Source organism: Pecten maximus, chromosome 7 (assembly GCF_902652985.1).
Source record: "Pecten maximus chromosome 7, xPecMax1.1, whole genome shotgun sequence".
NCBI classification, from domain to species: domain Eukaryota; kingdom Metazoa; phylum Mollusca; class Bivalvia; order Pectinida; family Pectinidae; genus Pecten; species Pecten maximus.
The window spans coordinates 30,988,806-31,232,598 of NC_047021.1; the positions used below are offsets into that span (position 1 = coordinate 30,988,806).

Sequence of the window (243,793 nt, forward strand, 5' to 3'; positions counted from 1 at the left end):
TTTATGGATGTTGTGTTTTAAATACATTGTGATTTTGTGCAAAAAGATATACAACATCCAAACTAGAATTGAAGTGACAAATTTTCTAACCAAATAAATGCATTTGCATATCGAAACAGAACAATCTTTACACATATTGATTTGATAGTTTCTCCTCAGTAATATCAATATAGACTTACCATCTTGCGAATCAGCAATTCCGATGAAGGCTGGATTTTTAAATTGCTGTGATATAATGCCAAATTCCCATACAGGACTTTCATCATCAAGTGTTTATACTTAAAAAATGAGGAAATGAAATCCTGGGAGATATTTAAGGCTAGTTTGCGTGATTTATCTAGGCCCTGTGGATCTATTTGCCCTCATCTGTATGTATTAAATATCCTGGGTAGTTGGAGCAGACAACTAATGCATAATCAAATTTTGATTAATTTTGTGACAAAACAGTCCAGTCTCATCAACATAACTGACAGTTATGTTTGTTTGATGGTGGAGACTTTCCTCAAATGAAATGAAACTTGCTAATGAATTGGATAACTATAGTGGCGAGTGCCACATAATTGGATAACCTCCCGACCAATCTCCAAGTCTCCATCTTTTGATTTCGATTCTGTGGTCAGTGTCGACTTTGTTTTTCATATCCCTTCCTCTAATTGCGCTGTTACGAAATGAATACCCTGATTTCATCGAGCAATCGGCCAATAATCAAATTATTTGGTTTTGAATAATACAGATACGTTACCGATGGATGGCTTGTGTCTCATCCGTATTCTGTGTATCGATAACGACACACGGGTATCTTCTCCTTCCAGCCATTTATTAGATGACATCGGGCAAGACAAACGGAATAGATAAGAAATGAGTAGAATCGAGATTATTTATCTTCCTGTCCAAACAGATCCTGTTGCCAAATTACATTGCATCCACGTTTTGTAAGGAAACTGACCATTGGAGTATGAACGATTCGGCTATAGTCACTGCCCTATACCTTGTTATAGTCAGGGAAACGTTGCTGTCTTTGCTCATGAAGATGCAAAAGCATCATAAACTGGCTTCTCTGTGATTAGACTTGATCATCCTGGTTGTCCAAGATATGGCTTTCCCTTCATAGCTCATTTAGGATTCCTTACAGCACAGAAACCAAATTGGAATTTGGTAAGTTAATATGATTCAACAGCATGGAAGAACAGAAGATAAAATAAAATGATAGAAAGACATGAGTGTTGACATAAAATTGAAATAAAAACATGGTGAACTGGAGCGATGAGCATTTTATACACCTTTTCTGCCGCCATAGAGCATATCCTGCTTTGTTATTGTGATATGTCATTGTTACTGTCTAATGTAGCTGCATGTCCTTCAATACTTTCGTGTATTTTCCCGGGTACCTGAGCAAACAAATACCCTTGCCCTGATTCCCAGTAGTTTTTAACCTATCACGCACACCCCATCGGTATATGACTTATCATTTTTGTGATCAATTAGATTAAAGCATTTATAGTAAACTTTTTGTCAAAGTCCTTCAAAGTTGAAAAGATAGTCTGTGGTCTTAATAAACTCAGCTTAAGAAATTTACCCAGAGTAGGGATCAATAAACCATATAACTCGCCTCAAAAAAATCACCCAGAGTAGGGGTCAAACCATACAACTCGCCTCAAAAAAATTACCCAGAGTAGGGGTCAAACCATATAACTCATCTCAAAAAAATTACCCAGAGTAGGGGTCAAACCATATAACTCGCCTCAAAAAAATCACCCAGAGTAGGGATAAAAAAACCCATATAACTCGCCTCAAAAAAATCATCCAGAGTAGGGGTCAAACCATATAACTCACCTCAAATAATCACCCAGAGTAGGGGTCAAACTGTATAACTCAGCTCAAAAAAAATTACCCAGAGTAGGGGTCAAACCATATAACTCACCTCAAAAAAATCACCCAGAGTAGGGGTCAAACCATATAACTCGCCTCAAAAAAAATCACCCAGAGTAGGGGTCAAACCATATAACTCAGCTCAAAAAAAATTACCCAGAGTAGGGGTCAAACCATATAACTCACCTCAAAATAATCACCCAGAGTAGGAGTCAAACCATATAACTTTTTTTCTGAGGTTGTATCAATCTCTGACACTCTGCCAACTGACTGAACCACCCCCATTCCACCCCTAAACTCCCACATCCCTCAACCCCCTTTCACCCAAAAATACAAAAAAAAAAAAAAATTCAAAACATGTTTAAAAAAAAGAAAATTAAATGTTTACATTAAAAATTGATATTTGATGCCAATGATGCCAAATCAAATTTGTCTTCAAGGGAGCTAACTATTGTTAGCATGCAGCCTTAATTAAGTGTTGGTATGAATTTGGTTACAGTATAATGTTATTGTATGCATAATTTCATTTAAAGAATTATGTTATTATCTACTCTTAAGACATGATCTGTAAAACAGATTTAGAATAAAAAAGAAAAAACAACCCTTCTGTAAGACCTGCAGTACACTTACTGCTTGGATTGATCGATGGACTATCAAACAAAGTTCGGGAAAAGTAATTAGAGTTTTAACTCCCTTCTGCCAAATACATTGCAATTATTCACATAGTCAGTGATCTATTTTATATTTTACTTGATATCGTCAGTACTTCGATTCTCAATATTAAGTCGTTGTATAAAACAAATATATATATAGATATAAATATTGTCACCAAAACCACATGCGACATTGACATTTGTAGATAATTTTGAAGATATTCATTTTTCAAGTTTTAAATTGCATGTGTTGTGCTGAGAAAAGATGGTCTGTAAAAGTTTTAAGTATTCAAAATATAATTGCTGTCACTAACGAACTTAAAACTTGAGAAATATTTATATTCTCCAATCACGAATTTGAAGCTTGGGTTATGAAAACAATTAAGTCGGAAATTAGTGCAAGGAAGGAATTTCTGGCTAACATTATATCAGAGGAAGAGTTAATATAATACATTTAACAGACACTGCGATGCATAATGTAAAGCAATGGGAGATTTTTCTTCCACGGAGATAGCGCCACTGCTGCGGAGGCTGTGTTGGGCAACTATAGGACATATCCTGGGCTACACTGGTCGCCCCCAGGGCTGATAGCAGAGCGGTGAGTTCTAACACAAAGTGTTGGAAACCATCCGATATTAACCAGTAACAATATATCTCGCTGCTGTATTTAGATGCAATATTTTTCACAGACGCTGGGACTGTTTTTCAGTTTTAGTACGAGGGTTTAAGAGAATCGACTGTGAGTTATTGTTGTGTTGTGGATTAATTAATAGAAAATACTTTGTGTTCCACTGTATCAAGGGTCATCAGGTGTCCTTAGACAGGTTCCTGGTAGTTATAGTGTCACAGACAGTTGTCTGTGTGTGGTGTCACCAACAGACAGTGAGTACTGCTACACACTCCATATACACATCAGTAAAACTTCATCATAGCCACAGAGTTTTGATTTGTCAAAAACATATCGTAAAAAAATTACTGAGAGCACGTTTTGCCTGGAGACCAGCGACTGACAGTGATGTGTATAGCAAATTGGCCAAGCTGTTTTTAAACACGATTAAATTGAATCAAGTATCAATTGATTTTTTTGTTGGGTGGTGTCATAGATACTTGGTCTCTGTTTACAGAATTCCTGTACTCTGGCACACTGATGTGTTGAGAGGTGACTGGAGAGTGTATGGGTATAGTGTACATGTAAAACTGTGTTGGACTTTATACTAAAGCGCAGGGTGTTAAGGAGACCTATAGAATTCTGTATAGCAGCTTCCGTATCCCTCGGAGTAATACCCGCAGGCTTCCTGATATAATAGTTCTGAAAATCAGAAAGGTAAGGTGTTTTCTATGTTTCTCTGTACAAAAGACATCTCTAATGAAAACTGTTGTGATTTTGTGTTTTTTGCAGTTAGCTTGTATCTTCTCTCCACTTTTACTTCATACATATTTTAAGAAATAAGCTTGTATTTTCTATCCACTTTTACTTCATACATATCTTAAGAAATAATACAACAGGAAATTGTTTGCCAAATACAAAGTAAATTGATTATAGCAACAACTTTGTACGTGTTAATTGGTGCCGTTCTTCATGTTGGCTCATCTACTCAGCACCATTCTTACCCTGTAATTGACTAATTACAGAGACAATCTGATAAGTGTGGCGATTTTGTGAATGGATTACTAAAGCTTAGGTATTCTTAAGTCATATCTGGGATATCAGTACAATATTTTTGGGAATGGTGGGAAACATTTGTTGCCAATCCAGGCTGTGACATTCGACTGTGTCGGGTGATACCAGAGATGGTATAGTGAAGTCTCTCTACATTGCTTTTGACAGTCGACGAAACGTTGGCACTTGAAAGGTGCTTACAGATGTTAAAAGACATCGGTACAATGTAAGAGGATTTTAGGGATAAAATAAACAAAGATTGTGAACATCAGACAAAGTGGAAAAGTTAATGTTCTACTGAATTGTAATAATGATCGAGTGTTATTACATGAAGGTTTCACTGAATTGTAATAATGAGTGTTATTACATGAAGGTTTTACTGAATTGTAATAATGAGTGTTATTACATGAAGGTTTCACTGAATTGTAATAATGAGTGTTATTACATGAAGGTTTCACTAAATTGTAATAATGAGTGTTATTACATGGAGGTTTCACTGAATTGTAATAATGAGTGTTGTATTACATGGAGCTTTCACTGAATTGTAATAATGAGTGTTATATTACATGGAGGTTTCACTGAATGGTAATAATGAGTGTTATTACATGAAGGTTTCACTGAATTGTAATAATGAGTGTTATTACATGGAGGTTTCACTGAATGGTAATAATGAGTGTTATTACATGAAGGTTTCACTGAATTGTAATAATGAGTGTTATTACATGAATGTTTCACTGAATTGTAATAATGAGTGTTAATAATCATTACATGGAGGTTTCACTGAATTGTAATAATGAGTGTTGTATTACATGGAGCTTTCACTGAATTGTAATAATGAGTGTTATATTACATGGAGGTTTCACTGAATGGTAATAATGAGTGTTATTACATGAAGGTTTCACTGAATTGTAATAATGAGTGTTATTACATGGAGGTTTAACTGAATGGTAATAATGAGTGTTATTACATGAAGGTTTCACTGAATTGTAATAATGAGTGTTGTATTACATGAAGGTTTCACGGAATTGTAATAATGAGTGTTGTATTACATGGAGGTTTCACTGTATTGTAATAATGAGTGTTATTACATGAAGGTTTCACTGAATTGTAATAATGAGTGTTGTATTACATGAAGGTTTCACTGAATTGTAATAATGAGTGTTATTACATGAAGGTTTCACTGAATTGTAATAATAAGTGTTATTACATGATTTTTTTTTTTTTACTGAATTGTAATAATGAGTGTTATTACATTGAGATTTATGATTTAGTGATACACAAGTGAAAATTATTAGACATTTTACTGTTACTGCTTGAGTGCCATTATATAAAAAATTGAATTGTATTGTATTGGGATGTGTGCTGTTTTGAAAGAGTAGAACTATAAGTTTCTCCAAATAACAATTGTTGAACTTTTGAAAAAAAAATTCCTGGATAAGGAAAGTGGAACAGCTGCTAATTAAGCCATCATCCTTTCTGTTCTTTATGATATACATCCATAAGTAACTTCTCTGGATTTAGTAGAATCTGGATTAGAAGGGCAAATGTACAACTAAACTGATGAAGTTGGTGATGATTGTATTGCTATACTCAATCTGTGGGGACAGAGACATGTTTGTAATTTGTCACACAGAATGAAGGTTGTGTCTTTGATACTGTAAATCTCACAGAATCAGGGTAGTTTCTCTCATGCTTTCTCTTACAGAATCAAGTAGTGTCTCTGATGGTGTCTCTGTGAATCAGGTAGTGTCTCTGATGGTGTCTCTCTGTGAATCAGGTAGTGTCTCTGATGGTGTCTCTGTGAATCAGGTAGTGTCTCTGATGGTGTCTCTCTGTGAATCAGGTAGTGTCTCTGATGGTGTCTCTGTGTATCAGGTAGTGTCTGTGATGGTGTCTGTATGAATCAGGTAATGTCTCTGATGATGTCTCTGTGAATCAGGTAGTGTCTCTGATGGTGTCTATGGGAATCAGGTAGTGTCTCTAATGGTGTCTCTGTGAATCAGGTAGTGTCTCTGACAGTGTCTCTCTGTGAATCAGGTAGTGTCTCTGATGGTGTCTATGGGAATCAGGTAGTGTCTCTGATGGTGTCTATGGGAATCAGGTAATGTCTCTAATGGTGTCTCTGTGAATCAGGTAGTGTCTCTGATGGTGTCTCTGAATCAGGTAGTGTCTCTGATGGTGTCTCTGTGAATCAGGTAATGTCTCTGATGGTGTCTCTGTGAATCAGGTAATGTCTCTGATGGTGTATCTCTGTGAATCAGGTAGTGTCTCTGATGGTGTCTCTCTGTGAATCAGGAAGTGTCTCTGATGGTGTCTCTGTGAATCAGGTAGTGTCTCTGATGGTGTCTCTGTGAATCAGGTAATGTCTATGATGGTGTCTCTCTGTGAATCAGGTGTCTCTGATGGTGTCTCTGTGAATCAGATAGTGTCTCTGATGGTGTCTCTGTGAATCAGGTAATGTCTCTGATGGTGTCTCTCTGTGAATCAGGTAGTGTCTCTGATGGTGTCTCTCTGTGAATCAGGTGTCTCTGATGGTGTCTCTGAATCAGGTAGTGTCTCTGATGGTGTCTCTGTGAATCAGGTAATGTCTCTGATGGTGTCTCTGAATCAGGTAGTGTCTCTGATGGTGTCTCTGTGAATCAGGTAATGTCTCTGATGGTGTCTCTCTGTGAATCAGGTAATGTCTCTGATGGTGTATCTCTGTGAATCAGGTAGTGTCTCTGATGGTGTCTCTCTGTGAATCAGGAAGTGTCTCTGATGGTGTCTCTGTGAATCAGGTAGTGTCTCTGATGGTGTCTCTGTGAATCAGGTAATGTCTATGATGGTGTCTCTCTGTGAATCAGGTGTCTCTGATGGTGTCTCTGTGAATCAGATAGTGTCTCTGATGGTGTCTCTGTGAATCAGGTAATGTCTCTGATGGTGTCTCTCTGTGAATCAGGTAGTGTCTCTGATGGTGTCTCTCTGTGAATCAGGTGTCTCTGATGGTGTCTCTGTGAATCAGGTGTCTCTGATGGTGTCTCTGAATCAGGTAGTGTCTCTGATGGTGTCTCTGTGAATCAGGTAATGTCTCTGATGGTGTCTCTGTGAATCAGGTAATGTCTCTGACAGTGTCTCTCTGTGAATCAGGTAGTGTCTCTGATGGTGTCTCTCTGTGAATCAGGAAGTGTCTCTGATGGTGTCTCTCTGTGAATCAGGTAGTGTCTCTGATGGTGTCTCTCTGTGAATCAGGAAGTGTCTCTGATGGTGTCTCTGTGAATCAGGTAGTGTCTCTGATGGTGTCTCTGTGAATCAGGTAATGTCTCTGATGGTGTCTCTCTGTGAATCAGGTGTCTCTGATGGTGTCTCTGTGAATCAGATAGTGTCTCTGATGGTGTCTGTGAATCAGGTAGTGTCTCTGATGGTGGCTCTGTGAATCAGGTAGTGTCTCTGATGGTGTCTCTCTGTGAATCAGGAAGTGTCTCTGATGGTGTCTCTCTGTGAATCAGGTGTCTCTGATGGTGTCTCTGTGAATCAGATAGTGTCTCTGATGGTGTCTCTCTGTGAATCTTGTAGTGTCTCTGATGGTGTCTGTGAATCAGGTAGTGTCTCTGATGGTGTCTCTGTGAATCAGGTAATGTCTCTGATGGTGTCTCTGTGAATCAGGTAGTGTCTCTGATGGTGTCTCTGAATCTTGTAGTGTCTCTGATGGTGTCTGTGAATCAGGTAGTGTCTCTGATGGTGTTTCTGTGAATCAGGTAGTGTCTCTGATGGTGGCTCTGTGAATCAGGTAGTGTCTCTGATGGTGTCTCTGTGAATCAGGTAGTGTCTCTGATGGTGTCTCTGTGAATCAGGAAGTGTCTCTGATGGTGTCTGTGAATCAGGTAGTGTCTGATGGTGTCTCTGTGAATCAGGTAATGTCTCTGATGGTGTCTCTGTGAATCAGGTAGTGTCTCTGATGGTGTTTCTGTGAATCAGGTAGTGTCTCTGATGGTGGCTCTGTGAATCAGGTAGTGTCTGATGGTGTCTCTGTGAATCAGGTAATGTCTCTGATGGTGTCTCTGTGAATCAGGAAGTGTCTCTGATGGTGTCTCTGTGAATCAGGTAGTGTCTGATGGTGTCTCTGTGAATCAGGTAATGTCTCTGATGGTGTCTCTGTGAATCAGGTAGTGTCTCTGATGGTGTCTCTGTGAATCAGATAGTGTCTCTGATGGTGTCTGTGAATCAGGTAGTGTCTCTGATGGTGTCTCTGTGAATCAGGTAGTGTCTCTGATGGTGTCTCTGTGAATCAGATAGTGTCTCTGATGGTGTCTGTGAATCAGGTAGTGTCTCTGATGGTGTCTGTGAATCAGGTAATGTCTCTGATGGTGTCTCTCTGTGAATCAGGTAGTGTCTCTGATGGTGGCTCTGTGAATCAGGTAGTGTCTCTGATGGTGTCTCTGTGAATCAGGTAGTGTCTCTGATGGTGTCTCTGTGAATCAGGAAGTGTCTCTGATGGTGTCTCTGTGAATCAGGTAGTGTCTGATGGTGTCTCTGTGAATCAGGTAGTGTCTCTGATGGTGTCTCTGTGAATCAGATAGTGTCTCTGATGGTGGCTCTGTGAATCAGGTAGTGTCTCTGATGGTGTCTCTCTGTGAATCTTGTAGTGTCTCTGATGGTGTCTGTGAATCAGGTAGTGTCTCTGATGGTGTCTCTGTGAATCAGGTAGTGTCTCTGATGGTGTCTCTGAATCTTGTAGTGTCTCTGATGGTGTCTGTGAATCAGGTAGTGTCTCTGATGGTGTTTCTGTGAATCAGGTAGTGTCTCTGATGGTGGCTCTGTGAATCAGGTAGTGTCTCTGATGGTGTCTCTGTGAATCAGGTAGTGTCTCTGATGGTGGCTCTGTGAATCAGGTAATGTCTCTAATGGTGTCTCTGTGAATCAGGTAGTGTCTCTGATGGTGTCTCTGTGAATCAGGTAGTGTCTCTGACAGTGTCTCTCTGTGAATCAGGTAGTGTCTCTGATGGTGTTTCTGTGAATCAGGAAGTGTCTCTGATTGTGTCTCTCTGTGAATCAGGTAATGTCTCTGATGGTGTCTCTGTGAATCAGGTAGTGTCTCTGATGGTGTCTCTGTGAATCAGGTAGTGTCTCTGATGGTGTCTCTGTGAATCAGGTAATGTCTCTGATGGTGTCTCTCTGTGCATCAGGTAGTGTCTCTGACAGTGTCTCTGTGAATCAGGTAGTGTCTCTGATGGTGTCTCTGTGTATCAGGTAGTGTCTCTGATGGTGTCTCTGTGAATCAGGTAATGTCTCTGATGGTGTCTCTCTGTGCATCAGGTAGTGTCTCTGACAGTGTCTCTGTGTATCAGGTAGTGTCTCTGATGGTGTCTCTGTGAATCAGGTAGTGTCTCTGATGGTGTCTCTGTGAATCAGGTAATGTCTCTGATGGTGTCTCTCTGTGAATCAGGTGTCTCTGATGGTGTCTCTGATGGTGTCTCTGAATCAAGTAGTGTCTCTGATGGTGTCTCTGAATCAAGTAGTGTCTCTGATGGTGTCTCTCTGTGAATCAGGTAATGTCTCTGATGGTGTCTCTGTGAATCAGGTAATGTCTCTGATGGTGTCTCTGTGAATCAGGTAGTGTCTCTGATGGTGTCTCTGTGAATCAGGTAGTGTCTCTGATGGTGTCTCTGAATCAAGTAGTGTCTCTGATGGTGTCTCTGAATCAAGTAGTGTCTCTGATGGTGTCTCTCTGTGAATCAGGTAATGTCTCTGATGGTGTCTCTGTGAATCAGGAAGTGTCTCTGATTGTGTCTCTGTGAATCAGGTAGTGTCTCTGATGGTGTCTCTGTGAATCAGGTAATGTCTCTGATGGTGTCTCTGTGAATCAGGTAATGTCTCTGACAGTGTCTCTCTGTGAATCAGGTAGTGTCTCTGATGGTGTCTCTCTGTGAATCAGGAAGTGTCTCTGATGGTGTCTCTCTGTGAATCAGGTAGTGTCTCTGATGGTGTCTCTCTGTGAATCAGGAAGTGTCTCTGATGGTGTCTCTCTGTGAATCAGGTAGTGTCTCTGATGGTGTCTCTCTGTGAATCAGGTGTCTCTGATGGTGTCTCTGTGAATCAGATAGTGTCTCTGATGGTGTCTCTCTGTGAATCTTGTAGTGTCTCTGATGGTGTCTGTGAATCAGGTAGTGTCTCTGATGGTGTCTCTCTGTGAATCAGGAAGTGTCTCTGATGGTGTCTCTCTGTGAATCAGGTAGTGTCTCTGATGGTGTCTCTCTGTGAATCAGGAAGTGTCTCTGATGGTGTCTCTCTGTGAATCAGGTAATGTCTCTAATGGTGTCTCTGTGAATCAGATAGTGTCTCTGATGGTGTCTCTCTGTGAATCTTGTAGTGTCTCTGATGGTGTCTGTGAATCAGGTAGTGTCTCTGATGGTGTCTCTCTGTGAATCAGGTAATGTCTCTGATGGTGTCTCTGTGAATCAGATAGTGTCTCTGATGGTGTCTCTCAGTGAATCTTGTAATGTCTCTGATGGTGTCTGTGAATCAGGTAGTGTCTCTGATGGTGTCTGTATGAATCAAGTAGTGTCTCTGATGGTGTCTCTGTGAATCAGGAAGTGTCTCTGATGGTGTCTCTGTGTATCAGGTAGTGTCTCTGATGGTGTCTCTGTGTATCAGGTAGTGTCTCTGATGGTGTCTCTGTGAATCAGGTAATGTCTCTGATGGTGTCTCTGTGAATCAGGAAGTGTCTCTGATGGTGTCTCTGTGAATCAGGTAGTGTCTCTGATGGTGTCTCTCTGTGAATCAGGAAGTGTCTCTGATGGTGTCTCTCTAAATTAGGTATAATGTCTCTGATGGTGTCTCTGTGAATCAGGATTGTTTCTGTCATGCTGTCTCTCTGTGTATCAGGGTTGCGTCTCTGATACTCTCTCTTGTAGTATATACTGTTAAGACATGGATGTTTTTGTTTTACCGACTTTGCCCGCGGCCATTTTGTCACTGGTATAAAGAGCTAACTACTTGTGGGTGTTGCTTGTGTAATGATTAGAATGCAGTGTTTCAATCATCAGATACAGCTTAAGAGGATTATGGAGAAGCTACCCAAGTGCTTGTCTCAAAGGAATAATGAGCTCACTACCACTGATCAGGCCTACAATCCCAGCACACAATTTTCTCACTCACTGACACATATATTTGTATAATTTGCTGATTTCAATGGCTTGTCACCTTTTGATCATTGATATTGTACATTGATGTCATCCTCACCTTCTTTGTAAATTTTAGTTGTCCCTTAAGGATTTAAACCTGATGAACTTTTAGAGTACATATTTTTATATAGGATTTAGTGAAATTTAATATGTTTATAAAGGATAGTGAACTTGTAGCAAAGGTATTTAATATGAACCTTAACTTGTTTAAAGGCAGATATACCAATACATGTCTAATGTTAAGTGAAATTGTGGAAATACTTGGGTTACAATGTGTAGCGATAGTGAACTTATGTTTATATATGTTATGATACCCAAGATCAGAGAACTCCTTTAAAGGTATGGAGATGGTGAGTTTATACAGGTACACAATTTCAGTGAGTTTGTATATAAATACACATGGTTAGTAAGCTTAGTATTGATATAGAGATTAGTGAACTTGTATAGATATATAGGGATTAGTGAACTTGTATAAATATAAAGATTAGTAAACTTGTATAAATATAAAGATTAGTAAACTTGTATAAATATAAAGATTAGTAAACTTGTATAGATATAGAGATTAGGGAACTTGTATAGATATAGAGATTAGTAAACTTGTATAGATATAAAGATTAGTAAACTTGTATAAATATAAAGATTAGTAAACTTGTATAAATATAGAGATTAGGGAACTTGTATAGATATAGAGATGAGTGAACTTGTATAGATATAGAGATTAGTGAACTTGTATGAATATAGAGATCAGTGATCTTGAATAGATATAGATATTATAGATATAGGGATCAGTGAACTTGTAAGATATAGAGATTAGTGAACTTGTATAGATATAGATATTATAGATATAGAGATTAGTGAACTTGTATAGATATAGAGATTATACATAGAGATTAGTAAACTTGTATAGATATAGAGATTATACATAGAGATTAGTGAACTTGTATAGATACAGAGATTAGTGAACTTGTATAGATATACTTGTATAGATATAGAGATTAGGGAACTTGCAAAGATATAGAGATTATAAATAGAGATTAGTCAACTTGTATAGAGATAAACAACACACTGGTAAATACACAATACACAACTGATAAAATGTATCTAAAACAACTGTTTATCATAACGATCATGATTTGGTCATTATGTGTGTAAGCTTTATTTTACACAAAATTGAACAATTAACACCATAAAACCGATTTACAGACACTAATGACAATTTGCATGTAGTGCTGGAAGTAAATGGGCAGCTTGAATTTTTTTATTGATTAAATGCAAATGTGTGAGTTTGAGGAATATTTTTGTCTCCATTGTTCTGATCTAAGTTTTCTCTATGTCTTCCGTTCCATCCCTGTGGAGCCGCTGTTTAGTTTGTTTATGTATATATTTCGAATGTAAATCTCAGCTTGGCTGTTTTTCTAGACAATCTGAACCTGAATAAAGTAGAAAATATTTCATATGTCATAAAAATTGATTGATGTGTGGCTGTTTTATAAATATTGAGTTTTGTATTTACAGTTGGGTATATACTTGGCAATAAACTTATGGGGTTAGTGATAAAGACTGGGAATAAGTCTGCCTTCTCTGGAACAAGTTTTATGGATTTTTATAGTCTTATCCAATTGCCTATCTAGCTTTTTATCATTGCTACATATGAGAAGTAAAACCTTTTTAATTGTTCTCAACCAAAGTTTTGCTTGTTAAAGGAATTTGACATTTAGATACTGAATTGTTATTATGCTAAAGAATTTTCAAGGGAGATAACTCAATAAAAAAAAAATCAGAATTTTCGCAATGGCTTATAACCTTATCTCTTTATAAGTACAAAATTACATATTATCTACATTCTAAATGCTAGTGTGAGTGTATATGCATGTTAATCCACCAACAATAAAAACATCCACAAACAAAGATATAACAAAACAGATTCTAATGAATATATTAATGATGTTAGTGGATATATGACCATATTAATTGTAGAGTAAACCTGCTTTATTAGCTAACCCATCTACTGAGAGCACCAGTGGCTATATAGAACCACTAAGAACAGTCTAATTACAGAGGGTTCCCCAGTCATTGCAGACTGCCCATTTATGGACCGTTCGTACGTTAATGGTGGGCACGACTTTATTATACAATAGCGGTTTATTGTGTATTCCTGGAAGTCTGGGCAAAATGATGTATAATTTGGTCATTGTAAATTGATTATTCAGTGGACCATCTTCATTAAACATTCTACTCTGTTGCTTAGTGAGCGACCCGGTGGGATGTCAGACGTTTCCTTGCACTTCCTGGCGAGTGGTCTTGGTCACTAAAATGCTTGAGAGGAGGTAGATTCAATTTGACAGCAAGGATTGTAAAGGTTGCATACATAATCCAGATGTCTATTTCGTGTTTGGAGGTTTTCGCACATGGATAATTTTGTTATTTTGTTTTCATATAAACTTGATATAAAGTTGATTTGTGTGTAATTTGTGATTTTATGCTCCATTAAATGACCATTAATGAACTCATGGTTTCTGTTTTGACTTTGAACCATACCATGTTGGGGCTGAACCCCAATAAGCACACTGTGCATTTATAAAACCATGTACAGAGAAAAAATTCCATGTGAAATTCGGATGGAATAAAACTTTCTTTTATTACATACCTTCAATCTAGAGTCTTTGATTATATTGGCAAATCAGTGAGGTAAGGTGCATCCATCCGCCTTTTCTAAAGAAGTTGCGGTGCGTTTATAGAGGCAGGTGAGGCATATATATGGCTTATTGTCGCAATAATATAGAATTATACTCATATATTATTATGTATTACAGGGTAATAGTCTTTTCTTATCAGGAAACTTTTCTCAAGAGAATGACCTTGACCTACTTTCAAGGTCAGAGGGGTCAAATGTGATTGTGAGGAGTGAAGTTTGTTAGAAGGTTAGGAAAAGAGGAGGGCAATAGAATTGGACCGTAAACGGAGGAAGGGCACTAAACATCAAAGACTGACCACCTGTGTTTTGTCCTTGTGGACTGACCACTTGTGTTTTGTAAGGGTAGACTGACCACTTGTGTTTTGTCCTTGTGGACTGACCACTTGTGTTTTGTCCTTGTGGACTGACCACTTGTGTTTTGTAAGGGTAGACTGACCACTTGTGTTTTGTCCTTGTGGACTGACCACTTGTGTTTTGTCAGGGTAGACTGACCACTTACGTTTTGTAAGGGTGGACTGACCACTTGTAAATTGTCAGGGTAGACTGACCACTTATGTTTTGTAAGGCTAGACTGACCACTTGTGTTTTGTAAGGGTAGACTGACCACTTATGTTTTGTAAGGGTAGACTGACCACCTGTGTTTTGTCAGGGTGGACTGACCACTTGTGTTTTGTAAGGGTAGACTGACCACCTGTGTTTTGTCAGGGTGGACTGACCACTTACGTTTTGTAAGGGTAGACTGACCACCTGTGTTTTGTCAGGGTGGACTGACCACTTGTGTTTTGTAAGGGTAGACTGACCACCTGTGTTTTGTCAGGGTGGACTGACCACTTACATTTTGTAAGGGTAGACTGACCACCTGTGTTTTGTCAGGGTGGACTGACCACTTGTGTTTTGTCAGGGTGGACTTGTTTATGACATTTGATCCTAATGGGCACTGATTGGGGATCATGGTAGCTGTGTTGTAGTTGTTGGCAACTGATACTGTTAGTGTGTGGTGTCATTGCTCACCTGTGTACCAGGATGACCTTATGCACCAATGTAGGTCTGTCTGGTGCTTATCATGGACCTGTAATTCTTTATAGCATCCAGTCCTGTATAATAACCAAGCCTCATCAAATTCTCATCATTTCAATGGTAGTGCATCTGATCATTTTTGTTAGACAAGCAAATCAAATTCTCACAACTTTCTAAGCCAGCCAATCAATTTCTCTTCATTTCTATAATATTGCATCATTTTTTCAGTCTTAGCCTATCAAATTCTCCTCGTTTCTCCAGTGGTGCCAATCATGTGGATATTAGATTCATCCGAGATTGTCATAAGTAAATATTTTCATTGTGGTATTTGTTGTCCTTTAATATCCTGGAAATTTTAGTAGGCATGTAAAAAAAAATATAAGAAGTCTGTTATACAACATTATACAGGTACATAAATGTATGGTATGTTTATCAAGCTTTTAAGTATGACAGTGAAATTGTAGAAGATGTATTGAAACAGGATTATTATGCGGTGTTGTCTTGCATTAGACATCGATTGGAATATGATTATATAGTGGGTGTCGTGGACAAAGCCGGAGATGATTGCTCTTCTGAAATACCTGGTCTTAATTATTAGTCCCCTACCGGTGAAACCAGAAAGACTATATGTTTTCTCCCCGCCTGTCTGTCTGTGTGTCTGTCTGTCTACTCAGTTTTCCCACTTTTCTAATCCATGCTTCAAGGTTTGTTGGTGAAAGTTGGTATGGAACTTCAGTATGAGTAGCAATATTTTACAGATCAAGTTCGAGTTTCAGGGTTTTTGGGTCAAGGTCAAGGTTGCTATTACTACAGTGGTGGCCGGTGGTAAAGGACATGTATTGCTTTAGCAATACCAAAGGCAATACCCAGCATGCTTGTTATACTTGTACTTTTTGAATGGTCTCTATGTAAAGTTAATCTTTTGTCAATATTTGGCCATCAGATGTTATCAGTTTTGAGATAAGTTTTACAGTTTTATGTACTTTCTGGTTTAACTATGAGATAATCATTATCAAAATCCCTTTTGTGTAAAAAGTTTTGGTTAAAAAAAATATTACCAAATTTTTTCTTGTCTATCAATCTATCAGTCAATGTCTATACTGATGGCTTGTTTATCTGTCTGTCAGTCACTCTCTCACAGTATGTGTACACACCTAGTCGGAAACATCCCCACGAGCTGGTGTCGGTACATTTTTACCTCCACTATACCCTCAGTGGCTGTCAGAGTTCACCTTAACCATGCCAAAGAATACTGCATTTTGTGAATGCTTCATTGTTATTGCCGATATCACAGTAACTTTTCCAGCTTGATTATGCCCACAAACACTAAGTAATGTACGCCAATTTTCCTCTAGACAACGCTATACATCTATAACCTACTGATTTTCTAATTATGCTTGCAAACTTTTTTACATGGTGCCGTTAGACCATCAGACTTTGAGATGCATTTATACATCATGGTTGTCTGGAATTTCTTTTTCATGAAAAAGATAACATTTTCTTATTTCATGGCTATTTGCCGATGGATGGCACTGGTAACAAAACCATTTTCTGGTCTACAATATCCTGAAGAATCATGCTCGGCCAATTTTCTGTGGAGCCTGGAATGCTAATAAAGAGTGTTTTGTGCCCACAGTATATTTTTTTCTGTTGGCCGTTCTGACTGGGATGAAATATGGTTCTATAAAGCATTCCAATGAAGCTTTTCAAACAGAAAAAAGGCCTTACTTGATGAAGTGGGTATTAACAGACTTCAATTTTCAGGAGGAATTCTTCTTTTGTTTAATGTTTCATAATTTGTTGAGGTAAAAAAAAAGTTACAAGACTCAAACTCGAGGAGAAAAGCATTTGCTGGAGATTCTAAGGACATACATTTGTATGTGCTTAGCATCTTGTTGGACTTGTAAACAATGCTGGATATTGTATGGAATCCCATTGACATGTGGAATAGATCTCGAATTAAGAGTGTAAAGATATCAAATGAAATATTTTCTAATTTTCACATTTGTTTTCATTCTTCTGTGGGTTGATGTTACAGGAAATGTTTTGTTTGAGAAGGTGAATGCATTTTATTCAATTAAAACAGCTGTTTTCAAAGAGTTTTCAAAGGTTTAAATATATTCTTAAGACTTGGAAATGAAATAAGGTACTTACTACCAACCATATTGCTCTGTCACTACTCTGATAGAAAAATATTATTATTGACAAAGAAAAAATTATGGTATTGTATTTTTCTTCCATTTCGATGTTGATGGAGTTATCGCCCCTGATTGGGAAATCTTTCCCATTGTTGATGGAGACAAATCTGTCATGTCGAAGGAAATATTGTGTGAAAACTGGAGTACATCTTTCTCCTTCGGAACTTTTCATAGCTTTATGACAAAGCTTGTCTGGTGAGTCGAATAGGAAATCTCCTGTACTTTAGTCTATTCTGTCTTCTTATAATGCAGAGTTATCTGCTCTTGTGAGCAGGTATTGATTTTATGTCATTTGTTTATGGGAGTAACATCATGAATTTGTGAGAAAATGATGTATTTATCATAGGATCAATACCTGCTCACAAGAGCAGATAACTCTGCATTATGAAAAGATGGAATACCAGCCATACCTGGGATGGAACCAGTGAAAAAATAACTTTAAAAAGTTTGAAAATTTTTAAGTCAACTCATTTTCTGAACGATAGCACATGCAATATATAATTCATCCTTGCATTTTGTTTACTTGTGTGGTACATTTCATAAAACTAATGCTGTAGATGTTTTTTTTTTACAATTTCATGATATATGCAAAACAAAATGGTCTTGCTACTGTTTCATAAATGCCTTCTGAAATTTCTTCTTAGCGAATGTAATAGTAGAATTGAAAATCAATATCTTTACCCTTATTACAAGTTATTTCCTGATGTTACATAGAAAACCATTTAATTAACTGCTCACAGTGTCAGAGCCACTAAAATGAGCAATAGTGAGGTGTGTAATTTCGTCTTTCCTGTGAATTATTTCCATAATGGTGAAAATGGTTTCTTGAATATTGCTTTTATTAGCTGTTGCAGGCCAGTTGTAGGAATTTCGTATAAATTTCATTATAAACGGCTGCATTTAAAGAAATTAGATAAAATGTTTCAAAATGTCTGAGTAATGAGGAAATTGTCTTGAGAGCTAAACCAGAAAATAGAGGTCCCCCCCCCCCCCCCCCCCCCCCCCCCCCCCACACACACACACAATATGCAATGTTGTGTATTTAGATGAGATAACTATAATGTGACATTCAGTGTCTTTACTGTGGTATTTATATACCTGTAAATGCAATGAATTTACGTCTGCTCACCAGGTGTAAATGTTTGTGATGTAGAGATTTAATTGTCTTAGATATAAATGCTCCTCTTTCTTATCATCAAATCAAGGTCAATCATTGCTAGAAATTGCAGATTATGTCAGACACTCAGAGTTGGAATTTGACCTTTGACCTAAAACATACTTTTAATCTGATAACATATTGTACCAGTGGTCAATTTTGCCTCTCCTAAGAAAAATCACAATTATTAAAGGAATATATTTATACCATCAAATGTTCAATTTTATTTAGGATTTTTTTCATGGTGGACGGGGACGGTCATAACAGCTGACTATAACTTCTACTCTTACTGTTTTACTTATTTATGACCACAATAGAAAGAAACATTGACCTTACACTGACCCCGAGAGCTGTCTAATTGTGAACCAATCTAATTATCGACTCTTTATTTTATGTTCGTCGCCATACCTGCTGACGATGTTATATCATCATACGGCAACCAAGGAAGGGTAAAGGTAAAATACACTGCTAGTGGCAGATCAGGTCACATCGGTACCGCTGAGAGAGGACTCCGACGCGTAATTACAGGAACAGAAAATACACAAGAAGGTACCCTGGGAAATTAGAGAGCAGTTCCAGAGGACAGAGTACACAGAGTTGATTTGCCGATGAGATAAGCCTAAGTCACTGGAGACCTAGGTGGTAGAATTGGGGGGAAAAACAAAAACTTGATGGCGTCATGCAGCTGTTTACTGTTGTTTCTTCGACCTTGTTGATGTGTTAAGAAGGGTGACACTGTTTTAATTAGCCAGCTTAAACTGATTTAATACTGTTTCCACTTAAAATCAGCTGAAGAGAACAAAATTGGATTTTTGTGACAGACGTAACTTTTTTCTATTTTTTTTTTATACGTCACTGAAATAACAACAGTTACTTGTGTTTGTGTACTTGTAGCACTGTTCCTGTCATTTCCTGTAGGGTCTTTTTTATACTCGGAACATTCGAAAGTGGCCTCTGCTAAGTGGAATTTCAATGAGAAATGTAGTCTATTAGGTTTTCTCTCTGTTCTAAAAAATATATTCTTGAACTATAACAGATATGTGTCTATGATGCTGTTTTTATCATGGGTTTACACGAAATGAGAGCATTATGTGTCGTCTGCTCCCAGATACAATGTGGTGTTATATAATATGGTAAAAAAGTACAAGTTTGATGAAAAAATCATTGATTTCCTACAGTTAAGTAAAAGAGCTGACAATGTGTCTGTCAATTTTCATATCTTATAACTATGCAGACCATATATGAAAGAATGAACATCTAAAGTGGATATGACTCAATGGAAAGTCTCTTATTTTTCTCATCAATTTAAGTTAAAAAAAAATAGAATGTTCTTTTATATTCCACTTTGGGTGGCTCTCGGGGGACAATGTAATTGTCATTAGCAACAGTGCTCTGCATGACGAAAAAACATCACTATATGTAGTATTCTCCCTCTAGTCGACAGAAAGCGTGACGTCTCGCCTTGCCAATACAGACACGTTAGTGGAGCACATTTTGGTCAGGTATTGATTCCAGCACAAAGGGCACATTCACTTAACTGAAAAATGGTTAGAAAAATCTGTTGTCATCATTGCAATGGCCAATTTTACTATCCAATTTGGCAGGAAGGTCTGTCTTTACCTTGTGTAGGTCTGTCCAAGTACGGCAACTTATAACATGCTGCTAAACAGCTGTCCTGGTTTAAGTAAAACATATACTGTAATAGCACATCTTAAAAGAGACAATTGCATGCCACAGATGATTTCTGTCTGAGCTAAGAACAGTAACATGAACAAAACGCTATTTACAAAGCGATGCTTGGGTTTTGTTTTATCACAAAATGTGATCCATAAGAATTATATGGAGACATTGTGACGGGCATTCATCACCCGCTCTGGTAAGGCCATATAAATTGTGGCAAGGGTAATGGGTTCCAGGTCGGTGGCCAAGGGTATTAGTGGCCTTGGTAATATTGGCCAGGGTAATGGTTTCCAGGGTTATTGTGGCCTAGGTTATGGTGGTCTGGGTAATATTGGCCAGGGTAATGGTTTCCAGGGTTATTGTGGCCTTTGGTGATGGTGGCCTTGGCATTTTTGGCCAGGGTAATGGTTTCCAGGGTTATGGTTGCCAAGGGTATTAGTGGCCATGGTAATGGTTTCCTAGGTAATATTGGCCAGGGCGGTGATTTCCAGGGTTATAGTTGCCAAGGGTATTAATTGCTTGGGAAATGATGGCTGTAGAGTTTACTTTTACTTATATCTAAGACATGAAAACTGTAAGTTTAACAGATCTTAAATATTTCCTGATTGTTGAAATAGGAGAGATCCTAAGTCCAAACTTTCATTATGTAAGAATGATATTTCCTAAATATTCGGAACCATGCAAGTTAGACCTATCCTAAGGCAGGTTATAGAAGTAGTATAGGGAAGGGTTAGAGCAATATAATGATATATTTGACTACAGGGACTAGAATGGACCATTTTGACGATCAATAGGGTACAGCGGTAGTACAACATTACAGGGTGAAGTACAGAGAGCTTATGACTCATGACTTTCCCATTTATGTAAACCATATAGCGTTTTATATTGGTACCATTTCCTGTTTAAGGTGAATATAGTGGTACCGCATGGACTGAGTGGCTTTTATACCTCATTACAATACCATCTATTGGTGGCTAAGATTGGAAAAACAGATATGATATTAATATTCAGAAAGGAATATTATTCCAGTTCCTACACTTTTGAGGGTTTAGATACTGGCAGAGAGGAGCATTTTGTTTATTGCAGCTGTTGGAAGTAAAGTAAATTTGTGTGACCACAGGTTTTGTTTGGATTCTTAAGGCTTTACTATGTAGGAAAAAAGATTTGAAGTTTGGGGACTTAAGAGAAAGGGGAGAGGGCTTGTTTGGAGATTAGAGAGAGACAGGTTTTGTTTGCGACCATTTTGAAAGATAGAAGTTTTTCTATTTGAGTTCATAGAGGAAAGGGGCAGGTTTGTTTGGACACTGATGGGGATGGAAAAATTTGTTTGGGCATGAGAGGGGAAGATTTGTTTGGGCACTTATGGAGAGGGGAAGATTTGTTTGGGCACTTATGGAGAGGGGAAGATTTGTTTGGGCACTTATGGAGAGGGGAAGATTTGTTTGGGAACTATGAAGAGATGAAGGAAGATTGTTCACTACTTGGAGGATTTGTGTTCCACTGAGGGAGTCGACGATTGTTTGAGACTCTGAAGGAGAGATTGTTTGGGCATATATGAGGGAAGAATTATTGGCATGAAGAGAAGAGAGGGAAGTATTTGTTTGGGCACTGAAAGAGAAGAGATGGCATGATTTGTTTGGGCATTTGAAGAGAAGAAATGGGAGGATTTGTTTGGGCACTGGAAGAGATGAGGGGAGGATTTGTTTGGGCACTGGAAGAGAAGAGAGGGGAGTATTTGTTTGGGCACTGAAAGAGAAGAGAGGGGAGGATTTGTTTGGGCATTGGAAGAGAAGAAATGGGAGGATTTGTTAGGGCACTGGATAGGAGGAAACCTTTTTGATTGGGCACTTAGGAAGTGAAGGTATATTTTTTCATTGACATGCACATTGGATGGTTCAGATGTCACCAATGTTTGTTTCACTACATTGTTGAGTATATACACTTTACATAGATTTACTGCTATGCTGAGGTATTCATTAAACAATTATACAATCCTACTTTCTGGATCTGCAAGATGCACTACGACTGCAAATTATAGGTTAGCATTTCATTTATGAATGGACCAAGTAGCTAATGGAGGCTGACTCATGATAGAAACACATTCCTACACCGTAGTGTATTGTGTTCGTCATTTAACCTTGTAACAGCACACAGTGGGCCCAAGACATGGTGTTCTAAACAAGGCTCAGATATGTTAATATACACAGTAAAATCATTATTCCAGCTTGATTCACAGGAAACTAATCTTTTTAAGTAATTTAGTTGAAATGTAAAAAATACATATAGCTGTTTGGATTGATTAATGGAATAATGTGTGAATCCTTTCCTTAATCTTTATTTTGATATGTTTTGCATTGTTGGGAAGTAGATATATTGAGACCATTTTGTATTCCAAGGTCACAGACACACTGCACGACCTTGTGTTTCTAAGTCATTATAAACACATTGCAACTTGTGTTTTAAAGTAGAAGAATGCAATCACCTTGTATTATATCTACAATGTAGGTCATAGGCAACCTGTGACCTTGTATTATATCTACAATGTAGGTCATATGCACCCTGTGACCTTGTATTATATCTACAATGTAGGTCATAGGCACCCTGTGACCTTGTATTATATCTACAATGTAGGTCATAGGCACCCCGTGACCTTGTATTATATCTACAATGTAGGTCATAGGCACCCTGTGACCTTGTATTATATCTACAATGTAGGTCATAGGCACCCTGTGACCTTGTATTATATATCTACAATGTAGGTCATAGGCACCCTGTGACCTTGTATTATATCTACAATGTAGGTCATATGCACCCTGTGACCTTGTTTTATACCTAAGTCTGCATAGACACTCTGTGACCTTGTTTTATATCTAGGTCATAGGCACCCTGTGACCTTGTTTTATATCTAGGTCATAGACACTATTATGTGGTTGTGATTCAAGGCAATAGACACACTAGGACTGTGTTTTGTTTCAAGGTCATAGACATGATTTAACCTTGTTTCCAATGTGACATACTCTGTAATTTTGTTTATTATTTTAGTGAAATTGCATTATTACTTTTGTAATGATAATTCTTTAAAAGTCTTTTATATTATGCAAAGATGTGTTTTGGACAAAAATGTGACTTTGATTTGATTCAGCTCAAGGTCATAGATGTAATGTAATGTTTCAATGTTATAAACACAATGATTGTGATAACATGTATTGAATTAATTAATTTAAAAGGGATATTTTATTATATTAAACTAAAATAAAATGTGATATCTCTTGGATTAGAACAATTCAGTCTGTATCAGAGATTCAAAATTGTGCAATGTATATAATTCCTAATTGCTAGGAGTAATCAATATATAGGCTATTTCTATCCTCTATATGATACCTTCTGGACTATCTTGTACATGTATATACAAACTGACGAGGTACACATGCAAATATGCGTAGGATTTCACACCACTGCCACAATACACATCAACAGGGAATGCCCAAGAGTTTGTAAGACAATGACTTTCATAGCGTCTAAAGTATCATACACGTACCACAAATTACTGGTAAATTAGCGTTAGTTTAAAGGCTAAAGGCCATGTCATCCAAAGCCTAATCTGACATTTATAGGACGGAACATCTGATTGGCTGTAAGGCTTACTATAGTTGTCAGTAGGGTAGTGACAGACTAACACACCCTCATTAGATGCAAGCCAGATGGCGATTGGTGGAACATTTTGGTTTTCTTTCTAGGTGATTATGAGAGCTGCCTTAACATCCAACCGTTAACATTATTCAATTTACGCTATTCAAACAAAATCATTTTGTGGAAGTTTTACAGTTTTTGTATTCCGTATTGCAGAAATATGATCAAGGAGCATTAGTAATTAGCTGATTTCTCGAGGAATATAAAATTTGAGACTTACCAGTCGTGGCAGAGTCTGTAATTAGAATCTGATTTCTTACACTAATCAAGACTGGTAATAGGCTTGATGGAAATACGAATCTGGGGGAAATACTCGCTGATTGGTCATCCAAATGATTGTGTAAGCCTTTGACATTCGGTAAATACATCTACTGGAAGCCTAATATAATTAGATTTTCTTTTATGCTCATTACGTTTACAAAACAAATTGAGTATACATAACCTTGGTAAATTGGCCTCTGACAAATATGTTGATACATTGAGGACTGGTAGGGAGATTTTCTCTCAGAACAGAAAAGACATCAAGAGTTTGGAATGAAGATTTTTTCTCTAAATGGAAGAGAGATTGATCAGTGTTTGGTAGGGAGGTTATCTCTCCAAATGAATGAGAGATCTATCAGTGTTTGGTTAGGAGATTTTGTCTACAAATGGAAGAGAGAGAGATCAGTGTTTGGTTAGGAGATTTTGTCTACAAATAGAAGAGAGAGAGATCAGTGTTTGGTTAGGAGATTTTGTCTACAAATGGAAGAGAGAGAGATCAGTGTTTGGTTAGGAGATTTTGTCTACAAATGGAAGAGAGAGAGATCAGTGTTTGGTTAGGAGATTTTGTCTACAAATGGAAGAGATCGATCAGTGTTTGGTAGGGAGATTTTGTCTCCAAAGAGAAGAGAGATTGATCAGTGTTTGGTAAGTAGATTTTCTCTTAAGATCTCTTCTCCAAATGGAAGAGAAATCAAGTGTTTGGTAGGGAGATTTTGTCTCCAAAGAGAAGAGAGATTGATCAGTGTTTGGTAAGTAGATTTTCTCTTAAGATCTCTTCTCCAAATGGAAGAGAAATCAAGTGTTTGGTAGGGAGATTTTGTCTCCAAAGAGAAGAGAGATTGATCAGTGTTTGGTAAGTAGATTTTCTCTTAAGATCTCTTCTCCAAATGGAAGAGAAATCAAGTGTTTGGTAGGGAGATTTTGTCTCCAAAGAGAAGAGAGATTGATCAGTGTTTGGTAAGTAGATTTTCTCTTAAGATCTCTTCTCCAAATGGAAGAGAAATCAAGTGTTTGGTAGGGAGATTTTCACTCTAAATAGGAGAAATCTGGATTATATGTTGAGAGTTTTTCATTGCAAATATTTGTGATTGAATCAGCATAATAATATTCACAAATCAAGATTGTGATGATCATTGATTATGATTTATCTAATTAATCAACCTAATCAATGCTCTATAATGTAGATATCACATAGATTTTTGTAAAGATAAGTGTTAATTGAATCCACTTAAAGGGAAATTTCTATCCTGGAAAAGATTAATTATTTGAAGGTAAAATAACAGGAGCTTGATTATATCTGTACAAAATAGGGAGAGGACATGTATCTTATGTGACGGCTATTTAACCTTTTGACACCAATGTTGTTTTTTGTTTCTAACGAGGCTGTCTGTGCTGTTGTAGTTGTATGTTGTTCAGTGAGGTAGTCACCAACTACTACAAGGAGACTCTGCCTCAAAATGACCCTGGCTGTTCATGGGAGTTAAACCAAGCAAACAAATGTGTATCTGATTAATGATATTGGTATTTTACTCTTGCTGGCGCATGTTTCACAAGCATTTCTCACATTAAAATTCTTATTAAAGCTGATTGCTCTGGGAATTCAAGTCGCAGAAATAAAACACTTTTATTGCTAAGCTTTTTAAATCGCAGCCTGGTAATGAAGTTCACAAGGATACAAACCCTAATGAAAAAGAAAAATTATTTACAGAGGTAAATGTATTATTGAAATGTAATAAAACTACAATGTATTCAAATTTCTAGATATATTATTTTACAGTTCTGGAGTATTTTGCAGCCCCCTTGTCAGCTGTAAATATTGTTATAACCATGTGTCTCCTCATTGCCCGTTATCATTATACAGCTTTTTTTCTGCTGTAACAAGTTTCCATAGTGTAGCATAGAATTTGTTGTCAACACTTACGACCCCCTGATGGATAACATTTGAAATCAATTCAACTGGAAAAAACATTGCTAACACTGCAGCAATATTATATTTTCGACCATAAAATACGTAACATACACTCAGAGGAGCATTTCCCACCTCCACTTATAGAGAGTTCCAATATATACGGGAGGATACTCAAGGTTACTAGATTGATTCATTGATAAGTTGATGGAGTTTATGGCCATGTTCTCGATATCATGCTGACAAAGTTTTATTGTTCAGAGAACCAACATATTATTGTGAATATTTCAACTGGTTTCCCAGAAGATCCATTTATTTGCATGGATGAAACTGTTATTGTTCTCGTAAAACTTTTCTCTGCTGCATACGTTTGTAGGGAGATCGAGCTTGCCATGATAGTTTGATGCAGTAGATTCCGATGCTTTCATTAATATAAGGGGAGAGTTGTGCTGGATCGTAGGAGTTGAGCGTGGGGACAATAAACACTTGTCAGACATTACTATCTGATGAATATGCTTGCACTAGTTGAAGTTTGGTACAAGCTTGTGAAGGATGCAGATTTCTTCCTGTTTGAAAGCATTATATCAGTGTAAACTTAAAACATCCATTCAGTGGTATGGGTCTGTATGTTAAACTATCCATTCAGTGGTATGGGTCTGTATGTTAAACTATCCATTCAGTGGTATGGGTCTGTATGTTAAACTATCCATTCAGTGGTATGGGTCTGTATGTTAAACTATCCATTCAGTGGTATGGGTCTGTATGTTAAAACATCCATTTAGTGGTATGGGTCTGTATGTTAAACTATCCATTCAGTGGTATGGGTCTGTATGTTAAACTATCCATTCAGTGGTATGGGTTTGTATGTTAAACTATCCATTCAGTGGTATGGGTCTGTATGTTAAACTATCCATTCATTGGGTCTGTATGTTAAAACATCCATTCAGTGGTATGGGTCTGTATGTTAAACTATCCATTCAGTGGTATGGGTCTGTATGTTAAACTATCCATTCATTGGGTCTGTATGTTAAAACATCCATTCAGTGGTATGGGTCTGTGTGTTAAACTATCCATTCAGTGGTATGGGTCTGTATGTTAAACTATCCATTCAGTGGTATGGGTCTGTATGTTAAACTATCCATTCATTGGGTCTGTATGTTAAGCTATCCATTCAGTGGTATGGGTCTGTATGTTAAACTATCCATTCAGTGGTATGGGTCTGTATGTTAAACTATCCATTCAGTGGTATGGGTCTGTATGTTAAACTATCCATTCATTGGGTCTGTATGTTAAAACATCCATTCAGTGGTATGGGTCTGTATGTTAAACTATCCATTCATTGGGTCTGTATGTTAAACTATCCATTCAGTGGTATGGGTCTGTATGTTAAACTATCCATTCATTGGGTCTGTATGTTAAAACATCCATTCAGTGGTATGGGTCTGTATGTTAAACTATCCATTCAGTGGTATGGGTCTGTATGTTAAACTATCCATTCAGTGGTATGGGTCTGTATGTTAAACTATCCATTCAGTGGTATGGGTCTGTATGTTAAACTATCCATTCAGTGGTATGGGTCTGTATGTTAAACTATCCATTCATTGGGTCTGTATGTTAAAACATCCATTCAGTGGTATGGGTCTGTATGTTAAACTATCCATTCAGTGGTATGGGTCGATATGTTAAACTATCCATTCAGTGGTATGGGTCTGTATGTTAAACTATCCATTCAGTGGTATGGGTCTGTATGTTAAACTATCCATTTAGTGGTATGGGTCTGTATGTTAAACTATCCATTCAGTGGTATGGGTCTGTATGTTAAACTATCCATTCAGTGGTATGGGTCGATATGTTAAACTATCCATTCAGTGGTATGGGTCTGTATGTTAAACTATCCATTCAGTGGTATGGGTCTGTATGTTAAACTATCCATTCAGTGGTATGGGTCTGTATGTTAAACTATCCATTCAGTGGTATGGGTCTGTATGTTAAACTATCCATTCAATGGTATGGGTCTGTATGTTAAACTATCCATTCAGTGGTATGGGTCTGTATGTTAAACTATCCATTCAGTGGTATGGGTCTGTATGTTAAACTATCCATTCAGTGGTATGGGTCTGTATGTTAAACTATCCATTCAGTGGTATGGGTCTGTATGTTAAAACATCCATTCAGTGGTATGGGTCTGTATGTTAAACATCCATTCAGTGGTATGGGTCTGTATGTTAAACATCCATTCAGTGGTATGGGTCTGTATGTTAAACTATCCATTCAGTGGTATGGGTCTGTATGTTAAACTATCCATTCAGTGGTATGGGTCTGTATGTTAAAACATCCATTCAGTGGTATGGGTCTGTATGTTAAACTATCCATTCAGTGGTATGGGTCTGTATGTTAAACATCCATTCAGTGGTATGGGTCCGTATGTTAAACATCCATTCAGTGGTATGGGTCTGTATGTTAAACTATCCATTCAGTGGTATGGGTCTGTATGTTAAAACATCCATTCAGTGGTATGGGTCTGTATGTTAAACATCCATTCAGTGGTATGGGTCTGTATGTTAAACATCCATTCAGTGGTATGGGTCTGTATGTTAAACTATCCATTCAGTGGTATGGGTCTGTATGTTAAACTATCCCTTCAGTGGTATGGGTCTGTATGTTAAACTATCCATTCAGTGGTATATGGGTCTGTATGTTAAACTATATCCATTCAGTGGTATGGGCCTGTATGTTAAACTATCCATTCAGTGGTATGGGTCTGTATGTTAAACTATCCATTCAGTGGTATGGGTCTGTATGTTAAAACATCCATTCAGTGGTATGGGTCTGTATGTTAAAACATCCATTCAGTGGTATGGGTCTGTATGTTAAACTATCCATTCAGTGGTATGGGTCTGTATGTTAAACTATCCATTCAGTGGTATGGGTCTGTATGTTAAACTATCCATTCAGTGGTATGGGTCTGTATGTTAAAACATCCATTCAGTGGTATGGGTCTGTATGTTAAACTATCCATTTAGTGGTATGGGTCTGTATGTTAAAACATCCATTCAGTGGTATGGGTCTGTATGTTAAAACATCCATTCAGTGGTATGGGTCTGTATGTTAAACTATCCATTCAGTGGTATGGGTCTGTATGTTAAAACTATCCATTCAGTGGTATGGGTCTGTATGTAAAACTATCCATTCAGTGGTATGGGTCTGTATGTTAAACAATCATTCAGTGGTATGGGTCTGTATGTTAAACTATCCATTCAGTGGTATGGGTCTGTATGTTAAAACTATCCATTCAGTGGTATGGGTCTGTATGTTAAAACATCCATTCAGTGGTAAGGGTCTGTATGTTAAACTATCCATTCAGTGGTATGGGTCTGTATGTTAAAACATCCATTCAGTGGTAAGGGTCTGTATGTTTAAACATCCATTCAGTGGTATGGGTCTGTATGTTAAAACATCCATTCAGTGGTATGGGTCTGTATGTTAAACTATCCATTCAGTGGTATGGGTCTGTATGTTAAAACTATCCATTCAGTGGTATGGGTCTGTATGTTAAAACATCCATTTAGTGGTATGGGTCTGTATGTTAAACTATCCATTCAGTGGTATGGGTCTGTATGTTAAAACTATCCATTCAGTGGTATGGGTCTGTATGTAAAACTATCCATTCAGTGGTAAGGGTCTGTATGTTAAAACATCCATTCAGTGGTATGGGTCTGTATGTTAAACTATCCATTCAGTGGTATGGGTCTGTATGTTAAAACATCCATTCAATGGTATGGGTCTGTATGTTAAAACTATCCATTCAGTGGTATGGGTCTGTATGTTAAAACATCCATTTAGTGGTATGGGTCTGTATGTTAAAACATCCATTTAGTGGTATGGGTCTGTATGTTAAACTATCCATTCAGTGGTATGGGTCTGTATGTTAAACTATCCATTCAGTGGTATGGGTCTGTATGTTAAACTATCCATTCAGTGGTATGGGTCTGTATGTTTAAACATCTATTCAATGGTATGGGTCTGTATGTTAAAACATCCATTTAGTGGTATGGGTCTGTATGTTAAAACATCTATTCAATGGTATGGATCTGTATGTTGTTTTTTTTTGTTTTCTATTTATTGTAAAAGTTCATGTCAGCATTTTATACGGGAGCTACATTTAATGTGATCGTGGAATCGATACTCCGCACATCGTTGTTACTGGGATACGGTTTGTGAGATTTAAAGCTCCATTTTGTGATGCAATCTGTCACTACATATAGCGAAGGGTGTTTTTTTTTCAAAATTCATTTCTTCTATTTAAATTTATCGACAGATTGCCAGTTGTCATCTGTTTACCCAAATCTATTTACTTTCTTCACAATTTGCATATTTGTTCTCTCTCAATAAATGTTCTCCTTGTAATATCCCTGGTGAAACATTCACTAGATTTAAATGTTTATTTTCATTTAGCATTACACAGAGAATCAACACCATCATCTTGTAATAGATAGGATAAGATTTAATGAAGCATAATGAATGATTATTCATGAATCTATCGAGTGGGAAGACTTTATGTAAATGATATGTTAATCTAGACAGGTATATACCAGTAGCTGCTGTAAGCCCAAACCATTCCTCAACATGCAGCTAATGTAGGGTTTCAACCTGACATGTCTTCTCTACGTTAATATTGAGATTGTCCTGACCTGGTGACCAATTAACCAATGGGAGCTGACCTGGTCTGGTGACCAATGAGAGCTGACCTGGTGACCAATTAACCAATGGGAGCTGACCTGGTCTGGTGACCAATGGGAGCTGACCTGGTGACCAATATGAGCTGACCTGGTGACCAATTAACCAATGGGAGCTGACCTGGTCTGGTGACCAATGAGAGCTGACCTGGTGACCAATTAACCAATGGGAGCTGACCTGGTCTGGTGACCAATGGGAGCTGACCTGGTGACCAATGAAAGCTGACTTGGTGACCAATTGGAGCTGACCTGGTGACCAATGAAAGCTGACCCGGTGACCAATGAAAGCTGACCTGGTGACCAATGGGAGCTGACCTGGTGACCAATAGGATAGCTCATATGGTAGAGCTGTTAGTCTGGTCTGCTTAGCTCAGATGGTAGAGCTGTTAGTCTGGTTTGCTTAGCTCATATGGTAGAGCTGTTAGTCTGGTTTGCTAAATAGCTCAGATGTTAGGGCCTTTAGTCAGTTCTGCCTAGCTCATATAGTAGAGCTGTTAGTCTGGTCTGCCTAGCTCATATTGTAGAGCTGTTAGTCTGAAGGTACGGAGTTTGAAACATCAAGAGGCTTCTATTTAGGTCATCTGACCTGAAGGGTCAAGATGACCTATTGCCATCTAGCATCGTGCGTTGTCGTCCATGCATAAACTTTTCACATTTCAGATTTCTTAAGTTCTGCTTTTGGGATTCAGCTCAAACTTGCCTGAAATGATGCTGAGATGGTCCTGACTAGTGTTGTTCCGATTATTGATTATGTTATCTATATCTAATCAGAAAGGCAACCAATTCTCAGTGATCGATTGTGAGATGTCAACATGGATGATTGTTTTCAAAACCAAAAGTGCAAGTTCTACTTCCAATTTCAGTAAAGAGAGAACGTAAGTTCTTTGTAATTTTACTCTTAACTACAACTTCTAATCAATCATGCTATTTAACTAAAACTAATTGCAAAAAATATAGATACAACTGTTTATCAATAAAGATTATAGTGTTGAAAGGTATGATAGAAAATAAAGATACAAAACTACTCGGAGTAAAGCTTGTATAAAATCAAAATGGCTTTGGAGGTATTATGGACTTATTCAATCCCAGAGTAAAGAAAAAGTAACATCTTTTAAAGGATTGTGTAATATGGTAGGCTAACCAAAAATCAATTGGTTGACACTAACCAATTTTATCTGATTACCGATGTTGAAATTTTTACCGATTCCAATCACTAGCCTTGACAAGTGTTGTTACTTTTTCAACCTCTTAAAAACTATGAAATGGCAGTCGTGGAAGCCATTTTGTTACATGATTGCACAATCATGGTGTTCCTAAAAAGCAACACCTATTTTAAGGTTTTTCTCAAGCCTCACCAGTGGCAATCAGCTGAAACTTGCCTGAAATGATCCTGAGATGGTCTTGACCAAGTGTTGGTGAGTTTTGGGTCAGTCAAAAATCCAAGATAGCGGCCATGCCCACCATCTTGAAAACACATTTTACACTTCCTGTCCCAGTAGTGTCATTTAGCTCAAACTTTCCTCAAATGATCCTTAGATTGTCCTGACCATTAATTGTTGGTATTTTTTTAGTCTGTCTGTACTGCAAATGACCAATATGACCACCATCTTAAAAAACAGATTTCAGATGTCTTCCAGTTCCATAAGTGGGATTCACCTCAAACTTACCTGGAATGATCATGAGATGGTTCTGATCAAGTGTTGTTATCCACAAGATGGCCACCCTGACACTTATACTTGCTACTGAGTATGTACACAGCGCACCAATGGACCATGACGATCTTTAGCTTGGATCATCAGCGAAAAACGATCTTTATATTCTTTTGACATGTTTTATGTAATAGACACTATATATATGCTGGTGCTGTGTTTAGTGGTGCTGTTGTGGTTCAGACAGTACTACATAAATCTGAGTGGTACAGTGCTATGAGTTGGTACAGTTCATATGGTAATGTTAATTAAACTAAATGGTTTACAATAGGCCAAGTCCTACAGTGTATCTGATCTTGGAGCTGTTCATGACTGCGTGGTACTTTGTAGAAAGGATAGTTACCATATACAATGCCAATTCGTGCTGTGTACAAACTGTAGAGCATGTGCCTAACTCATGTTTTGTACTTACGTATGGCCAAGTGGTGCTGGGTATAAGGCCGATTGTTCTCACTAAGAAGCCACAGACACACGGGACACATTGATGTATGGGCAAATGTTTCATTCCAGATCCGCAATCTTCATCATATAACTACACACCAACTCAACCATGTGCCAAAATTTTCCAATTTAAAAAAAAATCCTCTCTATTTAAATTGCTGACTTGGGTTGAATTTTTGGGGCATCTGGTAGAGTGTAATTAAAACGCCTGCTAGGATATACTGAGGTCTTTTATATAAGGTTTAAGGTCAGTGTTTTAGGCAGCCGATGCTTCAGATACGACCACTGTTTATTCCTTAATGTATTTTATCGGTATGTCACCACAAGCTTCCCGCTCACAAACTGTAATGGAGCAACAAGACATTAATTATATCTGTTCATCTTGTATGTTGGAATTTCCTGAAGTCTTTGCAGGAATATTATCGACTTTATTTTCTGTGTGGGCTGTATATTCCGACTTCCTCAATAACTGATGGAGCTTTATCACCAAGGTAATGCACGGCCCCGTTTGACATCTATACTTAAAACTGTAGTTTTTGTCGTCCGTAGATGATTTGCCAAAGACTACGTAGAATTAGATGCCCCTGACATAGACCCATGTACCGATCCATCAATTTGTATGGCAGACATGGTGAAGATTTTTGGATCAGGAAAGCTAACTATAAAGTTACAAGGATTAGGTAATCAGAAGATTTACTGGATAGGAAAATGATGCAATGAAAAGGAAAGCTGCCAATGATTTCTACTGGAGGCACTAATGAAAAATGACATATTATCTTTATTCTTTTTTCGTTTTATTGTTGATGAGATGAACTGTATATGGAAATTTGATGTTGGCATTGTACAAGTACTCTCATCCTATAAAGCTATAGCTATAGCAAGAGTTTCCCATAGTCCATAGTTTGAATCAATACATTTTATACGATGGATTAATGCACAATTTTTTTGAATAAGAGGTTTTGGTATGGAATTTCTTGGCTGTTTTCCTATTTGGTTTTCTAAGGAATATAAATTCATATGAAAATACACTTACTGACCTTGGTTTATGGGGGTAGGTAATATGTTTATAAAGTAACGGATATCATTTAATCCTAACACTTGAAAAATGTCAATCTCAGAAAAGTTAATTTTCAAAAAGAGCTTAGGGCAATATTTGCATCAAAAGCAGGGACATATCATGTGACAGAGTTCAGTTAGGTAGTGAGTCCAGATATCCATCTTATTGAAGGGAGACAATTCTGATTCTCTGACACCAGCAAAAGCCTGATATATTTCAGTCCAAGGAAAAAGTTATTTTGAAATGGAACTGCAGGCATTACATTAGAAACAAGGATACCCAATGTGTGTTTTCTGTTAGAAAGTAAGAAAATCTTTTTGATTTGTGAAAAAAAGAAAAAAAAAAAAAAGCATTTGATGGGAGACAACTCTGTTCCTCAGAAATCAGCAAAAACTGATTTGTACTGAGGTGCTATACATATTTTTATCATTTTAATAGCTGTGTCTGCTTGAAGAAAGTGAATTAATCAGATATGAGTAATATGTAGGTCATATTGATTTGAAAATAAACAAAATGCTGTTTTATGACAATATTATTATGGGACTTTTTTTTCCAGAAAGTAGGTAAATTTGTACTAAGAATTATATTGATGAAATGTCTCAAAAAGTTTTAATTGTTCAAAAAGAAGACTACATTATAGTGGTCTACAAACATTTGTCCTTAAAGTCCCCAAAAATATTATCCAAATAAATTTTGAAGCATACATGTTATATCCTTATTTTTTTTCTCAGACAATCAAATAGACATGGGCACTATATAAAAGGAGAAAGAGAAAATGTAACAGCCAGATCGGGGTTCGAAGCCGGACTGCAAACACTAGCTGGATCGATGCTCTACCAATTGAGCTACCTGGTTGCTGATGATCGGCCCAGTCCAGTTCTGTTACAACTGATATACTCATTCCCTGGTGATTTTCCTTTATCTTTGAAATCTGATTAGCAAGGGAGTGGACTTAAAACTAAGCATGGGCTCACCACATGTACTGGTGATGATATATATATCATACATTGTACTGAACACTATTCCGAGTCAATAAAGCTCTTGGTTGATCCGAGTCAATCAAGCTCTTGGTTGATCCGAATTACAATTATTGTCTTAGAGAGTTTACCAGGCCTGTATGTCAGGACAGCTAATACTTTAATTATGATACCTACAACATCATTTCTTAGAGCCCTTGACAGATTACTGGCAAATGTCTTCAATATAAACATAGCGTTGACATGGTAACATGTGTTCTGTACAGGCTAAAAGCCTAATGGTATTTTACATAGTCCGGTTCCCATTTGTCTATTAAGTGTTGCCAAATATCACCCAACATAACTGACCTTGTGAGAATGTATGTTGACCTTTGGGTACCATTTCCTTGTAATAAGTTGAACACGCAAAAAATAGAAAACATATGTCTGGCCATGCGGAGTATAAATATTTATTAGATACCTGATATCGTTGAAACGGTGTAGATTAACACTGTTTTACAGCTTCACAAATACTTGTCATTGGCTAAGAGCTCTCCGGGGAATGGAGGTGATTTGGGTTGAGTGTGAGGAGTCAGTTGGGTGCTATAGATGAGACCATGTTTGTTTTTTGACAGGTTTGGTCAGTATAACCATGCTAATCTTACAAAAATATATGCAACAGGTTTTTTCCATAAGATAATAATCCATTATTTTTCAAGATTGTATGCTTAATCAACCTGATCTTTTCTCCAAATAGAGTATCTAAGATACTAGTGGACTTTTGATGTGAGTTTTGGGGGGTAAGTTTTATATTAAACAGATTTGATATTAAATGATTGGAGTCCAGGGGAGATCACTCCTACTAATGAATTTTACATATAGTAACTTAAACTGTTTCGCTATACAACTTCACAATAAAGAGAAGAAAGAAAAGGAAAGAGAAGAAAACGTTTACAATAATGCATTTAGTCATGTTGCAGATTAATCTTTCAAATACATATTTAAGTAAGGACAAGCGCTGTAGTTATAAATAGATATAAGAGAGTGTTGCCATGACCAGCTAGCTAGGCCACATTAGTAGTCTGGTTTCAATATAGATACACAACACAAACTCTGGATCTCAACATTATATAAGTATTTATTGGTATTGAAATTCAAATCAGTGATATCAACTGACAGAATTGAAACAAAAAAAAAAAAAAAAACATGAATTCTGACTAATATTTGGATACCCATTTAAGAAATGGTTACAGCCAAGTAAAGATAGTACGTATGGTAAGCTGGAGTTGTTCAGATTCCAAGGTAACGGAACTCTCCTGTACAGTATTTTAAACTGTCAGACATGACAGTAAGTTTGAATATTAAGATAAAATAGTTTCCAAATTAATAGGTAGTCTTCATAAAAAGTGATGTGCGATTGGTTGCTGTTTTCTCTCTAGATTAGAGATTTTTTTATTTCCAATGAAATGGAATTTGCTGGACAAAAGTTTTGACATCTGTGGACTATAATAAAGAAACTGTGAGCCCTGCCACAGATAAAGTTGAAATATGGCAGCATGGTCCTTATCTACCATCAGCTAAAATCATATGGACAGTTATTAAACAAGCAGGCTCTACACAAGCCCCTCATAAAAACACTTGATCTCAAAACAGCCCTCCTCTTGTCTGTGAAATTGGAGATATCATTGCAACACAATGCTGCTATAGGGACTGTTTTAGAATAGCAATATAGTTCCTGATACCGGTTATTCTCTTGACCAGGCATTTGGCATCCAACCAAATTTTATGGCCTACTTCTAGGGAACATTGAACCTTATCAGATGGTTTCCATTTTTTTTTTTCAGAGTTTAGAATACATATTGATGCATTTAAAATCTGCCCTTTGTGCCCTATATTGTTGAGATGAATGTCCTATGTGATAGGTTGGATCCTAGCCATCGGCGCAGCACCCTCACCGCCAGAGAGAGCCTACGCAAATACATGGATGGCACCAAGTCACCACCAGAGGGAGCCTATGTAAATACAGGGGTGGCACTAAGTCACCACCAGAGGGAGCCTATGTAAATACAGGGGTGGCACTAAGTCACCACCAGAGGGAGCCTACGTAAATACAGGGGTGGCACCAAGTCACCACCAGAGGGAGCCTATGTAAATACAGGGGTGGCACTAAGTCACCACCAGAGGGAGCCTATGTAAATACAGGGGTGGCACCAAGTCACCACCAGAGGGAGCCTATGTAAATACAGGGGTGGCACCAAGTCACCACCACAGGGAGCCTATGTAAATACAGGGGTGGCACTAAGTCACCACCAGAGGGAGCCTATGTAAATACAGGGGTGGCACTAAGTCACCACCAGAGGGAGCCTACGTAAATACAGGGGTGGCACTAGCTCACCACCAGAGGGAGCCTCCATAAATGCAGGGGCAACCTACACCAAGGTAACCAACAGAGAACCCTCAATAAATACAGGGGCAGCTAGTATGAATACAGGTGGACAACAGGGGCACCACCCTCACCACCAGAGGGAGCCGCTGTAAATACAGGGGCAGCACCCAGGCCACCACAAGAGGGAGTTCTAAATACAGGTAATACTGCTATGTCTGCTCCATGTCCTCCGTTTGACTCCTGCACTTGACGAACAGCTTAGACGACTTGCCTTTTGAACCAAACAGGTGTATGTGAGTGAGATTGAGTGTGTTATGTCAATGTATGAAGTCACTGTATAGCTAATGCTACATAAGAGACCTAAGAGGCTGGGATCTGGGTCTACTCTGAAGGGCGATCATTAGGCTTCTGTGATAAAAACTACAGGCTTAATGATTCCAAAAACAAGATGGATATTAATTCATACCACTCCTCTTCTGTGATGTGTATGCACTTCTCTGTAACAGGAACAACATGTGAATACACGCTTATGGCCATTAGCCTTGTGCCTATCATAGCAGGCTCGTTATTTTTAAGGAAATTGAAGAATTTTTTTTTTAAATTTGAAATTGATCAAATGGGGAAAACATATTTAAAATATCTAGATATCTTGTGAAATTTGACATTTCCCATGTCATTTAAAAAAACAACCACATTATTTTATCATTTTTTGTTTAATCATCAAAATTGATGATATTTGATATTGAAAGTATATTTTTTGATTTGATATTAGAATAGAAAGGGTTGACAGTATGATAACATTCTAACTGGAAACCAAAGTATGTTGCTTTAAATTGGACCAGCTACAGACAAATTGGAAACTGATTGCCAGTGTGTGCAGACAGGGAGGAAGTAGGATAGGTAACTATATGGTGGTATAAAATGGCATACCTACAACCTCTCAATGTCATATTGCCTGTCTGCATAACATATCAGCCACAGAGGGGATATCGGAGCCATATGATAGTACCATTCCATTCTCTCTAAAACCAATAAATGCCAAAACACATGCAAACAAACAACCCCACCTCACTTTACTGCCTTTTCCTCTACAGCAGAATGCTCTCGGCGGATTTCCGTGGTGTCCGTTTTTCACTAAATTGATTTTGACTGGAGGAACGTTTTGACAAGAATTGTCGTTTTCATACACAGATCCTTGTATCAGAGTCCTATAATACTGTCTTATTCGTGTAGAAATCTGATTGCTCTGATCAATACGAACAAGTTTCTGTCAACTTTACGCTGACTGAGAATGAGAAAGAAAAGTAAGACATAGCAAGGCATTTTGTGCCTATTTGAATGTAATCTGGAGAAAAAGAACAATAAAATTCGGACAGGTCAGGGTTCTTAGCAGTTTTCTACTATTGAGAATGTTTGATTGGTAACTTGATATTTACCTCTGATAATTCCACTTTTATGCACATCTTAAGTTGTTGTCTCTAGACACCAGCCAAAACTGTTGCTATTTCATGGTATAGGAGTCTTGTTGTGACCAGAAATTGGCCATTAGTCTTTCAGGATCTGATTCTGTGCTGTTGTTGATGCTGTGGATATGATCATTTTATAGTTTGCTTAAGAGCAATTCCTGTTGTTGTTGTTGTTTGGATAATTAACTATCCAGGGATATAGTGTAGTCAGGTGGCACAGTGGTAACACACTTGCCTTTCACCTAGGTGGCTGGGGTTCGACTCCCTGATTGGATGTGAAAAGGTATGGGGTCACCTGCCCGACCACATGGGTTTTCTCCTCCCACAGTAAGCCTCCATTCCAGGTCAGGTCTTTTGCAGTTTTATACCATGGTTGAATCCAGGCCAACAAGAGTGATTAATATAAGTTGATAAAACTTGTTCGGTGTTGTTGTTAATTAAATAAAGTCTACATACAAGAATACCCATGCAATCACTTCGGGTAGTTGTAATCTTGTTTTTTGTCACTATACCAGTAAATGGGTCTTTTACTTCTGAATCTGTTGATGTCAATTTTAGCAGCTGCTCTTCCTGAATTCTTGCTCTTCTGTTTATGACACCTCTTTTGATAATGTTGATGTTGTGGTTGTTCTTCTTTATTGATAAATGTTGCTGCTGAGGAAATGATGATTGTGTGTTAGAATACAATTCAGTGTCGCTGTCTCAGAAACAATGGCTGTTTTGTCTTAGATATAATTCAATTCTTCTGTGATTGAAATATTTGCCATTTTTTTTTAATACAATTAAATGCTTCTGTTTCTGACAGGAATTAATGCAACTGGTTTTTCTAACTATGAATCAGTGTTGCTTGTCCTGGAATGATTGCTGTTATTATTTCCCAAGATCATTTTTGCTGTTTTTCTTATATTTCAAGGTTTCTCGTTAAACTTTGGCCTTACGGCATATGATTCCATCTTAAACTTGAGTCATCCGTCAATTCTCACAATAATCAGATTAAAAACAAGGTTGCTGTCTTTGCTGCCATAACTGATGCTCTGTTTTGGAATCCATTAAAATCCTGATGCAAACAACATGGTAACAAATGAGCTTTGGCTCTCAATTTTGTGGTTGTTTTTTTTTTTTTTTTTGCTAAACTTTCCTTAAATTGGTTCACAATTTCAACTTCATTTTAAAATGCACTTTGTCAAATTTGATAAAATATGGAAACTATTTAGAGAGCGAATTTGGATTGTTTTCATTATATTAAGCCCTTAAATTGGGAAGGATTGAGTCAATAAATGGGTTTTGATGCTTGATAATTATACATAGTTTTTTTATGTAGTTTGAAGTTGGTGTAGTCTTGTTACCCAGAGGTCAGTGGTTTGCAAGGTCAAACATGAAAACTGTTGTCTGAAAATAGAAGATCCTCCATATCACCATTTCAAGAGTGATATAATATATAATACAAGTATAATATTGAATGTGTAGAAAATCTCTATATATAAATACATCTATTACTGGCTATGTGCTCAAAATGACTTCAACTGTCGCCAGGTTGATAAAAAAAGTAAAAAGGAAAACAAACAAAAAGACTAATAAGCACTTCAACAAATATTCTATCTTTTAAAGAATCATTGAAACAATCGAAAAAAAAAAAAACATTGTAGAAGAGCACAAAAATGTGTTTCCAAATTTGTTTTGAATGAAATTGTCAAAAGCACTTAAGACAGGGATTCACCATTATTTGACAATTTCTGTTTGAAGAATTGAAATGTTTGACTAGGAGATATAGTGTTGTAACTGAGCTAGAATCTTACTTCATCAATCTGTCTGTCTCAAAACTCTATTATCATAGAGGTGCAGCGGAGGTTTTAGGTTACATATTGATTATCATAGAGGTGCAGCGGAGGTTTTAGGTTACATGTTTACATGGAACCTTTCTTTGACTGTTTTATCGGGAAACTTTGCGTATATACACTCTCTCCGAGAGTATTTATTTACCATTGTTGTAGGAGTCTGTCGGTTCTTAGGGAGACTGTTTTCGGAGTTTGTTTAATGTTTTAGTGGAAGATAATTGGTCTTAGTTCTAGATCCTGTTTTCCATGCATTTACATAGATTGCTTACTTTTGTAATTATAGTTCTAGAAGAGTTAATTATCTGACCTTCAGTTCTAAAATGGGAGTGGTTATTTAGTTTTTAGGTCGTCGGGATGATAATCCAGGGAGCTATTGCTATACCCCTGGCAATAGTATTGTTGACATCAGCCTTAGAAAACTAGGTAAAAGTTTTTATAAAACAGTGTTGTGTCAATTATAATGAGAATACAGCTTAGGTTCATACTTGTCTTCCTTTTGACAAGACCTTTCCATGGTACTACATTTTTGGAACTATTGACTTTGATCTTGACTTTTAAAAACCTTTAGCCTTGGCCACAGTATCTTAACAGTACAAGATAGGGCTTTCATATTTGACATGATTGTTCCTTGTGACAATAAGACCTTTCCATTGGTACTACATTTGTGACCTACTGACCTTGCACCTTACACTAAAAAACTAACTCCAAATTTCAACCAACTCTATTCAAGCTATGTTGTATTCTGACAACTCTTGTTTGAAAAAAGTTTTTGTATTATATATTGTCTTGAGGCTCTAGATGAAGCATTTGTATATCATTTCAGGAGATAAAAAAATCTTACATTTCTAGAGGAAATTTGTTTTACCTGACTTTTCTAGGAAAATCATTGTTTGCTCTTTGTATATGTATGCTTCAGTCAAATTACACATGTATTTTCTTAAATATTGGCATATCCACACATCTGTACACAAAACACCTATACCAAAGTTCAATCAGTCACAAACAGCTAACCTCTGACAATCATCTACCAAACATCCACACATTTACACAACATTGTAAACAACTCTATTGCACCCTGAGTCAGTACATTGTTAGCGGTGAATTGGTACATACAATGTACATGACCCCTGTTTGACCTTTTTGAGGAAAGGTTAAATGTTACTGCATTAACTCTTTAGAACATAAATATGGAGGTATATAGATGTTGTAAATCTACATCCGAGGGTTTGATGTTGGTGTGTTTCCAACAGATGGCTCGGAACCAGTCAAAGACCAACAGGATTTACTGGATTTCCCATTCAGAAAAACTTAGATCCATGATGGAATGAATACCGGAGGTTGTAAATGGTATTCAGGACGACCAGGTTAACATCTGTTTGGTTTTAACAACGCAGCCAATTCAAAGGTTTCCATCTTCACTCAAAGAGGTTGTTCTTTCAGCCGTAAACCGTCCATAACAGGAGGATCACGATTAGATTCCTTCCACCCATGCCACGTAAAGGGTGGCGACTTGATTTCTCCGACCCAAAGCCCCAACAGTCTCCATCTGTCAGCTGTTGGGCCACAGGACTTGTTTGTTTGTGATGGTGCTGGATGTTGTAACTTCTAGACAGCAGCCAATCCTGTGATGTTTTAGCCTTTAAAACTATAAACAATGTAAAACTCAACACAAAATATCAACAGACTACACCCTCCATGTTGTTGTTTTGACTCTACAAAGAAAAACACACGGATATTCATTAATCCAAGAGATTAACATAGATAGCATTGCTTTATTAGTTCCAACAGACGTATATCCTTTCATTGTTAAAGTCACTGCGGTTTAATCATAAAATTTTATAACTTCAAATTCTCTAAAGCTTTTCCCTGAGCCTGATTGAATTATACTTTTAATTATTTCAGATTAAAAAAGATTCAGATATATATTTTTATGGTAATATCATATGTTTTCTTCAATGCGCTACAGATGTTGGACGTCTGTTCACAAAATTTCTACTACTGTCTCTTACCAAGTTACATAAAAGAATTAATCTTGATATATGTAAGACACTCAACATTTGGCAGTGCTTTCCTTTGTTGGTTGAGAGTTCTCTGGTTTGAATGATACCTCATGTCTATAGCTGCTCTCAATAACATTACATTACCTCTGTAGGGATCTTATAAATGTCTCTACGTATTTAAAATCTGGTACTCTACCTAACTTTTTAAAGTTGATACACTGTCAGAGACTTCCTGAGGGTCACTGTAATGCGTAGCACATAGATGAAATGAATATATTGTGAAATTGAATGCATGGCCTACATTGTTTATAGCCCCAGATATGCATGATGTGATTAAGGAAATTAGATAGCAGCTTATACATTTAGACATTTTGCTTTCTTCCCTTACTTTAGCAGATGTAGTATTTATGTTTTTAATGCCCTGAATTGGGGTGTGTAATCAGCAAAATGTATGAAAAATCTAAAAAAGAATGTTTAGGAGAGATGAAATTTAAAATCATAAACAGTCTTTTCTATGATGCATTCTTGCTGATTTCTTATCAACTGCTTGCTGACCTGTTGACCAACTGTGGACTGTTGACCAACTGTGGACTGTTGACAGACTATGGACTGTTGACCAGCTGTGGACTGTTGACACACTGTGGACTGTTGACACACTGTGGACTGTTGACACACTGTGGACTGTTGACCAACTGTGGACTGTTGACACACTGTGGAATGTTGACACACTGTGGACTGTTGACCAACTGTGGACAAACTGTGGACTGTTGACCAACTGTGGACTGTTGACCAAGTTTGGACTGTTGACCAACTGTGGACAAACTGTGGACTGTTGACCAAGTTTGGACTGTTGACCAACTGTGGACAAACTGTGGACTGTTGACACACTGTGGACTGTTGACCAACTGTGGACTGTTGACCAACTGTGGACTGTTGACCAGCTGTGGACAAACTGTGGACTGTTGACCAAGTTTGGACTGTTGACCAACTGTGGACAAACTGTGGACTGTTGACACACTGTGGACTGTTGACAAACTGTGGACTGTTGACCAACTGTGGACTGTTGACCAACTGTGGACTGTTGACACACTGTGGACTGTTGACCAGCTGTGGACTGTTGACACACTGTGGACTGTTGACACACTGTGGACTGTTGACCAACTGTGGACTGTTGACACACTGTGGACTGTTGACACACTGTGGACTGTTGACACACTGTGGACTGTTGACACACTGTGGAATGTTGACACACTGTGGACTGTTGACACACTGTGGACTGTTGACCAACTGTGGACAAACTGGACTGTTGACCAACTGTGGACTGTTGACCAACTTTGGACTGTTGACCAACTGTGGACAAACTGTGGACTGTTGACCAAGTTTGGACTGTTGACCAACTGTGGACAAACTGTGGACTGTTGACACACTGTGGACTGTTGACCAACTGTGGACTGTTGACCAACTGTGGACTGTTGACCAACTGTGGACAAACTGTGGACTGTTGACCAAGTTTGGACTGTTGACCAACTGTGGACAAACTGTGGACTGTTGACCAACTTAGGACTGTTAACAAACTTTGGACTGTTGACCAACTGTGGACAAACTGTGGACTGTTGACCAAGTTTGGACTGTTGACCAACTGTGGACAAACTGTGGACTGTTGACACACTGTGGACTGTTGACAAACTGTGGACTGTTGACCAACTGTGGACTGTTGACCAACTGTGGACAAACTGTGGACTGTTGACCAAGTTTGGACTGTTGACCAACTGTGGACAAACTGTGGACTGTTGACCAACTTAGGACTGTTAACAAACTGTGGACTGTTGACAAACTGTGGACAAACTGTGGACTGTTGACACACTGTGGACAAACTGTGGACTGTTGACACACTGTGGACTGTTGACAAACTGTGGACTGTTGACCAACTGTGGACTGTTGACAAACTGTTGACTGTTGACAAACTGTGGACTGTTGACAGACTATGGACTGTTGACAGACTATGGACTGTTGACAAACTGTGGACTGTTGACAAACTTAGGACTGTTGACCAACTGTGGAATGTTGACAAACTGGACTGTTGACCAACTGTGGACTGTTGACCAACTGAGGACTGTTGACACACTGGACTGTTGACCAACTGTGGACAAACTGTGGACTGTTGACCAACTGTGGACTGTCGACAGACTGTGGACAAACTGTCAGAGACTTCCTGAGGGTCACTGTAATGCTTAGCTTGTAGATGAAATAAATATATTGTGAAATTGAATGCATGGCCTACATTGTTTATAGCCCCAGATATGCATGATGTGATTAATAAAATTAGATAGCAGCTTATACATTTAGACATTTTGCTTTCTTCCCTTACTTTAGCAGATGTAGTATTTATGTTTTTAATGCCCTGAATTGGGGTGTGTAATCAGCAAAATGTATGAAAAATCTAAAAAAGAATGTTTAGGAGAGATGAAATTTAAAATCATAAACAGTCTTTTCTATGATGCATTCTTGCTGATTTCTTATCAACTGCTTGCTGAACTGTTGACCAACTGTGGACTGTTGACCAGCTGTGGACTGTTGACACACTGTGGACTGTTGACCAACTGTGGACTGTTGACACACTGTGGACTGTTGACCAACTGTGGACTGTTGACACACTGTGGAATGTTGACACACTGTGGACTGTTGACACACTGTGGACTGTTGACCAACTGTGGACAAACTGTGGACTGTTGACCAAGTTTGGACTGTCGACCAACTTTGGACTGTTGACCAACTGTGGACAAACTGTGGACTGTTGACCAACTGTGGACAAACCAACTGTGGACTGTTGACACACTGTGGACTGTTGACCAACTGTGGACTGTTAACACACTGTGGAATGTTGACACACTGTGGACTGTTGACACACTGTGGACTGTTGACCAACTGTGGACAAACTGTGGACTGTTGACCAACTTTGGACTGTTGACCAACTGTGGACAAACTGTGGACTGTTGACCAACTGTGGACAAACTGTGGACTGTTGACCAAGTTTGGACTGTTGACCAACTGTGGACAAACTGTGGACTGTTGACACACTGTGGACTGTTGACAAACTGTGGACTGTTGACCAACTGTGGACTATTGACAAACTGTTGACTGTTGACCAACTTAGGACTGTTGACAAACTATGGACTGTTGACAGACTATGGACTGTTGACAAACTGTGGACAAACTGTGGACTGTTGACAAACTGTGGACTGTTGACCAACTATGGACTGTTGACAAACTGTGGACTGTTGACAAACTGTTGACTGTTGACCAACTGTGGACTGTTGACAAACTGTGGACTGTTGACAAACTGTGGACAAACTGTGGACTGTTGACCAACTTAGGACTGTTGACCAACTGTGGAATGTTGACAAACTGGACTGTTGACCAACTGTGGACTGTTGACCAACTGAGGACTGTTGACACACTGGACTGTTGACCAACTGTGGACAAACTGTGGACAAACTGTGGACTGTTGACCAACTGTGGACTGTCGACAGACTGTGGACAAACTGTGGACTGTTGACCAACTGTGGACAAACTGTGGACTGTTGACCAACTGTGGACAAACTGTGGACTGTTGACCAACTGTGGACAAACTGTGGACAAACTGTGGACAAACTGTGGAAAAACTGTGAACTGTGGACAAACTGTGGACAAACTGTGAACTGTTGACAAACTGTTGACAAACTGTGGACTGTATACGAACTGTGGACAAACTGTGGACTGTATACGAACTGTGGACAAACTGTGGACTGTTGACCAACTGTGGACAAACCAACTGTGGACAAACTGTGGACTGTTGACTGTTGACCAACTGTGGACAAACTGTGGACTGTTGACACACTGTGGACTGTTGACAAACTGTGGACTGTTGACCAACTGTGGACTATTGACAAACTGTTGACTGTTGACCAACTAAGGACTGTTGACAAACTATGTACTGTTGACAGACTATGGACTGTTGACAAACTGTGGACAAACTGTGGACTGTTGACAAACTGTGGACTGTTGACCAACTATGGACTGTTGACAAACTGTGGACTGTTGACAAACTGTTGACTGTTGACCAACTGTGGACTGTTGACAAACTGTGGACTGTTGACAAACTGTGGACAAACTGTGGACTGTTGACCAACTTAGGACTGTTGACCAACTGTGGAATGTTGACAAACTGGACTGTTGACCAACTGTGGACTGTTGACCAACTGAGGACTGTTGACACACTGGACTGTTGACCAACTGTGGACAAACTGTGGACAAACTGTGGACAAACTGATGGACTGTTGACCAACTGTGGACTGTCGACAGACTGTGGACAAACTGTGGACTGTTGACCAACTGTGGACAAACTGTGGACTGTTGACCAACTGTGGACAAACTGTGGACTGTTGACCAACTGTGGACAAACTGTGGACAAACTGTGGACAAACTGTGAACTGTGGACAAACTGTGGACAAACTGTGAACTGTTGACAAACTGTTGACAAACTGTGGACTGTATACGAACTGTGGACTGTATACGAACTGTGGACAAACTGTGGACTGTTGACCAACTGTGGACAAACTGTGGACTGTTGACTGTTGACCAACTGTGGACAAACTGTTGACCAACTGTGGACTGTTGACAGACTGTGGACAAACTGTGGACTGTTGACACACTGTGGATTGTTGACCAACTGTGGACACACTGTGGACTGTTGACCAACTGCTTGCCAAGTGTTTTGGTGACAGCATGACAAATGTTTTGCTTACTGACATATTTTACCAACTGTGGACTGTTTACTGTTTTGAGGGCTGCTTTGGTGAATGCTTGCTGACTTTTGCCCTACTCAGGGAACTGTTGACAGTCTGCTTGCCAAGTGTTTTGGTGACTACATGGCAAAGCTTGCTGACATTGCACTGATTGTGGATAAGCTTTTGACTGACTGCTTGCCAAGTAGTTTGGTGGCTGCTTGGTAATAGCTGATCAACTTTTGATTTACTACAGATCAACTGTTGACAAACTGCTTTCGAAGAGTTTGGACAACTGCTTGGTGAATGCTCGCTGACTTTTGACCAACTCTGAATCAGCTTCCGACAGACTTCTTGCAAAGTGTTGAGTGACTGCTTGATGGATGCTTGCTTTCTTTGACTCTTTGACTTGTTGACTTGTTGATGACCAAAATGCTTGCTAAAAATTGTTTTGGCGACAGCTTAGAAAATATTTGACAATTGTTGACCAAACACTGACATAGCCTATCACATATCATTCATGTTTACTTTTTAAAACCAAAGTTTCTCAAGTCCATGAAGTTAAAAGCCATTTGTATATGTCAGCTAACCTTGAAGAAAGGAGGTTTGAGAGTTTGATAATTTTCCAATTGAAGTGACAGCGAAGTATTTAAACCGACAGAACAGAATTTGCTTATTCTGTGGTTCCCCACATGATCTGGGTTTTATGTGAGTTTGTAAGGATGGGGGTTGGAGTGTCCTCCAGGAGACAGTAAATCCACTTGTAAAATCATGTTATGAAATCAGATACCGATGTGCCAATTTCCTGTCAAAAGAGACGTAATGGGCAACATTTAGATTGTCGATGGCGAGAAATACTTCTCTACATGGTAAGACAGCGACGTGGATCTAATTTCATCTCTGTCATTATTTCAATTCACTTACAGATATATCCTGCTAGAAATATGATTTGATGTTGTCACTACTTGTCTAAAAATAATCAACAACTGGATCTTAATATTATAGCAAACCACATGTTTATGCTTTTACTAGTGTTGGGAAAATGTTATGATAATCTTTTTTTCATGGTTTTGGTGGCAGTTCCTTCAAACCAGAAAATTGGTTTTGTGTTTTCTTGGTGAGGTATATTAGGGTGTTTTCCTGGTGAGGTATATTAGGGTGTTTTCCTGGTGAGGTATATTAGGGTGTTTTCCTGGTGAGGTATATTAGGGTGTTTTCCTGGTGAGGTATATTAGGGTGTTTTCCTGGTGAGGTATATTAGGGTGTTTTCCTGGTGAGGTATATTAGGGTGTGTGTTTTCCTGGTGAGGTATATTAGGGTGTGTGTTTTCCTGGTGAGGTATATTAGGGTGTTTTCCAGGTGAGGTATATTAGGGTGTTTTCCTGGTGAGGTATATTAGGGTGTTTTCCTGGTGAGGTATATCAGAGTGTTTTCCTGGTGAGGTATATTAGGGTGTGTGTTTTCCTGGTGAGGTATATTAGGGTGTTTTCCTGGTGAGGTATATTAGGGTGTTTTCCTGGTGAGGTATATTAGGGTGTTTTCCTGGTGAGGTATATTAGGGTGTTTTCCTCGTGAGGTATATCAGGGTGTTTTCCTGGTGAGGTATATTAGGGTGTTTTCCTGGTGAGGTATATTAGGGTGTGTGTTTTCCTGGTGAGGTATATTAGGGTGTTTTCCTGGTGAGGTATATTAGGGTGTGTGTTTTCCTGGTGAGGTATATTAGGGTGTTTTCCTGGTGAGGTATATTAGGGTGTTTTCCTGGTGAGGTATATTAGGGTGTTTTCCTGGTGAGGTATATTAGGGTGTTTTCCTGGTGAGGTATATTAGGGTGTTTTCCTGGTGAGGTATATCAGGGTGTTTTCCTCGTGAGGTATATTAGGGTGTGTGTTTTCCTGGTGAGGTATATCAGGGTGTTTTCCTGGTGAGGTATATTAGGGTGTGTGTTTTCCTGGTGAGGTATATCAGGGTGTTTTCCTGGTGAGGTATATCAGGGTGTTTTCCTGGTGAGGTATATTAGGGTGTGTGTTTTCCTGGTGAGGTATATTAGGGTGTTTTCCTGGTGAGGTATATTAGGGTGTTTTCCTGGTGAGGTATATTAGGATGTTTTCATGGTGAGGTATATTAGGGTGTTTTCATGGTGAGGTATATAAGGGTGTTTTCCTGGTGAGGTATATTAGGGTGTTTTCCTAGTGAGGTATATTAGGGTGTGTGTTTTCCTGGTGAGGTATATTAGGGTGTTTTCCTGGTGAGGTATATTAGGGTGTTTTCCTGGTGAGGTATATTAGGGTGTGTGTTTTCCTGGTGAGGTATATTAGGGTGTTTTCCTGGTGAGGTATATTAGGGTATTTTCCTGGTGAGGTATATTAGGGTGTTTTCCTGGTGAGGTATATCAGTGTGTTTTCCTGGTGAGGTATATTAGGGTGTGTGTTTTCCTGGTGAGGTATATTAGGGTGTGTGTTTTCCTGGTGAGGTATATTAGGGTGTTTTCCAGGTGAGGTATATTAGGGTGTTTTCCTGGTGAGGTATATTAGGGTGTTTTCCTGGTGAGGTATATCAGAGTGTTTTCCTGGTGAGGTATATTAGGGTGTGTGTTTTCCTGGTGAGGTATATTAGGGTGTTTTCCTGGTGAGGTATATCAGGGTGTTTTCCTGGTGAGGTATATTAGGGTGTTTTCCTGGTGAGGTATATTAGGGTGTGTGTTTTCCTGGTGAGGTATATTAGGGTGTTTTCCTGGTGAGGTATATTAGGGTGTGTGTTTTCCTGGTGAGGTATATTAGGGTGTTTTCCTGGTGAGGTATATTAGGGTGTTTTCCTGGTGAGGTATATTAGGGTGTTTTCCTGGTGAGGTATATTAGGGTGTTTTCCTGGTGAGGTATATTAGGGTGTTTTCCTGGTGAGGTATATCAGGGTGTTTTCCTCGTGAGGTATATTAGGGTGTGTGTTTTCCTGGTGAGGTATATCAGGGTGTTTTCCTGGTGAGGTATATTAGGGTGTGTGTTTTCCTGGTGAGGTATATCAGGGTGTTTTCCTGGTGAGGTATATCAGGGTGTTTTCCTGGTGAGGTATATTAGGGTGTGTGTTTTCCTGGTGAGGTATATTAGGGTGTTTTCCTGGTGAGGTATATTAGGGTGTTTTCCTGGTGAGGTATATTAGGATGTTTTCATGGTGAGGTATATTAGGGTGTTTTCATGGTGAGGTATATAAGGGTGTTTTCCTGGTGAGGTATATTAGGGTGTTTTCCTAGTGAGGTATATTAGGGTGTGTGTTTTCCTGGTGAGGTATATTAGGGTGTTTTCCTGGTGAGGTATATTAGGGTGTTTTCCTGGTGAGGTATATTAGGGTGTGTGTTTTCCTGGTGAGGTATATTAGGGTGTTTTCCTGGTGAGGTATATTAGGGTGTTTTCCTGGTGAGGTATATTAGGGTGTTTTCCTGGTGAGGTATATCAGTGTGTTTTCCTGGTGAGGTATATTAGGGTGTGTGTTTTCCTGGTGAGGTATATTAGGGTGTGTGTTTTCCTGGTGAGGTATATTAGGGTGTTTTCCTGGTGAGGTATATTAGGGTGTTTTCCTGGTGAGGTATATTAGGATGTTTTCATGGTGAGGTATATTAGGGTGTTTTCATGGTGAGGTATATAAGGGTGTTTTCCTGGTGAGGTATATTAGGGTGTTTTCCTAGTGAGGTATATTAGGGTGTGTGTTTTCCTGGTGAGGTATATTAGGGTGTTTTCCTGGTGAGGTATATTAGGGTGTTTTCCTGGTGAGGTATATTAGGGTGTGTGTTTTCCTGGTGAGGTATATTAGGGTGTGTGTTTTCCTGGTGAGGTATATTAGGGTGTTTTCCTGGTGAGGTATATTAGGGTGTTTTCCTGGTGAGGTATATTAGGGTGTTTTCCTGGTGAGGTATATCAGTGTGTTTTCCTGGTGAGGTATATTAGGGTGTGTGTTTTCCTGGTGAGGTATATTAGGGTGTTTTCCTGGTGAGGTATATCAGGGTGTTTTCCTGGTGAGGTATATCAGGGTGTTTTCCTGGTGAGGTATATTAGGGTGTTTTCCTGGTGAGGTATATTAGGGTGTTTTCCTGGTGAGGTATATTAGGGTGTGTTTTCCTGGTGAGGTATATTAGGGTGTTTTCCTGGTGAGGTATATTAGGGTGTTTTCCTGGTGAGGTATATCAGGGTGTTTTCCTGGTGAGGTATATTAGGGTGTTTTCCTGGTGAGGTATATCAGGGTGTTTTCCTGGTGAGGTATATTAGGGTGTTTTCCTGGTGAGGTATATTAGGGTGTTTTCCTGGTGAGGTATATTAGGGTGTGTGTTTTCCTGGTGAGGTATATTAGGGTGTTTTCCTGGTGAGGTATATTAGGGTGTTTTCCTGGTGAGGTATATTAGGGTGTTTTCCTGGTGAGGTATATTAGGGTGTTTTCCTGGTGAGGTATATTAGGGTGTTTTCCTGGTGAGGTATATTAGGGTGTTTTCCTGGTGAGGTATATCAGGGTGTTTTCCTGGTGAGGTATATTAGGGTGTGTGTTTTCCTGGTGAGGTATATTAGGGTGTTTTCCTGGTGAGGTATATTAGGGTGTTTTCCTGGTGAGGTATATTAGGGTGTTTTCCTGGTGAGGTATATTAGGGTGTTTTCCTGGTGAGGTATATTAGGGTGTTTTCCTGGTGAGGTATATTAGGGTGTTTTCCTGGTGAGGTATATTAGGGTGTTTTCCTGGTGAGGTATATTAGGGTGTTTTCCTGGTGAGGTATATTAGGGTGTTTTCCTGGTGAGGTATATAAGGGTGTTTTCCTGGTGAGGTATATCAGTGTGTTTTCCTGGTGAGGTATATTAGGGTGTTTTCCTGGTGAGGTATATCAGGGTGTTTTCCTGGTGAGGTATATTAGGGTGTTTTCCTGGTGAGGTATATCAGGGTGTTTTGCTGGTGAGGTATATCGGGGTGTTTTCCTGGTGAGGTATATTAGGGTGTTTTGCTGGTGAGGTATATCAGGGTGTTTTCCTGGTGAGGTATATTAGGGTGTTTTCCTGGTGAGGTATATCAGGGTGTTTTCCTGGTGAGGTATATCAGGGTGTTTTCCTGGTGAGGTATATTAGGGTGTTTTCCTGGTGAGGTATATCAGGGTGTTTTCCTGGTGAGGTATATTAGGGTGTTTTCCTGGTGAGGTATATCAGGGTGTTTTCCTGGTGAGGTATATCAGGGTGTTTTCCTGGTGAGGTATATCAGTGTGTTTTCCTGGTGAGGTATATTAGGGTGTTTTCCTGGTGAGGTATATTAGGGTGTTTTCCTGGTGAGGTATATTAGGGTGTTTTCCTGGTGAGGTATATTAGGGTGTTTTCCTGGTGAGGTATATTAGGGTGTCTTCCTGGTGAGGTATATTAGGGTGTTTTCCTGGTGAGGTACATCAGGGTGTTTTCCTGGTGAGGTATATTAGGGTGTTTTCCTGGTGAGGTATATCAGGGTGTTTTCCTGGTGAGGTATATTAGGGTGTTTTCCTGGTGAGGTATATTAGGGTGTTTTCCTGGTGAGGTATATTAGGGTGTCTGTTTTCCTGGTGAGGTATATCAGGGTGTTTTCCTGGTGAGGTATATTAGGGTGTGTGGTTTCCTGGTGAGGTATATTAGGGTGTTTTGCTGGTGAGGTATATCAGGGTGTTTTCCTTGTGAGGTATATTAGGGTGTTTTCCTGGTGAGGTATATCAGGGTGTTTTCCTGGTGAGGTATATTAGGATGTTTTCCTGGTGAGGTATATTAGGGTGTCTTCCTGGTGAGGTATATAAGGGTGTTTTCCTGGTGAGGTATATTAGGGTGTTTTCCTGGTGAGGTATATCAGGGTGTTTTCCTGGTGAGGTATATCAGGATGTTTTCCTGGTGAGGTATATTAGGGTGTTTTCCTGGTGAGGTATATTAGGGTGTGTGTTTTCCTGGTGAGGTATATCAGGGTGTTTTCCTGGTGAGGTATATCAGGGTGTTTTCCTGGTGAGGTATATTAGGGTGTTTTCCTGGTGAGGTATATTAGGGTGTTTTCCTGGTGAGGTATATTAGGGTGTTTTCCTGGTGAGGTATATTAGGGTGTGTGTTTTCCTGGTGGGGTATATTAGGGTGTTTTCCTGGTGAGGTATATTAGGGTGTTTTCCTGGTGAGGTATATTAGGGTGTTTTCCTGGTGAGGTATATTAGGGTGTTTTCCTGGTGAGGTATATTAGGGTGTTTTCCTGGTGAGGTATATAAGGGTGTTTTCCTGGTGAGGTATATCAGTGTGTTTTCCTGGTGAGGTATATTAGGGTGTTTTCCTGGTGAGGTATATCAGGGTGTTTTCCTGGTGTGGTATATTAGGGTGTTTTCCTGGTGAGGTATATTAGGGTGTTTTGCTGGTGAGGTATATCAGGGTGTTTTCCTGGTGAGGTATATTAGGGTGTTTTCCTGGTGAGGTATATCAGGGTGTTTTCCTGGTGAGGTATATTAGGGTGTTTTCCTGGTGAGGTATATCAGGGTGTTTTCCTGGTGAGGTATATCAGGGTGTTTTCCTGGTGAGGTATATTAGGGTGTTTTCCTGGTGAGGTATATCAGGGTGTTTTCCTGGTGAGGTATATCAGGGTGTTTTCCTGGTGAGGTATATCAGTGTGTTTTCCTGGTGAGGTATATTAGGGTGTTTTCCTGGTGAGGTATATTAGGGTGTTTTCCTGGTGAGGTATATTAGGGTGTTTTCCTGGTGAGGTATATTAGGGTGTTTTCCTGGTGAGGTATATTAGGGTGTTTTCCTGGTGAGGTATATTAGGGTGTTTTCCTGGTGAGGTATATCAGTGTGTTTTCCTGGTGAGGTATATTAGGGTGTTTTCCTGGTGAGGTATATCAGAGTGTTTTCCTGGTGAGGTATATTAGGGTGTTTTCCTGGTGAGGTATATCAGTGTGTTTTCCTGGTGAGGTATATTAGGGTGTTTTCCTGGTGAGGTATATCAGGGTGTTTTCCTGGTGAGGTATATTAGGGTGTTTTCCTGGTGAGGTATATTAGGGTGTTTTCCTGGTGAGGTATATCAGGGTGTTTTCCTGGTGAGGTATATTAGGGTGTTTTCCTGGTGAGGTATATTAGGGTGTTTTCCTGGTGAGGTATATCAGTGTGTTTTCCTGGTGAGGTATATTAGGGTGTTTTCCTGGTGAGGTATATTAGGGTGTTTTCCTGGTGAGGTATATTAGGGTGTTTTCCTTGTGAGGTATATTAGGGTGTCTGTTTTCCCTTTTCAATAGAGCTTGTCAGTTTCAAGCTCAACTGCGGTCAAAAGAAAGTTAGATGACAATATCACATGACACTATAGCCGGCAGATACAGACATTAAATCAATAAACAGCTTTACTATAATGGATTACTACTAGTGCTGGCCATACAATCGCTGAAAAAGTCATTATTTTCAAATGGGTCAAATTTTGCAAAATTGCTAGATTTAAATGGGGAAAAAATATGAAGAAGTTTAAATTTCATTCTAAAAAATGAAGAATAATGTGCACTGCAGATCGCAAACAAAATGACATATTGATATTCCAGCAAAAAACAACAGAATTTAAAATGCCTCTGTCAGAGCCTTATAAATCACATATGGCATTGTGAAAATACCACAGGCTAGATAAAACGAGAATAACAGGAAAAGTGATAAAAGCAAACCGCTCTTTTAATATGGGAAAAAACAGTTTGCATTTGAAATTGCTACTTCAAAAAGCATGAATGATGCAGACGAGAAAAAAACCAATTGGTTTGTCTATTAGAGAGGTTGTCTTTTCCGAGATTTCTAATTAACTGACAGTAAGTCTTTAGAAGCATCCCAGTTCATGCCACAAGGTAAAATTATTATTCAATTTGTTTGCGGAGAGAAAAAAAATCATCAGTTGGGCTTGATTTTTTGGCTAATACTAATATGGCTTGAAGGCACTGATTGAAATTGATTTTTTTTTTACTATAGGATAAAGTGTCTGAGAATATTTAGTGAATCACTGCCCGATATTAGCACTGGACCAGTAGCTTTGCCTAATCATAATTCTAAGGTAATTATTGAATTGGAATTGAGATGTTTGTGGTATCTGTTGTGGATATTTCATTAATATAACAAACTCGACTCTGCAGCAAATTATTTTTCGGTCTGTCGTTCCATTATAATTATTGTATTCTTTTTCGGTCAGTCGTTCCATTTTAATTATTGTATTCTTTTTCGGTCTGTCGTTCAATTATAATTATTGTATTCTTTTTCGGTCTGTCGTTCCATTTTAATTATTGTATTCTTTTTCGGTCTGTCGTTCCATTATAATTATTGTATTCTTTTTCGGTCTGTCGTTCCATTATAATTATTGTATTCTTTTTCGGTCTGTCGTTCCGTGATTATAATTATTGTATAAACTTATGTACTAATCATGCAGTAATCAATTCATCTGATGATGGCGTCCAACTATTTATAGATATACCTGGTCATCGTCTACATACAACCTCCCTGTAACAGAGTGGTCAAAAAGGACTTTTTTACTCTGTGTACAGGGTTGGTAGAGTGTTATAATGGTGACATGTACCCTTATAATTATACAGTTTGAATTCTTTGTTTACTGGCCATACCTTGGCCATAGTTTTACCTACAATGTACAATTATCAGATTCTGTGTATGAATACTTCTTTCAGATTGTGGAGCGTCTCAATCTAAAATTATGCCTATACACACTACCGTAAAACCAGCAAAGTTTTTAAGAAATACTGCTCTGTAAAAAGTACACAAAAGCTAGGGAAAACCAATAATATAAGTTTAAAGACCAACAAAGTACACCTGCAAGGAAAATAAAAGCCAGACAAAGCCAGGGTTTTCAAGAATCTGAACAAAGGTCATGAGAACAATTGGAAATTAAACAAAAGTAAAGACATTGTACACTTAAAAGCATGTTCAAAGTCAGACAAGTTCTGAGAGTCTCAACTTAAAGCAAAACAAAGGTCACAAAGGTCATGAAGAACAATTGGAAACTAAACAAGACTTTTCAGATGGATTGTGGAATGTCGTGTACCAAAATCGGTTCTTAGACAAAGAAATATACAGAGTTTTGGCCCCTGCTTCATTGTTAAAAAGCCTCATGGGTCTTGTACTCATGCAATGACAAGGCATTCCTTGAAGACCAACATAGATTTTGAAAGGTTTGCAATAGAATCGGATACCATTATGTTATGTTTTTCATGAATATTGAAGAATAAAGATATTTAATTTTCAGATTACAGGAAATACATTGATTGAGATGAGGGAGGGGAGGGGGTGTGTGATGTAGATTTGATATTCACTCCAAATGGAATGTTTTAAGTTCTGATTGTTTGTTATTAGGATAATTTTTGACAAATCTAAGGGAATCTTTTGAATGTCTTCTAGTATCTAAACTAAAATGACACCATCCTCCGACCTCGATTACAGTTATCTTCTGTGCAGTATTAAATATCTGGAATCAGATTTAGATGGCCAACATGTTTTGGTAACAATAACCTCTACTCAATGATTGAACCTGAGTCACACAGGGGCTACGGCTATTTCATTCTTGCTTTATGATGCTTTTTTCTGCTACAAACAGAGGGTTTAGAATCTGATATGTACTTACTGTGACAGTAATTGTACCTTTCTTGTGTTTCGTGATCCTGTCTGTCAGCTGTGATTTAATAAAATAGCCGTCATTCTGGGCCATTTCCTGTTTGAGAGACTCGTTTGCCTTACACCTTGATGTGTTGCTCTATACTGATAGCAAACAGAAGGGTTGTTTTGAAAGACAAACCAATTGTATTATTGTATCAGGTTTGATACAGGCGATCAAATCGATTGGATAAGGGCTCAATTTTGCCTCCAATAAAACCAGCTTATTTAAATATTATGCATTGGGTACAACCTTTTATTGACAATGTCAGAATTATATTTATGGTAATGGAAAATCTTTGTACCAATTCTACTGTTAGACAGTTTGGGTGCATTCAAAACTTTCAAAGAGAGCAGACTTGAAACCTTATGCTGTACGTGTTGGAATAGGTTTTTGTTTGAAAACAATCACTAATTCTTGGATGTAATCATATTTGGTGAAAAGTTGATGAAAATGATTAAAAAAATATTTGTTTAGATTAAGTGGTACATAGATGAGAATTAGCTATATATCCTTGTTTGATAACTCCATGTTGGGGGTGGGGATCATGCTGCTGATATTCGTTAGAAATGTGGAGGGGGTGGGGGATGTGACACGTGTGGTACCCCTGTTGTTTTGTTAAATACAAACTTTTGATTTCTGAGCTGATGCTAATTACATGTTAGCCATATTTTACCTGTAATAAATCTTCTGAATCTGTTTAAATATGGGAGGGAAAGACTCAATAAAGGAATGATGGCAAAGGTCACAATCATCTCTATATTACTGGTATAAATAAATAATGAAATGTTACTTTTATGGTAACAGTTTGAAATCGTATAAATTTTATCAGACTTCCAGCAGTGATTATTGTATGGGAGAAAAACAAACATATTTTCACAGCCCAATCATGCAACCTCACCAACATACACATATTACAAGAGCAACAGGTTTTTTCTTCAGATATTTGAAGGATCTTGTGTTGGATTTTGAACATCTGGTGTGTAATAATTGTGATATGAAATGGCGCACTCCTAATGAACTGGCCATAACAGGAAACGCAGCACTGCGGAGAGTGGTAAAACCTCGTCCAACTTTCATGTTCTAAGCCGGTATTTCCTTTGTGAATACACATGTTTTCACTAATGAAATTTCAAGATAAGCTAATTCAGGCAACTTACATATATATATGGGTTAGCAGAATAGTCAGTTTCCTATTTTGCTGGTTTTTATGGCTGTGTAATTAGACTTCGATCATACTGGTAATCATGTCTGGGTCACTGTATACTTGTCAGTCCTTTTCAGTACCACTGCACTTTTCATTGAACATAGATGAAGTTTACTGCCCCTTAACTCGAGGTGTGCACTATGTTGTTGCCAGTATATTAGATTGTCAGTCTGTCTGTCTCTTACACTTTATATTTCTGTTTGTTCAGTGTCAGATCTTGTATACTGTATTCCGTACAAAATGTTGCATGCCAGTACCTCTCGGAATGGTAGGGTGACATATACTTAGATCATAACTATATCCAGAGTTATTGCCCTTTTTTCAGTGTCAAATCTTGTATACTGTATCCCCTACAAAATTTTGCATGCCAGTACCTCTTGGAATGGTGGGGTGCCATATTATTTATACTGAGATCATCAATATATTAAAATATTCAGAGTTATTGCCCTTTGTTCATTGTCAGATCTTGTATACCATATTCACTACAGTTGTTAAATTTTGCATGTTTGTACCTCTTACTGTGTCACAAACTAAAGGATCTTGTATACTGTATCCTTGTACTTCTTGGAATGGTAGAGTGCCACACAATAAGATCTTATCAAACTTCACAATATCCAGAGTTATTGCCCTTTCTGGTCATCGCATGTTGCTTTGTCTGGGATGCTTTGTAAAGATTTTCATCAGTCACTATTGTCAGATTTTGCATGTGAATACCTTTTTGGATGTTGAAGTTGCACATGGTTTGAAAATGTTAAAATCAGGTCAGGCTACACTATGACACTTAAGTTATTACGTCGGAACTTGCTTCAGTTAATTGGGCATGGTATGGAATGCAGGACAGTGTTATCACATGGTCAAACTTTCAGTTAAGACAAATCTAGATCTGCTGTATGTAAGTGACCTTACATTATGAAAGTCTTATAACAATGAAAGCTTTTTATATTTTGTAAGTCATGATTATAGCGAAAATATAACTGTTATGAAAAATTGTTTCTTTCATTTGTCTTCGTTATCTCCTAAATTCCATGGATATCTTGGGTTGTGTCAGAGATTTTTCTTTATAATACTTGCCAGATCAGAGTGAAGTCATTAATAAAAATATATTGTAGAACTTGGTTTATATTGTGGCTGCAGAAACTGCATTAATATCACATATATGGCCGTTTTACAGCTAGACATTTCTCCACTGACGAGCTGTCTGCCATATGTGGAGCAGTCTTAAAGATTTAGGTTTGTCTGGTTTATTCCTTCCCGAAGCACAACCTGTTATTTTGCATCAGTTGCTGGCAATTCATAGGAATTTCATGGATTTTCAAGGTCGGATCCATTTTAAATGAGCATGAAGAAGTTATTTGAAGCAAATACTTGCAATAGTTTTGTTCTTGTTCATAATTGAATTTCTCTAAGAAAAGTGATAATTTTTGCATGACAAAATTTAAATGAGTTTTATTGAAGCGTCAAGCAGAATGTGAGAAATTTTATGAAAGTTTCCACAGTTGTTCAATTAAAATTTGATGTAATATTAGACTTTGGTAAAAACCATTATTTGAGTTGTCATGACCAGTTAAGATCAATATCTGGTAAATGTTTAAATCAATAACAATCGTGATATAAGGTTTGTCATGTATATTGGACATATGACTGGTACTTTAGCTGCTTTTATTGATAAATACCGGAGAAGTTTCGTAACTGATGAAAAATCATTGTAGCTGTGAGTTACACTGATATAATAAAGAATGGGAAATGGAGACAATAAAACCTGATCTGTATGGAAACATTACATAAAACAATACCTCACAATGGCTCCCAGCTGTCTTTTGTTGTACATGAACTCTCACAACGCAAGTTTATAATTTCAATAAAGTATGGAATAATTTGTCAGTGTGGCAATATAAAACAATTGTACTGTTTTTATTAGTTTCAGGGATTTTTGTGTTGATATGCAACTTTCTAGAGAGTATTTACCTTGGTTTAAATAGGGATTGGGGGAGGGGGGGTGGGGGTGGAGAAGAGAGCCAACAGCCAACATACGCATCCGTATCCCTATGTTTTTGTTATGAATTGCCAAGCTAAATTTGAATACTAGATTATCTCTCCATTGTTTGAAACCCTAGGGACCAAAATCATAAACCTCAATTTAGTTTATAATTCTAATATTCTTAGAGACAGGTGGTCAGTCTAATGTTTGGTATGCAAGGAGTCAGCTCAATATATTAGACGTAAAACATCATAGAAATGGGCAGATCTCAACCTTAAACATATTGTATGCTGGTTAATGTTGAGAATTATCATGTTTACCTGTGGTTTACACCTGTATAGGACATCTTATCTTTGTGATATAATATCTCCTCAGATAGTGTTGATAATTACATTACAACAATGGAATTATTACACAACAATTCTGTCAAATCAATAAACTTATTATAATACCTTTGTTAAAGACATAAATAAAAAAAATTAAACAGTTATTATTTAGCGTATAATGGCTATGAATTCATTACAACTGCAATTTATCGAAATATTGGAGCGCATAATTCAAATCATCTTGGTATTTTCTTCTGGCAATGAATCAAAAAGGTAAGGATTGAGTACGTGTTAGTCAGCAATAGAAAAGGACACAGTATAAATGTAAAACAATTCTGTGGAAATGTCAAAATTCAAGATATGAAATATTACTGTGGAAATGTCAAAAATCAGGATATGAAAGAATTCTGTGGAAATGTCGAACTTCAAAATATGAAAGAATTATAAAGAATTATGTGGAAATGTCAAAAATCAAGATATGAAAGAATTCTGTGGAAATGTCGAAATTCAAAATATGAAAGAATTATAAAGAATTATGTGGAAATGTCAAAAATCAAGACATATAAATTCTCCTAAAATATCATTAAAAAGTCTAGGCACTGTTTTAGACTTTCTGCTAACCTGCAGAAGTATGCTGGCACAAGTGTGGCACTTTGGATGTATACCAATGGCCATTATTGATCCGACCAGTGATTGGATTAACGGTGAAAGGATAAAGACTTCAGATGAATGTAGCCAATCACTGATAGAGAAGTATTTTACGATGCTATTCCCTCAGAAAAGGTAGAGTTTAGTGCTTGTTAATTAGCACTGTATTTCATTCCAGTGAAAGCAGCTAAAAAACACCTTGAGTGTCTACGGCCATGTGTACAATGCTATGACAGAATAGCTGTACAGATGCACAAGGGAATGGGTTTGTGGATATCAGATAAGCTCACAGTCAATTTATCCTTGGAGAGTTAAGTCTGATTTGAGCTAGTCCATCCAGTCAGTCCTCTGGTACTGATACATAGAGGTCCTACGGATCTCTTCCCAGACATATCGTATCCTGTTTTTTCCTCATTTCAGAAATTTGTGACCTTGAGACAGAAAGTCATGTTGTATATCTAGAAATAAGAATCCATTAAGGTTAAATGCTGCAGTTCAAAGTTTTCGAAGCTGTTTTGATTCCTAATTAGTATCAATATGTGGTGCATTGAACAAGATTTCCAAGCATTGAGATACAAACTTGACACATTATTTGAACTGCAAGAGATATCTAAACTTTGAAAACCGAGCTTTGTGAACCCGATTATACGTCCCATGTCCTAGACCTTCCAAGCTCATTTTGAATATTACCAACCTTGGGATCTAATTATATTAGACCCCAAACTTCAGACATCATATATATTGAGGTACGTACACCCTAACATGTCTTGGGACACTGCCTTGGAGTACCTGACGTTCAGGGTTATATCTTGTGTCTCATTTGCTGATCTAGTTTGGGATTTGTTTTGAAATTTGACTAGATTAGTGCTGCACAGATTTTGGACTTCATTTTCATCCCACTTCTTCACTAGGCTTGGAAAAAAAATGTTAGATTTATAAATAGAACTGATAGCTTTAATCTCTCGGATATGTCTGACTCTTGATTCAAATTAGAGGGAGATAAGCTAGTATTAACAACTGGTGCTGCAGGTCTATAATGTAAGTGTTGAAACATCAAACAAGACCTGGCTTGTTTCTGTGATGACTATATATAAATATTCTGTGGTTTTGGGACTTGGGGAGGATAAATGTAGAAATTGACATGTCTGGTATATCTTAAACATGCTATTAGGATTAAAAATAGTGAAGTTTAAAGACTGTGTACAGTTCATTAGTGTATTATTGAAATTTTCCATATAATGTAGTGGTTGTGTGTATGTCAGGCACTAGTTTTTAAATATTTTATGTCAAACTTTCACATTAATATTTTATTTTTTCTCCCATTTCTGCAATTTGAGCCGAGTTGTTTCAGTCTAATGGATGGCAAATCTGGCATTTCGGATAAAAACCATCAATTAACAAGTGTTTTTAGGTTTTTTTTTTTTTTTTAAATGGAGCTTCACATTTGTGCTGTAGCTTTTCCATACATAGGTGGCCATCATCATCATCATCATCTCATATCTACTTGTTGTCAGCCTGTCAATCATATATTTTCTAATCTCTATGATAAGATTCTTTGCATGCTTGATCATAAAAATAATCTGACCAGTAGAAATTATGACTAGTGCTTTGTGTTCTTAATACAGCAACAAACCATGATTATTTTGATGATATGTATGATATTGAGACATATTCGTCAAAATATTTCTCATAGTTTGAATTTGTGATGCCAATGCATGAACTTGACCATACCATGGTTCATACCAAGTGTACATTTGCTATAGAATGGAAAATCAGTATAACAAATGAGTCAAGTTTTTGAAAATAAAGAAGTTCAAATGGAATTCTTTGGTTTTCTGATATTTAAACATTTCTATGTATTAAGTTTAAATTGAATGTGTCTGACAACATCTATGAAGGTCACCTAGTTATGTTTGAACTTGATTGCAACACTTAACCTTGTGATAGGTTTTTAGGACAGATTAAAAGAATCTTAATTAGGTAATCTTTAATTACATTAAAACAAATTAACCAAATGACACTGACCATAAAATCAGATCACATGAATGTTTCCATTTTAGTTAATCTAAATCTTATCAGTCAAGCTTCTGTAGGAATGTGTCCATGACATTCAAAGGTCAATTAAAAGTGAAGTTATTTTGATAAAGATGTTTTTACCATCTACAGGATGATGCTGATCAAATTTTTTCCTTTTTCAGAAAGAAGAAATACCTTGAGTGTCTGAAGGAAGTCAAATCTGCAGGTAAGTTTGAATAAAACTCATTTTGAGAGTGTTACAGTCACCACATTTATAAGGATGCCCAAACAATCTCTATGATAATACCTACCAGCTTTGCACCACTTGGGGAAAAAAAAAAATTCATGTGCTATAGATTTTTGAGATTTTTCGATGCAGACAACTTCACTTTAAAAAAGAAGAAAGAAAAAGAAGAATGTGCAGAGTAATTCAGATATCTCGGAACTTGTTTACTGTTGTTAAACCCTTCTGATCAAGAGATTGGAAAAGTTTAGTACACTTTTACAAGTGTGCAAGCATGATATTGGATTTTGTGATGTAATATTTTCTGCATAAAAAGTTAGGTTTTTTCTCACCATTCTGAGTTAAGAGTTTGTTGTTATTTCCTCTTTTCCTTTAAAAAAAAGTATAATGTCAATTTCTACCAAACCGGTTGATAACAAGTTAGATAAGTAGGCTGTCAAGGACAAGATTTCTGTAAACATTTTACAGACCACTAGTTTTAAGTTTATCTTTATCATGGTCCTTTTGGACTGAGCAAGTCCCTTTCAGCTTATGAAGGAGCAGTAGAGGACTTAAAGTTTCAGTAACTCTTGGCCCTTTTTGACAGAGTTTGTCCCCTTGAGGTTGTGGAGAAGCAGTAGAGGACATGTATTCTATAGACTTAAAGTTTCAGTAACTCTTGGCCCTTTTTGACAGAGTTTGTCCCCTTGAGGTTGTGGAGGAGCAGTAGAGGATGTGTATTCTATAGACTTAAAGTTTCAGTAACTCTTGGCCCTTTTTGACAGAGTTTGTCCCCTTGAGGTTGTGGAGGAGCAGTAGAGGATGTGTATTCTATAGACTTAAAGTTTCAGTAACTCTTGGCCCTTTTTGACTGAGTTTGTCCCCTTGAGGTTGTGGAGGAGCAGTAGAGGATGTGTATTTTATAAACTTAAAGTTTCAGTAACTCTTGGCCCTTTTTGACTGAGTTTGTCCCCTTGAGGTTGTGGAGGAGCAGTAGAGGATGTGTATTCTATAGACTAAGTTTCAGTAACTCTAGGCCCTTTTTGACTGAGTTTGTCCCCTTGAGGTTGTGGAGGAGCAGTAGAGGATGTGTATTCTATAGACTAAGTTTCAGTAACTCTTGGCCCTTTTTGACTGAGTTTGTCCCCTTGAGGTTGTGGAGGAGCAGTAGAGGACATGTATTCTATAGACTAAGTTTCAGTACCTCTTGGCCCTTTTTGACAGAGTTTGTCCCCTTGAGGTTGTGGAGGAGCAGTAGAGGATGTGTATTCTATAGACTAAGTTTCAGTAACTCTTGGCCCTTTTTGACTGAGTTTGTCCCCTTGAGGTTGTGGAGGAGCAGTAGAGGACATGTATTCTATAGACTAAGTTTCAGTACCTCTTGGCCCTTTTTGACAGAGTTTGTCCCCTTGAGGTTGTGGAGGAGCAGTAGAGGACGTGTATTCTATAGACTAAGTTTCAGTAACTCTTGGCCCTTTTTGACAGATTTTTTCCCCTTAAGGTTGTGGAGGAGCAGTAGAGGACGTATATTTTATAGACTAAGTTTCAGTACCTCTTGGCCCTTTTTGACTGAGTTTGTCCCCTTGAGGTTGTGGAGGAGCAGTAGAGGATGTATATTCTATAGACTAAGTTTCAGTAACTCATGGCCCTTTTTGACAGAGTTTGTCCCCTTGAGGTTGTGGAGGAGCAATAGAGGACATGTATTCTATAGACTAAGTTTCAGTACCACTAGGCCCTGTTTGACAGAGTTTGTCCTCTTGAGGTTGTGGAGGAGCAGAAGATGTTGTTTTGCCCCAGCATTACTCAGCATGCTTGTTTAATTTGTCATGCTAGAGCATTAACTTGAAGAATGGGCACACTATTGAATAACACAATATAAATCTGTGATCAATCTGAACATTTTCACAGAAACAGAATGGATCCCTTGGTTCTCTCTGACGAGCAATTGTCTAATTATGATGGCGATCGTAATGCCACTGGCCCAAAGATGCACAGACTGATAGGCCAAACACCTCGAGCCCACTGGTGTTTGTTAGGCTCATGGTATCATAAAGCTCTCACATTTAATTTGCAACAATGAGCATTTTAACAATTGCAATTTTCCTTCCACATTCCTGAACAATTAATTTTCCTCTTGTCCAACCGTGAAACCCATTTCCGTAAACAGCAGATCATCTGAAACCTGTCCAATTGAAAAATAAAAAAAATATGAGGAATTGAGTTTGGAATGTATTCATTCAAAAGGGAATGTGATGTGGATTGACTTTATTCTACCAGATATGTGTTGGACACTCACCATTACAGTGATGCTGATATTTAAACTTTTTTACAGAAGACGTGATATTGCCTTTATCATCAATATGATAGGGATGATCCGATGTGAGAATTGATTGGTGAATTATTTATGGGTCCCCTCTGTGAGCTGACATCATAATATGGTTACTCAATCTCGGCTGGGACGTCCCCGATCTGTTGTCCACAATCACAGTTCTGCCCACTCACATGTAGTATTGTCTTCTAAGTGTCGGAAGGAGAAGCTACGTCCATTATGGAAATGGATAAAAATGTTGGAAAAAAATGTATTGTATTCTGATTTTTTGTTCATGAGCAGACACATTTATATGTGAACGACACGGATTATTGTGCTTGTATTTGTGTAACACTGGCTGAGCCTGTTCTGTGATCCCCCAGGAGAATTTTTGTGGCGTTATTAGATTTTAAGTTCCACTTGTCTTCCTATTACATTTTAATCTATTTTACATCTGTTTGTGCCCATCATAAATTCTACATCCACTATATTTGCATATGAGAACAGGTTTAGTAGTTTGTTTCCATGGTAGTGTTGGTATTACAAAGGGATTCATATAAGGCTCCATTGAAATGATATATACTATTGTCATACAAACATAAATCAATTACTTACCATAATATAATATAAACTTGAATAACCAAATGGGTATAGACAAATATAGCAATGACCAATCATATTAAAGACAAGAATATCTGCAACCAATCAGGTTATTGATAAGAATAGCATTAACCAATGGGTTATAGGCAATATTATTATTTAGTGATAGGTCGGTTATAGAAAATGATATCAGTGACCATTCAGAATGTTGACAATTATGTTGATGACACATCAGGTTATAGACAATAACCATAATGACCACTCAGGTTATAGACAATAATATAATTGACTAATCAGGTTATAGACAATAATATCATTGACCAATCAGGTTATAAACAATAATATAATTGACTAATCAGGTTATAGACAATAATATCGTTGACCAATCAGGTTATAGACAATAACCTGAATGACCACCTAGGTTATAGACAATAATATCATTGACCAATCAGATTATAGACAATAATGTTATTGACCAATCAGGTTATAGACAATAATATCATTGACCAATCAGGTTATAGGACAATAATATCATTGACCAATCAAGGTTATAGACAATAATTTCATTGACCAATCAGGTTATAGGACAATAATATCATTGACCAATCAGGTTTTAGACAGTTATATTAGTAACCAGCCAGACAATTTTAACACGGACCAAATTATTGCACTCGTACTTGCTGAAAATAACTTCCGACATCATATACTTATTGGCTAGACAAAACATTTTCTAAGGACGATATCATACCAGTATGTTATTCAATGTATGAAGTAATATATGAGATACACATCACAGGGTATAACTGTCTATATTCTTGTGTTTTGAATAATTCAGGTCCTTATTGATGGTCCGTCTACTTCTGATACAACAGTTAGTCTATCAGAAAAGTCGGCCATCATAGCCTGTGGATGCGGATTAGAGAGAAAGGAGAACCATATTAGGAATGCTGATGTTGGGGTACAGGAACGTTATATTAGATCATAGACTTATCTCGACCGATCAGAAGACAGCTGTCTCCTCCGACTGAGAACTGCTACAAGATGTGTGATTATATGTCCTGAGGCAAGGCTGAATAACGTTCAGCAAATGAGAACTACTGTCTACCATCCTACCTAACCTATATATACAATATTGTTGCTAGACTGGAAGTAATTATGGTCAACCTCAATTCAACATTCCCATTGTTAGGTTTTTGTGTGATGCTGTATGTATATGGTTAAGGTTTAGAAATGTCTGTGTGTAGTGAAGTGTCATTTTAGTGAGTTGTCCCTGTAGTGAGGTGTCAGTAAGTGAGTTGTCCCTGTAGCGAGGTGTCAGTTAGTGAGTTGTCCCTTTAGTAAGGTGTCTCTAGTGAGGTGTCTGTATTAGTGAGGTGTCTCTAGTGACTTGTCTGTATTAGTGAGGTGTCTCTAGTGAGATGTCTGTATCAGTGAGGTGTCTCTAGTGACATGTCTGTATCAGTGAGGTGTCTCTAGTGACATGTCTGTATTAGTGAGGTGTCTCTAGTGACATGTCTGTATTAGTGAGGTGTTTCTAGTGAGATGTCTGTATCAGTGAGGTGTCTCTAGTGAGCTGTCTGTATTAGTAAGGTGTCTCTAGTGACATGTCTGTATTAGTGAGGTGTCTCTAGTGACATGTCTGTATTAGTGAGGTGTCTCTAGTGACATGTCTGTATTAGTGAGGTGTCTCTAGTGAGATGTCTGTATTAGTGAGGTGTCTCTAGTGAGGTGTCTCTAGTGAGATGACTGTATTAGTAAGGTGTTTCTAGTGACATGTCTGTATTAGTGAGGTGTCTCTAGTGAGATGTCTGTATTAGTGAGGTGTCTCTAGTGAGATGTTTGTATTAGTGAGGTGTCTCTAGTGACATGTCTGTATTAGTGAGATGTCTCTAGTGAGATGTCTGTATTAGTGAGGTGTCTCTAGTGAGATGTCTGTATTAGTAAGGTGTCTCTAGTTGAGATGTACAATTACAGTGTAAATAGTTACTAATCAGATAAGACATTGCTAGGTGAATTGTTACTGCACAATTGTGCGACAACAACTGCATTCCGTCTTCATCAGCCATGCCTGTTACTGAAACATTTGTCATTAATCTTGCTCCAAATTCCTTTATAGTATCCTAAACATTGACTATCAGAACTTTAACGGTTTTGTCTCCCCTGGCAGGAGAACTCTCCATAAATCTCAGAATCCAATATGGAATAAATACTAATTACCTCGTAAAGTAAGAAAGCAATGTAATGAGGTGTGCATGGTCTTATTAGACACTTTGCAACCGGTTTAATTTTTCATGAAGTGTCGAGCTGGTGATGGTAAATGATCAATATGGACTGATTGAATAGTCCCGGTGAACCAAACATTTGAGGCCGTACCAGTAAACAGTAAGGGACGTCTGCACTGGCTGATCTTTATATTCACACCCCAAACTTATTACAGATCCCCGTGATGTATAAAAGTCAATAGTCACGAAATTCTTTTTAACTTATTTATAAGTAATAATACTAGACTTTTACTTGTATAAGATAGTTTCAATTTCTGGTTATGGAACAGAGAACTGAAACAGATTATTTTGTGCAACTTTCTTGTATTAAATGAAAACAAAATTAAAATTCTTCAATAGCTTTGATTAGCATGACAGCATTAAAACGATTTCATGCTTGAAATGAAGCAAACCTTTTCGAAAACTTGGTTGTTACAGCTAATCGATTCTGCAAATTTTTTTTTAAACGTTTGCGGCTGTGATGGAGTGTCCATTTCCTCTCAGCAAATCATCACCTGAAGATTCTGAACAATTGAATCATGATGGTCTAAAGCGATTTTCAGCATCGCAAGGCATCCTATGAAATGATAATTACATCACCCCATCCCGACCTTCTGTTTATCTGGCTAAAGCTGAACATCCCTGAATCACTTCCTCCCTGTGATACAGGGTAACAAGGACACATTACCAGCAATGGTCGCCGCGGACAAACTCCACTGTGTCACATAACTTAATTAGCACTTGGTGCGGAATGAAGAAACTTGTTAAGTTGTGTTACAGGGCCATGCAATGAAGAAATATATAATTTTTGTGTGAGAAGCAAAGCAGTTTGGATGTGCTGAGGTCAAGATTAATCTAAGGTTGAAATATGTATAGACTAGAATAGGTATTGTCCATCAATAGATATTTATATGTACCAAAAACTAGATTTGATACCCAATGGCAGAAATCGATGATGTGTGAGCCGGTCGAACAACAAAAATGACAAAAGGTTTAATAATGGAGCGTTGAAAATGTACAAGGAGAAGACGGCAAGATAGGGAAAATTCTACTATAACAATGACATCATCTGTTGTGTAAATCTGAAAATCAAATCCGTATAATGTTAGGTTAAACCTGTAAAACTTCCTCACATATTATAGTCTTATAGCGGTCTACTAGGTTAGGTTAAACCTGTAAAACTTCCTCACATATATCAGAGTTTTATAGCAGCCTACTAGGTTAGGTTAAACTTGTAAAACTTCATCACATATTATAGTTTTATAGCAGCCTACTAGGTTAGGTTAAACCTGTAAAACTTCCTCACATATATCAGAGTTTTATAGCAGCCTACTAGGTTAGGTTAAATCTGTAAAACTTCCTCACATATCATAGTTTTATAGCGGTCTACTAGGTTAGGTTAAACCTGTAAAACTTCCTCACATATTCTTATAGCAGATTTGATGACAACATCATAATTTTACCAAGTAAAATTCCATTCGAGACAAGCAGATATGTTATTAAAATTATATTGCATAAAACAACAAAAATTAACAATATTGATAAACTAATTAGGTTGTATTGAATACACGGCACAGAACGATTAACCAGTTAGGTTGTAGTCAATACAAGGGAGATAACTAGGTTATATAGATCTAGGTTAATGAACCAGTTAGGATGTAGGCAATACAAGGGAGATAACTAGGTTATATAGATCTAGGTTAATGAACCAGTTAGGTTGTAGGCAATACAAGGGAGATAACTAGGTTATATAGATCTAGGTTGATGAACCAGTTAGGTTGTAGTCAATACAAGGGAGATAACTAGGTTATATAGATCTAGGTTGATAAACCAGTTAGGTTGTAGTCAATACAAGGGAGATAACTAGGTTATATAGATATAGGTTAATGAACCAGTTAGGTTGTAGTCAATACAAGGGAGATAACTAGGTTATATAGATCTAGGTTGATGAACCAGTAAGGTTGTAGTCAATACAAGGGAGATAACTAGGTTATATAGATCTAGGTAAATGAACCAGTTAGGTTGTAGGCAATACAAGGGAGATAACTAGGTTATATAGATCTAGGTTGATGAACCAGTTAGGTTGTAGTCAATACAAGGGAGATAACTAGGTTATACAGATTTAGGTTGATGAACCAGTTATACTCAGTAGAAGGGAGATAATTACGTTTATTACTTGTTATTACTTGTAGGTCAAAAGTTTACACTGAGGCTACATATTGCCAGGCACACATAGATATTCTGAAGAAGACCAGAGAGTATAATGTTTGAAATAGACAGATGATCCATATCCTGTGGAGATAATTTGTTGTTCCATTTCTAAATTGTTATGTCATAAAGACTTATTTTTGTAAATGATTAAGTCATGTCGGAGAGTGGTAATTAATCTTAGATGCCAAGGTCTTTATCTGCAATGTCCTTGTGACTGAGTGGCCTAGACTAGTAAATGTACCTGTTAATTAATGGGACTGTACGTGTGACTAAGTAATTATGTACTGTTTCTCATCAAATTGTCATAAGCTTATATAGTAGTTGACAATATAAAGGATGGCTTTCATATGGTAACATAGTAAAAACTGATGATTTCCTCGATAAGTCTTGTTTATTCTCGAGTTCTAGTGGTAATGAGTTTTGTTTTTAAAATATATTACTTTATTCACCTAATATACCTCAAATATTGTTATTTTTAAGGTTTTTCAAATTATTTGGGAATAAAAAAAAAATATTAAAAATTAAAATTAAAAAATACAGAAAAAAAATGTTATAAGATATGGTCTGTTTCATATTTTCTTACAAAGACATTTTGCTTCCACCTCATGCTTAATCACAAAAAAATTTAACTCAAATTATCTGATAGGGCCTTCATTACTTTTTGCCACAGTTTGTCAGAGTTATCTTCCGCGAATTAGCCTGTTTATAATTCATTAGGGACTTGATTTACTCAGTCGTGTGTACCTTACTGAAAGAACTCATGATTCCAGTCATTAAGTGTCTTGTAAATGTATGTAAATGTGCAACTGTTTTTGGGGGAAAATGCATGTTTTACTCTGAAGGAAGCATATACCCTTACAATACTTTGGATTAAAAAATAAAGTTCATGAAACCCTGTTTCAACCTCCTACTGTTGTTATCACTTGTTGCCTATATAAAAAGTTCCGATATTGACCATGTGTATGACTGATTATTGATTTGACCAAGATAACCCAAAGATCAGATATACCAGACCATATAAACGTCAAAGTTGATGTAATGTCGCAGGCTAGATAGGATCGTAAAGTCCCGCCTCACAGATCTGACCCCTGTAGCTCCACATGACTAGGGGCCTGTGAGGGGCCTGGACCGATATGTCTGTAACTGTCAGGAAATGTGGGGCTGGAACCACATATATAAACACATCTGTTAGAACCTACCCTACAAGCAATGGGCGGCTGTCTCCAGTGGAAGTCTGATCCAAGTTCCCCAGTGAATATTACTCTAAGTCATACTCACTGCCTTTCTGGAAACACTATAGGCCTCTCTCAAATTATATGCATGCCTAACATTCCTATCTCAGAACGAGGCTAAGTGAGTACAGCCACCGTAGCAACGCATACACAATGGCTTCGAGTCAAGCTACATGTAGCAAAAACAACGTTATTGTGCACCAAATTGTGTATCCAATGGAAGTTATGGTGATTCTATTCATTTTCACCATATTCCAAAAGATGAGGATATCAAAAAGCAGTGGATTGTAAAAATAAGAAGAGATGAAAGGCCATTATTCAAGGTAGGTTAGCCTTCACCTAATACATGTAAACGCATACTATTGTCAATCATTTTCCCTTTCTTGTTATTTTTTCTGCAAGTGATCAGTACATGTCAAGACATACATAAAACAACAATTGCAAGCAGTTCAAGTATTTCGTAAAATATTTTATTAAACATAATATAAGTGTTCAGTTTAATACCGTAAATATCATAGTAAATGTGCAGGTTGCTATATATATATACGTATATTATAGATTGCATACATATAACAAATTGATACTATACATGATTTTGATAAATCAAATACATTTTACAGGTATTAAAGTCAACAGTCGTTTGTTCCAAACACTTTAGGCAAGATGACTATAAAAGCTGGACACCTGTGAGGAAGCTTTTAAAGCCAGGAGCCATTACATCAGTATTTAATTGGAATGATAAACCAAAGACCAGGCGAATTTTGAAAAGGAAAGGTCCATCTCCACTAAGTCAACCAATGCAAAGGTAAATATCAAATGATTATGATACAAAAACATTATTTAATATAGTAAATATGGATATGTATTTAAATTGCACATAATTCTAACACAGTTATTACATATATACGTATACCTTCAATATGCATGTAGTGTATACATGTTCTTTATATTACAGTGATGTTACAATGTGTATTGAAACACAAGTGGAAGAAGAGTGTAGTAAAGATAACACAGAATCAGAAGAAAGCAGGACAAAAAGGAGAAAAATAGAGAGTTGGAAACAGCCAAAAACAACATAAAAATATCTTGAAGAACAACTGTATGAAAAGGAGAAAGAGTTGACATGCTTACGTCAGCAGTTTAGCATTGAACATTTTTGTGTAAATAGATTTTCAACAGATGATTCTCTTATTTCATTCTACACAGGGTTTCAAACATGTGTACTTTTTTTTACCTTTTTATGTATACTGCTAAAAACATACAAAGTGCATATTATAAAAGTAGTGAAACTATTAGTCTAAGTGGTAGAAAGCGTTCTGTGTTGCTCATTGACGAGCTTTTCTTATTTTTATGTCGCCTTTGTGCAGGATCATTAGAACAAAATCTGAGTGTTCGATTTTCATCAAATATATTTAAAACATACTCATTTTCTAATTTTTGCTGAACACCCTAAAGAGAGCCTTGTGGTATTTTACCAAATTTTGATTCTACCGCTGGTGAGTTCATTTGTGTTAAAGAAGGGAGAATCAATAAATCAAGTGGTACTGAAGATAGACTTCCATACTTTGTGTCCCATTTAACATTTTCTCCACGAATGGGGTTGAATGGGGTTGTTTTCAGATTTTGGTTAGTCGTAGACAAGTCCAGTGCGGATTTCCGTGATGAATACCGCTTATCTTTAAATCCTGGACAGCCTTTCCTTGGATTTTCTCCCCTCTTGGGACATGCCAAGTTTGTGGCCGAGATGTCTTTGCAATTTCAACTGGGATAGCTCTTTGACGTATAATCTTGAATTTCGCAAGCTGGTACAGAGTTCCCACTACATGCTTCTGACATTCCAATAGGACAGGTACAATCTGCCTTACTCACTTCAAGAGTGTTGATATCACCGAAACTCACCTGTAATGTTGTAATGATATCCATATAAATAATAAATTATGTTTACATAATGACAAACGTTTTATGCATTGGTTATCTGTATCAAAAGTGAACGACACAAAATAAATGCATTGATATATTTACATTGATTTGATGTGGCGAGTCATTTTTTTCTCTGGAAACGGTAACATTTCCCTGTTACTTCACAACCTGTTCCGACTGGTTGTACTATAAAATTTACTATAAACTTTACTATACAAGTCATAAGTTACATAATATATACAGGTAGAATAATCTGTTTTCCATTTCTGGTCATGTACAAGTCTAGTATACTGGGTGCTTAATGGAGTAAATAAGGTTTCCATTTTCTATTTAGAGGACTGACCCTAAAGGGCTGTAAGGACTAGGTGCAGTTTGAGATAAACTTTTTGTTTGTATAAATGCTTATCTATAATTACAATGAAATTAATGACAAGGTGGGATCAGTGAGGGGCAGCTGTGAAATGTAAACAGACTGGACCCAAGTACAGTCCCTAAGGCAACAAGGGGAGAGCAATTCGAGATGCTGATAATGAGGTTTAGGAATGGCATCCCCCTTATGTAATTATTTGTTTCTTGTCCTCAGACATTCTGACACCTTACCCCTGTATATTACATGTGGCAGTGTTAGTAAAGGGATGAGTACCAACATTTTAATGTTGCTTGGCCTTGACAAATATAAGAGGACAGACTAGGCACTGAATTTGGAAAACCACTACACATGAACATAGGAATATATATACTGTATATATATAATTGCAAACTTACCTCTTAGCTCTTGGATATTTCCTTGCTTAAACACTTCAGTCCTTTATTCATGCTCTTCTGTCCAGAGGATTTTTTTGGGTTTTTTTGTTTTGTTTTTGTGCTTGGATATAGTTTTAAACAAATGAAAAGGTAAGTGAAGTAATTAAATCTGAATCTCTATCATTGTATGATGTAGCCATAGCTGCACATGTATATTACTAGGGACGCTTCCTCACTTAGCCTCGTTCTGGTTTAAACATGAATATTCATGAGGCAATATTAAGAAGGGTCTATTGTACACTGCTCGTGACAATTTCCCATACCAGTCTCAGCCAACAGCTCAAATGAACTGTTGTTTTCACTATCGGCTGTGTCTCCCTCGTATGCTATTTTTAAGCTGAAGTTCAACAGACTTGTCAGGGCAACACCCTAAACATCTATTCAGAACAATTGTGAGGCTAGATAATGTTTTACGTAACAATACCTCATTACAAGCCTTTATCAGCTGCTAAGTTACGAGATAGCTAGGTGGGTGTCTTCTCAGAGGTGTGAATAACCTAATGGATGTCTTCATTCTCGGAGCAAGGGATGAATAGTCTAAAATAGACAAAAATTGATTATCCAGATACACAAATGATGGAATTACCAAAAGACTGCGTTGATCTTTGGTGTGTGAAATGGCTTTAAATTATAGAAATCTGTAGGAAAGAAAAGATAAGTTGAAACAAGTTGCTAATTGATGTTGAAAGATAGGCTGCAAGACACCCCAGTGTGTACTGTATATCCTAGTTTGGACTTTGAAGAACCTCAAAAATTTGACATTTGATCTATTATTCAATAGCAATAAGAAAAATTACAGTGACAATGTGTTTGAAATGGCCTCAGTATAATAGCAGACCTTGTAATAATGTTGTAATTTTATTAGGCAAGTGCTGGTAGTATGAAGAGAAGCTAGTTAACGGCCATACATAGGCATACCCACTCTTAGGTCATACTAATGTATGAAAAACTACACATCCACTTTATGCAAATCATTTCTTACATAATAATCATACATATGTGATATAGAACATTTGGAAGTAGGCAAATTTGTTGGCTACTGTATTGATTTGTCTCAACCAATTGGTTCTGTATTATGAGGGTTTGTTCTATGCGTGCCAGAGCGAACCAGTATTTGGTTGGTGTCACGACTCCTCCACTAAATCATTATATATTGCTATATTTTAGGGCAGACATCGATACACTACCAGGGCTATGCATGTTGTCAGCACTCCGCTGTTCAGGGCAATTTTCAAACATTGATCATGGTGATCTTTCTCTAACTTACAGAAATATCAGAAAAAAAGGGGTATAGGGGCCTTGTACCCAGGGGAAATATACTGCTTGATATTTCGTTGCAGATTACGGATCTTCACTTCATCCCAAAGGAATTTTTGCACGAACCTTTACCAGTTACTGAGAGATATCTATATATAGCTGTCATGTTTTTTTATAAATATCTTTAGAGTGTTGCATGGATATATTTTGAATAATTCTGCTGAGATGGTATTTCCCGTATCATTTGAATTACAACATGCTGGTTTGCATCGCCGCCATATCGGACTGTCACTGGCAGTTTTTGTAAATCTATAATCTAGTTAAATGTGGGGCTTAAATATCTAGTCCTTGCTGTTGAAATTATTTCTTTATCATCCATTGCATTTTCTTAGCCTTTTTTGGTCAATAACAGGCACCGTCTCCAAATTAGATTTTATCATTTTTATGAATATTGCCCAAATTTGCAGTATAGGCCTGCGAATTGGCTTCCTACAAAAGTAAATGGCTAATTGATTTCCTTCCTAAAACATCTACACATATAAATAAAAATGAATTGAAGATAAAATCTGTATCATCAAAGAATCAATTAATTCATTTTACTATTGATTTGTCTTAAATCTTTGAAATTTAGTTTTTAGTTAATTTCTAATGTCTATTAAGTGAAAGAACAATTCAAAAGAAAGAAGAATCACTTTTCCCTATTGAGATCTAAGAGTCATATACAATCAGTGTTTGGAGTTGATGATCCTGGTGTAATGTAAATCAAAGATATACTCGTAAATATGATGAACGGCAATATAAGATGGAGTTGAGTGGTCCTAGGAGCCAGTTAAAATCAACTATTGCTACAGAGAGATTGGCACATAAAATATAATAACCCCCAGTACTAGACAGTGTATGTATGCCTAGTGCAGCCTTCCTCTCCACTGGTACAAACGTCCCACAATCAATATGGTCAGATGCTGCTGACGATCAATGCTGCATGTCTGTATCACAGGGAGCATGCCGCATGGCTGTCACTGGTCAGTGGCTCGTGGCTTTATGATGAGGTGGCAGCCAGGGCGCGTGCTGACGGATTGATAACGACCTGCATGGTAGACAAACAAGCATCTTATAGATGCAGATCTAGCTAGCAACACTGTGAACGTGTAAAACATAGACAGGTTGTTGTGATGGACTGATGGACAGTTTTATAACGGGATACACATGCTTGGCTATCTGCTTGACTTCTGGGCTTCTTTGAGGTAAGGTAAATCTGAATCATATAGAATCTTGTATACAGCTGGAATTTGGTGATTACAGTGGGCTCAAACTTCTTTGTGATAGAGATCCTGATTTGGTCTCAAACTTTTTGTTGATAGAGATCCTTGAGTTGGATCAAGAACCCTGGTGATATAGATCCAGTAACTGATTAAACATCCCAGTGAGAGAGATCCATTGGATCAAGTTTTTTGTGACAGATTTTCAGTGTACTCAAACATGCTGGCGATGAAAACCTTCTTGGGTAGAATATATGTCACTCATAAAAATAGAAATAGATCAGACAGTTCTAGCTGGTAAATATCCTATAATTGGGCTCAAACATCTTACTGAGACAGATTCAGTGACTTCCGAACTGTCAATGACAGAGATGAAATAAGTTTAAATTAATGTCATGTTAATGAATCATGAACACAAATGTTAGTCAAAATATGGATAGATAGATATCAAAAGATTATAACAGATCTCCATTTGAGATATCCTCAATTTAAAAATTCAGTCAACAACTTAAAATGTATCTTTCCTTAGAGTAAAGCTATATAAAATCACCACTGAATGCCAGCGTTACCTCGCTAGTATCATAAAAAACTGGTATTAACTCTGTTTTATTAAGCTATTATAAACTGACATCTCTACAATGTTCCTCTAGTTATCTATAAGTTTGTTTTTAAAATGTTGTTGGAGTTAAAGATACTTAGAAGTAAAATCCTCAGTATTATGTGAACGGCTCGTTAAGCCGACAAAATCTAGCCGATGATGACAGAAATAGGTCAACTATACAGCTTTATAAGAGAGCAAATGATATTGTACAACTGATATAAATGTCATGTACAGTACACTAACACTAATATTATCTATCATCTGTCTAGTTTAACTGTATCATCATCTACATCAAACTAGACCACTGGACTATAGTGTGAAATAGGTCTATTTGTACCTATCATTTGTAACAGCCTGTCTATAGTGACCACTCATCTATATTGACAGCCTGTCTATAGTGACTACTCATCTTTATTCTGTCTATTAGAGATCATTATCTATATCAGCAATCTGTGTATTGTGACCATTAATCTATTTTGACCACCTGTCTATAGTGACAATGTATAGTGACCACTCATATATATTGACAATCTGTCTAAATTGACCACCTGTTTATAGTGATCATTACTATATTGGCAATTTGTGTATAGTGACCATGATTAATCTATTTTGACCACCTGCTTATAGTGACCATTATCGATGACAATCTGTCTATAGTTATCATATGTCTACAGTTACCGTTTAGATATAGTGATAGCCTGTCTATAGTGACCACCTGTAAATAATGACATCTTATCGATATTGAAAATCTATCTATATAGTGACCATTCATCTATAATGATCACCTGTCTATAGTGACCATTTAAAGCTATTGGCCACCTGTCTATAATGATCATTATCTATATTAAAAATATGTGTATAGTGACCATTAATCAATTTTGACCACCTGTCTATAGTGACCACCTGCTTATAGTGACCATTATTGATGGCAATCTGTCTATAGTGACCATTTATCTATATTGACCATCTCTGTCTATATTGACCATTGTCTATAGTTACCATTTAGATATAGTGACAATCTGTGTATAGTGATCATTAATCTATTTTGACCACCTGTCTATAGTGACATTTTATTTATAGTGACATTCTATCTATAGTGACCACTTGTCTATAGTAAATGATCATTTGTCTTCAGTGACCATTGATGTATACTGACTGATAATTTGCCTATAGTGAAAATCTGTCTATACTGACTACCTGTCTATGAGGTAGTGATAGACCATTTGTCATAACAACTGACCACCTATGTATAGTGAGTGACCACTTGTTCATACTGACAACCTGTTAACTGACCACATGTCTAGTGTGAGCACATGTCTAGTGTGAGCACATGTCTAGTGACAGACCACTTGTCAAAAGTGACAACCTATTTGAAGTGGCCACCTGTCTATACTGACCTTGTATAAAATGACCACTTGTCTATACTGACCTTGTCTACAATGGCCACCTGTCTGTACTGACCTTTTCTACAGTGACCACCTGTCTATACTGACCTTGTATATAGTGACCACCTGTCTATACTGACCTTGTCTATAGTGACCACCTGTCTATACTGACCTTGTCTACTCTCTACAGTGACCACCCCTGTCTATAATAACCTTGTATATAGTGACCACCTGTCTACACTGACCTTGTCTATAGTGACCATCTGTATATTCTGACCTTTATACAATGACCACCTATCTTTACTGACCTTGTATACAGTGACCACCTGTCTATACTGACCTTGTATACAATGACCACCTGTTTACACTGACCTTGTCTATAGTGACAGACTACTCATTATACAATGACTTATCTCTATAAGAACTCTTTATATAATGATTCTTAACTTGTTTTTGAATAAAGGTGTATTATATACAGGTAGCTGTTATCTGGGTGAGTGTTTGTGTGACCATTTTGTTAAGCCTGAACACAGACTTCATCTCTAAAAGAAAGTTAAAAATACAACATGCAATTTCTGGTATTAGAGTTCAGCATTTTGTTTTTTTTAAACAAAAATGTATGTGCTGGTGGCCTGAGTATATTTGGCCTGCCCTTGGCATAGAACCATACTGATACTGGTTCTACATCACACATAGCTGGTGTACATTGCATTGAAATTAGGTCGCTGCAACCTTCAGCTCAATGTTGTCTTTGAGTTACTTAAAATGAATTTCAACAAATATGTTGGATATTTCTGCATGAAAATATGAAGTTGATCAAAATCAACTGATATTTGTCTTAGTTTTATAACTGAAGACCAAATTCAAGGTCAAATTTTGAATATACTTATTGGAAAATATTTGGTTATGAGATTAGGAAGCAATTGGTATAAAGTTGTTCTCGAAGTTTTTCCTTCCTTAAGGGGTGATGTGAGGTTCATATTAGAGTGCTTCTTTTGTTTGGCTTTTCCATCGGTATTCCTGGTGGCGATGAAATGAGGAGGAAGTTATGTGACCATGATGCTGTGTCAAAGTGTGAAACTATTTGTGAGCGGTCTCTCTCCCACCATTCTAATTACAAGTGCACTTTTGTCTAGAAGATAAAAAATAACTAAAAAGATGATTGATTTTGTTTTAAATTTTCTTTAATTAGAAAATATGTGAGTGGATTCGAGGGTGAGGGCCTGTAAAAAGACGCATCTGAAGTCTCGTTATGAAGACAAATGACTTACGGTTAACATCACATGGTGTGTTTCGCCGTCTCCGTCAGCAGGGCTTCCGTCATGCTGATGCATAAAGTGCATGAGGGTAGCTGACCATAGTAACGCTTGGCCCTCCCACCCTCCACCTGATGTAATTTGGAAGTATTAGAACAATGACTGGTGTCACAGGAGGTGGTGAGGGTAGGCTTTGCATTTGATTGCCGTCTGCTTCTCAAACTACTGAGCCTCCTCTACCATACTAGCATGCCATGAAGATAAACGATCAACATAGATCCCCATTGGGCAGTGATAAATTTTCATTTTCATTCAGAGAACAGGATGGAATATTAGAGAGTAGGAAACAATAGCAAACATTCTGTATCCTGTCTGTAAAAGAAAAAAAAGCTGAAATGGTTTGCTTGGTATGTTGTAGTTGGCCATTACAATTAGTGGACTGTTACGCACAGCGTGCACCGTGCTTTATGATAGGGATGCTGTCATTTTGAGAAATGCATGAGACTTGGTGGTTTATGGAGGACAAAGAGCTCTCACTGCCTGCGTTATTGTCAATGGCCCACATATTCCTTATGGATTATTTAGACTCCACACCATGTAGGGCCAATTTGTGTTCTGACATAAAGTTGTGTTAGACTGTAAGTAATGTCCTGTTAGATTGTGGTAGTAAATTTCCTTAGAGGTGTCTACGAACTATTTTATAATTTATTATACTTACATTGTTTTACTTCAAGCTGTGTAAATGCCAAACTTTGGCCGACTCTATCCAGTCAATTAGCTATCTATCCCAGCTTATTTCTGGTAAAGCCCCAACTTATATGTGTTCCTATTCCAATCTGTCCCCAATACTATCCCAGCCTAATCCTTTAACTATCCCAGCCTAATCCTTAACTATCCCAGCCTAATCCTTAACTATCACAGCCTAATCCTTAACTATCCAAGCCTAATCCTTTAACTATCCCAGTCTAATCCTTAACTATCCCAGCCTAATCCTTAACTATCCCAGCCTAATCCTTAACTATCCCAGCCTAATCCTATTTCTATCCCATCCTATTCCCGGCCGATTGTAATGCCGGATTTGTTGTGGTCTAGTCCTTGCCTATTTCTACCCCTATTGTAAACTGTTCCCTTCCCTATCCCAGCCTACTCCTATTGTAAACTGTTCCCTTCCCTATCCCAGCCTACTCCTATTGTAAACTATTCCCTTCACTATCCCAGCCTACTCCTATTGTAAACTGTTCCCTTCCCTATCCCAGCCTACTCCTATTGTAAACTATTCCCTTCCCTATCCCAGCCTACTCCTATTGTAAATTGTTCCCTTCCCTATCCCAGCCTACTCCTATTGTAAACTATTCCCTTCCCTATCCCAGCCTACTCCTATTATAAACTGTTCCCTTCCCTATCCCAGCCTACTCCTATTGTAAACTGTTCCCTTCCCTATCCCAGCCTACTCCTATTGTAAACTGTTCCCTTCCCTATCCCAGCCTACTCCTATTGTAAACTGTTCCCTTCCCTATCCCAGCCTACTCCTATTGTAAACGGTTCCCTTCCCTATCCCAGCCTACTCCTATTGTAAACTGTTCCCTTCCCTATCCCAGCCTACTCCTATTGTAAACTGTTCCCTTCCCTATCCAGCCTACTCCTATTGTAAACTGTTCCCTTCCCTATCCCAGCCCCTACTCCTATTGTAAACTGTTCCCTTCCCTATCCCAGCCTACTCCTATTGTAAACTGTTCCCTTCCCTATCCCAGCCTACTCCTATTGTAAACTGTTCCCTTCCCTATCCCATCCTACTCCTATTGTAAACTGTTCCCTTCCCTATCCCAGCCTACTCCTATTGTAAACTGTTCCCTTCCCTATCCCAGCCTACTCCTATTGTAAACTGTTCCCCTTCCCTATCCCAGCCTACTCCTATTGTAAACTGTTCCCTTCCATATCCCAGCCCCTACTCCTATTGTAAACTGTTCCCTTCCCTATCCCAGCCCCTACTCCTATTGTTAACTGTTCCCTTCCCTATCCCAGCCTACTCCTATTGTAAACTGTTCCCTTCCCTATCCCAGCCTACTCCTATTGTAAACTGTTCCCTTCCCTATCCCAGCCTACTCCTATTGTAAACTGTTCCCTTCCCTATCCCAGCCTACTCCTATTGTAAACTGTTCCCTTCCCTATCCCAGCCTACTCCTATTGTAAACTGTTCCCTTCCCTATCCCAGCCTACTCCTATTGTAAACTGTTCCCTTCCCTATCCCAGCCTACTCCTATTGTAAACTGTTCCCTTCTCTATCCCAGCCTACTCCTATTGTAAACTGTTCCCTTCCCTATCCCAGCCTACTCCTATTGTAAACTGTTCCCTTTCCCTATCCCAGCCTACTCCTATTGTAAACTGTTCCCTTCCCTATCCCAGCCTACTCCTATTGTAAACTGTTCCCTTCCCTATCCCAGCCTACCCCTATTGTAAACTGTTCCCTTCCTCTATCCCAGCCTACTCCTATTGTAAACTGTTCCCTTCCCTATCCCAGCCTACCCCTATTGTAAACTGTTCCCTTCCCTATCCCAGCCTACTCCTATTGTAAACTGTTCCCTTCCCTATCCCAGCCTACCCCTATTGTAAACTGTTCCCTTCCCTATCCCAGCCTACTCCTATTGTAAACTGTTCCCTTTCCTATCCCACCCTACTCCTATTGTAAACTGTTCCCTTCCCTATCCCAGCCTACTCCTATTGTAAACTGTTCTCTTCCCTATCCCAGCCTACCCCTATTGTAAACTGTTCCCTTCCCTATCCCAGCCTACCCCTATTGTAAACTGTTCCCTTCCCTATCCCAGCCTACTCCTATTGTAAACTGTTCCCTTCCCTATCCCAGCCTACTCCTATTGTAAACTGTTCCCTTCCCTATCCCAGCCTACTCCTATTGTAAACTGTTCCCTTCCCTATCCAAGCCTACTCCTATTGTAAACTGTTCCCTTCCCTATCCCAGCCTACTCCTATGGTAAACTGTTCCCTTCCCTATCCAAGCCTACTCCTATTGTAAGCTGTTCCCTTCCCTATCCCAGCCTACTCCTATTGTAAACTGTTCCCTTCCCTATCCCAGCCTACTCCTATTGTAAACTGTTCCCTTTCCTATTCAGCCTACTCCTATTGTAAACTGTTCCCTTCCCTATCCCAGCCTACTCCTATTATAAACTGTTCCCTGTTTCCAGCCTATCCTGGTCATCTAGGTAAGCTTCCAGTCTATCCTGGTCCTCTAGATATGTTTCCAGCCTATCCTGGTCCTCTAGTTAAGTTTCCAGCCTATCCTGGTCCTCTAGGTAAGCTTCCAGCCTATCGTGGTCCTCTAGATATGTTTCCAGTCTATCCTGGTCCCCTATATTAGTTCCCTGTACTTATCTGTATCACATTTGTTAACATTCTTATCCTAGCCTTTAATTGGTCTTGTTCTGACCTTATTCTTATACAGTAGTCCTGAACTGCTGTCACATTCATATGTTTCATTTTCACATCCCAGCGTTATGTTCCCAGTCTTATTCCTGCCCATTCCTTCCTTTTCACATCCCAGCCTTATTCACAGCCTTACTGTTGCACATTCCTTTTTACTTCCAGGCCTAATTCTCAATACTAATTCTCAATACTAATTCTCAATCCTAATTCTCAGTCCTAACTCTCAGTCTTATTCCTGCCCATTCCCTTTCATATCTCAGCCCTATTCTCAGGCCTAATTCTCAGACATATTCCTACCTGTACCTTTTTATATCATACCTATTCTTTTTCATATCCAAACCTATTATTTAGTCCTGTTACAGAGCCGTTTTCCTCCTTCCCTTTACTGTGTGACCCATAAACATATCAAAACATCACTAAATGACTACCATATTCTTCCTAATCAAGGCCACACACGACCTAATCTGCTGTCCTTCAAGAAATGAAATTTGATAATTGGAACAGGAAGTGAAATGTCAAAATTGGTTTTCATTATTCGTCCATTTTGAAAATGTTGAAACAAGAAATGTATTATCGTTAAAGGTACTTTAATGTGTACATACAGCATTAACAATCTTAATCTGTTCTTACTTAGGTAATAATTATATAATTATACAGTAATAATGTATATTTTATACAGGTAGTAATTATATATAGGTAATAATTTTATAATTATACGGTAATAATGTATATTTTATACAGGTAATAATTATATACAGGTAATAATTATATAATTATACGTGTAATAATGTAATTAAATACAGGTAATAATTATATACAGGAAATAATTATATACAGGTAATAATCATATACAGGTGATACTTATATACATAATGATTATATAGCTAATGGTTATATGGGTAATAATTAAGCAATTATATAAGTAATGATTATACAGGAAATGATACTACAGGTAATAATTATACTGGTAATTATTATTTAGGTAATATTTATTATATAGGTAATAATACATGTTATTTACTAAAAATGAAAGCTAAGTTTGCATTTAAAAACAATATATTTGCATTTCCATGGCAATGCTCCGATAAAAACACTTATAAGTGTACATGTGATTTAATGACCGACCGAGTCCTAGCATTGCGCTCATTGTGACATCATAATTGTAGCCATATCAAATAAATGATAGCTCACCGTCAAAATGGTTGTCCCATCTAAAAAAAGATATGTGAAGGATATGTAAGAACTGTCTTACTGTGATGCTCATAGTTGTTATAAATGACAGAGGTTTGCAGACAAACATAACATAATACAGATTCTATTAACTTTTGTATATTAGACAAGTTTTATTATAAATGTCTACAGCCTGTCTAGAAATGATATAAGAAAAATATTAACAAGAATGGAATGGAACAAAAAAGCTGAAACCCTGTATCACAGGAGATTTGGTGTCTCTGACTTTAGTCCCCATGGAGTTCATGGGAAACTGTTCTCTTGACAGAACCAATATTCCATCCTTTTGTATTTGTCACTTCATTTTTTATACAAGTTAAAAAATGCATTTTGTTTCCTTGGAGATTTTCTTGTCAGATTTATCTTGTGGGGATTTGAATTTGATATATTGTGGTGAGTGTTTATGGAACATTGAGGCAGGTGCATTGAAGGGCCGTCTCTGCAAATTGGGATATAAATACAATTTGGTAGACAGTGAGTGTCAGTGAACGGTGACCATTAACAGCACATGAGGAGATGAATCACCGTACATTTATAAAATATGCATGTCAAAGCATTGGAATTAAATTGAATTATCTAACCAAATTACTTTTTCAACGACACCTGGAGAGTTCCATTGGCATGGCTGGTATTTTTTTGTGAGATTTCCATTTTCACACCACAGTTGTCACAGTATACAAGGTGTAGGGGTTTCTGTGATGTCATTGGTGTAAATGATGTTACATCTGCTTCAGTTTACAGTCTCCAAAATGGCTGCAGTGTTCGGCCACCGCCTGATGAACAGGAGCTGGGAGAATGCAGTTGTCAACATGAATGCAAAAACATCTTCATTTGGGTTCGGTGCAAACACTTGTCTGAGGCAGATCAGTCCCTATAGGGCTGCGGCCCGCTTCTCTCGTGATAAAACACATTATTTGATGAGATACGGGTATCTGGCCGCCAGTAGATGGCGACGTTGTCAATGTTGGTACTTCGTCTGCTGCATGTGGCTGTGCAGAAACTACACAGCCTGCTAATTATACTACTATTGAAATTGTCTGTGATCTATTGCATGGCATTGTCGGTCTACATGAGGCTCTGCATCGTTTCTTAGAGAATGTCTTAGCTCTAAAATAGATTAAACAATTTATATTCAACACATGCACTTATAGTGCAACAGCTAATAGGTTACAAAAATAGTGTATTGTATCTTATCAAGAAAAAATTGATTTTGTCAAGCTTTTTATTTTCTCTATAATGAAAACCATGGCAAGTATAATTATATATTGAAGAATGTTGATTAGAATTTAGTTCTGATGAAGTTTTATGTGGTTACAACAATGTGACACTATAACAAAGGTATATAATTAATTATGAACCTTTAGCTAAGTAGATAATCATGATAAACAAAGGAAAGGCATAATGATTCTTCTGTTTGTTTCACTCAATACATCTTCACCATAGATTCTATAAAAATGGAGGTCTTAAGAGAGAACGTAGGGAAAAAAGAAAATATATGGAACTTTGAATTACATAAGTGCCCATAAATCAAGTAGATTAAAATTACTATAAAATTCAATTTAAATTGTATTTTCAGTTTACCACAATTTTCTCTGTGAACACTACTGGAAGAATTTGAATTCATAGGATAATAAATGCAATAGGATCACTGTCAGTTTTAAGCTATTTTTTCTGTCCTGACCATCGTAAGATGCAGACATTAAGATGATGTTAGCGAAATAACCAGCAGCAGAATGTTTCTATCTTTCTACATCTGAGTAAGATTAATGTGACAAGGTACTTTCTGTATGAGTCATCGAAACATTACAAATATTTTGTTGTTGGTTCTTAAACATGCATATTTACATATGAAAACACCAACAATATTTACTGTAAAGTTGAATTTATCCAAGAATGGATGAAAATGCATTACATTATAAAGATGGTTCCCAGTGTCCCCTAACCTATTGGGACATATAACTAAGTTGTTGTAGTGTCCCCTAACCCATTGGGGACATATAACTAAGTTGTTGTAGTGTCCCCTAACCCATTGGGGACATACAACTAAGTTGTTGTAGTGTCCCCTAACCCATTGGGGACATATAACTAAGTTGTTGAAGTGTCCCCTAACCCATTGGGGACATATAACTAAGTTGTAGCAGTGTCCCCTAACCCATTGGGGACATATAAGTAAGTTGTTGTAGTGTCCACTAACCTATTGGGGACATATAACTAAGTTGTTGTAGTGTCCCCTAACCCATTGGGGACATATAACTAAATTGTTGTAGTGTCCCCTAACCCATTGGGGACATATAACTAAGTTGTTGTAGTGTCCCCTAACCCATTGGGGACATATAACTAAGTTGTTGTAGTGTCCCCTAACCCATTTGGGACATATAACTAAGTTGTTGTAGTGTCCCCTAACCTATTGGGGACATATAACTAAGTTGTTGTAGTGTCCAATAACCTATTGGGGACATATAACTAAGTTGTTGTAGTGTCCAATAACCCATTGGGACATATAACTAAGTTGTAGCAGTGTCCCCTAACCCATTGGGGACATATAACTAAGTTGTTGTAGTGTCCCCTAACCCATTGGGGACATATAACTAAGTTGTTGTAGTGTCCCCTAACCCATTGGGGACATATAACTAAGTTGTTGAAGTGTCCCCTAACCCATTGGGGACATATAACTAAGTTGTTGTAGTGTCCCCTAACCCATTGGAGTCATATAACTAAGTTGTTGTAGTGTCCCCTAACCCATTGGGGACATATAACTAAGTTGTTGAAGTGTCCCCTAACCCATTGGGGACATATAACTAAGTTGTTGTAGTGTCCCCTAACCCATTGGGACATATAACTAAGTTGTTGTAGTGTCCCCTAACCCATTGGGGACATATAACTAAGTTGGTGAGGGGTCCCCTAACCCATTTGGGACATATAACTAAGTTGTTGTAGTGTCCCCTAACCTATTGGGGACATATAACTAAGTTGTTGTAGTGTCCCCTAACCCATTGGGGACATATAACTAAGTTGTTGTAGTGTCCACTAACCCATCCAATCCTAATGAAGAAAATGACATTCCAGAACAAGACTCACATTCAGAAAAGATGATGTTTCCCAACCACTTATAGTTAAGTGCATATCGTTTCTCTTTCTCCTTTTAATGCATATGATATCAAATTGTATCATTTAAAAGTTCATCATGTTTTCCTCTCAGGAAATTGTGTAAAATATATGCACTTAAGGGTTCAAGTGTGTCAGGTATATAGAGTTGTTTTGGTGAGTGCTATGACTGGACTGTTATCACGACTTTATTTTATTGTTGCTGATACTCGGCTTGATGAAGTGCAATTGTCTGAATTGGCAGAATCTTTCAAATTTATAGTCATATGCAATTTCCTATATGTAAACTTGAGTTTAGATATTAATGCGGCTTCTGTTTTTAGCTCACCTGGACCGAAGGTCCGGTGAGCTTATGCCATGGCGCAGCGTCCGTCGTCCGTCCGTCCGTCGTCCGTCGTCCGTCGTCCGTCCGTCCGTCCGTCCGTCCGTCAACATTTGCTTCAAATCGCTACTAGTCATAAAGTTCTTATTGGATTTTGACCAAATTTGGCCAGAAACATCCTTGGCAGAATGGAAACAGATTTTGCATAAATGGTGGCTCTGACCCCCGAGGGGCCAAAGGGGCGGGGCCCAATAGGGGAAATAGAGGTAATTCCTTTAAATCGCTACTTGTCATAAAGTTATGAGTGGATTTCAACCCAATTTGGTCAGAAACATCCTTGGGGGAAGGGGAAAAGATTTTGCATAAATGGTGATTCTGACCCCCGAGGGGCCAAAGGGGCGGGGCCAAATATGGGAAATAGAGGTAATTCCTCTAAATCTCTACTTGTCATAAAGTTATGAATGGATTTGAACCAAATTTGGTCAGAAACATCCTTGGGGGAAGGGGAAGAGATTTTGCATAAATGGTGGCTCTGACCCCCGAGGGGCCAAGCCCAATAGGGGAAATAGAGGTAGTTCCTTTAAATCGCTACTAGTCATAAAGTTAGGAATGGATTTGAACCCAATTTGGTCAGAAACCTCCTTGGGGGAAGGGGAAAAGATTTTGCATAAATGGTGGCTCTGACTCCCGAGGGGCCAAAGGGGCGGGGCCCAATAGGGGAAATAGAGGTAATTCCTTTAAATCGCTACTTGTCATAAAATTATGAATGGATTTCAACCCAATTTGGTCAGAAACATCCTTGGGGGAAGGGGAACAGATTTTGCATAAATGGTGATTCTGACCCCCGAGGGGCCAAAGGGGCGGGGCCAAATATGGGAAATAGAGGTAATTCCTCTAAATCTCTACTTGTCATAAAGTTATGAATGGATTTGAACCCAATTTGGTCAGAAACCTCCTTGGGGGAAGGGGAAAAGATTTTGCATAAATGGTGGCTCTGACCCCCGAGGGGCCAAAGGGGTAGGGCCCAATAGGGGAAATTAAGGTAATTCCTTTAAATCGCTACTTGTCATAAAGTTATGAATGGATTTCAACCCAATTTGGTCAGAAACATCCTTTGGGGAAGGGGAAGAGATTTTGCATAAATGGTGGCTCTGACCCCCGAGGGGCCAAAGGGGCGGGGCCCAATATGGGTAATAGAGGTAATTCCTTTAAATCACTACTAGTCATAAAGTTATGAATGGATTTGAACCCAATTTGGTCAGAAACATCCTTGGGGGAAGGGGAACAGATTTTGCATAAATGGTGATTCTGACCCCCGAGGGGCCAAAGGGGCGGGGCCAAATATGGAAAATAGAGGTAATTCCTCTAAATCTCTACTTGTCATAAAGTTATGAATGGATTTGAACCCAATTTGGTCAGAAACATCCTTGGGGGAAGGGGGAAAAGATTTTGCATAAATGGTGGCTCTGACCCCCGAGGGGCCAAAGGGGCGGGGCCCAATAGGGGAAATTAAGGTAATTCCTTTAAATCGCTACTTGTCATAAAGTTATGAATGGATTTGAACCCAAGTTGGTCAGAGATATCTTTGGAGGAAGGGGAAAAGATGTTGCATGAATGGTGGCTCTGACCCCAAAGGGACTAAAGGGGCGGGGCCAAATATGGGAAATAGAGGTAATTCCTCTAAATCGCTACTAGTCATAAAGTTATGAATTGATTTGAACCCAACTTGGTCAGAAACATCATTGGGGGAAGGGGAAAAGATTTTGCATAAATGGTGGCTCTGACCCCCGAGGGGCAAAAGGGGCGGGGCCAAATATGGAAAATAGAGGTAATTCCTCTAAATCTCTACTTGTCATAAAGTTATGAATGAATTTCAACCCAATTTGGTCAGAAACATCCTTGGGGAAAGGGGAACAGATTTTGCATAAATGGTGGCTCTGACCCCCAAGGGGCCAAAGGGGCGTTGCCAAATATGGGAAATAGAGGTAATTCCTCTAAATCTCTACTAGTCATAAAGTTGTGAAGGGATTTGAACCCAATTTGGTCAGAAACATCCTTGGGGGAAGGGGAACAGATTTTGCATAAATGGTGGCTCTGACCCTAAAGGGGCCAAAAGGGAGGGGCCCAGTGGGGGAAATAGAGGTAATTCCTTTGAATCGCTACTAGCCATCAAGTTATGAATGGATTTGAACCAAATTTGGTCAGAAACAGGGGAACAGATTTTGCATAAATGGTGACTCTGACCCCCGAATGGCCAAAGGGGTGGGCCCAATAGGTGAAATAGAGGTAATTCTACTAGTCATAAAGTGATGAATGCATGTTCTATAAACAATTCTTGAGGTCTTTCAGACCTTAGAGAGTCTGGACTTCATTAATCTTTTAAGCAGTTGGGATTCCCACACTATAACCATATATAGCATTGTTAGAATTTTACAAATAAAACAACTTGAATATGAACATTATTTCAACATTTGGTCTAATCCAACCAGGTGAGCGATACAGGCCCCATGGGCCTCTTGTTATTGTTTATCTGTCAACTTCATGCACGAACGACTGAATAGATATCATACAACCAATGGGTAAATTTTCAGGTTTGTTAAGATCAGGACCATGTGGAATTAAAAATGGCTCCTTTGATGGAAAGTTTAATCATTGGTTGTTACTGTAAATATCTTTTATTCAAAACTGTGATTGTCTGTTTTGATTCTGCATATTATTAACAAGTGGTGAGATAACAGTGTAGAACAGAGCGGGTTCATATGGAAGCATTTCAACTTCTTGCCTAGCTATGATAACAAATGGGACAGTTAAACATCACAGGCCCTTTTGACCTTGTTAGTTTCTTTGTGTCCTCTCTTTAAAAAGGTTAATGGTTCTAAATCCATACCATATGACGGCATAGCATGCGGTACACATTAAAGTGTCAACAATAGTCTACAGTGTATACTTAACCTTACACAAGATAATTAGCGCTGTTGGACATGTCTTAGTGTTTATTGGACTAGGTCATTAAGACCATATTTTCTGGTGTAACTTCCTGTTGGAAATTCCCAACCTCAAATACAGACGTAATTTTGAAAGATATGACTGTACAAAAAGGTGAACAGGTGTCAGTTTTATTTTTATCATAAATATATTTTTCTCATTTTCTTAAAACATATTATCAGGAAAGTAAACAGGATTGGTTGGTTGTCGTGATAGAAAAATGGAACTCTTTTGTGATAAACTTACACGTGTGGGAATAAAGTCTAACATGTGGTTTTTACTGTATAGTTTTTCTACGTATCTCAAACTGCCCTATAAAAATCGGAAAAACCAATTAAAGTTACTCGAAATCAAATGATACAACACACCAGGAGTGTCGATTAACAAAACGCCCATTGTTCACCACAAAACAAAGTAAACACACCAACACTTGGTAGCATGGGAATCAGCTCATCAGCGAAATTCAAAATATTGTGTTGACATCAATGATCTTTACTATATCGTAAAGGCCTGATGTTACTTTTTTTGTAGTGATATCATTTATATGAGAAGATTTTAACTTCCATTTTCCATTCTCACTTTTGACCTTGAACTTTGACCCATACTTGAACCCTGAATTGTTCCTGATTCTCATTCCCTCCATTTTGCATCCAAATCTCATTTCAACTTCCCCAATGCTTAGAAAGAAACTTTGGATCCTCTACACCCACCAACTTGACCTCTGACCTCATGTTGACCTCACCTTGACCTCTAAAATACCTATCTGCAGCATCCTCATGCTGCATATGCCCCTAAAACATCCTGTCATGCACTTTAGATTGAAGGAGATAAAACATGGCTGTGCTGTCGGAGAATCTTGCTGGAAAAAAAAAGTCTACTTTTATATGGCAGCAAAGGAATTCGGAGAGAAAACCCAGGAGGTGCCACCTGCTCATGAATGTCACTCATCCAAACCAGGGAAGCAAAACACCACTTACAAAAACTTTCTCTTTATTTTTCAAAACCAGAAAAAATATTTATAAGAACAAAAGGATTTTTTTGGCTCTTGTTCTGTCTGTTATATCTGCAGAGTTCTCCAAGGGGCAATTTAATTTTTTGAACAGGGAAAAGACTAGTGTGGAAGAGTAGATGTTTATATATAGTTTTATGTGTTTATCCATACACTTATAAAGTTACATCATGTTGTTGTATAAGGATAAAGTTACACCATGTTGTTGTATAAGGTAGTTAATATGTGTATTGAATGTCACTTGTATATATGATAAGTGGTAACAAAATACAAATTAACAGCTTCTTTAAAAATGACTTTACTTTAGTACATTGATCTTCAAGCATGCACTTTGAGAAAAGGCCATGTCAGAAGATAAATGCACATGTCAATTTAGTGCTTGAAATTGCCTAAAACAATTTGAAAACATGATGAGCACATCTGCTCAATGCACATTGCTACCCAATCACCATGGCCACTGTATTGTGTACAGGTTTGTTTCTGTGCTGAACTTCTACTGAATGTACGAATTCAAGATTGCTGGATTTGCAGTGTTTATTGTACTTTACTTTCGTTTTGTTGAATTTGAGGATTGGTCTTCAGCAACAAATCCAATAACTAAAGTTTGTCTCCATCCCCCTGTGACTTTAGAAAGCTTGTAAACCAGTATTCTGTAGACCGTAACCCCCTGTGTTGTGACTTATCCCAGAGTTATTCCATTTATATAGACTGATTCAGATCTACATAGATTTACATCTAGTACCATTTGCAGATTTCCCAGAAGGCAACCTTCGGAATTTTGTAGTAAACCTCCATATCTAAATGTCAGTGTATTGGTTGGAGTTCTGGACGCATGTCCAGGCGATGTCATGTGGAATTTGACCTATAAGGATCGTTCTGGGAACTGAATGTAACTGGTCTTAGAGGGCGTTCACTTCCTATCCCAATAACCTGGGACTTTCCGAAGGAATTAAAATAAGCCCTCAGTGGGCTTATAGACAAAGGTCAATTCAAATGTTATCTATTGAAAAAAAAACAGCAATAAATTGAGTGTAGATTAGATCTCCATGGTTTTTGGCCTTGGAAGCTCCTCTGAGGACACTTTCCCAAGTCCAGGAACATCTGGTTGTCAGGTCTCGGGTACTCTTTAAATGGCAGTCGTGTAAATCTTCCTAAATGTCATATATTACCCTTGTTTCACCAATTCTCAGATAAAATGACAATTTTGTTTATGCGTCAGCTTTCCCTATTTTTTTTCCCTCCTTCATTCTATGAACTTTTCCTTTAATGATGATGTAAGTTGGTCTTGTATGTGGATTCAGTACTACTAGGAATAGACAAACGACATGTAGCCCTGTGATATATCGGGATGCTGGCATAATCATCACTAAACTGAAAGTTTAATAAACTTTGTACATCGTAAAGAGAGCCTGATTGGCTTACTTTCAGTGTACAGTTGGGGACATACTTCTAGACCGCCTACGTGTAGCTCTTCTTACATCTTTTATTGTTGTGCTCAAACTCTATCACCATTTTGTTGCATACATTACACCAGTTTTAATGTATGACCACTTCCATTTCAATGACACATGGATATGCTTGGACCAGTATTCTATGACAAAGATTTTTTCTAAACAATAGTCATCTGCTGTCTAAGGCATCGTTCAATTGTTCTTTATATTCAATCCTAGTCTGATCGAAAATCCTTTGATTCCATATTTGGAAATATTGTCATTTTTGTCTCTTTACTGTCTGACCAGTTAGACTTAACTCTTATATCTTCTACAATATGTTATGGCCCCATGGGGGTTCTTGTTTAAAATAAAGGTTAAAACGGTTATATAGGTGTGTATATATAGAAATATCTATTTTCCCCCTCAAGTTTTTAAGATACTACATGGAAAGAACACAGATGTTACATTTGTCACCAATCTTGTCCTGGCATTTTGTCAATATTCATATCATGAGATGTCTAAATTTCACTGCGTTCTGATTGACAAAACCCTTCATCATGTGCTGATCACCATGTAGAGATGTGATTGTCTGTCTTGCCTGCTTTTTATCGCGATGTTTCCATCAATAACAAATTTTCATGCTATGTAATGACAAGTTTTTAAAAAAAAACAAAAAAAACTGTAGGCTGGTATCTGTGTCGGGGAATCAATTCCTGCGCCTGGTATGAGATGCTGATGTAACGGAGCCTCTATCTGAGATCGTATCAATGAACGAACACTCATTGAAGTTAGCTCTACAGGCAAACTACTGTATGCTTCTTTTTAGGGGATAGACATGCAGGTTATTGAGTGCTACGTAAACGGAACTAATATGAAAATCACCAATTCCTTGTTTTCTTTTTTAGTCCATTCGGTGCAATGTTACTCATGTTTACATATGAGTCAAGAAATAAATATACACCCCTGTACATGTAGACACTTCGCACTTGATCACTTTGTGATTTTTTCAAGGCTCTTTTCTAAAAATCTCTCACCTACATTAAATTTTGCCATCATTTTTAAGTAAATAGTTTCTTAGGAGGTGGAAATTTCACATACTAAAAAGATCTTGTGATTCATTATACAGAGTTATTGCCCTTTGTTTACAATTTTTTACATTGTCTTAGGCATCATCTCATATATATTTGATCAGCTACAATTACCAAATTTTCTATGTGTGTCCTTCCTGGGCTAGAGGCAGAGCATTATACTGAAGATAGCATTCTAGCCTACTATAGAAAGTGTTTTGACCTTAGCATTGGTAACTCTTTCTAATACATATATGACATATACATGCTTGTACCTTTTGCGATGGCAGTGTCTCTAACGGAAAGAATCTACTGTGACACTCAATGTACAAATATCTTGTTCAATGTTCTGGGAAAATCTTATTTCTAACTAAAAAGAATCTTCTGTTACACGCAATGTACGCATATCTTGTTCAATGTTCTGGGAGAATCTTATCTCTAACTAAAAGAACTTTCTATGACAAATCTTATCTCTTACTAAAAGAACTTTCTGTGACAGACCATGTGCAAATATCTTGTTCAATGCTCTGGGAAAATCGTATATATATCCTCCAACAGAAAACTTTTATTTTTTGTTCACATTTACCTCTTGAAATGACAAAAAATCCTGTACTGAAATAGAAATCATGCCCCATTGCATATAGAGTTATGTCCCTTTGTTTATTTCCTAAGTCAAAGTTGATGAATTTCTTTGACATGTTTTAACATATACCAGGTAGTGTAAACAGTGGTATAGGAAATCTAGCTATAATTCTGATACATTTGACAATTTTCCCATTACTCTGACAGGTATATTACATTTCTGTAATTAAGATATCTTCTTCATATTTTGAGACTGTGAACTGCAGTACTTGACCATCTGTCTTGGTCCAGAATGGTGGCGGATTGTCCTTGATTGATTGGTCATCCGGAGTAGCCACTGGGGATAAAAGAGGTCACCTCATCATCATTGGCCGTTTAATGGTCATTTACTGTCAATTCCTAGTGAAAAATTGGGGTCTAAATCTCCAATCAATAAGAGAAACTGTGAAGCCAACCTCTGTGCCAGTCGCCTCAACCTGTGAAGGCGACTAGGCTTCACACCATCTCCTGATCTTTGTCACTGGTTCACTGTGTGGGTTGTCGGTGTGTGATGTAGTGGACTCATGATCTTTATCACTGCTGTCATGGTGTGTTCCAGAGTGGACATAACACCACATCTTAATTCTAGGGATAACTGTTATCTTAAAGTGGGATAAGTGCCATATCTTGATTCTAGGGAAAGTTTTCAGTGTATTACTGGGCGTTGTACCATCTCTAGATTCTATGGAAAGTTTTCAGTGTATTAGTGGGCGTTGTACCATCTCTTGATTCTATGGAAAGTTTTCAGTGTATTAGTGAGCGTTGTATTCTTGATTCTAGGGAAAGTTTTCAGTGTGTTAGTGGGCGTTGTACAATCTCTAGATTCTAGGAAAGTTTTCAGTGTGTTAGTGGGCATTGTACCATCTCTTGATTCTAGGGACAGTTTTCAGTGTGTAAGTGGGCGTTGTACCATCTCTTGATTGTAGGGAAAGTTTTCAGTGTGTTAGTGGGCGTTGTACCATCTCTTGATTCTAGGGAAAGTTTTCAGTGTGTTAGTGGGCGTTGTACCATCTCTAGATTCTAAGGAAAGTTTTCAATGTGTTAGTGGGCGTTGTACCATCTCTAGATTCTAAGGAAAGTTTTCAATGTGTTAGTGGGCGTTGAATCATCTCTTGATTCTAGGGAAAGTTTTCAGTGTGTTAGTGGGCGTTGTACCATCTCTAGATTTCAGTGACTATCAGGTTGGTTAAAGCACCATAAATCTTCAATACAAATTACACCACAACTAAAATCCATCCCTTATATAATATAATGTTGTATATAATTTTGGGAAGGTATTAAGCACCATTATTTGTGGTGTGTAACACAGCACATTTACACAATCCGGAGTCCTCAAGTCATTGTTGTCAATGTACACACAAATAATGATACAGTGCTCCCCAAAGCTAACACTGTCGAGGTGGAACTTGGAAATACAACACCAAACCACCACAGGCGCTATCCACAAACCTGTAAAAATAGTTAAGAGGAAAATAATAATGTTGATTTATACTGAAAAATGTTACATATGTTTATAAAAGCGCTTCTGATCAGGGGACATAATTAAATCAGAAACTCTGCCTTAATTACATTTGGCTTGTGCATCTGGTCTCGGTGGGGTTGTTATGAAATAAGGCATAGGAATATATCACACACATCTTCAGGACTGGAAAATTAATTAAATTTTCATCAGGGAGAGGCCATAAGCTAGGTTGTGTGTTCAGCACAGAGGAAGACTTGAGATAATATTGGATTATACATCCAGCCATCTACTGGGGCGTATCATGCATGCTGTCTACATTTGTTTAATAAACAAATCTCTGTGGTCAAAAGTTGATCTATGGTGTTAAGTGAACAGTATAATGACTCTTGACCAATGGTTAGTTGTGAAAGAATTGTCAGCTTAACCAAGAAAGAGACTTCCCTTTTAAAAATATAAATGGAACATTCCACCAGATTTTTTTTTTTTTTTTTTTAAATCTGTTATATGTGTTTGTGTTTTTATTTTGTAATCTTTGTTTATATTTGTTTGATGTATCCTATGAAGGTTATTGTTTATCTAATATGCTCTATTGTATGTTCAGATTCAAAGAAACCATTCAATTAAGATATACCTTCTTTTGTTCTTTATTTATAACTTAATTAAACTGCACAGGACAAAACATTGTGATCGCTCTTATCATTGAAATCATGTTAACCTGTATTTTAAATTTTGATTTTCTTTTTTCAAATATGCTCATCAGATGACAGGTTTAGATCACATGAAGCTTATTGGACTGATGACCAGTTAAGGTCAGTGGTCCGAGGTGCTTGGTCACCCTCTCTTGATGAGAATGACCAATGTCCACTGGAGCCCTTCCTCATGTCCCTGACCATCCATCCTCTCACACATCACCCAGGACATCTCGACAGGAAACATTCTGCAATCTCAACCTTAATTATAGCATCAAACATTTTTACATATTTCTTAATCCTCCCTGACTAGAGATTTACGGCAGAGTTTACTCACAGATAGGGGAGATCACTCTCTCATTCGTTCTGTGATTTATCAATGACACGTGTTCCGTGTTAACCCACATGATTTCTATAAAGATCTGGCTGGAGGAATATAGCAAATGGCATGTAAATAGCTTTGACCAAGATGTGTTTGTAATTACAGTAAATCAGTTAGGTGGTAAACTTCTGATATGGGACTGATGTTGGCAAGATTTGTCTACATTCTCAAGTTTGGGAAATAAATTCAGAGTCATTTTGATTTGATAAGCCTGGGTCCTGGAGTCTGTAGTTGATAAATTTGTATACTCTCGGTGAATAAAGTGTAAACCAGACCCATTAAAATCCTGTTTGATATCTCCAATAACGGCATTGTTGAGTTTTCTTTATAAGAACGCATTTCTCTAATGTTAAAAATAATCACATATTAAGGATCTTAAATTATTTTTTATTTCATATGAGATTTTATGAAACAATTAAGTCTTAAAAGTTTTTATTTTTGTGGGACTTGATGAGCAAAAACTTAAAACTTTGAGATGAGTTTCATTAAATCTCATATGAATGAAAACAAATGTTTTATCACATAACTCAGAAAAGTCATTTTGTTATCCCATATACACAATACATGATGTCACATCATTGTCTACATCACAATTGATTTCTGACTTAATGCTCCATGTTATATATTACACCAATAACAAAAATATAACACGGGTGAATTCACGAGATAACAGGCCAGCTATATAAAAAAGATTATAATGATTTTACCAACAAATGAAGAAAATATCATAAAACTGGTTTGAAAAAACAGCATCAATGTTAATTAAACACCGCCAGTATTTCAATTGTCTTGGAGTGATCTGAATCAGTATTCGGCCGTGATCTAGTCAATCTAACTGAACAAAGTTGTCTCTTTTTCATATTTTCAATAGTGAAATCTTTAATGACTGTTTCAGTGATGTCATCATCTATGAATGTCATTGTGTTGATTGTTTTGTATCAGAATGTGTTACTAACTAGGAATGCCAACTTGTTTGACATGTAAATGTGTCTTTAAATAAATCTACACTAACACAATACTATTTTCTTATCTGAGCTTCAAAATGAGTTATTGTGTTGAGAAACGTTATAAACAGATAAGGTCTACCCACCAAAATGCCAACTGTCGAGGCCGCTGGGCTCCACTGTGTGTACTCCTCCTGTCGATGGTGCTGTTTCCTAGTGAATGATGTATGTCGAGAACAAAGCTCATGAAACAAATCTACCTCTTTTGGTTTGAAAATTCAATATGCAGTTCTGTTATCTCAAGTTTTTATCAAGTAAACCGGAATCCATTGTGAAGATGAATTTTGGTGGCGATGTAATAAAGAGAGAGAAATGGGTGTCTAACCCCTTTTTGTTGGGAGCAGCTCGAGTGTCGAGTGAGGAGAAGCATTATTCTCAGGCGCATACATCACACAAACCATTACAATCGACAATAACTGGAGATTTTTTACCCTACTAGATAAAGCCATCAATTTCAAGTGATAAGAATTGAGCTTGCTAAATATTTACTATGTATATTAAAGAGTTGACAGGAAGATAGGGGATGGTAACAGGACAGTTCTGACAGGAGATTGATAGGAGGGAAAGTACACAGGGAGGGGGGCTTAGATAGACAGACAGGGAGAGAGAGAGGTGAAGGAAGAGTAGATTAATGGAAAGGAAAGTACACGGGAAGGGGAGCTTAGATAGAGAGACAGGAGAGAGAGAGAGAGGTGAAGGAAGAGGAGGTTGATGGGAGAGAAAGTACATGGGAAGGGGCTTAGATAGAGAGACAGGGAGAGAGAGAGGTGAAGGAAGAGGAGGTTGATAGGAGGGAAAGTACACAGGGAGGGGGGCTTAGATAGAGAGACAGGGAGAGAGAGAGAGAGAGGTGAAGGAAGAGTAGATTAATGGAAAGGAAAGTACATGGGAAGGGGAGCTTAGATAGAGAGAGAGGAGAGAGAGAGAGATAGGTGAAGGAAGAGGAGCTTAATGGAAAGGAAAGTACAGGAGAAGGGGGGCTTAGAGAGAGAGAGATAGGTGAAGGAAGAGGAGCTTAATGGAAAGGAAAGTACAGGAGAAGGGGAGCTTAGATAGAGAGAGAGAAGAGAGAGATAGGTGAAGGAAGAGGAGCTTAATGGAAAGGAAAGTACAGGAGAAAGGGGGCTTAGATAGAGAGAGAGGAGAGAGAGAGATAGGTGAAGGAAGAGGAGCTTAATGGAAAGGAAAGTACAGGAGAAAGGGGGCTTAGATAGAGAGAGAGGAGAGAGAGAGGGGTGAAGGATTAAGAGGATATTGATGGGAAGGAAAGTACATGGAAAGGGGCTTAGATAGAGAGAGGGGGAGAAAGAGAGGTGAAGGAAGAGTGAATTAATGGAAAGGGAATTACAGGAGAAGGGGAGCTTAGAGGATATTGATGGGAAGGAAAGTACATGGGAAGGAGGCTTAGATAGAGAGAGGAATGAAGGGAGAGAACAGAGAAGAGAGTGTTTGAATGGAAAGTACATGGGAAGGGGGCTTAGATAGAGAGAGGAATGAAGGGAGAGAACAGAGAAGAGAGTGGTTGGACGGAAAATACATGGGAAGGGGGCTTAGATAGAGAGAGGAATGACGCGAAAGAACAGAGAGGAGAGTGATTGGAGGGAAAGTACAGGAAAAAGAAGAGAGGGCGTGAGTCTTCAACCGAGTGGGGGAGAGAATTTAAGAGAAATGAATAGGATAGAGAGTGACAGAGAATGGGGATGGAAAGAAGGTAGTGATTAGGAGAGCTAGAGAACAAGGAGGGAAAATGTAACAGAGAGATGGAGAGAGAAGAAAATAATGGGAGAGATGGGAATGACTTGATAGAGATGTACAGGAAGGGAGACGAAAAAGAAGAAAGTAAAATAAAATCAGAGAGAAGAATTGTCAAAGAAGGAAATGAAGAGAAAAGAAAGATGGAAGGAGAAAGATAATTCCTTTTATCAAAAGTTTGGGAAGAGACAAAGGGAAATATAGAGAAGAAAAAATTGGGAGTAAAACAAGCAGAGAAGTGAAGGAGTAAGTGAAGGTTACATATGTAAAACAGATAAAGACAACGGAAGGACAGGATGGAGATTTTAAAGTGACATAAAAGGAACTAGCAACAGAGGCTGGGAAAGATTGGGACAACCAGTAGAGGGTGGGGGTGTTGTTTTTCACTCCTATGATGCAGCACTCCAGCAGTTTTGACTAATTGTCCCACATTCCATTACAGCTCAAGTCTTGGTCTTTATCAGCCAAGTTTGAGTGGTTTGATGGCATATTTGTACTCCATTAGGAAAAGTGAATCTTCTGGGCCGCTTCACACCTGTTTTTGGTGCTGCCAATGATTCGGTTGGTTTGATCTTGCGGAACTACTTTTTGTGGATTTTCTTTCGGAAGAAAGAGATACATTTCAAGGCAACATGTGTGAGAAGATTTGTTGATTTTAACCTGAAAACCATCAAGTGTTTTTAACAGGAAAAGCTATCATGAGGCTGTAACGATGTGTCATCAATGGCTTGAAAAGGCTGTCTGCTCGGCTCTCTGGTTAGCAGCCTGCGAGCCAGTCATGGTAGAAGTGCGGAAGATTATTTTGAAAACAGAAGTATTTTTGTATGTTTTTACGTTGGTTTAATTGCCCGAGCTTCCGCCCTCAGATATATTGCTAGCATACCATATGTCTGATGCACCGTGGAAACTGCAATATTACACGCTACTTAAAATTTTAATGCTGAAATGCAATTAATTAGGCCCAGGGTGCTCAGATGGAAAATTTGGCCCTTAAGAGGGATTTCACTGTGGCAATAGCCTTGAAAAGGGGCTACAGTCTGGCGAGAATCCTGCCGTTAATTACGCAAAATGTGTATATATTGGATAAGTTTATAAGCCAAACTTAGCGGATCTGATAGGCTATTTTTAGTCTAGGCTGTGAGGGATTTAATTAACACTTGTTTGCATGACATCATGTTTTATGTCGGGATCGGAATGACATTTATAAGGTTTTCCTTTACATCAAAGGACATCTTTTACAGTGGTTCAGTCCAACCCGGATATTGTTCTTCAGCTTTCAGCGAGGGTCAGTGATTGGCAGACAGTGACGCGTAAGTCTGTCCAATAAATAATCTACGTAATTGTGTGTGTTCCAGAAGCCTTTTAAATCAACCTTAAGCTAAGCCTTACAGCTCATCTTTTGTTTGATAGTTTAATTGGAACCAGTAATTCTAAAACCTGTCCATTAAAGAGAAAAGAGAAGTTTATATAATACTATACATGCCTGTAACGATGGTACATAACGTACTGTAAGCATACATATTTTTAGCAGTAATGTTATTTTAGCTGGTTTTTTTTTTGCGCTGGAAGCATTTCGTTTAATAATTGTAGTGCTAATTGTAGTTGATCTAGATTGGTTTCTATGGCAATCCTTGTTGGTGTACGAATTCATCATTAAACTAATCTGTTTAATTTGGTTTTGCTCTTAAATATGATTGTGTCATATTAAGTACAATTACAGAATCATGTATAGTGTAAAAATTTTCGATAGGTTTAAATTTTGCAAACATTGTTCAACAATATCAGAGTAGCATACTGATTTGGTTATGTTTTTTTCGAGGGTTCAAATTTTTGTGGTTTTACCAAATCTTTTAAAGAATAAAATGATGTGTTTATTTTTCACTGAAATTGTGAAACTGACTATTTTTGCAATTATGGTTTTACTTTCAGAGAACCTATTGCTTATGATTTTGTTCTTTCCTTAAAAAATGACAGCTGTTGCAGTACATTCTTCTTTTGGGGCTGTGGTGGCCAAGTGAAACCAACGTGGGGCAGTAGCCTGGTACCGACCGTAGGTCGGTGGTTTTTCTCCAGGTTCTCCGGCTTTCCTCCACCTCCTATACCTGGCACGTCCTTAAATTTTACCTTGGCTGTTAATAGGATGTTAAACAAAATAAACCAACCAACCAAACCAACACTCCTTTCACAACAAGATTTCAGTATATCCCTCGTTCAACATCACAATACCTGATCTCAGCCTTCAACCCAGCTGTCGATGAATTGTCAAAAAATTTTGACCACAGCATTCAAACTTACGGTAAAATACTGTAAAATTAACATTTCGATGCCCTGGGATGTCGTGATTTTTTTTCAGAACATTCCTTGTCATGGATATAGACATCCAATAAAATATATAAGCAAAACTTTTTAAAAAACATGAATATTAATTATTTATCTGACCACAATGCTGTTCAGTCCAGTTGATGTAACATCGGCCCAAATCATTCAACCCTATATCAGTATAATACTGAAATTCTGAACACTTCCCCTACAAAAGTACAAAGTCTGGAACTCATAACAAACATCAGGCTTCAAAAAATGCCCTCGTTTTATATACATAACTATACATTAGGGAAAAATGCAGCACGTTCCCAGAAATCACCGTAGTTACCAATCTGTTAGTAATGAGGTCTGTGATAGGACCATGTCTTTGTCAATGAATGCTGTACTCTATAGTTGGGGTGAACCATAGGCATGCTAAAATAGTCCTGGTATGCATTAGATGTCTTTAACAGAAAGAGGCTGCTCCGACATTCAGCGATGGGCATTGACTTTTAGGTCCGTCTAATGTTCAGAAGTGTGGAAAACATTTTGTACAAAAATTTCCTTATGTATATTTCTCATCATCTGAATTTTAAAAAAAAAGAAGAAAAAATTGAGCACAACCAGGACTGAAATGAATTTTAAGGATACATTCATATTTAGAGAAACCATGAAGGGGCTAGTTACCCAAAAGGAAGGAGCTTATACGTAGTAACCCATGGTTTCCCTCTAGATCTATATCTTGTGTTTCTACCCAGATTAAATGAAATACTGATGTAATTAAGGTTGGTTGATCAATAAATTACTGCACAATGAACAGTTTATTTACTTGTGCGTATAATGCAACCATTGGCTCTTTCCAAGTCTGTATTGTACAATGTGTATGTATGCTCGTTATCGCTATATATAGACCATCGCTACAGATTGTTGTGTGTACACGGCTGGAATCTGTATTTTCGATATTGTTGTTGTTTTGGTAGGTTGCATCTTTTCGTCAGCAAAAAAAATTGTTTGTCTTTCATCTCCTATTTCTGAAATCCAAAACATGTTGGTTACTACTGACCTCAAAATGTAAAATCTATTTATTTTACAACAATCCAATCAGTTGTGAAACAAGATATACCAACTTCCATTAATGACACTTGCTGGTCGGAGCGAGGGGTCTTACTGTGGGAGGAAACTGGCCATGGACTAACCAGAGAAAACCCATGTGGTCGGGCAGGTGACCCCATAGCTTTCTAAGTCTTATTGGGGAATCTAACCAAGGTGAAAGGCGCGTTTGTTAACCAATGTGCCACCGGATTCCCCCTACGTTTCTCCCTCGGTGATGGGGTATGCTACCATATACATGTACATGTGTACAAAACATATTCAATATTCTTCTCTCTGTGTGATACTGCATAAATACTAAAATAGAATATCGGTACTGCAAAGAACAATTTGACTGGTTGTTTTTTCCTAAAACAGAGTAATGTGTCAATACAAATTTTAGTCTATTTAAAGGTTAACTAATTTTCTTGGCTTATTTTTATTAGACTTCATTGAAAAATATGGTGATATGACATACATGATGGGCTTTTCATAGGATCTAGCTGGTCAAAACATGTGTAATTCCTATTTTTATGTGGGATTTAATTATATTTGAAAGCCTGATTTATGTAGGAAAAGGACTACCTCATTAAGGCCCTATGTTAACTGTAATTCTATATTTACCTTCTGTTTACCTGTGAAGTAGATGTTGATACAGACATGACTATTCCATTAGTGTAATGTACAAAGATATACCAATTACATGTCTGTACACTGCTAGTTAATTAATTACTGTCCACAACCTTCGTTAAAATAATTTTCCAGATAGGTACACTCGCTGGTAAACTGGTAGGAAATCATTTTCTTTGCTTGTTTAATTAAACTGTTGATATTCAGACTGGTGATGCTCCAACACAAAGGGAGATAATTCTGTCTGACAGATCTTAGATCATCGTCCTCCTTGTTTCTATCGATATGATGATTTATGCAGTGAATTTGATGAATATCCAGCCCTATCCTTGATATTGGTTACCTGGGCTCTTTAGATCATCAAATAGATAGAAACAAAATGTCATAACTATTTCATTACATAATAACATTTCAGTATCAAAACCAGGTATGAACCCCTGCCATTTAAACTGCATCTTAATCCATAATATTCACTAGAATGTCATCAATACTGCATCTTTGATAAAACATTACATCATCACAGAGATTGTATGAGAATATTATATCATCACTCTGTTGATACATCGATAGAACTTTTTTTTACCAATCAAAACGGTGCTTTCTATTGGCCGCTTTGAAATCTTAATTTTTTGGTTCATATCCACATGCAATGATGGTGAAATAAGTTGCTATTTTGTTGCATTTCTGGAACATGCATTGCAGTTTTTGATAAAATACAAATTTCACAACAATTTTGTAAGCAAAACTTACCAGGTAACAGCAGATTCCCACACTATTTCGACACATAGATTATTTTTCTCCTTTCTTGTCTTTAAAAATGAAATAAAAGAGAAATTGAATGGTTTCATGTTTAATGTAACATATCTTTCACTTGTATGACAGAATTGATATATTGATATAAATATTGATATTCTGTCATGCTCATATATTATATTTAATGGGAAACCTATCGTATATATCAACTCTTTATGACAAGGATGATCATGGAATTAACAGACTGAAATTTCAGTTTAAAAAGTTTTCTTGAATACAATTTTGATATCCTGGCACTATGCAGTTTCACAACATTCCTTATATAAGTTTTTTTCTTTGGAAAGCATTACAGAATTGAAGGAAAGTTCCTTAACCTAGGTTTCTCCTTAAATCTAATAATAATTTTCTCTGGACAACTTTAATTGAAAAAAAAAGGAATTAAATTAAGGAATATTGATGAAACCAGGACCTGATATCATCTTTTGTAAGATTGATTCTGTTGTTCTGTCAGCCAATGTATAGAGTAATGAGAGATTTGTCCAGTAGTTCCCAGCAAGGTTCCCTCTCATTATTTGTGTACAGTAATGAGAGATGTGTCCAGTAGTTCCCAGCAAGGTTCCCTCTCAGTCTGTGTGTACAGTAATGAGAGATTTGTCCAGTAGTTCCCAGCAAGGTTCCCTCTCAGTCTTTATTACAGTAATGAGAGATTTGTCCAGTAGTTCCCAGCAAGGTTCCCACTCAGTCTTTATTACAGTAATGAGAGATTTGTCCAGTAGTTCCCAGCAAGGTTCCCAATCAGTCTTTATTACAGTAATGAGAGATTTGTCCAGTAGTTCCCAGCAAGGTTCCCTCTCACTCCATTAGTACAGTAATGAGAGATTTGTCCAGTAGTTCCCAGCAAGGTTTCCTCTCATTCTTTGTGTACAGTAATGAGAGATTTGTCCAGTAGTTCCCAGCAAGGTTCCCTCTCACTCCATGTGTACAGTAATGAGAGATTTGTCCAGTAGTTCCCAGCAAGGTTCCCTCTCAGTCTGTGTGTACAGTAATGAGAGATTTGTCCAGTAGTCCCCAGCAAGGTTCCCTCTCAGTCTGTGTGTACAGTAATGAGAGATTTGTCCAGTAGTTCCCAGCAAGGTTCCCTCTCACTCCATGTGTACAGTAATGAGAGATTTGTCCAGTAGTCCCCAGCAAGGTTCCCTCTCAGTCTGTGTGTACAATGATGAGAGATTTGTCCAGTAGTTCCCCGCAAGGTTCCCTCTCAGTCTTTGTGTACAGTAATGAGAGATTTGTCCAGTAGTTCCCAGCAAGGTTCCCTCTCAGTCTTTGTGTACAGTAATGAGAGATTTGTCCAGTAGTTCCCAGCAAGGTTCCCTCTCAGTCTTTATTACAGTAATGAGAGATTTGTCGAGTTGTTCCCAGCAAGGTTCCCTCTCATTCTTTGTGTACAGTAATGGGAGATTTGTCCAGTAGTTCCCAGCAAGGTTCCCTCTCAGTCTGTGTGTACAATGATGAGAGATTTGTCGAGTTGTTCCCAGCAAGGTTCCCTCTCATTCTTTGTGTACAGTAATGAGAGATTTGTCCAGTAGTTCCCAGCGAGGTTCCCTCTCAGTCTGTGTGTACAATGATGAGAGATTTGTCGAGTTGTTCCCAGCAAGGTTCCCTCTCACTCCATGTGTACAGTAATGAGAGATTTGTCCAGTAGTTCCCAGCAAGGTTCCCTCTCACTCCATGTGTACAGTAATGAGAGATTTGTCCAGTAGTTCCCAGCAAGGTTCCCTCTCAGTCTTTGTGTACAGTAATGAGAGATTTGTCCAGTAGCCCAGCAAGGTTCCCTCTCAGTCTTTATTACAGTAATGAGAGATTTGTCGAGTTGTTCCCAGCAAGGTTCCCTCTCATTCTTTGTGTACAGTAATGAGAGATTTGTCCAGTAGTTCCCAGCAAGGTTCCCTCTCAGTCTGTGTGTACAATGATGAGAGATTTGTCGAGTTGTTCCCAGCAAGGTTCCCTCTCATTCTTTGTGTACAGTAATGAGAGATTTGTCCAGTAGTTCCCAGCAAGGTTCCCTCTCAGTCTGTGTGTACAATGATGAGAGATTTGTCGAGTTGTTCCCAGCAAGGTTCCCTCTCACTCCATGTGTACAGTAATGAGAGATTTGTCCAGTAGTTCCCAGCAAGGTTCCCTCTCAGTCTTTGTGTAGAGTAATGAGAGATTTGTCCAGTAGTTCCCAGCAAGGTTCCCTCTCAGTCTATGTGTACAGTAATGAGAGATTTGTCCAGTAGTTCCCAGCAAGGTTCCCTCTCAGTCTTTGTGTAGAGTAATGAGAGATTTGTCCAGTAGTTCCCAGCAAGGTTCCCTCTCAGTCTTTGTGTACAGTAATGAGAGATTTGTCGAGTTGTTCCCAGCAAGGTTCCCTCTCATTCTTTGTGTACAGTAATGAGAGATTTGTCCAGTAGTTCCCAGCAAGGTTCCCTCTCAGTCTGTGTGTACAATGATGAGAGATTTGTCGAGTTGTTCCCAGCAAGGTTCCCTCTCATTCTTTGTGTACAGTAATGAGAGATTTGTCCAGTAGTTTCCAACAAGGTTCCCTCTCAGTCTTTGTGTACAGTAATGAGAGATTTGTCCAGTAGTTCCCAGCAAGGTTCCCTCTCAGTCTTTGTGTACAGTAATGAGAGATTTGTCCAGTAGTTCCCAGCATGGTTCCCTCTCAGTCTGTGTGTACAGTAATGAGAGATTTGTCCAGTAGTTCCCAGCAAAGTTCCCTCTCAGTCTTTGTGTACAGTAATGAGAGATTTGTCGAGTTGTTCCCAGCAAGGTTCCCTCTCATTCTTTGTGTACAGTAATGAGAGATTTGTCCAGTAGTTCCCAGCAAGGTTCCCTCTCAGTCTGTGTGTACAATGATGAGAGATTTGTCGAGCTGTTCCCAGCAAGGTTTCCTCTCATTCTTTGTGTACAGTAATTAGAGATTTGTCCAGTAGTTTCCAACAAGGTTCCCTCTCAGTCTTTGTGTACAGTAATGAGAGATTTGTCCAGTAGTTCCCAGCAAGGTTCCCTCTCAGTCTTTGTGTACAGTAATGAGAGATTTGTCCAGTAGTTCCCAGCAAGGTTCCCTCTCAGTCTTTATTACAGTAATGAGAGATTTGTCCAGTAGTTCCCAGCAAGGTTCCCTCTCATTCTTTGTGTACAGTAATGAGAGATTTGTCCAGTAGTTTCCAACAAGGTTCCCTCTCAGTCTTTGTGTACAGTAATGAGAGATTGGTCCAGTAGTTCCCAGCAAGGTACCCTCTCAGTCTTTGTGTACAGTAATGAGAGATTTGTCCAGTAGTTCCCAGCAAGGTTCCCTATCATTCTTTGTGTACAGTAATGAGAGATTTGTCAAGTAGTTTCCAGCAAGGTTCCCTGTCACTCTTTGTGATCTGACTGAAAACTCACCTAAAATATTTCTCTTTTTTGTTTATTGGCACATCAGGAAATGCTTTTCAAACAAAACAATAAAATATTTGTTTATGTTACCAGAGATTGGCTGTCGACTGGTCAGGCCCATAGAAATGACCAGTATGTCTGTGTGCATTACACTAATGGAACAGTTATGTGAACCAGATCTTTGGGAATGGCTGGAGATGTATGACTGACCATTAGGCCCTAGTGATGGCCAGTTTGTATTCCCAATTAGCTGGGATGGATGCAGCCTCATGCCCAATCTATTCATAATGGGTCTGGTCACTTATGCAAGCTCTTGACGGCCAGCTGTCATATTCAGACTACTAAGGTCTGGTCACTTTAGGTAATAACTGACCTCAAGACTGACCAGCTGTCATGGATCCCAAGGTGTCCTCATCAGGATATAGCTTCCTTACCTGGTTCATAGCAGTTTCATCAATCAAGACGATGCTAAGGATATTCACATACTTTCCAACTTTCCAAAAAACAGTATCACTGAATTTTAGAAAAGTTCCTTCCAGTACGATGTTTTCATTAAATCAAATAACACTTTCCTACATGGAGAATAAAAAAGAATTCTCTTAATTTAAGGAAATTTGATAATTAAAATTTTCTATAGAAAAGCTTCAGAATTAAAGGATGCTTCCTGATTTTTTTTCTCTTAACTCCATTAATGCTTTCTTCAAGAAAAGTTAAGGAATTCCTTTAATTAAGGCACATTATTGAAACTGGGGCCTGAAGAACATACCAGAAACATAGTCATAATGTGTCAAGATTTATCTGGCTGACCAATGCCGACTTCTTACCCTTTATTAGTTAACACACACCGGAAACTTACTTAATATGTGACTGGTCATTTATTTAATCATTGACTTTTAGGTTGACCACTATCACGGATCACAAGATTTCCTCCTGATTTTAATGTGCCTGGTAACTTTGTATATCCTGAAGTGGCTCCCCTTACCCTGCAATGAATAGTGAATATCGAATTCACCTTCAACCCAGGTGACCAGGGCTTCCCCAGTCAGGTACTGGGATCACTTGTAAGATTATGTGGGTTATTACCTGGGTACAGTTCCCTCCCTTGTAAGATTATGTGGGTTATTACCTGGGTACAGTTCCCTCCCTAGTAAGATTATGTGGGTTATTACCTGGGTACAGTTCCCTCCCTTGTAAGATTATGTGGGTTATTACCTGGGTACAGTTCCCTCCCTAGTAAGATTATGTGGGTTATTACCTGGGTACAGTTCCCTCCCTTGTAAGATTATGTGGGTTATTACCTGGGTACAGTTCCCTCCCTAGTAAGATCCTCCTCCCACAGCTATAGGCCAACAGAAGGAGCAAGTTGTATGTTTGTTGATATCACTTGGTATAATTACTACTGTACAATGAAATTGAGTTTATAACCTTGTACAGAATGTGTCTGGTTACTGATGATAATCTCTTAGACTGTCTCATTGACCACTTCTAGGAATACACAACTGACTTCTGAGATTGACAACTGTCAGGAAGTGAGATCATTGACCAATTCTAGAAATACACAATGGACCTCTGAGATTGACCACTACTAAGACACCCTGGTAATCGCTGACCATTACAACTGATACACACCAGAAATATATTGTGACTGGTCACTTATGTAACAAATGATCTCAGACAGTCAGTGGCTGCATGGTGTCGGTTTACTGTTACTCAACATTCACTGTCTACACCTCATTAAAGAGAATTACTTATACTCCTAATTAGGTCAGATTGTAATTGGACATCTGCTTATTTCACATCAAATGACCATTCCAAAGCTCTCATCAATCCCAGAGGTCAGATTGGTGCTCATCAAACCATCAGATCAGGAATTGATCCGGAGACTTCCTGAATGGTTCCTGTAATGTTGTCTATGTTGGGCCTGTGTCTGAATGGGGGTAGCTACCTTTATGAACTATTGGTGAATACAGATTGTACTGTAAGGAAATCTAACCAAAGTTGTCAGCTAATTTTGTTTGTAGTATATGAGGTTTTGGTCGTTTGACATTTAAAGGATCTTCATTAGCTGACATACAGTAAATCATATTAAGCTAATTTACATGGTATATTTGAAGTCATCAAGTAAAAAGAGCTACATGTTCAGTTTTATAGCAATTGACTCCTTTTCTTCAAAATTGTTGGAATTCATTATATTGTTTAGTTGAAGTTTATTTTATTTGATGTGGGGTTTTTTTTCATTACAATATTTAGGACATAAATATATGTTGGCTTTAGTCAAATTTTATTTGATGACATTTTCATGGTAATATCTTACAACAATTAAGATATATTAGGTTTAGTCAAATCTTATTTTATTGGCCTTTTTTATCGCAATAGATTACAGATAAAATATATTTAGTTTTAAATCTGTGATATTTCCCTTATATCTATAAGACTTGTCAATATCAGAGAGAAATAAACGTATGTTGTCAGTTTTATGTCAATCATTAGTCACTTAACGATAAACATAGATGTTGAATTCTGGTGTCAACACATGGCCCTAACATATTTGATACAGAGAGGAGGATGGGCGCCCCAGTTTATCATCAGTTTTTTGGGTTGAAAAAAGACATTAAAGATACCTTAAATATATGTTTGAAAAAGACCAGCATCATCAACATGGCATGAATAGGGGTATTTGTGGGCTCGATTGGCAGGAACTGTGTGTGGGAGTTTTTTCCCTTTTACTTCCACGCCAGGGGGGCTTTTTATTCCCCCTTTATCTCTGGGTACTACTGATTATCATCAGCTCCCTAAGGGCTGGAGTGGAGCCTTGCTGGGGCACATTTTTAGAGTCTTACTCAATAGGGCAGCCTGGCTTTCTCTGGCCTTGTTTTTTATTCACTTGGGTCTTGATTACAAGAACTGCTGCTGCTTTGAAATGTTGATGCGTATCAAATTCTGTATTCTGTTGCAAAGGGAGAAACATTTTCAAAAAAGAGTACTATAGGATTATATGAAGTTAACTGTTCATGAGATAGCCTGATTATCTCCGTGTGATACTGAACATGATTTTTATTGTCTTCTAAACTGTCTGCTGGCCGCTTTTTAAATTTCTGTTCCCCTTTGCTCTGGAGGTGATGCAAAAGATTTGGTATAGATATATTGCCTTACATTGGATTTTTCAGCCAATCAAAGGTGCTGGATTCTTTGTCAATCAGATTCACGTACCAATGTACCAATACCACTGAAACAGTTTCTCACCAAATGGCTGAACAACCCAAAGGCCAATTACAAACGCTTTATTGATTACAATTTGATCAAGACGGCAGGGAAAAGAGAACAAGACGAAAAGAATCACTGTTAGAGTATTGGAGCTAGATTATCATCTGATTTCAGTCAGTACATGTGGTTCGGAATCAAATTAGCCGCGTAGATTTACTGGCAATACCATGCTTGAGTTGTTGATGAAAACTTCACTCGGAAGGTCACAGAGACTGTTAGAGGGAAAGGCTGGAGTTAATTCCTAAGCTTATGGATTATATAAATGGTCGATATTATTGTAGTATTTGATGCTGAATTCAGTGCATTTGCTTTGTTCTTTTACAGGGATTTGTCGGAGTGCCCTCTTCAGCCTATAGGATATTACTTCCTCTGACACAGTGAGCCGACTGACAGCTCCACATGGTTGTGTGTGAACCAAGTACGCCCTCTGAAACTCTCCAGTTACACAGGCTACCCAAGTACGGGGACAGTTCTTGAACCAAGTTTCTGTGATTGTCAGAAAAAGCCTGCTAGTGATTTACTGTGTTTTGACATTTTGAGAGAAGTAGCAGGAAGACATTGATATATATATATATACATACTGTGATTTGACTTGGATTTTAAAATTCAATATACTTGTGTCATCATCAGCATTGACAGAAACCCAATAGCATTGCATCCAAGGTAAGTGATCGCTTATTTTTAAGTGTAAATTGATTTTATTTCCTTAGGCTGTATTTGAATGTCAAATCTTGATATAACATTAAACTCCCACTATAACACCCCCACCCCCCCCCCCCCCCCAAGCCCATCCAAAAAAACTACAAAATATAGAAAAACAACAATTTTTAGAAATTCCATGTATTTATTTTAGACAAAAGGACAAAAAATGATGAATGTTTAGTTTCTGCTTTAGCACTTGTACAGCAGATCTGACGAAACACTAGAGTCCGAAGGCCTGTACAATGATATCCTCACATTATCTCGCCCCTTTTGTTGTAGATATTGGTCTTGAGATCCATAACTTCCTGATTGTTAAAATCAACAACAAAATGATAATATCCTTTTGTCTCAGCATTGTTAGTCCCAGAATATATGACATTGTTGCCAATACACTTCATTAGTCTATAATGACCTGCTTCATGTGATTAGATTCAGACCCCAGATCTGTTATACAGACAGTCTAGTGATAGGGGTTTGTTGACCTCTGATCTTCGGTAAAGGTCACCAAAAGTATGAATTTTGAGCTAGGTTTCCATAGAAATCAATGGTATCTGGCAGCAGACTTGTATTTCTAATATATCTGTCAGAATTGGACGAGTTTTGTATATATACACATCAATAATCGTCTACTTTAATGTAAATTAGGTAATGTGCGTAGAATTTTGTTTCTCATTTTCAAAGTGAGTTGGAAAGTTGTTTCAGATAAATCAGAGACAAAAAAAAAATACTTGGCAGCAAAATTTTGCCTGCATTGTGTACTCATTTACATTTTCAAATCTAAAATATAAAATAAACATACATATACATATAATATAATATACTGTTGGCCAGGTAGTTCAGTTGGTTGGAGTAACAATTTGTTTAATGAAGGTGTTACCTGTGACTTGATGAAGGTGTTACCTGTGACTTGATGAAGGTGTTACTTGTGACTTGATGAAGGTGTTACCTGTGACTTGATGAAGGTGTTACCTGTGACTTGATGAAGGTGTTACCTGTGACTTGATGAAGGTGTTACCTGTGAATTGATGAAGGTGTTACCTGTGACTTGATGAAGGTGATACCTGTGACTTGATGAAGGTGTTACCTGTGACTTGATGAAGGTGATACCTGTGACTTGGTGAAGGTGTTACCTGTGAATTGATGAAGGTGTTACCTGGGACTTGATGAAGGTGTTACCTGGGACTTGATGAAGATGTTACCTGTAACTTGATGAAGGTGTTACCTGTGACTTGATGAAGGTGATACCTGTGACTTGATGAAGGTGTTACCTGTGACTTGATGAAGGTGATACCTGTGACTTGATGAAGGTGTTACCTGTGATTTGATGAAGGTGATACCTGTGACTTCATGAATGTGTTATATGTGACTTGGTGAAGGCGTCAACTGTGACTTTATGATTGTGTTATATGTGACTTGATGAAGGCGTCAACTGTGACTTTATGAATGTGTTACTTGTGATTTAATGAATGTCTTACCTGAGAATTGATGAAGGTGTTACTTGTGACTTGATGAAGGCGTTACCTGTGACTTGATGAAGGTGTTACCTGTGACTTGATGAAGGTGTTACCTATGACTTGATGAAGGTGTTACCTGTGACTTGATGAAGGTGTTACCTGTGACTTGATGAAGGTGATACCTGTGGCTTGATGAAGGTGTTACCTGTGACTTGATGAAGTTGATATCTGTGACTTGATGAAGGTGTTACCTGTGACTTGATGAAGGTGTTACCTGTGACTTGATGAAGGTGTTACCTGTGACTTGATAAAGGTGATACCTGTGACTTGATGAAGGTGTTACCTGTGCTTTGATGAAGGTGATACCTGTGACTTGAAGAAGGTGTTACCTGTGACTTGATGAAGGTGTTACCTGTGACTTGATGACGGTGTTACCTGTGACTTGATGAAGGTGTTACCTATGACTTGATGAAGGTGTTACCTGTGACTTGATGAAGGTGTTACCTGTGACTTGATGAAGGTGTTACCTGTGACTTGATAAAGGTGATACCTGTGACTTGATGAAGGTGTTACCTGTGCTTTGATGAAGGTGATACCTGTGACTTGAAGAAGGTGTTACCTGTGACTTGATGAAGGTGTTACCTGTGACTTGATGACGGTGTTACCTGTGACTTGATGAAGGTGTTACCTATGACTTGATGAATGTGTTACCTGTGACTTGATGAAGGTGTTACCTGTGACTTGGTGAAGGCATTACCTGTGACTTGATGAAGGTGTTACCTGTGACTTGATGAAGGTGTTACATGTGACATGATGAAGGTGATACCTGTGACTTGATGAAGGCGTTACCTATGACATGATGAAGGTGTTACCTGTGACTTGATGAAGCTGATACCTGTGACTTGATGAAGGTGTTACCTGTGACTTGATGAAGGTGATACCTGTGACTTGGTGAAGGTGTTACCTGTGACATGATGAAGGTGATACCTGTGACTTGATGAAGGTGTTACCTGTGACTTGATGAAGGTGTTACCTGTGACTTGATGAAGGTGTTACCTGTGACTTGATAAAGGTGATACCTGTGACTTGATGAAGGTGTTACCTGTGCTTTGATGAAGGTGATACCTGTGACTTGAAGAAGGTGTTACCTGTGACTTGATGAAGGTGTTACCTGTGACTTGATGACGGTGTTACCTGTGACTTGATGAAGGTGTTACCTATGACTTGATGAAGGTGTTACCTGTGACTTGATGAAGGTGTTACCTGTGACTTGGTGAAGGCATTACCTGTGACTTGATGAAGGTGTTACCTGTGACTTGATGAAGGTGTTACATGTGACATGATGAAGGTGATACCTGTGACTTGATGAAGGCGTTACCTATGACATGATGAAGGTGTTACCTGTGACTTGATGAAGGTGTTACCTGTGACTTGATGAAGCTGATACCTGTGACTTGATGAAGGTGTTACCTGTGACTTGATGAAGGTGATACCTGTGACTTGGTGAAGGTGTTACCTGTGACTTGATGAAGGTGATACCTGTGACATGATGAAGGTGATACCTGTGACTTGATGACGGTGTTACCTGTGACTTGATGAAGGTGTTACCTATGACTTGATGAAGGTGTTACCTGTGACTTGATGAAGGTGTTACCTGTGACTTGGTGAAGGCATTACCTGTGACTTGATGAAGGTGTTACCTGTGACTTGATGAAGGTGTTACATGTGACATGATGAAGGTGATACCTGTGACTTGATGAAGGCGTTACCTATGACATGATGAAGGTGTTACCTGTGACTTGATGAAGCTGATACCTGTGACTTGATGAAGGTGTTACCTGTGACTTGATGAAGGTGATACCTGTGACTTGGTGAAGGTGTTACCTGTGACATGATGAAGGTGATACCTGTGACTTGATGAAGGTGTTACCTGTGACTTGATGAAGGTGTTACCTGTGACTTGATGAAGGTGTTACCTGTGACTTGATGAAGGTGTTACCTGTGACTTGATAAAGGTGATACCTGTGACTTGATGAAGGTGTTACCTGTGCTTTGATGAAGGTGATACCTGTGACTTGAAGAAGGTGTTACCTGTGACTTGATGAAGGTGTTACCTGTGACTTGATGACGGTGTTACCTGTGACTTGATGAAGGTGTTACCTATGACTTGATGAAGGTGTTACCTGTGACTTGATGAAGGTGTTACCTGTGACTTGGTGAAGGCATTACCTGTGACTTGATGAAGGTGTTACCTGTGACTTGATGAAGGTGTTACATGTGACATGATGAAGGTGATACCTGTGACTTGATGAAGGCCTTACCTATGACATGATGAAGGTGTTACCTGTGACTTGATGAAGGTGTTACCTGTGACTTGATGAAGCTGATACCTGTGACTTGATGAAGGTGTTACCTGTGACTTGATGAAGGTGATACCTGTGACTTGGTGAAGGTGTTACCTGTGACTTGATGAAGGTGATACCTGTGACATGATGAAGGTGATACCTGTGACTTGATGAAGCGTTACCTGTGACTAATTGTGATGCTTTGTTTTTGTCTTGAGATGATATATATCTGTGGTAACACACACAGTGAGTATCCTGTGGAAGTAAGGTAGGGGAGACCAAGCTCACCCCTGTGGTCCACTTAACATTGGCTCCAGTGATAGATGGCACACAACAAGACGTCTAATTTACACCAAATGTCAGGTTCTCAAACACAGTGTGGTGCTGATTTCTCCTGTATAAAATACAGGAAAGACTAGCAGGTCCTAGAAATACGATCCCCCATGTCATTTGGTCATGAATGGTCTCATCAATTTATATAAACTTTTAGTTTTTAAATTACATGTAAAAAATGGTAGTGTTTACTTACAACCTGACATTGATTCATGGCCTTAGCTGGTGGCTTTTAGACACAGAATTGCTGGCATTTACTTGTGGTTTCGGTTAAAATGATATAAAACACCTTTTCTTTTATATTTGTATTAGAGAGGGTTTTATTATCCTGGAGAATCACCAATAACGATATTAAAGAAAGAGTCAGTCAAGTCAGACATGAGTACCAAAATATTTAGTATACTCAGATTATACAGTCTTGAAATTCAGTTCATAAAACTCATATATTTATAGGAAATATAAACATGTGTCATTTCCTTGTAAAAGACAATATATGCTTTACCTGCAGCTAGATATGGGGGGAGTGACTTGACCTCTGACCTTGACCCTGTCTGACCCCAGGGATGACTTTATGTTGATATAGCGCCTGTGTTCCTCCTACAGGACTGTATACAGTGAGGATGTGTTTCTGATCCCTACACATCTACAGATAACCACCTAGGGATTTACATCCCATCCCCTGTTTATACTGTGAAGTGACCATAGTGGGAAATGGTCATTGCTGGTCTGACATGGTCAAGTTGACCCCTAAATAGGGACCACATAGGGATACTTATCAGACCTGCTGGGGTGAGATCCTGACAGGGCCTGATACTTCTAACCATTTAGTTATAATATCTTGGATGTCAATATATTTATAGTCCCTTTAATAGAGACTAGTACAAATTTACTACTATACAGCTGCTAAATCTCTCCAATTTATTTATTTTAGGAATTCCACATACCGTATGCATAACAGCTACTTCTGTTGTTCTTTAACTTCACACTGATTTGCCCTTTGAGAACAGTATGGAAACTTCTGCCCTAATATTAAAAAAAAACATTCTGTAGAAAATTTTCAGGGTCTGTGTATCTAATATGTCATACATTTTAGGAGACCAATGTTTATATTATATGTTTATATGGCAGACCCATTGGAGACTACAGTGTATTTGAATTTGAAGTGATAATTCTATCAAACCTGAATCCCTGGGGGCCAGCACATCAGCTTTGAATTAAAACAGGGAGAGGGGGCAGGGCAGTGACTGATCTGCATTAAATCCCAACTCATGGGCTTATTGCTGGATAAATACAGTATAACATTATTATGTCCAGGTTGTTTACATGTATTTGAATGTATGGACATCAATCAATTTATGGAATGATGTAATATGACACAGATAACAGGTTGTACGGTGAAAAATAATGTTTTTTCGCATTATTTTCATTGCAGTCTAATTTCATATTTTCGTTTCATTACAATTCTGAATTAAAAAATTTGGAATGGTAAATTATCGACCTCTTTAGAACATAAACTCGGAACTTGACAAATTTGGAAAAAAAATTCAATTAATGTACCTCTCCAGAAGACAAATTCCTCACTTAGCAAGCTTTGTGCTTCAGCTCTTGGTCATCAATAGTCGAGGAATCGGAGCAATACTGAATTAAATATAATGGGGATGTCTAATGATAATGAAATTAGTCCTATATCGATCAGGGAAGGCTGAAGTGACCAGAGAGTGGCCACAATAAATTCCAGCCAAGGGCGTTTTCCACGGATAAGAACCGTTTGTAGTGGTGGTAAAACCGTTCTAGTCAATGGTAAACGCTCTGTGCTGGAGTAAGTGTGAAACAGAGTGCCCATTCAGTAAAAACAAAATCTTCAGATTATCATTAAGGTTAGATAATTACTTCAAAAAAAATCATTGTCATGGAAACTTAACATGAGGAAAGTGTCCTTGAGCTGTAGCTCATTTATAAGTACCACCATTTTTTATTGCTGCTGAATAAAAATAGAAAACAGTCTATATCTTATCATATCATAGTATTTAATGATCTTAGATGACTGATCAAAGACAGACTATACAATCCAAACGTTTTAGGGACCCCCAATCACATGTTTGTATTGTGTATAATAAACGAGACCTGGGGTCAGATGTAAGATTCTGTCCAAGGGATTAACTTATTTAAAGAAGCTGGGGTATTTTAAACAAAGTGTGCCCATAACCAGTAATTACAAATGTCCAATGGGACATTCCTACTACATTAGTAAGATACTGTGTAGAGGAACTGATTTGTAGGGTATGTTGACTTTTACGGCCATTTTACATACTAGTTGAAATTCTATCTGCACCTATACTGACACAAAGCTATCATCATTTGAACACAGGGAAAACCAGCTGAAAGTGAACTCAAGATGGGTAATAAAAAACACCAGACAACTAGGTCCAACTGTATACATTTCTATGTAACCCTGTATAATCTGGACACTTGTATAAACCAGACAACTACATTTATTTGTGTAGGTCCAACTGTATACATTTCTATGTAACCCTGTAATATATAATGTGGACACTTGTATAAACCAGACAACTAGGTCCCACTGTATACATTTCTATGTAACCCTGTATAATCTGGACACCTGTATAAACCAGACAACTAGGTCCCACTGTATATATTTCTATGTAACCCTGTATAATCTGGACACCTGTATAAACCAGACAACTAGGTCCCACTGTATACATTTCTATGTTACCATATATAATCTTGACACCTGTATAAACCAGACAACTAGGTCCACTGTATAGATTCTATGTAACCCTGTATAATCTGGACACCTGTATAAACCAGACAACTTGGTCCCACTGTATACATTTCTATGTAACCCTGTATAATCTGGACACCTGTATAAACCAGAGAACTAGGTCCCACTGTATACTTTTCTATGTAACCCTGTATAATCTGGACACCTGTATAGACCAGACAACTAGGTCCACTGTATACATTTCTATGTAATCCTGTATAATCTGGACACCTGTATAAACCAGAGAACTAGGTCCCACTGTATACTTTTCTATGTAACCCTGTATAATCTGGACACCTGTATAAACCAGACAACTAGGTCCCACTATATGCTTTTTTTTAGACCGTGGTATATAGGTCTCATTTTAAACAATTTAGTGTAAATTAAAGCTGTGTGATTCAAAAGTCCAGCTAATTCAGATAGAATAACAGTCGTGTTTTATACAAGGTTCACTGTAGTTATCGTTATCTCCAAATGATCGTGACAGAATCTGATTACAAAATTAGATCATGTTGATTAGTGTGACTGGAGGCGGAGGATTGGTCGGTCCCTATACCTAGACTGTTGTCTACGATGGTGTCAGATCAGTGTGGCATGGAGAGGCAGACCATTGACCAGGACAGACTTAATATACCATTAATACAGAGACCAAACCGTATCATTATCATCATCTATATATCATTATCATCTTCTACTGTTACAAATAGCTCTCCTATAGGAAGACAAAATGCTTAGCACCGCTCTGATACACATCTGGCGACAACCCGGGGAAACATTACCTGGGTCACTGATATCTGGTTAAGTCTCAAGTGAACACAGGCAGAGTTAAATCCCCTGGGTCAGATTACCTGTCATAGTTTGAAAACATTTTCAGATCTTGACTTGATCCAGATAGATGACATATCGTAACAGATGTTTAAAGAGCCGCAGATCACTGTACCAACATCTGTTTACGATTTACCTGTAGATTTGTGTCTCGTTGGTCACACTTTACCTGTCGATTTGTGTTCACGAATACTTAAGTACCTGTTAACATGATAAGCCTTCACACACAAGGTCTATACATAAATCTCACTGAAAATAGACATTGTTCTGTTATCAGCACATTTTAAATATGCAGAAAGATGATTCTCAACTGTACAAAATTGCACACAAGGTCACTTTAAAAAAATAATGAAGAGATAGTTTTTAGGATGATGCATGTATTTTTATCTCCCCACTTTCACCGATTTTCTTGAAACTTGGTAACAACATTAAATGCCTAAATGGCTCGGGCAAGTTCGATTGCCACTTTTCGCAGGCGTGATTTGGCTGAGTTTTGGCGCCTTGATTAACGAAAAATGTGATTTTTGGATGTGTCCGTGCAATAACGGCAACAAATATCATCAGATTACCACCTCACGAAAGGGGGTAAAGCAGGGGATATAAATTATACAAATTAGCTTGGTTTTTTTATTCAGGAAATATGTTGAATAGATTGTTAAAAAGTAATATATTAATAAAAAATTAAATCAAAATTTATTTTTCTTCTTTTACCATCTTTGTTGTTAGAACGTCATGTCTTGGCCAAGTAAGGTCTTTTAAACAAAAACTATTACAGCATTTACACATTTTGTACAGCAGGTTTGTTCTCGTCAGTTTAATGTCTTCTGGTAGAGGACAAAAACTTCCTCATTCTGTAGAGGCTCCCACATTAGTTGCCTCTTACATCATAACTGTAGGTGTTTACTTTTCTCAACCCTTGATCTGGATGAGGATTTCCTGTGCGAGGTAAAAGCATAAATACAGGAAATGTTTCGTGTATGGACCGAGGCATGAGGACAAGTGGAATAAAATGGAAACTGGTCTGTCAAAACTGATTGTGCTTGTTGTGAGAAGCATGTGCTGTGGGGTAAACAGTTTTATCACCATTATCACCTACTTATCAGTAGTCTCGTGCACCTGTGCCTGCAGAAATCTTAAACTTTTAAAATTAGGCATGAGATACCCAGGCATGTCTGCAGCCAAATATTCGCCTATCTCCCAATGTACATCGAGAATTTCAGGAGAATTAGTTCTGATAGGTTATTAGTATACCGCTGTAATCATTTTTCAAAGTTATGGAGAACTAAGATAGGAACGACAAGCTAGAGAGAATCTTCAGGGAAAACCCCCAGAGATTACTACCATTACATACATGCAGAATATTGAAAAATCTGATTTAAAAATGAGGCAGACAAAACACATAGCGAAAACCTGTAACTGTCAGCGGCGAACCCGCAGGGATAGCTTGTGAGAGAAATGAGAATGGATAGGTTATTAAGGGGTATTGGTAATCTGTAGAGAGGCTGATTATTTATTGGGTCCTGGTATAGACAAACTCACACACATTGGATGCTGTCCATTCCAGACAGGAGTACATGCTGTATATGATATTGGCAATCAGTGTTAGCCCCACCAGCAGATAGTCCGCCAGACAGGGACTTGGTATCTCGGATATCCTATCTGTGACAGATTATTGTGTAGGCTAGTGTTGCAGTTACAGGTTTTGATGAAACATTAATTAGTATGTGTAAAGGTTACAAGGTGTGGGGAAATACTGATTACTAGGTGTCCATGTTACAGGTTGTGGTGGGGAAATACTGATTACTAGGTGTCCATGTTACAGGTTGTGGTGGTGGGGAAATACTGATTAGTAGGTGTCCATGTTACAGGTTGTGGTGGTGGGGAAACACTGATTACTAGGTGTCCATGTTACAGGTTGTGGTGGGGAAATACTGATTACTAGGTGTCCATGTTACAGGTTGTGGTGGTGGGGAAATACTGATTACTAGGTGTCCATGTTACAGGTTGTGGTGGTGGGGAAATACTGACAAGTAGAGTAATTGGACAGGAAAAATGCAATGACCAGACCAAGACTCGAACCACGGTCCTTCAAACTCTAGACAGATGCTCAAACAATTTATGTTATTTTAGTGGCCAACGGCATTCAGCTTGGTCCAGTTAATAAAGATTACATGGTAGATGAAACACCGATAAATAGGTGTAAAGGTTACAGGGTGTGGGAAAATACTGATTAGGAGGTGAAAAGGTTACAGGGTGTGGGGAAAGACTGGTTAGAAGGTGTAAAGGTTACAGGGTGTGGGGAAATACTGGTTAGAGGGTGTAAAGGTTACAGGGTGTGGGGAAATACTGGTTAGATGGTGTAAAGGTTACAGGGGGTGGGGAAATACTGGTTAGAAGGTGTAAAGGTTACAGGGTGTGGGGAAATACTGGTTAGAAGGTGTTATGGTTACAGGGTGTGGGGATATACTGGTTAGAAGGTGTAAAGGTTACAGGGTGTGGGGAAATACTGGTTAGAAGGTGTAAAGGTTACAGGGTGTGGGGAAATACTGGTTAGAAGGTGTAAAGGTTACAGGGGGTGGGGAAATACTGGTTAGAAGGTGTAAAGGTTACAGGGTGTGGGGAAATACTGGTTAGAGGGGGTAAAGGTTATAGGGTGTGGGGAAATACTGGTTAGAAGGTGTTATGGTTACAGGGTGTGGGGATATACTGGTTAGAAGGTGTTAAGGTTACAGGGTGTGGGGAAATACTGGTTAGAAGGTGTAAAGGTTACAGGGTGTGGGGAAATACTGGTTAGAAGGTGTAAAGGTTACAGGGTGTGGGGAAATACTGGTTTGATGATGTAAAGGTTACAGGGTGTGGGGATATACTGGTTAGAGGGTGTAAAGGTTACAGGGTGTGGGGATATACTGATTAGAGGGGGTAAAGGTTACAGGGTGTGGGGAAATACTGGTTAGAAGGTGTAAAGGTTACAGGGTGTGGGGAAATACTTGTTAGAAGGTGTAAAGGTTACAGGGTGTGGGAAAATACTGGTTTGATGATGTAAATGTTACAGGGGGTGGGGAAATACTGGCTAGAAGGTGTAAAGGTTACAGGGTGTGGGGAATTATTGGTTAGAAGGTGTAAAGGTTACAGGGTGTGAGAAAATACTGGTTAGATGGTGTAAAGGTTACAGGGTGTGGGGAAATACTGGTTAGAAGTTGTAAAGGTTACAGGGTGTGGGAAATACTAGTTTGTAGGTGTAAAGGTTACAGGGTGTGGGGAAATACTGGTTAGAAGGTGTAAAGGTTACAGGGTGTGGGGAAATAGTGGGTAGAAGGTGTAAAGGTTACAGGGTGTGGGGAAATACTGGTTAGATGGTGTAAAGGTTACAGGGTGTGGGGAAATACTGGTTAGAAGGTGAGAAAGTTACAGGTTCTGAAATACACTAGTAATTATATATATGCATTGTAGGTGTTACAGTTTAGTAGATGCACAGCTTACAGGTTGTGAAAATAGCTAATTAGTACAGGCTGCAATGGTACACCAGTAGGTGTATAGAGAAGTGTGGGGAAAGACTATAACATTAATTAGTATATGTAATTAGAAGTGTTACAGGTTGTGGGGAAAACTAATTAGCAGATGTACAATTTACAGGTCGTGAAATTTGTATATGTACATGTTATTTGTAATAAGGTGACAGTTATTTGTCATCATTAATTACGTACCTGACAGCTGGTATACATTGGTGTAATTCTCCTACAATAGGACAGAGATGGGGAGATAGATCATTGTACTGAATGAGTAAGTAACGTACATGTCTAGCATATTTTCTACTTAATTTTATGAATGAAATGCTATTTCAGGGAATAATATCAGATTGTTTGTAAGTGTTTTGACAGTGTACCAAATCATGATAATGTGTATGCATTACCCACATCATATGTAAGCTTCCCGAACTTCATTTGAAACGGGAGCTGCTTGATCTTTAAAGTAGGCTAACTACAGCTATGGAACTATTTTCTCCTATCTCAGAATTGTCATAAAGTAGCTGCAGCACGGTTCTCATAACACATAAATCAAAGCACCTGACTATTTTGTTTAATGATCCTTGAAAACCCAATTGACAATATTGATAAATAGTATAATTGGCCCACCCCTCTCTTCCATCTAGTTCGATAGGACAAGCAGAAAGCTTTGTCAGTACGACTAGCATTATATGTACAACATCTAGTAACAGAAACGCCCCAAACATGCTTTCTGCACGTACAATATTACCTATTATAAAATTATGACCTTCGTCAGACAGACTTGTAAGAAGAATATATACCCAACAATAAGAAAACATGGAAAGGTTATCGGTCTAATAGTTGGTTGTCTGGGGCAAAGTGGCTTCTTATTTCATTGGAAGACTGCTGAAACAGAGCACATGAGCCCTACTTTGGGCGTGTGACAGAGAAAATTTATCGGCCTGCTATCTTGAGAGATTTGTCTGTATTACTTTAGCCTATGTGCCTTCACACTGGACAATGTTAAAAATATCACACTGGCAAATCTGTCTCCTCTCTTCCTAGTAATGATTGCAGTATTGATTCTTGTATAGTTTGTTTTGTTTTTTTTTTCATTTATTTTCATATTTTTATAAGAATGTTTCAAAAGCGATCTTGAAAATCCTCTTCAACACAAATTGTACCTGCTTCCTTTTAAACTAGGTCTTCAACGCTGTAATCCAAGAGTTGCTTTTCTAGATGTTTAAATTCATGATTTATTTGTAAGTTCTTGATTATTTAACAGGAAGATTAGGATTGAAAGAAGTAAATTTTAGCAATTTACTTATTGTGTGAAAACAAAAAATAACACATCAATCTAGGATGAGTTGATGTGTGTTAGATTCACTATTGGGTTTAATTTCTGTGCAAATGAACACGAACAAAACCTCTCTGGAACTGCTTTGATTTACAAATATTACGCGAACTTGATGGATCTTCAATTAACTGAACATAAAACATTGCTGATATTAAACAAGGCTGCATACGGTAGATACCTGGTTTAATTGGCAGCAGAGGGGCACGTTGTTCAGTATAAATAAATCGGGATGGCTTCTGTAAAGACACAACTAAAACAAAAAGTCCATACAGATTGTCGTAATTACTTTTTAACACATTTTTATTTTGAAGTGATATATATTTAGTCAAGTTGATGAACTTGTATTGTCATTCTCTCGCAATTAATTGCCCTATGCAGCTGCGTGTAGTTAAAGCATTTAATTTAATTTCATGCGTTTTCTACATCTGTTGGGAGAGAATCATGCCCTTGATTAGGACTAACAATGAGCATATTATGCTAACACAGTGCACGGGTATATGTATGTACAGGGTTATAGAGGTTTATAAACAGACTTTACTGGTGAGTCATTTTGAAAAGGAAGCCAGGGCCGTGGTTGGTTTTACAGTATAGATTGTAAATATACATAGCAGGGATCTCCGCACTGTAAGGTTTATAACACCACTCACTTGTTGAAAGGATAAGATTGTCTTAGGATGAACTCCTGATGTAAGTAGACCTATTTTTTTTATCAATTCTTCTTGAGAAATATTACATAAAAAACCTGCTGCACTTAAGGGAGATGTGTATTTTTATAAAATAGTGAGAAATACCTGTTTGGCATGGGAAATTTCACATTTATCATAAAAAAAAAAATAGCACTGAAGAAGATACGAATGATAAGTTAAATAACTGAAGCACGTGGTTGTAAAAAAAAAAGGAGGTGGGGGGGGGATATGATGCCTGTTATTTATTTATCTGCTTAAAATGTTTGTTGCAGTTGGACCTGACACATTTTGATGTTACTGATTTTAGTTTTAATAATTTGGTTTTATTATTCACCTTAGGAAGGTACCAATACACTATATTTACCGTTTAAAATCACTAATAGACAAACTGACAAAGCTTAGTCTATACTAAAAGATACAGAAAAGGTTAGAGAAAATCTGACAAAGCTATACACACTGACAAAGCTACAGATATACTGACAAAGCTACACATATACTGAAAAGGTTACAGTTTGACAAAGCTACACACACACACTGACAAAACTGTAACACACACTGACAAAGCTACAAACACACTGACAAAGCAACAGACACACTGACAAAGCTACATATATACTGAAAAGGTTACAATTTGACAAAGCTACACACACACTGACAAAACTGTAACACACACTGACAAAGCTACACACACTGACAAAGCTACAGAAACACTGACAAAACTGTAACACACACTGACAAAGCTACAGACACACTGACAAAACTGTAACACACACTGACAAAGCTTTACATACTGACAAAGCTATACACACTGACAATGTACACACACTGACAAAGCTATACATACTGACAAAGCTACAGACATACTGACAAAGCTATACATACTGACAAATCTTCAGACACACTGACAAAGCTTCAGACACACTGACAAAGCTATACACACTGCCAAAGCTACTCACACACTGACAAAGCTACAGACACACTGACAATGTACACACATTGACAAAGCTATACATACTGACAAAGCTACACACACACTGACAAAGCTACACACACACTGACAAAGCTACACACACACTGACAATGTCCACACATTGACAAAGCTACAGACAAACTATATGACAAAGCTGTGGGTAAACTGACACAGCTACAGACGTTCACGAAGTTACAGACACACTGACAAAGCTACAGACATACTGACAAAACTACACAAAAACTAATTAAAAGCTGCAGATACCTTGACAAAACTACACAAACTGACAAAGCTAGAAACACACAGACAATGTTAAAGACACTGACAAAGCTATAGATACACTGACAAAGCTACAGATACACTGACAAAGCTATAGATACACTGACAAAGCTACAGACACACTGACAAAGCTACAGATACACTGACAAAGCTACAGATACACTGACAAAGCTACAGACACACTGACAAAGCGGCATATACACTGGCAAAACCAGGATCACTGAGATAAAGCTGACAATGATATGTACTGAAGACTGATATATGAAATCCTGAGTTGTCCATTTATCCTTTACAGGTCCCCTCACTAAGGCCCCTATTAGTCTATTTACATGGTACCCTTCAGGTCCCCTCACTAAGGCCCCTATTAGTCTATTTACATGTAACCCTTCAGGTCCCCTCACTAAGGCCCCTATTAGTCTATTTACATGTAACCCTTCAGGTCCCCTCACTAAGGCCCCTATTAGTCTATTTACATGTTACCCTTCAGGTCCCCTCACTAAGGCCCCTATTAGTCTATTTACATGTAACCCTTCAGGTCCCCTCACTAAGGCCCCTATTAGTCTATTTACATGTAACCCTTCAGGTCCCCTCACTAAGGCCCCTATTAGTCTATTTACATGTAACCCTTCAGGTCCCCTCACTAAGGCCCCTATTAGTCTATTAACATGTAACCCTTCAGGTCCCCTCACTAAGGCCCCTATTAGTCTATTTACATGTAACCCTTCAGGTCCCCTCACTAAGGCCCCTATTAGTCTATTTACATGGTACCCTTCAGGTCCCCTCACTAAGGCCCCTATTAGTCTATTTACATGGTACCCTTCAGGTCCCCTCACTAAGGCCCCTATTAGTCTATTTACATGTAACCCTTCAGGTCCCCTCACTAAGGCCCCTATTGGTCTATTTACATGTAACCCTTCAGGTCCCCTCACTAAGGCCCCTATTAGTCTATTTACATGTAACCCTTCAGGTCCCCTCACTAAGGCCCCTATTAGTCTATTTACATGTAACCCTTCAGGTCCCCTCACTAAGGCCCCTATTAGTCTATTTACATGTAACCCTTCAGGTCCCCTCACTAAGGCCCCTATTAGTCTATTTACATGGTACCCTTCAGGTCCCCTCACTAAGGCCCCTATTAGTCTATTTACATGGTACCCTTCAGGTCCCCTCACTAAGGCCCCTATTAGTCTATTTACATGTAACCTTTCAGGTCCCCTCACTAAGGCCCCTATTAGTCTATTTACATGTAACCCTTCAGGTCCCCTCACTAAGGCCCCTATTAGTCTATTTACATGTAACCCTTCAGGTCCCCTTACTAAGGCCCCTATTAGTCTATTTACATGTAACCCTTCAGGTCCCCTCACTAAGGCCCCTATTAGTCTATTTACATGTAACCCTTTAGGTCCCCTCACTAAGGCCCCTATTAGTCTATTTACATGGTACCCTTCAGGTCCCCTCACTAAGGCCCCTATTAGTCTATTTACATGTAACCCTTCAGGTCCCCTCACTAAGGCCCCTATTAGTCCAATCTTGGTCTCCTCTCGCCTCTAAATTTACATGGTACCCTTCAGGACCCCTCACTAAGGCCCCTATTAGTCCAATCCTGGTCTCCTCTCACCTCTAAATTTACATGGTACCCTTCAGGTCCCCTCACTAAGGCCCCTATTAGTCCAATCTTGGTCTCCTCTCACCTCTAAATTTACATGGTACCCTTCAGGTCCCCTCACTAAGGCCCCTATTAGTCCAATCTTGGTCTCCTCTCACCTCTAAATTTACATGGTACCCTTCAGGTCCCCTCACTAAGGCCCCTATTAGTCTATTTACATGTAACCCTTCAGGACCCCTCACTAAGGCCCCTATTAGTCCAATCCTGGTCTCCTCTCACCTCTAAATTTACATGGTACCCTTCAGGTCCCCTCACTAAGGCCCCTATTAGTCCAATCTTGGTCTCCTCTCACCTCTAAATTTACATGGTACCCTTCAGGTCCCCTCACTAAGGCCCCTATTAGTCTATTTACATGTAACACTTCAGGTCCCCTCACTAAGGCCCCTATTAGTCCAATCTTGGTCTCCTCTCGCCTCTAAATTTACATGGTACCCTTCAGGACCCCTCACTAAGGCCCCTATTAGTCCAATCTTGGTCTCCTCTCACCTCTAAATTTACATGGTACCCTTCAGGACCCCTCACTAAGGCCCCTATTAGTCCAATCTTGGTCTCCTCTCACCTCTAAATTTACATGGTACCCTTCAGGTCCCCTCACTAAGGCCCCTATTAGTCCAATCTTGGTCTCCTCTCACCTCTAAATTTACATGGTACCCTTCAGGTCCCCTCACTAAGGCCCCTATTAGTCTATTTACATGTAACCCTTTAGGACCCCTCACTAAGGCCCCTATTAGTCCAATCCTGGTCTCCTCTCACCTCTAAATTTACATGTAACCCTTCGGGACCCCTCACTAAGGCCCCTATTAGTCCAATCCTGGTCTCCTCTCACCTCTAAATTTACATGGTACCCTTCAGGTCCCCTCACTAAGGCCCCTATTAGTCTATTTACATGTAACCCTTTAGGACCCCTCACTAAGGCCCCTATTAGTCCAATCCTGGTCTCCTCTCACATCTAAATTTACATGGCACCCTTCAGAACCCCTCACTAAGGCCCCTATTAGTCCAATCCTGGTCTCCTCTCACCCCTAAATTTACATGGCACCCTTCAGGACCCCTCACGAAGGCCCCTATTAGTCTAATCCTGGTCTCCTCTCACCTCTAAATTTACATGGTACCCTTCAGGTCCCCTCACTAAGGCCCCTATTAGTCCAATCCTGGTCTCCTCTCACCTCTAAATTTACATGTAACCCTTCGGGACCCCTCACTAAGGCCCCTATTAGTCCAATCCTGGTCTCCTCTCACCTCTAAATTTACATGGTACCCTTCAGGACCCCTCAATAAGGCCCCTATTGGTCCAATCCTGGTCTCTTCTCACCTCTTACTCCAATTACTCTCCACCTAAACATAAAATATTTGTTTAGAGAGTTCTGAGATTGGTATAGAGAGGGATAACAATGGAAGTGTGGATAGATCCATCAGCCTCGGAAGCAGCCGAAACGCCTGCTAAATTATGGAAATGGTCCCCCGGTAGTCAGTGATTATTATATCATATTTCATATTTTATGGTGTCTTTCATCCTCTTGTAGGAATTCTTCCTAGGGGAAAACCTTTTCCATTGATTCACAGTATGTTATACTATTATGAATATGTGCATGTAAATGAGCGGGTCTAGAAAGTCTCCAATATCCCAGAGTAATACAAACCCTGGACCGTCAGCTGTATAGAAGTGATGACAGTTGGAGGGAATCAATCCTACAGTGAAACAAATCACCATATCACTTGAGCCATCTCTCATTACTTGGATATTATACAAAAACATTAATAATTTAGAATTGTAATGAATAAAATCTGTCTAGAATTGCATGTCTGCCTCAAAAATACCAATAATACAAGTGTACATCCCCCTACCTGCCCCTCTCATGATACAAGTGTACATATACATATCCCCCCCCCCCCCCCCCCCCCCCCCGTCATGATACAAGTGTACATATACATATCCACCTACCTCCCCCCTGTCATAATACAAGTGTACATATACATATCCCCCTACCTGCCCTCCTTCTATACATATCCTGCTATATCCTATCCCCCTCTACCATATCCCCCTACCTGCTATGTCCTATCCCCCTCTACCATATCCCCCTACCTGCTATGTCCTATCCCCCTCTACCATATCCCCCTACCTGCTATATCCTATCCCCCTCTACCATATCCCCCTACCTGCTATATCCTATCCCCCTCTGCCATATCCCCCTACCTGCTATGTCTTATCCCCCTCTACCATATCCCCCTACCTGCTATGTCCTATCCCCCTCTACCATATCCCCCTACCTGCTATATCCTATCCCCCTCTACCATATCCCCCTACCTGCTATATCCTATCCCTCTCTACCATATCCCCCTACCTGCTATGTCCTATCCCCCTCTACCATATCCCCCTACCTGCTATATCCTATCCCCCTCTACCATATCCCCCTACCTGCTATGTCCTATCCCCCTCTACCATATCCCCCTACCTGCTATATCCTATCCCCCTCTACCATATCCCCCTACCTGCTATATCCTATCCCCCTCTACCATATCCCCCTACCTGCTATATCCTATCCCCCTCTACCATATCCCCCTACCTATACTACCAATCATTATATAATAGTTTATTGTCATGGTTAAATACTACTGGTCCATTGTGATTAATGAAGTCATCAAAAAGATAATAAATTATTAAACAGCTGTATTTTGTTAAGTGAACAATCAAATAATTTTTACGATATACATTTTTCATTTAAATGTTTTATAAATCCACCGAACAAGGATAACACCTGCAGTTTATAAAACAGATAAGACAATACTAGTCCTATATGAAATGTTTTACCCTAAAAAATATCCAGACAAATATTTTTTTCCCTTCGAGATAAGCATTGCCATTAAAAGGGAGATAAGCGGGTCTGAAAAGGTGCCATTGATAATGCTTTAGTGCAGGAAATTGCAATATAAAAAGTATTGCATACTGTAGCTTTAAGTGTGTAATGAATGGCTATATTCAAGTTATCATTAACTGCCGTAAATCGCAGACAGACTTTGGTGTTTGTTCAATAAATGAAATGGGACCTAAGCTGATAAAATACATAAAGCAGGCCTAATGGTGGCTGGCTACCTTTTGCTACAAGTCCCTAGGCACTTTTTAGTCGGCTTCAAAATAATTACAGAGCAGAAATGTATATCATTGGAGATTAGCGGTAAATATTGCGGAACTCATCAATGTTATTGAGTCAGGCAACATGTCGTGCATCGTTACGCTTGGAAAACAACATTTTAATTCAACGTCATATTTAATAGTTTGCTATCACAATGGAATATGACTTGAATTGATATTAAAATGGTAAAATAAACTGTTCTGTTTTTGTCTGAATGCAAATGTGATTGGAGTTTTAACAATTCATCATGAACATACACGCGACATTGAAGATCAGGGTTATCAGTACGTTTTGTTCGTTGGCAGAAGAGTGCACCTCAGAGTGTTAACTATAAACACCAGATTTAACAGGATAAGCGACATCGATCAGTTCCAGGTCTTACACAATGATCGAAGGCAAAATAGGAAATGAAAAATGGTGGATCGGCTCAAAGATGACATATGAAACAATAGAACGGAAATCGCATTCTCTATAAGTCTTTTCTAGCCCAGCTGCCGAAATCAACATAATTAAGATTACGTCAGCATTTCCTTCAATCTCACTTTTATCCGAGTTCTCCAAGCCCACGTTCACATGTCAGTCGAACACGACAGCAATCTCCCAATTTCAATATGATGCAGGAATCATGTTGCGGATTTGAATCTGATAGGAAAGCATTTTAAATCTACTGAATGACAGCCATATAAGGGTTTATCGGGAGGAAACTTGATTCCTTGTCAATCATTCTTTACAGCAAACACGATTTATTTGTAACGATCATCAAAAACAAAGTAATAAAAGATTTGGTCATAATTTGTGTCGACCTGTTAGCACAAAAAATATGGGTTAAGGTGAACAAAAATAAAGACAGCTAGCACAGCCCATTACTAGTTAACAGCAACCTCTAAAATCTCAACTCAAGTGAAGATAGTGTAATCATGAACACTACACAATTTATATTAATGATTTGGTTTTCTTCAGATATTAATTTCTCATTTTTTTCAATGGCTTTAGTTGAGGAAGTCAGGATATATGATCTCCTTTAGTTTGGAACATGACACCAAGCTATTAATTAAAACTGATATCTATATTGACCATACATGTAAATGGATATAATCAATGTGAGCACTGAATTTCCACTGACTCTTGTGATTTAGATTTCCCCAAAAATAAGATTTACCCCAAAGACAAGATTATCCCAAAAATATTAAGATTTACCCCAAAAACAAGATTATCCCAAAAACAAGACTATCCCAAAATAAGATTTACCCCAAAAACAAGATTATCCCAAAAATTATATATCTGTACAGTTATTTGTATATATGTATGTATTTGAGTTTAAATTGACTGTTACAGACAACAAATTATAGGCTACTCGGAGCTTTGCCTGAATCATCCCGTACTGATGGATAATGCTTCCTGGTCTGGAGGCATTATCGGTGCTTGTTAGGTCTGAATTAGCCTATGAGACAATCATTTATCTCCGTGCAATTGGGGAATTTTCGAGAGAGAAACATTGCATGTTGAATGTTAAAATTGAATTGTATCTTCTAACGGAATCGAGTTTGTGACCTGTAGAAATGGTGCTTCCATCAGAACCAGAATGATTCAGAATTATGACCACTTCAATGCTCTTAGATAGTGTAACATTCATTAGACAGGAAATTGTCTGTCTGTCTGTCCATGTGTTTATAGAAGACTGATGGCAGGTCTAATTTGCTATCTGTTAGTCCCCTACCACCATATCATCCATAAGCCCCCTCCTCCCCCTTCCTCTCCTGGACTTTAAAAAGCCACCCCTTTAGGCTAACTAAACTGTCCTAATCAGAGGAAAGAGAATACATTGTCTTAAGAGTCGTAAAAGTGCTGATGAATGGTCCGTCTGCTATTTGTACAATTGAATTAGGACATTTCAGGCGCCACATTATAGTAGCCAATAGCTTGCCCAACAGTGTGTTGCACCAACATTCAGAGTTATCATTGGGATTCCAATTACACGTGAAAACGTTTAAGTTCAATTATTGATGCAGTACTGAAGTTAGAAGAACACCAGCATCAGTCAATGTATGGTTGAGACCAGAGCATAAAAAAAATTTCTCTCCAACATTTTGTTCTTTTGGAATGAAAATTTGTATTAAGGCTATATGCGACTATTGATTTGCACTACTGCGCTATTGGGATTTCCCCAGTGGCACTGATATGACCTCTGAAGGCTGATACATGTATGTATTCTGTCCCCATTCTTTGTATCTTCTTCATGTTTAATTCAAGAAATCTTGCAGATCACTTGTATCCCCATGGATGCTTGTCTGCTAATAGTAACCAGCATTACATGTTTCCAATGAATTGCTCAAGGCCTTTTTGTATCGGAACTTTGTGATAAGTCTAAAAAATACATTACGGCCCAGCAAGGGAGTATCAGTGATATCGCAAACCGCTCATGAAAGTTTTGGATGTACTAGAAGCATGTTTTGACTTTCGCTCTAATTTATTTTGACAATCTCTTTGCATAAGGATAACAACCCACTTTGGTAAGGCGTCTGAAAGCCAGCAAATTTGAAACTATCTGTTAAAATCTTTGGGAAAGCTGATATATATGGTTTCACAAAGTGAATTTATTTGAGAATTTAACTACATTATAGAGAAATGCATTAATGGCTATCCATAATGGGGTGGTCATCTTTCAGGTCAAATTTGAAAGTGCAAAATAAAACTCATTATATAAGGATGAAATTTTACATAAAAAAAAAAAACCCAACATAATGCAGATAAAAATTGAGTGATGTTTGAAGGCATTGGCTTATTGACAGAATTTACTGTATTTCTGCCATTGAGTAATTAGATATATTGTTAATATTTAATGGCAAAACCAAAATACGATAAACAAATATTATTGTATAACAAAAGAGTATGGAAGACTGTGGTTTATTGTATTTGTTCTGTAATTTGCTATGGAATATGTAGTGTTTGTAAACAATGGTCATACAGTGGAAGATAAGTGAAAGTTAATGGGGCGTGTCTATCACCATTTTCTGGGTCATCGACTAAAGGCCTACAGCTGTGACATTATCTAAGGGCTGATAACTCCCAAGGTCACGGGCATGTCATCGCTTCCTCAAAACTGTCTACAGACATAGTTTATGATGGTTTCATAGCCCTTTGCCTTGACAGCTTTGTCTGTGAGATAGCATCTCCCGCTATTGTATATTTACTGAGTGTGGAGTTGGAGGAGGTTACACATAAACTTTATTGGTATAAAAATATCAATCAAAGATGTCAGCATTGCCAACTTGTAATATTATAAAATCAGATTATGACGAAGGTGATTCATGATTTAGTTGGGAAGTGTTTTTATTTATTGGGAAAACAATGGAGTCCTTCCAGCTTTATACTTCAACAGTAATGTACCAACATGGACTTGAATCCTCCATCACCATAACCTGGAAATCGGTAAACATGACCCTGAGGTCAGACACCATGACCTTGAGGTCACAAGAACTATCCATGACCTTGAGATCACAATGAATCACCATGACCTTCAAGTTATTAACCATGCATGTCCTGATATCACACAAAGTCATCATGACCTTCAGATCAGTCACCATGACCCTTAGGTCACAGGGAGTTACTATGACTTTGAAGTAATAATCACAACAGGTATGAACTGCCACAATGGATATTTCTGTTTTTGTTCTCAAATCTTCATTATACCTGGCTAATTGTTTGGTATACAGCCTGTGTATATCACCTTGACATTAGTACTGGCCATGCCTCCCCCCCCCCCCCCCCCCCCCCCCCCCCCCTATAGGAGAGTATGTACGTCACCTTGACATTAGTACTGGCCATGCCTTCCTCCCTATAGGAGAGTATGTACATCACCTTGACATTAGTACTGGCCATGCCTTCCTCCCTATAGGAGAGTATGTACATCACCTTGACATTAGTACTGGCCATGCCTTCCTCCCTATAGGAGAGTATGTACATCACCTTGACATTAGTACTGGCCATGCCTTCCTCCCTATAGGAGAGTATGTACGTCACCTTGACATTAGTACTGGCCATGCCTTCCTCCCTATAGGAGAGTATGTACGTCACCTTGACATTAGTACTGGCCATGCCTTCCTCCCTATAGGAGAGTATGTACGTCACCTTGACATTAGTACTGGCCATGCCTTCCTCCCTATAGGAGAGTATGTACGTCACCTTGACATTAGTACTGGCCATGCCTTCCTCCCTATAGGAGAGTGTGTACGTCACCTTGACATTAGTACTGGCCATGCCTTCCTCCCTATAGGAGAGTGTGTACGTCACCTTGACATTAGTACTGGCCATGCCTCCCTCCCTATAGGAGAGTATGTACGTCACCTTGACATTAGTACTGGCCATGCCTCCCTCCCTATAGGAGAGTATCAGAGTATCTGGGAGGAAGTAAACATAAGCTTTACTCTACCACTACTTATGACTGTAGGGATTACAGATACATGGTGATTTCATCGATTCTCTATTGATTAAAGCTAGACTCACAATATTTGTGTGTGATTCTCCTCATGTCAGACTCTGGTTCTTAGACAAAGCTTAACATATCATAGCGACTAGGAGAGTTTTAACAAAAACAAACGTGCTGTACCAGAGTGTTTTTCACGATTGTTATATATGAGACAAAGTTAAAGTTCTCATTTATACAGATACCCAATTTATACAGGGTTACACAGTTATGAATAAGAACCTAGTTGATAGTCTGGTTTATACAGGTGTCCAGATTATACAGGGTTACATAAAAATGTGAACATTTGGATCTAGTTGTCAGGTTTATACAGGTGTCCAGATTATACAGGGCTGCATAAAAATGTAAATTTGGGTCTAGTTGTCAGGTTTATACAGGTGTCCAGATTATACAGGTCACAAAAATGTATAGAGTGGGACCTAGTTGTCTGGTTTATACAGGTGTCCAGATCATACAAGGTAACGAAAAGATGTATACAGTGGGACCAAGTTGTCTGGTTTATACAGATGTCCAGATTATACAGGGTTACATAGAAATGTATAGAATGGGACCTAGTTGTCTGGTTTATACAGGTGTCCAGATTATACAGGGTAACATAGAAATGTATACAGTTGGACAAAGTGATGCCTATATTATTCAGAGTTACATTGAAATCAGTTTTACCATAATGTACAGTTGTCTGGTTTATACAGGTTTCTGAATCATGCAGGGTTTGCTAAAGATGTTTTGTTATAATAATGATAACACAGACATGCCTGCCAGGTTCAGACATCAATGTTTGTTATGGACTACTTAGGCCTTGCATGACAAAGCAAAGGTGCCTGCCAGCTACAGTAGTAGTCTTATTGACTACTTTTAATAATGAAGGTTTTCAAAGAGACTGGTACATGTTTAATACAAAGATATTTTTGGCATATGGCTACTCCTGTAGATGCCAATGGCACACATGGCCCCCTATGAAGATAGAAGCAAACACAAGCACGATATGGCCACCAGGTGGTGCTTACCTAGGGAGGGGAATGAGGGGAAACCCCAGGGTCTATGTATGTATATATATACAGGCTGCAGGGGATTGTTGATAGAATGGTAGAGAACATGTGTCCTTGTTTTACTGAGAATCTCTACGTAAACAAAGAGGTGAGGTGCTGAAGCAGGCAGAGAGGTGGGTGTCCATCGGCCCAGGAAACTCACAAAGAATTCTCACCAGGAATTTGTTTAAAGAATGTTCTCACAGTTAAAGTTTGTGAAATTCTATATAACCTGTCAGGCTTTGGCATTGGCATAAGTTACAACACTGATGTTGAAAATGGTTTTACCTCCATTTCGGGACCATACTTTCACTTGTGCTGGTGTATAGATTCAATCAATATCAACCCTTGGGATGTACATATGTTTTAGGTAAGTTTCCTTTAAATTGCTGCAGTGCATGTAATCCAGATACTGTTCTTTATGTAAGGATAGAGTTTTATTTGTTGTACTTCTACAAATATGTTTATTTTCATAATAATGAAAGAAGAAGTTGTGTTAAATTCAACATTTGTCCATTTCATATAAAACATTTCTCACATATATGAGTTTATACATACACATCCCAGCTTACAGATGCTTTGATACAATACACTGTACCCATCTGAAGAAGGGTCAAGGTGCTTGACACCAGGAACTACTGGTATAGGGATAACACATCTGTGTGATCTTGTCCTGGTTAGTCTGTAGTTGTATAGTAAGGTTTGAACCTGACTTGTGGGACAACCTGCCTCAAGTTGAGAGGTCACCTGTGTGAGGGACCATATCTGTGCTGGTGATAACTTACTGTATTTTAGAACATTCTGTCTTGCATGACAACCTGTGTTTGGGTGTGAAAAGTTTATCATCTAGCTACTCTATGAGGTGAATAAGATACATCTAAAAAGATCACTTTCTTATTTTTTTTCTGGCCGAAGTTTACCTGTTGTTTGGAAATTCTTGATCTCAAATAGTTGCTTGTGTAGTGAGACTTCCTGCTATTCGAGTCTTAAAATAGCATCTCCCTTGAGTGGCCACTTTTCCACAGTGACCACCTGTCCTGAGGGACCAGTTGTCCTGAGTGACCACATGTCCTGATCAAGTCCTGAGTGACCACTTGTTGGGTATTGTTCCCAGACCATGTAGCAGTAATTCACTGTAACTCTACATGCTGTGTGATGGATGGTGGGAGGAAAGTGTGTTGTTTGGGGTCAGTAAGAGCCAAGGTGAGTTGGTGCTGTACTCCCTGTGGTCTCATTAACCTTACGCTGGTGTGTGGGGATGATTACTTTCATCATGAATTCTATGGCTCCTTTTACACATTTTAATGTTTCACTTCCTCGTCAGGTTATTAATTACGGTAATGCTATTTTGTTTTCACCACGTACCCCCCAAAAAACTGCAAGCACCAACGTTTTGCTCAGTGCTGTTAATTACGATATTTTCATCTAGATCTTGATCACCGGAAAGCTTTGAACTTTGCTGGTCACCAATAGCATGTGATCTCTGCCACATGATCAGAAAGTCCCGTCCCTGTGGTAAATGAAAACGAAATATTCTAGTCCCGATGGTAAATGAAAACGAGATACAATGTAGAATTTATAGGAAAAGTCCGCAGACATGTTTAATAATGCAAGCTTCCATGGATGTGTGTTGCTTGTTAATTATCTCTGTTTCGGGATAAATACAAACATACACATGCTATCATGGTAAGTCGTACTCTTAGCTATCCCTATGTTTTACCATGATGCCAAGTTATTTTGTATGGCATTTGGTTTTTGCGATCTGCTTAATAATAAAACTCCTCCGTAGCTAATTTTGATTTTGATACTGATAGGATATGGGCGATTTTCATCAAAAATATGCCTATTTGTAACTCCGTTCATACCATGCATAATGGATAGACAATCTAATATTACCAACTTCTGTTGGCCTGCAGCAGTCCTGTTTTGGAGTACCTTGGGGAACCCATGGCAGGTGACTCCGTAGCTTTTCACGTCCAATCCAGGTATATAAAACCCTTGTTACCTAGGTGATTGGAGTGTGATTCACTACCCTACCCCACAACCCCATAGACTATATATGATTCAGCACCAAATTTCCAAATATCCATTACCAGTCGGTATAAACCGCAGGTCATCAGCCACAAAGGACTTAGTACTGAATTTCCCATAGTTATAAAGCTGTCGCCACGTACAGTTAAAAAATCATTCTACTTAAATATCTCGTAACTGTTTTTGTTCTGTGTATGAAATTATATTACCTGTGTGAACTGAATAAAAAATCGCCATTTTCACGGTTCTATTTTGTAACAGTTAAATCGATTCAATTTGTTGGCTCTTTAAAGTTGCAGACTGCTTCAGTGGGTTAGTCAACCTGGTATTTGTGTTGGTGTGCAGGCCCCCTCCTACAGTGTGGTACTGTCTGGTAATGGGATCAGCCTCTAATTGGCTGTGTAATAGGACAGGCAGATCAAATCTCTTAACAATAACAACTTTGACCTATAGGTCCTTCTGTAAACTACTAGACTCAGTTTTTATGAGCGTTTGGTGTATTTTGTTACCCTGAAATATATCTGGTATAATTACGAAGCCTTGATCAGTTACAACACGATTATGTTCCCCTTTTGTGTGTTGGACTTTTAGATAGAGGAAAAAAAAGAGATGTCTGACGCATTGAGTACTTAAGGCTTTCGTAATTGATGTTTTGTCTTCTTTAGAAAATTTTTGTTACATCTCCTAAAAGGGACATAATTACCAGGCATGAAATCGGTTTTTAACTACCTTACATTGATATCGTTTTATCTACAACAAAGTGCCTGTTTATTTATGGAATGCAACTTTTTACAGCCCTATATGACCTTGACAACAGCCTTTTTGTACTGTATCATGTTTAATGTACATAACATCGCTTGGTTGTCATGGTTTCTGATCTGAAATAAAAATCAATTAACGATCAGTAAAAAAGTAAATCTAACTTAATAAGTACAAATTACCTTTTATATATTAATTCAATAATATAATTTTTATTTTTAGTGAAAAAGAACTTTAAGAAAACCTTAAATCTAAATTATTATAGTACAGACTGAATTTTGTGCCATAATTATTTTTGAGGAAGTAACGGTTAATACAAAATGGGAGTTTCAGGAATCTGTGTTGGAGAATATCAGTGGATCATAAACTGCCTCATCCCTGTAACTGCTTGATCAATAAATATCCTTTGATATGTTGTATATGTTGAGATAAGGATACTACGAGTCTGATATATGTTGAAGAAATGCAGATGTCGTAGACCGTTTATCTTAGCTCTGACAAGGGAGACAACTTTGGCTTATTTAGAACAGCTGGAAGTCCAGTGTTGCTGTTGAAAACTGGACAGGACATAGAGAACATACAGGATATTATTTGTGAGATTTGTCACAAGGACATATATCAGGCCTCGCATTCAAAATCAGTGAGGGGTTCAAAAATGGCCTTATATACCAACCCTTTCAAACATTTGAAGTATTTCAATTTTTGTTGGTTTTTTTTTTCAAATATATGCATCTTTTTTTATTAAAACATTTGTCATATAAATACCAACATTTTGGTTAAATAGGAAAATTGAAAATTAACATAAATGTATATTGTCTAAAACAGGAGTTAGGAGATTTGAATAAATATATCATTAAGTTGTAAAATCATGAGTAAAACATTGATTTTTTTTTTCAGTACTATATTATGTAAATCAGGTTAAGTATATGTTTTGTGATAATAGTCATTTGCATGTGTTACATAATTTTCAAGCAAAATAATATCATGAATATTTACCAAGCCTAATGAAACAAGAACTCTTTGTTCCTTTTCACAAATTCACCCAATTTTGTCATCAGAAGAATAGTGGCAGAAATATTTACAAAAATTCAGTGTTGTAGATTATTAGAGAAATGTTCCAATTTGTGGGTCTATGTATCTGTAGGCCCTGTTACCATGTGCTGGTGCCTTGTGAAATTTTGCCAGAATGATTAACATTGTTTAAAGCAGCGGCGTAAATTTATCAACTGGCGCCGTGAATAACGACACCATCACATGCACGCCATGATGTTTGAGCAGAGAAAAGACATGCGTGCATGATGCAACAGATAAATTGCAGACAAGATTTTTTCCCAGTTTTGTCAAATTGATAGCAAAGACGCCCAATAACTTTTAAATTGTGTTTAGCCATTCATTTCTCATTCGTTCTCGTTTAAAACTTATTTATGTGACTACAGTTACTTCTATCACGTTACCATGGTTTCTCGACAAAAAACTCTGCTACTATTTGAAACCCATATTATATCATCAGAGTTAAATATGGTGAGAAGGTCTGGAATGTTCAGGTCAATATAGCACAAGGTAATATTACAAAATTGAAAATATCTTCATAATTTTAAATCCAACAGGCTGACCTTGGTTAAATGTTTGTGCTGATAAAACTGTAGTCAAGTAGACAATGATCTTGTGTTAAAGTCAGTAGTCACAAAACAGATTTGGTTACTGTGTGTATAACTGGTTATTTTACAGCATTTATTACAATTTTGTACCTACATTTAAAAAAATGAAAAAAAAAATGCAGTTGCTATATTTAGGTTACACGAAAGTTGTAATCAATAGTTTCTAATTTCCACTGATCTGATTCATGTCAATGTTTTTTTTATTTCAAATCAGTAGTAAATTCATACGGAGGATATTTTCAAAGGAAGTTTTCGGGTAAGATATCCATTCAGTACATGTATCATGGCAACAGAAAAGCCAAGATCCAGGCCCTTGGGACCCCTATAGTGTGATTCACCATCCCCTAACCTTCACATTGTGTGGGTTTCATTTTCTCTGTCATTTAAATTAAGGCAAATCTAGTGCCATCATGGGACCAGTAACTTGTATAGATCTGCCTATCTGCAGACATAGAGCCAGCGAATAATTGCATTTTACTTGTTTTCAAATATTTTTTGTTGCCATGTTGGAATTGGCAATGTAATACTAACTACTGCATGTACTAGAGAGCCCTAAACTACATATATACTACCAATGTACAACAAACCCAACCCAGTGATTACCACCACATCACAGTCCCCACCCAGTGATAACCACCACATCACAGTCCCCACCCAGTGATAACCACCACATCACAGTCCCCACCCAGTGATAACCACCACATCACAGTCCCCACCCAGTGATAACCACCACATCACAGTCCCCACCCAGTGATAACCACCACATCACAGTCCCCACCCAGTGATAACCATCAAATCACACCTCCACCCAGTGATAACCACCACATCACATCTCCCACCCAGTGATAAACCACACATCAACAGTCCCACCCCAGTGATTACCACCACATCACAGTCCCCACCCAGTGATAACCACCACATCACAGTCCCCACTCAGTGATTACCACCACATCACACCTCCCACCCAGTGATAACCACCACATCACACCTCCCATCCAGTGATTACCACACCACATGACAGTCCCCACCCAGTGATTACCACCACATCACAGTCCCCACTCAGTGATTACCACCACATCACAGTCCCCACCCAGTGATAACCACCACATCACAGTCCCCACCCAGTGATAACCACCACATCACAGTCCCACCCAGTGATAACCACCACATCACACCTCCCACCCAGTGATAACCACCACATCACAGTCCCCACCCAGTGATTACCACCACATCACAGTCCCCACCCAGTGATTACCACCACATCACAGTCCCACCCAGTGATTACCACAACATCACAGTCCCCACCAAGTGATTACCATCACATCACAGTCCCCACCCAGTGATTACCATCACATCACAGTCCCCATCCAGTGATTACCACCACATCACAGCTCCCATCCAGTGATTACCACCACATCACAGCTCCCATCCAGTGATTACCACCACATCACAGTCCCCACCCAGTGATTACCACCACATCACAGTCCTCATCCAGTGATAACCACCACATCACAGTCCCCACCCAGTGATTACCACCACATCACAGTCCCCACCCAGTGATAATCACCATATACAGGTCTCACTTAGTGATTAACAACACATTGAGCTCCCATCTAGTGGTTCCAATCACATCACAGTTCCTACACAGTGGAAATATTGCATGAGAAGCTATCAGAACTGTGAAATGACTACACTTTTTATGCAAGACTGGAGAACTGTGATTGATTTACTTGTTCTTACCTTATGTAAATAATTGATGCATTTGACACTGTGTTAGAATGAGTCTGGCCTGTCTCACCTCTATTGCAGGTATTTATCTCACCTGTAATACAGGTGTGTACTACAGGTGAGTTCCCATCTGTATCAGATCTTCAGCATCTGAAGCCCTGATACATTGAGCCTGATGACATGTAAGATGTAGTTTACCTACACAAGCACAGGGGTGTTCAAATTCCCTGATTACAGGTATCTACAATCATGACAGGTATGCTTGGATCTGATTGGTTGCTCCAGTAACCTCAAGGGAGTCATTTGAACTCCTCATGCACTTTCCGTTTCTGTAAATTTGTTAAAAAAAGTGAGCATCTAATGAGACATTAGAAAGAATAGATCAACTTGATGCAGAGTAAACAGCTTCAGAAAATAAACACAATACTCAAAATACAATAAATAGCTATAAATACCAACAAAATGGAGTTAATAACAATTTGTTTTCCCCACAGAATCATTGCCATGGAAAATGCTTGATAATCTTTTAACCTACAAATGTTTAAAAATATCATCGCAATAAAAGTGTTCGCACATTATTCCTTTGCGACAATGAAAACATGATAGGTCGAGTTGATAAGATTCTAGAATATTGCATTTGTGTATTTCCTCTTGTAACGAGTAGAAATGCTGTTGGCTTTTAGTGAACAGAATAGAATGAGAGACTAATTTGTTCTGTGAAGTTTAATGGTTCCCTGGGGAGTCAGACAGTGCAGCCTCCCATCTCAGTAGATAATATCCTGCCAGATGTTGCAAGGTTTAACAGCCCAGAGCTAATACTACAAATTGACAATATAAAAGGCAATTTCTTTAAGTCAAATTTGAAAAATTGCTGAAATTTCATTCAATCATTGACACCCAAGTGTGGTTTTGTCGGCAAGTGGTATAGGAATACACCAGTGTCGATCTTCTTGATGACATCACCAACGACCTCATCAGCACCGCATCTGACCTTGAAGGGTCATGTGACTGGGTACAGAGGGTGGTGGTGGGGGGTAGTATCATTGGCCAGGGGGAGGGGTGTCTACTTTAAGGTCCTAATGACATCTGTCTCCATTTCATTCTGCCAGATTACAGAGGCATGCCAGACACAGGGCATCAAAGGGTCTAGATTGTCTCCCACTCGAGTCAAAGGGGCAGGCACAAGTCAAGGGGCCCTGAGATTGTCCCCTGTCACCCTGTGAAGGGACCAGCCCTACCTTGGTTTCCTGTGTTTATTATCCCCAAGGGCTAGCTGATAGGGCACTAATGTGTGTTAACGGTGTGAGATTGGTGATTACTGTTCAACACAACCATAAAACAAAGGCACTGCTTTTGTTGTGATTGGTGTGTTGTATGACACTATGGGGAGATAACTCTGGGAATGGGGGAAACGTTGGGTAACAATGACAAAAGCTTCAGATGTAGATCAGCACAAATATTGGAGACCAAATCTTATGTATTGATTAACAAGATTTTTATTTTATAACCGTTAAGTTAACGTAACTTTGAGCGTATACAGTGGAGCTGTAGAGTATAGAGTTGTCCAGATTATACAGGGTTACATAGAAATGTATACAGTGGGACCTAGTTGTCTGGTTTATACAGGTGTCCAGATTATATATGGTAACATAGAAATGTATACAGTGGGACCTAGTTGTCTGGTTTATACAGGTGTCCAGATTATACAGGGTTACATAGAAATGTATACAGTGGGACCTAGTTGTCTGGTTTATACAGGTGTCCATATTATACAGGGTTACATAGAAATGTACAAAGTGGGACCTAGTTGTCTGGTTTATACAGGTATCCAGATTATACAGGGTTACATAGAAATGTATACAGTGGGACCTAGTTGTCTGGTTTATACAGGTATCCAGATTATACAGGGTTACATAGAAATGTATACAGTGGGACCTAGTTGTCTGGTTTATACAGGTGTCCAGAGCATACAGGGCTGCATAAAAATGTAAATTTCGGGTCTAGTTGTCAGGTTTATACAGGTGTCCAGATTATACAGGTCACAAAAATGTATAGAGTGGGACCAAGTTGTCTGGTTTATACAGGTGTCCAGATTACACAGGGTTACATAGAAATGTATACAGTGGGACCTAGTTGTCTGGTTTATACAGGTGTCCAGATTATACAGGGTTACATAGAAATGTATACAGTGGGACCTAATTGTCTGGTTTATACAGGTGTCCAGATTATACAGGGTTATATAGAAATGTATACAGTGGGACCTAGTTGTCTGGTTTATACAGGTGTCCAGATTATACAGGGTTACATAGAAATGTATACAGTGGGACCTAGTTGTCTGGTTTATACAGGTGTCCAGATTATACAGGGTTACATAGAAATATATGGTTTAATGAATGTATGAGGGGGGCCTGGATGGATGAGAATTTATCTATGATATTTGACAGTGTCGCTTAGACCATAGGACATTTTGGTGAGACAGTCCAAACTTGTGTGGTAGACATTATGGGGTTAAATCTCCCACCTGTCCGTGTCTAATTGATACAATTACAGCCACTATGGAACATGTTACTCTGCCATAAATGTCCAACACAAATTGACACATTTATGGCAGCACAAGTTTCTCTGTCATAACTCATAGCTATCCCAGTCTCGCCCATGTCACGGCTTTATGCCAATGTATCCTCTATAATGTCTCAATCAACTGCGATTGTGTTGGATCCGATACAATCAAAATTCCACTCAGTATCATTTACAATGGCTTGGTCCAGATATTTTATCTGCTTGTTCAGTGTGTTCTTTGTATAGTTGTAAGATCTGAATCCTTTAATGGTTAATTTTTGGGTTCAAAATTGTATTGGTCTCTACCTGATTTAAGTGTGATCCTTAATTTCAGAGTGTACAGATTTCATTGGGACATCAGTTTTTGTGTTTGGAGATAGGTTGACTATGTTATCAATGTCATTGGGGTATTCTAGTGTTAACAGTACCTGTTTGGGACTAAATACAAATTCATTGAATTTATTGGGTTTATATAGGAATTTATTGTCGGTCATTTGCAACCTCTCAGACAATATGCTAATACCATTGACAGCCTAGGACAAAAATCTATTACCGCCATTGAAACACCATTAGCAACAATCGGACCTATGCTTCTCCAGACGCTTTTGATAGGTCTACCACTGGGAAAATATTACGCAGTAATTTAAACATATAATTCATAAAGGACTTAAGTGTGTTGTGAGTTTGTGTAGATACGGGGGTACTTAAACACTGGACGTTTGGAGATAAGTGTACCGAGGCTTAGTAATAATATCCTAATATGGAATCGCATCTTGGTGACCGATGACAAATCCCGGAAAATTTCGGCCTTGTGTTTTCCTAAGTCGTCTGCGTTGTATCAAATGTCCTATACTAATGATGTGTAAACAATTCTGAGGAATTCAATTATTCCTCGCAAACACTTTTATCCAGCACTCTCGTCCTCAATCATCGATCCGACTAGGAAAGAAGATTGTTTATTGATCATAACTTTCATGGATCGGGGGTCCCTATCTCCGGAGTTTCCACGTCAGGTCATTCCTGGGTTTGGTGGTCTCCACACATAGAGTAAAGAGGAACACTTCACAGGTATGATAGCGACAGGGATAGTTTAGATACAGGGTCAATCAGCTTTAATTCCTTCATTGATGGTCAGGTTTATTACACTAACAGTTAGGTGTTTAATGTGGACACTCGTAAAACTCTGGATAAGAAGGAGAGAATACCCCAATGGCAGATATAACTCTACATACATGCAGTATCACTATGTTATAGACATGCAATGTAATTTGGAATCGCCCTCATCAGATCAATGTTAATCTGATCAAGGACGTCTGCCTTCATAAGGTGTCCATACTACCCAGAGGGTAACTGGTCAGTTAATTGGTCATTCAATTTGGCCTAATCGGGTAAAAGGGTCAGAAGTCCTGAACCCTACAGATTGGGGCCCAGTGTCTGAGTAAAAGGAAGTACTGGTATGTCGTCTGTAAGACACCCATATCCACTGTCAAATTGGATATACCTGTAGGAAGTCTGGCCATACTTGTGATATTATACTCTAGTACTTAGTTAAAGGTATATATATAAAAGTTTTTTTAAATGTTCGGAACCTGTATTGATCAGTGTTGATACAAAACCATTTTCGTTCTTTTTGACAGGTTTGTTCCAGCACTGATATTGTGGAATATTACCAGTACCATATTCAACACCAATTTCTCTAAGCTGGTAAGTATTTCAATTTTTTTTTTTTTTACCTGTGTTAAGTGTTTACCTGTGGATTTGTTTGTGGTCAGAGACAAACACTCAGATCTTATCCATTATCCAGGGAGTTAAAAAAGTAGTGCAAAGTCATTCTCCTTCTACAGACACTTAACAGTACATAGCTAAAGTTTAACTTGCCTGCATTGTGAATTACAAATCGTATTGATAATCCAATATTCTGGTAGTTTGTGACCTTGGAATAGTATTCATTACTACAGAAGACATGTTTGTAAGTGATCACATGTCCCTATCATTTCCACTTTGAGTTTGAATATGATAAGTCTCTAGTTTTGGACTAGAGCCTACATTTTTTTTATTCCATAAATATTTGGAATTCTCCAGTGCAAAATGTTGGTATCAAACTGATTTAGACATGCTCTATGTATACGAGGTGTAATGTAATGTTTAGGCAACGAAAAGGTCTGACTAAATATAAGTAACAGTTCAAAACCCTCCAGGTTTGAAATCTACATAAATTGGAGATCTCCAGGGATTACTTATTCAGGCATACCACAGTTTAACAACAGTTTTAAAATCCTGATCATTTCTGGTAAAAGTAACACGACAAAGTTTGCAAAACTCTCACCAATCTTCTCCTACCTGCCTATTTTACGGAATACAAACAGGTTTTTTTAAGTAAAGCAGAAATGAAAGTAAGCAAATGACCTTTGAGCCACTGTGCCCAGTTAACAAATTTTGACTTCTCTCTTACAGATGTGGTCAATACATGGTAAAAGATCTAATGTTAATATACAGAGAAATACTTTAAAACTTTGACATGACATTGTATTTGAGATGTCAATCATTGTTTTTTGGAAAATCCTGGATGATTAAGTAAATATGCAGGTTTTGGATTCTGTAGAGATTGTTTATTTTTTTGCAAAATTTGAAACGAACCATAAGTTTCTTTGTGAATTTAGTGCTTAAGGTTTTTGAAATTTTGTTTATCATCAAAAATAGCCAAAAAATAATTTAAAAAAACTAAACAAAGAAAATAACTTTTGTAGTAAATATCTGAAGTTGTATCATTTCAAAAGTGGAAGCAGAGCATGGATTCTCTTAACTTATATGAGAAACATGTTTTAAATTCCTCTGTCTATTGAGTAAAGGAAGTGGTGACGTCTCCGAGTCGTCGTCTCCGAGTCGTTGACCTTGGATATTTCAAGGATAAGAGGGTGTCTGTAACTACGGTCCCAATTGGCTGCTTCCTCATAAACACTAGCAGCGTTAAATGCCTATTTTCTGCCCAAAATCCAATTATGCTATCTTAACTGAAGGTGTATTGATTGAAGTGACCATGAAGATCAGGCGCAAAGCATCTTAGACACTGCTTCTTAGACATACTATGGCATATGAGATGAAAATCTCAAAGATTCATTTTACCAATATTACACATTGTGATGAAATTATATCTCTTCATGGAAGAAAAAAGTTTCACTTAAGGGCAGAGATTTAAGTGATATGATATATGGGAGGATTCGTTACATGTTTGATGCGTTTCCAAATGGAGAAACCAGAGTTGCATTTCATATCTGACAGAATGGTGATGTATGCACCACGCTCCATCGGTAACCAACCCAATGGCTGACCAGGAGGCAATGACATGGTCAATTGACCATTTAACAGCTGTTTTCACTATCCAGCATGTAATGTCTTTACCATGAAATTGAACCTCCTGGTCCCCAAGTCAGCTCTGATGGCGGAAACTATAGAGTGGGGAAGAGGTGGTATAAAATAGGTGGAGTGAACTAGAGGTGGGGAGGGTTAGTAGAAAGGGGGGGGGGGGGGGAAGAGGTTACAGAAAGGGAGTCTGGAAATATAGGGAGGGGGGCAGGATGTACAGAAATCGAGAGAGAACAATTGTCTACTAGTGTACAAAATTTCAAGAAAATCCATTGAGAACAAAGAATTTGGCAAAATTCAGGAAATATATAGTAAAGAACTATTTGTCCCAATACCAGGTACTTCTTGTAGTTTGTTATTGGGGGGGGGGGGATAAAAGTGTGAGTGGGATCAGCTATTTGATGTACAGAGGGGGAAGGAGATGATGAGGGAAGGGATGAGATATAGATATGTGAGATATAGGAGGAGGAGGAGAGGAGGGGGGAGAGGAGGAGTGGGAGGGGGGGGGGGGGAGGTGTCGGAGGAACAATATGATGTATGGTGACCGCACTAGTGGTTGGTTCATTAGAGTTTAACAGTTCCCTTACTACCCCCATAAAAACCACCAAACAACTTGGATGATGGAAGTTTTAGGGTTTTGTACTGATAGTGTCTTTGTGTCTGAACTTCCTGGTAACAGCTGTTGGATAGATATATCTGTATATTTACTTTCTCTGAATTCTCCATAGTTGTATATTAAAATGTGCCTCCTCTGTAGCAGGATTTCAGTCATCAAGACTTGGATGTTAAACGTCTTATGTCTAGTAACATGTAGTGATGTTAAAAGGAGAAAGAATAATAATTAATCTGTGTTTCTTATCTGTTGTAAAAAGTTTTATCTAAGACAAATATCGGAAACCAGAAATTATTTTTGAAAAAAATTTAAAATGATTCATTAGTTATTAAAAAATAACCAAAAAAATAAAAAGAATATAAATAAAATAAGAAGATAAGCAGATATTTAAAAGATATGCTTTAGATTATGAAACATTTATGGAAACAACTTTTGGTATTTCGGTTGACAATCAAACAAAGGCTCTCAATTTGTTTGGTAGTGGGGATCTGTTACAAAGGACTCAGTCTTGGTATGGTTGATATTGTAGTGATCAAGATTTCATACTCTCAATTTAATTGTTGGGTAGACATTCAGTCCACATCCATTCTCCAAATCACTGCTCCCAGAAACCAATTTGTGTTAGGTCTTCCGTGCGAAGTAGGATAGATGAAGCAAAATGAATCCTTTATATTTGTAATAAAAACCTAGTTCCATCTTATCAAGGATTTGATATTGTTATCGATTAAAAAAAAACTTCCGATGGGTTATCTGGAAATCACTTAACTGTAGAGGATATTGCAATCTCAGTGAAATTTGTTTTCTTGAGGTTTTTTGTGATGTTTTCTAATTTGTTTGTTAAATAGCATGTTTACTGGTAAAACGATTTACAATTCAGACAAAGGCAGGTCTCACATGTTTGTTCTAATTGTTAAAAAACTTGCATCGTTTCCAAAGCCGATGACTCGACAGGAAATGAGATCTAGAATTAACACATGATTAGACAAATTGCAGTACGGGGTGGTCCGAGCCAGTAATGTTCACATGCAATAGCCATTGGCAACCTCCTTTGCAGCTAAATTAGAGAGAAAAAGGATTTAGCAGATGCCTTACTGCCATATGAATGGTTAGGTCTGACCATTAGGGCAGTATTTCAGGACTCACTTCACTGTCCCATAGCCTTCTGTAATATCTATCGCTCCCTTGGGGGCGAGACGGGGAGATCTCATCCCAAGGGAGTACCTTTTAACCCCTTGGGGGCTAGACAGGAAGATCTCACCCCGAGGGAGTACCTATCACCCCCTTGGGGGCGAGACAAGGATATCTCATCCCGAGGGAGTATATATCACCCCCTTGGGGGCAAGACAGGGAGATCTCATCCCGAGGGAGTACCTATCACCCCCTTGGGGGCGAGACAGGGAGATCTCATCCCGAGGGAGTACCTATCATCCCCTTGGGGGCGAGACAGGGAGATCTCATCCCGAGGGAGTACCTATCAACACTTTGGGGGGCGAGACAGAGGAATCTCACCCTGAGGGAGTACCTATCACCCCCTTGGGGGCGAGACAGGAAGATCTCATCCCGAGGGAGTACCTATCACCCCCTTGGGGGCGAGACAGAGGAATCTCACCCTGAGGGAGTACCTATCACCCCCTTGGGGGCGAGACAGGAAGATCTCATCCCGAGGGAGTACATATCACCCCCTTGGGGGTAAACAGGGAGATCTCATCCCGAGGGAGTACCTATCAACCCTTTGGGGGCGAGACAGGGAGATCTCATCCCGAGGGAGTACCTATCACCCCCTTGGGGGTAAACAGGGAGATCTCATCCCGAGGGAGTACATATCACCCCCTTGGGGGCGAGACAGGGAGATCTCATCCCGAGGGAGTACCTATCAACCCTTTGGGGGCAAGACAGGGAGATCTCATCCCGAGGGAGTACCTATCATCCCCTTGGGGTTAAACAGGAAGATCTCATCCCGAGGGAGTACCTATCAACCCCTTGGGGGCTAGACAGGAAGATCTCATCCCGAGGGAGTACCTATCACCCCCTTGGGGGCGAAACAGGGAGAGCTCATCCCGAGGGAATATATATCACCACGAGGGGGGATATTTAAGTTGCCAAACATGACGTTTGCTGCTTGCTTTTTAGAATCTTACCCTGGGGGTTGAGATCTCTTGTCTCACTCCCAAGGGGGTGAATGATTATTATTCTCTTATGTCCAGTTTTAGAGAAAAGGAAGATCTCACACTGTTTGATTGTGGATATACATGTCCAGGTTTGGAGATGGTTCAGTCTGATCAGAAGGGACAACACTATCACCTAATTTAGGAATTCATCCCACTATTATCAGGAACTACCACACTGTCCGATAGACAATCTGATTTGCCTTGACCATTCAGTTGCCAGATGTTTAGAATTTCTGTTGTGCTACCAATTTAACTAAAAGGCTGGTGATACAAATTAGCAGACCAGACCATTGGAAAGGTTAATGAGGCACAGATACAAAAACTGCCTACAAATGCTGAACTGTAACATTTCAAGTGTTAATGAGTTAATGTACAGGAAAATACTTCAGTGGAGAAAATCTTTAATAAATTTGAGATGTTTGAAACAATCTTTAATTCCAAAAGAATGGAAACTATGATACAGTGATATGTTGTAATTTTTAATCTTGATTCAAAACTACAACAGTCAATGTACTTTATAGTTATTTAACAGGTTTTATGTTGCAAGCAGGCACAATCCGGATGTCTCTATGTCAAGTGAAACCTACAAGACATTTTCATCAAGCTCTCCTTTCAAAGAGAGATCCAAAAATAACCTCTTAAATGATAAAAATAATGACATCTACAAAACTCAACTAAGTGAAAGAATATATTGAAACAAATCTAAAATTAAAAATAACAAAAAATCTCTTCAATTTAAAAATAAGTATTTATAAATCAGCCCAGAATCCCAGCTTCATCAACAGATGGTTTTAAATTGCTGAATAAGGGTCAAAAAGTTGAACACATGAAAACTATCTCTTTCTTCATCCATCCTGTTATTTTTGTGGTTAATATATATTTCATTCCAGGGAACATCTGCAATTTGTGGATTTTTTAGTATAGTTCAAGGATTTCCTTGCAACATTTAAAGTTGAAATGTTTAATTGCCGAATGGATGACTTTACATCCCAGATGTAATTACGTATCAGTATGTTTCGTCTTTGGGAGTGCATGCAAATATTTTTCAAAGAAAATATCTGTTATTTCCATGATGACATCACCAAAAATCTGTATTGTGTGTGGAAAACTTCACCGAAACAGGATGTTGTGAGAAAATGTGCATATAAAATTACAAAAAAAAAAACCAAGATGGAAGAGATGTTTTGTTCTAACTTTGGTCTATCTGTTGTTATCACTTCTAAGAATCTGATGGGGTGTGAATCAAATTAAATCGGACTTAAATGGTGAGGATGGTGGAGTATGGGAAGATAGTGGTTATTGAGTCTGAGAACTTGTGATATATTACCGCCAGCTAGTAAATTCTGGATTTTTATCAGGTAAATAAACTTGACACATGCTACAAAGAGCTGACTGCTTTCCACCTGTTTCTCTTCACGAAGAACAAAACCCTAGGTAATGGAGCATGGTTCCACCCCTGTCGTTAATCTTATTCTTCCACCCTCTCTTTCTATCACTCTGTTATTCTTCCTCTCCACCTCAACATTTACTGTATCTTATTCTTCCAATTCCCTCTCTCCACCTTTAATCTTAATCATTCTTCCACTCCCTAGCTCTCTCCATCATTTATCTTATTCTTCCACTCTCTCTTTCTATCGCTCTGTTATTCTTCCTCCCATCTCAACATTTACTGTATCTTATTCTTCCAATTCCCTCTCTCTAGCGTTAATCTTATTCTTCCACTCCCTAGCTCTCTCCATCATTTATCTTATTCTTCCACTCTCTCTTTCTATTGCTCTGTTATTCTTCCTCCCATCTCAACATTTACTGTATCTTATTCTTCCAATTCCCTCTCTCCACCGTTAATCTTATTCTTCCACTCCCTAGCTCTCTCCATCATTTATCTTATTCTTCCATTCCCTCTTTCCATCACTCTGTTATTCTTCCTCCCCATCTCAACATTTACCGGTTTTTATTCTTCCAATTCCCTCTCTCCAGCGTTAATCTTATTCTTCCACTCCCTAGCTCTCTCCATCATTTATCTTATTCTTCCACTCTCTCTTTCTATCGCTCTGTTATTCTTCCTCCTCATCTCAACATTTACTGTATCTTATTCTTCCAATTCCCTCTCTCCACCATTAATCTTAATCATTCTTCCACTCCCTAGCTCTCTCCATCATTTATCTTATTCTTCCACTCTCTCTTTCTATCGCTCTGTTATTCTTCCTCCCATCTCAACATTTACTGTATCTTATTCTTCCAATTCCCTCTCTCTAGCGTTAATCTTATTCTTCCACTCCCTAGCTCTCTCCATCATTTATCTTATTCTTCCATTCCCTCTTTCCATCACTCTGTTATTCTTCCTCCCCATCTCAACATTTACCGGTTTTTATTCTTCCAATTCCCTCTCTCCACCGTTAATCTTATTCTTCCACTCCCTAGCTCTGTCCACCATTCATCTTATTCCTCCACTCCCTCTCCTTCATTCCATTTAATTTTTCCTTCCCTTGCTCCATCACTCTTTTGTGCTCCTCTCCTTTACTCCATCATTCATTCATTCCTTCATTTACAATTGACTGAGTATATACTCTGAAACAAATAAATCCTTTCAAAGATTCAAACCTAGAACCCTATAGACTTTACATCAAACTCAGAACCCTGAGCGATAGGCCATACTTTTCACCAAATTACCTACAATTGTATAGTCAGATCTAACATTATCATCAGATCAAGATTTTAAGTTAGGCTATATAACTTCCTTACATTTCAATATCTTATTGACAACACTGTATGACTGGACTATTTTTTATTGGTGTAAATGTCATATATTATGTGTGAAATAAGATTCTAACAAATTTGTGGTTTTGATATTTAGTATACCTAAATGACTCTGCAATTTTATTGGGGTCAAATGAAGTATGATTTTAAGTATCATTACTGTTTCTTCCTCATCGGTGAAAAGGAAAAGGAAATCAATCTTCCTACCAGGAAAATTATATAAGTGTTTTAAGATTTGGGTGGTATCTTTAGAAAGCATCACATGCAAGCTCCGTCCTGATGTTCAGCTGGGGGATATCCCATTGGGACCTAGCTGGGCTTAAATTGAAACAGAAAAAAAACTTCTTAAAAATAGATATTCTAAAAATGTTTTATTACACAATTTAATGATGCTAATCTAATTCCAATTTTAGTGATTTTAGTAAAAAAAAAAATACTTAAGATTTTTTTTGGTTAAGTTGACTTTCCTAAGCTAAATTCTAATACTAGATTGTCTGCCCCTAGTTTGAAACTTAGGATTTGGTTTATTTTGTTTAATGTTCTATTAACAGCCAGGTTTCGAACTCGAACCCAGATGTGGAGGGCTAGTGATGAAGTGTCGGGATACCTTATCAACTCGGCCACCGCCGCCCCCTTAAACTTAAACTTAGGATCTAGAATCAGACATATCCTAGGGACCAAAATCATAAAGCTCAATCATATTTATAATTTTGATATTCTAGAGACAGGGGGCAAGTCTAGTACAATAAATACTAGACAGATTTTTTACATAGTTATAATAGAATTATCCTTTGTTAAACTTTGTGTGTTCAAATAAAATTCATAGTCTGAAAGTTCATCAAATCAGCTCCATCTGAGAAAAAAGAAACCATTGTTGAAAGTGCTAATTTTTTCCCTGTTGTTATTTACTTCTTTTTTTGTTTTGTTCAGCAATCTTTTTAAATGTATGAATATAGACTTTTAAAGTTTTTTTCCCAAGGGTGGACACCAGCTAGGTGAAGGTCAAGCTAGTAGTCCTACTTAACACAGATTGGATAAGGTTACATAACCTTACAAATCATGGGCTACAATTACTGTAAAGTGGTAGCGGCCTGTTGATTTTAATCAGATCTGCTGAACAGATTTAGGAAGTGCCTTTGGCTTAAATCTTTAGTACTAATGTGAGAACATGTAAATAAAGGGGATAACATGTGTAAATAATTCAAATTAAACGCAAACTTCTCACCATCTTGTAAAATGTTGACTTGTTTTTGTTGATTAAACAATAATGCTGACCAGTTATTATTGTACATGTATGTGCATGTTGTATAATGATTAAAATTCTTTTTAACACATTTTGGTATCACTAGGTTAAGAATTTTATTGAATATTTTTGTATCATATATTTCTGATTTTTAATTGAAATAATAGAAAAAGATAATAAAATCAAAATGTATAAAATGATATCATCTATGGATATCTTTTTTTAATTCAATATGTGATCGGCAAATAGTGGGGCTGTTTTTTCTTTAATAAATGGCTTTTTTTGTGACATATTAAGCAAACATAAATTATCTCTTTATTTATGCTAAAATTGATACTAATGCAGATGATTTATACAGGTCCTTTGGACCTCTAGGCTTCTTTCCCTTATTAAAGTATATATATAAATTTTCTCAATGGAACTTTACCAAGAATCTAAAGTGTGACAATTAGTGTGATTTAGTCGGTGCGAGATTAGATCGTACAAGTGCCAATTACACGCAGGTCTAACCTTACTTCCTTTTCAAGAACTCAAAAGTCTATACCAGTGTTTAACACAGAAGGCTTCACCCACATAAATAGTTTACACCACAGCGCTACACTCGCTTTTGAATTTTATCGATAAAATGACAGTTTTGAAGTGAGGCAAAGTTGTTTTGTTTTGAATTGGAAGAGGTTTGGAATTTAACGAATCAAATGAAATGTAAACCTCTTGGTATTCCATAGTGTGTTTTATGTCGGTCGTAGGTTCCATGAAGACTTTATATAATTAGAGCATTAGTGTGACAGACAGTCCCTTAAAGGGACAAGTTAATTGGCAATGATCCCGTCGTCCTGTAATTGTATACAACTTACCTTTGCCGTGTACAACATGATGGAGCCTAATTAAGTACAGGGAACAGGTATTCTTGGTTCACCTTTAAATATCCACAATTTACGATGTAGATGTTTGTTGATAAACTGAGGAAAATTATTCTGATGTCTATTTCGGTGTCGCTATCAAATGTTACAGATTGAAATCAACATCTTCAAGTGTGAGTACCTTATAGTTGTCAATTTCAACATGAAAAGATTCTGATATTCAATATTTTATATAAGTGATTTTGGGGGAAATTTTCAGATGGATTCTAGAGATTGCTTTTAAAAATGTTGAAAGGCACATTATTAAGTGACATGACTTTTCAAAATGGCCATGAGTGGAACAGGATTTTTTTTTTCATACAGGCCATATATTATACAGATTTTAAAGACTATGTTAGTATTCAGTTTAAATTATCTATAACTATACCTCTTTGATTTAATTAATGCAACCAACCTTAGTCGACAATTCAGTTAACCAGGGCTTGGTCAGTTCTTTTGTTTTATATATGGTCAGGACTGTTAAAATATTAAAAACTTTTTCCATGATTCTATCACTCCTGGAATTCATGCAGTGATGAAAATCAATGGTTTGGCTCGGAGGTAAATATCAGAGATTTGTATTGTGATTGGGCACCAGACAATGAACGAATTCTCACCTGTCCACAAGACTATTGTGTCAGCTATTGATTATCTTCCTGTGTTGTCAAATATGCCAATTATTTACAGGGAGGTGTGCAAGGATTTTATAAGCATGACTTGTAGAACATTTGTATACATATATAAATATAAATAGTCTGAAAATGATTATCAGCAAATATCTGGACAATGTTAACATGTGCGTTATTAATATGGCTGTTCAGTAAGGGTTATTTGAGGCCCTTTTAGTGGGATATCAGACAGAATGGCGATGTGTCCTAAGTCAGGTAAATTACCCTCACAGACTTGATGAAGTTTAGTTTTGTAGATATACATAAAACAAAGATTTTTCTGTATCAGAAAAAACTGTTAAAACTATACTAGATCGATCAGTTTCATAAAGACATCATGTGTGTCAGCACAGGATTCTTATATAAGGTACAATATTGTTTAAGGTATACACAGTACAATATTGTAAAATAAGGTATACACAGTACAATATTGTAAAACAAGTTATACACGGTACAATATTGTAAAACAAGGTATACACTGTACAATGGAGTAAGACTTATTAGGATATATACGGTACAATGGAGTAAGACTTATTAGGATATATACGGTACAATGGAGTAAGATTTATTAGGATAGAGATAAGACTTATTAGGATATATACGGTACAATGGAGTAAGATTTATTAGGATATAAACGGTACAATGGAGTAAGATTTATTAGGATATATATAGTACAATGGAGTAAGACTTATTAGGATATATACGGTACAATGGAGTAAGATTTATTAGGATATACAGTACAATGGAGTAAGACTTTTTAGGATATATACGGTACAATGGAGTAAGATTTATTAGGATATATACGGTACAATGGAGTAAGATTTATTAGGATATAAACGGTACAATGGAGTAAGATTTATTAGGATATATAGTACAATGGAGTAAGATTTATTAGGATATATACGGTACAATGGAGTAAGACTTATTAGGATATATACATGCAGTACAATGGAGTAAGATTTATTAGGATATATATAGTACAATGGAGTAAGATTTATTAGGATATATACGGTACAGTAGGATTTATATATAAACTATATATTTAAGCTACAAACATTGCTTTTCTTAAGAAATTCATATGTTATTTCAGTTTTCTTTAAAATCCAAATACACAAGAATGAAAAAATTACAGAGAAATTGTGAAAAGAGAAATTGTGAGTGCTCCATAATTTCAAAAACAGATATTCTCACAAAACATCCTTAAGCAGATCAATACCATTTATGGTTTCAGTATTAAATGTTATTTGGTTATCAATACATGTGTGGTAATTCACCATTTATGTTGCTGGTATGCTGGGCCCATGTGTGTGTGTAATATGATTAAGACTTGATCAATATACAGGGGGTGTAGAATATGCTGGAAATTCCTCATAAATGTGGGGACACTTATAATCTACCCCACTTCGACTGACTTTTATTCCGCCATTTAATTTAGACATAAAAAAAAACAACCCCATTTAATATATACAGCGATGATGGCTTCATTTGCTTACTGTAAATCATATGTGATGTCACGCCTGAGGTAGCCGTCTGTGGCCGTGAGGGAAGAAAGGCAATGTGGTACAAGCCATGTGGGTTACAGATCAGTGTGGACCTACAGCCTTAGTATCCCAGGGATCCATTTAGCCTCGAGTATTCTCAGTTAGCGAGGTGCTGGTGCTGGTGGTACACTTAGTTTTTTCTGTCATTTGAGGGAGCACCTATCTACTCACATGGGATTATAATGATTTTCTAGGGACCAAACTATAACACTGCCGGTAGGTATACAAATTACTTACATGACAAAAGGTCTACTGGGTCATCAAACATGTATCTTCATCTACTGTAGATCTGTTTTACCCTTTAGCAGGTAAAGCACAAGTTGATGAATGACATTTCAAATTTGTAAGTAGACCCATAAAACTTTAACTGTACTGGTATATATTATATATATATACGCACTGTAGGGATGTATCGTACTGTCATCCATTTGTGTGAATTTACTTGCTGTATTTGTTTATGAAGCTGTGTAGGAAATGTTTATAAGTATTTACAGCTTTTGTTTGTGTGAGTTTACAGATTGATTTCACCATACTAAAGATATTTTTAAGTTTGGATGGCTGAAGTTGTGGATTTGTAAGAGCAGGCTAGCTCATGGCAATTTCTTTTATGTGGTTTCATTTAAAAAATTGTCTGTATTTAGAAAATTTGTGTACCTGTACTAGTCAATTGATTGTATTGTGGTATGATTTTGCATGCTGCATTTGAAAAAGTTCAATTATTTGTTGTTGGCCTGGATAGAAGGAGAACTATTTAAAATATTTCAAATATTTTTGTTTGACTCTAGAGCATTTAAAAAATTTCAGATGTACTTTACAATATTTTTGTGCAAATGTATCTTTGAACGATGAAGGTAACCAATACAAACGTATTGATGATGCTTGTGTGTATTAATTGTGTTGACCGTGTTGACAGAATTGTGTTGACAGAATTTGTGTACTGTACAACAATTGTATCAAATCGGTGTGATTGGTTTGGACATGGGCTAGGGTAAAAGTTCGCTATTTTCACAGCTGGTTAAATCACTTCCTGTGACACTTAAGTAAAAATTGACCACACAGAGCCTATTGACTCATAGCATGTAAATGTTTGCCAGGTTGATGGACCAGGGCCAGGGTTATTATTAAAATCCTGTAATACAAGTGTGGAAATGTGATGTTTGACTTTGTCACAGCCTGTGTACACACAAGTGTGGATTTCCTTGGTCCCCTGACGGTATGGTCAGTAAATAGTATGTCGGTATGGCTGCAGGCTGGACAGTCTTGTGGGTTACATAGACTAATGTGTTCTCTCACCTGTAATGAAGATATTGTCCTTTTCAACATTCTCATGATGTTCACACAGGAATTGTATAATTATAGATTATAGCCGAAACTCATGATTGGTTCTTTTCAAACATCTATAGATGGCTTGTTTAAGGATACTTAACCCTTAAGTTCCTGTGTTAAATTTTCAATAAATGGAGACAATATCCTGTAGTAAGTACTGAATGTCTCAGGATGCGTTTCCTCTGTCCTATGACTTGGGACATGTTTCCTCAGTAGAAGTCCTATGACTGGGGACATGTTTCCTTGGTAGAAGTCCTATGACTGGGGACATGTTTCCTTGGTAGAAGTCCTATGACTGGGGACGCGATCCTCAGTAGAAGTCCTATGACTGGGGACATGTTTCCTCAGTAGAAGTCCTATGACTGGGGACATGTTTCCTTGGTAGAAGTCCTATGACTGGGGACGCGATCCTCAGTAGAAGTCCTATGACTGGGGACGCGATCCTCAGTAGAAGTCCTATGACTGGGGACATGTTTCCTCAGTAGAAGTCCTATGACTGGGGACATGTTTCCTCAGTAGAAGTCCTATGACTGGGGACATGTTTCCTCAGTAGAAGTCCTATGACTGGGGACGCGATCCTCGGTAGAAGTCCTATGACTGGGGACATGTTTCCTCAGTAGAAGTCCTATGACTGGGGACATGTTTCCTCAGTAGAAGTCCTATGACTGGGGACATGTTTCCACGGTAGAAGTCCTATGACTGGGGGACATGTTTCCTCGGTAGAAGTCCTTTGACTGGGGACTTGTTTCCACGGTAGAAGTCCTATGACTCGGGACATGTTTCCACGGTAGAAGTCCTATGACTGGGGACGCGATCCTCGGTAGAAGTCCTATGACTGGGGACATGTTTCCTTGGTAGAAGTCCTATGACTGGGGACATGTTTCCTCAGTAGAAGTCCTATGACTGGGGACGCGATCCTTGGTAGACGTCCTATGACTGGGGACATGTTTCCTCAGTAGAAGTCCTATGACTGGGGACATGTTTCCTCAGTAGAAGTCCTATGACTGGGGACATGTTTCCACGGTAGAAGTCCTATGACTGGGGGACATGTTTCCTCGGTAGAAGTCCTTTGACTGGGGACTTGTTTCCACGGTAGAAGTCCTATGACTCGGGACATGTTTCCACGGTAGAAGTCCTATGACTGGGGACGCGATCCTCGGTAGAAGTCCTATGACTGGGGACATGTTTCCTTGGTAGAAGTCCTATGACTGGGGACATGTTTCCACGGTAGAAGTCATATGACTGGGGACGCGATCCTTGGTAGAAGTCCTATGTCTGGGGACATGTTTCCTTGGTAGAAGTCCTATGACTGGGGACGTGTTTCCTCGGTAGAAGTCCTATGTCTGGGGACATGTTTCCTTGGTAGAAGTCCTATGACTGGGGTCATGTTTCCTCAGTAGAAGTCCTATGACTGGGGACGTGTTTCCTCTGTAGACGTCCTATGACTGGGGACATGTTTCCTTGGTAGAAGTCCTATGACTGGGGACATGTTTCCTTGGTAGAAGTCCTATGACTGGGGACATGTTTCCTTGGTAGAAGTCCTATGACTGGGGACATGTTTCCTCGGTAGACGTCCTATGACTGGGGACATGTTTCCTTGGTAGAAGTCCTATGACTGGGGACATGTTTCCTTGGTAGAAGTCCTATGACTGGGGACATGTTTCCTCTGTAGAAGTCCTATGACTGGGGACATGTTTCCTCAGTAGAAGTCCTATGACTGGGGACGCGATCCTTGGTAGAAGTCCTATGACTGGGGACATGTTTCCTCGGTAGAAGTCCTATGACTGGGGACATATTTTCTCAGTAGAAGTCCTATGACTGCAATGGGGACTTGTTTCCTCGGTAGAAGTCCTATGACTGGAGACATGTTTCCTTGGTAGAAGTCCTATGACTGGGGACATATTTCCTCAGTAGAAGTCCTATGACTGGGGACATGTTTCCTTGGTAGAAGTCCTATGACTGGGGACGCGATCCTTGGTAGAAGTCCTATGACTGGGGACATGTTTCCTTGGTAGAAGTCCTATGACTGGGGACGCGATCCTTGGTAGAAGTCCTATGACTGGGGACGCGATCCTTGGTAGAAGTCCTATGACTGGGGACATGTTTCCTCAGTAGAAGTCCTATGACTGGGGACGTTTCCTCGGTAGAAGTCCTATGACTGGGGACATGTTTCCTCAGTAGAAGTCCTATGACTGGGGACATGTTTCCTCAGTAGAAGTCCTATGACTGGGGACATATTTTCTCAGTAGAAGTCCTATGACTGCAATGGGGACTTGTTTCCTCGGTAGAAGTCCTATGACTGGGGACATGTTTCCTCAGTAGAAGTCCTATGACTGGGGACATGTTTCCTCAGTAGAAGTCCTATGACTGGGGACATGTTTCCTCGGTAGAAGTCCTATGACTGGGGACATGTTTCCTTGGTAGAAGTCCTATGACTGGGGACATGTTTCCTTGGTAGAAGTCCTATGACTTGGGACATGTTTCCTCAGTAGAAGTCCTATGACTGGGGACATGTTTCCTTGGTAGAAGTACTATGACTGGGGACATGTTTCCTCAGTAGAAGTCCTATGACTGGGGTCATGTTTCCTTGGTAGAAGTCCTATGACTGGGGACATGTCTCCTCAGTAGAAGTCCTATGACTGGGGACATGTCTCCTCAGTAGAAGTCCTATGACTGGGGACATGTTTCCTCAGTAGAAGTCCTATGACTGGGGACGTTCCCTTGGTAGAAGTCCTATGACTGGGGACGTTCCCTTGGTAGAAGTCCTATGACTGGGGACATGTTTCCTCAGTAGAAGTCCTATGACTGGGGACATGTTTCCTTGGTAGAAGTCCTATGACTGGGGACGTTCCCTTGGTAGAAGTCCTATGACTGGGGACATGTTTCCTTGGTAGAAGTCCTGTGACTGGGGACATGTTTCCTCAGTAGAAGTCCTATGACTGGGGACATGTTTCCTAGGTAGAAGTCCTATGACTGGGGACGTTTCCTTGGTAGAAGTCCTAAGACATGTTTCCTCAGTAAAGTCAGTACAGGTGTATCTGTTTAGGACTGCTGGTCCATATCTAGACCACCATTATGATGTATTTGACTGACCACCTGACAGCTGGACATTGTTCAGAAATGACTTCCAAGTAGGTGGTAACTAGTGGTGTATTTATGGATGTGTCACAAGTTTATAGCCAGGGATAATACAGATATCAATATTCATTTATTGCCATCTATAAAATACCAATTATACTCTCAATACTCTGTTACAGATGGTCAGGTATGAGGCCTAGACCCTACCTTGCCACATGGGTGGTCAAACAATGGATCTGGTCTGTGTAATGGTTGATGGCAGAGGAGGTGTGAAAAGTTGCTCTGATGTAACATTTCCTATAGAAATTCTTTCCCATGTTTGCATTCTTATGAGGGACATTGCCCTTGTCAGTGTTCTGATAAGGGACATTGCCCTTGTCAGTGTTCTGATGAGGAATGGTTGCCCTTGTCAGTGTTCTGATGAGGAATGGTTGCCCTTGTCTGTGTTCTGATGAGGAATGGTTGCCCTTGTCTGTGTTCTGATGAGGAACGGTTGCCCTTGTCAGTGTTCTGATGAGGGACATTGCCCTTGTCAGTGTTCTGATATGGGACATTGCCTTGTCTGTTCTAATGAGGAATAGTTGCCCTTGTCTGTGTTCTGATAAGGAAAAGTTGTCTTTGTCTGTGGTCTAATAAAGAATGATTGCCCTTGTCTGTATTCTGATGAGGGACATTGCCCTGGTCTGTGTTCTGATTTTGGACATTGCCCTTGTCTGTGTTTTGATGTGGAAGACTTGCCTTCGTCAGTGTTCAGATGAGAAACAGTTGCCCTTGTTTGTGTTCTGATGAAGAACAGTTGCCTTTGTCTGTGTTCTGATGAGGAACGGTTGCCTTTGTCTGTGTTCTGATGAGGAACGGTTGCCCTTGTCTGTGTTCTGATGAGGACAGTTGCCTTTGTCTGTGTTCTGATGAGGAACGGTTGCCCTTGTCTGTGTTCTGATTTGGGACATTGCCCTTGTCTGTGTTTTGATGTGGAAGACTTGCCTTGTCTGTGTCCTGATGAGGAACGGTTGCCTTTGTCTGTGTTCTGATGAGGAACGGTTGCCTTTGTCTGTGTTCTGATGAGGAACGGTTGCCCTTATCAGTGTTCTGTTGAGGAAGGTTGCCTTTATCTGTCCTGATGAGAAACGGTTGCCCTTGTCTGTGTTCTGATGAGGAACGGTTGCCTTGTCTGTGTTCTGATGAGGAACGGTTGCCTTTGTCTGTGTTCTGATGAGGAACGGTTGCCCTTATCAGTGTTCTGTTGAGGAAGGTTGCCTTTATCTGTCCTGTTGAGAAACGGTTGCCCTTGTCTGTCCTGATGAGAAAAAGGTGCCCTGTTCGGTGTCCTGATGTGACTTTTACTGTTGGAACATTCACCCTGATCCATGTTTTGATAGATGTTCAGTACAATAAACACATCTCTGATTGGAGAGGATAAGCTGTAATTCTGTATTTAGACAGGCTGAACAGATACTGGGAAGCCTTGTAATCACACAGACAACAGGATTACCCTGTATATATACATATTACATGTAGAGAAATTTGGCCTTTAAATGTTTAACCCCACACCCTAGCATTCCCTCCCAGCAACCATCATCACCATCAAAACCCCTGTGCCAGCACCATAAAATGTCTACAACACATTTAGAATTATCTAATAATTCCAGAGATATCCCTCACTGTATCCTATAATGAAGACAATACAGGAACTGAATGTTAATATATGGCTACATGTCTGCTTAATAAACCGTAAATTCATAATTAAGACATATAGATAGCCATACAGGCCTAATGAAGTGTTGCCATGGTAACGAAATAAATTGTGGAATTGTGTATTGGCATATAGATGTTAAGCTTCAGAGTGAGGCTGCACTTTTAGATAGAACAATTAGTGTAGCATGGGATGAAGGCATTAAGTTTGTATTATTAGTGTGTAGTACAACAGAAATCAGCTAGGCACAGAAAAGATTTGAGTTTATTCATTCAGACAGTTAGGAAGAAATATAAGTTAGTTCAATATAATCTAATTTTCTAATGATTTTGTATAATATCTAGAACTGCCGTCTGTTGATTCTGTAAATTTCTGAATTCCTAATTTCTGTACATGTCATTGTTATATTTTCAATTGTGTAATTTAAAGTTATGGAAATCATTGCACTTCTTATAACTATGCTCAGAACAAATAAAGAGTATTTCAATGATTTAAGCATGATATTTAAGAAGGTCTAGTACTTTGTATTCTCATTGAGAAACATTCAGGTTATCCCGGAGTCCATGTGATTCATGCTCGAAGTCCTCTACCTGTTAATTAAATGGAAAGATATGGCTGCTCTCTCCTTTTCTCAAAAAGCCCAGGACTCTTAGTGTTAGCCACACGTCAGTATCAATAGGGATTCAATGAAACCTACCCATCTTCTCTGAAGTCAGAGTCACCTGGACTCTTGTGTTTCCATACAAGTCAGACAAAGACCTTCGTCAAAGACATGGATACCTGTAACAATACGCCTGTCCGATGGCGTGAAATAAATAACGCATATTTTAATGTTTTGTTGAGTTTTGTGTTACTTTAAATGGATGTGGGTCGTGATTAATCTTGGTATGCTGTCTGCAATTAGGTCAGCCCCGTTGTTGTGTAACTGTTGTCGTGTGTGCCAAAAGGAAATGATTCAGGAGAGCGGGGATGGATGTGATGTGTACCACTCATGCAACAAGGACATGTGACTCCTATGGAGGAAAATAACAATCGTTTAATTGTCCAATAGCAGCAACCAGTCCATTGTTGCTCTGCCTTCGACACCTGGCAGGTTGTCTAGCAACCAGTAGGCAAGTGGCCATTAGAGGCTAGTTCAAATAGCAGTAGAATCCTCTCAATCACATTGCCATCATCCATACGGAGACATTAATCATGATGTACAACAAGATATTTGATTTAGTATTTCAGACCTTTCATGAAAAACATTTAAGCCGATAATTTGATGTTTAATTCAGAATTCGAGAAGAAATATGAATGTATCTCATAATGAAATTCAATTTTTTTTAGAATTAAAAAAAAATATCTTACAATCAAATTTGAAACTTTTTTTTCGGATAAGAATCAATTAAGAATTCGAGAAGAAATATTTTCTTATAAAGTTCAGTTATTTTTCCAGGATTTTTCTTTGAATTAAAATTTATTTTCATTCAGTAAAAATTTGTCTTGAATTTATAAAATATCATGATATTGACAGTTAAAGAAGTCATTTTTTACATATGAAAGGTCACACAGTGTTATGGAGGTAAATCAAAGTTAAGTACTTGGTTTCATTCAGTATTACAACATTGACAATGTGTTTATGAAGTGTGACATGCGACCTTGATATATCAGACTCCTACCATCATAAACCTGTAAATTTATGTATCGTGGTGTATTGACAGTCATTATGGTACCCATGGGTAATGTATCAAACCGACCGGTTTATGCTCTTGTCAACGGCTGGCTGCTGGTTGTTCAAACAGTCCAGTAGCTGTTGCATTTCCTCCGCTGTAACCAGAAATAGCCTCACCTTTATTGCAGTGATTGATGTTGTTGATGTAGATGGCTTTTCTGTCTTTTATAACGGCACTTTGATTTAGTTGACAAGAAAATGAGCAGCAACTAACGATTGGTTTGGTCCAATTATGTGTACTTACGAAGATTGTTACAACAGTTGCCCAAGATGGTCTCGGGTAATGACTGGTTTCATGTGCTGCTGGGCAGAACACAAAACTCAGTCATCTTGATCTGATGGATGGGATAGTCTGCAATAACAACCTTTATTTTTTTCCGCTCAAACAAACAAAAGAAAGAGAAAAGAAACAATATTTGTTTTTCCAATAAAAATCAGAAAATTTATAAAAATAGGTGAAACTTGGAAATAAAAGTCAGGAGACGGGAGAGACTGGAAGATGAATAGGGCCAAAGCTGATGGGAGATTGTTAGGGTGCTGAAAACAATGCAGGATTATTGGTAGAACTATTGTAACTGATATTAGGTAACCGAAGGACTTTTAAATCGTCTTGTATCTTGATTGCACTTCTGGAACACAACTACTTTGTTGACAGTTCATATTGCATGCAGACCTCCCCTCCTCATCGAACGACCATCCTCCGTAGTGGCAGCCCTTTGAAATTTTAACTGGTTCCCATGACTCCCGCATATAAGGGAGAATACTTGTGCAATATGATGCCAAAAAGATATCTATGATAAAGATCCTGATCAATACAGTCGTTGTATAAAATATATCAATGTCACCAGTTGTTGGGCGACTTACAAAAATATAACAATCATGCATTGATTCGGCTGTATTGAAGAAATAGGAGTTATGGACACAGTCAATTGTCTGGCCTCTGTAATTGTGCACAAGGTTTATCAATAATCAATTAAGCGGATGAATTGTTCTGATATCTGTGTTTGTTTCTGTTACGTGGAATGCTCAATAACTAGTATTAATGATGAGGAAGCTGACTGGCGTACAGCTGATTGGTTGTTTCATTGGTGGTCACATGTCTGACATGATGAACTGTGATTGGTTGTTTCGTTGGTGGTCACATGTCTGATAAGATGAAATATGATTGGCTGTTTTATTATTGGTCACATGATACACCGAGTCTTTACAATGTTTTACAGAGTATAATATCATTCTGATGTGTGAAGTATCCAGCATTGAGTATTGTCAAAACCAAACCCCAAAATGTCATACAGGAAATGACATGATCATTTTGACAAGTTGTTAACTGGCAGTAAGTGTTAATGCCGCAGTTTGAGGAAGCATTAATCAGCTTTCCTGAAATTTATGATATTCATTTATAAACAGGAAGTTCAGGTAACCTGCTTTAATATTTGGCTGGTTACATTATGTATCACCAGCCATTCGTCAGTGGATGTTAACTTCATACTTGTCAATGTCTAACTATCCAATGGGAAATGAACAAATATGGCACAGTGTCAGCTTCCTGTTTACAAAAGGGCTATATCTGTACATTATGATATGGTTTGTGACTGGTTGGGTCCCACTTTTGTATGAATTTACTAAGACTTCAATTTTTGACAGGCTTGGTGCCAAAAATAGTATGTACACTGTAGTTGTATCTGGTTGGGTGCCACCATTGTACAAATCTACCTGGGTTTGATATAAGTTTGTGTCAGGGTTGGTGTCACCATTGTACAAATCTACCTGAGTTTGATATAAGTTTGTGTCAGTTTGGGTGCCACCATTGTACAAATCTACCTGGGTTTGATATAAGTTTGTGTCAGTTTGGGTGCCACTATTGTACAAATCTACCTGGGTTTGATATAAGTTTGTGTCAGATTGGGTGTCACCATTGTACAAATCTACCTGGGTTTGATATAAGTTTGTGTCAGGGTTGGTGTCACCATTGTACAAATCTACCTGGGTTCAATATAAATTTGTGTCAGGTTGGGTGTCACCTTTTGACGCGGGCATATATAACTAGACTTGTTTCAGCAGGCTCTATATGGTACCTTCATATTTACATCATCACCCTACTGTTTTTGTATAAGTTTTTGAGAAATCCTGGCAAAGGTTCTGATCTAGTAATGTCAGATTTAATTATCAGTGTAGCTAAAGGCAATGATTTTTAGAACAAGCTGTTACTGTTGTTTTGTTTGATTGGACACCTGAGACAATAATACTTAAATGTGTGAAGTATTTTTTTATCACCAGCAGCTTGTAATGCAAGCTGGTAGCAATATTTCACATGTCATTAAACATTACACCATGTGTAGCATTAAAAATTAATAATCACATGTGTATTCACCGTGCCCTGTGATAACATTACATATTAAAGGAAGCTCGTCGTAAACACAGTAAGGTATTAGGCGTTTATAGAGAAATGTATGTCAACTCCTACAAAACGTTCGGCTAATTTCCCTGGTGGCGATTTTATCGCTCCGATGTCGGTGAAGACCTTGGAAGATACAAATGTTCTCTATAAACAAGCTTAAAACTAGTATAAGTTTGAATATATATCACCATCACAGTATTTCCTGGTTTTATTTTGACATAAAGTTTTAAATACATACAAATATCCTTGTTGAAATCAAGATTGTTTGTGACAGAACTTATGTGAAATGCTCCCAACGGAAGAATCTAGCACTTCTTTATTTGTCGTGGGGTGTCACATGATGAAGAAGTTCTCCTAGCTGGGTGTGAATCATATTTATGGGAGATTAGAAATCTGTTATTGATCTGACCTTTTTGTTTAATGATTATAAGTTTTATTGAATAAACTCTATATTCAGATACCCAAAACCTCAGACTCGACACAAAATGACATCAAAAAACCTCCAACCAGTATTACTGTAAGAGACGATACTTTCCGAATCCATTCAATGAATATTCCATGGGTCACCTTACCTGAGAAATAACATATACATGTACATATTTGTTTCACCTACACCAGCCAAATTTTACTTTCAGAAGGGCATGTGTATCCTAAACTAGAGTCTTGTTCCCTGAACTTTGTTCTTCATATTTTTTCATGATTCCCACAGTTTATCAGACTTTCCCTAGAGGTCATTAGGTGATATTGGTTCTGTATGGTTTTTCTTGACTCCTACATTTTATCAGACTTTCCCTAGAGTTCATAAGGTATACACTTCATGCTTATAAAGATACATCATAAGCAAAAAATTTCTTGCCAATTTTATGAAATATACTTGGAAGCGATCTCATATATAAGTTGGATTTTAGTCACTATGTGGTGAGGAATCTCTATTCTTCCAAGTGAAATCTAAATTATATGTATGTATTAGGACTTTTTATTTTAGAAATTAAGACGGAGCTATACTCATGCATTTCCTAATCTGCTCAAAAACTCCGGAAATTTTATCAAATCTGTCAATACTAATAATGTTTGAAATATTAAGGGCAGACTGCATATATAGTATGAAGCTAGCAGAATTTGAAGTTCACAGCATTTATTTGAAGTCAAAATGATTTTTAATTTTATGTTTGCGGTGTTAGAAACGGATGAAACATGGAACTAGGTGATATTAAAACAGCCATTTTGAATGACCTTGATGTCTATTGAGACTGTCTATTTCAATCAGACTCATTCAAGGTTCCTTTTAGATTAAGATGAAGTGAAACGCAGAAGAGACATTGATTTGCCTGTGATATTAGAGAAATCCACCGATAACGCATCTTTTCAAATCTGTATTTTAATACCAGCGGCTGAGCTCTAGTGCATAACAAGTGGTTATTGTGTAAGAAAATGTGATAAGAATGGAGTTTTTGCCAATGAGTTGTTATTGTGCTGTGTTTTCTCTTTACCAGGGATGCTGTCGCAGTACATGTGAAGTCTCAATGTGAAACAGAAACAGCTAAATGGTAAGATATATATATATATATATATGACATGCTGGGTGCTTCTTTTGTTTTCACTGAATACAGTGAAAACATTAGTGCAAATTGGAGCGTCTTCTCTTGTCACTTCTCCACTGTTAGCTTACCCGTCCAATTGTATTAATTGCTGTTAGTCATAAAGGTCTAGAGAGTTTATGCCATGGTGGGACATACGTCGCCCATCTGTCCTTCGTTTGTCCATCATCCGCCAGATTTTATTATTAATTGCTACTAGTCATAAAGGACTGAATGGATTTTGACCAAATCTGGTCAGAAGCATCCTTGAGGGAAGAAGAAAAAATTTTGCATGAATAGTGATTCCCTTAGGGCTGGAGGGGCGGCGCTCAATGGGGAAATCAGGAAGATCACTACTACTCATGAATGAGTGATTGGGTATTGATAAAATTTTATCAGAAGCATGTTTTTGGGAATGAGAACAAATTCTGCATAAATGATGACTTTGTCTCATTGAAGAAGGGCAATCATTGACGATCTATCTATAGTGATTACACAGGATTTTGACTCTTGGTAACAACAACTCGGAGGCAATTGAAGACTGGAATTGTTTGAGGAAGAATGTGTAATATCTTTCAATCAATCACCAGGGCAATGAAATTATTCTTAAATGACACACACTAATTTTAAGGAAGTTAGATTATTCATAATGACATAATTATTTCAAATGTGAATTTCTCAGAGTATCTGTAGAAATTTAAATATTCATCAATAAGGACATAATTCAAACTGTGAACTACTCAATGTCTTGAAATGAAAACATGTCCATTTAAAAAAAAAAAAAAACAACTTTCCAATAAATAACCAAATTTTGATATTAAGCCTTGGAAAAACTATTGACTTAGATTGACTGTTTGATATCTGTAAAGTATACAAAATCTCACAAAGGATATATACTGACCTTAATTCCACTTTGATTTGTATATATGAGATTTCAGCAGTTTGGTTCATGCCACCTCAATTTGTAGTTTGTACACTGAGCTTGTGGCAAGTTGGATGGCACCAAAATTTGTATTTCATTCATTTATTTAAGTCTTGTGGCAGATTTAGGTATTATATATTTCTACGAATACTTGTAGATTATGTTGTATGTATTACAGTCCCTATAACAGGTGTTATTTCACATCCTCTCAGTTCCTATGTATTGTAATATCTTCCCCTGAGGAACATTCTAATTTCTCTGACCTAGATCAAATATATCTTGTTCAGAGAAAACTCCATAAAATATGTCTGACTACTAAAAAGGCTAGAAAGAAGAAAGACCTAGGGACACTAAGGGTACTTCTCGCTAAAGCCGACCCACTTGTGAGATTATATGTAACACACTTGAAACAGACTCCAAAACAAGTCCTCCATCGCTTTGTTTATCAGCCCTTTGATATAAATCTTTCCCTGTCTGATTTTGTCATTGCTCTCTTTGACCTGGATGGAATTTCAATTAGTTTTTGATTCTTATGATTGCACATCTTCAAAGACTGTAATTGAAATTTAAGTCAAATTATCCGTCTTGAGTAGCCAGGATTACTGTGGAATCGAGATAATGCTTAAAATTTAATATTACAGAACAAATGTTTTCTACGATCAGATACCAACATTGGGAAGCTGTGAGAAATTATGGTAGTATACTAATCCAGAAAAACCTGATGTTGTTTTGAAAAGCTGTTTCAGAAATAATGACACTTTGGTTAATTGGCAATGTAAGCAAGAGGTCAGTGGAAGATGTTTTCGGTCATATGTACCAGAAATTCTGTGAAAATTCCATGAAAATTTAGCTTTATCGATGTAGAAAAAGGTCTGTGGAAGATGTTTTAGATCCTGTACTAGAATTTCTGTGAAGATTACAACTTTCAGTTATGTCTGAAAAGTACAGAATGGTTCATAGACCAGAGTGCTTGTACAGTACGTCAATCTGTGAAAATTACAAAAAAGTTTCTGGCCAGAATGTCTGTAAAATTTACAATTTCCAGTCAAGTTTGTGAAAGTTACTGACTACTCATGTCTGTAAAAATCACAACTTTCAGTCAAATCTTAAAAATCCAGATTGGTTCAAGTACCAGGACATTTGAAAGTACAGCCTCGAGGTTTAAGGTCGGTGAAAAGTACGCTTGGTTCACAGGTGTGAGAAGGACCAGCTTACACCAGGTATTACATTGATGTGAAATGATCAACAAAACGTACGTTTGTTCTGATTGCATGAGAATGAAAATAATGAGGTAAAGCCATTATCAGTCCAAGTGTGTTGATCTCCGGACAGACCTGTGTCCAATCGGATTACAGATATTATTGTCTCCAACAAAAGGTGTGTTGCATTTTATGTTAGGTCTCTTATCACCTACCGTCACTGATATCTGCCAATTATATCGCCCCTTAATCAGGACGTAGTAAAAGAACCCGAGATGGAGTTTTGGTCAAACCTGTCTGTGTGAGACGACGAGCTGATCAATATTCAGTGTTAAGGTCATCAAATCAAATTCAATGGTCATCAACTGTCACTCTGTCACATCGGCAGACATTTTATGAACTGGCCACACCACATTAATACAGTTAGAAAAAGATATTTTTTCCATGGTCAATGAGTTTTTGTAACATGAAGCGATGAAATCTAGCTTAAGGTGTTTCGGCCAGTCGAGACGAACAAAAGCATGAATAAGTCTTCTCGGCTTGTGATTCAGTGAAGTGGTCAGTTTCTTGGGTCAATATTTTTTGGAGAAGCCATTCAGATGGTGTTTTGAATGGACAATACATTGGATTGTGTTTAGGATAGTTTAACTGTAAACAATTGACATGAAATCAGTGGTCAGAATTTTTGTATATACTAATCCCTCGGTCAAATACTAGCATGTCAGGGATGGATGTCAGTGTATAGGTGTTGATATGTGTCACAAATAAACGTTCACCAATATTTATATTGGAATTCAACTTGGCTTATTTACAATGAAACGAGAAGCGATAGAAATGATGAAAACAAGATCTTAGGGATTGGTTGATTTCAGCTTGGTAACTTGCACTAGAAAGCTAACAAGCTATTTATTGTTAAAATTTTAGGTAACAAAAATAGATGTATTAGTCATCAGCCTGTTAATATGTAAGAATTGTAAGAATTTCTTTTTTCTTAAACAATTATTTATAGTTCTGTTCTAAGTGTGGTTAGTACATTTGTCGATTTGCATATGATAGATCTAGAACATTGTATAACTGTACAATCAGTCACTTTCATTACCTCATGAAACAACATGCATTAGACCTGATAGGGTTGCTTGAACTTCAGAGGAGGACGATGATTTGCAGTGCCAAAATTGATTGTAAAATGAGATTTTGTAGTGCCAAAATTGATTGTAAAAGTGTGATGTCGCTGTGTCGAAATTGATTATCATCGCATGACAAAAGTAACGGTCATTATCGAAATTTTTACGGTAATTAGCGTACATTACATCTCATTTAACTCTAGTTAATTTAAAACTTTTAAAGACGCTTCATGTACCTTATGTCTTTTGAACATTTTCAAATTAACTGACTCATTTTAGACAAAAAAAATGCTGAAACCAACCATTACTCCATAGGGAACCTCTATATAAAGTTGAGGGCTCTGGATTCCACCTTCAGCCCTTTATCGGCTAGTATTGCATTGTTATGGTAACAATGGGTTTCCATTGTGTCAGCACATCCAGGGCTACAATATGTTTGTACCAGAGATATTCACTAAGTAGTTTCTTACCTTAATTCAATTGTTTATAGGAAATTGGCGAGGAAATATATTCTGTAATTCCTTTCAGCTGTGCCTGAGAGAGTTCCGTTTCCTTTGTGATTAGCTGTGATAGCTGTAACTACTTGAAGAGTTACATGTTATGGAAATTAAGAAAAGCTGTAATAACTATTACATAAACTAGATAATACTTATCACAACATGTTTAGGAATTAAGATAGTTGTTATTGTAAATACTTACCCAATTTATTTATATCTTCATGCAAGTGAACAAGGGAATGTGACTCAGTGTACTTCGGGGCAATTAGATATATGATAAGTGCAGATGTACATGTTGAAAGCATAATTTTCTCTAAGGATTTCAAAATTTTATGGATGAAACTTTGAATTAGTTTTTCAGTATGTTTCTTTTATGCGTCGTTCTTGATTTGATTGTAGGTTCACAGATTACAATGTAAAGTTGTTTTATGCTGTTGTTATATAAAAAAATAAAAAAGGAAAATGAATATATATTAGATTTTTTGTATGAAATTAATAAAACATGAGGTTGTTGGAATATATCTTCTGTCATGTAACACAACAGCGTAAATGTTCGTCTTGTAACAAGAAAGGTACAACATGATGGATTAATGCTCACATAACGCCATCACAAGCAGGGCGCAGATTTGTCTTATAAATATTTCAAGGCCTCAACCCAAAGGTGATGTAGGAGTTGCTACAATTTTCTTTTTTAATTGACAAGCTTGAGCTCATGATGGCTCAAAGTTAATGAAGCAGAGATTTATGGTCTTTGTAAAAGTTTTTATGAAGGTGGTGTATGCAGGGAGTGCAGCCGTTGATCATGTCAACCAAGTATTCTGGGAGTGCAGACGTAAACTTGATCATGTCATCCAAGTATTCTGGGAGTGCAGCCGTTGATCACGTCATCCAAGTGTTCTGCAGTCGTAGATGTGACCAGACTGCCATAGATGTGACCAGGTTGTCGTAGATGTGACCAGGTTGTCGTAGATGTGACCAGGCTGCCATAGATGTGACCAGACTGTCGTAGATGTGACCAGGCTGTCGTAGATGTGACCAGACTGCCATAGATGTGACCAGGTTGTCGTAGATGTGACCAGACTGTCATAGATGTGACCAGGTTGTCGTAGATGTGACCAGGTTGTCGTAGATGTGACCAGGCTGTCGTAGATGTGACCAGGCTGTCGTAGATGTGACCAGGCTGCCGTAGATGTGACCAGGCTGTCATAGATGTGACCAGGCTGTCGTAGATGTGACCAGGCTGTCGTAGATGTGACCAGGTTGTCGTAGATGTGACCAGGCTGTCGTAGATGTGACCAGACTGCCATAGATGTGACCAGGTTGTCGTAGATGTGACCAGGCTGTCATAGATGTGACCAGGTTGTCGTAGATGTGACCAGGTTGTCGTAGATGTGACCAGGCTGTCGTAGATGTGACCAGGCTGTCGTAGATGTGACCAGGCTGCCGTAGATGTGACCAGGCTGTCGTAGATGTGACCAGGCTGCCGTAGATACGACTAGGCTGTCGAAGGAAAAGAACAGAAATATATAAGGCATCATTCCATATTTTCGGCCCACTACTATCCTGTTGGTAATTGATCAAGGCTTTTATGGAACATTTTAACGGAGATTTCAAAAGGCAACGTACACATTTAAGTGCTGCAGTCATCGTCATGGTGATCTTCAATGTTTTAGGATTTTAAATTTAATTATGAAATCTTTAGTGCCAGAATGACAGGGTAATTTGGTTTTGGTAAATTGTGTTCATGTATAATTTAGTTATGGGAGTGACTTAGAAATTGGACCAATATGAATGTGGAGAATCAATTTTGATGTTCCTCAATCGAAAGGCACTGTACATGTACAGGGACCTGGAATAACATGTAAACATGGGTTTCCACAGGGTAACCTGGCAACAGGGGATATAGAATAGTATGTAGATATTGGTTTCCACGTGGTTACCTGTCTACAGGGAACATAAGATAGCATGGGTTGCCATGGGGTTCCCTGACTACAGGGGACATGATAAAAAGACCTTTGTTTGTCTTGGTGCCAGCTAGCTGAAAATGAACTCTAGTCTAGATTCTTGAGGATTACCTCAACACCATGCACCGGGGATATATGAAATCAATGTTGCTTTGGGTTTCTATATTGTTGGCTCAGTACAAGAATCATGAAATAGCCTATAGTGTTGAGCTCTACAAGGTAACCTTAGGACCAGGGTTACATGGAATAGACTGTAGCCTTGGGTTTCCATAGGGTTACCTTAGGACCAGAACCACCTCAGCACCAAGGATTTAAGAAAAAGACTATAGTCTTGGGTTTCTACATGGTTACCTCAGTCTCAGGAATATGAAATACACTACAGACTTTATTATCCTACCTTGCTACTTTGGCAACAAGGGGGATTAGCTATTGGAGCAGATTGCCTGAACATACTTTCACCAAATTAGATACATACCATAGAAAATGGAGTGTTTATCTAGAATTTTTTTAGCTGTCTGATATTTTGTAATCACTTTTTCTGTGTGTGTGGGTGGTTTTTTTTCTGAAAGGAAAATGAACATAAAATGTGCTTGTAGGTGATGATTTGAGTTGAACGACAACTTTTGATACCCAAATTGTACCACTGGGGAATGGCAGATATATAACATGTGAACACACTCATTGCGAACACATGCAAATAATGAAATTGATTCTATGGCCCCTGGCAACCAATTGTCTCCCAAATATGAAACTTACTATATTTTTTTTATCTGAGTTGATTAATTTTCTAAGGTTAGTGATAAGCGTGTTTTATTATAAAGAACTAAATGAACATGTTTTATTCTAAAAGAGAAATTTATTGGCCCCGTCAAATAAGTTATAGCTATATTTTCAGATCAATGATGGGCGCCGAATTTAGGTAGCTAGTAGTTTAGACATATAGTTTTCCTTGTCTGTCAACAAAAAGAAATGTTCTATATTATTACAAGTGATAAAAAGCTTTGTGTAGTATTACCGGTGAAGGTACATTTTGAAACATTACATAAATTTTCTCAGTAAGTTTAACTTTCAAGGTATATCGTATTGCTTATGATTTTGTTCTCTCCTTAGAAATGACAGCCGTTGTAGTAGAGCAATCTCTTTTGGGGCCGTTGTGGCAGTGGTTAAGGTGTCCAGAAACTTTATCACTTGCCCTCCACCTCTCGGTCGCGGATTCGAATCCACGTGGGGCAGTTGCCTGGTACTAACTATAGGGCAGGTGGTTTTTCTTTGGGTACTCTGGCTTTCCTCCACCTCCAAAACCTGGCCCGTCCTTAAATGATGCTGGCTGTCAATAGAATGTTTAACAAAATAAACCAAACCAAACCAAACATAAGCCTGTCATAGTTAGAATCTACTGACCAGATATGTTGCCATCAGGACAACATATTTGACAAGCATAAATTAAATTTATTAAGGTCAAAGGTCAAGTTATCTGAGGTTGAAGGGTCAAGGTAATAATTTAGAGGTGGTTGACTTCAAACATATCACATGATCAAAGATGATGAGATCAGATATTTTTAGTTTAAGAGTATGGATACATTTTAAATTCCCATTACTTACAAATGATACACATTTTTAGAAGATGGCATCAGATTGGTATGTTTTAGAACATTAATTTCAGTTCATAAAATCCATGGTGTGATATTTTATAATTTTTTCGTGCAGGCTTCATTCCTAACGGTAGCAAGCTGTCTTATATAATTAAGAAAAGTAAGACTCGATCTTGCCCATGTGCCCAGGATTCATCTCTTGTAATATATGTCAGGAGTGTTTGGTTGGCCCAGAGCCACAGTCGAGTATGCAGGGTGGTGCCGCCCAACTTAATGGCCGTCGTGGGGCCATTTACAACAGCGCCAACAACTTAAACACTTTCAAAACTATTGGGATCGTCAATATTTTTCACTTCTCAGGTTATTTTTGTAAGAGTATATATATATTTGGAGAACAAGTTGGAATCACAGGAAATGTTGAAGTTTTGTTGCAAAAGATCACTTAGACACTCAAGATGAATGTATCATTTACCATCTCTGTTAAGTTGTCCAGGCAAACAGCATCGTATATAGATTCTACTAGTCAAAACATTTTAATGCATCTGCATCAACTATGTGGATTTGAAATGATGGTACTAAACTGCATGGCAGGTGACCGTCTGCTTCAGCACCAAACGCTGGCCTGGTGTCTACTTAAATGTGTCAGAATACTTTTAGACGGAAGTTCAAAATGATTTAGGCAAATGTTTTTGATAGAAAAGAAACGGTACATATATTTGTTAGTTTTTAATCATTTTTATTTTTTTTAAATTGTCTTCTGTTTGCAACTGTTTTCCGCTCCTCAAATGTGTGATCGTAATATTGTTACCGAGCTTTTCCACCATATAACCTAATATAGTTACGAGGGGCTGATGTACTTTTGATGGTATTTAAAACGTTACCCACTTGTGTGGCGGATGTCATTTCTTTTAATGGTGTATGTGAAACAGATCTGCCAACTTCACTGTAGAAAATGTGTGACTTTAATTCTTTGTGACCTGTGACTACGGTGACATCAGGATAACTAGCAAGTTTTCAGTACAGAAACATGTGAAATATTGTTGATTTTTTTCCCCTTTTAAACAAATATCAATCGGAAAAGAACTGATGGAGAATTGAACAGTTTTCAGACTTTTTTTGTACCACTTAGCTCTGACAGTTTTGAACATTTTAACTGTCCTAAAAATGATATGGTCTAGTTTAATCACCATACCGTCGCCTGATTGGACACACATTCTGATTGCTGCAGTATTTGTAATGTTTTCTGCGGAAGTGTTGTGTTTTATTCTTATGAAATTTTATTGTCCCGTTTTAAAAGCAATACCTCAATTCTAATGTTGAAGGTTCATTTTATGAAGATTTAACTGTATATATATATAGATAAGTGTCCCATTGGTGCCATGAATATTCTCAAAGTTAGGTTTCTGAATGAAAAAAAAAGACAGACTATTTTAAAATGGTTGTTACATGTTTTAAGTCGAAGCCTGCTTAGAAAGAGAGAACTAATAAATAAGATGTGCTAGGTGTTTTAGGAGATGTATAGCTTATTTATAACAAGCATGGTTTTATATTGCTAATATAATACAGATTATTTGTAGATCGTCAATATTCCATTGATATTGTATTTTCATTGTCACGTTGTAAATTTCCCTTTTACGTTGCCCTACACACGGCAATGTGTTAGTTTATCAATATTTTCATTGTGCTGCAAACTCTCGCAAACAATAAGGCTGTGTCGGACAATGTTTCTACTTCATTTGAACATGAGAAATGGCTTTATAGGATGTTTTAATCTTTTGTTTTCTCTCACAGAAAAAAAAACTTGTTTCAGAGCCAATTATACAGGGCTATAACACAGAAAGTGATAACTTAGAGGACTTGTTCTGTGCAGACAGTGTAAACGGAACACACACTGTGCTGGCCAGCGCGGTAACACTGATCGTAGATTAAGATATTGACTGGTTTTCCACTCGAAAAGAAAGACAATTATTATGATATTGATTGTATTATGGTTGTGTTTGGCACTTAAAAATATTGTATTCCTTTTTTAACAAATGTAGAATTCTTTATAATTTTTGGGTTTTTTTTTTGCTTCTATAAAACAATGAGATGGAGTATGTTTAATTGCCCATTGTTGGTTTTGAACATGTCTAGTTTTGAGCTAAAATTGCTTCATACCTAAGGTATCAACCCTGTTTTTTGGCAGTATGGTAAAAATAATCACATAATTTGTTAAACCAAGCTGTCTGGTTGAAATGTAACAACAAAGTGCTCCCTTAAGCCTGTCGAGGGAAACTGCCTTGGGGCTTGTTCAGAGATAGATCTCCACAGCTATGTTGTAATATTTCTTATCAATCATCTTCCTATTTTTTTTTTTCTGCGTCCAGATGAGAATTTGATCAGTGCCATTGTTGCTGTGGACGATGAGTTCAATTCATCAGATGTTGCGTCAGTAATGTTAATTTTTTGAAAGAGGCCAATTTGCTACATTGGTCCGTCAGATGAAATGTACTTGTTCAAACTAACTTCGGTAGATAACCGATCTCGGATACCAGTTCATCTCTGGTCCAAAGCAAATGTATTTTCCTCCCTAAAGACCCTGACATTTCAGATGCACCTGCTGGCAGATGTGTAATGGCGGACACCATCGTTTTTAATGTTTAGAGATGGCAATATGTCATTTGAGTACATACCAATTAAAAGAATTTTCTAATTAGTAGGGTATGCTAATATGCACTATCTTTTGTACTGTCCATCTGTTCTTGCGATTGAAACCGATTCATTTTCTAGTAGTGTTACAAAAACCATATTGACATCACACAAAACCAGATTAATCATTCAACCGATGTTTGGAAAAATCTCTAGCCATGGTGCTATTTGAGTAGAATTTGTCAATGATTTTTTATTATCTTAATATTTGTGAGACCCCATTTGCAAAATCATACCATAATTTAATAGTCAGGTTACAAATGTGGTTTAAATATTGATGTCAAAAGGCTGTATTTCCTGTGCATCAACCATGAATTTAATTTTCGGCAGGTTTCCGGATATGATAATGGGACGGATGTATTATTTGTGATCGGTATATACTTGATTTCTATAGGGAAATATATACCTCCATCTATTCATTTTATTATCTGTCGATCGAATCTTGCTTTTGTCATCATGAATTTATTGAAGCGTGACACGAATGAAATCTCTGTGTAATAAGTTGTTATGGTTGAACTGTCGACACCTGATGTTGGTGATTTTCTGGGTGGTAGGTTTCACAGGAAGTCGTAACTGATCGTGTGTCATGTTTGTATCATCCCCTGTGTGGAGTGAGCATTTGGAGATGACACGAGGGGGAGGTAGGTATACCAGACTTTAATACAAGATCTCTATTTTATGTCTACTTAGCCAGTGTAAGTTCCTGAAGTATATGAATCATGCTTGAAGTGTTTTCATATAAACGTATATACTAGAAAATTTGTAAGAAGAAAGATTTCTAAATTATCACTAATATTTGGGAATGATCTCAAGCATAATACATTGCTCTATAAATCCAGTTAATTATCACTGTTTACAGACATTTTTTTGGCTTTTGTCCTTGTAAAATCTAACTGGGGAAAATATTTTTCTGGCACATGCTTTTCTTAAAAGTAATCATTTGAAATGGATGAAAAATTCAAATGAGTGTCAGAAAATTTTGAAATTTATGTTTCCATTCAGAAGCGATTTGGTTTTCATTGATTGTATCTTTATTTTCACCGTAGTTTAACAAATATCATATAAGGGCTATGAAAAACCAGACATTTTGGTCATGAAAATATCTTTTTGATAACCCATGCATTGTTATGCAGTAATTGTTTGGCTGACCAGCTTACAGAATGAGATTATATGTTTTGAATAAATTATGTGTGACATTAATGGTCGAATCTCACATTATTTAACAGTATACATTATAAAATCCCTAAATCTACAGAAATTTAAAATAGAAATTTTTCTAAAATTGTTATGTACATATATTAGGTTGTTTGTGAAACATCTCTTTCAATTTCTCCCAGTATTCGTTAATTATTAACTGTGCATTTTAATTACTGCCCATAGGGTTTGTTGAAGCTACCAGTAAACCAGATGCGAAGATATTATTTGCTTACAATCGCGGGTAATCTATTCTCTTCATACCAGGCCATGATGTATAATTAAAAACTCGTCACAGTTGATGAACTTAAAGCTGTCACAGTTGTTTATATGGGAATATTTAATTCAATATGTTTTCCTTTGAATCGTTGAGTCACGCGAACCCTCTAATGTACGGATATAATTTTATAAAGGACTTGGCATTTTATATATAAGTATTGTGACATTGTGTTGTTTGATAGCATGTTGAAACTGTGCTACGTAGAAGTATAGGTTACCTTTGGCAGGTACATTGACTTGGGAAAATGAAATGTATCCCACTGGATCGGATGTCTTTATAAGAAATTGATTCCGCAACAGACATTCAGGGTTGATGAAATGTGACCACTCAATGATTTCTGTTTGAAATGTATTCATTCTCCAGAATTCAGTCAACATACCTTGACACCTGTCACACTCTTCCGTATCAAAACATACACATTGTGTCTATAGACTGTCTACATGTATGTTGTTCATTTCAATATAATATAAAGATTTGATTCCTGTGTATCGCCTACTCATATTATATTCCTTTATTGCTATGCTGGTAGGCTGAAATCAGCATTTAGAGAAAGCATATGATTTTGATAATAAATATTGATGAAATAAATATTTGCAGATAGTAAATATTGATAAAATAAAAACATATATTTGCAAATTCATGACAGAGCCTTCTAACGAAATATTGATGAAATTTACTGTATCTCATAAAGGATAAAGTGATATTTTGCCACACAGATCTTTTAGATCTTTTTCAGCAAATATATATACATTTGATATGTATTACAGAGTATATATATATATATGATATAGATATTCATCACAGTAGAACTAGACAGAAAATTCCAATCTTTATCTTCGGATCACCAACACATAGTGCATATGATACATTGTGTTAATTATTTGATATGTATAACATATAAACTCTATGGCACCCAGTTGCCTAGGCCAGATATATTTATATATTTCTGTAATGTGTTAAGTCTGTGAGTAAATGTTACAAACAAAATGTTGCTATGAAAGTATTACACTATAAATTGCTCTATATTAAACTGGACTCCTACCAGAAACTTGGATTTATTAAATTTGAGAATAAATTAAGGACCATAGAAGTGAAAACATGACTTTTTGACATTTAATTTGTTTCCACGAAAGTGAGCGCACTACCAATGTGGATAAAAGTTTGTGTAAAAGAAATTGGAGAAGACTCACCAAGAACTAATGTCATATGAAAGTACAGGTGTTTGTTGTACTGTCTGTCAGATCTAGTGTTGTATTGAGCCCTCTTACACAATCGGAGATAAAGAGTATATATTTACATATGTCTAGAGATCTGCATGTTAAACTTAAAATTTTAAAAGTATAAATATAGAAACAAAGAAAACAGTATTGCAGATTTATTGCCTCAATCTTCCATATCCAAAGGATATTTTTTTCATATTTCAAATTTGTGCTAAATTTATATACAAAGTATCTCATGTTAAATTACCAGGTAAGAATAGAATTGGATTTTTTTCCTGTCAGAACTAATGCACTCATTACATCGTAATTGGGCAAGTTATTATAATAATGTAATTACGATAATCTTCTGAGGTTATAAACTTCAATGTGGCAAATTATGATAAATGCTTATCAATAATTTACTTCAACTGACTCACAAAGCAACGGGACTGGTGCATTTATTCAGTTGGTAAAATTATTATATATCCTGTTTCACTGGTGTATGCATTAATCAATTTATTCCATTGACAAATCGGTAGATTTCATCTTTAAAAAAGCAACGTCGGTGCCATAAACACTGATACCCGTATCTGTTAGCATATAATGGCCGACAGTTTAATTACGGTGTGACGCTGGTCATTTCTGGATGAACACACACAACTAGAGTTGAACAATACTTCTACATTTGATCTGTCCCGTGTTGTCATGTAATTGTATGATATCACATGATAGATGTATTGACCAAATATGGCAATGTTATTTGCTCCAGCTCAATTAACTTTGTCAATTAGTTGACTAATGTCATAATGAGTAATGGGTTATAGATTCAACCTAGATACTGAGGAAACAGCAAGCTGAATTTCTGTGTTGAATGAATTATTTATCGTACTCTTGTGTTGAAATTATTACAGGTTCGAGTCGGAGAGAGAGATGAAAACGTAGAAAGATGCTTTGTTAACGATTGTTATGTGAAGAAAATATGTTTTATTCATTAATCATTCTATCGGGTTGAATTTGTTATTACTAATACTGTCAAATTGATGTTGCTTTATATAGGTTGTTGCTAACATTAAAGAATTGAACATGTAGATTTGTTTGACTCCAGGCTACAACTCCAATGTATTAAGGGGAACTAAACTGATGGTACTGAGATACTAGGGGTTAGAATTAATATAGATATTGTCTGATTCCAAGGTCATACATAAATCTGCTTATGGTTCTTGTTAATGAAAATAAACAAATAATAACAGGCAGTAGTTGTCAGGTCCCTGTGTTTCCTGGGTCACACACTTGATCAGGCTAGCATTTGGTTCCTGTGTCAGCTAGCTCAGCTCTCAGGTCCCTGTGTTAGTTATCCTCGCTCTCAGATCCCTGTGCCAGACAATTGGTCAGCTACCTGGATGACAAGCTAGCTGCCAGGTCCTTGTATCAGACTATTGGTCAGCTTGCTGTGTGTTGAAGGTCAGGTCACGAGTCCCTGTGTCAGACTTTTGGTCAGCTTGCTGTGTGTTGAAGGCCATGTCAAGAGTTCCTGTGTGTCAGCTAGCCCAGCTTTCAGGCCCCTGTGTCAGACTATTGGTCAGCTTGCTGTGTGTTGAAGGACAGGTCACGGGTCCCTGTGTCAGACTATTGGTCAGCTTGCAGTGTGTTGAAGACCAGGTCACGAGTCCCTGTGTCAGACTATTGGTCAGCTTGCTGTGTGTTGAAGAACAGGTCACCAGTCCCTGTGTCAGACTATTGTTCAGCTTACAGTGTGTTGAAGGCCAGGTCACCAGTCCCTGTGTCAGACTATTGGTGAGCTTGCTGTGTGTTGAAGGCCAGGTCACGAGTTCCTGTGATGATGATGGGTTGAGTAACACTTAAATATTCCTTTGTTCCGGACATAACAATGACCCGCTGTGTGATATCATTTGAAGCAAATCATACAAAGTGATCTCTGCTATAGGACACTAACCGCAATGTATACACAAATTTGGCTGTAATTTCAGCACGCAAATGTCATTGACTTCATTTAGCTAAGCTTGTTGATGGAAAAAGTTATTTTCATTTGACAATGAACAATTTCCGTAGGGAGGGCAGGCGAATCCGATACTGGACATTCATGTTGGACAGGAAATTTTGTATGATGTTCCTGCATTGTGTGTATAAACGTATTTCAGTTGTAATGTTTGGATCAAATTACTATCATTTTACGGGTGTAACAATACGAAATCCAATAGAACTAACGTAAACAGAATATTGGATCTCATCCTTTACTTCTGTCAAATACGACTTAACAAAATGATTGGTTAACTGCCCCTGACAAAGACTCAAATTATCTCCGATTCTCAGGGTGTTATTTTGTCTATACAAATACCACTGATCTATATGAGACACAGTATTCATGACAATAGGGGGGACATATTCAGCACATACCATAAAATACATAACTATTTAACCCTGGTAATTTTCTAATGGTATCTTTCAAAGCATCCCTGATGATCGACTCTCTGTGTCTGATGTTTAATAACGTTGCCTTTTATAGATGTTGTTCCATTTCATCACACATTGCAGTCATATATAGAAATTCTTCATCTCAAAGTTTGGTACTGATCCACCTCACTGCAGCCACAACCAAAATGGCGTGGGGAATTTTCCTAATTTTGATATCAAAGGTCGCCATAGTGACAATTTGACAAAGTCGACATGATGAGTTTTGTGACTTTTGCTGTTGTATGTAATCAACATAGAAGTTATAAATAATTTATATTTTATTGAAGTTGATATATTGTTTAGAGACTCCAATTCTCTCTTGAGATCATTGGTATTTATTGAATTTCAAGCTTCTGTTTGAATCAGACCTCTGAATAAATACAAACCTGAACTAGACTGATTTTACACAATTGAACAGCTGATAAAATTATAATAAATATAGATCCCTTCGGATGACATGGCACCTAATCAAAGTACCATGACGTCACACATCAGTATAATATATATTATGACAATGGGTGTTCCCAAAGTACCTTACTAAAATAGACACCAAAAAGTAAAGCATGATCTTGATAAAGTAAATGATTGTTGCTTTGAAAATCAGGTCTAGCAAATGTTTGTTTAAAAGGAATTTTTGTATCCATATCCAACTCGTTAATAGGGTTTAATTCACCGATCCAACCAGAAAAGTTCAGGTATGGGGTCACATGCTCGCCCATATGATTTTTCTGCTGATCAATTCTCCAAATTCCTTTTGTATATTAATTGAACACCTTACTCACTATAATTTGGTCCAAAAACAAGAGTGACTCAAATATCAGTTGAAGAAATAATTCTTCAGTTTTGATATCCTTGCTTTTATCTAAGCGGGGCGGGCTCTGTATACCATCAGGTTTCCTCCTAAAAGCTAGTAGATCATAAAAGTTTTTTTGTTTTTTTTTTTTAACAATCCTTATTGACCTGTATCATGTGAATAAGGAGATATGTTTACAAATGTTTCGCTTAATTTGTAGAAAACAATTTACTTTTCACAATTTTTTTATAATTAATCACAGTTGAGTTTGATGTTTGGTCCTGCAGTGTACTGTATAAATACTGATATTGACTCCAGGCGTAACGGCGGTAAATACTGATAATACCAGCTTTATTGAACCACGTAATTATAGAAGATATAATGATTTTGGTGTTGTCTATTGTGCGGGGATCATCAAGTTTGTCTGTTTAGCAGATGTCACCGTGTGTTTATATTATAAATACTCTATAACCTTGGGGAAGATGTATTGATTTTTTTTTGTTAGTACGAGTATAAAACATCATCAACACGGCATTGAACGAATTATGTATCTAGCCCTTGTTAAATCCTTCACATTAAATCTGCTTGAAGGCAAAATAGGTTGATCATATGGATGTATTAAATTGGCTAACAACATTAGGACAAGGTGAAAATTATCCTATTTCAAACCAATCAATATGTGTAATGGATTTTCATTTTTTCGATATTTTTTAATCAGTTTTTTCAAATGATGTCAAGTTTACACAGGTTATTAGACTGACCCGAATATATATACTGCTTGTACACGGAAGGTCGTGATATATATATAGGCTTGTCATACAGCGACACACTCTATAGAGATCACAATACACGTTTGTTTAAGAGATTGTAATATCTCGCTGGCCCATTTTTCAGCTATAATATGTGTGTCTGTTAAAATTGAAAGTGTTGAAATAATCTGTGGGTTGTTCCCAACAAAGCATGGCTGATTGACGCTTATTGTACGACTGTTGTGGCAGACTCATTGTGTAACGAGGACAGGTGTTCATGTTGACCCGTAACACCTCTTTAGGTACGTCTGTAATTACAAGCTTCGCCGTAAACAGGCTGGAAAAACAGCTGCAGAATCAGATACGTCACACGAATCATATAGCCACTTATGGTCGTCACAGGTACGGTTGCACATTGATGACAAACGGTTGATGGTCCAGGTATCAACTTGTCAGCTACACAGAGGGGAACTAATGCTCTACCTTAAGGGCGAAATGATTTAATTCAGCACACGACCTCGTCAAAGCAATGTTTATGATACCGATTTATGATAGAATTATACATTTTTACCTGTGTGGATGGTGATTTAAACCACTTGGAGTTTGTACGCTAATGGACAGTTAGGAATGCGTTGGACTTGATCAAGGTGAGATCGTCTTTGATATTTACCTGTATGATAAATATATTATATACTGGCTTTGTAATCAAACATATGGGGAATCTGTCTCCTGTCTCTTTGATATCCATTTGATGACTTTGTCAGGAAATAATTGGATCATTGTTAATATGTATGGTTTGAGATGTTTTTATGGCATGGAACAGGCAGAGTTGGTGAGTACAGGCAACAGAGAAAGAACATGTAATTATTTTCTATAGATTTGTTTTATTCTTTGTAATCTACACTCCCATTAATCTAGTGATGTTATTATATTATATTGAGACTGTAATTAGGTAATTTTTTTATCAATTACACATAATTTTCAGACAGATTTTTCTGTTGATGTTTGATCAAAGCAGACATTAGTGAGTAATTTTCTGTAAATACTTTTTATTCTCAATGACAGGCCTTAATGTATTTATCCAGTTATAAACCCTGATATAACAGATCAGTCATTGTCCTCAATAAGCCCTATAATATATATAGTGTTCATTGATTTGTTATATAGCTTAATTAATGATATACACAAGGTCACTATGATGAAAGCTCTGTGACACTTCAACCTGCTAAAAAATGTTGTTCTTGCAATGATTAACAGTCTGAAGTTCTAAACAGGATCTTAATGACAAATTGTGTATTTACACCGGAGGTCCCCGGGGATCTTTTATAACATTGAACTACAGCAGAAAAAAATTAAAAATACATCACTTTACGCGATCCTTATCATTGGTTTAATGAAATTCGAAATTAGAGTAATTTGATTTTTAGTATAATTTTGTCAATGAAATTATATAACAGAATATATAACAGAATTTGAATGTAATTCCTGGTAATGCTATAGGCAGACTTGATGTCAACGTAACCATTTGATAATCTCATCTTTGAGGATAAAGCTCGGTGAATTGTAAAACAATTTTAGTATTCTACTCCCTAGCACATCTTCAACTGATTTTTTGTAAAAGATGCAAAAAAAAATTCTCATTAGGCAAGTTTCCAATTTCAAAGACATATAACTGTTTGGTGAGTGTATATAAGTATCGATCATGTTTACGGACAGGGTGTTTATAAGGTAATGTCCTTTATAAGATTATGACGAAGACAGGCTTACACGCTTAGATAAATGAAGTTGCATGTTACGTTATATATATATCGGACCTGTTTACGGAGTGAGATCAATACTCTTGTCTAAAGATGAACTTTATTCCACGTATTGTGTCACCGTTCCTTTAAATAATTAAAATATACATTTATATTGACTCACATATTGGAAACAATTATTTGCAAAAAACAAGTATATATATACACAAGTACATCTGTAGCTGTATACTTTTTATGTATTATTGACTTGTTGAACGATTCCGGGCCCGTGATATTGATTGAGTCTACTCGACTAGAGCCGTTTCATGGTCTTACGCAGAGAAACACTGGTATATTGTTTTGAATTATTTAAACTGCATTGTTACATATTTTAATAACTATCAATGCTTATTGACTTGTCGGGATCGTGGGATCTCTATTCAATATTGACAAGTCTTTAAAGTGGGGGAAACCAATGAATTAAAAATGAACAGGACTTTCCTGTATTGCATCAAATGGCCAAGGTGCGAGTAATTCTAAATGTATCGAACTCAGTTGATATGGGACTGGTTTTATAAAGATCAATTAAAATTTAAAGATTACAGCCAGAGTTTTCAGCACTGGTAGTAGTTACATTTTTAATGCCAGTATGGTTTGGTTCTGTTTTTAGGTCTTCGTAAAAGTTAAGGTCATATAAAGATAGTATATATATATGGAATGGTCTCACCACATGCAGAAGTGTACACAATACTCAATCAGAGGGACTCTCATCGCTGCAAATACCATATTTCACTGTTGTAAGCCCTAGAGTTAAGTCCTTCAAAAGGAAACTGAATGATTTCTGAACTGAATTATTCCTCCATTTTAATTCCGAAATTGACTTTTGAGATAAGTAAATTTAAATATGTAAACTATATGTACCCACTAAGAGTTCAAGTTCAATACAGGATATTGGATTATATCATTGATAGAACTCGAGCTGCCATACAAAAATAATGTATATCAATCACAAGTATCTATTTATCTGATCGTAGCTAAGGTCATCACTATTATAGACCTAAAAATAGTCTTAGTGTCAACCATTTACAATATATCCATTGACAGAATCCTCATTTCTGTAGAGACATTATATTCTTGCAATGTATTCTTCAAAGTGATTGGTTTACCCAGATAAGAAAAATCCAGACAGACAAAAACAAAATGCCAAAAAAATACATGTGCTGTCTGAATGACCTGTTTCCAAATGTCTGAAATAGCCGGTAGATATTTGTGATGTGTTTATAAGTACTTTCTAGAGTAATCTGAACTATGTACAGCCAAATGTGTAGTTTTCTGATCACTAAATCAGGTAAAGGATTAATGGCGACAGTGAAATGCAGAAAGTACATAAAAATAGAAAACATGATAAGGTTATATTCGTAAAACCAACAAGGCTTAGGAAGATGTTGCCGTAATCTTTCACCAGAACACCTGTCTTCGTTTCATGGTTTTTTCATTGTGTTACTGATACCATTTCCAGATTAGATATGGAGAATGTTTGAATACTAAGAAGATTTTCCTTTTAAAGTTTCTGATCTCCTTAGATAGTTCATTCTGTCATAATATATAGGAGTGTTGAAGACATGGCTATATTTTATCTGTAGGTGTAGATTTTCGGGTCAGAACACTGACAACTTTTTCTAAAATTCTACAGAATGTAAATAATCCTTATTTTGTTAATTACAATAAGCAAATAACAAAATATACAAACATTTATGGTAGTTTGCAGTCTTACAAGCTTCAGTTCAAAGTTCAATGTTTTTTCAGCTTCTCTGTTCTTGCTTGAAAGCATATTGGCAGAGTGGCATTTGGTGCATGGTATTTTAGTCCATAAATATTTTGTCACATTTCACGGTTGATTTTCTGCTCTGTCTCTCACCATGTAGATATCAACATGGTAGAAGGTTTTCTTGTTGGTGCTGATTTGATCCTCAGCAGACACCCTTTCATGACAGATTTGTGAGAACAATTGCGGCTTTAGGCTGAAACCTCCAAACAGGTTTCAGTCTGTATGTTAGAAGAAGACATACTGGCATATTGAGAGAGATCGGCAAATTGGACATGTGGTGCAAAGGGGAAAGAAAAACAGAACAATTCTTAAGAAATCTGTTTAATTTCTGTTGGCAAAGTTTCAGAAACGTAAAATGAAGTATGTATTTTAAAGTATAAACTTGGTAATTAACAGAGGATACAAATCAGATTAATAGATTTGATTAAACATGAATAGGGAAAGTTTTGTATTAAAATTTAGGTTTCATGAAAATGTCTTCCACACTTTTAATCAATGGTTTCAATTCTGACAGTTGCTTTGTTCTTTAAGATTTGATATATCAAAAGAAAACTTGCTTCAATTAGATCTGTATTACACACTGCTATTAATTTTTTAACTGAAATACATTTTTTCCATAAAATAATTTTGCCATGGATATTATATGGTAGTTATATTTTTACTGAAGTGTACGAGTCACAATATAACTTCAGCAAGAACTGCAGAGATGGTACAAATTTTGTGTCAAATGTCAATCTTCACTTCAAAAACATATTTTCTCATGGACATGTTTTCAGGGTTGAACTTTTTATCTGTCTTAGTATACGAAGCGATTCACACAGATGAATATTTTAAGGATTCTGAATGAAATTTTTAATCTTTTACAACATGAATAAAACATCACTGGTCGACAAAATCGGAAAAATGTTACATGGCATTTCATTGATATCAAATCAACCTAGCAAATGTCAAAACACACTGCCATAGGGTTCTATTAATAAAACACAGAGTTCTTCGGTATCCAGGATCTGATTTGGTGATCCGAAAACTGGATCAGAAAACAGGATTTTGGTACTTAGATTTTTAAAATTTGTGTATATATTTATGTCACTCTATGTAGATGTTCAAACAATCGAGCTATTATATGTTGTTCAAGCGAGAAAGGACATTTACAGGAAACTCGGCCAGTGTGACAATTTCCTACCACAATCCTCTACTTGGAAGGAAGCTCACAAAACATACACAGATGCACAGCTGGATTGAAATGTCCATGCATGAATGATTCTGAAATTGACAGGTTCATATGAAATGGATATTGCAATCCTAGTCGGTTCGACTGGCAGTGGGAAGTTGTTTTTGAGGAAATTGTTTTTCGAGAGTCTGGTTTAGTCATCCTTGGATTAATCTCGCCTGCTCAGCTGGACGATACACATAATACCTGTATAAGATTTCTCATCATTCGCCTGATTTTTAGAATTCTTTAGGTGTCCAGGATATCCTTTGTGTGTGGTGAGAATTTAACTATTTTACTGTCTACATGCCCTTATACTCGGAGGACTTCAGCTCTTTGTGAAAGGATTTGTATGCTTTTATTTAATCTGTCTATTTTTCTGTCTGCCCATCTTTCTGTTTGCTTGTCTTTCAATCTTTTTATTTCTCTTTTCTTTACGTAAATAATTTTCAGCTGATATCATTTTCAATTTGTCTGTCTGTCAACGATATTATCTCTCTCGGTCTGTTCATCCTCTCTCTCTGTCTGTTCATCCTTCATGTTTCTATAACAATGTTTGAAACAATTATCTGCATCCATCTGTCTATTAATTTGCCTGTCCATCAGTTAATACCCTAAAACTTGTACATTCATAAATTGAAGACACCTGTCCATAACGGATGTTCCTAAATTGAAGACACCTGTCCAAAACGGACATTCCTAAATTGTAGACACTTGTCCATAACGGACATTCCTAAATTGTAGACACCTGTCCATACGCACATTCCTAAATTGTAGACACCTGTCCATTACGGACATTCCTAAATTGTAGACACTTGTCCATAACGGACATTCCTAAATTGTAGACACCTGTCCATTACGGACATTCCTAAATTGTAGACACCTGTCCATAACGGACATTCCTAAATTGTAGACACCTGTCCATTACGGACATTCCTAAATTGTAGACACCTGTCCATTACGGACATTCCTAAATTGTAGACACCTGTCCATAACGGACATTCCTAAATTGTAGACACTTGTCCATAACGGACAACATCAGAAATCCCCTATGATGAATATATATATTTAATATTCAATCAAAATGAATAATTTTATCTACTCACAGACCTTAACTGAATCTATCTTCAAATAATGAATCACCAGATGTATAATGTATGATTCTGTTTCCTGATGTCAATTTGTAGTATGTTTGGTACTGTGTGTTATATGTGGGTGTCTAAAACACCAACACATACACACACCTTAGTCCTCTCCACCTCATCCTGGGTCAGATTTTATTCTGATTCAAAGGTATGTCTGTTTGTTGTGTACACATATAATTATAGGGTTCGTCAATCATCTCAATCTCTTTGTTGTTTACATGAAATTGATCACATATAATACATAGGTGAAACGGCACTTGTGGTTGAACTTAGGATGATGTCACGAGATATGACAGTAAAGATGTGACAGTAAAGATGTGACTGTAGAGATGTGACTGTAAAGATACAATAAAGATGTAACAGTAAAGATGTGACAGTAAAGATGTGGCAGTAGAGATGTGACAGTAAAAATGTGACTATAGAGATGTGACAGTAAAGATGTGACAATAGAGATGTGACAGTAAAGATGTGACTGTAGAGATGTGACTAAAGATGTGACTGTAAAGATATGTCACAGTAGAGATGTGACTGTAAAGATGTGACTGTAGAGATGTGACTAAAAATGTGACTGTAGAGATGTGACTGTAGAGATGTGACTGTAGAGATGTGACAGTAGAGATGTGACAGTAGAGATGTGACTGTAGAGATGTGACTAAAAATGTGACTGTAGAGATGTGACTGTAGAGATGTGACTGTAGAGATGTGACTGTAGAGATATGACTGTAGAGATGTGACTGTAGAGATGTGACTCTAAAGATGTGACAGTAAAGATGTGACAGTAGAGATGTGACAGTAAAGATGTGACTGTAGAGATACAGTAAAGATGTAACTGTAGAGATGTGACAGTAAAGATGTGACAGTAAAGATGTGACTGTAGAGATGTGACTGTAGAGATGTGACAGTAAAGATGTGACAGTAAAGATGTGACAGTAAGGATGTGACTGTAGAGATGTGACAGTAAAGATATGACTGTAGAGATACAGTAAAGATGTAACAGTAGAGATGTGACTGTAGAGATGTGACTGTAGAGATGTGACTGTAGAGATGTGACTGTAGAGATGTGACAGTAAAGATGTGACTGTAGAGATGTGACAGTAAAGATGTGACAGTAGAGATGTGACAGTAAAGATGTGACAGTAGAGATGTGACAGTAGGGATGTGACAGGGATGTGTGACAGTAGATAATTGTCACAGTAGATATGTCACAGTAGAGATTTGACAGTAAAGATGTGACAGTAGGGATGTGACAGTAGAGAATGTCACAGTAGAGATGTCACACTGTAAAGATGTCACAGTAGTGTGTATCATATAACCTGCTCGGTTTTAAGTGTGTGTTTCATGGACAGCTGGTACAACAGTATACTGATAACCCGCTTTGTCTAAATACTAGACGTGCAGATTCTGCAGTGATTATTTGTTTATTCTACCTGCAGTTGATCATCTGCTTTTAAACATCAGGAACCGGGCACTCACCATATTATGGAGTAGGTAAGAGGCCATGGAAGGGATATATGTGCCCTGAGGCCAGCAAAAGGGGTGGGGTGGGGGGGGGGGGGGGGGCTTACAAGAAGGACTGATGTCATTAAAACGGAAGGATTTGATTCATGGAGAGATAGCAGTTGGTTAATACATTTTATTTTAAATTTTGATCCAAATCCAATGAATTTTTAGAATATTGAGCAATTTTTAGCATGACTGTAAGTCCTTTGTTTTGGAAACAGGATATTGTAACATCCTATTATCCCATTGGATTGTTAATGGCCTCGGAAGGCGTCACCCACATGTTGGATGAATCAGATTTAAAATGTTGTTTGACTCTAGCCTTGGTCACAAAGACACCTAGATTTGAAAAGTATAACATAATTAAATCTTCCACTTCCAAATTATTATTGAGATGAATTTTTTCAGGGGTTAATTTTTTTGTTGATTGTATACAGACAGGCTTAGTGGAAATATATATATATATATGTATTTGTTCAGGTTACACAGGGTTACATAGAAATGTATTGCAGTGGGACCTAGTTGTCTGGTTTATACAGGTGTCCAGATTATACAGGGTTACATAGAAATGTATACAGAGGGACCTAGTTGTCTGGTTTATACAGGTGTCCAGATTATACAGGGTTACACAGAAATGTATACAGTGGGACCTAGTTGTCCGGTTTATACAGGTGTCCAGATTATATATGGTAACATAGAAATGTATACAGTGGGACCAAGTTGTCTGGTTTATACAGGTGTCCAGATTATACAGGGTTACATAGAAATGTACACAGTCGTACCTAGTTGGTTAAAACAGCTGTCCAGATTATAAAGGATCAGTTTAATCAAGTTGTTATTTGAGATGATGTTATGAAACAGAATATAAAAAAATTACTTGACATTCATAATCTTATGAATTATGAATTATTTATGTAACTCATTATACAGTATACCTAGCCATGAAATGGATTCTCCTCGCTCCCACATTAAACATATTATATAGGTCTTTATCACGACAGGGAATGACATTCGTATAATTATGTAAACATGTGTGAGATTAAAATGTGGGTAAACACTGGGGTTATTTCAGTGTGTGTTCACTTAGGTCACAGATAGATGTGAGAAACTTTTTACAGGGAGACAAACTTGATATCAGATAGATAACAACAGATTCAGTGACTTTTTACACCAGGCCCTAGTGCTTTCCGACTTCCTAAAACTGTTTAAAAAGTTTGAACAAGTAAGTAAAATTTATAAAATTTCTACAAATCTTATGCTTTTCAACCTTCTGCATCTTCTTGTTTTTATTTGAAAGTTTAAATTAAAGAATGAAATGTTTTTGTAATTTAAGACCAGATAATGTAGTTGTCAAACTTTAAACTTTTTCCCAGCGATCATGTGACCTTGACCTTGACGGAGGCCTCTAGTGTATTTTTCATTCATTCATTCATTCTCGACCTCGAACCAGTTAATTTCTCTATCTCTCTGCAGGGCTTCTCTCTCGTACAACCAATACGTGGTGTCCGTGACATCTTCACTATAATATAGCCTAATGGGCTATCAGCCATTCGTTATTACACCTTTTCTACGTTTTTATCATGTTTGAACGCACCTGTAGAAAATCGCGTTTAGCTAGGTGCAATTCAAATACTAGCAGTGTATGGAAGATCGCGTGTGCACAAGTAGGTTTTAAATACAGCAGTGTGTTGTCACATGTGAGCTGAATTTTATCCACAATTTTGATTCTTGTCACACGCGATACAGATTTATACTTGTCGAGCATGAAGATATGAGGGGTATTAATAACATGTTACTAAAATTCAAAATATATTCCACTACTTGTTTATTTTTTCCCAAATGTTTATCATATGAAAGACACCATTGAACTTGTGTTGATATTTCTCTATTTAGATGGAAGTCAGGTGTGTGTGCGGGTTAATGATGTTTGTGAGAAGGTTTTAAGGATCGGACAGGTGTGCTCGTTATAACACCTGGTAGAATGCCTTGTGTAGTGTTAGTCATGCTTCCAGTGGATAACACTGGTGCTATTAAAAATGTCAAATCTCTGATGCAAGGTGTTGTATAATATTTTCATCCATAAACTCGGATGTTGAAGTTTGCATGTAAACTTTAGGGTGTGCCGACTGCCGCTCTCAAGTACTGTAGTGTAATATCCCTAGAACTTTTTAAAAATTTTACTTCACTTCAAGATAGTTGTATTTCATTTTGTCATCAAGCTCTTAATCAAACTGCATAATCCAAGTATCTTTTCACATTTCAAAAGTATTTTTGGACATTTTGCAAATATTTGTTTTCATAAGATAATGATCAAACTCTGTTTACCTATTAAAGAACAATTATAGAACAATAAATGTTGGGTTTATATCACTAATACTAGAAGTATGCTAAATTAATTTTATATCTTTAAAATCTGTTTATCAATTTATATCTTCAGTTTAAAAACTGGTTTATGTTTAAGTTTTAAGTACTTTTGGAGTGATTACAGCAATGCTCTATTCATCATTGAAAAAAATGTCACTTCATTTAATTTTATCTGGAATATTCAAAATTGTGTATTTTGTTTTTCAGATGGAGGAACTTAAGGGAAAGAACAAAGATGTATAAGACTTTGAGGGACCAGGAACAAGTGTTAACAGGACTCAGAATGACTTAACGTAGCTGACTAGGACAGAATTGACGCATGAGAGTGGACTGTGAGATTGACCATTCGGGAGCATGGAGAGAAAATGTATCTTGATGATATGGGTGTGTAGCCTTGTGTTGCTAGGCGCCAAGTTACTACACGGAGAAAATGTATACTCAAAACAGGAGGCAAATCTTTTGCCTCTGTCAGGAAGTAGAACTACACCATTTCTCAATCATATGGTGATACATAAAAATCTCTTATATATTGGCGCTGTCAACGGGATATTTAAACTGAGCTTCAGTTTGACTGTTTTGGCTAATGTGTCAACAGGTCCACAGAATGATAGTGCCCTCTGTGACCTGCCTCCATCCAGGGATCGGTGCATGCATAAAAAATCCCTGCGTGACAATGTCAACAAAGTGCTTCTTATCCACGAGCCAAAAGGAGAGCGCCCCATCCTCATTACATGCGGTAGTGTTTTCCAAGGAGCCTGTGAAACTAGATTCTCCAATAACCTTCATGTAAGCAGAAAGTACTACGGTCAGTTGGACAGTATGACCAATGATCTCCCTTTACAGGATGTGTATGCCATAGCGGCAGATACTGAAAATGGTTCAACAGTGGCCTATATAGCACCTGGAATGAGCGGCAATGACGTCATGTACATTGCTTCCACGTACACTGGTACTAATAATCGCCTCATCCGACAAAACATTCCAGCCATAAGTACGCGTAAACTTAGTCCAAGAGACAAAATTTTCAGCTATAACAACATTGACACCTCACCAATCACGCCGCGTGCCTCGAGTGTTTCGATCAAGGCGAGTATACGTACTACATTTCTTGTGAATTACGTTACTGGATTTACATCAGGAAATTTTAGTTACTTCGTGACAACACAGCCATCACAAAATAAAGACAGTCCGAATACAATCACGAAACTTATCCATTTGTGTCAACAGGACCAATGGCTCACTTCTTATGTGGATTTACCTTTAGTATGTAAAACAGAGAGAGGCAAAGTGTTCAACAAAGTGACGTCTGCTCGTGTGATCCAGCCAGCAAAAATTCTTCAGAAGTCCATGATGCTCCAGCCTGGCGCAGAGGAGGTTCTAGTTGCTACGTTTACAGATGACGCTGAGAGGAACTCTGCTGTGTGTCTGTTCGGGATGGGAGAGGTTCGCAGGAAAGTTGTCGCCAATGTGAGGCTGTGCAGAACAGGGAACTCATCGGCAAACGGAAACAAATACATAGAGAGTGGATCTGAATGTAAATTAGTTGTAAGTACAAATGATACATGTATAATCATATGTTGACCATAAATATCAGAATTATTCCCCAGTTAAAACCTATTAGGTCAGTTAGCAATGTTTGTCAACCATTTAAGATGTGACTTAATATTGGGTTCACTGTTGTCTGGGTTTTTTTGTGTTTTTGGGAAAGAACTCAGTCCACAAAATTGTGTCAATAGAAATAAGATGGAGGCTGTCATGTTGAATCTCACTTCATCACAATGAAGCTACAAGTTGAAAAGTCATCAACTTTAATATCTGAACATTGACCTATATTTTTGACCTCACTGACATACATGTAGGTGCATTTTGTCCCATTTCTTAGGCTCAGATTCTATCATAGTGGAATGTGACATTTCCGAATGATAACATTATGTCACTTCCCGCTACTCCTGTGGTCTGTTTAAGATTTATCAAAGGCAGTACACTGGGGACAACTGTACATTGTACATTTACATACCCCAATCTACTGTTCAGCAGAATGACCTAACGAGAAATTCCCTCAATTTCTCCATCTAATGTTCAACAATTTGAACTTAAGAGAAATTTCCTCAATTTCCCCATCCACTGTTCTGCAGATTGAGCTAAAGAGAAATTCCCTCAATTTCTTCATATAGTATTCCACAAATTGAGTTTAAGATAAATTCCCTCAATTTCCCCATCTACTGTTCTGCAGATTAAGCTAAAGAGAAATTCCCTCCAGCAAGAAACTAGATGATCGTAATCATTTAAACTACAGCTCCAAATGTAGTCCAAGAAAGACAACTCCTGACATTCTGTAAACATGATTTAACCTCATCTCCAACATAACAGCTCACCCTATTACATAACAACATGACAGCTCACCCTATTACATACCAACATAACAGCTCACCCTATTACATAACAACATGACAGCTCACCCTATTACATACCAACATGCAGAGACGGGGTCTTCATGAAAACATCACATGTAACAGGTTTCTTGATTGACTCCTCCACACAAAATTTACCTAATCCACACTCGCCAAGTGCCATGATTTACCCAAGAAACCCTGGTAAATACTGGCCGCAATATACCGCTCTGCTAGAGACAACTTCTCTTTAGCTTGGCCATGACCCAATGGGGTCAACCCAGAGCTAGCAAAGAGTTATCTTGTGGGTACAGAAGATGCGGTAGGGATGGTATAAATATTGAGTAAAATTGACAGACCTCTTTTATGTGTAGTGGAAATGGACTGGGCTAAACATTTGAAAATTTAGATCGCTTATGGTCATATAAGGTGATCTATACTCTCCACATCCTACCACTAGGCTAAAGGGAAATTCCCTCTAGCCGGAGCTAGTAAGGTGATATTTACTCTCCACTTTTACACTACAGACCTCCTTCCTAAGTCGTCATCTCCAAAGATACCAGGTTCTGTTGCTCCAAGAAAGCCTATTAATCTCCTATAGCTTTCACTAGGAGTGGTCAATGATACCAACTCTGTAATTGGAAGGCGTGATGAAAAAATGTCCTTCTCAGTCTGGGCCTCAAACTAGTGGCCTCTCGCTTTCTGAGTGGATACCCTACCACTAAGTTAAAGGGAAATTCCCACTAGTTTGAGCTATTAAATTGACCTAATACTCTCCACACCCTACTACTAAGTTAAAGGGAAATTCCCACTAGTCTGAGCTAGAAAAGTGACCTTATATTCTCCACTTTTGTCTATATGTTTCACCATATATATTTTGTGAGACAGGATGTTACTAAAAGTTGTCTGCCCTTGTTTTTCCTAGGACATGATGGAAAGTGATGAGTCATTGCTGTGTTTCACAGTCATGTCACAGAAATTCACCCGAATAGCCGGCATCTTACCAGTAGAGGCTCAACCTGTCCTTGTATACAAAAATACGACCTTGACATCCATCGCCCTGTCAACCACAACAGATTTTACTGTCGCTTTCCTTGGAACAAACTATGGGAACATCAAAAAGGTAAAAAACAATTGATGTAAACTGTAAAGAATGATGAAAATATGAATAAAACAACAGAAATGAAAGATAAAAAATGAAAATAATCTTGCCAGTCATCTAAACTCAATTCTTTTGCTAATACCCCATCAAAAGTTAAAAATTTCAGTCTTTGAGTAATTACCGTTAACATTAACATTATTACGCGTGATCCTGTATCTGATATTTTGATAACGCCTACAGATTGTCATCAACTCCAACTTGAGTGCCACAGAATACGACCAGAATCTGCAGACAGACTTGACCATTGACCCTCGTAGTTCTATCAACAAGGACATGCAGCTTGACCCTACCAATCAGTACCTCTTTGCTATGAGTGATAAAGTGGTATGTTTCTGTATACACTTTATCTTACCTGGTTTAGCCTAACACTATTCTCGATTGCCGTCCTATATGTTGTGTAGAGTGGTAGCCACCAGCTACTACATGTAACAAATGACCCTAGTTATACATTCAGCAGGCAAACAAGTTAATTAGAACCTCTACATTATACACACCAATTGTTTGATAATGTCAGCATATATCAAGGTCGTTTCTTTATGCCTTTCAATAAAGCATCAACCTCATTACAATGCCAAACTTTTAATAGCAGAACGGTGAAACGGCAGAAAGGTATTCATTTCTTTATACCAAAATAAGATTGTCAATAGTTGTTTACTTTTGAAGAAAGTAATGTACTTTCCATATATTAATATTATTATATTATATCTGCCCATCTGCAGGTTGCCAAACTGCGTGTGGAAAATTGTCAGCGCCACTCCAGTTGTCATGAATGTCTGTCGAGCCAGGATCCCTACTGTGGCTGGTGTACCCTGGAAAACAGGTAAGTCAGGTCCAGACCTTAAAGATACAGTAGTATATTTATACTCTTGAAACAAACAAAACAATATCTAATGAATTATATGGTTTTATAAATGACTGTCATTTCAGGTGATATTCTTATAAGATATTCTCAATGTCATCAATTTGTACTGTTTTTCCAGATGTACTGTCAGAGGCGCCTGTTCTAACCACGATGTTGACCGATGGGCAAACGGTCAAGTTGGAAACTGCATCACTATTATGGACATTTCTCCTCCCAGTGCCTCAGCCTCCGTAGTCATCAAGGTATGGCACTGTAATCGGGTTATGACCTTTGACCTAATAGATTGTATAAGGTCATGACCCATGACCTTTCATATTGTATTGCCTTTAAACTTTGTTTCAAGTGTAGTATACGGCAGTGTGTTTGTGTTTTTTTTTTTTAAGTTTTGAAGCTTTTTTGTATCTTTGTTGTTTTGGGGTCAAAGGCGATATAAGATATATATTTATTACATACTGGTAATAAATTCCTAAAAAAAAACTTTGTGTGTAGCAGCTATATCTAAATTTAGTAACATAATTCATATAACACTTGAAAAATGTGAAAATTAATATTTAGGTAGGGTTTCACTATATTCAGTAGAGAAATATTTCTGATGGAGTTGGATCATTGCTGGTATTGTGTGGTGTGTGATTTCACATCTAGTATATATGTCCGCCCAGAAGACTGATTTTAATGTACAGCTCAGAATGCAGACAGACAAATCTTTCTGTAATCCCACCGTATCACTGCCATCTCCCAAGATTAAATTCTAATCTGAAACTATTTCTGTACAAGCCTAGAATATTTAACATGACCTGCGGAAACTTTATCCTTCTGAAAACAAACCATCTATTTAAAAAGGTTTGTTTTGAGTCTGGTCTGTTTTGAATTGGAAGAATGTAAAATCGTGTAAACAAAAACAAATTTTGCATCAACACCAGAGAGATTAAGATATTTTAGAAATTAAAAAAAAATCATTTGTACTTTAGTCAGTGTAAGGGGCACCGGGGCGGGGATGATGGGATGATCTATTACATTCTGCATGGTAACGTGCATGCAAGAGATTTCTCTCATTGTGTGCGAACTTTTGTGTACCAGCCATTTTGGATTTGTATAGCATGTGACTAGTTGGTATTGTAAGATTTTGTCAGCTTGAAGTTTAACATTATTTTAATCATTTAAATTTTCAACTTTAATCAAATAAAAAGTGAAAAAATTCTGCTTGTTCCTGTGGAGTCATTGGTTCAAGATGATATACATATGTATACAAAAAAGATTGATAATCAAAATATACAGCTAAGCTGACAAAACCTTATACAACTGAAGCCTGGACTCAGTTGTCGTCAATTTCATTAAGGTGATGACAGTACATTATTAAATTAAAATTTTAATCAGAAATAATTCGTTAATTATGATTTTTTTTTACAAAAATAGGAACACTATGGAATTCAAAATAATCACCATCAAGAAAAAAAGTTTTTAAAAATTTTTTTTTTAACATGTCTGAAAAAATGATAGATTGGTAATTTGTACTCAAACAAGTCATTACTTTAATGTAAACAGATAAAACTAGATCTAGTGAACTGCAAAGTGGAATAAGTCTAGTGTATACCACTTATTATATTTGATGCCTTTGAATATTGTTGAGATTGCCTGTTTAGAATCATAAATATGCATTAGCTGTTTAGAAATATCAATATTTAGCATCGTGATATAAAATCTTTATTTCAGTACAGAAATATAATCACAATTTACTGCTGTGATTTTTTCTTGATAATATTAAAAATGCTTTTGTTACGGAGTATGCCTGAACTGTATTTCTACCTTTAGGGACCTTCTCTGTCACGAAACGTATCAAGTGAATTGCACTGTGCAGATGTTTTTGTACACCCGTGCTAACGATATTATCAATTACAGGATATTGTAATTAATTGATGAGGTTCTCAACAGTGACAACCTGTGGGACTCCGCTGGGGTGTATACAAGTTCATTTGTTGATGGGTTCGTTATAATCAAATTATGAAAAAGCTTTAGATGCGTTTCATTTCATGTTGCTAATGTTGGATAACAGCCCAGTTAAGATTCTGGTTTTAAAACGGTCCATGATTTTTCTGAAAATAAAAAAATAAATGAAAATAAGATCAGACATCAGAATTTTGAAACACTAGGTAATCTTTTTGCCATAAACTGTTTCTAATTTCTTTTTTAATTCTAACTTAATTTTCTGTATCATTGTGTGTCTAGTCCAGGTTTTTGATCACAAGAAAAAGTCCTTGATTTTGTGTAGCAGACCAAAATCTCTAGCTATAAAATGTTTTCTTGATAAAGAAAAAAATTAAAAAAAAAAAAAAAATAAGTGACAAGAAAATCCAAGAGAAATTAAAACAAAAATACAAGAGAAAAAAAAATATTGGAAAATTTTAGACTATCACAAAGGAAAGTTTTAAATAAAAATACAGTATTTGTAGTATTTTTGGGAAAATGAGAATCAGAAGTTGAAAACTATGTTCTCCTCAGTGCATTATAACCTTTAACTTTTTTGTAGTCTAATTATATTTGATTTAAGTTTTTTTTAGCTTGACTCATCTCTCTAACTTTCTTGGTATCTCTAAGTGACATAGAAGGTCGGAGGTCTTCGTTATACTATTGTGGTGTATAAGAGAATGTCTTTAGTGATATGTGGTTTGATTTATAGTGTGATTTTTATTTTTATATCTGGTTTCATTTATAGTTGAATGGTTCTTTGATTGTAAGTACTAATTTGCTAGTCATGAGGGTTCCTGGTGTTGAGATCTATATCATGCACCATGTAACTTTCGCCGCTAAAGCTATTTCCGCTACTGTGGCTGGGGATAATACTGGATAGCGACTCGGCGCTTTACGCTGCTGCCATTGATAGTTAACCATTCATTCTAACATCACCACCTATAAAATCAAATTCCTAAATGTACAACATCACATGACATAGATACTAATGTACATTACATGTATATAACGTCATACTTCAATGATTTTATACAAGATCACATGCTAACTCTCATCAACTTATTAACTTTCACCTTTAATTAAATCATAACATTCTATTATTAAATCATTTATATTAGATTGTATAATTTTGGTCACATGTAGGATCAGTGATAAGTTAACTAGGCAATTTAATACTTTAATGTCTCTTTGTGGTTTGACAGTGAATTACATTTCATGAGCTGTTAATTGACACTGGTGAAATCTACATATTTATACAATCATGGACATTCATACTACTATTCAATAGGCTGTCTGAAAGCTGAGCTGGCTATTTAAAATAAGTCAAAAAATATTAATTAGCAAGTGTATTATATGCATCATATCGCCAACATTACAGTACATTTATTTTTATTTAGATATGTGTATAATTTATCGATACAATAAACTCCTGTAGTTATCTCCCCTGCCTCTATATGGCACAACTGGAAAAAAGTCAATGAAGCAAACTGCAGACATCAAATATACCTGACTGCAGTAAATTATTATTGCCATCAAATGATATACATGTATATATGTATTGTGAGATAAAAAGTTCCTGTCCACATGGAGTCAGGGTAATTATAGGAAAAATAACGAACATCATATATATATATATATTACATATAGTCCGCCTGAAGAAGCCTGTGAATTTAAGGAAGAAAGGCCTTGCGAAAGTCTTGAAATTCTGTTGTTGTTCTTTTAATGTTTCCCTTCACAAGGAATTCTTTGTGAAGGAAAATATTTTTTTTAAAAGAAAGACTTTTCTGCAAGGCCTCCTGCCTTCACAAACTTCTTCAGGCAGAAGAAAATATAGTCTCATCATAGGCTTTTAATTAATGTTCTCTAGTTTCAGCATGTAAATTGCTATAATATAACTAGCCTGTGTAACAAGGCTTCTCTCACTCCATCCATATATCTGCACACTGTAGATACCTATGGGATTACTAACACTAATTCTCAGAATATCCTACAGCTAACACTCATGAATTTACTTCTAAATTTATTATCTTTCTGTTGACAATAAAGCCACTCTGTTAAATAAGGTTTCGTGATTTTGATCACCGGATTGAATCTGATGTGTGAATCTTTCGTAAAAATAGCTGAATCTTGCATAAAATACTCCTTGTCGTATAAGATAGAGAATATTTCACATGATGTAATTTGCTAGCTCTAATCTTGAAAAGGCCTGGATTGGCCGTTTTCCAGTTCTAAGGCCGAAGCTGTGCCTTAATTCACGTTAACTATCCTTGTTGCATGTATCGAGGGGGGGAAAGAAAAGAGTGATGAATTTTGACAAAAACTCTTGCCAAATGAAAACCTCAAACTATCTTTTAAATGAAAGATAAAAAGTTAATTTTCAAGACAGACTCGTGTTGAAGTGATCAGCTGTTATATAACTAGAGGTATTATGATAGACAATTTACAGAATTGGGCTTCAATTTATTTCAAGTATTATGCAGGTAACAGAGTTATCTCCCTTACAGGATCATTTATTATACATAGGGGGCAGGCCGCACTGAAGCGGTACACAGAAAACACTTTAATTACGTTTTTCAGAAATTGGTCATTGAAGGCGTGATGAGTTCGGGATATATGTGTCTGTATTAGATTTTAATCTCCATGCTGAGTTAATCAGCCATACATTTAATTAACTGCTACTGGTAAAAGGATATTTACCTGTTTTTTCCATCCATTATAACCTTATTGGAATGTTAAGATCAAGACACTTATTAAAGAATGGGGTTAGGAGTGCAAGTTACCTTCTATATGATCCTTAGCTAACTTGATCATGTATCCAAGTTTCTTTATAATACCATAATTCACCGGCCATATAAGCAATTTATATGGCCTTAAGCCCACCTCTCCATAATCAGATGCTTTAAATTAGGATTATTTTGTTTTAAAGGCATATACTACTGTTATTGAATCAATTGATAGATGACAGTTCTTTTTGAGCAATATATTGTCTTGATTATTTAAAAATATAATTAGTGTCCATGTAATTCACTTACATCACCCTGTTTGAGGTGGTTCATAATATGTTGGTACAGAATTGTTAGTTTTATGTTTCATTTACTGTCTACTTTGATTGATTACAATACAATATTGATATTAATTATACAACTAGTGATACATTCTAACTAAAATACTGGTAGGTCATTCACTTAACTTAATGCTTTAAGAGACATTAGCCTCACTCTGAACTTGGCATGAGTATTATTTTTAGAGCATGAGTTTGTGTGAGTTTAAAGCATGCTGAGGTCTATAAATACCTTCTGTGCTAGTGTAGACACCCTCAACTTCCCGAGCTGTTGACCTTCGCACTCAGTGCTAGAAAACCACAACATGCAAAATGAGTAACATTCAAAGTATTTCAGAATTTACAAATATAAAACTTGGGCATCAGGTTGACACACTGGTGTATAGGCTGTGTCTTAGTGGAATTAACAAGCTTGTACCTTTTGCTTAAATTCTTCGTAAATGAAGCTGTTTTTTTCCAAAACATGTATGAATTCCTTAGAAGCCATTCAAATTTAATGTATAGAGATGTACAATCCAATTCGCTCAAAAGGGGATCGAAGGATGATAATTCAGAGGTCAAGGTTGAATTTACAAATAGGGATTAAAAGGCATTGGGTCATAGGTCAAAACTGATTCTACAAATGGGGACGAAAGGGTGAAAGTTCAGAAGTCAAAGTAAATCTGCAAATTGGGACCAAAGGGTCATAGGTTATAGGTCAATCTGTCGAGATGATCTTTCTGCAATAATTACATTGCTGATGTTACCATTGATGAACAGGTCCATCTGTCCATCCTGAAGCTACCCAGAATGACCAACTACAGCTGTGTGTTTGCTCTGGATAATGGACCGTGGTCAGTTCCAGCTGAGCGATGGTCGTACGGTCTTACCTGTCAGACTCCAAATGTTACCAACTTTGGCCTTCTGTTTGGAGAAGCAGGTAGAGTATGCTCGGAATATTGTGTTCCCCTTACCATGATACCTGTAGTAAGCCCATCACGCCCTGTAATAAGCCTATCACCTCCTGCAATAAGTCCATCATGTCCTGCGATAAGCCCATCTCCTCCTGCAATAAGCCCATCACGTCCTACAATAAGCCCATCACACCCTGTAATAAGCCCATCATGTCCTGCAATAAGCCCATCTCCTCCTACAATAAGCCCATCACGCCCTGTAATAAGCCTATCATGTCCTGCGATAAGCCCATCTCCTCCTGCAATAAGCCCATGACGTCCTACAATAAGCCCATTACGTCCTGCATTAAGCCCATCATGTCCTGTAATAAGCCTATAACGCCCTGCAATAAGCCCATCACCTCCTGCAATAAACCCATCACCTTCTACAATAAGTCCATCACCTCCTACAATAAGTCCATCACCTCCTACAATAAGCCCATCACGTCCTGCATTAAGCCCATCATGTCCTGCGATAAGTCCATCACCTCCTGCAATAAGCCCATCACCTCCTGCAATAAGCCCATCGCCTCCTACAATAAGTCCATCACCTCCTACAATAAGTCCATCAAGTCCTGCAATAAGCCTATCACCTACTCTGGGTTAATGTGTTGCCGTCCTAGACTTATTACAGTATAAATACCATAGTCTATACTGATCTTTCAGTTCCATATACCAATTTGTAAACATAGTATTGTCTCCATTGTGCTAACTGCTGGCCCCAGCACCTTATACAGACCTGGAATACAGACTGTAACCAAGAGTCTGAGACAGAGATTACATTGTCGTGCATTCCTAGCTACTGTCTTCTTAAAATGGATTTTGAAAAACTCAAAAGGTCATCGAAGATCTCAGATTGTCTGACAATTAAATGTCCTGGAAGATGGTGTCTGTTGGAGCCGGATTTATAATTCCATGTATCAGAGGTCCCCCCCCGATTGAATTACAATGATATCATTAGACAGACTGTCTTCCAGTATGGTTTATTCAATTGCCCAAGATAAGTTATCTCCCTTGAAAATCAAAAAATGATTTTAGAGAATTTCATCAATCTGATCTATTCATATTGAGTTTGTCTTAAGTCGAAAAAGTTTCATAATATTACTGTCTGTGTTTGTGTCTGTTTTCAGGTCATCAAAGTCGAAAAAGTTTTATAATATTACTGTCTGTGCTGTCTGTTTTCAGGTCACCGTGATATAAAATTATCGATCAACTCCACAGAGACTGGTAAATTGTTTGTGTCCAAGAACTTCACTTTCTACAACTGCGGAGCATTCAGAAGGTATTTGAATAAACTTTTATTGTGAAGATTAGCAAAGTTCCTTTGTAAATATTTAAAACAAATAAAATAAAAAATTGATATATCCCAGGTGTTGCATGATTATTTTGCCTATCATTATATTTTACCTGTATTCTACCAATATTTTACCTGTATTTTACCAATATTTTACCTGTATTCTACCAATATTTTACCTGTATTCTACCAATATTTTACCTGTATTTTACCAATATTTTACCCATGTTTTACCTGTATTTTACCAATATTTTACTTGTATTTTACCAATAATTTACATGTATTTTACATTTGTTAATAAGATCATATTTATCCAACAGCTGCAGTCCATGTACAGACAACCGCTGGTCATGTGACTGGTGTGTTTACGAGAACAAGTGTCTGTTTAACTCTGGCAATTGTGACGCCCGCGGCATCATCGTGAGTCGAAATGTACGTTCCGTGTTGTATCACGCTTGGTTTCTTGTTTTTAAGTGGTCACAACCTACCCCATAACACTCACAATTTTATTTGGTTTCACAGTATTCCACCCCATGTTTAAATGTTGTCCAAGTGAAAACTGTCGATGGACTAACAGGAAATTTCAGGTGAAGATAAAAAAAGTGAAACATTGATATACATCCCTCTATGAATTCCAAAATTTTGAAAGATTTTTGTTTTTGTTTTAGAATTAAAAAATTAAGTTAACCTGTGGAGGAATGAAATATATTTAAATGCTTTTATATGTGTTCCTAGAAAGCATTCGCTTGTTACATACTACTTTCTGTTATTATGAGAAATCGGCTATATATTTATTTTAGAAAGTTAACTTTATGCATATTGTTCCGTAGGCTATATGGTATAAGCATTGCTTGTACTTTAAAGAATGGGACAGTTCTATATACAGAGTTAGCATGCGGCTAAAATAAATTATCAAGTATTTAGAGAATGGTAGTAAGCATAAGTTGATCAAGATCTGTTGATGGAGTAGAATAGATAAAGAAGTATAATTTAGAAAAGGATATATTATAATGTTGCGAAGGCTTAAGCAGACAGTATATTCCGTCCAGAATTTTCGAGATACCTCAATACCACCAGACAGTTAACATCTTAACCACAATAGTGTATTTATTTCAATAAATTCTTCACCTATATAACGATTTTGAATTCCAGGATCAATACCGTATTTGAATTATTCATTTTTAACTGCATGATAATAGTTTTGGTTGTTGTTTTTTTTACTGTTGTTTAAGTTTTGTTTTCAATATTAGTTTTGTAATAAGCACATTTTAATTTAGTTTTAAGCATTTTCCATCCTGTGGTTTTAATTTTGATACCACCGCCATCCTTTAATTAACACTGAAGTAATGTCTTTATTTTTCATCATTGTTGGCTATTATTGCTTTGAGTTTTTATTTGCCGATTAATATTGAATTTGGTTTGAAAACGGGTGTAAATGCGGGCTTCTGGGCAAAGTATATATATAACCCAGCATTGTTTCATTACTTGTGACAGGTGTTTACAATTTTTTAAATTACAAATTTTCAGGAGACAGATGATGATAACTCGACAGTAAGTTGACATATATGTCATTATTATACATTATAGATACCTAGCTCTTGTGTATAAGAATATTTTGTCTGGTTGGATTCCTAGATACGACTTCATTGATAATATCATTCGTACATTTGCTGTGTTGTTGGTTTTTTTTCTCTATTCCGACTTTCTTTTTGGATGATTATGAAATTTTTTATAGTACATCTGTTTTCTGGCAAGTGATTTTTTTTCCAATTAAAATTTTTACAAGAATGAAAAGTGTATTCTTTCTTGAATTTTCTAGATAAAAAGTTTTCATCAATAGCTAAATGAATCAGCATGGTATTATTTCAACAAGTAAACAAGGATATTCTAATTCATGGAACAACAGAGTACTGCATGGCATGTATATACCACAATGTCATATTTCTATGGATTTATGAATGCCATAAATTTGGAGGAGGCAGATTCAACTTGGAAAATATTATATTTCCTAAATCCAAAGCATGATGAATTCCAGTCATATTTTTGTGAATTTTTAATACTATCTACTATAACAGTAAAATAACTGGCAGTCAAAGATATCTATAGGTATCATTGTCTGGACCATCATGGATATGTGACCAATCTGTAGGGGTTTGTTTGGCCAAAACACTTAAGATACCATCACCAGACCTTTTGGTTAATATGAGTTATCTCCCTTCTATGACATATATAACTGGTATTTGTTGACAAGAGTTATCTCCCTTCTATGACATATATAACTGGTATTTGTTGACAAGAGTTGTCTCCCTTCTATGCAGTGTGTAACTAGTATGTTTTAGTGACTGGTATATTGATGATAAGAGTCATTTGCCTTCTGTGACGTGAGTAACTGGTATTTTGTTGACACAATTAAGTTGTTGCCCGTTTATGTCATAATTGTTATATTGTTGGCTGAAATCCTTATCTCCTTCGACACTGTAGGGAGTTTCACCCCTTACCAATAAGGGATATCCTTTTTCACATCGTAAAAAAATCTGCCGTTGGTAAGTTTTGCCCCAATCTAGAATCTCAGAATTGACTTAAGTTGACAAGAGTTGTCTCCCTTCCATTTATTATACTGTGCAATAAGCAGCTATATGGGGTTTATCCAGTATATATTTAGATTTCTCCTATTTCAGGAGATACAGTAACATAACTAATACTCTCCTGCCTGGAGCACAGAATTCAGGACGCTCTTCTTCATACCGTTGTTTTGTTACCTGCATGTATCGTACTACCATGCATTTTGGATTTTTAACTACAGACTTTAAGCATTTAAAATTGATAGCATCAAGAAATGAAATAGTGAAAACAGAAAAATAGTGAAAGTAAACATAGAAAATCATTGCATTTTGTGAATACGGGTAGAAAATAATATCTGCATGCTACAAATATAGGACAAATTTATATTTGTACCTTGGATATCCATCATAGTGATTTATACGAATTTCATGTTGAATAAAGTATAATGAAAAGTAGAAGAAAAAAAACATAATAGTATTTTTTTAGCTTGTGCATGTTACAAATTTTAGATTTAAAGTTAGTTAAATTGTGGAATAACTAGATTAATTCAACATAAACATGAACTTATAATGTTTTTCCAGACTATATTCTAGCTTGGTACACTAAATGTAATAGTAAAGATTTGTTATCAAGGTTACCACCAAATAATTAATATAATAATTATATAGGTACCAACGAATTTAATACCTGTTGTCAACATCATGCTATATTTAACAAAGGTCTCTTGTCAAACCACGTATGTGAAGGTAGTAACAGGCCTGTTATCAACGTTTCCACAGAATAAGAAAAACAAAAGTCTGTTGTCAACGTTACCATGATAAATGAATAAATAACGAAGATCTCTTGTCCAACTTGACACAAAATATGTGAGACTTGTTGTCAAGGTTACAGCAATATTCCTACAATGTATGTGGATGACAATCATCTTTTGAAAAGCAGCCCTATGTCCTGTGTACCAGCTCTGTTGTTTATTAATGTATGATACTCACCGATAAGTTTGTTATTTTCAGAAATACTCTGGCGAGGGAAGACGAGGGCCCAACCACTGTCCTCGCGTTGACAGGAACAAGACTGAACCTGTCTACATCCCTAATGAAAAAGCCAAGCCTATTACCATACAAGGGTTCAACTTTCCAGAGCACCTTGTAAGATAAAAACATATTTTCAGTGAAAACTTTAATTGTTTTTCTGGGGGTTCCTGGAATATTTATAGCTAAAAAGTTGATAGTTTTTATCAAATTTGTTACATAATTTTCTTTTCTATGTCGAATACCAAACATATTTACAAAGATGACAAAGCAATCGTAAAGTCTTACAAGATGTTTTACACAAATATAATTTTATGACTAAAGATATGTAATATAAGGTTGCTTTAAGTTTGTTTTTTATGTTTGTTACTATGACAACAGCCTGGGATGGAGGGATACCGTTCTGAGTTACATATTCGTAATCCTTCGTTAGTTGTGCGTGCCAATTGTGACCGCTTGGATAGCGAAATCATCAGGTGCCATATTCCACAGGTAAGAACTGACAATGACAGTGACAAAAGTAGGTTACTGTCACCTACATTGTGATCGTTTGCCTACATCTGATGGGGACTGTAATTCACTGAAATGTCTTCTTTTTTTTTTTTTTTCTTTTTTTTTTAAATTAATTTTAATAATATGAAGGTTTTTATAAATTGTTCAGCATTACATAGATGTATTGTTAAATACATGTTAAGCAATTTGGAAACTCAAAAGTGTGGTCAAAGAACTTCAACAAGGCAAAATGCCCAGTGTCTAATCACACGTATACTGGAAGTTTTGTGATCCCCACTACCTGTACTACACTATGGGAGTAACATGTTGATGACATTGTGTAGCTGTTTCTACATCCCCACTGTTAGTAATTTTACCATATACCATGGGACACTTTACAGTCTATGTGTTGGAAGCCTATCACCAAGGATTCCAACATCTTTTTTAACTGTTTGATTGTATTGTTTACTGTATTGGTCACATAAATATTTCTGTTATTACCTTGTAGAGAAGTTACACATTCAAGACTGGGAAATTCCAAGCTGATCTGAGGATCTTTTTTGGAAATAACACAGAGGTGGAAAATGATGCAACTCAAGGTATGTGTAGTCATTAGGACGTACAGATATCAAATAGACTAAAACTATTACAACTCAAGGTATGTGTAGTCATTAGGACGTACGCCAGATATCAAAGAGCCTAAATATTACATATTGTGTTGTCTGGACACAGAGTGTTGAATAGATTCAAATCATACAGGATAATATGTATGTTTGGTAAATTCTGACATTAACTTATTAATTATTTTATTTGTTGAATGAGAAACATTATTACTTTGATGCTATTGGTTTATATGTGATTGGCCTTTGTTACAATGACTACACTCATATATGATTGGTTGATTTTGACCTTTGCCCTTCTTTACAATGACTACACTGATATGATTGGTTGATTTTGACCTTTGCCCTTCATTACAATGACTACATCAGTATGATTGGTTGACTATGACCTTTGTCCTTTATTAATACTGATATGATTGGTTGACTGTGACCTTTGCCCTTTGTTACAGTGACTATATACAGCTGTACCAAACTCGGTAAGGGAGATTGTAGTTACTGTAAGTACATGCAGCACTATGAAATACAACTAGACTGTGCCTGGTGTCAGGGTATGTGCGAGTATCGGGAGTTCTGTGCGGACACTCGAGCTCAGATCTGGAGCAGTGGCGACACCTGTCCACCTCCTCGGATCCTAAGTGTGAGTATTGTATCTGATAACCTGTACAACACTTTTCCAACCATTCCAAAGCATTGGCGGTAAAATTTGTCATACTGTCACCATTTGTTTCTTCATAACTCTGTGTATTATAAAGAAAGTAATATAACTCTGTGTATTATAAAGAAAGTAATATATGGCTCTTTTATCCTGATTTTGTGTACAGAATATTGCATAATCCTGATTAATGTTATACATGCATACATGTATGTGAAAGGGTTAATAGCATCAAGATTCACTAAAGTTTCCGTTTGTAATGTAAATTTTTCAAAAAACATGAATAGTTTAACAGGATTGTTTTTTAATTAACACACGTGTTCCTTGATCATAACATATGTTAATTACTTGATTTGTTGTTTGTTTATTGTTTTTATTTTTTGTTGTTTTTTTTCCACCTGACTGAATCTATGATATATTCTGAGTATTGTAGTTAATTTGGCATTATGAACAGAAAGTTTTATTCCTATCTGATGTATATTACAGATCAACCCTAATAACGGACCCAAAATGGGAGGCACTCGTGTGACCTTGACAGGGATTAACCTTGGAACAGAGTTCAAGGACATTCAGAACAATGTGTCCATTGCGGGAGTACCTTGTAGACCCATCAGGGATCTCTACAGACCCTCACAAAGGTATACTCTATTACATCTTGTGTACAGACAAATCTATTGTTCATGAATTAAAAACTGAATATATTTCTGATGAAATACATATGTATATGCCTTGTTTCTGTGGAAACTGTTTGAAACTTTGAAATAACTTTTTATCTATTGGTAGTTGAATATGTGCTGAACATGAATGATTTGGTGTAAAAATGTGATGGAAAAAATCAAAACTGGAAAAATTGAAACTTCAGTTATTTTATGACAATTATGGAGCAAGCTATCAATCCCACACTACAAAAGGAAATAACATGTAGTCGGTCTGGTGGCCCCATACCTTTCTACATTCAATCATAATATCCAAATCGAAATTTCGTATTTCCCATGATGCATTGTAGTATGATATACTTATGTTGACTCTCCTGTTGCAGGATCGTGTGTGTCATCGGTGCCAGTGAACGTGGGGACAAATCAGGGGGCGTAACTGTCCTCAATTATGTCTTCAATAAGATAAACTTCCACTACCTAGTAAGTGCTTGGTTCTTATTGTTATATTCTTATACAGTATAATGATCCTCAGATCTAGTCAAGTGTGCTAGGAGAAAAAAAAAATTGCATATGAAATTAAACCTCATATTTAGAAATTTCCATTTATTTGCAATAATTGAGAAACAAATATACATCACGCTTCACGTGCGGCTTGTTTGCCCGAATGAAAGCACGGGACAGGTCTTATATGGGCGGAAACCAAAGTTCCCATACTTTTTCAAATACTGTTGGGAAATCAAACCCCAGACATCTAGGTAAAAGGCCAACAAGCATGATTAATATACCTGGGTAAGTTTATATAAAATAAATAAAGTTTACATTATGTAGAAATTTCTTACAGAAATAATATATTGTAGAAAGTATAGTCACCTGTTAAGTGTTTTCTTTAACAGAGCCCCTCTATAGAAAAGGTAACACCCGCCCATGGCCCCAAGTCGGGCGGATCTGTCATCACCATTAAGGGATTACATCTCAACGCCGGGAACAGCATCTCCATCACCATCAACAATCGGACCTGTGACATCATTGGGTAAGGAAGTGGACAACATCAAGTTTTAATAGTGTACATTTCCTGTTTAGTATAGGTCTATGGTAATGTAAGTATTTAAAAAAATGTGTTGATTGTATAATAATTGCATATATATAAAATGTATACTATACATATCTTTAATCTACATTTTAATACAATATTTTATGACAATAAGTCATGCCTGGTAATAGAAGCCAAGTCAATATATATTGTTATTTAATTAAAATAGCTATCACATGTTTTTGTCATGTGACAAGCCTGTCCTCTCTCTTTGAGATTATGTATGTGACCCTTTGGCTTATTTCATGATCATATTAAGATCTTATAAAACTGCAAATCATTAGGTTGTGTTAAGAATATTTGACAACACTGTTTTTTTCATTTGACAGACATGCAGGTCAAAAGTCAGTTATTTGTACCACACCTGCCAGTGAACAAACCGGAGATGAAATGATCCGAGCGAGTATCGATGGTAACAACATCTATGGTTCACTCATGTTCCGTTACTATGACGACCCGACGATTAAGAGTATCTCTCCTGTTCGCAGCTTCTTAAGGTAAGTCTTAAAATAATTCTAGGTAAATATTAGCATGGAAACTCAGAATACATGAACAAAATTGTGATATAAAAACAAATTTAAATTTATTTTATATCACCTGGCGAGATTGCTTTGAGCAAAGTTAGAGTATTTAATCTTTGTATTGTTCTTCATCCATCACTTTGTCCATCCATCCATTTATGTGTCCCTATTCCTATTCAGGTTTTTGGATCACATCTTTGCAAATGTTTCCTGTATATACGTTTAGATATACAGGTGTATTATAGTTAGTTGGTATGTACTAAAATTGGGTCACCATAACCTTTGTGTGAATAAATACTGACCTTTATATACAAGAAATAACTGATTGATGACAATAATGTCAGAATATGATTTGGTTTAAACCTTGTGATTGATTTACTCACTGTACAATATGGTGGTTTTTTCAGTGGAGGAAGGAACATTACTGTAGTCGGCACTAACTTCACTTGTATACAAAGACCACAGATGTTCACTGTTGTAGCTTCACGTCGCAGCAAGGAATCTGTACGTACACTTTTCTACTTAAGAAATTTATTGATCCTGGCTTCCACGAAGAAGCATTCCTGTGTAACATGGGTTATCTCCCCTATATAAAATATTAACTTCTAAAGAAACAAATTTAAGTTATCTCCCTTACATCATGATTAAAAACAAGTTGTTTAGTATACAAATGTGAGTAAATAATATATTTCCACAGCAGTTTTCTCCCTTTGAAAATGTACAGTATTCAGACATGATTATTAATACATTTCCACTGTCATCGTTGTATCAGATGTTGTACATTAACAAATTTGAGTTATCTCCCTTATATTACAATATTAACATGTTTTACAGTAACACATTGATATACAAGTAATATTATATTTCCACAGGACTGTTACATATTGAATTCGACAATGATGAAGTGCCCTACACCTCACATGAACTTTCATGACGAATTGGAACGACTTGATCGACTGCGGAGGTCAACACAGCAGCTGTCTGCCCAGATTGGTTTTATCATGGACAATGTGATGTCAGTGCAAAATTTGTCTCATAACTTCCCTGGAGTGGCCAGCTCCCTGGAATATTTCCCTGATCCCCAGGTGTTCAACTTCACTGAGCAGGGAGGAGAAAAGGAGTTCAAGGGCGAAGTTCTCATTATCAGGGTTAGTACACATGAATCTTGAAATAACAAAACACCTGTATGACGTCCCTAACATCACTGACGAGTCCTTAAATAACAAAACACCTGTTTGATGTCCCTAACATCACTGACGAGTCCTGAAATAAGAAAACCCTGTATGACGTCCCTAACATCACTGACAAGTCCTGAAATAATAATTAAATTTATGGCGTTACTTATGTTACACTTTTATTGGAAGGTGCTAATATTTTTGTGTATTCCGTACAAACCTTTGATGACATGTGATACCATAATAAAGTTGTATCAGATCTATTTTCGTACAGCCTAGATTTTGCCTCTAAATTGTGTTCAACATGCTAATGACATTCCTCACTTCACTGTAAATTATGCCCTTTCATCTGTAACGATTTATGATAAATATGTAATAGTTTCAAGATACTGTTTGTGTGTTATAAGCACATATAACACTACAGTTACCAACAAATTTAAATATTTAACTGTAATGACATTTATGTAGGGCCAAGGTTTGAATGTGGCAGCCAGCAAAGAGGATGTGACTGTGATGATAGGGGAGAAAATGTGTAATGTCACGAATCTCGTGGAAAATGAGATTTACTGCACGCCGCCGACCACTCAACCTCAAAACATCCAGCACAATGGAGTTCTGTCTAACAGCAATGCTCCACAAGTCATTGTGAGTATAGGTTCAACAGGTTTGAAAAATATTTTTTTGTTACAGTAGTCATGTTATCGATGCTGAAGCTGACAATTATTATAAATAAGTAATTAATTTTGTTCATATGAAAGACATATGGCAGATTAAAGAACATTTTGAGTTTTCTGAATAAAATTATATCTGTCATACCTGTCAGAATAGTAACCTTTCCTTATGTATTAAACCTTATCTGGCAATATGGTGAACTTATCACAGCAACAGAGTAAACTTTATGTAGCAACAAAGTAGTAAACTTTACCAACCAACATAGTAAACTTTGCCTAGCAACAGAGTAAACTTTACCTAGCAACATTGTAAATCTTACCAAGCAACAGAGTAAACTTTACCTAGCAACAGAGTAAACTTTGCCTAGCAACAGAGTAAACTTTACCTAGCAACAGAGTAAACTTTACCTAGCAACAATGTAAACTTTACCTAGCAACATTGTAAATCTTACCTAGCAACAGAGTAAACTTTATCTAGCAACATTGTAAATCTTACCAAGCAACAGAGTAAATTTACCTAGCAACATTGTAAATCTTAACAAGCAACAGAGTAAATTTACCTAGCAACATTGTAAATCTTACCAAGCAACAGAGTAAATTTACCTAGCAACATTGTAAATCTTACCTAGCAACAGAGTAAACTTTGCTTAGCAACAAAGTAGTAAACTTTACCCACCAACAGAGTTACATTTACCTAGTAACAATGTAAACTTTACCCAGCAACATTGTAAACCATACCCTTCAATGGTATAGTTTAACCTAGCAGCTTTGTAAGTTTTAAGTTACTAGCCTGTACATCAATAATATCACGCTATTTCTCTATGCAGGTGAAGATTGGTAATCGCGAGTACCAAATTGGGTTCCTTGCCTATGAAACCCCAATCCCTGAAGGAAGCATGCTCGGGTACATACTCGGCGGTGCAGCGGCCATTGCCTTTGTCATCATAATAGCTGTCCTCCTATTTGCTTGTTTCTACCACCGCCAAAAGAATAGATCCAAACGAGAGTTCAGGAAAATGCAGATACAACTTGATTCACTTGAAAGCAATGTCCGAAATGAATGTCGACAAGGTAATTATATGACTAACATGAAGCTAACCATCCTATTTTTATCTCTTAGTAGTGTTAATCTGTTAATTGTACTGTCAGGTTAGTTACATTAAACATTAAATTATCTGGTTTTCAAGTGTGAGTATAGACTATGATGTTGTATACGTTTTTCCAGCGTTTGCGGAGCTGCAGACAGACATGACCGACCTCACAAATGACCTGGATGCCAGTAAAAAGCCGTTTTACAGCTTCGAGAGCTACACCTTCAATGTTCTATTCCCAGGCATGCTTGATCATGTGATCCTCCATCCACCTATGGTCAGTAACAAATCGGGGTCCAATGGTCAGTTACAAATGGGGTCCAGTTTCACACATAGCATTTTTTCATAAAATCTTTAAAGTTTGCTAATCTAATTTCATTTAAAACAATAAATATTTAATTTTATATTTCTTCATTTCAACATAAAAATTAGATAAACTTTCTAGTATTTGAATAATTTTTTCTAGGAATAGGTAGCTTTGAAATTGTTTTGTATTAATTGTTTTTCCTCACTTTTCCCAGCAAAAGAATGGAAACATTGATCGCCATCCAGATATTGGGATTGTCCACTTCAACCAGTTGCTACAGAATAAACACTTTCTCCTCTTACTCATCCGAACCCTGGAGAGACAGAAAAGTTTTAGTATTAGAGACAAGTAAGTTTTTTCTGTAGATTGATGGCAGTATATCAACTTCAAGGTTTTACTGTACAATGGTGGCAGTATAACAAGGTATACTGTACAATGGTGGCAGTATAACCAGGTTTACTGTACAATGGTGGCAGTATAACAGGGTTTTACTGTATAATGGTGGCAGTATAACAGGGTTTTACTATATAATGATGGCAGTATAACAAGGTTTTACTATATAATGGTGGCAGTATATCAAGGTTTTGCTGTACAATGATGGCAGTATAACCAGGTTTACTACAAAATGATGGCAGTATATCAAGGATTTGCTGTATAATGGTGGCAGTATAATAAGGAGTGTACAATGGTGGAAGTATATCAAGGTTTTACTGTATAATGATGGCTGTATAACAAGGTTTTATTGTATAATGATGACTGTATAACTGTATAATGATGTTGTTGGATTGATGATGATGGTCTCCGTTGTTTCAGGTCCAATGTTGCCTCACTGCTGATGATTCTTTACCAGAACAATATGGAGTATGCTACAGAGTAAGTTCTATATATAGTAACAGGTATCTGTAATACTATTATCATTAAATGTTCTATATTTAGTAACAGGTATCTATAATACCATTATCATGTTTATCACTTCAATAAACCCAGGAAAATAAAATATCTAACAGAGACAAGATTAGGTATGGTTACCAGACAATGACTCAGAATATATCAGCCTTCCTCTTTTACTGTATTAATATGAATTCCAGAGCCATTGTCCAATGAATATGCTGTACTTCAGGGTTTTAAACTTCATAGAATGTCTGCAATTTCCATAATCACATAAATCGACAAATTCCATAATGTTTCTTGAAATTATTGTATAATTCCTCGGAACATCTTATCGGTTTAAAGAATAGTTTCTTTTAATAAATACAGTATGTAGTTTAATGTTATACCAGAGACTTGTATATCACTTGTGATATACAAGTCTCTGGTTATACCGATCAAAATATTGGAGATCTGGCAACAAGATTGGGCTCTGATATTTATTAAGCCATTAATGTTCTGCTGTGGGGGAATTCTAAGTCTCACATGCCTTTTTTCTGTAATAAGACTACCGGTATGTTATATTTAAATAATTGGTTTCTTGATTCATATTTGTAGAATTTTGAAAACACTGCTGGCAGATTTGATAGAGAAATCCGTTGACAGCAGACATCCAAAACTCATGTTGAGAAGGTAGGTTGGAGTTACTTATCATATTTTAAAATTGATCTTCAGCTAAAAGGAAAATATGGTCTTTATTTTTCCCAGTATATTTATGGACTTAAAGTTGAGTAATTCAATGTGAAGTGAAAGATTTATGATCCAAAACTTGAATTATTTAATTTTTTTAAGAAATAACCTAATTCACATAAATATGTTTTGTTTTAGGACGGAGTCAGTTGTAGAAAAACTGCTGGCTAACTGGCTGTCTCTGTGTTTGTATAAATACTTAGTGGTAAGTAAAAATTTACAAAATAAATCAGAGTTATCTCCCTTAAAAGAAATGTTGGGTACCAAATCACTCAATGTCTATGATCAGAACTGTATCAAATAATTTTCCTTCCTGCTTAATATTTATTTTCTTAACGAACTGTGATAAAAAAAAGAAAAATGCTATAGCAAAGGTATTAAAGGATTCTCTATTGAGAACATTTTAATAAAAAGGAAAATTATTTTTAACAGAACTGTGCGGCAAAACAAGTGAAAAAAATAGCAGCAGATATTTGTAAGACTTACAACACTGGAACCAGTAGATCAAAGCTTAATATCATAATTTTGACTTGTTAATTTCTCATACATATCAAAACTTGACTCTAAATATTTTCGAGACTTGGAACAAATTTTTTTTTAATCTTTAAATAAAAACTTTGCATGTGATTTTATTAACTACAGAAATTTCAATAATATGACTTTTGAAGGGGACTATAATGGTTTCCAGTACTGTGAGCTACAGATCTAATGCTTGGTTGATCTGCTACAGCGTTCTTTGTGGCATTAGCTAATGCTTTGTAGAATAATTCCTAGAAAGCAAATTTGTTTGTGAAATACTGAAACTCTTATTTAAAAGAATTGTTTTTGTTGTGCTTTTTTCCCAAGTGTATTTGTTATTGTTGAAAGGGAAAATTTAAGTTTGTTTTTCAATTAATTGAAATATTACTATTCATTGGTGGAGTGTTGTTACGTGATAGAAATGGAATCTATAAATTATCATTTTACATATGATATTTGTAGTGGGACATAATCTAATTCTCGTAGCAAAAGTTTAGGAAGAATAACATGTTTTAAGTGAAATAATCCGTGTTAATGCAAATTCACTAGCACAGGTACTCTGTCTGAAACGGACTATGCTGAATCGAGATTTTTTTTTTTCAATTTGAACAAAGAATTCAAGAGAGCCATTTATGTACCAAAGTGATCCCTCAGTAAGCTACACCAGGTAATAAGCCCACTCATGTTCATTACAGATAGAAATGGGTGGTCAGGTGGTGGTATTACACTTGCCTTTTAACAAGGCAGCTAGGGTTCATTTCCCCAATAGATTTATCAAAAGGTATTGGGTCACCTGCCCGACCACTTGGATTTGCCTGGGTACTACGGTTTCCTTACACAGTAAGAACCCTCGCTCGCTTCAATCCGGGCCAACAAATGTGATTAATGTAGGTTGATATAACTTGTTTCACAATTGTTGTAAAATAAATAAAGTTTATAGAATACCAACATTTGATATCTTAGCAATTAGCCACCTCTGTGTTTAAGATTTTGTTTATGGGGTGGTCCCCTGGGCTTATTATAGGGTATTTATGGTACATTTTACTGATCATTGGCATGTCCAGTTCAGGCAGAGTATACTGTAGAAAATATCTTCTCTAGAACTGATAGAAAGTTAATAGATATATCATAGTAGAAGGTACAATGCTTTTGGATCCCAGTCTGAAGTTGAGATGTTCTTCACTTTCAGGAAGAGTCGAATTTCCCAGTAAGTGTGTGTTGAGTGAAAAAAATATCATCTCATGTATATTCATAAGCTAATTATACGCAAGCCAGTGCTTTCAGGAGTTGTGCCCCTTTAGTGAGATGTCAAATTTCTGTTTAGCTCAAATATTATTATGTAGAATTTCAATTAACTTGAAATGCTTCTTAATCCCTTTTCTTGCCGTCATTAGTGTCATAACATGCTGCAGCTATGTAAACTTTAGTTTAATTTACACAAGTACATTGTGATAATCAAAATAATCATTTACATAACTTTCAAACTTTTTTCTGTTCAATCGTTGTATAAAATATATGTTATGAAATGTTATTCTGAAATAAAAATAATAATAATTAAAATAATTATCCAGATCATTTCTTTCAAAATTTAATTTAAATATTCTCATGCCATAGTATTGAAAAAAGACTCAAAATCTTGGAAGACAATCTTGTTAAAGTATCTTCTTCAAAAGAAAATCATATTGTTTGCTATGTAGCATAGATAATTCTAATAACATATTAAATGCCATGTAAAAAAATGACTCCCTATTTTCAACAATGAACAAAAATGTTGAGTAAAAAAATATTCCTGTAATATTTCACTGTTATTATCTAATGCGTTAACTAATCTATCATCTACATGTACAGTCTTCAATCTAGCAGTACACAGGCGTGTAGAACTGGATGTGTGGGGGTCCAAGTTTATAGACAGTAGAGAATGTTGGTTACATGAACTATATAAATTAAGTCTCTTAAGGAAAATCTTCATTAACTATTCACAACCTCGAGTGAAAAATTCATTTGGCCATCAATTATGGAAAGTTGATTTTGGTGAGGAGATAGGGAAAAATAATTCTCCATGTACAAATAAAGAATGTTTATCTTATTTTATGAAATGGATAGTTGTAGTGGGTGAGGAGGTTAGAAAAATAATATCTTTGTAATTCATGTTAGGTATGTATATTGACCAATCAGGACGCTCTAGTCAAAGTAATCATAAATATACCATGTTAGGTATGTATATTGACCAATCAGGACGCTCTAGTCAAAGTAATCATAAATATACCATGTTAGGTATGTATATTGACCAATCAGGACGCTCTAGTCAAAGTAATCATAAATATACCATGTTAGGTATGTATATTGACCAATCAGGACGCTCTAGTCAAAGTAATCATAAATATACCATGTTAGGTATGTATATTGACCAATCAGGACACTCTATAGTCAGAGTAATTATAAATATACCATGTTAGGTATGTATATTGACCAATCAGGACACACTAGTCAGAGTAATCATAAATATACATGAGTAAAGTAAAAATGGGATTTGGCACACTTTTGTCAATTATTTAAAAAAGCAAAAGCAAAATAAAATAAAAATTAACCTTTTTTATATTTTATATACAGATATCTATATACGATCAGAGATCTATATACTTATAAATCTCTGACACGAGTATTTATCAAAATACAAGGTATATGTAATTAACACAACTAATACGACACCAATTATGTTGTAATCTAACAGGTATTGTACCGTACTCTGAAAATGAGGGATCTGTTCCGTGTTGATGGGTTTAATATTTGTGTCTAACCGGCGTTGTCGCCTGGATGTTGTGGTAATAATAACGTAACCGAGGGTTATAGGAACGACTGTTAATTTGATGGTTAGAATGGTCACATCGCTATTTCTGTATGTTATGACTGTTTAAGTTAAAAATGTGTTCATTTGCAACAGAGGATATTCTGTATACAATATACTGTACAAAGGAATGCCTCATAATAAAACGTTCTATTTTTAGACCAGTATTGTGTTCACCTTGTGTCCCACAACATTTATAAACCAGTAAATTAACGAGAGAAAATTGAGCATAGTTGCATATTGGTTCAAAAAAATATTTGGAGAAAAATTGAATTTATCCAGAAGTAAGACCCATGCCTGTTATTAAGCCCATCCATGCCTATTGCAGTTCAACACAAAAGCTAAGTTCATCAGTGCTATTCCTTTGCCCTGCAATAAGCCCCGACTTTGAATCACATGTTGTGTTCGCCTCCAGGGCTTATTGTGGGATAAAGACGGTATAATAACACTAGGTTTTTAAACAGACGCCTCATGTGCAAGACTACCAAGTTATTAATTAATTTGTTCCTATCTATAGCACATGGCTGTATATGATCAGAATTAGAAGACCTAAGAATTTTTCATTATTACCAGGTACACCTGGATTCATATATAAAAAAAGTTAAACTGTGGACATCTTGTGTAAGATATGACAAAAAAGCCTCACAAAGTCATCAATCATTTCACTCTGGTTTTGTTTATGTTTGGTTTGATTTTAGATTACATTTTGAACAGAAGCAATGCATTTTGGTTACCAGAACAGTTTGCATTTGTCTGGATGAATTAGAAGAGTTTTGGCACACTTTATGAATATTCATCACGCAGCATATTCAGCACAATTCACAAGCCATGCATTTAGGTTTTGGTATAAATAGATCAGTAGTAAACAATTCCATGTAATGGTAGAATTGTAAAACTTGTTGGAACACTTCTGTCTGGAAAAAATGTCCATCTTTATCAGTATATATCACAAGAACTGTGCTTTAAATGGAGGTAGTATTGCAGTTCGTAGTTATATACAACATGGATGTAAACTTTCCAGACAGATGTTCAGATTTCAGAGTTAGCATCGTCAATGCTTGTACTTGACAAATTCTAGGCCATTGGCTATTTTTTGTTTTTCGATTTGTTCTTATTTCTGTTGCTGTGCTTCTTGAGTAGATTACTGATGAAAACAATGAAGTTTTGATTGTACAAGCTCTTACATCGTCAGTAAGCATAGCTGATTGTGTCTGCCATTATCATAACTACAGTCGAACCTGTCTATAAAGGACACCTAAGGGACAAGACGAAAGTGTCCTTTATAGAGAGGTGTCCTTTATATAGAGGTTCAACGAGTTATGTCCCTTATAAACGAAGAAACAAACCAAAGTCTGTTTATAGTACACTATATGTCTCCTGATTTATTATATTTAAACCACAGGCACCTGTGTTTAAACACTTAAACAAATGAATAAAAGACAAATAATTAAAGATAAATGCTAAATTAATTAATTTTCAATCATTCATCTGACACAAAAATTGAAGTTGATATTTTTAATAATTTATATTAAGCCGATAGTTTCAAAACAAATCTTCACAATATCATACTATACTGAATGTAGATAATTAGGTGACAAGATACGATTAACCATATTAACTGACAATGGTTGAGCTATAGATCGTGAGGCTTAGGTCGTAAACCCTGTATAAGTGCTGTTCAGATGTTTAAGTTGTAGAATTTGCAGTTAAGACTTTCTTTCTTTTTTTCCTTTTTTGTAGAATTTGAGGTTGATATTTATTTTGTACAATTTTGAGTTTTATACTTTTCTTTATACAAATTAAAGTTTAGAGTTGTCTTTGTTGAAGTTAGGTTTAAACTTTACTTTACACAATTTGAAGTTTAGACTTTCCTTTGTACAGTTTGAGGTTTAGACTTTGTACAAGCTGGGGATTTGGTTGTACAAATGATATGGTGAGAGAGTTCTGTAGAATATATTTTTCTGTTATTCTGATTTGAACATTTCATCTAATTTGAATTTGTTTAAAAAATAAAGGATACAGTATGGACGAAATCACAGAACATCAAAGTTGATTACTGAATGAAGAAGTGTAGATGCTAGATTCTGTTTAGACTCTAATATTAGTATGCTGAGATTAGTAAATATTGTATATTTCCTTTTCTGTACAATTTAAACCTCTACATCTTTGTCACATTAGATTCTCTGAAAAGTGTTGAAGCTCATGTGATGGTTTTTAGTAGAAGATTACTCTTTAAAAATAACTCCCCTCGTATTTCTTCCATAAATTAATCTATAACCTATTTCTTCTTTTGACTTGATATTTTTTTTTTACATTGTATTACTAGGTATAGCGAAACAAAAAATCTTAATTGAAAATTTTTACCATAAATGAAGCTGCCGGGATCGTATAAAAATGATCCTGGTCGTTGTAATCAATCTTAACAACGCTAGTAGTGGTCCACATGTGTTGTAACATTTTTGCTAGTCTCACTTTTTCATACATTTTTTGTCAGCATTTCCCTTCAAAGCTTTTTACGTAAGTGGCTATCATAAAAGCCACATTACATTGGCTATAGTATATTTAACGTATTTGACCAGTAATAGGCCCATGGGACCTACAGCCTTTTTGAAATGGAATGAAATGCATGGGTTTTGGGCTTATTCCTTTTCAAGTGTTTGGGCTACAACCAGAACCATGGGCTCATTACGTTAGATATGGCCGAACTACAGTTTGTCTAACACTATGGTACACCTGTGCTTGGTCTGAACTGTTGTCTTGCCTTTTCCAGGACTCTGCAGGGTCGTCTCTGTACATACTGTATAAAGCTATCAAGGTGCAGGTGGAGAAGGGGCCGATAGATCATGTGACCTGTGATGCACGGTACTCGCTGTCCGAGGATCGTCTGTTGAGGACGGAGTGTAAACTAGAGGTAGAAATGCTGGTAAGTGATCAATCCGTACTACAGTAAAAAAAATTGAATTTATGGAGAAAACTTTCCTTCTTTTTCTTTTTTTCTTTTTTGAGAGGTCCTATTGTAAAGGACCTTACTAGCTCAGACTAGCAGGAATTTCCTTTTAGCCTAGTGGTAGGATGTAAGCCTTGAGAGCAAGAGGTCCCTAGGTTCAAAGTCAAAGGCAGGGAATTTTTCAAAACTCCTTCCTATTACACTATCACATGCACACTTCATGCTATTAAACACAAGTTTTTGGTTTAATTTTTTTTTGTTAGCTCACCTGGCCCGAAGGGCCGGTGAGCTTATGCCATGGTGCAGCGTCCGTCGTCCGGCGTCCGGCATCCGTCGTCCGTCAACTTTTTCTTTAAATTGCTACTAGTCATAAAGTATTGAATGGATTTTCACCAAATTTGGTCAGGAACATCCTTGAGGGAAGGGGAACAGAGTTTGTATACATTTTTACTCTGAACCCCCAGGGGCCTGAGGGGCGGGGCCAAATAGGGAAAATAGGGTTAATCCTTTAAATCGCTACAAGTCATAAAGTTATGAATGAATTTGAACCAAATTTGGTCAGGAACATCCTTGGCAGAAGGGGAACAGAGTTTGTATACATTTTTACTCTGAACCCCCAGGGGCCTGAGGGGCGGGGCCAAATAGGGGAAATAGGGTTAATCCTTTAAATCGCTACTTGTCATAAAGTTATGAATGAATTTGAACCAAATTTGGTCAGGAACATCCTTGGCAGAAGGTGAACAGAGTTTGTATAAATTTTTACTCTGAACCCCCAGGGGCCTGAGGGGCGGGGCCAAATAGGGGAAATAGGGTTAATCCTTTAAATCGCTACTTGTCATAAAGTTATGAATGAATTTGAACCAAATTTGGTCAGTAACATCCTAGGCAGAAAGGGAACAGAGTTTGTATAAATTTTTACTCTGAACCCCCAGGGGCCTGAGGGGCGGGGCCAAATAGGGGAAATAGGGTTACTCCTTTAAATCGCTACTAGTCATAAAGTTATGAATGAATTTGAACCAAATTTGGTCAGGAACATCCTTGGCAGAAGGGGAACATAGTTTGTATAAATTTTTACTCTGAACCCCCAGGGGCCTGAGGGGCGGGGCCAAATAGGGGAAATAGGGTTAATCCTTTAAATCGCTACTAGTCATAAAGTTATGAATGAATTTGAACCAAATTTGGTCAGTAACATCCTTGGCAGAAAGGGAACAGAGTTTGTATAAATTTTTACTCTGAACCCCCAGGGGCCTGAGGGGCGGGGCCAAATAGGGGAAATAGGGTTAATCCTTTAAATCGCTACTAGTCATAAAGTTATGAATGAATTTGAACCAAATTTGGTCAGGAACATCCTTGGCAGAAGGGGAACATAGTTTGTATAAATTTTTACTCTGAGCCCCCAGGGGCCTGAGGGGCGGGGCCAAATAGGGGAAATAGGGTTAATCCTTTAAATCGCTACTTGTCATAAAGTTATAAATGAATTTGAACCAAATTTGGTCAGTAACATCCTTGGCAGAAAGGGAACAGAGTTTGTATAAATTTTTACTCTGAACCCCCAGGGGCCTGAGGGGCGGGGCCAAATAGGGGAAATAGGGTTACTCCTTTAAATCGCTACTAGTCATAAAGTTATGAATGAATTTGAACCAAATTTGGTCAGGAACATCCTTGGCAGAAGGGGAACAGAGTTTGTATACATTTTTACTCTGAACCCCCAGGGACCTGAGGGGCGGGGCCAAATAGGGGAAATAGGGTTACTCCTTTAAATCGCTACTAGTCATAAAGTTATTAATGAATTTGAACCAAATTTGGTCAGGAACATCCTTGGCAGAAGGGGAACATAGTTTGTATAAATTTTTACTCTGAACCCCCAGGGGCCTGAGGGGCGGGGCCAAATAGGGGAAATAGGGTTACTCATTTAAATTGCTACTAGTCATAAAGTTATAAATTAATTTGAACCAAATTTGGTCAGGAACATCCTTGGTAGAAGGGGAAGATAGTTTGTATAAATTTTTACTCTGAACCCCCAGGGGCCTGAGGGGCGGGGCCAAATAGGGGAAATAGGGTTAATCCTTTAAATCGCTACTAGTCATAAAGTTATGAATGAATTTGAACCAAATTTGGTCAGGAACATTCTTGGCAGAAGGGGAACATAGTTTGTATAAATTTTTACTTTGAACCCCAGGGGCCTGAGGGGCGGGGCCAAATAGGGGAAATAGGGTTAATCCTTTAAATCGCTACTAATCATAAAGTTATTAATGAATTTGAACCAAATTTGGTCAGGAACATCCTTGGGGGAAGAGGAACAGAGTGTTTAAATCTTTATTCTCAACCCCCAGGGGCCTGAGGGGCGGGGCCAAATAGGGGAAATAGGGTTACTCCTTTAAATCGCTACTAGTCCTAAAGTATTGAATAGCTTTTCACCAAATTTAGTCAGGAACATCCTTGAGGGGAGGGGGAACAGAGTTTATATGAATTTTTACTCTGTACCCCTAGTTTTTTTTTTTTTTTTATATGAAAAGTCTTGATGATTTTGTTTCCATTTGTATCCATAGAACCTGAACGTGGAGTATGAGGGCAAGCGATTCAAGTGCCGAGTTTTAGACTGTGATACTATAACACAAGCCAAAGAGAAGATGCTGGACACAATATTCCGAAACTTTGCGTATTCCCAGAGGCCATTAGCTTCAGAACTAGATTTAGGTAGGTACTTCATCACACTAACACCATCATGCATCAACATATTAAAGTTGGCAAATAGTTGGACTCTGAATAAAAGAAAAAAATAGAACTAGGACTTTAATTCTAACTCATAATCAACAAAACTAGAAATAAGAAAATATCTGCATTGAAACCCTTTAAAAAATTATTAAGACTAGGTGTTCAGGAAGAGTAAGTGTCTTCTGCATTATCGACTATACCAGCCACACAAATCTAGGTCATGACGACACCCGACACACAAATCTAGGTCACGACGACACCCGCTACACAAATCTAGGTCAAATCTGAATTTAGTCATATTCTCAAAATGAGAAATTAGTTGGTGACAAACTATATTTTCTTAAATTTAATGTCCACATGATTGTCTAAATGTAGATTTGAACATGAATATTTTACGGTTTCGGTCTTTACAGAATTAAGTAACAGCGGCCGTATGATGTTAGATGAGGACAATACTACCATAAAAGTGGAGGGCTGGAAACAGCTAAATACCTTACAACACTACAAGGTGTTGGATCACTCCGAGATGGTTCTCACTCATCATCAGAACTGCCGAACCATGCCACGCTCTCCCAATGGTAAGTTATAATGTTACGTGTAAGGTTAAATTTTTATGGTTTTAATCAAAAGTTGAAAGCAAAAAATGAAACGTTTTTCAAGGAATTTCAACAAACTATGATTTTCTCTATGATTCTTAATTTCAAGGTAAGCAATTGTCTTAATATCAAATATTTATCTCTTATTAAAAAAGGATCTAAAAGAAATACATATAGAGAGAAGAGTTGGCTAGATTTAAAGATTAACCTCATCTCCCTTCAATATGTAAACGATTTAGAGACAATGATGCTGATTCTTTTTTTTACCTTATCTCAATGACATTGTGAGATATAGACACTTGATCTCAAGGTCATTGTTAGATATAGTCACTTGATCTCAAGGTCATTGTTAGATATAGACACTTGATCTCAATATCATCGTTAGATATAGACACTTGATCTCAATGTCATTGTTAGATATAGACACTTGATCTCAATGTCATTGTTAGATATAGACACTTGATCTCAAGGTCATTGTTAGATATAGACACTTGATCTCAATGTCATTGTTAGATATAGACACTTGATATCAATGTCATTGTTAGATATAGACACTTGATCTCAATATCATCGTTAGATATAGACACTTGATATCAATGTCATTGTTAGATATAGACACTTGATCTCAATGTCATTGTTAGATATAGACACTTGATCTCAATGTCATTGTTAGATATAGACACTTGATCTCAATATCATTGTTAGATATAGACACTTGATCTCAAGGTCATTGTTAGATATAGACACTTGATCTCAATGTCATTGTTAGATATAGACACTTGATCTCAATGTCATTGTTAGATAAAGTCACTTGATCTCAATGTCATTGTTAGATATAGACACTTGATCTCAATGTCATTGTTAGATATAGTCACATGATCTCAATGTCATTGTTAGATATAGACACTTGATCTCAATGTCATTGTTAGATATAGACATTTGGCGTATAGTTTACAGACATTTGTTGTAAAGCCAGTATTGTGTTTCAGGGTCAGTCCACTCCATGGGCTTTACCCACAGAGATGCTGCTCCCATCGCCCGCAACGAGAACGAGGTCGGCACAAAAATCTGGCATCTGGTGAGTTACCTCCCTTGCTGTCCTGAGCCTGGTTTAATTTATGTTGAATTTCTGACACTCTGTGAGATGCCTCAAGTTACACTATACTGCATGCATATTAAAACCTGTCTAATCCGACAGCACGCTAGTCTTTTTCCCAGTCATTTTTTACTCTCTAATCTGACACTTTGCAAATCCATAAAATTAGCAGTATCAGGCTCATTGTCAGAATACACAGGTTTAATTTGATAATGTTTATAATAAAGGAGTTTACATCAGTCCTGTAGGTGAGGTACCATGTCTCCCAGAACACTAGAGAGCTCAACTCTCTGTCTAGAGTTGTAATAAATTATGTAATCAAGACAAATTTCTACATTATAGGTTAAACAACATGATGACTGTAACAACGGAGGAGGTCTCAAGATGAGTTCAGAGATTTACCTCACACGCCTGCTGGCCACCAAGGTAATCCCTTCTGGATGATTATACTTCGGTCCATCACATTAAACTTCCCAGCATCTTTACTGGTTTATTCCATTCTTGACCAATTGTTTATTTTAAGTTTTGTTTTGTGAAGGAAAATCAACACAGATTTTTGAATATCAAAGACAAAAATGTTTTAACTCTTTTATCCAATAGGTAAAATTTTCTCTCTTAAATTTCTAGAGATTTTAAATTACTTTAACCAAAATGAAACGGTTTTGCTCCATTAGTTTGAACTGTCTTTCTTTTAGATATCTAGTATTGATTTTTTTTTTTCAATAAAAATTTAATCAAGTTTTATTCTTTATGTACAGTATTATTGATTTTTTATTAGAGATTGTTATATGTACCATTAATATTTACCTTGAGCCTTTTGGATTCTATTGAGATGTTTGACAAATTTTACAGGGAACCCTGAAACAGTACATAGATGATTTCTTTGAGATGGTCCTCAAGGTAGACAGCAGTATGCCACCAGTCATCAAGTACTTGTTTGACATGATGGACCAGGCTGCTCAACGCTACAACATTACCGACCCGGATGTGGTGCATACCTGGAAGTGTAACAGGTACATACTGTCAATTCACATATTTTTGTGGGTCTCAAGCTTTGTGGTTTTCATAAAAATAAAATTATCATAGGTTCTCGATTTGGTATGGTTTAAACATATTTTATTGCCAATAACAGCAAAAGAATTTGGTAGATGGTAGCACCACTGAAATCTGCTTTATAGATGTAAACGTACTACAATAAAACTTGTGTCAAACATACTTGAGTCAATAACATCGTATAAGTCGAATGTACTATGGTCCCAATTTTTGCCTTCTTTGTGTTAATATTTTTCACTGTATTCTGTGTATTTCTCTGACAGGGAATCTTGAGGAATATTATTTTCATACTTTTTACCTTTCTTTCCAGTTTGTTGTTGCGGTTCTGGGTCAACATAATTAAGAATCCCAATTTTGTATATGACATACAAAAACCCAGCATTGTGGATTCCTGTCTCTCAGTGGTGGCTCAGACCTTCATGGACAGCTGCTCAACCTCCGAACACAGACTCGGCAAGGTGTGTAGCTTCAAATTGTTGTGTATTATTATTCTATGATACAAAATATTAAATTGGTGTTATTTTGTGTTAACAGAAGCAAAAATTTCATGGTTATTGTTGAATGAGAATAAAATTACATTTTAGGAATTCAAACTATTGAAACATTGCATATTTTAAGGAAAAATACATGTACTCCGAAAATTGAAACAAATGCCTACTTTATATTAACAGATATAAACATTTTAAGATATCTAAACTTATTTTAACATATCGTTCTCTGTTCTGACTACAGGATTCCCCTTCCAACAAGCTCCTGTTTGCTAAAGATATTCCAAAGTACCGTAAGTGGGTAGAAAAGTACTTCAGCGACATCCAGGCCCTACAATCGGTTAGCGATCAGGACCTGAACGCCTACCTGGCCGAAGTTTCTCGGGTAGGTGTAGCCACATGTATTACATGACAGGGGATGGGGTATGTCATAAGAGTATGACAGCCTTCCAACTTCAAGAGTTTAATCGAATGGATCCTTTCCATTGACAAGTAGACCACTTTGCTAGACTTTTAGAGGCACCTATTGTTCATTTGACAGTTTTTATTGTGACCTGCAAAAGTTCAAACTTCCTGTTCCAAGATAACAATTTCACTTTTGGATTTATGGAAATTCATGTTGTTCTTCCTTTTGTTTTGTTGTCACTTCATTCACAATCAGTTTAGTGTTTGCCCTATGACAATGATGCTTTCTACTATAATTCAATAGCTAGGAAAATTCATCTTTATTTCCTTTCTTGGGTATCCAAACACTGAGGAGGATTCCAGTCTTTATTCAATTCACAGCCTTCTCTCAAATCAAACTTACTTATCTTGTATATATATACACACAATTTTTGTTTTCTCCCTTTGACCTAGATAATGTTGTAATAATTACTGTATATATATATTTTTTGATAGATGAGCACTGGCCATTTTACCAAGGAAAATGCCTTGTATGAGCTGTACAACTATGTACAGAAATACAATAATGAGGTAAGTTCCTAAAAACTTGAGAGAGAAAAAATCTGTGTTCCAGCATGTTAAACAATAAAATGGTATGTTCAATGAAACTAAATTGGTTAAAACCTGTCTTTTCCAACAACCTTTATTGAACCAGACCCACCACTTATATAAAATATAATCCCTTTCATTCAATGTCTGATGTAAGAAATACCTGACTTAACTAAACACATGTTTTTAACCCCCACCTGGATTCATACCCTTTAATTACCAAAAGATGTCCCTGAATTGACTGTGTATTCAATTGCTGTTCTGTTGTCATATGTTCATTGTTTATATTTCAGATTAATGAGAGTTTGGAGATGGATGGTTTTGCCAACGCCCAACAACTTCCCGCCAAATTAGGTCATGTGATCACTGCAATGGAGGGACCGAGTCCGTACATGCGAGACTATGTATGACCGGATCAGGGGTCACGACCTCATTGTTCACCTTCACCAGATATTCACCAATGCCGTGTCTTTCATCTTTTTGGGAACAGTATCACATCACAACTACTGGACTTGTTTAAAGAGTGTGTGTTGTACGACTGCAGATCTAACAAGATCGCGAATAATTGTATCGGCAGATGATATGCCGAAGTGTATTTGTATATTTTGATTTTTACCAAGGGAGATGTTCTATCATCGTATATTTAACTGCAACAGTATGTATACATCACTTTGTCATGTGATAGGTGTCTGTAACACCACTAGATTAATATATAGCATATATATATATGTGTTTGTTCATTACGATTTGTCTGTAAGTGTCGATGTCTTTGTCCATGCCATTAGAGATCATTAACGTGACGGTCTATGCAGAAACTTTGTTCAATAAGTACCAAAGACTAAGAGAATATGATGCCACTTCCCTTTGAATGTGTACAACTTCAAAGTTCTATTATACAATATGAATATATTCTACAAATAAACTGAGGGAGAAATATTCATCTACAAAACTGAACTTAGAAACACAGTGCTGATTTGTAGTCAAACTGCTGATTGTGTATTCTACAAACTTTTCACCATGTAGATAGGGCAAAATAAGTTTCATTTAACAGCTTCATGCATATTCATACACATTCATTACCATTACCAATCTCATGAATATTCATTCATGATAAATCACTATATTTATTCATTATCATATTAACATTCAAACATAATTATATAAATTTGGAGCTATGTGAATATTCATACATAATAATGCACTTATATATATTCATTTTCATATATGTTCGTAATACCAAATACATTTAGTCAATATAGTAATATAAATTTGGAGCCATCATGAATATTCATGCATCATAATTTGCTAATAATTCATGCATATTTATGATTATGCAATAGTCACTTATTCATGTTTGTTTATTCATATACAATATCACCTGGTGATATTCATAGATGTTGATAACTATGTTGCGTTGATTTCCAGATACTGTAGATGTAAGATATCATGCTATGATTATGCCGTATTTATGTACAGAAACAGTGGGCTCATTGATAAAAATCATACAACTTGGTGCTTTTTATTTATCCTTATATTGCAATTGTGTTTTGCTTGTACGTCTGTGAGCAATTAATAATCATTGAGTATGGTAATAATATCACTAACATGTAAATGGGTGTGGTACATCTGTTTAGGTGGATTTACCTGGTACATCTGTATAGGTGGATTTACCTGGTACATCTATATATAGGTGGATTTACCTGGTACATCCATATAGGTGGATTTACCTGGTACATATGTATAGGTGGATTTACCTGGTACATCTATATAAGTGGATTTACCTGGTACATATATATATAGGTGAATTTACCTGGTACATCTATATAAGTGTATTTACCTGGTACATCTATATAGGTGGATTTACCTGGTACATCTATATATAGGCGGATTTACCTGGTACATCTATATAGGTGAATTTACCTGGTACATCTGTATATTGATTTACCTGGTACATCTGTATAAGTGGATTTACCTGGTACATATGTATAGGTGGATTTACCTGGTTCATCTGTATAGGTGGATTTACCTGGTACATCTGTATATTGATTTACCTGGTACATCTGTATAGGTGGATTTACCTGGTACATCTATATATTGGTTTACCTGGTACATCTATATAAGTGGATTTACCTGGTACATTTGTATAGGCGGATTTACCTGGTACATATGTATAGGTGGATTTACCTGGTACATCTGTATAGGTAGATTTACCTGGCACATCTATATAGGTGGATTTACCTGTAACATATATATATATATAGGTGAATTTACCTGGTACATCTATATATAGGTGAATTTACCTGGTACATCTATATAGGTGAATTTACCTGGTACATCTATATATAGGTGAATTTACCTGGTACATCTATATAGGTGGATTTACCTGGTACATCTGTATAGGTGGATTTACCTGGTACATCTGTATAGGTGAATTTACCTGGTAATGTACCTGGATATATTCCTACAGGAGAGGTTACACTTAGAAATCACCCAATAAATGCAATCACCTTAAAATCATACTCTTTCTCCTACTTTTAAAACTTCGATATATATTTATCACCATGACAACCAGGTTTGGTGTGAAGTATGATATTCTATTTCTCTCAACAACCCTGACCCTCGAGTCATAAAAAATGCAATTTGTCATCAATTTTCTATCTCGCCTCTTAGCTTTCTCTCAGGTACTTTATATTGTGTTTATTTGATATTTTTGTTTGTATGATATGACTTTATTAATGTTTTTCTATACCTTTTCTAAGCATGTATAACATTTCACCTCACCTGGTCTGAAGCATTCAGTTAAAACATCGTGCAGTGTTTGTCCATCTGCCAAATTAAGTCAGGCTTAACATGCATTAATGAAAATGGCACACAGTTCTGTTCTTTTAAAAAAGAAAAAGACTCTAAAATATGAGCAAGATTGAATATTTTACTGGGATGTTTAAAAGATATTTAAAAAGAAAAAAATGGCACAACGGATGAGATTGAGGCTATTTAAGTGGAGATAAATCCTCTTATTAATGTTAGTGCTAAGGACCATGTACTGTATATAAAACTTGTGTCAGAGGTCTGTTAGGGTATAAAAACACTATAGCTATCACTTAAGCTTCATAAAAAATATGGCTTTATTTTTTAAATACTTAGTGGAGTAAGAAGAATAAATAGGTAGGGCCTCTTGTTTTGTTTGAGTCAATGTTTCAAGTCCATTTCAAACTAATCAAATCTTAGTCCATTTAATAATAGTCCATTTCAGTCTTCACAATTGTCATCGAGATTTGAACGTTTCTAATTTATACAGAGCTTTATATACTAAAATATATGGTGTGACCATTATGTACCCACTGAGTATTAAGTTGCACACATATATGCTATAATTATGTATAAGGCCATATTTTGTTCTTTGATAATAAGTAAAAGGAATATAATTTGAGGTTCTCAAATATTCCATGTTCGTAAAAGAATAAAATGTGTTCTTATATATATGCTAGTAAGAAGATATGGACATGCTATTTAGATAAATGTTCTCATGAATATTCTACTAAGAATTTATGTTCTCATGAATATTCTAATAAGAATATATGTTCTTATGAATATGCTAATATGGTATATGTTCTCATGAATATTCTAATATGAATATATGCTCTTGTGAATGTGCTAATGAGAATGTATATTCTTTTGAATATGCTAATGAGGATATTTGTATATTCTTTTGAATATGCTAATGAGGATATTTGATCTTATGAATATGTTACTGAAAATTTATTTTCCTATGAACATGCTAATAAGACTATAATAGAGTGTTCTTAATTATGCTGAATTCATATAGGAAGATTTGCCCTTAAAAGGATTATGTCATGAAATGGGTACATTTTGAAATATATCATGCTGAAAATGACACAATCATGAAAATATTTTAGTTTGCATGTATGCAAATCAAGTAAGTCAACATTGCTGAATAATTCTTTATTTGTAAGCATAAAAGTTTGACATACCAGATCATTCTCGAATATGGCATAATAATCAATATATAACTCATTGTTTCAGATATTTTACATTTATTCATTTTTTGATAATGTTATAAAAATTCTTAAGGAATGACAATATATATATAAGGTATATCTAAACCAGGCAATATTAAGCACTGAATGCCTTTTTGTACATGAGCTGATGGATGAGAGTGGAGAGAGACGATGATGATCGGTAGCTGTTGAACCACAATTTTACATTTCTATTATTGTACATTTGCTAATAATTATTTATCAATTTGTTTAAAAGTTTCCTGTTTAAATAGACTTGTGTTATAACTATATAGCCCGATGTGTTCTTGTAAGTGTTGAATCGGTCGATCGTACGTTGTTCTATGTTATATATTTCCTGTATGCCCCGTTCAATCACATTACTTACGCACTCAGATATCAACCTACCGAGTGTACGCTGTTAACTTCAGCAGCAGGTCCAGGAGGTGTACAACCTTTTTCCCTAAAAATGAGATTTTGAGATTATTCATTTTGGTTCACCACCCTGTTTAGGTGGGAGGGTGTAGTAAAGTTCCAGAAATTTTGAACCCTACATTCTGGATCTGTTGTTGAAGTTTTAGGGGTTGGTAGATTAAAACATCTATGCTTATTGGTTATTGCCCTATTTTGTGTTTATGTTTTGATGTTCAATATTTGTATCACTCTGCAAACTTATGTGCCAAAAATATGATTATACTATTTGTACAGTGTCTGTAGATCTTGTTTATCGAAGTGTCTGTATGTCGATACTGATATCGTTTTATCTAGTGGTCGGATCAGGATCATCATACTTTATATTTGTCGGCTTTTTTTACATTATTTCTTTAAGCAAAACAAAAAATTCTTTTTAAAAAAAAAACAAAGATAGTGATTTACAAAGAAGATACATTAATAAAACCAAAATATATTTGATTTTATATTTTCATTATTTTATTGAACAAAGATCATTTGTTTTGATATACTTTTGAGTCTACCCAGTAATGACACTCAAGGTATGTTTGATTTTCTCACAAAAGCTACAAACTGTTACATAAAAATCAGGTTTATTTGTAAAACTTCAAATATTATATGTGCTCAATAGCTCCAGGAGCTACAATAGGTGGAGTCATGTAGGTGGTAAACCAGTTACTACCGATTGCTAACAAAATTTGGAGCTCAAACATTATCAGTCACAAACACATTATAAACTGACTTTGAATGGTTTCTGTTGCAGTATGAAAGATAGTATAAGTAATGATATACCTCCTTAAATGCCAAATTGATGAGGTGATTTTTCAGTGTCATCTTAGTAATTATTTTCGTCGGAAAGCCAAAGATCAGGAAAGTGAGAAAATAGTACTACATGTACCTTTGTCTGTGATTTCTTATACAAGAGCATCAAATCAGATTTGTCATATTAAGGAACCTGAGCATTCAAATTCTCCTTGTTATCTTTACATCTGGTTGCAAAAGGACTCTTGAATGGAATCTATTGATTGAAAAATAAAAACAAATTTCATCTTTCACACCTTTCAAAAGAAAAAAATATCAAAACTTGAAATATTTCAAATTTTAAAAAGCCTGACATTGATGTTTTGCAAACAAATCTTGGAGCAGTTATGACATTTTCACTTTATTCATCAAGATGACTGGAGTAACTTATGAGAAATTACCTGTTGTTAAATGGGACATCTCTTGTGTTAAGGCTGTGGTAAATCTTTTAAAAATCTTATTGTTCTTTGGTTAATTGTAAAAAAGAAAAAATACTGCTTATTTTAAGGAATGCTTTGAAAATGAAAAAAAATCTTCATAGAAGAATTGACATATTCTACGCAAAAATTTTACTAGTAATATTTCATTTTTAATTGTTAAAACTTTTTTAATTTCCATATTCATTTTATAAATATTTTTCCTGTTTTTTTTATGAGATTTTACCTTATTTTTACTATCATTAATCTTAACTGTAGTGACCACTTTCCAGTGCATGAAAAGTAAACCAAGTTACAAGAATAGACTCCTTACTGTTACTGCTATTTATACAATAGATGGTAGTGACTTTTCATCACTTAGTACCTGTTGCCATGGCAACCCAGAGTCAGTGTTTAGTCTGAGAACAGGTGATGCTGTGTCACACAAAGAATCTGAGAGACAAATGACATAAAGAAGCCATTTTACTATACAAAAACAGTTTTTTATTTTCATTATACTTTCAAATCAAATATTTAAATAATTTTATAATTACAATCAAATATGTTACTGATGATTTTGCTGGGTTACCTGTACGGTGTGCGAGTTGTTAGCCTAGACTTTTGAGTCTTTCATTTTTTGTTTGTTTTGTGACAATGTCATGTGACACCTTAATCACCGCATCACATGACCTTTTTGTACCAAAGTGAGATGATCATGTGACTTTTATAATCCCAGGACCAAGTCATTGGATTTTCGTCGTGGGGACATCTAAAAATCATGAAAAAATGTATGTTACATAAATATACCACTACGTGGATTTTATTTAATGTAGTAATGAAATTTGTCGTAACTGATAATCACTCTTATCAATGTCAATGTCACATGGTCATGCAATATTTTCAATATCATTTGGTCGTGTGAATGTTTATATCAGATGCTTGATGACCATTATGATGTCATGTGATCTGACCACTACTGACCGCTGGTCAATTCTTAGCCATAATGACACTTTCTCTAGATGCCTTCATTGCCCGTTTATTCATGTACATTTCAGTAATTTGCATATTATATGATACTAGTAGAAACCAAGTGTACTTGACAAGAAAATTAAAAGAAATATGATTTTCCTATATAACACAAGAAGTTGTGTTTTCTTTTTCTTGCATGCTTCAAGATTTTTTCGCACAGATTGAAAATAAAATCTGTTTTTATTCAAAGGAAATATACTTGTCATTATCACAGGGACTTGGCATAAATATGAATTATAATACATCAATCTATATTGACCATGATTTGGGGATTTGTGCCAAGTCCCTGTGATAATTATCATGTGAGATGATGATGTGAGAAGCCAGTCTATAGCTTCTCACTAAATTAAATCACTGCCTTGAGATTTGGAAGGAAAATGTTCAGATTTCAAATCTTTATTGCAAAATTATTATGGAGGAAGAATCAATGAATAATCAAAGTTCTAACTATGTGTAAAGTCACGGTGTGATTACGACTTAGACGTAGATTCTTCCATATTCTTTATTTTAACCTTATAGAGAAAAACCTGCAAAACATAAGACACAATCGTCACATACAAATATAGAACGGACTATATACTATAATTACAAAACGAAAGTAAAATTCATTTATATACACTTACCAGATTTCCAGAGCGGACCATCGTCCTTGTGGACTGTGTCCCCATTAACTGTATACCCATGTACCTGGGTGGTAACAATTACCAGAGGTATACTATACAACGGAACTGTTGCTAGTTCCAGTCTGGAGTGACTGGTGGCAGGATATTAGAGAGGGTTACAGGTGGGTCGAAGGGGGTGCTGGGTAGATTCCGTTTGTCACTGGTGAGGTCTGCGAAAAACTCATATGACCACTTTGACTTACCAAATACTTTCACACACAATGATACGTACTCACATTACAAGTACATAGAAATGTGTCTAAAACCTGGTCTACACATGTCAAGGAGACACCAACAGCCAGCGTTATATGAGGACAGATGTTAAGGAGACACCAACAGCCAGGGTCATATCGGGACAGACGTCAAGGAGATACCAACAGCCAGGGTTATATGAAGACAGATGTCAAGGAGACACCAACAGCCAGGGTCATATGAGGACAGATGTCAAGGAGACACCAACAGCCAGGGTTATATGAGGTTAGATGTCAAGGAAACACCAACAGCCAGGGTCATATGAGGATAAATGTCAAGGAGACACCCAACAGCCAGGGTTATATGAGGATAAATGTCAAGGAGACACCCAACAGCCAGGGTCATATGAGGATAGATGTCAAGGAGACACCAACAGCCAGGGTTATATGAGGACAGATATCAAGGAGACACCAACAGCCAGGGTTATATGAGGACAGGTGTCAAGGAGACACTAACAGCCAGGGTCATATGAGGATAGATGTCAAGGAGACACCAACAGCCAGGGTTATATGAGGACAGATATCAAGGAGACACTAACAGCCAGGGTCATATGAGGACATGTATCAAGGAGACACTAACAGCCATGGTCATATGAGGATAGATGTCAAGGAGACACCAACAGCCAGGGTTATATGAGGACAGATAT

General features: G+C 37.2%; 1 protein-coding gene and 1 long non-coding RNA gene across 10 annotated transcripts; one reads left to right on the forward strand and one right to left on the reverse strand.

Moving 5' to 3' along the window:
• Nucleotides 1-73,164: 73,164 nt before the first annotated feature.
• On the reverse strand, nt 73,165-74,886 carry LOC117330561. Its single transcript, XR_004533361.1, has 2 exons — nt 74,620-74,886; nt 73,165-73,833 (listed from the first exon to the last, which is right to left on the reverse strand). It is a non-coding gene; the product is annotated as an uncharacterized LOC117330561 (long non-coding RNA).
• A 37,876-nt stretch (nt 74,887-112,762) lies between these two features.
• LOC117330562 (plexin-B-like) lies at nt 112,763-242,345 on the forward strand. 9 transcript variants are annotated; one of them, XM_033888964.1, is made up of 41 exons: nt 112,763-113,032; nt 148,265-148,331; nt 171,582-171,635; nt 198,329-199,666; nt 201,437-201,634; nt 201,854-201,997; nt 202,393-202,493; nt 202,654-202,777; nt 205,246-205,263; nt 208,321-208,480; nt 209,679-209,775; nt 210,108-210,219; nt 211,315-211,338; nt 213,360-213,494; nt 213,759-213,869; nt 214,378-214,468; nt 214,939-215,126; nt 215,628-215,779; nt 216,181-216,277; nt 216,691-216,827; nt 217,217-217,384; nt 217,816-217,912; nt 218,281-218,556; nt 219,052-219,228; nt 220,082-220,325; nt 220,480-220,622; nt 220,867-221,000; nt 221,466-221,525; nt 222,138-222,212; nt 222,408-222,474; nt 223,978-223,995; nt 228,404-228,556; nt 231,130-231,277; nt 231,709-231,873; nt 232,881-232,969; nt 233,330-233,413; nt 233,840-234,000; nt 234,351-234,498; nt 234,773-234,913; nt 235,429-235,503; nt 235,815-242,345. In XM_033888964.1, exons 4-41 carry the CDS (start codon nt 198,476-198,478, stop codon nt 235,929-235,931), a joined length of 5,820 nt encoding a protein of 1,939 aa, XP_033744855.1. In that variant the 5' UTR covers nt 112,763-113,032; nt 148,265-148,331; nt 171,582-171,635; nt 198,329-198,475; the 3' UTR covers nt 235,932-242,345. The 9 variants fall into 9 exon arrangements, with proteins under 9 accessions (XP_033744855.1, XP_033744853.1, XP_033744854.1 ...); XM_033888962.1 differs by lacking the exon at nt 112,763-113,032 and adding an exon at nt 126,257-126,339; XM_033888963.1 differs by lacking the exon at nt 112,763-113,032 and adding an exon at nt 138,097-138,262.
• Nucleotides 242,346-243,793: the final 1,448 nt, after the last annotated feature.

Coding starts and splice junctions, on each gene's coding strand:
- LOC117330562 (XM_033888964.1), top strand. CDS start 198,476: ATGGAGAGAAAATGTATCTTGATGATATGGGTGTGTAGCCTTGTGTTG. Junction 211,339..213,359: donor CAGATGATGATAACTCGACA/GTAAGTTGACAT, acceptor TGTTATTTTCAG/AAATACTCTGGCGAGGGAAG. Junction 218,557..219,051: donor GCGAAGTTCTCATTATCAGG/GTTAGTACACAT, acceptor ACATTTATGTAG/GGCCAAGGTTTGAATGTGGC.